The sequence below is a fragment of the Rattus norvegicus genome, chromosome 2, assembly GCF_036323735.1.
Source record: "Rattus norvegicus strain BN/NHsdMcwi chromosome 2, GRCr8, whole genome shotgun sequence".
Classification (NCBI taxonomy): domain Eukaryota; kingdom Metazoa; phylum Chordata; class Mammalia; order Rodentia; family Muridae; genus Rattus; species Rattus norvegicus.
Genome location: NC_086020.1, coordinates 93,751,168 through 94,039,525, shown reverse-complemented (window position 1 = coordinate 94,039,525; position 288,358 = coordinate 93,751,168). Strand labels below are relative to the sequence as shown.

The window sequence follows — 288,358 nt, the reverse complement described above, 5'->3', positions numbered from 1 at the left end:
GCACTCACTGATAAGTGGCTTTTAGCCCAAATGCTTGAATTACCCTAGATGTCTAGAACAAATGAAACTCAAGACGGATGATCAAAATGTGAATGCTTCACTCCTTCTCTAAAAGGGGAACAAGAATACCCTTGGCAGGGAAGAGAGAGGCAAAGATTAAAACAGAGACTGAAGGAACACTCATTCAGAGCCTGCCCCACATGTGGCCCATACATATACAGCCACCCAATTAGACAAGATGGATGAAGCAAAGAAGTGCAGACCGACAGGAGCCAGATGTAGATCGCTCCTGAGAGACACAGCCAGAATACAGCAAATACAGAGGCGAATGCCAGCAGCAAACCACTGAACTGAGAATAGGACCCCCGTTGAAGGAATCAGAGAAAGAACTGGAAGAGCTTGAAGGGGCTCGAGACCCCATATGTACAACAATGCCAAGGAACCAGAGCTTCCAGGGACTAAGCCACTACCTAAACTATTCATGGACTGACCCTGGACTCTGACCTCATAGGTAGCAATGAATATCCTAGTAAGAGCACCAGTGGAAGGGGAAGCCCTGGGTCCTGCTAAGACTGAACCCCCAGTGAACTAGACTGTTGGGGGGAGGGCGGCAATGGGGGGAGGGTTGGGAGGGGAACACCCATAAGGAAGGGGAGGGGGGAGGGGGATGTTTGCCTGGAAACCAAAGAATTATTATTAAGTATTAAATAAATTAAAAAAAAAAAAGACTGATGGCAAGGGCCTTTCCTTGATAAACCATCTCACAGGCTCCTATCAATAATTACAACTTTTCCTTAGGAAAAGTTTTTCTTTTTTAACATTGCAAAAAAAATTCAGAGATCAGCCTGCCTTTGTTAAGCACAGACAATAAGCTATCTGGGTCATGCTTATCATGCTTGAATATAACCTTACTCTGTTCCAGACTGACCCTGAACTCAGGGATCTGCCTGCTTTTGTAAGCAGAAAGGAAAAACCTTAGCTGGGTAGGGTATTGCCCTGTGATCACCACTTCTCAAATCCCTTTATCTCCTTCCTTAGTATCTTTGTGACAATCTGGCTCATAGTGCCGCTGCCTCTGTTCTCTTAGATCTGTGAAGCTCCTCATACAATTCATATTGCATCCTTATATTTTGTACAGTTGAGAAATTATATATATATATGTATATATATATATATACATATATATATTTTTTGGGGGGGTTTTTTTTTTTTTGGAGTTGGGGACTGAACCCAGGGCCTTGCGCTTCTTAGGCAAGCGCTCTACCACTGAGCTAAATCCCCAACCCCGAGAAATTATATATTTTTGAACTCATGTTTTCAGAGTTCTTTCCCACAGCCTTAAGGGCTGTCCTGAAAGTCCCAGTATTTACTATTTTGGTGACACATAGCCACACCCTTGCCTCCTAGGCTCATACTGCATTTAATTATCATGGTGTCATTAACTTTAGCAGGGAAAGCATTCCTCGATAACCTTGGCAGGGAGAATATTTCCAGAAGGAGGAACATGAGGTGTGTGTGTGTGTGTGTGTGTGTGTGTGTGTGTGTGTGTGTGTGTGTGTGTGTATATATTATACAAACAAGCCTTACACCCATAGCAACCATTGACACTCCTAGAGGCCCATGCCCTGCTGGCTCTGTTCCAGGGGCAGTAACCGTGTCACACCATCCCTGCCATGGGTGAATTCAGCTCAGCAGGATATTATTTTTACAAACTTGTTACTGTATCAATAAATAATCAAAAGGAATACAGAGAGAAGTGAGTCTAAGAAGATGGTGGCCTGTGGACTCCAGTGCTCTGATCCTTAAAGCAAAGCAAAGAGGCCGAAGCTTTCATAACTGGCTTTTTAGATCTCTAGAGTCTGTGTTTGGAGGCATGGCTTAATGGTTAAGCTTAATGTTTAATGGCTGCTCTTCTAGAGGGCCTGAGTTCAACCCCAGTATTGTCGGCTCACAAACATCTATAACTTCCGTTCTAGGGTTAATGCTAGTACTTGGGATCTGATGTCCCCTTCTGCTCTCAGTGACAGAAATACTTGTAAGTAACATACTCATACTCAGAAAACTTTAAAACAAAGTTAACAAGAGGTCCACAGTCACAAGGTCATTTTGGTTATTTTCTTTTGTTTTTGTCCCCACCCCAACCCCCAACAGGGTTTCTCTTTGTAGCTCTGGCTGTCCTAAAACTCACTCCGTAGACCAGATTGGCATTGAACTCAGAGATCCACCTGCCTCTGCTTCCAGAGCGCTGCCATCACCTAGAAAGTGTCTATTCAAGGAAGACTCTGGAAACTGGGATCAGTTGTGAATGCTTTGGTGGTTTTTATCTTAATCTCCACCCCAGCTCCAGGTCACATTGTAGAGAACAGCCTGGATTTCAAGTACCAGTGGGACAGAATAGACCTCATTTAAAAAGAATAATAATTAGTTTCTTTTTAAAAAATACACTTGGAGACTGTGGAAAGGCAGCTTAAAAGGCTTATCTTTAACTGCTCTTGATTTGGAAGTGGCCCAATGCAAAAGCTGTGGGAGAGGAGGGAGGGCTTAGTCAAGAGCATTCAAAGGCAAATGCTTTGTTTGTTACTGCCTAAGGTCACCGTTAACAGTTGGCATAAACCAAAAAGTTAGGGAGAAAAGGTTGGGAAGCAAGAGGTCCGCAAAACCTGTGGAAAGTTCACATGTGTACTTCCTGGGAATCTGAAAGGTATGTGGGTTCAGGAAGGGCCTGATTAGGGCAGAAATGTAAATTGCCTGGTGATGTTCAGCCAGGCCTCAACACACAGGCCCTTCTTGTTTTTTTGTTTTGTTTTGTTTTGTTTTTTGTTTTTGATTTTGTTTTTTGTTTTTTAAATGGAAGGAAACAAACCCAAGAAAATAAATACCAAGCTAGGTCACCTTCTAGGTTCCTGTGCTCATGGCAGAGAGTGGGAGGAGCTGGCAAGCCTTGGAATGCAACCTACGCCAAGCCTGGTGCCTAGTAAGGTCTGCCCATCACTGTGTAGCTTGCTGAGGTGGGGTATTTAAGTGGGAATACTGCAGGGACCCACGTTGTGGGGTCTGGAGAATGTGAATTCAGAGAGAAACATGACTGGATTATTGTAGGTGTCTATGTATTCTTGAAGAAAATATCAATCAACAGTTTAAGCAGTTTATTTAGCCAAGTAAATAACCACTCCACAGATTGGAGTAGGCTGCAGTGAAAGAGGGGCACAGTACAGCAGGTTCTGTGTTGAGGATTTTAAAGCCATTTCATGAATATGTATGAGCTATATTACATACATATTCATGAAGTAAGGTGATAGGTTTGTTTTTTTTTTTTTAAACCTCCCAAATCTTTGTGGAATGGATCTCTCTTTTAGGATATTTCTTCCAATCTCTCCATGATTGACTAGAAAACCCCACAAGGGGTTGGGTTGGTCAAGCACAATGTAAATTATATTGTAGGGAAGATTGGTCTTTAGGATGTTGACCATTTGTTAGTGCACTGTCTTGGTTAGGGTTTCCATTGCTGGGAAGAGACACCATGACTAAGGCAACTCTTATAAGGGACATTGACTTGATGCTGGCTTACAGGTTCAGAGGTTCAGTCCATTATCATCATGGCATGGCAGTGTCCAGGCAGACATGCTGCTGAAGGAGCTGAGGGTTCTACATCTTGACTCAAAGCCAACCAGGAAGAGACTGTCTTCCAAGCAACTACCAGGAGGGTCTCAAAGCCCACATTCACAGTGACACACTTCCTTCAATAAGGCCCAACCTACTCCAACAAGGCCACATCCACCTCCTAATAGTGCGATTCCCTGGGCCAAGCATATCGAACCACCACATGCACTTATGGGGAAATGCCCTGGTTCATCTCCACAGGAACTGATACTAAAAACTGGGAATGAGCCAGGTGGTGGTGGCCCATGCCTTTACTTCCAGAAGAAGAAGCAACTGTGTCTTTGTGAGGCCAGCCTGGTCTACAAAGTGAGTTCAAGGACAGTCAGGGCTACACAGAGAAAGCATGTCTGGAAAACCAATAATAAAAAAGTGTGAATGACCCATTTTGCATGGCAGACTTTAAGAGATGATGGCTGTGGTCTGTCTGAAGTTGGCTCAGAACCTGGAAGAACAAGGTAGACTTGGGACATTGGGAAAGGGAAGCTGCCACTGAGTGCTGCTCTCTTTCAGAAGTGGACATGCACAGGACACATGCTGAACACTAAGGGCTTGGTAGCAGAGCTTGTTTGGAGGGACTTGCTCATAAAGATGACCCTGCATCACCCTTCAGAAGTGGGTGACTCAGGCGTGAAAAGTGTGTGAGAGATAAGGACGTCTTACTGCGGACTGAATGTAGCACCTTAAATAGACAAGGGGATGTGAACCCTTCCAGCAGAGCTGTCTAAGGCTAGTGGAGGTGGAAGACAGAAAATAACAACATTAGGCAAAGGAACTTTCTCCACACTGCTGAGAGAAACACTACTGATTTAAGAGTTTATTCGTTTGTTCACATTTATCTTTGTGTGTTTTTGTGTGTTCGCTCGAGCGCACACACATGCATGTACATGTCCATCACACCTGGAGAAGATGCCCAAGGATAGCAGGAGAAGATGTGGGATTCCTTGGAACTGGAGTTCCAGGAAGTTGTGGACATAGCTGGGAAAGGAACTTGTGTCCTCTGTAAAAATATTACTTTCCTTAGCTGTGATAATATCTGATAACGAAGACAGCATAAGGGGGAGTTTATGACTCCAGAGGGAGAGTCCACAATACAGGGAAGGTAGCTGAGTGACTGTATCTTCAACCACAAAGAGCAAGCAGAGAGGACAGGAAGTGGACAAGCTTATGAGCCCTTCAGAGTTTACCCCAGGAGCATACTTCCCCCCAGCAAGGTTCTACCACCTCCTCAAACAGCGACACCAACTAGGGATCATGAGCCTATGGGGGCCATTGCTCACCCAAACCACTACAACTTGCAGGTGCAGTTAACCTCTGAGTCATTTCTGCAGCCTGCACTCCTCGTTATTTTTAGACTTGGCTCTAGGCTCCTATATTCAGAATTCATGGGATTATCTGTGATAAAACTGTTTATAAGAGGTGGCATATTTCACAGATAAGGTTGTTAGAGCTTTACATAATATTGTAACTTGCTTACTTTTATCTCTGAATCTAGGTCAAGATATTTAATGACCATCCTGCTGGAACCACTGGGTGTGGAGGAAAGTGTTTTAGTTGAATAGGGACTCATGAAGAACAATGTTATCTTAATTGTGCAGTGTGCTGTATCTGCTGGCTCTGCTTTACTGGTTAAGCAACAGTTTTACGGGAAAATAACCAATAAAATATTCAGTTTCTTCATTAAAAGTAGGAAAGCATCAGACTTTCCAAGTGCATTGTATTGATAATGAGACAGAGATTGTCTGTTGATTTGTTTTTCTTTTTTAAGTCCAATAGACATTCTGGAGCCGAGATGTATAATAACTGAAATTCACAGCTCACTGGAAGTACTCAATAGTAGGTTTGACCAGGTGGAAAAATTAGCGATTTGAAGGTAGGGCGATAGAGATGGTCAATCGAGACAGTGATGTGAAAACTCTCACACCTTGTCCCACGCCAGAGTAGGGAACACTAACCCTCCCACACAGACAGGAAGTGGATGGGCGGTCCCATAAGACAGGAAGTGGGTGGGTGGTGAGGAGGTTTTTGCGAGGGAAACAGTATAACCATTGAGTGGACATGGGCTTTCTTTTTGAGGTGACAGAAAAAAACACTGGAGGCACACTTTGAAACAGTAAACTTTATGTTCTGCAACTTATTGATTTGTTTTTTGTAAAAGAAGAAAAGATGGAGAAAAAATGTAGGTAAACAATGTTACGGGCTAACTGACCATTAAAAGAAAGTTATGTCGTAGAGTTGCTGTTTTTCGGCTTTTTGTTACATGTAATTTGCTATATGTGTGTGTGTGTGTGTGTGTGTGTGTGTGTGTGTGTGTGTGTGTGTGTGTGTGTGCATGTGTGTGTGTATGTGTGTGCATACACACACACACACACACACACACACACACGTATGCACACTCTAAAAATGCTCTTACCCTTTAACCTATTTTATACAGTTTCTCCTTAAAAGTTTCTTGGACTTGATGAAGCTTTTGATCATAAAACCAGGATGCCCCCAGAGGCTTAGCAAGATTAAGGAATTCTGTCACTAAACAATGTGTGCACTGTGCCTTGGGAGGCTTGCTCTCGGAATTTCCAGGAGAGTTCCCCCAACACAGTCCTCAGGCCTCTTCTGACAGGCCTTCTATTTCTTCTCACGTCTTAAGTGGCTCTAATCCTTACTTAGCTTCCTTTGCTATCACCAGATTGCTTCAGAGTTGTTTTTTGTTTGTTTGGTTTTGGTTTTTTTTTTGTTTAAGATTTTTAAAATTTATTCCATGTATATGAGTACACTGTAATTGTCTTCAGACACACCAGAAGAGGGTGTCTGATCTCATTACAGATGGTTGTGAGCCACCATGTGGTTGCTGGGAATTGAACTCAGGACCTTGGGAGAGCAGTCAGTGCTCTCAACTGCTGAGTCATTTCTCTAGCCCCAGAGTTATTTACTAATTAGTGGTTTGCATGTCTCTTGTAACCCGGGCCAGCCTAGAAGTTACTGAAGGTGACCTTGAACCTCTAAGCTTCTTGCCTCCGCTGGGATGACAGGCAAGAGTTACCACAGGGAGCCCTGGCTACTCAGAGTTTCACGAAGCACTCATCTCCAATGACTCTCCAACTGCCAGGGTGATGGTGCTGTGACTCTCCCCTCTCTCTCCCTTCTGACCTCTGCTGAGGAGCCCTCCAGCATCCATCCCAACCTCTCTGTTCATCTCACCTTTCAACATTTGTCAAAGAAAGGCCCGTGTCAAACTGTGCTAGCACCCATCCCTTCCCCTCCTCCATTTAAAGCGTGGTTACCTATGCGAAGTTCGCCCTCCTCTCTCTGGCCTCTTCACCTGTCTGCATCCAGCTCCAGGGTGGTCCTCAGAAAGGACTCCCTCCTCCCTCTGCAGCACAGATGTCCCCTGCTGTGTGTATGAGTGTATAAAGACATTTATATGTATTCATTCGTGGGCTTATGTATGTCTACATAATAGTATATATGCTTCCAATTTACTTTCTCAAGAACTATTCGTCTATAAACATGCTCAAGGCAGGGATGATGCCTCACTGATTTACATTTGGAAGTCCCTGTGCTTTGCTTACAGTGTGTGCACAGCCCTGTGTTTTGGAGTAGAATTCTTTTCTTTAAAGGTATCAGTCACTGAAAAAATAAAAGTATCAGCAGAACAGGATTAAGAATATTAATGTTAGAAATAAGTGTCACTTGTAGCTGGTCTTAAGGAGACAAGGGACTTTGAACACCCCAGTGGGAGGCCCTGGTACCTTCCTATTTTCTTCTTCCAAGAGCTGCAGTAATAATGTAAGTGTTCTTCTCACTGCCCACACGGGTTCGTGTTGTCAGGGATGGTGAGGCTGCAGCTCTGGAACACACAGCCATATTAAAATGGGCACAGGACACACTTTGCTTCCTCTCTGCTTCTGCCACAGAGGGTGTCAGAGAGGCCAAGACTTCTGGAAGGCTCCAGAGAAAGCAGCTGGTGCCTTGCAGCAGCACAAATCTCAGAATGTGGAAAGAATACGCTGAAATGGAGTTGGCCATGGTGTTGAGGTCTGTAAGCCCTGCACCCGAAGCTGAGAGGGATCAAGTGTTCAAGGTCTCTCTGCTATATTGTGAGTTCTAGGCTAGGGTGAGCTACTTGAGACCCTGTAACAAACAAACAAAACCAACCAAAAGCCCAGACAAACAAGTTATGCTCTATTTTGTGTAGGGGACTGAAAGGGGGAGCTTCTCTGTATAAGCTACTGATGTTAGAGACGGTAACTGCATGGGGAAGCAGATGGAAGAGGATGCTTCACTTTATAACTGAAAATTTTATTTCAATGTTTTATAACTCCTTTCAGCCTTCCTTCTGACTCCTCTTTCTTCTTTCCTTTATCCTCCTCTTCCTCCCCTCCTGTCTTAGTGGTGTTCTATTGCTGTGAAGAGACATCGTGACCACAGCAATTCTTTCAAAGGAAAACATTTAGTTGGGGCTGGCTTAGTTCAGAGGTTTAGTCTATCGTCATCATGGCCAGAGTCAGGGCAGCACGCAGGCAGACACGGTGCTGGAGAAAGAGCTGAGCTCTACATCTCTCTGGCCCCCATAGACTTGTAGTCCTCAAACAGTGCAAAGCTGCACTCAGCCCCACTTCAGAAGTCCCCACAGCCTATCACAGTCTCAACCCTGTTTAACAGTTCAAAGTCTCTTCTGAGATCTTGAGACCTCGTAACTGTAATCCCCTGTAAAATCAAAATTAAGAAGAGCGTATCACATACGTCCAGCATATAATGGCAGAGGATGGATGGATATATGTATATGTATATATGAATAAGAATATGTATATGTATGTGTATATGTATATGTATAACTGTTCCTAAAACACAGGGAAGCAACCATAGCGAGGACCAAAGCAAGACAGAAAACCAATTGGGCAAACTCTATAAAATCTGTATCTCGGTGTTTGATGTAAAATGTTCTTCAGATCTCCAATCTTTTCAGCTCTGTTGACTGCAACAAATGCCTTTTTCTCTTGGGCTGTGAGCAGCTCTCCTTGGCAGGTCTCTCACGGTTCTGGCATCTCTAGTATCTTGGATCTCCAAGGGAATACAGAGGCTTTTACACAACGGCCTCTCTGATCTTCCATGCAGGAATGCCCCTGCCATACACCTACCTGGCCTCAGCAGCTTTCCCTTAGTCCCAGAGGGAGATTCCATAATCTCTTCTGTCCTTGACTCTAGCCAGAGCCGAGTGGCGGAAGCTGCCTGGTTCTGCTGCTTGTTGGTGCTGGAACGTGGTCCCCCTGTTCAGTTACATCCTCACCACCTTTCTGCTTCCTGAGTGCTGGGATTAAGGGGAGCACCACCCATGGCCCTAAGCTTTTAATTCCTTTCACAAGGTGGAAACTTAGCTGGGTCTTTCCCTGAGGTCACCACCTTCCTTTAATCCATTTAACATCCAGCTTTTCTTTAATCTGTTTATCTCCTTGAACACAGGACTTGGCTTCATTCCTCTTCCTGGTCCCCCTCTTCTCCTCAAATTGTACTTTTTGTATTTTCCTTGCTCAGTTTGTTCTTTTTCATTATAGATCTGGATAAGAGTGACCACTGAAACCACGGGACAAAGTCTATTCTAGGCTGTTTTGAGATTTCTTCTTCACTTTAGCCTCAAAAAGGTTTTTTTTTTTTGGACAATGGCAAAAAGCAGCCTCTTTCTTCACCAAAACCCACAAAAATAGTCTCTAGGTCACATACTAAAATGCTTCTCCTTTGAGACCTCTTGAGCCAGGTCCCTAAAGTTCAAGTCACCCTCAGCACCAATGCCTTCCATGTTCCTGCCAGAACAGCCCATTAGCCCCTATTTAAAGCATCCAACTGTTTTTCTAGTCCAACATCCCATAATCCACATTTCTCCAAAAGGAGGCATGATCAGGCCTATCACAGCAATACCTGAGTCCCTGGTACCAAGTTCTGTGTTAGGATTTCATTGCTGTGAAAAGACACCATGACCAAAGCAACTCTTATACAGGAAAACATTTAATTGAAGTTAACTTACAATTTTATTTAAGGGTTTAGTTCATTATCATCATGGCAGGAAGATGGCAGCATGCAGGCAGACAGCACAGCAGCACGCAGGCAGACACGATGCTGGAGAAAGAGCTAAGAGTTCTACATCTTGATTCGCAGGCAGCAGAAAGAGACTGAGACACTAGTCCTTGCTTGAGCTTCAAAGCCCACCCCTAGGGACACACTTCCTCCAACAGTGCCATGCCTATTTCAACAAGGCCACACCGCCTAATGGTGCCACGCCCTGTGGCCAAGCATTGAAACACACCAGTCTATGCGGGCCATTCCTATTCAAACCACCACATGTCCTCTCTCTTATCTTGGCCCCAAGTCTGCTTCTCCAGTGTCCTGAGCACCTGAGCCTCACCCCTGCCTGGCAATATGCAGAAACAATACCCTGCTTGGCAGAACATGCTCATGGACTTGGAAAGGATCTCTAGGGAGAACCAACACCAAGAGATGGGTTGCATCTCAGGTGTTCGGGGCAGAGCAGGGTTAACCTAAAGCCTGCACTCTGGAATTCTCTTCCTGTAACAGGCTTCTTACCATGAGTTGTGCTGGGCACTGAACTGAGTACCCAAGCTGGGAAGGGGCAGAAGGCATCTAAGCAGAGTGGCAATTCACAGTACTTGTGAATGTACCCCTTTTTCGACAAAAGTATTCTTAGGACTGGGTGGACACCGCTTACTTGCTTCTGTGTGAAAAGCACTTTGGGTCAGAGCTCCTAGGCTACTGTAAGCTCTGCTGTTTGGAAAGATCCACACCCATGGTGGCCATAAAGGATTTGGGATCTGAATTATGTGTCTATTTGTTTCCAAAGCTCTACCTGTTTTGTTTGAAGAACTTTGGCCACTTCATCAGTAAGAGCCAAAGGAACAGGGAATTTCTTGTCAAGACATGAGATCCTTAACAAATGTGAAGTCTGAAACACAGCTGTCTCAGGAAGCCTGAAATTGGCCCTCAAAAAGCTGCCTTTTAGGATGTGGCTCTTGGTCTGCTAATGCAGCCCACTGATAGAGACCACTTATGTCCCCAAGGCTTCTGGTCCCAGCATTGAGTGTGTGTGAGTGTGTGTGTGTGTGTGTGTGTGTGTGTGTGTGTGTGTTTCCTTTCCTCTCCCCTTATTTATCTATATCTCAGTTCGATCCAGATTCCCAGAACCTCGACACTCCACAATCTGATCTCTGATCTCTGAGGTTTCCCTGCTAAAGAGCAGAGGGCCCAGGCTAGGGAAGTGGGATCATGTGGGGCTTCTCACATAGTTTTAGTCTCTTGCTACCAGAGTTCTCAGGAGGTGTACACAGGGCAGCCAGACTTCCCAAATTATTTTTATTAATATATAATTGGTTTTATATGGCAGCCAATCTGGTCCTTTAAACACTTTTTATTGATTCTCTGTGAGTTTCACATTGTGCATCCCAATCCTACTTACCTCTCTGTCCTTCCCTATCTGCCCTTTGCCCTTGCAACACCCCCCCCCCACAAAAGCAAACAAAAAATAAAAAATAAAAACAAAAAGTCTCTCTGTGAAAACTGAAGTGCATCACACAGTATACGCTTTTGCCCAACAGTTTTCCTTGTAAATGTACAGCATAAGTTCATTCATAGCCATTGGGGTGCAGTCCTAACTGCAAGAGTGGCTCGCCATGGCCGAGCTGGGCACTCTGTGAGGCATGTCTGATCTCTCTCAGACCACTACTTCCACCTAATGGTCTTTTATAAAAAAATAACGGGGGAGATGTAGTGCCATATTGGATTTGGGCCTGGCCGCTTTGTAACTGCATGGCCACAGTAAAAGTCATGGGATTGTTGGACAGAGGCCTCTCCCATGTATTTACGGCACAGGAAGAAAAGACCAAGTAGTAAACACCCGATATCTCCACTGCATGACCTCTGCTGAGCCCGGCTGATGCTTGTGGAACTGACACACCTGGACCACACCTGGGTGGTGGTCAATTTACTTCTGCCTTTTACTTCCTCAGCCTTTATCCTTGAGATTTAGGCTGGTCTTCTGGGATTTCTCCCTAATTAATTCAGGTCTCGTAGTTGGTCTTTTGTTACCGAAGTCACGAGCCAGGTAGTCACGAGCCAGGGTTTCCCACTGTGCTTCCCAGTTATTTTCTACCTGGAGACTTGGGTATATAAGTGGTGAATAAAGCTACAGGAGACTCTCACTATTCCTCTCACTCTCACTCTTCTTCCTCACTCTCACTATTCCTCTCACTCTCACTCTTCTTCCTCACTCTCACTATTCCTCTCACTCTCACTCTTTTTCCTCACTCTCACTCTTCCTTCCGCTCTTCCCCCCCCCCTCTCTCTCTCTCTGTCTCTCTCTTCCTCTCCTGGCTTGACACGATAACCTGTGTGTGTGTATGTGTGTTTCTTTCATCCCGTAGGCTTTCGCCCGATTCTCGGTACCAGGTCGGTGCTGGCGCAGACATAAATGTTCACTGCAGTGAGCCATTGGCCTGATTCAAGGCCCCTGGCTTCTGCTGCATCATCAATACTGGATCCTCACTGGGACTCCTATCTCTTGTTGTTGCCCTGTGTCATGGAGATCCTGCAGGTTTGGATCTGTGGGACCAGCCCCTTAACACGTATGCTCCAGCAGCTCATAGACGGGGAAGATGCTGGAGTGGGACCAACCCAAAGCCCTGGATCTGGGTCTGGGTGGTAGTTGAGTTGTTCATAACGACAGCTCTTCTGTGCCTGTACCCCCAGAGCCAGCTCCCCTGCTTTGGCCAGGAGAGGGGCTGGGCCAGCTCTCCTGCTTACAGCAGCTCCCCAAGGCATGGGGCTGGTTCTTCTGAGCTCACACCGTTGGGCCAGGCCCACACTTTTTTTTAATAGCCTCATGGGAGTCAGTCTGGGTGAGACTAAGAACAGGCAGTATTTATCTAGGAAGCAACTCGCTCATGCGTCTCTGGGTACTATGATAGGTGGTACAGAAACAAAACCAAGACCCAACATTAAGTTGGTCACAGAATTTGCAGACTCTATCTTCCACAGCATGGAAAATGCTAAGGGAAAGTTCTTGTCCTCAGTTCAACTGAGCTCATTTCATTAACCATTGTATAAGTGCCTTGCTAGTGTATACAAAGGTAAATGCCTGCACTTTGCCCCCTGAGAGTTCAGAGTCCAGAAGGGGAGACATGTCAACAAATATTAACAAGACAAAAATAAGTCACCAATATGTGAAAGAGTCCCAGGCAGAAGAGAGACGCCCCGCCTCCAACACACACACACACACACACACACACACACACACACACACACACACACACACACTGGGACAAAGCAATGCCAAAATTCCTTATACTGAGGTGTTGCCCATGACTATGCTAGGCTTTGGATACAAATGCATGCAATGATGAGACCAAATGGCATCTGAGGGCAATGCTGATGGGATGAGGTGTAGGTGGTGGAGGTAATAAATGGGGCAGGAGACAACGTGAGGTGGTAGAGCACTCAGGATCAGGGATGACACAGATAACAAGGAACTATAGGAGATGGCTAGGAACAGAGACCCATGGCTGAATTTTAGTTTCATGCTAGGATGCTGGCAGGAGTGGGGAAGACTGATGAAGTGGAACAGAGAGACCAGGAAGAAAGCTGTTCCAAGAATTTACACGGCACAGTGAGGGCTCCAGGCACGTCCACAGCACTGAGGATGGTGAGAGTTTTACTTGCATTGTGGTAGTCACAGGTCCCTGACAGAAGCAACTTAAAGGAGAAGAGATGAGTTAGGCTCATGGTTTCAGAGGGTTCCCTGCACGCCTGTGGGGGATGACATGACAGTGCAGGTCATAGCTGCAGAAGTACATAGCAGGGGCCTTTCTCTTCACAGCACACCAGGAATTAGAAGGCTGGCTGGAACCAGGTGCTGGGTATAATCTGGAAAGTTCTACATTGCCCCTAGTGAGACCCCACCCCCTGAAGGTCCTACAGCTCCCCAAACAGCAGCACCAGATGGAGAATATGCATCCAGAATATGAGCCGATAGGGGGCACTTCAGACTCAATCCAAAACATAGAGGAAGTCAGGTGGTTTCACAGGAAAATGTATAGGGAAGAATTTGAGGGCATTGGTGGTTGGTTGGCCATGAATTGTAAGGCACAGGAAGTCCAGAATTAGGAGCTGAATAAATGGCTAATCTGGTAACTTGGTGTCTGACCTGAATTACCCATGAACCTATGTGCCAGGCATGGCAGTATTTGGCCTGTAGTCACAATATTGGGAAGCTCAGATAGGAAACTCCCTGAAGTACACTGGCCAAGACAGTCCAGCTGAATTGGCGAGTTTCCAATTCAGTAAGAGACCTTGTCTCCAATATAAGATGGAGAAACAACTGAGGACGACACCTAACATTGACTTCTGTCCTTCATATGCACAGGGCATCTGTGTGTAAACACATGTACACACACGTGCACACATATACACACAGATGTACACACACACATGCATGCATGCACACATACACAGATGCACACATGCACACATGTACACACACATACACATAGATGTACACACACAGATGCACACATGCACACACCTACACACACCCTTGAAGTGTGGAATTGATCCCAGCTTTCCTGGGGCAGAAAGTAGACGGTGAAACCATCAACTCCCAATACAGAAGGAGAAGGACAGAGGGTGTAGTGAGCCATATTGGATTTGGGCCTGGCCGCTTTGTAACTGCATGGCCACAGTTAAGAAGTCATGGGATTGTTGGACAGAGGCCTGTCCCATGTATTTACTGCACAGGAAGAAAAGACCAAGTAGTAAACACCCGGTGTCTCCACTGCATGACCTCTGCTGAGCCCGGCTGATGCATGTGGAACCGACACACCTGGACCACACCTGGGTGGTGGTCAATTTACTTCTGCCTTTTACTTCCTCAGCCTTTATCCTTGAGATTTAGGCTGGTCTTCTCGGATTTCTCCCTCATTAATTCAGGTCTCATAGTCAGTCTTTTGTTACTTGAGCCAGGGTTTCCCACTGTGCTTCCCAGTTATTTTCTACCTGGAGACTTGGGTATATAAGTGGTGAATAAAGCTACAGGAGTCTCTCACTCTTCTTCCTCACTCTCACTCTTCCTTCCTCTCTCTCTCTCTCTCTCCCTCTCTCTCCCTCCCTCTCTTCCTCTCCTGGCTTGACACGATAACCTGTGTGTGTGTGTGTGTGTGTGTGTGTGTTTCTTTCATCCCGTAGGCTTTCGCCCGATTCTCGGTACCGTGTCGGTGCTGGCGCCGACAAGAGGGAAGACAGGGAAGCAGGCTACAGGGTCAGACAGGAAAGCTTTCAGAAGAAAGCTGGGTATGTCTTGAAAGAAGCAGAACAGGAACAAACAGGAAATCTCCTAGAATCTAGGTGTCGGAACCAAGTGAGGGGCTCAAATCACGAGAATACAGAAGCGGAGGCTCAGCACAGTCTCTCAGGTTCCTTTGGGCAGAGTGATTACTGCAAAGTCACCAGACAGTGACTTGCTCAAAACTGAGAGGAAACTTGCATGGAGAACATTGGTAAAAGGATCAGTCACTAAAAAGGTTTATGGTAGATATGTGGGAGAGCACAGCCAGAAGCAGGGACATCTGGGAGAGTCCAGAGTGGTCATGACCCTGAGCCTGTGAGAAGGTGAGATGGGGCACCAGCCAGGAGGCCCAAAGAAGGAGGGGGTAACCAAAATGGCCAGATTATACAAGGAAGGCAGCTGGGAGAAGGGCAGCCTGGCCCCTGGGCTGAAGAAGTTTAGGGTAGGGGATGGTATGCCATCCATACCCTGTAACAGGTAGGGACTGAGGGATGCTGGGAGAACCTTGAGGTCAAGTCAGATTTGTTATGTGAGGTAGGCACCTTACCCTTTTGTCTTAGGGTTTGAGAAGTAACAAGGTAATGATTTAGAAATGAGGGAGTTGTTAGAAGCTTTTAGAAAGATATTATCTTCTGTACTGTTGGGATGGGAGAGAGGTTTCAGGGCTCAGAGTGAGGAGTCACACAGGAAGATTGGTTCCATTCAGTGTCGGCGCCAGCACCGACCTGGTACCGAGAATCAGGTGAAAGCCTACGGGATGAAAGAAACACACATACACACACACAGGTTATCGTGTCAAGCCAGGAGAGGAAGAGAGAGACAGAGAGAGAGAGAGAGAGAGAGAGAGAGAGAGAGAGAGAGAGAGAGAGAGGAAGAGCGGAAGGAAGAGTGAGAGTGAGGAAGAAGAGTGAGAGTGAGAGGAATAGTGAGAGTGAGGAAGAAGAGTGAGAGTGAGAGGAATAGTGAGAGTGAGGAAGAAGAGTGAGAGTGAGAGGAATAGTGAGAGTCTCCTGTAGCTTTATTCACCACTTATATACCCAAGTCTCCAGGTAGAAAATAACTGGGAAGCACAGTGGGAAACCCTGGCTCGTGACTACCTGGCTCGTGACTTCGGTAACAAAAGACCAACTACGAGACCTGAATTAATTAGGGAGAAATCCCAGAAGACCAGCCTAAATCTCAAGGATAAAGGCTGAGGAAGTAAAAGGCAGAAGTAAATTGACCACCACCCAGGTGTGGTCCAGGTGTGTCAGTTCCACAAGCATCAGCCGGGCTCAGCAGAGGTCATGCAGTGGAGATATCGGGTGTTTACTACTTGGTCTTTTCTTCCTGTGCCGTAAATACATGGGAGAGGCCTCTGTCCAACAATCCCATGACTTTTACTGTGGCCATGCAGTTACAAAGCGGCCAGGCCCAAATCCAATATGGCACTACATCTCCCCCGTTATTCTTTTATAAAAAACCATTAGGTGGAAGTAGTGGTCTGAGAGAGATCAGACATGCCTCACAGAGTGCCCAGCTCGGCCATGGCGAGCCACTCTTGCAGTTAGGACTGCACCCCAATGGCCAGAAATGAACTTATGCTGTAACACACTGTTCTGGGCTATACCTGTGTTTATTGGGGGAGAAACTGGGCAGAGGAGCATTTGACCGGCCCGTACGTTTAAACGGGGTGTAGCTACCTCTGTCTTAGGATCGACCTCTCAAACCCCAGCCTTATCTGTCATAGGATCACCTTGTCGCCCCCAAGGTTCCTGTCTTAGATTGGTCAAGGGTCAGAGGAAGTTGCCTGTCACTGAGAATAGCTACATCAGGTCATCTTCTCATTCCTCTTACTTGAGCCCAGGGGCGAAGGAGCAGAGGCCAGATGGCATTAATTTAAGAGATTGTGGAAGTTGAGCCTCTCCCGATAAGTAGTGGGCACCTCATCTGGTTCTCCTCAGCTGCTACCACCAAGGGCCGTAGTCAAGCCGCTCCTATAATCAAATTTTGAATTCCCAACTGTTAGCAACTACTCCAGAAAGTTCACCCACCTGTGCTTGCCTAACAATAGATTGGGGGAGGGTAACTCCAGACACTGCAGACACAATGGCTGCAGCAGTAATGGCTGCTACAATAGCAGCGAAAATGCCAAGGTCTTTCCCAGGACAGTTCAGGATAGGTCATTCTTCTCTGGAGCAACCAGCAGGCAATGGAACCATGTCTGAGATCTGCAAAACCAGGGCAGAGTTCCCCAGTCCACAGCAGCTTCCAGCAAGCAGCAGTGCAGAGGGTCAGAGCGCAGGCCACGATGGGACAGGACACAATGACTGCAGCAACGCCAGAATTTCTGTGATGACAAAAGATGAGGGGGAATCCTCCGTCTTCCTCTAAGGGCACAGGAATGACTCCAGGAACCAGAATCACGAGAGCTGAATCTTCATGCTCCCAGGATCAGCATGTCTCACCAGACACTCAGGCAGCTGGCATACCCTGTAGCATCCTGTAGAAAAAACACAAAGATTCCCTCTTCCCCATAAAAATACCTGGACAGGATCATGCCAATATATGGATCTTTCTATTTCACCTAGGCAGAAGTATGCCTAGTTGTAGGGTGCCATAAACACTCAAGAGTTCCTTGGCATCCAAATTTTAAAATTGAAATAAAAAGTGTATTATTAAATAATTGTATAGCATACATAGCATACAGGGATATAACTCCCCCTTTTTATTTATTAAGATTTTGTTAAAATATTATTTATTAAGAGAAGTCCTCGAGGATTAAATTGAGGACACTGAGCACTTGTATTTATAAATTGACTTGTATACCAAATTATTGTCTCCAGCATTATTGTTTTGGATATATAAAGAATGAGATTTTTTGACTAATTGTTCTTATGTAAGGCCTATAATCTGCCTGGTATTATTGTCCTCCCTTGCTAAGGGGTCCAGGCAATCCAGTTTGAGTTCTTAAATGGCCTATAAAGGAACAGTACTTAGTGCTCTTAACCACTAAGCCATCACTCCAGCCCCTCACCAGCTTTATTTACCTAAACCTAAGCATCCAGATTCAGTCATACTAGAAATCCCTGAGCTGGTAAGGTGAGGATGGGAGTTGAAAGTAAGCAAATGGAGCTTCCTCTTTTCGTGAGGGTGTGTTATCAACTCCATTACCATTTTCAAAGAGCTGGGTCTATGGTTTTTAACATTTAAAAACAGTGGCTACAGCACGTAATTTAATACTCTGTGTTGAAGCAGGGGAAACTCAAGAGAATAAACAAGTGATCCAATCATACATGTAGCCTTTTCATTAGATGAACCACCTATAAATACACTAAGTGCATTTTCTATGGGTTGCATGCACAAATTTACAGGAAATACAAAAGCATGTAAAGAGTAAAATTATCAATTTTGCCTGAAATTTGTATATGTAATAGGCCAAATATCAGTATTTTGTAATAACCAATTAAATTGCTGTTTGGACTAAGGTATGTTTTACCAGGTTTCTTTTTAAAATACTTCCATGACTCTAGCCTACAATTCTGTACTAACACAGCTGAAGTTTTATCTCCAATCTGCATAACAAAGACCTAAGTCCTCTGGTAAGGTGAGGTACTTAGCCAATTAACATATCCTTAGAAGCTTAAAATTAGCTTCAAATATTCTTTTCTGGAGTAGTGTAACAGCTACTCCCCAAATATTAAAGCTCATTTTGAGAGCAAAGGTTTGTAGTAAAAATTTCCATATACATTGAAAGATTTAAGTTCTAACTTCTTACAATGAAGAAGCAACAAAATTACATAATACAAGGCTGTTAGCAGTCCTCTAAATCTATCTTGAATGGCGGTTGAAGTAAGCAAACAGGCTATAATGCTCTCACAAGTTCTAAAACCTCATCAATCCTTCGTAAATCTTGTAACAATCTCTACCTGTTTGATTTTTTCTCAATTATAAATAAGTTTGAGTTAGTCAATGTAACACTGGCAATCCTTAATCACAATCCTTACGTTCTCCTCGTAACACCAGAGCACAGCCACAAGGTCACCTGAGTTCTGAGTAGTGACTAGGCAGCTGTCCTTGGGGCAGTGGAATTAGCATTAAAACACAGATAACTTCAGGGCAAACCACAACTTTGGAAAGCAAAACTTAACCTCTAACAATCTAGTCTCCAAAATCCAGTCTCCAAAACACCGAGTCTATCCTTCATGCTACAAAGTTTGACTGCCAATTCCTACATATGAACGCACGATGGTGCGGTCTCCAATACCTCAACAAAGAGACATTGTCCTAAATTCTTTTAGAAGCCTGATTTCTAGGATAAGAATTCCATAAAAATATTATCTCAATTTAGACCTGTTTCCCTAGGTTGGCTCATGCCACATGTTGTCTAAAATGACTTCATCCAAATTACAGTTTTAAGCCAACTTTCTGTTACCAATATTATACTTTTTTAACCATATCCAATAACCTAAAAGCCAATAGTCCATAACCAAGGCATATAGAGCATATTTATACATTTAAAACCTCAGAAACAAAATTGAAGTGGCTACACCTATCTTTAATATTTAGACCAAGCACCATTTTTACCTTTCTAGCTATGATTTTAAGAGAAGCACCTTGTCACCTGCTAAGTCTAATAATAAGTCAGGGATTTTTCTAAGAGAAACAGCCATCCGCTCCCTTAACATAGAAGCTGAGGAGCTGCTGGCTCCTTTAAGATTGGCTAGTGTAAACATTTAGCCAGCCCCCTGGGGAGCTTGCCCAGCAGATTTAGGCTTCTAGCTACAGATGTAGGCTCCAAAAGCCAATTGAAACTTTTTATTTATTTGTACCTTTTTTGAAAGGAGTTAAAACTACATCAATGGGTGAATCAACCGGCATTTAAAATTTTAACCTTTTCTTTTAAACATGAAACACAAAACATTTAAACAACGAGAAACAAAAACCACAGACATAAACTGACAGACATGGACAGCTTGGTGCACCAAGGACAGACAATAGACATAGAGGGAAAAACTAGATGGTGTCCCACCGAAGGGACCCACATATCCTACCTATGGAACCCAGAACCAGAAATAAGCATTTCTCCAATAGGAGCCAGCAGAGAGGCAGGACGTCTCCTGCTTTCCCTCTGTTCCTAGGAGAGCTCTGAAAAGATTTTTCTCTTTCTCCAAAGCATCTGCGTAAGAGTCCAGGAGGACTTTTTCCCAAACCCGTTCTCTCTCATGTCTAGGGTGTAAACTATCTCTAGTCAGGGTCCAAAGACTAAAATATAACTCTAACAGAACACATATGCAAAAACACTTTACCGTTACCTTGTCCCTTTTTTATGACAAGTTTTACTCAGGCTAGCCCAAATCATCCAGGCCTTTCCTGACCCATCTTACGTCCAATCCGTCCCTTCTCCTCCTATGCCGGCCGGGCTCCAGGGACGTCCCGTAGGTGGTACCCCCTTTCTTCTCCGATCTCGGTGGGACCTCCAATTCAGGAGGTCAAGTCTGAAGCCATGTAGTGGGGCCTGGGGTTAGCTAGAAGCAGCCCTGGGTTCAAGAGCTGACTTGGATGTTAAGCACAGCCTGACTTAGACTGATGTGAGGTCTCTGCAGAGACAGAAGTACATGGATTCCAGTGCAGGCAGAAGGAGGAACACATCTCTGTGTCAAGCTGTGAGAGTGGCAATGGATGAAAAGGGGGATTTTGTGTGTAAAATTTAGTGACTTTAAGTCCATTGGCCTGGATTACTGAAATATGAAGGCATTTCCAGGTTGAAGAGTCAAGGAAGGAGAAAGCCAGGGGAGAGGAGCCTCTGACTCTTAAAGCTACATGGACGGTGGAACTGAACTCACAACAGGAACTAGTTAGGGGCACTGAAGTCATGTGAACAGACAGAAGCTACGGACTAGCCTTGAAACTGGTGCCGAGCGTCCAGGGAGATGGAAGATCTTTCTCTGGTTCCAGCTCCTGGGCCCAGGTCTGCTATACCTTATCCCAAATGACACCATTTCTAAAAGTCCAAAGCTTTTCCTCTGTGAACTAAGTATTCAATATTCAAGTTACATAAATCAAATGCAATGCAAGACGTGTGGAAAAACCACGTTTGTGAAGTCATGTAAGGGACAGCACACAACGGAGCTGAAGGGGTGTGGGAAGAGAGCTTGGAGTAACATCCCAGGAAGCTGCTCAAACACTGCTGCATTGGAAGGAGAACCTGCCAGGTGACCGTTGGGAGCTCAACCTGAGCGGCTTCCATTCAGTTCTAGGAAGTTTCTGTGACTTAAATGGCCTTCTAATTTTATGCCTCATTTGGGCTTTAAGGAGGAGGGCGGGGACTGAGAGAGAGATAGAGACAAACAGACAATAACAGAGACAGACAGACAGACAGACAGAGACAGCACTCTTGGGAGGCCTCATTGATCAGAGAATATTTCGCTCTTTCCTTGCTGTTTTAACCTTGTCTGTGATAAGTGCACTAGGAACCTTTATGAGTCAGTTGGTTCTGTCACCAGTGTGACAAACACTTGGCAAGAGAGACTTAAAGAAGAAGGGTTGGTTTGGGCTCCTGGTTTGAGGTGTACAGTGGGGAGAATGAGGCAAAGGAGCAAGGGGGAGGCTGGCCACACAGGAGTCCACAGCCAGGAGGAGGTGAATAGCACCACCCACTATGCTGCTGGTTTTAAACCTCAGTGTTCCCTTCAGGATCTCAGCCTGTGGGATGGTGGTGCAGAGACCCAGGGTGGATCCTTCCTGGTCTTTTAAACCTTTCACACTCTCTCAGCTAGCCTCTGGGTGTGTCTCTAGGTAATTCCATATCCAGTGAAGTTGATGGTGGGTATTAACTGTCACACTTGGATGATAATTCATCTGGGCACTAAAGTGGAGCAAGTCACGTCTAATGTATTCACGGTGTCCAAGACTCTATCCGGGGGAAGCGGGGGCAGTGACCCCTCCCCCACTCCCCAGCAGCCTTGCTGGTTATCTCTAGCCTGATTAAAGGGAATGATACTCATTTGTAAATGTATTTGGCAAACTTACCCTGCTATTGTTTCCATTATTTTGCAAATTACAGACATGGAGATGAAGGCTCTATAATTTCCCAGCACTGCCTTTATTCCCGCCTGGGAAACTGGTGTTGCCCTGGCTTGCTTCCACTCCGCTGTTATTTCATTTGAATGCAGCAAATTCTTTATTATGATTAACAAAGACTTCTGCTCCACTCCTCTTTGAATATCAGTCTGCTTGTGGAGATGAGTTGATTGGGAGCCTGCTGTCTACTTGAATCCCTCAAAGACTTTCAAGACAACAGACAGCCAAGGATTCCTAAATGACATGGTTTTTGCTTGTTCTCCATTTTGAATCCGGGATACATTTAGTAATTTTGCCATTGTCTGGAACTTTTTTTTCCTCTTCTTTCAACTGTCTGCTTCTAAGTGTCTCCTTCACCCTTTACTTAAATGCCTGAAAAATATGCAAATGCCTGGGTTTGGGTGATTGTTGGGGCTCAGAAAATGACAGAGCATAAGAAGGTAGGGAAGGTCTTGGCAGCAAGGGGGCCCACGGAGATTCTCCAGCCGGGTCTCTGACCACTCGGCCTTTGAGAGCCACAGAAGCAAGAAGCCCTCTCCTGCAGGGTGAAGGTAGCAACCGGAGCTCCTTTCCCTAAAACCAGACATAAAACCCCAAAACATGACCCTGCCTTTCCTTCCTTTCTGCTTAACCACTGCCCCTTACAAAATGACCTATCCTGCCCTGCTAACGTTGTTCCAGAAAGGATCCTGCCCTAGGCCTGGAAGGGAGGTGAACTCCACAGCATTCTGGGAGAATCTAACAGATAGGCTCTGCTGGCTCTCACAGCTCAGGTTTATTCTCAGTCTTTTATTCAATCATACTTTTAAGTGTGGTTATGAAACTAACGCATACAATCAGAAGATTATCCTGGGTTTTCAGGTCTTCAGTCTGAAGGCTTGTGAGTCACATATACTTACGATCAATCAACTTTCTTTTTTCTTTCTTTCTTCTTTTTTTTTTTTTTCCAGACAGGGTTTCTCTGTGTAGCCCTGGCTGTCCCGGAATTCACTCTGTAGACCAGGCTGGCCTCACAGTCACAGAGATTCACCTGCCTCTGTCTCCTGAGTCCTGGGGAGTTAAAAGCATGAGCCACCACTGCTTGGTTCAAACAGTTTTCTTATGCTTTCCAGTTGTTAATTCCTGTTACAGGAGTGTTGTCACTTTAAAATGAGCATGATGTTTTCTTACATGCTCTTGCAATATTAAAAGCATCCCTCCTTTAAGCTCTCTCGATTTCCTTTTCTTTATTTACATATCTATCAAGAAGCCTCTCTCTCTCTCTCTCTCTCTCTCTCTCTCTCTCTCTCTCTCTCTCTCTTTCTCTCTTAAAATATTTTTATAAACAGCTCTGATTTCAGCCTTGTCCACTTATGGGTTGACCATATTGTTCTCCTATGAAGACAGGAAGGTGGAAAAATGTTTGAGGCTCACCTCACTGTTTGGGGTACCTCGAATACATACATGGTTTTCAGGTGATAATCACCCATTGATTACTGAACCCGCATCACCTTTGTCCAAGCCTAACTCTTTCCTTAAATTTCACTTACGTGTTTTCCTGGATTTTCACCGAGAGTCTGTCTCCTCCCAGAACCAGGCACATGTAGGCAATGCCACATTAAGAACACTCTCCTGATATGGAGGAACCACCAAGAGGAGGAGTCACCAAGAGGACATACATGGAACAGAGCAAGGCTCAGATCACAGAGAGTGGGCAACAGTCACTGACAGGTGTAAGCCCTGTGGAGAAAGGCTACGGGAAAACTGCCGCTGTGTGTGAAAGGGGAACCCCCATCAAAGGCAGGTAGCCCATCCAGCCGACACAGACCAATGTGGATGGAAACCTGCACAGAACCATTTCACTACACGGCTTTCTGGAATCAGGAAGTGAGTGCCTTTGGTGAAGGAGGTGAAGGTGACTCTGGACGGCTGGACAATGATGGACCTTACTGGATGAGGGACCGTGAAGTGAGCTTCAAGCATTCTTCCACTGACAGGAGAACAGTTCAGTCGACCCATAAGTGGACAAAAAGAGATAAAGTACATGCTGTGGCCCAACCAAGTCAGAAAGAGTACTGGAAGGCGGTGGAAGGCATCTTCATAGAGCCCAGGGTTTCTCTGAAGGCTGAAGTCCATCATGCAGAGCTGTCATCATCCTCTGAGCCGCTGTCACCACAGGGTGTTTGTAGACATCTGCAGCTGCTTCACCCCAGGATCCCTGCCCCAGGTCCTCTGAGCAGTGCTGCGTTTGACCCTGTAGCCTGTCACACTTGAATTGGTTCTCTCCAAGGCTAGGTCAGTTCTTAAAAGAGGACTGACAAGTCTGTAAAGGCAGTGACACCTTCATTCATACTGGAAAAAGGAAGTCGACGAACTTGTCTCCCTTAGCTGGGAAGCTTAACTCCATAGGAGGTCAGCATCATGGATTCTTAGCGCGTGATTTCCCCTGATTTGTCTTTCTCCGAAATGATTAAAAACAAACAAACAAAACCTCAAAAAACTCTTCTAGGTGGAATGTACTGGAATGAACACAGGGGCACGGCTAAGACTTGAGAGCCCATCTTCCAGATCTAATAACCTACACAGAATATGTTTTGAGCCCTTTCTCCTCCGTTTGCCTCCTCCCTGCTTGGTGACATTAGCGTCTTCGGTTTCTTCCTTCTGCTCCAGCTGCACACCGTATCAAGGTGAGGGCTGCTCGGACGCTTTCTCCAATGCGCTGGATGGCACTATGTAAAGGGAGGGTCATCAACAATTGTATCTCACACTTACTGAATGTAAGGCTTGAAGTGAGTCTTAACTGCCGAAAGACTCCCCGAGTGAGACACGAGAATGGAGTTCGATGCAAGCGCAAGAGGTTTATTTTTCCAGAGCGTTAGGGTCGACCCTCAATCAGCCTCTCATGGCAAGTGACTAGAAGGCGACCCCGAATGGCTATAACAAGCAGTTTTTATACTTTTTAGGGGTTCAGGTTACACCAGCAAGGTTATGGTTTGAACTTATTGGCTACGCATATTGACCTTTGAATCTATTGGCTAGCAAGCATATGATGTGCGTTTGAACTCTATCTGGGACCAGAGGGTCAGGTGACTATCAGCCAGCACATTCTGTGTTTTTTAAGAATGCCCCTGCTCCTCCTGAGAACTGTGGGTGGAGAATGGAACTTGGCCTAGCCTTGACCCGAGGCGGGAACCTGGTACTTGGCCTAATCTTGACCTGAGGTGGTGGTTGTGTAAGGCTGGCAAAAGCCCCTAGGGTCCTTCACAGGAACCTATTTTCTACTACTTTCTACCAGGCCAAGCCTCTTTTTTTTTTTTTTTTTTAAGATTTATTTATTTATTGTATATAAGTACACTGTAGCCATCTTCAGACATACCAGAAGAGGGCATCGGATACCATTACAGATGGTTGTGAACCACCATGTGGTTGCTGGGATTTGAACTCAGGACCTCTGGAAGAGCAGTCAGTGCCCTTAACTACTGAGCCATCATCCAGCCCCCGCTATCTGTTATATTTCAAACCTGGACAAAAGACAGAGTCTCAGTGGTGGTTTGAATATGCCTGGCCCATGGGAAGTGGCATCATTAGGAAGTCTGACCTTGTAGGAACAGGTATGGCCTTGTTAGAGGAGGTATGTCACTGTCGGGTGGGCTTTGAGAGCCTCCTAGCTGCCTGTGAAAGACAGTCTCTCTTCTGTTGCCTTCTCTTCTGGTGGAACAAGGAATTCTCAGCTCCTTCTCCAGCACCAGGTCTGCTTGCATATTGCCATGCTTCCTACCATGATGATAATGGACTGAACCTCTGAAACCATAAGTCAGACCCAATTAAATGTTTGCCCTTATAAGCATTGCCTTGGTCATGGTGTCTCTTCACAGCAATAAAACCCAAACTAAGACCGTCTCCTATGGTGTATCAACCCCACGCACATTTTAAACATCTTCAACACCTTACAACACACTTCAAACTCAAGGGCAGTCCCTGTAATCGCAGCGTCTCACCGGTTTGTCTAATATGCAACCTCTTTACCCCAAAGTCCCTATGACCTTGTAGGAAATTGCCTCTCCTCCATCTCCAATTGTGTTATCTTGAAGGAGGAGTTTATCTGCCTCCAACAGGGCAAGCTACAGGGCCAGCAACCATGTGACCTTGTTTGGCCAATCAGCGCTTTCCTTTGGAGCTTTGCCTGTGAGACATGAAGGGTCTGTACCTGGCAACACTCCAGGACTGTTCAGTCTCAGCTTGCTGTGATTCTGAGGCCCTGCCCTCCCATTCCCCCCACACCGGCTCTGAGCTCTTGGGAGGATGAGCCAGTTCCCTGTGAAAGAAAACAATCATACTCACTTCCGTTGCCACTGTTACTGATTCAGACTGCGACGGACCGGATGGTGGGAAGGTGGTGAAGAGCTGCTCCTTTTCTGTCACCTGTGTCGGCTCCCTGTTAGCTAGCACACAGGTGGTTCTGCTGCCACCACCAGGAGCTACAGGTATGTGCTGTGGATAAAAAGGACCCACCCACCACTTCCAGCTCTCATTTTTTTCTTGGTGTCCCCTCTCTCATTCTTGGTGTGGGCCTCCACTCTCTCCCTCTCTGTCCCCTTTCTCTCTGCCCTCATAGCTCTGCTCCCATCTGTCTGCCTGTCTATATGTCCGTTTGCCTGCCTCTACTCATTCCCCAGGTCCTCACTCCCCTGTGCTCCCCTCCCCCAATAAACCAGGCCTGTTGCATGGAATAAGTATTCAGGGGCACCCCTTGGTGCGGGCTTGTCTGTGGGGCTCGGGCACCATAAAGCTGTGAGGAGCAGGCCTGGAGCAAGAATGGGGTCAGGATGTGTCCAAAACCCCAAAATGTCGTCCCGACCTGGGCAGGAGTAGGATCCTCCTCCCCACCCACCCTGGGCCAGCATGTCCTGGTAGACCCCTGCCTCACCAGAGGAGGTCATGTAGCCCAGTAGCCAGATTAAATTCCCTTTGCCCTTACAAGGTCATGTCCAGTGGCACTAGAATTCCTCCAGATGCAAATGAGACATCCCCAGAAACCTGGCCCAGACCAGTGATGAACACTCACCCCATGCCCTTCCTCACTCCGCAAAGGTTTCAACAGCCGTTGTCGCCCCCAATTAAACCAGCTGTGCAATAAAGCCTGCCTCCCGAGACGTCTGTTTCTTCTCAGGCTTCCCTGTCAGCCTCCAGAGGTCTACGTCAGGTCCAATCACCATAGATCATTCTGTTAAGGGAAGGGAAGCAGAGTAGGACTGGCACCTAGCAAAGGCCCTCCCTCACCGCATTATATTTCATAACACCCCCTCAGCCTCAGGCTGTCTTTACTGCCCAGGTCTTGTACGCTGGTCAAAAATTTGTCCCCACCAAAGCCCAGAGACCTGGGATTATTTCTCTATAACCAATCCCACGATCCAAATAATGACATATGCAATTGCTTTCTTCAGAAGGGCAGTTGCCCCTGCAGTCCTACGGTTAGACGCCATAACTGCTCATACCTTAGAAACAGACACCTCTTAGCACTGAAAGGCTCCATCTGTGAGGTGGTTGAAAGGGTGGCTTTCTTGGCCGTGATGAGTTGAAAACCTTGTGAGCCAGGCTGCATCTCTGTCCTGCAGCTGCTGGAGGTTCTACCCAAGCAGCAGAAGGAACATCCCAAGGCAAGCTGGTGTCTTCTACCACGGCACGGTAGGTCTGGCTGTCGTCAAACTATGGAGCCCTTCGGGATTTCCATGTTTGAATCATCGAGGATGAGGGATGAAGGTGTTGTAGTGGGTTTTCCCTAGAGTGCTCGTCCTCCTACCGATGTGGGTTCTGGTCATAGCTGTGTTTTAGTAGAATATTTGAGGGTTTCCTGTGCTTGAGTTCCAAACACACATCACCAGGATCAAGAAAGCGAGCTTTGGGACAGGGAAGATGTGTGCTAGCATGGAGGAAAGCATAGAGGAGCAGAGAGGCAACTGTTTCCCATTCAGCTTTCTGGCTGTTACAGCTCACCCTGGATGCCTTCTCCCACGAGGCCGCACATGGGAAGGGCCGATCTATCTTCCTGCACGGTTCAAGAGTCGCCTGGTGTGCTTTGATATGTGGTCTAAGATACACATCTTCCTGGAGCTTCTGACTCCAGCTTGACCCAGCAACTGCAGCTTTCCGGGAGGAGCTTTTCCTCAGAACACAGTGTGGCTCCATGCTTTCTCTCTGAGCAAACAAGAGCCCCTGAGGCAGGGGGTTCACCAAGTGGGTTCATTGCTTTTCGTGTGTGTGTGTGTGTGTGTGTGTGTGCGCGCGCACTGTGCACTCAGATGCTGGTTTCTGCATCGGGAGAGCTGGGCGCAGTCCAGACTTTGGCGTTGTTATTACTACTAGGCATTTCCTGACTCAGCACTTTGTAGACATTGTTCTCCACCCTCTTCTGCCTGTGCCTTAAAGAGCTGAACAGCTGGGCAGGAGGAAAAGGCGGGGTTTCGGAGCCAGAGAGAGGGAGAGGGTCCCAGGTAGGATGGGGGGAGGGGACTAGTCTTCGGACACTGAAAGAGGCCAGGGCAAGACCAAGAGGGCAGATGACAAGCGGTGTGGCTGGGAACTAGGCCAGGCCACCACTGTCAGGTTAGAATAGTTCAGTATCTGTCCATCTATAGTGCAAGATGCTTTTAATAAGTATAAAGGCTGGGACAAAGGAAAGCATTAAAAAGCCCATTCTTTAAAGTGTGTGTGTGTGTGTGTGTGTGTGTGTGTGTGTGTGTGTGTGTGTGTGTGTGTGTGTGTTCATGTATGTGTTTGCTAAGCAGGCTAGCTAAGCAGAGCCCCAGGAATGCTGTCCCCCCTCCCTCTCCCCCGTCTTTCTCTGGGTTCTATCAATTGAAATCTTGCCTTAATTTTTGTGAGTGATCACTTTGCCCACGGAGCAGTCTCCTCAGCCCCCGTTCCTTTGTGTCTCTGTCCCTTGCAGTGACAGGTCCACTGATACCTGTCCACAGCTCATACATACACTTGTGTGTAGGGATGGCGCAGGCTGAGATCATCTCCCGAATACTAGCGGGCAGAGGCACGGGAAATGTTGGAAATCCCACTTGACTTCGACAACTGGAAAGGATTCATTTTTCTCTTTGTTGTGGAGGTGAAACCTGGATATTCCCAAAGTCGCACAGCTGGGAGCTGCAGTGCTGGGGCAGGAGCCTGCGTTCATTTTGCTGGGAGCTGCAGCTGCAGAAGGATTTTCAATAGGAAGCCGGAGCACATATACCCATTTGTCTCTGCTCGTGGTTGCTCATGCTCTGGACTTGGGACAAGGGACAGAGATACATATTTTACATATCAAAAGCAGACCTGGCAGGGTTGGGGATTTAGCTCAGCGGTAGAGCGCTTGCCTAGCAAGCACAAGGCCCTGGGTTCAGTCCCCAGCTCCGGGGGTGGGGGGGGTGGGGGTGGGGATGAGGTGGGGGTGGGAGCAGGCCTGGCCTCCCAGCATCCCTTGGTCCCTATCTGGTTTACCCCGCCCCCAGCCCTGAACTTTCCAGCCCAGGGGCTGGGCTGCACTTCCCACAGAGGCTCCTCCCTATATAATCCAGACATTTTGGTCTCTCCTTTTGCTTGTCTTCTCTCCCACCCCTCAATCTCTCTGTGTGTCTTTTCTCTCTTTCTTTTCCCCCTTCCTCCTTCCCATGGCAACTCCCCTGGCCTCAATCCTTGGGACCAGTGAACTTATCCAAGAGCCCCTTCTCAATAAACCTTCACTTAATATATTCTGTCTTGAATTGGTTCATTTCACGGGAAGAGAAATAACCTACCAGATAGTGCGGAACGTGAAAAGAGTTGAGTCCCCAGCCTGATGGCCCCGTCTTTCATGGCCACATGGGGACCACTTCTGTCCCTCTATTCTTCTCCGCTGTATATCATTTCTTCAACTCCGTGAATATCCATCCCCCAGCTAGCCTATGAGGGTCCAGGACCCTCCTGGCTCTCCCTGCTGAGTGGAGGCTGACTTAGCTCCACCTCAACAAAGGCCTTTGGTACAGAACTGCCTTACTTGAGGTTACTCCACCTCCGCGCCCCCCCACCCCCGCACTTGGGGAGTGCCAGTTCCGTAGTGTTGGGTTCTCTGGAGAACACTGGGAAGATGGCTGCCAGGGGAATCGAAAACAAACCTTTATTCAAATTGGTCTGAATTCCCAATATCCAGGTTTTTTGGACGCTGCTCTCATTTCTCCAATTTCCCTTCACCGCACTGAGGGCGGGGCTCCAGGTGCTGTTTGGCTCCGCCCCCCCCCCAATCTCCTGTCCGTGTATACCCCGCCCCCTCCAGTAGCAGCCCCAGCAACAGTGATCGCAATGGAGCTGGTGAACCACCAGCCCGCTCACTTTGAATCACCTGCCACACCAGTGGGCAGGAGGAAATTATACACACTGGGTAAACAGTACATGACTGGTCGCATCTTGACTTTGGGATAGAAGGTCAAATTATGGCCTCACCACCATCTTGCTTAAGGGTGGCAACACGTCAGCACACGAGCAGACCAGGGAAGCATGTCTCCAAAAGATACTTTTGAATTAAGTTTTTTTTTTTTTTACAAGATTTCTGTACTGTCTTGACAGTTGTTTACAATATTGCTCTATGTTTTCACTCATTGAAAGATTGTTACTTTAGAGGGTTACGACACTAAAAAGGTTAAAGGCTACTGCCGTATAGTTTGGCCTTGCTCTTGCTAGTATTATTAAGTTTCATTTAACTCCCTGCTTCATGTTTGCTGGGTGTACAGTTTAGAGCAGATAACTAGAAGCATAGGTTAGTAGTGAAAGAATAAAAAATGCAGCTAAGAAGTCAGAAGTTTAAAAAAGCCCTAAATACCTCAAATTCCAGACCCTGCCCTCTACCTGTAAGTAAAAGGTCACATTTCTTGAGCCTGCTCTCCCAAGAACTAGATAAAAGGACTTAAGATAAGGCCTTAGAGAACAATCTTGAGAAACAGGAAGCTCCTCCTTGTGATAGTTCACTGGTATTCTCGACACTTTCCAATGACGCCATCCCTGCCCCCTTGGGTTGTGGTTTCTCCCTTTAAATACCCTTTCTCCGAACTCCACTGCCCCTGTGTGGGATATGAGTCTTGACCCCAGTGCACTGGTTCCTATCAATAAACCTCATGTTTATTACAGCAAGGACAGTCTCACGTGAGTTCTTGGGGGGTCGCATCATCCCAAGACTTGAGTGAGGGTCTCTCCACTTTGGGGGTCTTTCAGTAGGCTCTGGTCCTCAAACCTGTCAGAACTGCTCAATATGTCATTAAAACCTTAAGCTTAAGTGCTTAAACTGACAGAGACTCCCAAATCCTAGCAGTGACACTCCTAAGGTTTCCAAGAAGATACAGAGCCAACAAGAAAGGACTCCACCTGGAGTGTGATACAGTAACCATTGGCGAGACTGTCGCATTGCCTTCCCTGCTGCTGAGGCCCTGCCTGAACTGTGGACAAACAGGACACCAGACATGCCTTGACTTGCTCAAGTCAAAGCTTGTCTCCCGAGTTCCTCCTCCACAAGGAGGCCTCTCAGATTGGCCTGGAAGCCAAAGACTGATCCTGCCCTGCGATCTATGTCCCCAATGAAGCCATCAACATCACAGGGACCTAGTGAGGTGACTGGGTAATGGGTAAGTCTGTCATTTTAATCGATGCATAGGCCATTTAGATTACAATATATCCTTTGCAGGTCTCTGAGGGGTTTGAACCTAGTGATCTCCTGGGGAATAGTTAGACAGGAAAAGTTTATGTAAGGTCTGTTTAAAAAAAAAAGTGTTTCAAGGTCTAGGAAGATGTTCTGAGGTAGGTAAATACAAGTTAGGAAGAATTTATCTTTTTGTAAACTTAAAAACATTCTTGTAAGCTTCAGGGAGTCCACTCAAATCCACCTCCCACAGTCAAATGAACTCATGGTAGGTACTGTCAATTAGCAGCCTGTTAACCTCACCACCTGCCCATTCCTGAGAGGGGGTCTATTTCCCTCCCTATTCAAGGAACCTCACCCCTCCCCCAACTACCAAAACCATGGGTTTCAAATGTACACCCAAGAAAAAGTTGTCTGCCTAAACTCTGTAACTTTATCGTCTGCCCCTAACGTCCAGTTGTTCTCTCAGAACCTGCCTTCAGGAAAGGTCCCAAACAGTTACCCATGGGTGCTCCGGTCTACCCCCACAGACACTTCTACTGGGCTTGTACTTTCCTTGCTGCAAATGGTCCCACAGATCCTGGACAGGAATGGAACAGCCTGCTCTCCCAGGGCTTGACCAGCACCCCAGTTTTCTTAGGTTCACTCCAAACAAAACTGTGCCCCAATGTCAGCAGGAAGTAGTCATGGACAATAAGGCAGCCCTATTCATCACCATCTGACAGGTTATTTCTCCACGGGTAAAACGAGCCAATTCAAGCCAGATTAGATTATGTTAAAGACAGGTTTATAAGGAAGCTGCTCTTGAATAAGTTTGCTGGCCACCCCCATGGGGGAGAGGGAGAAAGAGAGAAAGGGCACACACACGCAGAGCAAGAAGAGAAGAATGACAGGAAAGAGACTAAAATGTCTGAATTATATAGGGAGGAGCCTCTGGGGGAAGGGCAGTGTAGCCCCTGGGCTGGAAAGTTCAGGGTTGGGAGTAAGGTATGCCAGGTAGGAACTGAAGGATGCTGGGAGAACTTGGAGGCCAGGTCTGCTTTGATATGTAAAATATGCACCTCTGTCCCTTGTCCCCTAGTCTGAAGTGAAACAACTGTGATTCAGGCTTGTCTAAAAGCAGGGTACAGAAGGCAGGAGTGAGTTGTAAATGAACAGTCAATAATGGAGGTTGTAGCGGTCCCCAAAATTTTGTTAGCAAAGAAAACAGGAAGGAAACTCATTTTCCCTGTGGCTTCTGTCTGAGGAGGTCCAGCGTCTGCTGACTTTTTGTCAATACTTGTATTTACTTTCCTGGTCACATGAGCAGAGAGGATGAGTCAGAGTTAACTGACTGCTAAATTAAGAAAATGTAACCAGTGTGCTTTCTTCAAAGTAGTTCCCCAAAGCCAGAACCCTTTTCCTCTGCACCACACCACACCCTCAACAGCAAAGGCATTCCTCAACCCTGCTACGCTGGCCTGGCAGCTGTGTTAGCAAGTCAAGGACTGGCCTTCTCTTGAGGATATTTATCTGTGCCTGCTAATGCTGAACTTCTCCACGGTGGATCCACTCACACCCACCTCTCCCTGTTCCCCAAACTGCCTGAAAAGGAGCACACCACATTGAGCCGTGCCATTTCTATCAAGCCACAAGGCACTCCTTGACCACTAGCAGTCTCAGAACTGTGGCCCCATCAGGAACCTATTGTACTCAGAGTGACTTTCTCATGTTATAGATAAAAGAAGAAAGGACCCAGCAAGGCTGAAGCAGGTTCACGAGCTTCCAGCCCAGATCTCTGCTAGGGAAACCTCTCTCCTAAGAACAGTGTCACACAGGGAGCCCAGGTTTCTAAGAGTGGGGTCAGTGAAAGTTAAACCAAACACTTAAACAAGTATCACCACAAAACACAGCCAGCTCTTATTCCAAAGGAAACAAGCGATGGTTTACCGTGAAGCCAGAGAGGGCTCAGTAGGTAATTGCCTTAAACATGAAGACCTCAGTTCAATTATATTAAAACCCACGTTTTAAAAAACCAACCAACCGGGGCTGGAGAGATGGCTGAGTGGTTAAGAACACCCGACTGTTCTTCCAGAGGTCATGAGTTCAATTCCCAGCAACCACATGGTGGCTCACAACCATCTGTAAAGAGATCCGATGCCCTCTTCTGGTGTATCTGAAGACAGCTACAGTGTACTTATATATAATAAATAAAATAAATCTTAAAAAAAAAAAACAAACCAACCAACCAACCAACCAACCAGCCAGCCAGTCAGCCAGCCAACCAGCCAGCCAGCCAACCAGCCAGCCAGCCAGCCAGCCAGCCAGCCAGCCAGCCAGCCAGCCAGCCAACTAACCAACCAGCCAACCAACCAACCAGCCAACCAACCAACCAATCAAAAAGAGTCAGCATCCTACCTTGTACTTGTAATCCCAGCACCCGGGAGGCAGAGGCAGCAGTATCTTTGATTAAGAGGCCATCCTGGTCTACAGAGTGAGTTCCAGGACAGCCAGGGTTACACAGAAAAACCCTGCAGATGACCTGTAAGGAAATAGGCTAAGTTGCTTTCTGACTTCCACAGGTATAGGCGTACAAACAACAGAGGAGGGGACTGAGGGAGGGGGAATTAATCCGAACTAAATATAAATGACTATGGCAAAGGAGGTCAGATTCATGCTGCCCAAGATGCTGCAACCTCGAGTGGGTTACAAGAACTCTCGAAGCATGAGAGAAGGTCACAATTCAAGAGCTGTAGTAAATACATTGGTGGGCTATACAGCAAGGCCGGGGACTGTGCTGAGGATCTTTATGTTTGCTGGTGACAGTTTTAGCTTTAGGCTGGAAAAAGCTAGTGATCTGCTAAGAATAATTCAAATGTTTCCTCCATGGTCAAGAAGATATTAGGTTAGATGAAGAGGTGCTCGACAAGTGCCTGCGAATGAGGCCAAACACATAGCGAGGTAATTTTGTCTGTCTGCAGAAGCCAGGTAGTTCTAACCACCAGCCTGGGAGCAGCATCCTTCACAAGTGTGACCTTGTCAGTGTGCTTCAGTTCATTCAAGCAAACAGATCTCAGGTTCACACTTAACAGCCAGGCCACTTCCCAGGGGTAGGCCCTTGGCTGAAGAGCCAGGGCTCTCACAGAATGGGCAGTTCAACATCTCTGTGCCTCCCAATCCTCTTCCTTATCAGATTTGCTGACTTGACTTAGACTCCAATTTCTCATCTTCCCCCAACGAAGCAATGAGGTCTGACACTTGGATTTCCTCACACAGACACTAGATTGCCTACTCCTAGCTTTAGGTTTATGGAATGTCACTGTTAAGACCAATGTTGCGGTTTAAATCTTGGCCTGTGTCCAGACAGAACACAGCAAACCAACCTGGTTCCAGGTGGAAAGGTTTAATGAGAGAAGAGAAGAAAGGGGGAGAAGTGAAGGAGGCCGGCCATGAGCATGTGGAGGGAAGTGGGGAGTGTTAGAAGGGACAGGGAAGAGGGGAAGAACAGGGAAGAGAAGAGAAAAAAGAGAATGAGGAGGGGGCAAGCAACCCCTTATATAGTGTCGGGCACGCTCTCTGTTGCCAGGCAACTGTGGGGCAGAGCATACCTGGCTGGTGCCAGGTAGCTGTGGGAGTGGCGCTTAGACAGAATACCAACAGCCATGCTCTTTGGAAACCATTGGCGATGTTTTTATTCCTCCAGATGAATGACATTGTGGTTCCTTTCATCTTGAAGTTTTGGCACAGGCTAGCCCATGGGCAGGAGTAGCCTTAGTAACATGGGGCAGAAAAAGGGGAAACCCTCTCGTGCCTAGTTGCTGTTAGGGTCCGAGAATCACTGAAGGAAGACCCTGGACTCAAATAGTATGCACAGACAAAGAGCAGAAATTCTGCAGAAATTACCAGCATGCAGGGGTCAGCCATTCATCAAAATGGTGATAACCAGAAAGACTTGTAGGCCATCTTTAACGCAGGGCTAAGGGAATTTTCCTGAAGGACTAAGTAACCTCTAATATAACTGGTAGGGGCAAATCAGTGACATTAGTACAGTTTCAATTGGTTTCTAAGTTTTATCATATTTAGTGAGACCTTGTTTCAGAGAGCAGCTAAGGTCTGGCCTTGTTATCTCCAGCCAGGTGTCCCAGGAATGACTCAGCTCGGGACTTACCCTCCCTAAGTCAGGGTTGGTGCTGATCAACGGCCCATTGCCAGGGGCTTCCTCTGAGCAGACCAGTTCGCTTCCTGGGGAACTGGAAAGGTTTATTCCCAAGGCTGTTGGGTATCTGAGTCACTCCTGTCATCTTTACCCAGTTTGTGCTGAGTGTCCAGTGTCCTGTCAGAGGGCCTGTAATACAGTCACCAAACTGGCTTGTAAAAAGCTTTTAGAGAGGGTAAGGCCCGAGAGGCACAGCTAACAGAAGACAAAAGCCTGAGGCAGGCTTGTGGAAGTGACTGACTGACACCACAGTTTGCAAGGTCATCACCCACTCACCAGAACTCTGTGCCCTCTGAAGTTGACTGTTTACTCGTCTCCAAGGTCTTGGGTCTGGTGCAGATATTCCCGCTTCCTGGTTGGGGATGGATTCCTCTTTTCGTCTTTCCTTCGTACTAGAATCCCTAGGACTGTGGCAAGGATGAATCAGTCACACCACATATGAAAAGTCCCTGCAGCAGTGGTAAGTTTCCTCCCTTCTAAAGAGGTGCCTGGATTAGCCCAAAGGATCAAATGTATACTTTTTAATGGCAGTTGGAAATTTTTAAATTTGATTTGTTTGTTTAAGGCAAGATTCTTTATATCCCAGGATGGTCTTGAACTCGCAGTGTAGCCAAGAATGACCTTTCCCCCACCTTCCTCCTACCTCACAAGAACTGGGAGGGGTACTCCACGGTCTGGAGTAGACATGTGCCACCAGACCCTGGACACGACAGAGTTGAGATGCATTTTTAGCCATTTTGGAAACTAGGAATTTGCATAACTCTGGTCAGTCAGGAGAAACCCCAACAGCCCTTACTGTGGAAGTTTTAGAAAACCTACTTATCACTCAGAGCTCATCAGAGTAAAGTGGGATATTGTGGCCCATCCCTGTCAGCTCAGGTCCCTGGAGCCAGAGGCAGGAGGGCTGAGACTGAGCCACTCTGGCTACTCAAGGCCACATAGTGAGCCTATCTCACAAATTCTGTGTGTTGCCCTGGCTGGCCTGGAAATATTGCTATGTAGATTAGGCTAGCCTCAAGGCCATCGTGGATTTAGGGAGATGACTCAGTGGACACGAGCTTTGCACTCCAAGCATCAGGATCTGAATTCAGATCCCAGTACCCACTTTTTCTTTAAAGCTGGTTGTCTGGTTGTGGCCATGCCCTCCCATAACCCCAGTTCTGTGTGGGGTGGAGGCAGGAGGATTACTAGCATCTTTGAGCCAGTGGCTTAGCCCTAGGCTCAGTGAGAAATCCTGTCTTGGGGTGGTGCAGATAATAATAGAAATACACCTTTTGGCCCCCACACATATATGGGCACACATCACCCCCCCCCCACACACACACACACACAGGGAATTCCTGCTTCCTTGCTCTTTCTTACTGACCTGACAAGTTAACAGTGTGCTCTTTCTTCAGATCAGTTCAAGCATTTGAGCGATATTTTGCAAGAGGAAGGAGCCTGTTTGTTCTTCCCACATGGGGCTCTTGGACTTTGGTTCCCTGAACATCTTCTGAGTCTGGAAAGTTTCCAGGTGGCAGAGAACAGGCAGAGTCTCTGGAAGAAGACGGAGTCTGCTCAAGGCTTGGCGGAGCTCTTTGATCAGCGCCCTCGCCAGCTACTCAAAGTTCAAGGAACTTGACAGACAGAGGCTGTTTGTGGAAGACTTGAACCTGCTGCTTCAGCCATCTCATGCCTAGCTTTCTGTCTCATTGTGGGGAGCGGGGAAGACTGGTATCTTCTTTCCGATGAGGTTCAAAAATGGCATTTGCCCTGAACTAGAGCAGGTCTTGGGCCTTATGGTCCCCCAATCTATCAGCCTTACAGTGCCTGGAAGGATAAAAGTCTCTGTGTCTCTGTGTCTCTGTGTGTCTGTCTGTTCCTCTCTCTCTCTCTCTCTCTCTCTCTCTCTCTCTCTCTCTCTCTGTACTTTACTCAAATAGTTAAAAAAAAAAAAAGACAGCTAGACAGATTTCCGGCAAACAGACTGTGACAGTCTAGACTAGAATAGTCAATTTAATTCTTTGCCCTGTGATGATTAGTGATTTATTTTGTATTTAACTGTCTCCCAATCCAAGAGAGTAAGAAAGTGAGGGAAACTCTGTATGTGTGCTAGGCTTGGAAGATCAGCCAACTTATTATAATAGCACCAAGAAGCTTAACATTCTGCGGTTCAGAAGGATCATGATGAAAGAGATGGTGTCAACCTTGGCGGGGGGGGGGGGGGGTCCTAACAACAGCAGCAGCAACAACAACAACAACAATGAAGCAGCACATTCTGCTGTTAGGCACCAAAACATATTGGCTGAATTCGAACAGAATCCATAACTATTCTTCTGTAGATGCACGATTACACAGTTTCCTGGAGTGAAGAACAACTTTGACTTAGGCAGAAGAGATTCCAGTTATGGACCTAACTACAGTTTCAGAACACGTTAATGCTGCCTGGAATTGCGTTTCTTTCTGTATTTATATTTATAGGAGAGTAGAGGATTGTTTTAGGATTCTAGGCACAAAAATAATTGCTGATCTGGGGCCTGGTGAGATGGCTCCTTGGGTAAATTGCCTGTTGTCAAGCCCACATGAGCTCTGCCCTCGGGAACCGCATGGTGGGAGGAGAGACCCAATTCTGGCAAATTGTTCTCTCACCTCCACATATTCACACCCCACCATACAATAAATAAATATAATAAACAGTTTAAAATACTTTTTCTCAGTGAAATGTTACTTGGATGCTCAATAAAGAGCCCCCTCTCCAGAGGTGAAAAGAAACCTTCCCCCGCTTTTAAAAGTTACATTTATTTACTTATTTATTTCCTGAGGACAAGTTGCAACGGTCGATTGTCTGAATCTGCCACTGGGTCCCAAGAATTCAGCTTGCACACTTTATCTTTAGCCCCCTTCCTGGCTCCTCCTCCTCTTCCTCCTCCTCCTCCTCTTCTTCCTCCTCCTCTTCCTTCTCCTTTTTCACATAGAGCAGGGCAGCCTTAGGCTGGCCCAGTATATATTCTTCCCATGTGTCCCAACACAAGCATCTCTGTCCTCTTGTGAAAGCACTGTGGACCAAAGCTGCTCATTCTGTCTCAAGATGTGTTGGCTTAGTTATGCTCACTCCCTTCGTCCATAACTCCCATTTCTTTTAGCAGTCTGTGGATACTGAAAGCTAGGCTAACTGAAACTCAGGTGCAGTGCCTACCTGGCCTTGCACAAAGTAGAGAGAGCACCGTGCATGACTTCCTTACTTCAAGACAGCCGTCATCTCCCACGTTATAGGAGTGCCCTTCCTGCCTGGCCTTTTCCGGCAGTTCCCACACTGCTTTCTGGCTGTCTTGGGTCCTCCCTACCCTTTAGGTGGGTCTCTTCAGGGTTTTCTTGCTACTTCAGGACTAGGAGGAGTCACACCTACCTGCTTGTGGGTTCTTTTTCTCTCCCTTTGGCCTTGTGAGAGGGAGAAGCAAAAACATTTCTAAGCAAGAACATCTTCCTTTACTGCTCAGGACAGAGTCCTACTGCCTTCAAAACCACAGTTGCTTTCTCTGCCTAATTTTCACCACGACCCTAATGCCTGAAACTTTAGTGCACAGCCCAAAGGCTGAGCATCAAAATCTGACTCCTTCTCCCAGGATACACTTGAGAGCCCCTCCTTCCTTTCTTCCCACTCTGTTCTCCCTCTCTTTCTTCTCCCCTCCCCTCTCTTCTTGACTTCTTCAACTGTTGACTTCACTCCAAGCCTGCCCCTCCAGTACCTGACCCTCCCCTGTCTCCCCTTAGGAGACTTCCATGTTCTGAAGCACACATGTGCTATGCCTAACAACTCAGACAGAGCTTAGTGTTTCCAGACAAGCTCACACCGGCTGACCAGGCGCCAAATGCTTCCATCACCCCCCTGGGCTCCACGCAGCGTGTCCACAGCAGGATAGTTCAGTGTCAGACACAAGCCTGAGCCAACAGTGAACATGAGAATAAAAGGGATAAAAATGCAGACTTTGGATCCTCCCGGTTCTGGACAAGTAGGTCAAACTGGCCTTGTCTCTGTTTGGTTAGACAACTTCCCCTGATCTGGAGTCTATACAAACCCTAAGAACCCCTAGACATAGCAGGGGCTGGAAAATGCACGTATTTCCAAGTTCAGAGAGGATTTGTTGCTAGAATTTAAGGCACTTCTACAATCTAAGAGCATTATCTTCAAAGCAGTACTTTTAAATTTGGTTTGTGTGGATATGTACACATATGCATGTATGTGTGCACTGTGTATGGGTATGGGCACATGAGTGTCAGTACCTATGGAGGCCATGCAACGCCGACTTTTCCCCCAGAGCAGGGTTTACAGGCAGTCGTGAGTCGCCTGATGTGGGTGCTGGAACACACACTCGGGTCTTCTGCTCCAGCAGTTCACACTATTATCCAGTAATCTCTCCAACCTTGCCTTCCCACACGCTCTCGGGAGTCACTCTGAGGGCATCGCTGAGACCTCTTTGCTCACTCTGTCTGCTTGAGCTTCCCACTCCGGACTGTAGTCAGATTTTATGTTCACTCTGAGTGCAATCAGGGAAGACTTCCTCGTAGTGTTTCCAAACTTGTTAGACTTAAGAAATTATCCAGGTGAGAAAATGGAGCAGGTATTCTCAACAAGCCGCAACTTGGAGGAACCACCCAAATGTGGCCCTGGTGTAGCCTCACATGTCGACGGCATGAACAAAGGGAGATACTACCCTAAGCTGTTTCATTATGGAAGGTCTTGGTGTGGGGGAGGGTCATGGCAAATGGTCACACAACAGTTTAGCTGGACATACACTTATCATATAGTTATTACTCACAATGCTAGAGCTATTAAACTTAAATGTCCAAATAAGATTCAGTTGGGCTGAAATCCAAGTGTCAGCCGGGCTGAATCCCTTCCTGGAGACTCCAGGGAACACGCCATTGCCTTCCATTGTCTACAACTCTCCTCCCTACATTGTTTGGCTCTTCTGAGCCCTCTGCATAACATATTCCAATTACATGCCTTCTCCTTCCTTTTTTCTAATTTTAGCAACCTTTGTGATTAGTCTGAGGCCACCTGGATAGTCCAGGGTCGTCTTCCCATCTCAGATCAGCTGATTTGCAACCTTAAGAGGTTTTACAGTTTCTAGGGATTAGCATGTGACCATCTTCATTCAGGGACCAGCTCTTCCACCCACCACAGATGGGGAGCTACTGAGGGTGTGAGCAAAGGGATGTGGCTCTGTAGTTAAGGAAACAGTGATTATGGTTGTGGGGTAGGAAGCTGGAAGTGTCTTCTAGGAGCTTAAGCAGAAAGGCCAAGTACCTCAGTGGCAACACAGTTGGCAGCTGTCTTAGTTAGGGTTTTAATGCCATGAACAAACACCCAGGCAACTCTTATTTAACTGGGGCTGGCTTACAGGTTCAGAGAGGTTCAGGTGGGAGCATGGCAGCATCTAGGTGTGTCTCGTACAGGAGGAACTAAGAATTCTACATCTTCATATGAAGGCCACTAGGAGAAGATTGGGTTCCAGAATTAAAGCCCATGCCCACAATGACACACTTCCTCCAACAAGGCCATACCTCCTGTTATTGCCATTCCCTGGGCCAACCACATTCAAACCACCACTGTAGGTTGATATCATTATGCAGGTGAAGGTAGACAAGATAAAACGAGGCCTGTCATTGGACGAGAAGGAAGGGAGGTGGGAACAGGGGTTTTAGAAGGAGAGGGAAGAAGCAACATGGAGGCAGATGTAAATGGTCCTCACGTGCATACAATCCTCACAATGCATCTCTGTATAGATACAGGTTGTTATGAATATTTCCTAGGGAATAGATTTCTATAGGTCAATTTATCTTATTTAAGTGGGCAGTTTATATTGTTATCAATTGGTTGTAAGTTTATGGTGTAGATGTATTATGGATTGAGAAATTAACATATAAACAGATTGTTGAGTTGCAGTTCATTGAATCATGGTGTCACTGGGTAGTTGGGAGTTTATACTTTAACTACCAGGGGTCAGTTGCTGGGAGTGTGGGCAGAGTCCATGGCAGGGAGCCACGATAGGCTAGCCCATGCTGGATTTCTGGAGCCCTGATTTTACCAGGTAGCTGGAACCAGAGAGTTCGAGGCTAGTAGAGAGCCACCGGAAGAGATACTAACCAGAGATAAATTATGGTTAGTTCCATATGGTCCTCCGGTGCCGGAACTAACTCTAGGGACCAGCATGGAAGGCCCCACACTGGAATGGCTTGCAGACTGCCTGGGTCTGAGAGTACCCGGGGGCAGTGTGGAGCTGCTGAGATAAAGGTACCAATTTTTTAATATTTACTGCAACACACCACAGTAGCTTACCTTGAAGTTCATGGGAAAGTTTAATACAATTAAGCTTCAGACCTGTCTTCCAGCTCCAAGGGAAGGACAGGATTTGTCCAACCTGATTTGTTACAGATAACTTAGGGACAAAGGTCAAGTCTTCACAGAGTATATGTTTACTTTTCCCAAGAAGATGCATTTTTAGCTTCTGAAATGAGGAGGCTGCTGGACTCAGTCATCTCTGAAGTTCTATTAAGACTAATTCCCCTTACTCTACCAGAATAAGGCTGGATACTGTTTCCACCTTGCTTGGCTTGGAGGTACTTCAGTACTGAATGAAAAGACCTTTGCAAATATAGCAGAGGGGTACCACAGCAACAGGCTTGCAGCTACCAATTCATAAGAGACAAGAGGGAGAAGGCAGAAATGTAAGCTATGAACAAGGGCTTGAGGGTATGGTCTAGACAAAGACTTGCTAGCAAGTCGACGAGGCAGCTGGTCACATTGTATCTGCAGTCAAGTCTGTGAGGCAGCTGGTCACATTGTATCTGCAGTCAGGGAGTAGAGAGAGGAAGACGCTGCTTCTTAGCTATCTTTCCCCTTTTAATTCCATGCAGGACCCCAGCCCATGCAGTGGTGCATTCATAGTTGGAGTGGTTCTTTCCACCTCAGTTAACCCAGTTTAGAAACTCCCTCATAGAGATTTGTCTCCCAGGTCAGTGTAGAGCTTTTCAGGTTAATAAGATCAGCCATCACACAGTCTTTAAGGTGGGAATCTGGAGGCTGGGGAAGTATTTGGGATAGCAGCTGAGGTTACAGGAAAGGCTAATTTTCTCCATCTGGTGGGGCTGGGCCATGGGAGTGGCCAACAGCTGTCTGGGAAGAGCCCTGCTCCAGCATGGAAGCCTCACTCAGGCAGGAATTGAGCAGTCTCCAGTGGCACATTGTGAGTGCCCCTTCCAGTGTCCAAAGGTCTCACTGACTCTCCCCATTGAAGGCCAGCATGAGGGTGGCTTCATGACAGACTAAACAGTGAGGCTTAGCGTGTATACGTCACTTCTATTAGCCCTTCTCACCCAGGCTTTTCATCCCCAAAGGGGACACCAAGACCAGAGAAAAGAAGAAGCCAGGTGGATGGGGAGAAGGCAAAGGGACAGCCACCTCTGTCACTCCAGACTCCGAGAGGACAGTCGTGAAGGGAGAGGCCAGGAGTGATAGGGAAGAATATTAGAGATGCATAAGTTTGATTCAGTTTGAGTCTCAGAGACAGATACCATTAGTGCTGGGATGTGGTCAGGTAAAGCATTTGTCTCCAGAATGAAAATGGCCAAGTGTGGCAGTAAGAGATGTGTCATGCCCTCCCATCACCTAAGAGACAGATCTGAGCACCTATAGGTGCCCGGTCTTTCTGAGTGTGGGCTCTGACCTCTTTTTGTCCTTGACTGGCTGAGAGGTCCTACTAATGATGCTCAGAGAGGTTCACCTCACGTGTGTCCTTCCATGCCACCTGTACCGTTCCACAGTGCACACACCAGCAGATGATGCAATTGTAGGATGTGGATGAAGAACCTCACTATTGTATGCTGTTGCTTTACTTTCCAAGTATTTCTGACTGGGTCAAGGATACAGAAGGGAGAAGCTCTCATCTCTCCAAATGCTGGCTGATAGGCTCACAAGTCTAATGAGCGCTTGCTTTCCTGTTCCTGCCCAAAGTCCCTGGGAGGATGGGTTCATTGTCTCACCTCTCTCTGTCTACATTGGAGTTAGCACTTCCTCCAGCTGAATTAGAGCCTTGAACGTCAGCCAAAACCCAGTGTGGATCAGACAACTAAAGATGTCTTTTCAAGTGAAACAAAGAAATTTAATTAGAGCCAGGCAGGGAAAGTGCTTCCATTGTGACATCTGGCTTTTACCCTTTTCCTGGCCCTGTAGGCACCACCAAGGGAGCTGGTGATATGGCGATGTGGCGGGTGATCGGTGGGAACCTACCCAAGGCTTGAAGGTGACAGAGAAGCTGCTGAGGGATCTGTGGCTGTACCCATACCAAGGAGGTCAATATAATATGTGTATTTGCATGTGCATGTGTGTGTAGTCAGCTTCAGCTGTCAATTGACATAAATCTATACATACCTGTCTTAGTTAGGGTCTTACTGATGTGAACAGACACCATGACCAACGTAAGTTTTATAAAGGACATTTAATCGGGGCTGGCTTACAGGTTCAGAGGGTCAGTCCATTATCATCAAGGCGGGAGCATGGCAGCATCACAGCATCCAGGCAGGCATGGTGCAGGAGGAGCTGAGCTCTACATCTTCACCCAAGCAAGCCAGGAACAGACGGGGCATCCTCAGGCAGCTAGGAGGAGGGTCTCCAAGCCCACTCCCACAGTGACACACTTCCTCCAACAAGGCCACACCTTCTAAGAGTGCCACTCCCTGGGCCAAGCATATGCAAACCATCACAATACTGACAAGAAGAAATCTCAACTGAGGGGTTACCTTAGAGTAGCTTTTTGCTATGTCTGTGAAGCATTTTCTTTTCTTTAAAAAATTTACTTATTTATGTTTATGAATGTTTTGCATATATATGCATATGTATGTATGTATGTATGTATGTATAGGCACCACGTGCCTGCCTGGTACTTGTACAGTTCAGAAGATGGTGTGAGATCACCTAGAGCTGGACTTACCAGCTATACGTAGTTGTGAGTGTTAGTGATTGAACCCATGCCCTCTGCTGAACTGCCAAGCCATCTCTCCAGCCTGTGAGGCTTTTTCTTAATGGTTAATTGATTTAAGAAGGTCCAGCCCACTGTGGGTGATGTTATTCTATCCTATGTGAGCTATGTAAGAAAGGTAGCCTAACATGAACCCAGGCAGAAAAACAGTCTGCCAAGTTCCTCCATGGTCTCTGCCTCAGCTCCTGCTCCAGGATACTGCCACAGCGAGCTGCTGGGGCTTGCCCTGGTGATGGATGCTAACCAGTAAGCCACAAATCCTTCCCCCTTCAGTCAGTTGCTTTTGGTCAGTGTTTTATTACAGCAACAGAAACAAAACTAACGATGTGTATGTGTGCCTGCTTGTGTGTGTGCGTGCAGACACACATGTGCTGGGCAGTTCACAGGCAAGAGGGAGGGAGGGCTGGACACTGAAGGAGACATGATGGTGATACTGGCATTTTCTTCCCTCCCGACGTAACAGGCAGAGTGTCTGGAGGAAAGAACAAAGAGACCTAAACATTTAGAAAAGTCAGACGCTTCTGCTTGCACGGCTTGATTTAATTCTTTGAGCTAGTATTTGCCATTTTTACAGTGGAGCCCATAGTGGACCGGAAGTCATTCTAAGAAAGGGTACATAGAGAAGAAGCTTGGGCTCTTCCGTGTCTGACACAAATGCATGGGGACATCCTGTGTCACACCCATCCTCTCCCTCCAATGGCCTCTCCTCTTTCTAGGAAGGACTTAGGGTAGTGTCCCTCTGGGGAAGGGTCACTCTACCTTTCTCTGCCTCTGAGTCCTTTGTCAAATGAGGTGAAGTCCAATCTTCTCTCTTGCTGGGACGCCCTTTCTGTGAAGCCTGACATGTGTCCTGGATCGGGGTCACTCTAGGTCTTGGTTCTTTCCTCTGGCCGTGAGAAAACACGCCGAAAGAATCGACTACGGGAAGGAAAGGTTTATTTTGGAACATTGTTCTAGGTTCAGAGCATCCTGGTGAGGAAGACACTGGGCAGCTTAAGGAAGCTTTTTCTCTGCACTCAGAGACAGAGGACAGGAACATCTGTGCTCAGCTAGTGTAGCCCTTTTTGGTGGCTGGGCTCACACTTACCTTTCTTGCAGGCCTTCCCTCTCTATTAATGCAATCCACATAATTCCTCTCAGGCACCTCTGGAAGCCAACTAACCCCGCACAGGTATTCCGGAAGCGTGTCTCCTGGGTGATTCTAGATCCTGCCAAGATGATGGACATGCTGTCGTCTTGACAGTGTCATACTCTAGGATGGACTGCTGCAGTGGGAGTCTAACCTCATTATTCAGAGCCAGATATGCCCACTGGCATTTCGGGAAGGTTGACTTGTAAGCCAAGGTCCCTGCAATCTTCAGCTGTAGGCCTCTGTTTTCAGCCCCTAGCCCATCACACACTGAAATTCTCGCTAATGGGAGGCTGGAGGCATGATCAGCTGTCGGTTGCTGTGGTGGGAATGTGAGGAAGCCCAGTGCAGAGGAGTGTAGACGGACAGCAGCCGTGGTTTGCAGTGATGCTGGAGTGCCCTAGGGAGTCTGGCTGTGCCTACTTGCAAAAGATCACTAGCTGGGCTGTTGACAACACTGACATCCCCTTACCAAGGCCTGGGGAGGGTCAGAGACCCTCACAGCCTTGAGCCACTGTGTACCACCCGTTGCGTTCAACCTTTTCCTAGTTCCATGTGGCCTCAGGAGGAAGATTGGGGAGGGGGCTCCGTCTACACAGCTGTGAGGAAACTATCTCTGTTGGGTAAAAGACTTTCATGTGGTCGGTTGCATTTTGTGTATGTAGCACCCACGCTCCTGTACGTCACCTATGCTTCGTAAGAAAGCCCTGTGAGTTAATTGGTCCCCTAGAATGAACTTTGGTGGAATCCTACCTTGGGTTGTGATTAAAGCCACAGGAGGAGGGGTGGACAAGTACCTATGAACTCATCACGCCATTCTTCCACCCACTTGCCTAGGAATGTTAGCAACTGATGCTAAAACTGATGCTAAAACCGACGCTGATTACCAGGCCCTTGTGATGAATGCTGCCTGGTTTTCATTGTAGTTGGTGTTGATGTTTTTTTTTCGTTTATTTTTTTTTAATTTTTATTTTTTTTAGATTTATTTATTTATTGTATTTAAGTACACTGTAGCTGTCTTCAGATACACCAGAAGAGGGCATCAGATCTCTTTACAGATGGTTGTGAGCCACCATGTGGTTGCTGGGAATTGAACTCATGACCTCTGGAAGAGCAGTCGGGTGCTCTTAACCACTGAGCCATCTCTCCAGCCCTATTTTTGTTTTTGCAAAGACTAGTTTCTATGGGTGGTTTAAATGATTTAGTTATGAGGCTACTGTGTTGGCATATTGTGGAAGATTAGCAAAGAGAAACTTGAAAGTCACTGCTTGTTTGTCTTTGTGGACTCAAAGAGGGAACCCCAGGGCAGGCGGATGTTGTAATGGAGAACGGTGAACCATGGAGTCCCTAGCAGCCGACTAGACTGGCGAGGGTGAGGAGGGCGGTGGGAAGTGAGGGCGCCGGGGAGGTCTGCAGCTCAGCCGAAGTGCCCTGTGCTCCATTCCCGTTTCAGTGACAGTTAGAGGTCTCGGGTGAATGATTTTGAGGGTAATGTAAACGGAGGGTGTGGGGCTGGAGATGTAGCCCGAGTCTGTAGTGTGAGCGCAGGCTTGGCGCACGAAGCCCTGGGGGTGATCCCTGCATGGCGCCACACACCTCTGATTTTAGCAGTAAGGCATGTCAGGAGAGGTTGAAAGTGATCAGTGGGCTCGAGGCCCGCTTGAGACACAGGAGACCCTGTTTCAAGAGAGAAAAGAAAGGTGCTGAGGCTTCGGAACCTGACTGGGGGTTGGAAGGGAAGGAAGAACTGACATACAGAGAAGCTGGCGTCAGTGCTGTAAGCACTTCTGAAGGAGCCAAGGTCCCACCACACCACGGAGCTCAGGGAGGAGCTGGCTGGTCAGCACGAGGCGCCTGTAGGAAGCAGCCTCAGGTGCTAAACTTCCTGGGGAAGGAGGCTGAAGGTCCTGGTTTTTGTACATACTGACCAGTTGTTGTTAAACACAGAATGTGGTCAGGAGGAAGGCTTTGGCAGTCTCAAGCCTGACCTATGTATGGGGAAACGCTGTGTCAATTTCCCCTAAGTTCAGGGCCTTGTACTTGTTGGCTGCATCCATGACAACAATACACAATCACTCACAACTTCATTCCGGGTGTCTTCTGTTCCCTAGAGCCTTGGGTCTGTCTACAAGAAGCAGGAAAGCTCTAGCTGTCAAGAGAGAAAGGAGAAGTGCGGCTTAACAAGGACAGGGCCGACAGTCTCCTTGAAAGGTCCCTGGCACTTCCCAGACAACAGAGAACAACTTTGAACAATGAATACACACACTGTGCAGGGTGCTGGTTTTGCTTCCATTTCTAGTGTGTGACTTGTGCTGTGGAATGGTTCTGAGTGTGGGGTGTGACCCACTAAGGTGTGCACTCACACCAAGGTGTCGGGGGGGGGGGCGGGGGCATAGCATTGACTCTATGTGGGAAAACAGAGTGTGGGCCAAGCACACAGGCTCTTAGTTGAGGACTCAGTGGGAACCTGCTTCTGCCGAAGGATATGAATATCTAACACTTCCCAAGGTCTGTTCATTTTGTCCTTCTATATATGAGAAAGAGAAAGCGAGTGGAAAATACTCAGGGCAATTTGAGGTCACTGGCCTCAATTGTTTTGATAAATAGTGAAACATGAAAAACACAGGGAAGGAGGAAAAGCACACTAAACACCACTGGTCGTCAACCATTCTCAGAGCAGACTGCTTGTGTTTTTCAGAAGCTTTCCTGTGATGAGTGAAATCTTAAAATGGGAAAATGTGTCGTTACCCTCACTTCCTAAACTGCAAGTTGGGCATTACTGGACTGATCAGGATAGTTTGCTTCCAGAACATTCTGACTTCTTTGTAGCTTTTAACTAGTTCTCTGCTAATCTTCTTTAGTTAGTCTTCGTTCGCACAGCTATAGGACCCTTCATCTAGCACTGCTGTGCTCAAACTATTACGGAAGTAACCGGGGGTGGGGAGCTAAGGTGAGATTAACTGAGTTAGGCCTTTGGGGACCTCAGCTGTTAAGGCCTAGGTAAAATGTTAAGGCCTAGATGACTATTACTTGTCTAGCCTTCCATTTTGTGCTGTTACTAATGTCATAAGGAAACTTTCTCATATGCTGTTACTAGGATATTCTGTGTTTTGGTGCTCTTGGAACCAATCACAACAGAAAACCAGTTAGAACTGCTTTGTACAGTTCAGCTCCATAAAAAGCTTGGACCCAAACCAACTGCCAGGCAGTACTTCCTGTACCCGTGTACGAGCTTTAATGGTGTTTGTCTTTATCAGATTCTCTTGGGATGGGCCCTAGTATAAGAGAGACACTCAAACAACATAAGAAACTATTTGAAATAAGACTTCCATTTTGAGTAGGGGTTGAATAAAGTTTAAGTTCCCAAGAACTCCCTGGGTAACTGACATCCACTAGGCAGAAAGAGACATGTATGTGAGTGACTGACATCATGGTTGGCAAGTTAAATCATGACGAGGCAAATTCCCTGATGTAATTGAATATCCCAACCAATGGGAACAGGAGATAAAAAAAAAAAAAGACATGTTCCTATGACATCCCCACCCCTAAATCCTGATTGGTGGAATACGTTGGCATGGGCGTTTGTAGATCTCTGGTTTAGAAGTTCTACAGGATCCTGACACAAGGTGGAAGTTCAGCTCCCCAGTCTTCACTGTAGCCCCGATTGATTAGTCCTGAGGCGTATGCTAAATAATTCCTGTCTGCCTGAGGTCAGTTTCATGTGGTTTGTGAGGTGGCTCCTGGACCCCAACACCACCAGTGAGGCCACACATGGAAAGACCCCTTTGATTTGTGTCAGGTCTGGATAACCATATTCCAGCAGAAATGATAGTTTCAACTTATTTTTAGTTTGTACCTCTTCCCGAACCGCATGATAACACATGATTTCCTTCACCAGGAATTTAAAGCACTATGATTGAATAATTTTAGAATCAAAGGGAAATCCATAACTGTTCTATTATTAGCAGTGGAAACTGAAACCATCGTTACTCTTTTCCAGTCTTTTTTCCTATCAGTAGTTCATTGGTATCACCCTCTTCCCAGACACCTACCTGTCTCATCTCAGCCTTTTGCTGCCTGCCTGCCTGCCTGCCTGCCTGCCTGCCTGCCTGCCTGCCTGCCTGCCTGCCTGCCTGCCTGCCTGCCTGCCTATCTATCTATCTATCTATCTATCTATCTATCTATCTATCTATCTATCTATCTATCTATCTATCTATGTGAGACAAGGTTCATTCAGGCTGGCCTCAACGCTGCCTCCCGAGTGCTGGAATTATAGGCACATGTCGTCATTCTTCATGCTTGGCTCTTGATGTGGTTTTGGGAACTGAAAGCAAGGTCTTCTGCATGGAGGCACGTGCCCTATGAGCAGTAACAAACACCCACAACGGTCTTTAAGGGACGGCATAGGTAAGTACTGGGAATTGAACCTTGTGTACTGGACAAGCACTTTAATTTTCTTCATTGTAGCCTAACGGGGTGGCACACACTTTTAATCCCAGCACTCAGGAAGCAGAGGCAGGTGGATCTCTTAGTTTTAAGCCAGCCAGGTCTACAGAACAAATTCCAGGACAGACAGATCTACACAGAGAATCCTATCTAAACAAACAAACAAAACAACCCCAAAACAAGAATAAAACAAACATCTGCATTGTGTCAGGCATCAGGTCCCTCCTGTTCTAAAACCAATTTATGTCTAGAATTTGCATCGTTTTTTCCTTATTCCCACTCCCAGATCAAGCCTACTCCATCATCTTCAGTAGTTTCCATCTCCCCACATCGCCCGCCGCCACAAATGCCCGTGTCATCCACTGGCACTCAGGGCATGGCGTAGAGGGAAGCATCTGACTCAGGATCAGCACATTCCGTCAGCCTGGGAGGCCGTTAGCACATGCTCCACTGTTGTTCTGCTCACCTCTCATTTGCTGTCACCAGAGAACAAGCTCCTGCTGTGTGTGCACGACAGAGAACACAGCCGGATCCCATTGCCTTCAGAAATGTGGTGCTTCTGCACACGAACACGCTTCCTTAATACAGCTTTGTTGAGACGGGTTTGCCAGGTGGCACTGAGAGGACTACATAGGGCTGGTCCTGAACTTGCAATCCTCCAATATCAGCCCTTTAGGTGTGAGAATTACAGGTACCAGCCACAACATGTAGTATTACAGAACTTTCTTGGATCCGTCAGCCACCAAATAAAGACACAAAGACTTATTTTTATTATAGCTCAGGTCTTAGCTTAAGCTCCCTCCCAGCTAGCTCATCTAACGTATCCATGTATTCTAGTCCACATCTGCTCCTTGTTACCTCTCCCTCACTCTCCTTGTTACCTGTCTGACTCTCCCCGTGTCATGCTGTGGATCGTCCCACCAGGATTCTGCTCCTCAAGGTCCCTATACCTGCCTGGAAGTCTCGCCTTCCCTTTCCTTCCTCAGCTACTGGCTGTCAGCCAACATTAAGCCAATCACTTGGAGTGGTGTGGCTTTGACAGAGGAGGTTTGTGACTCAGGGGTTTGAGGTCAAGCCAGTTCACTTCTGCTGTCTGTGGATCAAGATGCGGACCTCTTGGCTCCTTTGCCAGCACCATGTCTACCTGCGTGGTGCCATGCTTGCTGCCATGTTGAGACTGGACTGAGCCTCTGAACTGTAAGCCAGCCACAGTGGAATGGTTTCCTTTATAAGTTGCTTTGATCATGGTGTCTTTTCACAGCAATAAAATTCAAACTAAACCAACCCACAACCAAGTATTCAGACAGAGCCTTTGGGGACCATTCTCGTTCAAAGCAGCACACTCTACTAGCCTCCATGGGTGTGTAGCCATATTATAATGTAAAATTCACTTGGTCCAACTTCAAAGGTCCGCATAGTCTTTCATAGTCTTAACATTGTTCATCTCTGGCCTCACATGTACAGTTCTGTGTACATACTTATACACGCATACACACAGAATCTCAAATGAGAGAGAGCGAGTGAGTGAGAGAAAGCGAGAGAGCGAGAGAGCGAGAGAGCGAGAGAGCGAGAGAGCGAGAGAGAGAGAGAGAGAGAGGATCCCAAAGATCAAACAAGCCAGGCATGGTGGTTCTTGTTTGTAATCTCACAGCAGGATCCACAGGCAGCAGGAAAAGTGAGAGACACTGGGCTTGACTTGACCTTTTGAAACCTCAAAGCCCACCCCTAGCAACATACATGCTCCAACCAGGCCACTCCTCCTATTCCTTCTCAAGCAGTGCCACATCCTGATGAGCAAGCCTTCAAATACATGAGCCTATAGTGGCCATTCTTGTTCAAACCACTGCAGTAGCTAAGGCATGTTAATCTCAGTTATTGTTCCACATGCATAGTCACCCCTTTTTGGAGATAAGATTTCCTGCTCACCTGGAAGTCTTCCAGGTAAGTAAGGTACACTGGGATCCTGAGAGCCTGTCTCCTCTTCATGGGTGTTGAAATGAAAGTGTGTGCTGCCTTAACTAACTTTTTCCCCCCTTCAAGAATTCTGTGTTCAGGAATCAGACTGAGGTCCTAGAGCTTGGGAGGCAAGCACTTTGCTGACTGTGTTATTTCCCCAGTCCCTGCAGTCATCTCTAAAACCTGTTTTTATTTATAGTATCAGTTGTGAATCCAATTATGTATTGTACTGTACATTGAAAGACAATCGCTGCAGACCTGATGTAAATCTTCCCACAGTACTTCTGTTTCCAGAGTTAAAAGGCGACTCCAGCCTCTACTCACCATGGCTCTGCTCCCTGCCTACCTTCTAGAATTTTCTTTTACATGCTATCATCTAGTTCATTTGAGATCCCAAACATACCAGTCTCTTCCTCCTTGATTCCTTTGTATTTCTATCTTATTTTCTTTCAGTATTTTTCTGTTTTACAGAGCTGTCTCATGTAATCTGAGGATGCCCCTCCTTAACCATCCAACAGGAAAAGCCCTGTCTTCCTGCCCCAGGAAAGCCAGCACTCTCTCCCTCATTCCGCCACTTTATGTAGCTCACTTAGGATCTGAACTTGGACAAATCATCCTTTATTTACTCACGATCATTCAATGGTATCAGTTAATTAGGAACATGGGCACCATTGAACAGAACTGTCTTCAGTTTTATAAAGATTTTATTTGCCAATGCAGAAAGGTACGTTTTTGGTATTTTTCTTTAAACCATGACTGTGGGTGGACTGTGTTCTACCACTCTTCCTTAGGTATCAGAGTCCATTCCCTTTGCTTAATGTGTGCTATATGTTGGTACAGGCAGGCCACCTCTGGTGGAACTGCAGCCTCGGTGCCTGGAACTACATCTGGAAAACAGTAGGGTCTTCACATTGACCTTATTGAGTAATCTGTCCTCTTTCTCCTGACATCAGCAGGAAGATAATTCTGGTGACACTGTGGAAGGCTGTCTGAGACACTGTAGAGACTCATAGGATGGGGCTGGACCACAGAGGGAGACATCAGAGGACCTAACAGGAAAGCCCAGCACTGACTGCTGTTGGAGTCACTGGAAGTCCTAGCTTGGAGCCCTGGCTTTGACACTGCTCCACACTTGGCTTGCTCTCTTGCTGGTTTCCCTGTGTGCTCTCACATTAGCTCTAACCTACTTGCAGAGGTCTTCTGAGACTGTTACCTACTATGGGATGAGATACTGATACCCTGGGAATTGAACCGTGCATGCCAAACACTGAAAAGCAGGCTCAAAGGCTGTGAGAACTATGAGCTCCACTGGCTCACTAGTCTTCAGTTGGCACTTGTACCACGTGGCACACAGTATAGATAAATCAGTAACATGTCTTTCCTGTGGTTTCTTTTGCCCCCCACCCCCACTTTGATATTACAAGGATTATTTCTTTCTTCCCTTTTCGACGGAGCACGGAAAAGCTATCTGTTTGGATCACTCATCGGTTCGCCTGCTCAGTCAGGTGGCGAGACTGTTTATTTCCATGTCAGCTGCTCGGCCATCCCTACTTTGCTGGCACTTTTTGGGCTGGTCTGACTTGGAGGGTATTGGTCTGCCTTGGTCCCTGCCATTTCTTCAGATTCATGGCCACCAAGCAGCCTTGGGAGGGGAACATCCCAAGTACAGAATCCTGAGGATTGACAGACAGCAGTCCAAGAGAGGCTCACTGAGCCAGAGGGACTGGAAAGTGGGAGGATGTGAGTCGGATCAACAGTTACTTAGCAGCAGCTGAGTACAGCACGCGTGCAGTTGTTATAGCGGTTACTTCAACCCAAAGTGCTTCCTGAAGGGCAAATGGGACCGCTGTGAGAGAGCATCCGTGATGCCTGGTCTACATTTGGCGCCACACAATTTGAAGTGTGGCCTCGTAGCCCTCCAGGAATCACAAAGAAGAGCGCATGCGCACTGAGGTCTGCATCCCCACACAGTATCAGAGCTGATATTAGGACATCAAAGAATGAGATTTTTTTAAAATGACAGTAGAAGTGGAATGTGTTCCACTGACTTTAATTAGGCGCCAGACATCTCTTTTCCCTTGGTAAAAGTCTACTCTGTGTGGGATTGGCAGGGGACTTCAAGTGGACGGACCTGCAGGCTGCTCTGTTCCCTAGGAGACAAGACACAGACCAAATTGCTGAGCTTTGAGACTCCAGTTCCCCGGGTGGTTAGGTGTGTTCTGCGTTAAGGATTCCAACAGTTCCATAGCTCTGAGTTTACACAGGTAGAATGACTATGGGCCTACAGAATGACCCTCACCAATTCACCTTTTGGCCCTTGGGCCAGTCTTACTCAGGAAGGGTAGTCAAGCATTCAAGGCTACACGTGGGAGTGAAGCCCTAGCCTGTGAGCCTCCCCCTCAGACAAGCTGACTTTCCTCTTGGCCTGGAGCAGGTATTTATAGGCTTGCAGGGGGAAAGGAGGGTAATGTCTGCTCAGGCTCCCAGTGAGTCTATTAGCAATCGCAAAGCACAGGTGCTATGCCCAATCACTCATTTAATCCCCAAGACAAACTTCTCAGTGGGTGGTACCCCCCAACCCCAACATCACAGACAAGTCACCTGGAGCTGGATGCTTTTCCTATGGAAATTTGGCTCTAACCTTAACCCTCTTTGGTCTGATCCTCAGGCATATTCTTGCTCTGGGGCAGATGAGGACAGACATTCTTGTGCATCCTATGTGGCAACATAGAAATTAGCCATTTCTGGCCGTTCCAAATAGCAAACAAATTTTAACACACTTTTATATAAAACTGACCTTTATTACAATTTAAAAAGAACAAAGACAAGTTAATAAGTGCCTTTAATTACAATGTACCTGCTATTTACAAGTAATTATACTTTTAATATACAGCTTGAGGAAGGTTCATTCCATGTGAACTAGAAGCCATCACAAGTTAAACTCCACCCTTTTATGACTATTCAGAGTTGACACATTAGCATCAGAGACAGAAAACAAACACCCGTGTCAGTTCCTTAAGTACCATTACCAAATGAAAAACCGTGATCTGGCCGTAGAAGAGTAGAAATATGCCCCGACTGAAACATGACAAAAAGTATTGCTATCATCTAATCCTAAATACAATGCACTGGATCATTAACAATGCAACACAATTTATATAGCACCGTTTAAGGAGATCAAAGCCTGTGTCCTTACATTATCTTACTTGTTCCCAAAACATCCCTATGAGGTAGGCAGTGGTTGGTAATCTTTATCCCCATCTTGTAATATGGAGAAACTGAGGCACAGAGAAGTTCAATCATTTGCTTGAGGTCACACAGTAAAGTTGATGGTGGAACAGGGACCATATAGCCCTGTGCTCGCCTCCAAAATGAATCATTCTCGTTAGACAAAACTGGACAATTTAATTTAACACATTAATTCACGTTTCCAAGAAAATTTAAAATGTGCTTTTCCCCCCTTCACCAGTACAAACTGTTGAAACACTGTAGGCAAGAACAGACAAGGGCAGACAGATTTATGCTTTGCTGGAAAGGTATGGGAGTCTTTTCTTTTACTCAAGGAGTTGATCTTCCTAGTGGAGACAGTTTAAAGTCCTTGGAGAAAATATCCTGAAAAGGCTCTTCTCCTGGCTTTCAGATTACAGCTTTAGTGGCCATGCTAAATTTTCCACAAACTCGGCTTATTCTTGAGTTACAAAGAAAATATCTAAATAAAAAGTTTAACCTTTGAGTTAAGAGTCCTCCTTTACACATTTACGGTTTACATGTTAAGACAGTGGTTCTCAGCCTGTGGGTCAAGACCCCTCTGGAGCTCTTCACCAGCCATCCTGCAGGTCAGACATTTACATTATGATTCATAACAGCATCAAAATTACAGTTATGAAGGAGCAACAAAACACTTAATGGTTGGGGGTCACCACAACTGTACTAAAGGGTCACAGCATTGGGAAGGTTGAGAACAACAAGCTTAGGAAGTGGGGACAGTGTATTTTGGAGAGAGAGTCAGGAGCTAATCACAACACATAGTTCAAATTTTGCTTTTTGAACTCCTTTAGAGTCAATTGTGTATTTGATACTTAAAAAAAGTACTAAAAATACATGGAACCATTGGAGTTCCAGACTCAACTCTCTAGACATCCATCCATCCATCCATCCATCCATCCTCCATCTTTCTTTAACTTTTTCTTTCTTTCTCTTTTTCATTTTTGGCATTTTTTATACAGCATCTCTACTAGACAAATACTGTGAATGCTTTCACATCCCTGGTTAGTTGGCAGGTCTCTGTGAAGTAACATGGAGGAATCAACTTCAGAGAGAGAGAGAGAGTGAGAGAGAGAGAGAGAGCAAGAGAGAAAGCGAGAGAGAAAGAGTATGAGAGAGAGTGAGAGCACCAGCCACAGTCACACATTACAGAGAGGCTGAACTTTGTGCCAGGTTCATTGACTGAGTTTACATGGAAAACACATAGAAATACGTTAGGAATGGTCAAAGTCACCAGCCTTGGCTTGGAGGTCAGTGTGCGACCTTCTCTTGGAGCCTGAGAAGCAGGGGATGGGAGATGGCCACTGCAGCTCAAAGTCAGTGGTTCCACAGGGGCTGGTGGTCGGTAGTGGAAGAGAATCAGGGCATCCTGTAGATATGGCACAGAGGTGATAGTTGGGGAGACATTCATCAGTGCGGACATGTCCGTGGCAAATGGACAAAGGAACGGTAGGCCATCTATGAGGGGAAGGAGACACTGACTTCACATCCTAGTCCTTCTGCCTCCTTAAGAGCATCAGACTCGGAAAAACTGACTTTATATCCCAGTTCTTCAGCCTCCTTAAGGGCATCAGAGTCAGGGGAAGAACCATAAAATTCTGAGGCTAGTGTGGATATTTATGAACATATAAAACAAAGGTTTAAGCATTTTCACATTTAACAAAAAGCTCCTTACTCCTTCATGAATGAGATGCTCAGACAGTTACACATATCTGCAGAGATAATTAGTAACTGCTGTGTCTTGAGTTACTTTGTACCTTACTTGAATGAGAGGATGAGAGGAGTACCTTCAAACTGGTTGGGAACCTAAGAGGCTTGTTACAGTCAACCATTCTTAGAAGGGAAGCGCTGCAATGAGAACTACACTGCACTTGTAAGTGTATTTATCTGGCTGTACTTGAAATCCCCACAAGTCACAAGGCATGCCAATGCAACAGGGTTATTGAATAGGTGGGCAACGTGACAGGATTTCCCTGTGCCAGTCTGACGAGGGACAGTCATCAACCTTTATAACACAGATACCCAGAACATTTTACTCAGAAGAGGGCCTGGCCTTGTAGCCCAGGTTGGTCTTGAATGTAAGACCTTCCTTCTTTCCTACTCTCCCTGTCACATGATAACAGGCATGGGCTGCCATGCCGAGTTCCTATATCTTAAACCAAACCAAGCCAGCCCTACAGAATAGCAATGCCAATCCAAGGGGAAAGTCTGTACTGGGATAAATGAATATTAAAGGAATGATCTTTAATACTGCCTTTTAAAGAAAATTATGCTGCCAATTTTATCTGAGAGTGAAAATCTGAATAAACATCTCTCAGTTAAGTGAAAGAACCTGAAGAACAACAAAACATAAATATTTAGAGGTAAGATGTAAAAATAATAAAAGACCCAAAAATTGAGCAAGACATAGGATTTAAAAAAACCATGCAGGGGTTGGGGATTTGGCTCAGTGGCAGAGCGCTTGCCTAGAAAGCGCAAGGCCCTGGGTTCGGTCCCCAGCTCCGGAAAAAAGAACCAAAAAAAAAAAAAAAAAAAAACATGCAGATGTCCTTTTTCTTCCAATTTTTAACATTTTATCTCCAAATTTTAGATAAAAATTCTATTTTTCTCTGCGTTCTGTACTGTAAGAGAAGCACTTGTGGCATAAGTGTGCCCACAGCAAGGAAAGATGACGCAAATGCCTCTATAAATGGATCCGCATTCCTCGCCGTGGGCACACACTCCTATTTTCACATCGGCCAGTCACTAACAGCAAACAGCACACTTTCAGTGTCCCCTTGGCACAGTGTCATACACCTCTTAGAGCTTCCAGGACATAGCTCTCCATGCAGACTGTGATTCCCACAGCCATCTCTCTCCTAAGCTGCCTGGGTACCGGAAACCAACACTGTCAGAGGAATGGCGCCCAGATCACGGGGACTCCCTTCTGTCATCACAGGGAGCACCGACCTCAATATTCCCATTTCCAAAACCCTGCTTCAGCCTGGCATCAGCCACTGCATCGGCACAGGACAGGCCTTGTAATCCTTGTTCCTTTATCACCTGCTGGGCCTGCTGGGAATGCTCGGGTTTAGCAAGGAATGGTTCTCCCATGTGGTATCTGCCCCCCCATACCTGGGAGGCCCCCTTGCCTCCCAGCCTGCCTGCCAGCCGGCTCAAGGTTTCTCTTCTGTTGCTTTAGGGCGAATCTCTTCCTTTCACACACCGAGTGAACACCTGTTTACAATCCTCTCGGCTGAATGCGCATTGAGTCACAGTGTGACAAAGCCGCCTCCAGACAGCACTGTCTTTCAATGGGAGAATTATGAACACAATTTGAAGTCTGAATGTATTCATTAGGAAAACTAAATGAAGCCAGCTCAAGAAGGCGTCTCATAATTACCAAATAAAACAACTGGAGAATGGTTCCTTTTACTTCTGCTCTTATGACACGAGTTCATCATGCTAGTAGGATAAACTTTCCAAATATGCAATAGAACACAGTCTAGTTAGTGCCAGGGCCAGCAACACTTCACACGCACATATGCACACCCATACACACATGTGCGTACACACAGCTCATCCCTGGTGAGGGCCCGGCTTGCTCTAACTCTACAGGGGAGAATCAAGGAAGAGAAGCACCAGGCGTCTGGGTGAACTGTTAGTTCTCTGTGTTGGGTGCCTACTGCTATTTTCCATTCAGTTAGAACTTACTGTGGGAGAATTCCATTCTGTTGAATTTACTGTAGGACACTTTTTGTTTTCTCACAAAGAATATCAGTATTATTTAGAAGTTTTGCAGACTTAGTGAGTGATTTAGATAAGGACAAGTCAAAAATATGCAGCCAACATAGTTATAAAAACAACTTTCTTTTAGAATTTCGGAAAGGTTCCACATAAGATAGTCTATGGTTTTTTCCTGATTTCCCTTTTGGGGAGTATGTGAAGCAGTGTAAAGTGCTTTCAAGCTTTTAGAAGTATTTAAACAAAAAGAAATAGCTACTTTTAATCTAGATAGGAAAATAATCTTATAATTTATTTCTATCTTTGTGGATAAGTTTATGTAAGCAGGATAATTGAATGCATGCTGTAGATGCAGTGGTGATGTTTGTGTGTAAGTCCAGCCTGCAGTGGACACAGTGGTGATGTTTAGGTGTAAGTCCAGCCTGCAGTGGACACAGTGGTGATGTTTAGGTGTAAGTCCACCCTGCAGTAGACACAGGGCTGATGTTTGTGTGTAAGTCCAGCCTGCAGTAGACGCAGTGGTGACGTTTAGGTGTAAGTCCAGCCTCCTTTTGATGATGATTTTTTGCACATTTAAACTCTGTAACATTTAGACTTTAAACTAAACTACAGGCTCCATCCAGCTCAGAGACAGGAACACGGAATATGGATTTCGAGCCAAGTAAAAGAATACAAGCTCACAGCAAACCAAAAGCCTGAACAATCAAGTCAAAGACGATGGCACAGCAGGAGATCCAGGGTAGCCCCGTGCTGAGGCTCAGCTGAGCAGAGCTGTGTCCCTCACATCTTCCAGTCCCAACCAGCTAGTGCTTGTCCTTTCAGAATTGGTGTTGGAGGGAGGGCCTTCTGGTTCCTTGTACAGAACACTGCCAGATGCATTTCATGACTATGTTGCATTTCATGTTTGGAAACTCTGGGGACATTCGGACAACAGGATTTCAAGACATGATTATTTATAATGAACCTATCTCTAAAGAGTTTTATACTTTAGAGATCACACCGGCTTCCCTGCAGGGACTAAAACATAACCGAGCTCCTGAGCTGTAAGGTGCCTGTAAGAATTTGCATGGTACAAGCACATGGCCCCGTGACATGGGTAGTACCACGTGATGAAGGGACCCTCGTAGCCTGAGAGATGTTTGGGCCAAACGCACTAATTCACAGCAGTGGAAATCAGTGGTTACAACAAGTCTTGCTCTTTACTGCTCCTGGGCTCCCAGGGTAGCCCCGTTAGTGCGTGACCAGCAGAGGCTAGGCCTACCCATGTGACATCTTCATGGATGACTAGGCTGATGTCAACAACATCTAAGAGAGTTTGCAGCTCCACGGGTGTGATCCACAACCAGGATGGAAACACAGGCCACAGCTGGTCACTTCACCCTCCCAGGCATGCTCCTTGTCACAGGGAGGGAAGCCAGCATGATTAATAAGTCACTAGAATAAGATGTCACACAGCAGTAGGACATGGTGTCCTCTCCCTTCATCTGTAGCCTGCACGTCAGCTAGGCTCCTTTTAAAATGAAAAGTGAACACGATTTCCAATGCCGGCCTCGGAAGATCCAGAGAGATGATTGAACTTTGTATCTGAGCTGCTTTAGCCACTGATTGTTGTGAGGCGATGAAAATCCGGGCAATTTGCATCAGCAGATACTGCACAGTGCACACCGCTGCTGGCGTGCTTAGGGTGTCGCTAGACTTCAGTGAAAGTCCGATACTTTCAGGAAGTTAGAAATTCCCAAGTCAGAGTCTGTTCTATTTTTAACACTGAGTACTTCAGCAGTGACATAGCTATTTATGTCCACCGCATTTTGCCACCAGTGCTGTCTGAGAAGCTGAGTCTTAACAAATCTTCAATGTTAAATTACTTGTTAGAGAAAAGAATAAAAACTGCTCATAATTATCTAGCTTATGTGCTTTGTGGTATCTTTTCAAAAAATGAGAGTATAAATCATTGTACATAAAATCCAAATAGTTAATATATATATATATCTTCTGGCACTTCTAGAAATTAGGCATTAAACATAAAACATCTTATAAATTTATATAATAAAATAAATGTTTACATTTTACTCAGATTACCATCAGATTACAGGAAAGTCACACGTGTGGGCAGCAAAGATCACTGGAAACACAAATTTATGTCTGCAGCCCTTTGGGGATAGACACCATGGCTGCCATCCACACATAAACATTAAGGCTCTGTTTGGAAGGGAGAGAGCGCTGGCTTTAAATAACAGCAGAAGTACCACAGTACTTACGGAAAATCCAAACACTGTTGGGGAAGGTTCTAAACATAAAACGTTAAAATGCATCTAAACTGACCTCATGTACCGTGTGAAGACTGCAGACGCAGAGTCCAAATGAGGAGCAAAGACCCCGAGACCCCAGGGACAGCCCACCCCACACCTCACAGCCTGAGCATCCAGACGCCCAGGGGCCAACAGGGCAGGTCTGGGAGGAGGGCGGGTTAGTGGGAAGCAGTTTCTCTGCAAGCTGACATTTAGCTGAAGGCCAGTGCAGGCCAGTGGGAGACCGTCCTTGGGATGAAGCACACATGGGAGGTTTCCAGTGTTTTAGCACAAGTAGCGGAGGGAAGGAGAGGAAGAAAACAGGGGTCCTCCACAGCCACAGAATTCCAGGCAGCTGGGATTTCAGCATGGGTGGGCGGGGCTCCACCTCCACCTCCTGCAGCCACAGCCAGGCTTCTTCTGTGGAGTGTGCAGGTCGGGGTACCAAGGGTTTCTTGGGAGCACGGAGGTTGCCTGCCCTGGAAGGCAGGTCCGTACCTTACTGTTTCAGAAAGCGGGAAACAGTTGTGAGCCCGCACTTGACTTCAGTTAACCAGAGTAGCATGAGAGCTGTCCATCACAGCCTCTTTCCGTTGCTAGAGCCTGGTGACATCCCTGCCTTGCTGCAAGTCCCCAATGCTCTCATAGTCATTCTCCTTGGGGACAAGGTGGCCATTGGTCCCCAGAGGGACCTTGTCGTCCTCTCTGTTTAGAGTCTGTATGGCTTCATAGTCAGGCTCTGGTTCCTCACCGGGCCTCCTTGCTGGTGGCAGCATGCTGATGCTGTTGGGAGTTTTCTCGAAGTCTTTCACAGTGGCATAGAGGTCGTTACAGGAAGATGATGACCTCTGAGGGGGACCCTGCGGGCACTGGCAGGTAGATTCCGGCCCAGGTTTGTGTGCCGATTGTCCAGGCTTATTCACTGAAGAATACATTGCTGAGATCTAGGGAACAGAGAGACATGAACAAGCCACCTGCCACTGTGACTCCCTCCTCCCCTTCTTGGTGACAAGCTATATACCCAGGGACATGCCCCACCCCCTGTAAGAGTTATATGTTACTAGAGAATAATTAAACTAGCTTCCTTTCTGTAGATGAGTCGTATTTGATTAACTCTCTAGAAACCAAGTTTTGTGGAGTTCTGGTGGGACCAGACGGAGCGCTTGTGGCTATAGAACATTGACTAGTGGGAGTTCAAGGAATCACAGAGGACTCAGTAGGAAGCAGTGTGTGAGCCAACGAGGGTGCTCCAGAGATACAAGCGAGAGCATGGAGGTTAGGAGGCCTCTGAAGAGCCTCAGCCATTGGCTATCCCTGTGAGAGTGGAGTGACAGAGGCGTCCCAGCTGACCCCCAGGTTCTGCCCTGTGTAGTTAGGGAAATGGGTAGAGGGAAGCCCTAGCCCTGGGAAAAGGAGCACCAGGGGAATGGATGCTCTGAGGAAAGTATGTCTTGAACTCCAACATCCTTCATTTTCCTGCACTGCACTCAAGAGTTCTCTGTTCAAGGCAGCATTCCTGCTTGTGTGGGGGTCTCCACAGGCACATGGGCCCACGCTGGGCCTTCCATTCCAGCTGTGTGCAACAGGCGCAGGGAAGATGTCTGGTGCTCTGTCGGAACCTAGCACGCTGTGGCTTCTACACTTAGAAGGCATCACTAAAAATCTCCTGAATTTTTACCCTGGTTCTTGGAAATTCCCCATCTGTTCTCGCTGGTTACCTCGAGTGATGTGAGTCTCAGCCGGTTCAGTTCATCTTTCCTGAGGAGACCAGCACCCAGCCTTCCTCAGGGAAACATTTCCCGTCTCCCACTCATCCTGACTTTCAGAATTTTCCAGCCTAGCGCTGATTTCCTTCTATGGCGGCTGCCCAGCTGTTGACTGAACTCTTTCTCCTTTTTCTTACCCTGTTCTTCCTCCTCTTCGTGTGGGCCAGCCCTTGCTCCAGCCTAGTGTCCTTCACTCTGCTTACCCACACGGCCTGCCATCTTTGTGTTTTACTGCCTATCATATATCTTCTCAACATGGGCAACCATCTCAACCTTGACATCTGAGCACAGGCCTGAGGGCTTGTCACATCTTTCAAACAAAGGAAACTACCACAGGACATTTATTCTTGGGGAGAAGCACTACTTTTTGTGGGGGGAGGAGTGGTGGGCAGGGTCTTGTGCATTCTGGGCTTCATTGAACTAAACATTCTCCAGCCTCCCAAGCGGGCACTGAGAATAACGGAGACTGTGTGGGCTAGATTGTTTTGTTTCAACTTGATATAAGTGGAATCATCTGACAGGAGAGAAAGAACCTCAATTGAAAAGGGGCCTTTGTACAACCAACTGTAGACAAGCCTGTAGGCCATTTTTTAAAATAAACGATTGGTGTGGGAGAGCCCAGCCCACTGTGGATGGCACCACCCCTAGGCAGGTGACAGTGGATTATATAAGAAAACAGGATTTCTTACATCAGTATTCCATGGCCTCTGACATCCCTCAGTAACAGAGTTTTAAGTCTTATGTAGCCCAGGCTAGCCTAATATAGCCAGGGCTGGCCTTGAACTCTTGATCCTCCTGCCTCTTACCTCCCATGTGACAGGACTGTACTTGTTTGCCACCAGAGGGAATTTGTGTTAACTGGGACTACAGACTTAGCTTCCTTTTATTTTTAACTTTTCTTTTGAAAGTTGCTTGTGTTTGTGAGTGCAGATGCCTGAGGATGCAGAGGCCCTGGATCCCTCTGGAGCTGGTGAGGCAGCTGCCACAGCTCAGGTAGGTTCTGGTTCTGAACTCCTGTGCAAGCGCAGCACACACCCTTAACTGCTAAACCATCTCTTCAGGTCTAGATGTCTACATTTTGTACAGATGTTATAGGTTATTTGAAAAGAATTGAAATTTACCTCCTCTTCTGTAAGAGTTGGGTCTTCTTCTCGAGACTTGTATGACAAGGAACTAAATCTCTGTCAAAAAAAAAAATATATAAACCAAAAAGTAAAGCAGTTTGAAGCCAATAGCTTAACCTAGCACACACGTGCATGTCCACACAAATGCTTTCAAGTGATTTCTACAGGATACGGGCAACTCTGTGTCTTCCGCATCAGCTGTTCCCGTGATCTTGGTGGCCCAGGGGCTTCACAGGTGTGCAGAGGTCTTCTGATGTTAGTGTTTGGTTCCTAACTGCCTCAAGGAAGGGCTGATCAGCAGTTCTACACAGAATACCAGCACTTAGATCCGACAGCCTGTGGGTATCACCAGGAAGAACCCCATGGCTCTCAGTTTCCCCTGACCTGTTTCAAGGTGAGCTTGGTTCCTGGTTCTTCCGTGATTTGCGCCCTGGTTTATTAACTATTTCTAACATATTTCTGACCTTAATTCTTGATTCCAACAAAAACATATCCATGCAAACTATCTCTCCCCCACCCTGACAGATGCTTCTCCATCTCCCAGTGTCCTTCATTGTCCCAGGCCTTAACTCCCTCTCTGTTCCTCTTTGTCCTCCGCCAGGTCAGCTTTCCTAATTCATCTCCTCTCTTTAATCCCAACCGATCTCAGTACTTGGTTGTGATGCAACTATCTGTTCCTCCTCCTCTTCATGTCCTCTTCCGCAGTCTCTCCTTCCCACGTTACCAGTGGGTGGGCCCTCAGCGAGGCTCCATGTCTCAGGCCACTTCTCTAAGGCAGACTCTACCCGAGCTTCCTCCTCGGCCCATCTACTTGGTGCTCATGGGCTGCTAGCTTCATTCTGAATTTCTCTGTACCCGTGTCCTTCGGTTCCTTCTTGGTTACCACAAACACAGTTGTTTGCTATGCACTGCACTCAGTCGTCCCTCCTACATACTGCATTCTGCCCTTCTACACTAATGTGGTGGCTTCTCCATCTCTCTTGTTCTGTCTACATCACCAGATCCCCTCCCTTGGTGGGGTCACCTCTACTTACACACAAACATGCTAGAATCAAAACAAGACAAACTCAACCGGACTTCCAGCTCTGTCTTCTTCTCACCATGGAACAACGAAGCCTCAGACTTTGCATCCATTCCAGCTGAGTTTCTACCCTCACTAGTCTGAGGAACTCTTCATTTGGTCTCACAGGATGGCCATATCAATATGATGGTGTGTCCTGTGACCTGTGGCTCCCTTTCCTGTTTTTGTCCCTGTTTTGGTCTCTCCTGCTATTCCCTCACCCTCAGAGCCCTGTTCTTGGGGCTCTTCTGGCCCTGGTTTACACTCATCAACCCTATACGTTTAAATACATTTCTGTACTGGTTCTCAACTGTACGAATCCAGCCCCAGCTTCCCTTTTAGACCAGCCATTCCCGGCTGCCCTGAGCTATGTCAATGTTGGGATCAGTCCTGCTCTCTAATGGCTACCCAGCCTTGCCCCAGCTCCTGCTTCTCTGTGATCCTCTAGCTGGGTTCCTGGTGGTTTCCTGTGCCCACCGACTATGCCAGCCTCAGTAACATTACCACCAGCCAAGCTCCTCTCACCCCGTCTCCTGCCTCTGTCCTGACCCTCCAGCTCTGGTTATTAGAGCAGGGGAGGCTTTCAGACATAGATTATACTGTATTATTCTACTTCAATCAGACTAGGAGCCCAGGCTATCTACATTTCCGCCTGTCTGCACACTGCTCTTGTCTTTGCCATTGCTCTTCCCTACCCCAGCCCTCCCTCTGTGTACCAGCCACTGATGCAACGTAGGGGCTTCCAAGTGAGCAAGCTGCACAGTGTCCCAAAGAGCACATGCGTAGCCTTCTTAGTCGCCCCTCAGCTCTGCCGAGGCTTACCCTGGCTTGCACTGAGGCAGATGCTAGCAACTCTGTCCAGGGGCCCCACCCCCACCCCTTCCCAAGCTCCCTTATTTTATTTTTTCCCTTTAAACTGTACGGTGGTTTAAAGGTGCAGTTCCACCTGACCTGGGATTTCCATTAATTTATGACTGTTCGCTGGTGTATTAATTGACACCTAGAGGGCCATATGGCACGCAGTAGATGCTTAATAAAACCTTTTGTTTCGATAAATGTTAAACATTTGAAATTCTTAATTCACACAAAATTGGAATTGTTTCCATGGGAGAGGATCACTTGCTCGTATAATGTGAAGGGATAATTTGAGCCTTAGATGTGTACTTCCAGTTTCTAATGTGAAATCTGGAGAACTGCTTACTAACAAGCGAGGCTTTTATCCTCCATGTGCTTGCCCATAAGAAGACTCAGCAGTTTAGGCAGTGGAAACTTGCATTGGCTTTGTAGTCTTTGGTTATCTGAAGGGTAGAAACTCCCACCCTTCATGGTCATGTCTACAGATACTTTTATGGGGCTTGCAACAGCTGATTATCACAGATAATGTAAAAAGTTGAAACAAACTCAGAATAGCGCACAGGATGACATCATAACGCACCCAACGCAGCCACAGGAGGGGTGGCCATCAGCGAAACGGTCGCTGCCTCTGCTGGGGCTGCAAAGGGCCGAGGGCAGCGACGGCTGGAAGATGATTTGCGGCTGTGTAGATTCTAGAAGTCTGCTATCAGCCGACTGAGGCAGAGCAGGCCTAGTTAATCTGTGAGGGCAAGCCGGCGTGCACAGTGGTTCCTCTGCAAGACACACGCGCTGAAGGTGGTGGACTACTGATGCAGCTTAGGTCTGCTGACTAAAACTTTAGAAATGACTTAAAAATATTGTTTAGGAGCTTGTGAAAACTAAGACCCGTTAGCTGGTGTACAGGAAAATATACAGAGAAGCTGATAGCGGGGACCCTGCTACTCGGACTCTCTGGAAAAGCCACTGTGCTTTGGGCTGTGTGGCTCTGAAAGGCTCAAGGTTACGATGCTGCCTGAGGACAAGAAGAGGGAGATGTCTGGTAAAGAACGTTGCCTATTTAGTTCCTAGTCTTCAAAATTTAGGCAATAATATTGGTCTAATAGAAATATAAGATCTGGAAACTGTCTAAATGAGATGCCGAGACAAGCTTTATAAACAAATATCTTTAGTCAGTTAAGGCTTAGAGAGTGAAAAAAATCCAAGCACAGCTGACTCCATACACACGCACGCACGCACGCACGCACGCACGCACGTCTCAGACAGATGACCTCATCCTGACAAAAGCCCTACCTTGCTGTGTCCACTGGGTGCTTCTGGAGCTTGCTCTTCTGCCCCGTGCTCTCCCTTCTCTGGAAGGTTGGCATTCTCATCCAGAAGTTTAACTGGGACAGGCGGTGGGGTTTCCTCATCCAGGTCACTGGACGTTCCCAGAATGCTCTCTGCATTTGTGCTGTGGCGGCACTTTTTGTTTCTGTCCACAGAGGCGTATTCAGCAAAGTCGGCCTTGCCCTCGGCGTGGGCCCCCTGAAGCTCCTTCAGGGCAGAAGTGGACTTGGACTTGCCGCCCTGGCTTTTGTCTGCCACCTCCTTGATTTCCTTCACTGTCTCATACAAGCAGTCCTCCACCATGTTCTCCTGGGAGGAACTATCCTTGAGCACCTCGTAGGGCCCCTCCACGCCGGGCCCGGAGTCCCCATCTGCAGCCCTGGCGGTGAGCATCGCGTCCACTGCGTTCTCAGGCGGGATTCTGGGCAGTTCCCGGCTCTGGTGGCACTTGGCCTTTCCCGTGCTGTCCTGGGAGTCCAGCAGATCTGAAGCTGAGGTCTGGACTTCCTCATAATGCTGCATGCAGGTCATTGTGCTGTCTTCTGAAAGAACTGAAGGGGCAGGGGTGTTAACAGCAGAGGAAGCCACCCCTAAAAACCAGTGAGTGGACCACCGCGTCATGCTTATGAACCTGGTTTTACCTGATGCTTAGCTGCAAACTCACTGGCAGTGCAGTCTTATTTCCATTACATTGAAAGGGGAGCTATTCACTGTATCCTTCCCAGTACCAGATTTAATAAATGATGTGGGTGTACTTGACTTATAGTTCATCCATTACGTATTACTCCTGCTGAAACCCATGTAGCCAGAGGGTTTGACAGGTACCAGGTGGGGCTTGGGGTGGGGCTGCTTAAAGAAGCCGAGGCAGGAAGACTGAATTCAAGACCAGGCTGGGTAAGCTAGCTCAAAATAAAAAGTGAATGGTGGGCTGAGGCCGTAACTCAGTGGTAGAGTACGTACTTCACACACAGGCCCTGGGTTTCACCCCCACTGTAGCATACAAAATTGACAAGTCCCGGGGCCAGACTCCAAGACTCTAAAAAATGGGGCACAAGAGCTGGCTTAGTGGTTAAGAGCACTGACTGCTCTTCCAGAGGTCCTGAGTTCAGTTCCCAGCAGCCACATGGTGGCTCACAACCATCTACCTGTGATGGGATCTGATGTTCTGGTTTGTCAGCGGATGGCTAGAGTGTACTCACATAAAAGTAAATATAAGAAAGAAATCTCTTAAACAGTGGGGCACGGACGTTGTCTCTTCACCTTGCTGTAATTGGTCTCTGCCTACATGAGGGGAAAAGGCTCTCTTCCCATTGCCACCCCACTTCACCAGTCTCTATCATCTGGCAGACAGAACAGAAGCTGGGACTCCATGACAGACCCTTAGGCCAGCATCAAAAGGGCCCAGAAACACTGCACCCTCTTTCCACATCGCCTCGGGCCCAAATCCTTGCCTCCTCATAGAAGAAGTTCAGATAGGACATCCTTGGATCGCCTCTAAAATAGCAACCATGACACCTGTCAATCAATCATTATCCCACGGATTTTGAGTGTTGGCTAAGTGCCACGGGCTGTTCAACCACTTGTAAGTGGGTGGAATCTGCTCCTAGGGTGCTTACATCAAACAGGTTCACATAGCTCTCACTGTGTGGAAATCAGAGGCAGCGGGCTAGCTGGGAGGGGCCCGTGAGGCCCTGCACCAAAACCACAAAACCAACCCCCCTAATACAACAACAGACCAAGAAAACCAAAACAGGAGGAGGGGACATCTGGGGAGAGGATGTGTGTGGAAGTGAGAGGTAGTGAGGGCGAGGGTAGGCAAAATACAGTATATACTTGTATGGAGGTGTAAACATCCATCCGTTAGGAAGAAGGAAAGAAAAAGAAACGCTAACTATCCTTAGACACAGGATTAGCAGCCCTAGAGTTTTTGCTTCTCCTGCAGGAGTGGCTCCTGCTGGGGCTCTGGCTCAGTTTCAGAACATAGGGCACTGGTGCCTGCAGCCTTGGGTGCCATTGCTGGCGACCCCTGAGTTCCCTTCCTTGCCTTGGGTGAATGCATGCCACACGCTGCAAAGCGGGACGTGACCACTGCAACTACACCTGTCAGTCAGTGTACACCGAGTCAGACGACATGGCTGCCCCAGATTGGACGTCTGCCCTAGAATCGGGCGCCCTGCTTCAAGTTACAGATCCTCAAACTCTGCGATAACAAATGTCAGTCAGGTTATTAGTGACTGTGTGACAAGGATTTGGTTTCCCAAAGATGTCAACATCCTAGTCTCTGGGGACGACATGCTGTATGACACGGCAGCTCTGCATGTGCACTTGCGTGTGCCCCTACGTGTAATCGGCTAACCTTGAGATGGGTAGAGAAACCCAGGTTACCCACACAAGCCTTAGAGATTACATGGACCTAAAGTGTGAAAGATTAAGGCCAGCGAGAGACCTGAAGGTCTGCGAGAAGCAAACCATGCAGGGATGCAGGCGGGTGCAGAGGCGAGGAAGTGATTCTCCATCAGTCCCCAGTAGGGCTGCAGGTACCTGTACTCTGACCCTGACATCTCTAAGTCACTCCAGCATTAGCCTGTGGTAATTTGATCCAATAGCCCTGTGCTGGAGTCCTCTCAGTTTTAAACTGGGGACTTAGTGCCACCTGTGCATGGGCACAGTGAAGGGAATGACAGAGCACTCCAAGAGGGTTCCTGGCACCGGAAGTCAGCAAACAGATTAGGTGTCATTATGCAAATGAGACCTCTGGCTGGTAGTAATAACGACGGGGATAGAGTACGCTCCCTAGTGCTCTGTCTGCATCATGTCTGGGCACGGCTTGCGTGCCTGGTGTGTGTGGAGGTGCGAAGAGGGCGTTGGGTCCCCTGCAACTGCAGTTATGGACAGTTGTGAGCTGCCTCGTCCTCTGCAGAACTTACTGTCGCCGTTGGTGAGCACCCCATTCTGTTCGCTGCTGGCCAGTGCATCTGTGGTCAGGCTGGTCGCTGAATGGCTGAACATCTCCTTGTCGGAAGGCTGAAAAATCCAAACACATCTTTTGGTAAGAATCTGCTGGGCACCAGAGGACACTATGAAAATCAAAGCAGCCAAAGAAATGCCAAAGTCCACTGCCTAAATCAGGTAAAACAAGAATGCTTTAAGCTGAACCCCTTGGATGGCTAGTCACACTCAAGTGGGGACCGTTCTCACCAATGGAGAATGGCTGTGCTTTCCTGAGGGCGGTTCTGGACTCTCAGCACTGGGAGTGTCGCAAGGCTTGGGGCAGTGCGTCTCGCCTGGTGGTTACAGGTGGGCCACAGGTCCACTGTGTTTCCCTAGCTCACGGGAAAAGCAGACCACAGATCACTGTGTGGGTCAGAACAGAGCTAGGCAGGGACCAGCCCTGAAACACAGGGGCTGCCAAGCAAACTACAAAGTATGGCTGCTGTCTCCTGATAGGAAGAGGCTTAAACCTGCTCAACACAGCACTTGATGTCGTACATTTCTGAGTCTATTTCAGAGCTCTAAAATGACCATCTACTGAGTAACTGCTTTGCAAACCTTTCCTACTCTCATTGTTTGCTCCTTCGCTGGATGGTGCGGTGGGGACTGCCTGGAACAGCATGACAGGTAGAGCTCTCACAGGGGCAGGCAGAAACTAGCTGCTTCCGGATGTATTTCCTCTAATATGTTGGACTCCATCCTTTTCACTTTCATGGCTTCTGCTGCCCAAGACACAACATGGGTTTCAGGATATCACAGGGGAACTGGTGTGACCTGTACAGAAGCCTTGGGTTGTTGGCTTCACAAACTTGCTGACTCTGATGGGGAATCAAACAATAACAGACGATGAGCAGCCCTTGATGTGCGGCGATGCCCGAGTGTTTGGGAAGGCTGCCCTTTCGGCCAACACTGCTCCCATCTGCTGATAGGAAATGGTGGCTGCTGGTTTGCCAGGACCCTGGGATACAGAGGCTAATATTGGAGAAATAGTGTCCTTAAGGGACAGAAATAGGGACCAAGGGAACGCTTCCTGTATAACAACATGTCACAGCCAAACTTCTATAATCTCTGTTTGAATGGCCATTTCTCACCTTAGCTCCTGTGAGAAACAAGTCAGCAAACTGTGGGTGATCTAGGGAACTCTGGTGCTACGTGGGCAGCTGTGTGCAGGCCTCACAGGCACTGTCAGCACACAATTCTGCCCTCGAGCAGAATAACAGGGACAGAAGGTCAAGAGCGATGGTGTTCACCCTGGCACCCATATCAGAGTGACCTGGCAAACTAGGTCCCAGCCCTGAACACTGGTTTCACACAGAACACAGGTGGAACTGCCAGGTCTGGCCATACCCAAGAACCCCTGTTGTAGGAGGAAGTGAGGCCCAAGTTCAGCCACCACTTCCTGTCCACCTGACTGGGGAAGGTGGGAGCTGAAGAAAGACAGGGCCCCATCCATCCACCTCCCCTCACATCACACCAGCAATCACGGAAGAGAATGGAGACATGGGAACAAGAAGTGGAGACAACATAAGCAGTGAAAACAGGCTGAGAATATCAGTCAGGGCAGGAGAGATGCCGAGGGCCAGGGCAGCTGTGATGGGTGATGATGGTGGTCTCTGATAAAGGAAGAGAGAGCCCTGGGGTCCAGAAGGAGCCTGGAATCCTGGTAGCTTCCTGTCTGCTTGGGCTACAGGCACATTGGAAAGTGGGGGTTCAGGCAGCCATGTGCTCTGAATATGCCTGAGGGGTGCAAATAACTCTGAGGGCCCTCAGAGTTTAATGCATACATGCTTCCTGGCTCTGAGCAGGAAGTACCTTCCCTCCTAGAACTGCCCTGGAGTTCAGAGGAGACTCAGCACAGTCCTGCAGACATAGCTACTGAGACTGCTGCCTCATACGGGGCACAACACAAGACAGAGGCTGGTCCTCACCCTGGCGATGGATCGCTCCCTGAGACTGTTGGGTCCATGATGATCCCATCAAACGTCGAGGATGGGCTAATGTACCAGGGCCAAGCTATGATGTGGGCCCCAGGCCCTGATGAAGGGCTGCAGTTCCACCCAAATGTATGTCAAAATCGCAGTCCCCGGTGCCACAGACTAACCTTATCTGGAAGCAGGGCCATTTCAGATGGCACTAGTCAAGTCACAGGGTAAATCTGCTATCTTTATGAAAGCGGGGGGCTCGGCCCTCAGGACATGCACTCAGAGGGGGACAGGTGACATGAGGGGTAGAGGAGAAGGCTGGGGGAAGGCGACAGGAAGGACTGAGTGCACTTGCGACCAATCTAACTCTGGAAGGAGCTCAGCACCGAGTGCGGGAGAAACAAGCACTCCTATTTGAGTCATCCAGTTGTTCCTGTGACTGCCCTTCCAGACCAGGCTGGAGGCCCGTAGCAATCTTTCAGGCAGTCCAGCGACTGCTTTCACTTCAGAGCTTCCCCGAACACCGACCGGTCAAGCCGGGCTCCCAGCAGTCCATACAGAAAGCCACAGCTAATCTCCATTTATGTCCACATGCCAGCTTCAGTGGCGTCGAAAGCCAGCAGCAGCGTCATGCCTGGAGAGGTGTACGTGGACAGACAGACAGACACTGCGGCTTACCACATTCATCAGGCTCTCATGGTCTCCACTATGCTGCCGTGGCTTCTTGTCTCTGAAACGGAGAAGAAAACACCATTCTGGTGTCAAATGTGCCCTTAAAGTGAAGCAGACACCATGTTCCCCTAGCCTAACGTTCCTCAGCAGAAAAAGTCCTAACCAGCAGCAAAGGCTGTGTCCCTTTCTGGCGCACAGAGGGTCAAGTTCACAGCAGGAGGACAGCAGGCTGCAAGCAGGAGCTGTCTGTGCCTAGAATGCTCGGATGACAGACAACGCCTTTTCTCATCGTCTCCCTTAGGAGTCTGTGAGTCACGTGCGTGTGGAAAGGGGTGAGAGAACATACAGGAGACACTACTTTGGCACACCAGCAAGGTGACATGTCTCAGGATGAGTCATATGTACTTCCAGTCTATGGAAACGTCTGTTGAGTAAAAATAGAAACGTCTTTTACACCGAACAGTCTAAAGAAAGCCATTGGTTGTAAAGATGACATTTCTATTTGTGTTGAGGAGAGGGTGACTCCTAGCGGGCAAATGAGTCATTACAACAGCAGAATCTTCAAGCTCCTGGAGGCTTGTCCCGTCCTCAAATGCCTGGGTCCACACTTGGCAGGGATTAGGAGAGGCTGCATAAGGCCAGAGAGTCTGGCTTTCTCTTCTTGACAGATTTTAGGGTGGGTTCCATATCAGAATTTTAAATATCATTAACTTTCTTCCCATGTTGGAGCTGGCTAAGCTGGTCCCCACTGACTCCCGGCAACACCAGAAGGCTGCACACCCTGTACCATCTCTGATTGTTCTGAGCAACCAGTCTTAGTTACAAAGAACTCTGCTTCTCCCTGAGCGAAAGGAGACAAGTGTAATGTTTAAAAAGAAAACAGGCGTCTGCACTCAGTGAGTCTCTCCTGTAGGAAAAACAAACCTGTTCCTTCATAAAGGGCAGTTCAGCACACACAGGTTAATAATACATGAGCTCTCCCAAGCCACACAACAGCGACCATCCTCAGTAACTGCCCATGGTGGCAACAGGATGTAGTACCTCACACTTAGATTTCAATATGCCCACGGCCAGAAAAGGACAGCACCCAAAGACTGCTCAAAGAGCGGCAAGAATTCATTCCAGACGTTTAAAACAGGAGGGCTCTTTGCTTTGCTCTCCAGGAAGGTCCATAAGGATTTTCAAGAACGTCCTTTGTAAGCAACCCATGAACACAGAGGGCCAGGGAGGCTTTGAACACTGAGACTCCACTGGGCACAGGAAAACAACAGGTTTAGGCTCCGGAACATGCATGTTTGTTCTAACCTGTCACAACTGGAGCACAGAAGGATGAGGAAGGTGATGAGGAAGAACATGGCCACCGCAGCCAGACTTCCCCACAGCACCATCTGCATCTGCATCTGCCCGCTGCTCAGGGCGCTTCCTGCAGGTCCCATGGTGGGAGCTGGGGTGACCAGCAGGTGGGCTCGGTTCTTCACAGGAGATCACATGGGTCTAGAGGGCTTCCCTCCTGCAGAGAGAACAACACGTTTAGGATCCCTTCCCTGGAGAGGCTGAGCCTTCTCAGTGTCAAGATCCCAAACCAGAAAGATCCCCAAGTCTGAGTTTTTTGAGTGCTGACACGATGCCACACCAGAAACTTCTATTTGCAACATCGAAATGCAGGTATGCTGAGACCGTATAAAATGACCTTCTGTTTGTGTTTGAAGAAACTACAAAATACACATGAATGGCATGGTCAGACCTGCGTCTTTTCTCCAGGATAGCTACCTCTATTTCAGAGTCTGAAAGGTCTCTAACAGCACTTCAAGTGAGAAGCGCACAGCCTCCCTGTCAGGAGAAAGGCTTCGCAGCAGTCAGGGTGATGTGGGCAGAAGGTAGGCGAGCCTGGAACCTGGCTCTCTTCAAGTCTGTGGTCTGATGTTTGATTTCCTCACGTGGGATTTAACTGGGACTGCGCCAGCGTAAAACAGAACATCTGAAGCAATGGGTAGTTTATCATCATGGGGATGGACTTATTTCAAGGGAACTTCTTCAACTCTTCAACCAAGATTTCAGGCACCCCAAAGCAAGGAAACATGCTTATTAGGATTACTATGCCTCAGGCAGGGCAGTATGAAATGTTTACTATGCATGGATATGTATGTAATAATAACCAACTTTGAATTTTTAATTAATTTTTATTTATCTGGGCGTGTGTGTGTGTATGTGTGTGTGTGTGTGTGTGTGTGTGTGTGTGTTCATACACATGTATGTGCTCCATGGGACAACTGTGGAGGTCACAAGACAGCTTACAAGAGTCGGTTCTTTCTTTTCTTTTCTTTCTTTCTTTTTTTTTTTTTTTTCGGAGCTGTGGACCGAACCCAGGGCCTTGCGCTTGCTAGGCAAGCGCTCTACCACTGAGCTAAATCCCCAACCCCGAGTCGGTTCTTTCTTCTACCCCGTGGGTCCTGGGGAAAGAACTCAGGTTGTCAGGAGTGGTGGTGAGTATCTATACATCTCAGCCACCTCACTGGTTTCCAAGACACATTTTTTTCAAGAACGCTATTTTCATCCCCCTAGCTCCTCAAGCCCGTTTTTCCTTAGAGCTCCGTCAGTGTGATTGATTAAATAGTGTCTGCCTATACACCCCAGACTGCTGTCCACTCAGGGTGTGGCTTTACTTTCAAGGAAGAGTTTTCACTGAGCTGATATTGGATACCCAGCAAATTTATTTTCAGAGGAAAGGCTTGTGCTAAGGACACTCCCTCAGCAGAAAGCAAGATCGAAATATGAAGAACCATAGAGGAGGCATAAGACCTGTACTCAGAGTTCCCAGGGATGCCGCCAGATGCTCCTGCATTTACTGCTCCACCACCCACGGGGAGCACTGTTCACCTCCACTTTAAAGATCAGGAAGTTGGAGCCAAGCTGGGAAAGAACTTGGTCCATGTTCTCACCATAGAGAAAACTCTGCTCTGCTTGAACCACCAATGCTTACCCACTACTCTGTTCCCACCATAATGCTGACCCACCACTCTGTTCCCAACATAATGCTGACCCACCACTCTGTTCCCAACATAATGCTGACCCACCACTCTGTTCCCACCATAATGCTGACCCACTACTCTGTTCCCAACATAATGCTGACCCACCACTCTGTTCCCACCATAATGCTGACCCACCACTCTGTTCCCACCATAATGCTGAACCACCACTCTGTTCCCAACATAATGCTAACCCACCACTCTGTTCCCACCATAATGCTTCTGACAGTGCCAGGCTATTGCTCATTCTTTGTTATTTTGTAATTTGTAAATATTGTTAAACATTTCAGCATTAGAGACAGGCTGAGAACAGAGGAGCACACAAGGCCAATACATAACTTCTGGGTTAGGATGATGAATCATAACTGAATTTTTCTCGCAGAAAGACACAAATTTTTACATTCTCACTTGAGTCAGTGATATTACCGTAGGAACATGTGGCCAACGAGAGGCTGCACATGCTGGCACCTCTAGGGTGTCTTAGTGACAAACCAGAGTGTAACCAAAATAGATACATCGAAGCCATTTCGACAAAGGCAGATTGTTCTAGTGTACATTTCCCTGAAAGTTCAAGGATGAAGGAGAGTACATAGCTGAGGTACAGTACAACCGAGGAAACCCTATTTCCGTGTCTGCGGATGCGCGTGAATACCCTTCTAACAGTTTATAATGCGCTGGGGTTTCTTCAGTGACATGAAACTTTTCTCTGGTCATGTATTATGTCTGCAAACAGGGCAGGATGAGGGTAACACACAGACAAACTGCTTGTGCGTGAACAAAATAACCACCACGTTCCAGGAGACAATTCACTTTAAACGGGGCCTACCAGACTGCTATGCTGAGGTGATAGATTTCTAAAATACACACAAGAGAGCATTTAAACCACAGAGACCTCTGAGGTGACTTGTATTATGTTATATTAGTGTAGCTGCAGATCATGAAATACTTTTGGAAGCAGACAGAGGGTCCATCTCTTGTACACACCACAGTTTTGTTTCTTCATTCATGTACCTGATTGATCAATGCTGTTTATAAAGAGCAAACTCCTGTATGAGAGCTGGCTGTAGGGTTGTTCAGAGGCAGAGCAAGTCCTCATTACTTCGTGGCTGAACATCTCTCATATCTCCTCTAATATAGTGAAGTACATGGGGTACCAGCCTAGTAGGACAGCTCAGGGAGGGAGGACGAAAGGGAATCATTACAAGCTACTGAATAAAAGTTGGAGCATCTGGAGCGTGTGTCAAACGTTCCGGCTTACCCCTTTCAATTATAACATCACGAAAAGTCACTGAAAGAAATGCTCGCCAGTCCTTGCCCTGTACAAAAGTCTCTCGATGACAAGAGTGATTGTCTGGGACCACTTTCTGGGGAGCCAGGGTAAAAACCTCAGTCTCAGCCACAGACAGCTTCCTCCCCAGTGGCCTCTACTGCTACTTGACTGGAGGACTGAGGCTACAGCAGGGGTCTGGCAGAGGCATGAGACAAAAGAGTAGCAGCGGTGGCCCTCTACTAGGTCCCTGGAGGAGCATGGCATCAAGGATGTGCATGGGTGTGTGTGGTGTCAGGGTACGTGGTACCATCACACCTCTGACCTCTGGAGTGTGGATTACTCCTGTTTTAGAGATCTTATACTCTTTTTCTTTCTCCATCTCTTTCTGGATCTGCCCCCCAAATTCTGCCACCAACTCCTCCCCCAGATATTGCCTTGAATTTTCCCAGGCTCCTTTACAACTGAAACGTGCTTCCTGCTGCTCCCTGAGCACATGTATAGATGCGTGGTCTCCCCTGTAGGTGGAGATGCAATGCACCCTCCCTGTGAATGCACCCCCTTCACGTGTACAGTGTGATGCAATGCACCCTCCCTGTGAGAATGAATGCACTCTCTTCATGCGTATAGTGTGACTTTTGTGCTCTGTGCCCTCTTGGCAGGGTGGGGGTGCGGTCCTTGTGGAAAGGGCATGTTATAGTTCTAGAAAAGTCTCACTGAGAATAACTGATTTTGGAGGTCAGACGTTGTAGCACATGCCTTTAATCTCAGCACTTGGGAGGCCAGCCTGGTCTACAGAGTGAGTCCCATGACAGACAGGAATATAAAGATAATCCTGTCACAAACAAACAAACAAACAAACAAACAAACAAGCAAGCAAAACAAAGAAAAAATTCTTACCAAAACCAAAGAACAGCTAACTTTGGATTGCACTCATAAGTATTTTTTAATTAAAAATTAAAACAATATTTATTCTTCTCTCCTTCATCCTGACCAGTTTCCCCTCTCTCCTCTCCTCCCAGTCCCTTCCCTCCCCACCCACTCCTCCTTTTCCCTTCAGACAAGGGCAGATTTCCCATCCGATATCAACTAAACATGCATATGAAAGTTGCAGTAATATTTTGCATAAACCCTTACATCAAGGCTGGATGAGCTGACCCAGTAGGAGGAAAAGGGTCCCAAAAGCAGGCGAAAGAGTCAGAGACAGCCCCTGCCCCTACTGTTAGGAGCCCCACAAGAAGACCAGGCTACACAACCATAACATAAGTGCAGAGGTCCGAGGTCAGACCCATGCAGGCTCCCTGATTGTCAGCTGATGCTCTGTGAGCCCCATGAGCCCAGGTTAGTTGATTCTGTGGGTTTTCTTAGGTGTCCATGACCTCTCCAGCTCCGTCCTTACCCTCTTCCGCAGGATTGCTAGGGGCCCCACAGGCTGTCTGGCTGTAGGTCTCTGCATCTGTCTCCATCTGCTGCCGCCGAAGGCTCTCTGAGGAGGACCCTAGGCTCCTGTCTATGAGCACGGAAGAATATCTTCAGGGATCACGGCACTGACTTTATTTTTTGAGAGGCTGTGATGTTTGGTTCTATCCTAAGTTTCTGGGCTATCTAGCTTCTGGTTCCTGGCCCTCTGGAAGTGTCAGGGGTGGGCTCCCACTCGTGGCATGGATCTCAAGCTGGACCAGTCACTGGTTGGCCACTCCTACAATTTCTCTTGTGTTCCCTTTACTCTAGGGACAGGGCAGATTGTAAGTCCAACGTTTTGTGGCTGGGTTGGTGTCCCAACTCCTTCACTGGAAATCTTGGGTCACAGAGATGGCTGTTTCAGGCCCATTACTAGGAGTCGGTGACTCTTGTAGGTTCCTGGGTTTCTAGCTCAGCCCTGAGATTATTTGACAGGGCAAAGGCCAAGCTGAAGTGCAGAAGGTGGCAGTGTCACACAGCTGGAGAAGAGTGAACAATTGTGCAGAGTCTTTCCGCTCTACACTGTGCTTCATTATTGGAACACTGGCTGATACCAAGTTGTAGACAGCCATGAAATAAAAATACATTGCACTCCCAAAAAAGGGCAGTAGTGTTTCCTGCATCTCTCAAGCATGCCAACTCTGATGACTGTAGGCACACACCTCCTTGACTTAAGAAAGGTGGGTACTTTTTTATGTACCACGTGATAGTTCTTGAACTGGCTAAACAGACAAGGAGGGCCTTGAACTCCTGTTTCTACCACCCCTGCTTTCAGAGTTCTGGGATTACCAAGATAGCTTATTCTGTGCTGAAAACTTCACAATCTATTATCATCCCGGCGAACACACAGATTCTATGATTTCACTGATTAGTAAAGGATTTCCAGCATTAGCAAAACCATTGGCCTTTAATCTTTAAAGCAGGTGCCATTTTGAGCCACAAGGTGGCAGCACAGTTCCAGTTTCAGCCGCAGTGAACAGGCTTGAGCCGCTTGGAGAGACCTGCATAATTGTGGTTGGTCGTGTTTGGTGTTTAATTGTTTTCATCAGCTTGGATTATCAGCCACCCTAGTCAATTCCAACAGGACAGAAAGCAAACACCAGACAAGATGGGCGAAAGGAACAGAGCTATTTCCTACTCTAGTGAACACTGGAAGCAGGTAGGGCTCAGATCACAGACAGCCTTGTAATAACACTCGGATTAGATTATCTAGGGAGGCCAACACTTGCAGCTCCTTTGAAGCAGGTTCAGGGCAGTGATGACAGTTATTACTGTTTCACAGCTGTCCTGCGGACCTGTAATTAAGGATGATAGAAGCCATCTCAGCTTATGACCCATCTCCTGGGGGCAGAGTCACCAGCCCCATGGGAATGGCTCCTGATGGCCAGTACCAGGTATACGACCGTGTGGTGGAAGGGCACATCGTGGGTTACAAATGAACCAGGCAAGTTAACAGTCAGGAGGAGACACATTCTCCGGTGAGTCCCTGCCCTGCATAAAATGATGGGTGTGTGGGCCACAGGAGGAACCTCAGGACAGAACTCTCATGTCCTCTATCCTGACTTCACTTCTGTCACTGTGGTGAGATACCATGATGATGATGATGATGACCACCAACAGCACCAGCACCAGAAGCACAGCACCAGCACCAGTACCAGTACCAGCACTACCAGCACCAGCACCGCAGTACCAGGACCAGTGCCATTACCAGCACCAGCCCCAGCACCAGCGGTTGAGAAGCGCTGGGCAGGGTTTGATTGGCAGGGGAGTGACTTCTTTAACTGCTTTTCCTCATCTTGATTTGGTGTGGATGGGGCGGGGAGGAGGACATGAGGAGGGGTGGCTGGTTATTTCCAGCAGCCTGTGTGGTGCACGCTCATCGGAGCCCTGACATTCTTCATCTGGGTCAAGGTGACATAGCCTCTGATCAGAGGGTGGCAGGGACGAGGCTCTGCTTGCCTCTGGCCATGTGGAACATCTCTGTGAGCGTGCAGTTGGACTTGGGAATCCTTTCTTTTTGCCGCTTGCTTGCGTTCCTGACCTAGATGAGACGGTCTCTGAGGGCAGAGATGAAGTCACCTCTTTCCCTCTAAAACCTTAGCATCTTCATAACCTGAGAAATTATTTTGGTCAGGAGGTTTTCCTGCTGGCTGCCTCTGTGGGAAGACTAGAATGGAGACGCTCAAAGGCAGGTGTGTCTTTCATGGCTCGGGAGAGAAGCTGAAGAGGGCTGACTCACAGCCTCAGAAGCCCGGGATGTCCCGGGGCCAGACCCTCACTCTGGAACCAGCAAAGCAGATCATTCTGGGGACGGCCACATCTCCACCACCCGAGCAGACTCTCAGAGCCAGCGATCCCCATCACCACGCTTCCTGCCTTACCGCCTTTCTATCTCCTCTCACAGGTGACCATTTCCTGGCCCCCTACTTTGAGGAGGCCGGACATTACACTTTTCAAAGGAAAAAGGGTTCTTCACATTCATTCGCAGCCTCATCTATGGTCTCTTCTGACGCTGTCCTGTCCTCCAGTGTTCAGCTTCAAGGCCAGTCTTTGGAACAGTTTTCCTCTTCTTACAGTCCTCCCTCTCTCCAATTTCGTTAAGGCCCCTGTCTTATAAGGAATTTTCCTTATAAGGAACCCCAGAAGGCCTCGGGGTTTCTGAGAAGGCCTTGAGGAAGAAGCTGCTTTCCCCTAGATGCACAGAGCACATGAACTCACAAAGGATGACCAAAATGCAAATGCTTCAATCCTTCTTTAAAAGGGGAACAAGAATACCCTTGGCAGGGAAGAGAGAGGCAAAGATTAAAACAGAGGCAGAAGGAACACCCATTCAGAGCCTGCCCCACATGTGGCCCATACATATACAGCCACCAAACTAGATAAGATGGATGAAGCAAAGAAGTGCAGGCTGACAGGAGCCGGATGTAGATCTCTCCTGAGAGACACAGCCAGAATACAGCAAATACAGAGGCGAATGCCAGCAGCAAACCACTGAACTGAGAACGGGACCCCCGTTGAAGGAATTAGAGAAAGGACTGGAAGAGCTTGAAGGGGCTTGAGACCCCATATGAACAACAATGCCAAGCAACCAGAGCTTCCAGGGACTAAGCCACTACCTAAAGACTATACATGAACTGACCCTGGACTCTGACCTCATAGGAAGCAATGAATAGCCTAGTAAGAGCACCAGTGGAAGGGGAAGCCCTGGGTCCTGCTAAGACTGAACCCCCAGTGAACATAATTGTTGGGGGGAGGGCGGTAATGGGGGGAGGATGGGGAGGGGAACACCCATAAAGATGGGGGAGAGGAAGGGTTGGGATGTTGGTCCGGAAACCAGGAAAGGGAATAACAATCAAAATGTAAATAAGAAATACCCAATTTAATAAAGATGGAAAAAAAAAAAAGAAGCTCTTTTCTCAGCTTTCAGGCTGGCTTTCTATGAGAAGCAGGAGTGATAGAGGTTTGCTTGACAGGCCACTAGGACAGAGCAAGCTGATCCTCCATGTTCTCTGAACATCAGTCCTCTTCCTTTACCCAGGCTTTGCTAGACCCGAGGAGGAAGCTGTACACCAGCTGAGACTCCAGTCTTCAAATATCAGAACCCTAGGTGAGTCTAGACTGCATATCAGCCTCTTACCCTGTGATTAAAAACGGGTTTATATGTAATAATGTGTCCATGTGTGGTTTGTGTCATGGAGGCCCAGGGTGTCAGACGTCCTAGAATGGAGTTACAGGGAGTTGTGGGACACCTGACATGGGTGCTAGGTGAAGCACTGTGCACTCTTGGCCAATGAGCCATCTTTTCAGCCCATCCATATTAGGTTTTATTTAATCCCATGGGCCTTCGTGCCAATGGCTTCGTCAGAGACGGGCTCCCTACTCCACCAGCACCCGGCTACTCTCAGAGGCTGTGTACCCCAGGGCCCTCGTACCTCCAGGCGGGATGGCAGACAGTGAGGCGAGGGAGCTACGGCCGTCATCCCCCGGAGCTTCGATTCCCCATGGCGACTCGTTTGCCCAGCACTCATTCTCATGGCTTGTTAATCACGGGCTGTCATCCGAGGGAGCCAGAGCAGTTTGCAGGTTCACGCAGCAGCCAGGCTGTGATGGATGTGGCGTTCACATGCAGACCACTTCCTGAGCCCAGTGCTGTTCCTGTCACACTCAGCTGAGCATTGCTTCACGCCCCCTTTATTTGGCTTCTGAGGCTCACTGACTCAGCCTTTGTTTTCATAGTAGTACAGGACAACAAGAAGAAACTTCCGCTTCTTTATTTTGAAAAATGAACTCTCGTACATAAACGTCTCCCAGGCAAATCCCCCTCTTAGAGCCGCACACAGTATTTAAAAGCTCAGATTTGTGGCTAAGGAGATGGCTCAGTCAGGAAAGTGCCTGCTGCAGAAGCGTGAGGACCTGGGTTTGGATCCCTGGCATCGCTGTAAAGTTCTGGCCTTGATGTCTGTAATCTCAGAGCTGGGCGGTAACTGACATGAGACTCTGTGGGGCTCAGCGGCCCGCTGGTATAGCACAAATGGTAAGCTCCAACTACAGGGAGAGATTCTGCCTCAAAAGTAGGGTGGAGTGTAAGAAAACATCGGCCATTGACCTGGGGCCTCCGGAGCTACGTGTGCACAAGCACGCACACATGCATGCACCATACATGGTCTACACATGACATACCACATACCATGCCCGCTCCCGTGCATGCTGGTACCACGCACACACGCACGCACGCACGCATGGGGACAGGGCTACTTCTGAGTGCCCTCTTTGTTGCATCCCTGATAGAACTGTACATCTAAAAATACTCAACCCTCATAACTGGAGGAGCAAAACTTAAGAACAGAGAATGACTTAAGTACAGAACAGAGACAGCAGCAGACTCTGTCCGTAATACCTTCTCAGTGGGCCACAGCAATCCATCGTTACAGTGCAGACAGAGTGGACAGTGCAGGGACAGGATGCAGGAGATGATGTCCTCAGCTGCTGTCTGAGGAAGGATGGAGCCTGGTTCATGTAGCCCAGTGTCTGAAACAATGGTCCCGCACATTACCTCCTGGGAGTGTGTGGAAAACGCACTCTTCTGGCCTGGCTCGCTTGTATAGGCCTGTAATCTTAGCTGCTCAGTGATGACCTGGAGGGTCTAGTTCAGCTGTGGTGGAGAGGCCAAAGGCTCTGCACTTCTAGGTACTAGAAATCTCAAGGGTAAACCATGACCTTCACCTCAACTCATGCCAGTCAGATACTTGAGTCTCGTCAGTAGAACCTTTGTCATCTGTAGAAGTTGGGCCCAGTTCTTCCTCCCATTCCCATGCACCCAGAAATAAGACTCATACTCAAAATATATTTACAGATACCTTGGCCATATGGCTAGAGTCTTTTCTGACTAGATATAACTTAAAATATCTCATTTATTTTAGTCTACATTCTGCCAATTGGCTGGTTACCTGCACTCAGGCACCATACAACCATCTTGTCACTTCTTTCCAGGGCAATCTCCCATGCCTGGCTCTATCCCAGAATTCTTTCTACCTCCCAGATGTCCCACCTTCTACCCTTTCCTATAGGGCACGGGTTTTTAAATTGACAGGTGCTGCTCCATACAGTACACAAGATACAGAGCTGGAAGATACGCGGCCAGTTCCCTGGTGCTGAAACCTGGCCATCACCTTCCTTGAGCATGCGACCATAAGTCTAAAAGCCTTCATTCTCACCACAGCACTTAACCACAGGCAGTTCTGTCCGTCCGTCCAACGGTTGAGAAGAGAGCGGAGTACAAACACTGTGCCGTGTGAGCCTCTACTCTATGCATCTCCACTAAGTTGCCTCGCGGCCTGAATCTGAACCTCCCAGGCCTCCCTCAGTTTCCCCCTTTGAGAAATGTGGTCATTTATAGTCCTTCCCAGCGTCTAGCTTCTACTGTTTTATGAATATGGCTGTGGTTCTCAGAGTCAGAACCAACAGTTCAGAACTGTGTACATAGGCCCTAATGCTGTGCTGCTGGTCCTTAAGGACTGTTTGAGTGTTCCAGAAAGCATGGCCTAAGATTCATGGGAAGTGTTAGTGATCCCAACCAGTTAAACAGATGCCACGAGGAACAAAGAAAGCACAGGTAGTCTTTGTAGCCAGCATGTAGAACCAGGAATCTATCCCACACTCCTTCCAGAACATCAGCCATAAGTAACCTATGGCGTACGCTGAAGCTGACTTCGAGTCCTCATTACTTCACGGGCATTATGTTTCGTGTTTCATTACAAGGCACATGCTTGTAATTCTAGTCTAGTAGGCTGAGGCAGAAAAATGGACAATTATGGTCCAGAAGGGCTATATAGTGAATGAAGATGTGTCCCTCCAGAAATCATGAAACAAAGAAACAGAAAGCAGCATGTGCTTAGCACGTGCACACATTTCTGAGATACCCACAGCCTTTAACAAAAATGCCAGAACAGGGCAAAGCCCCAGGCATTCACTGTTCCTGTACGGCTAGGGCAGAGGCTGTGGGATGGGGCTGGGGGCTCTTTAAAGGCACATGCTTGTTGCCTGGAAAACCCTACAGTTGGGAGGGATCCTCTCAGTGTGCGCTAAGCCTGCCATGTTCTGAGAGACCGGCCGCGTTGGTCAAGAAGTAGCTTCTTGGCTTGTTCCTACTGGCTTCTTGACTCATACCTCTGGACACTTCTAACTCTTTCACACTCTCATTCCCTAACTACCAACTGTAAGCAGGACACATCCAATCTTGAGATGAGAAATAGGTCAACTTTGTAAGAGGAAACTTTCTCAATCAGAGATATATTTTTGGCCACAAGAAAAAAAAAACTTAGCATTATATTTCAAGCATGCAAAATGAGAGCGAAAGGCTGTGAGGTCCTCCCCTTCACTGTGCTACATCTGAGACAGGAGCTTGGCTCTGTAGCATGGCTACAGAGGCTCCTCAGGATTCACGCAGCTGCACTGCCTTGGACTGCTGTTGTCTCAAGCTGAGAACTGTCCTCAATGTGTCGAGTGAATTCCAAAGGCAGTCTTTGCATGTTCGCAGGGTGGAAAGGCCCACCGCCCACGTGTGTGCAACCTCCCAGCAGGGTCAGCTGCCCTCTGAGGATGGGCCAGCTTCCAAGGACAGGAGGTGCCAGCACAGAAGGGAAAAAAGTGCTTGCTATATATTTAAGACCAGAGATTAAACATGCATTAATGGCTTACATGGGTGGCATGAGTTCTGGCAATCTCAGGGAAGCATATGTGACTGGTTGCCAACCATGTCACCTAGGGAAGAAAGTGGAGGGGGGAGGGTGGGAGGGCTGTCTCTAAGGCTGCAGCATGGGGACATCCTGTGATTGAGAAAGGCGAGACATTGAGAGTGGACTTGGTGGGAGAGGGGAATGTGTGTGTGTGTGTGTGTGTGTGTGTGTGTGTGTGTGTGTGTGTGTGTCTGTGTGTATTCACTGTGCAGATGCATGTGTGTAAATGCGTGGAGGTCCACTGTAGACATCAGATGTCTTGGCTGCTTTCTGCCTTATCTTTTGAAACAGTCTTGCACTGAAGCCAGAGCTAACTGACTTGGCTGGCCAGCTGAGAGCTCCAGGGAGAGCCATGGGATTGCAGACACACTCTGTCACACCTGGCTGTTTACGTGGGTGCTGGACATCTGAACTCAGCACTTCACTGAACTAGGGACTTCCCATGGCTGACCTAGAACAGTGCACATATGCACATAGCTATGTGTCTACATACTGTAGTGTTTTGATCTCTCTCTTCTTTTGCTGGCTGTGGAATACAGGCATAGAGCAAGGGTAATGGCTGTGTGGTGGACCTGACATTCAGATTTACATCCTTGTGTTAAATTGACATGACTGCTTCCATTCCATAGAGTTAGGAAGGAGGTTGTGGGGGGGAAGCACAGGGAAGCAATGTCACATACACACAGCCTCAGGTTCTGAATGGACGCCACTGGGTATTTGTTGATGTCCCCAATGGGGCCCCCAAGAGCTGGCAGTCACTCCTCAAACTTTCAGAAGTTCACAATTACTTAGCATTGTCACAGCATTAGGCAGAGAGCTCACTGTATAGCAACAGTTCTTAACCTTTAGGTCGTGACCCCTTTTGGGGTGCACAACCTTTCCCAGGGGTTGCTTAAGACTATTGGAAAACCTTCAAGAACTATATTGAATAAGTAGGGAGAGAGTGGGCAGCCTTGTCTAGTCCCGGATTTTAGTGGGATTGCTTCAAGTTTCTCTCCATTTAGTTTAATGTTAGCAACTGGTTTGCTGTATATGGCTTTTACTATGTTTAGGTATGGGCCTTGAATTCCTATTCTTTCCAGGACTTTTATCATGAAGGGGTGTTGAATTTTGTCAAATGCTTTCTCAGCATCTAATGAAATGATCATGTGGTTCTGTTCTTTCAGTTTGTTTATATAATGGATCATGTTGATGGTTTTCCGTATATTAAACCATCCCTGCATGCCTGGGATGAAGCCTACTTGATCATGGTGGATGATTGTTTTGATGTGCTCTTGAATTCGGTTTGCCAGAATTTTATTGAGTATTTTTGCGTCGATATTCATAAGGGAAATTGGTCTGAAGTTCTCTTTCTTTGTTGTGTCTTTGTGTGGTTTAGGTATAAGAGTAATTGTGGCTTCGTAGAAGGAATTCGGTAGTGCTCCATCTGTTTCAATTTTGTGGAATAGTTTGGATAATATTGGTATGAGGTCTTCTATGAAGGTTTGATAGAATTCTGCACTAAACCCGTCTGGACCTGGGCTCTTTTTGGTTGGGAGACCTTTAATGACTGCTTCTATTTCCTTAGGAGTTATGGGGTTGTTTAACTGGTTTATCTGTTCCTGATTTAACTTCGATACCTGGTATCTGTCTAGGAAATTGTCCATTTCCTGAAGATTTTCAAGTTTTGTTGAATATAGGTTTTTATAGTAAGATCTGATGATTTTTTGAATTTCCTCTGAATCTGTAGTTATGTCTCCCTTTTCATTTCTGATTTTGTTAATTTGGACGCACTCTCTGTGTCCTCTCATTAGTCTGGCTAAGGGTTTATCTATCTTGTTGATTTTCTCAAAGAACCAACTTTTGGTTCTGTTGATTCTTTCTATGGCTAAACAAAGAATTCACAGCTGAGGAATGCCGAATGGCTGAGAAACATCTAAAGAAATGTTCAACATCTTTAGTCATAAGGGAAATGCAAATCAAAACAACCCTGAGATTTCACCTCACACCAGTGAGAATGGCTAAGATCAAAAACTCAGGTGACAGCAGATGCTGGCGAGGATGTGGAGAAAGAGGAACACTCCTCCATTGTTGGTGGGATTGCAGACTGGTACAACCATTCTGGAAATCAGTCTGGAGGTTCCTCAGAAAATTGGACATTGAACTGCCTGAGGATCCAGCTATACCTCTCTTGGGCATATACCCAAAAGATTCCTCAACATACAAAAGAGACACGTGCTCCACTATGTTCATCGCAGCCTTATTTATAATAGCCAGAAACTGGAAAGAACCCAGATGCCCTTCAAAGAGGAATGGATTCAGAAAACGTGGTACATCTACACAATGGAATATTACTCAGCTATCAAAAACAACGAGTTTATGAAATTCATAGGCAAATGGTTGGAACTGGAAAATATCATCCTGAGTGAGCTAACCCAATCACAGAAAGACATACATGGTATGCACTCATTGATAAGTGGCTATTAGCCCAAATGCTTGAATTACCCTAGATCCCTAGAACAAATGAAACTCAAGACGGATGATCAAAATGTGAATGCTTCACTCCTTCTTTAAATGAGGAAAAAGAATACCCTTGGCAGGGAAGGGAGAGGCAAAGATTAAAACAGAGACTGAAGGAACACCCATTCAGAGCCTGCCCCACATATGACCCATACATATACAGCCACCCAATTAGAGAAGATGGACGAAGCAAAGAAGTGCAGGCCTACAGGAACCGGATGTAGATCGCTCCTGAGAGACACAGCCAGAATACAGCAAATACAGAGGCGAATGCCAGCAGCAAACCACTGAACTGAGAATAGGCCCCCGTTGAAGGAATCAGAGAAAGAACTGGAAGAGCTTGAAGGGGCTCGAGACCCCAAAAGTACAACAATGTCAAGCAACCAGAGCTTCCAGGGACTAAGCCACTACCTAAAGACTATACATGGACTGACCCTGGACTCTGTCCCCATAGGTAGCAATGAATATCCTAGTAAGAGCACCAGTGGAAGGGGAAGCCCTGGGTCCTGCTAAGACTGAACCCCCAGTGAACTAGACTATGGGGGGAGGGCGGCAATGGGGGGAGGGTTGGGAGGGGAACACCCATAAGGAAAGGGAGGGGGGAGGGGGATGTTTGCCCGGAAACCGGGAAAGGGAATAACACTTGAAATGTATATAAGAAATACTCAAGTTAATAAAAAAAAAATTAAAAAAAAAAGACTATTGGAAAACCGATATTTACATTAGGATTCATAACAGTAGAAAATTAGTCATGAGGTAGCAATGGAAATAATTTTATGGTTGCGAGTCACTGCAGCATGAGGCAACATAAGGAACTGTATTATAGGGTCGCAACGTTAGGAAGGTTGAGGAGCATTGCCGTCAAGGGTGAGAAGGGGTGTATGGGGCAGGGTTTCTACATGTAGTATTCTGTTCTTGGTTATCCTGAAAAAGGAAAAGTCTAACCCACTGTGTGTCCCATGGGCAGATAGCAGGAAGCTCTCTAGGGAGCCCACTGGAGAATCTGCAGGCCAACTGTGCTTCTCATAAAGCCACATAACTAATGTGATTATAATTCCTAATGGACTGAAACAAATCCAATTGTGAACATCTTCATAGCTAATGAAAACCATGTCTTTTTCCCAAGAATTTCCATTTCCTGTCAACGAAGAATAAAATGGAGGCGGTGTGTTAAGACTGTGCTTACGGAAAGTCTTAAGACTGTTACACAGACATTTTTATGGTTGGATGTCACAGTTGTTCCTAAATGCGGGATTGAGTTTGAAATGTCTGTGTCACAGTGTTAGGGCTGGTTTGCAAAGGGACTTAGAAAGGACGCACTGACCTGAATAGCTAAGGAGAGTTCTTTCCCTTCAGTGAGTTTCAAGCACTTTGAACCCATATAGTCAGTCTGGTCACTACCCACAATGCTCATGGTGGTTGGAAAGGGAAAAGCAGAAACATTCTCTAGTCCTGTACAGTGAGAGGTGATATGAAGGGCAGCCCTGACACCCCTGGTCCTCATCGCTCTTTTTCTGGCTGGGGATGTTATTGTATCCCACTGAGAAGCCGGGCGCGACAGATGGCCAAGTGGAAATCTCATCCTGGGAAAGGCATATTCTAAGATGCGCTAAGTAAGCTGAGAAGAACGGAGACGGCCACATCTTCCCACAGTGTCTACGGGAGTTCTATTAACTTCACAATAAGGTAATGGATACTGTTGGAACGTAGGCTATTATTACGACCTTTAAGTCAGAGGTAGACACGGTGGCTCGGACTGAGAGAACTTGCTGCTCTTTGCAGGTTTGGCCTCCAGCACCCACGTGTGGTGGCTCACGCCCACCTGTTACTCCAGCTCCAGGCCATCAGATACTTTTGGCTTTTGAGAGAACCCAGACTCACACCTGTGCACTCATGTGCACACGCATAATTAAACAAATGAAAGAAGAAATTAAGTCAGCTGTGGTGGTACATGCCTTTAATCCCAGCACCGAGGAAGCACAGGCTGGCAGGTCTGTGTGAGTTTGAGGCCAAGTTATTCTCCATAGCGAATTCCACAACAGTCAGAGCTACCTAGTGAGATGTTGTTTCAAAGCAACAACAACAAAATCCAAAGATCTCCCAAGTCCCTGATCCCCAAATTAAAAAACAAAGCAAAACAAACAAACAAAAAACAAAACCAACCAACAAGAGACAAACAAACAAAACCACATCAAAATTTGATGAAATTTTGCTTGCATAATTAAGATTCACCCTTTTCTACCATTGAGGCTTTGCATGGTTCTGGCTTCAAGGTAAGGGGTACACCTTCTAGAGGTAAGACACGACACTGCTTAGCCATGCTGGTGGCACTGGGAAATACAGGAGGGCTCTCACCTCTGTCTCGTGGGTCTTTTACAAGAAAACTCCCAGCCAAGTATATTTATGAAGTGGCTAAGACATGTTTTCAGGAACAAATGAAAACATACCTAGTAGCCAAGTATGGTACTCCCCAAGTGTGGTGCTCCCCAAGTGTGGTGCTCCCCAAGAGTGGTGCTCCCCAAGTGTAGTGCTCCAACCCCCTGCTCCCATGAGGCTGAGGCCTTGGGAGTAATACTTGACTCCAAGATTTGATAACCAGTTTGAACAACACAGTGAGACTCCTCTCAAAAACAAACCTTACTCCAAAAGCAAAGCTCTCACCTGTGAAAGCAAGGTATTATTGATACTTAAGTGATTCCTACTAGGAAAGGAAGTTCTTATTTATCGTTATGACCTAATGGGTTAAATAGGTTAAACCTAAGACACTGTATCCTGCTCGTTTGTAAAATATCTTTACAAAATATTTTATGATCATCATACGGCAAGCACATTATCGTAAACAAGACCGATTCAGGCTTTTCCACATTCCATTTCTGAGGCCTCGCTCCTAACTCTTTAAACTCTGCTCATTTCGCTTCCTGGTGAGTTGGCAGACTAGACTCTATCAGGAGCCAGCAGACTCCAGAGCTACTCCACAGTGCGCTCTGCTTCCTCTTGCTGAGAGAGAACGTGGGTAAAAATAATGCAAGACGTGCTATTGTTCTGAGCCTCTGATTCTGTAGCTGGGATTCATCTAGGGTGCTGAGGTATCTGCTCTCAGCATGGGTCCCAAATGATTAATACTTCCTCAAAGACGGTGAGGGGCAGGATGAATGATCAGATTCTAATACTCACCTTCTTAACAGCGCATGCCACCTGACACCCTGGTTTACCACCACTTGGGGTGGCTTTCAGAGTAGCTGAAGGACACCATCCTGCCGCTGTTCAGCAGGACGCCATCAGTCCTTCAGTACTGTGTCTAGGACACTCCTATTGTCATGAGCCAGATGCTCTATGAGGTGGCAGCCGAATCTAGGAATTTATGACATGAGTATTTCATGCCATGAAAGGTGGCTTTGTGTAGCATATTTAAAGAGGAAGCTGAGATGGTTTGTTCATCTGTACCTTTGGTAAAACTACTAATGAGTGGCACTGTGCTATTTGTCAGGTCCGGAAAGCTTTCCGGCCCGTGTAGTAAATGCTTAGTGAGCTTAGAGCTGGAAGAAGGTTTTCCAGCTCGTGAGTTGCTTGCCTCTCGTTATTAAAACTAAACACTACATATGAAACCATATTGCTTTTATTCCCTCTTTTCTTTTCCACTCACATGGCTGGCTCTAAGCTCAAAGTGTATAATTATCTTCAATTATAGCAATTATCTTAGTCTGGCTCTTTCTTCCCTCTCTTTGCAGCAACTCCAAGTACAAGTTTTTTTATTTCACACCGCTTGAAGAAACTTTTATGTGTCTTTATCATAACCTCACTTTTCTGAGTCAAATTGTAATCTCCAGGCAGTGCAAATGAAGCTCAGGCTTTTGTGTGTGGTAGCGAGGACTGAGGCTGGAGACTGCTCTGTGGTCTCGGCAAACCTTGAGCTGTGATCCTCCTGCCTCAGCCGCCCATGCAGCTAGAATCACAGTTTGATTCATCAGATTTAGTGGAAGCTTTGCAAAATACTCCCTTCTGGACTAGTATTTGAGTGCAGGGCCACAGGCACAGAGGAAGTACCCTGTCACTGAGCTGTGCCCTAGCCTTCCTTATTGCCTTTGAGACATGACCTCATTAAACTGTCATTGTGACCATTGGCTTGAACTCATTCTAGCTTTGAACTTTTGATCCTCCTGTTTGGCTTCTGAAGTAGGTGGGATTACAGGCCTGCATCACTAGGTTTGGCTATAATTAAAAAAAAATTGCAACACACACACACATACATATACCGCACACTTACACCACACACACCACACATATACATACCACACACATACACACCACACACACCACACATACACATACATACCACACATATACATGCCACACACACCACACACACACCACACACATACACACCACCACACACACACCACACACACACACCACACACACACACCACACACACACCACATACATACACACCACACACATACACACCACACACACACATACACACCATACACACCACACACACACATACACACCATACACACCACACACACACCACACACACACCCCCCCACACATACACACCACACACACACTACACACACACACACTACACACACACACCCCACACACCACACACATACACACCACACACACACATACACACCATACACAACACACACACACCACACACATACACAACACACACCACACACACATACTACACACACATATACACACCACACACATACACACCACACACACACATACACACCATACACACCACACACACACCACACACATACACAACACACACACCACACACATACACAACACACACACACCACACACATACACAACACACACCACACACACACACTACACACACACACACACTACACACACATATACACACCACACACATACACACCACACACACACATACACACCATACACACCACACACACACCACACACACACCCCCCACACATACACACCACACACACACTACACACACACTACACACACACACCCCACACACCACACACATACACACCACACACACACATACACACCATACACACCACACACACACCACACACATACACAACACACACACACCACACACATACACAACACACACCACACACACACACTACACACACACACACTACACACACATATACACACCACACACATACACACCACACACACACATACACACCATACACACCACACACACACCACACACATACACAACACACACACAACACACACATACACAACACACACACACCACACACATACACAACACACACCACACACACACACTACACACACACACACACTACACACACATATACACACCACACACATACACACCACACACACACATACACACCATACACACCACACACACACCACACACACACCCCCCACACATACACACCACACACACACTACACACACACTACACACACACACCCCACACACCACACACATACACACCACACACACACATACACACCATACACACCACACACACACCACACACATACACAACACACACACACCACACACATACACACCACACACCACACACACACACTACACACACACACACATACACACCACACACACACATACACACCATACACACCACACACACCACACACACACACACACACACACACACATACATATTTAAAGAGGAAGCTGAGATGGTTTGTTTATCTGCACTTTTGGTAAAACTATTAATGAGTGGCACTGTGCTATTTGTCAGGTCCAGAAAGCTTTCCGGCCCGTGTAGTAAATGCTTAGTGATCTTAGAGCTGGAAGAAGGTTTTCCAGCTCGTGAGTTGCTTGCTCAACACATATAGTCAAATATATGTATAACATATATTGCTTTGTATATTTAAATTTTTTCAATGTGTGGGTTAAATAAGTCTTAGCTGAGCATAGGATTTGAAAACAACAGAGAACAAAAGGAAGAGGGGGAAGGAAGGAGGAGTGGGAAAGTCCCACCACGTTAACCCTTGGGAACAGAAGCTGTGTGCTCTGGGGAAGTAACCAACTGTGCGTCTGACATGCAAGTGCTAAGGTGACTGAGAACTAACCAGTTTTAGCCGGAGTGGTGATCCCAACACTCCGGAGGCAGAGGCAGGAGAATCTCTGCAGGTTTGTATCCTGAGCTACGCAGGGAGCTTAAATGTCAGCCGTCCCCTTGAGCCAATGGGGTGTCACTCAGTAAGACCCACGAAATAGACTTGAGTAGAAAGACACCTGAGACTTCTGATCTGTCACATGCTGGTCCCTCCATATAGATGGAACACATGTTAGTTCCATCATCGAGTGTCTGACTCAATGCCTAGGTCCAATGGTGCTGCAAAGCGCTATAATCCAAATTCAGAATCTGGAACACTGATTCTGCTGAAGGCATTCAGCTTTCACAGCGCCATCACGTTGGATGGCCCTTAGTTGAGCCCACACTAAGCAGAGAATGTTCATAGGCTTAACGTCTAGTGCCAAATACTCTGTGTCAAGCCTGGCCCAGAGAGTGGTGTCCACGGTCATGGCACAAGACTTAGGATCTCAATACAGGGATTTGAGCCATTTTCCCCCACATTTATTTTAATTATGTGTATGGGTGTTTTTTGTTTGCATGCACATGTACCGTATGTGTGCCTGGTGCTGGCTGGGGCCAGAAGCGGGTGACAGACCCCTTGGAACTGGAGTTCCAGATGTGAGCCTACATGTAGGTGCTGGGAATCAAACCTGCGTCCTCTGGAAGACTATCCAGGGCTCTTAATCCTGACCCAGCTCTCCAGTCCTCTTGAGCCAAGATTTATTGCTACCATTTCTACATATTTTTTATTTCTTCTGAAATCCTAACCTCAAAGCTACTCATAATGTGCTAGATAAACTCTAAAGTATTTTGTAAGATAAACCAGAGCTCCCAGGGACTAAACCGCCATCCAAAGACTATACATGGAGGGACGCATGGCTCCAGCTGCATATGTAGCAGAGGATGGGCCTTGTTGGGCACCAATGGGAGGAAAAGTCCTTGGAACTGCCAAGGCTGGACTCCCCCAGTGCAGGGGACTGTCAGGGTAGGGAGGAGGGAAGGGGTGGGTGGATGGGTGGGGGAACACCCTCATAGAAGGGGGAGGGAGGATAGGGGATTTATGGATGGGAAGCCAGGAAAGAGGATAACATTTGAAATGTAAGTTAAAAAAATCCAATAAAATGTTAAAATTTTTTTCAGTGAGAAAATATATTAAATCTTATGGCTTTTTATGAAGCTCAATGCTGCTGTTTTTAGGCTGTATCGAAGCTGACTAAAACATTATTTATTTACTTGCCAAATGATCTAAGGTCCTTAGAGGTAAAGAGTGTGCTAGAGATCAATACATTATCTTGATAATAAATAAGTTTTCTTTATGCTTCAGGCCATCTTAGCTATTATATTGATCACCATTGCTGGACACCGCACATTGTTCAGCTCAGTGTGATAAACCCCACTGAGAACCCACAGCTGGACAGGTGGGGCTGGCCGTCTGTCCCCAGCTGGCTCTTTCTGTTTGTCCATCCATACCCTCTCCATGGACCTCTCTTTCTAGATTTTGACCATATTGGGCATGCCGTAACCTTTGGGTTTTCATACTGTTTTCTGGATTTATCACCCTTCAAGGTATTGTATAACCGGTTCCTCTTTTTTTTTTTTTTTTTTCTATCCTTCTTAAACACCTTTCTCAGAGAGGCTTTTCCTGACCAGCCTGCTGACTGTGCAATTCAGCTGTACTCACCGTTAATGTTCTGTTATCTCCATCTGAAAGCATTGTGTGTGTGTGTGTGTGTTAATTATGTGTGTGTATATATATGTGTATATATATGCCCTTGTTTACTACTGCATATGTGTTCTAGAAAATATAACCTCCTTGCTTGCCTCTGAAGCTCCAGTTCTAGCACCAGCAATGGTAAGGACTGACAGAGTGAGTGAACGCCTGCCTATCTCTGCAGCTTCACCGAGAGCAGTCCCGAATTCTTTAGCCAGAATCTACTGATGCTGATAATAAATGAGGGTGCTCAGTTGCTATTTTAACTTTACTTCTCCATGTTGGGATTTTAATTAGCTCCACTGTGCCAGATCCTTCTGCAGAGAAGCCAATTTGCATCCTATGCCCCCTGACCTCTAGCTGGCTCTAGCTTCTGCCAGGATGAGTTCTTCCATTAAGTGTAACTTGCTATCTTGGCCATTTCTTTTAATTCCCAACAGAAAGCAGAGATCAAACTGCACTTCCCACGTTCTGTTGATATTTTTCTAAGTATTTTATTAGTACAGCATGTATACTTGGCTAAGGGCCTTCAGTATGGTGTGGTAAAGTTCTCATGTGTCTTGTTCATTGCTATGCATGACTGGTTTTTGATGGGAATTTCAGGACAAAAATTACCTATTAAATGTTAGAAGACTCATTACAGCCAAGGGTTTTTTGTCTGCAATTGTACCCTCATTACCAATGTAGTACTGAGGTACCAGCTAGGGAGGCAGCTAGGGAGCCAGCCACAGAGTCAGCCACAGAGCCAGCCACAGAGCCAGCTAGAATCAGCCACAGAGCCAGCTACAGAGTCAGCCACAGAGCCAGCTACAGAGCCAGCCACAGAGCCAGCCACAGAGCCAGCCACAGAGCCAGCTACAGAGCCAGTCACAGGGCCAGTCACAGGGCCAGCCACAGGGCCAGTCACAGAGCCAGTCACAGAGCCAGTCACAGAGCCAGCCACAGAGCCAGCTACAGAGCCAGCCACAGAGTCAGCCACAGAACCAGCCACAGAGTCAGCCACAGAGCCAGCTAGAGTCAGCCACAGAGCCAGCTACAGAGCCAGCCACAGAGTCAGCCACAGAGCCAGCTACAGAGTCAGCCACAGAGCCAGCCGCAGAGCCAGCTACAGAGTCAGCCGCAGAGCCAGCCACAGAGTCAGCCACAGAGCCAGCCACAGAGTCAGCCACAGAGCCAACTACAGAGCCAGCCACAGAGCCAGCCACAGAGCCAGCCACAGAGTCAGCCACAGAGCCAGCCACAGAGTCAGCCACAGAGCCAGCTAGAGTCAGCCACAGAGCCAGCTACAGAGCCAGCCACAGAGCCAGCTACAGAGCCAGCCGCAGAGCCAGCTACAGAGTCAGCTGCAGAGCCAGCCACAGAGCCAGCCACAGAGTCAGCCACAGAGCCAGCCACAGAGTCAGCCACAGAGCCAACTACAGAGCCAGCCACAGAGTCAGCCACAGAGCCAGCCACAGAGTCAGCCACAGAGCCAACTACAGAGCCAGCCACAGAGTCAGCCACAGAGCCAGCTACAGAGTCAGCCACAGAGTCAGCCACAGAGCCAGCCGCAGAGCCAGCCACAGAGCCTGCCGCAGAGCCAGCTAGAGTCAGTTACAGAGCCAGCTAGAGTCAGTCACAGAGCCAGCTAGAGTCAGCCACAGAGCCAGCCACAGAGCCAGCCGCAAAGTCTTGAGTACAAATCTTATGACCTGGTTTAGAAAGTTGGGTGTGACCACCCTTTTGAGGAGCTTCTATCTTGTCTAGACTTGCACACTCAGGCACACTCAGGCACACGGATAACATAGCTTCTAGCTTCCCACACATGGCTGTTTGCAGGTCTCTCTAGTCCACTGGTTTCAAACTGTGGGTTGTGACCCTTTGGGCAAACCCCTGCTTCTAGATTTATAACAGTAGCAAAATCACAGCTATGAGGTAGCAATAAAACATTTATTGTTGAGGGTCACTACAGTATGAGGAACTGTATTAAAGGGTTGCCGTGTTAGGAAGGTTGAGAACTTCTGAGAGTCTAATCAGTGTTTTCCCTGTCTTTTCCATCAAGCATAGAAAAATTAATAGTATTTAACAGTATCATCAAAATCAGCCACATTTGTACCTTATGAAGCATGCATAACTCAGTTTGCCTAGAATAGACCCAATAAGTAAGCTACCTCCTGCTACTTAATACAACCTTCTTCTATTCAACACACACAGGAAGAATCTGCATGTTACTGCACTCAAAGCAGTTGATTCTGATGACAATTTACAATTTATCATTTGAAATGAACAGAGAATATGAGAAATCATCAGGTTTCTGCTCATGTAGATCATTTAAATATTCTGAATTAAAATTACCTTTATTTATCTTGTGACCTCCATGGCATGTATGTGGGTTTCAGGGGTCAAGCATAGCATCAGCCTTAACCACTGAGCAACCTTGCCAGCCTTCTACACACTGAGCTTTTGAAGGCAGGAGCTCACTCTGGACCCAGGGTGCAGTCCTGTCATGGAGAAGAGGCACTGGTAGACACTGTATTGTGTGGCATAGGGTCCTAGCTAGGCTGTGCAAGTGTAATGGAAATCTGACCTGACCCGAGCTCTAGCTCTAACTAATAGCTCTGTCCCCATTGCTCTATTACTTGCCAGCGCGCATGCTTCCACAGTTTCAGAGTGTTCTGGTGGGGAGGGCGTGGTGGCAGGGACAGGAAGCTGAGAGATCACAGTGACCTAGAAGTGTGATGAGGGTCTATTCCCCAAGCCTTCCCAAGGGACACACTTCTCCAGCAAGGTTACATTGCCCAACAGCACCAGCACCATGAGTCTGAGTGGTCGAGTGTGTGAGCCCGTGAGGGATTCAAGCCACTGGGCACGGCAGAACTTTATCTTCTTGAACTGTGAGCCCAAGTAAACTCTTCATCCCTCTAGTTACTTTTCTCGGGACACTTGATAGCAGCAACAAGAAAAGGAGCCGACACTCACAGCAGCCCCAGACTGAATGGATACCTGTGCGGTTTGAGTCCTCTCCCCAGGGTTGGGACACGGAGGCTCCTCAGGTCCAACCCAAGCTCTTTTCCCTACTCTGGTCTCTGTGTTATTTACAGCCATGGCTTCAATTCCCCTCATTTTCCCTTCATGCTGAGTATGGATACCCACCCGAGGGCTCTTTATCCAGCTTGCACATGAGCCTCTCCTGCTGTCTTCTAGGCTGGGTTCTCCACCCGCCATTAGCTAGTTAAACTAGACTGAACCCTAGGTTCCGTAGCTCTGCCTCTCTCGGCTTACCCACCTATCTAATCCATTGTCAGGCATCTCAATGTCACCATTCTGTACATTAAAGTCAGTCTCTTCAGCTTATCCTGGTTTCTGCATTCCCAGGGCTGCATTCGCTTGTTCCCCCAATCATCATCTTGGCACCGAAGGAGCCTACTGGTCCCAACATTCGTACTGCTGCTGCCCACAACCTCAGACAGACAGATATCTTTAAATGGAAAGCTTGATCACACCACAGCCTAGGGCCTTCACCTTTTTCCTACCGCTCGAGAGATATGCAAAGGAAATCATAAGCAGCCCGTTACTTCCTGACAGCCTCGCCCTTGCAAGCCTCCCTTCCATCATCCTGCTTACTCACCCCCACCACTTCCGGCATCTCTGGGACTTCTTCAGCCCACACTGGCTCTCCCCAGTTCAAGTCCACATTGCATCAGAGCAAGGGGAGGAATCTACAGTAAAGGTCACTGCCAATAGCTTCCGTGTTTCCCTCTTTTACAACACCATGTTTTCTCACGCCCACATATGTGGGACACAGACGGACTGTGTGGCACCCCTACCAGGAGATTATACCCAAGTCTGGAGCCAGGAGACCCTGGAGCTCTTCTATGGTCATGCAGCGGTCTCAGCTCCTGCATATGTGGTCAATGTTGTTGACTCTGGAGTCTCTGTTTGGGTTTAGTTTTAGTTTCTGTTTGCATAATTGCTCGGAAAGTAGGGGTTAGGATAGAGTCCATTTTCCCAAAAGATTACTGTACAAGAGACAATCATTCTCTGAACTTGAAAGTTCAACTATCATAGAACTAACAGCATACCTCAATTAACACCGCATAAGATTCCAGATCTGTAAGTGTGTGCAGTGTATGCACGTGTGTGTCTATGTGGAGCCCGGAGGATGTTGGTGGTACTGCCCCACTGCTCTCTCTGCCTTATTTCCTTAAGGCAGAGTCTGCCTTTGAACCTGGAGTAAGCAGTGCTGGGCTCATAGGTATCCATGCCCACACATGGCTTCTCTATGTGGTGCTGGGATCCGAACTCAGGTTTTCATGTTTGCACAGCAAGAGCTGTACCCACCGAGTCGTCTTTCTGCCCTGTTTCCTTTGCTTTACAGCAGATTATAAGCAGTGACAGTCACAGCATCACCATAAAGTCAATCAGTGTGTAACAGGGCTCCAGGGGACACAGATGGAAGTGAGAACTTGACCCAAGCCACGTGTCCTGAACCACCCACTCACTCACGTGTGCACTCACACATGCACTCACACCTCACATACTCACTCAGACTCACTCATGCACTAATGCGTTCACTTGCTCACTCACTCATAGTCTCACTCGTACACTTCTTCACACACACTCGCACGCTCACACACTCACGTATTCAGTCATGCATTCACTCACTCAGTCGTGCACTCAGTCACACACTCATTCGCCCTCACTCATTTGCACACTCACACTCACACATTCACTCACATACTCTCTCACTCAGCCAACTTTGCATTCCTCACCCAACTCACATTAGTGAGATGATCTTAGCTTTGTAGACTATGTCAGAGTTATTAAACATTTTCATAGATTTTCCTTTCTTAGTAATTCAAAATTTGAAAAATTATTTTTTGTTTTAAAACTATGAGTATTTTATAAAATGGATCAATATGACAGAGAGATGAATTCTACCCAGGGGAAGTACTCTCTCTCTCTGCTTGTGATGATCTCTAAAGTCTGTTTAGATTAGAAAACATGTGATTCTACAAAGTGAAGCTCTGAGTAATAAGCCAGGGGGCCACAGATTTGACAACATAAACGCTAGTGCCCAGCAGGCAATAGCAACAATGACGTAGCCAGCGAATAGTTAGTCATGTTTCTCACTTTTGTCTGAAGACAAAACTCGGTATATATAGTATTTTTAACATTAAAAAACAAGGTGTGGAGGAGGAGCAAAAGAGAAAAGAAAAAGTAAAAGTTGGGGAGTAACAATCAGAAGGAGGAATGGAGGTAAGGTATTTCCCAACACCACCCATATGGGCGCCCACCAGATGCTAACAGGGTGTGGCGGTGCATATCTGCAACTCTAGAACAGGGGAGTCCAAATGTAGGAGGATTATGAATTCATGGTCAGCTTGACTACATAGTGTATTTGAGGCCAACCTGGACTATATGAAATCTCTTTCAAAGTGGGAGGGAGGGAGAGGAAGAAGCAGAAGAGGAGGAAGGGAGGAAGGGAGGAAGGAAGGGAGTGAACGAGAAGGAGGGAAAGGGAAGGAGAGAGATCTCCATGTGTGACAAAGCTTAATTTTCTGAAGTAGAATAGTGGCTAACCACTGGGATGTGTGAGAAAGAACCAACATTTACATCTTAGCTGTCTAAAATGTAGGGAGTCAAACACTCACTAAGCTCACGGATGCTTCATCTGTATCATTTCCAACAGCTTTCAACACGCGCACTTAGTACAAAGGGTCGACACTGAAAACCTTATGCCATTAAGGGATCTGGGAGGTCTAGTGCCAGATATCGCATAAAGAACTTACTGACAATTAGTGTGGTAACTGGAGATGTTTGCAGGGCTTACCAGGGTAAAATTCTCTTATCTTCAGCTTATCCAGCTATATGCAACTTCTAGTTTTGTAAACACATGTCAAAATATGGATTTCCCCTTACGGATATATAAATAGATTCACCAAGTTTAGAATATGAAGCCCAGATGGCCTCCCAGTCTCAACAAAGGCACTTTCCTTGCCAACATGGATTTTACGAAGCAGAGAATCAGTGTCGGGCCTGCAGAGCAGACAGAGCAGTTCTCTTAGGTGTTTCATTCCACGGTCTATAAAGCATTGTTTTAAAAATGAACACTGGATCTTCAGAACAGACAAAGCTCTCACCATGGCACGGCAGACTGACCTGCATACTTCGTGTTCCATTGAAGAGCAGCAGTAGAGGTAGATGGGACCAGATGCAGAACCCTCAGCACATCGCTGTGCCGAGTCCCTTTTCTATCTGATACCCTGAGTCTCTGGGACTCACTATGTGTGTACTTGATGACCATAACTAACCATCAAAATGATGGAATAGCTATATAAACATGGGTGCTGCAAGGCGGATGTTGCCTAAGGAGGAACTGAGCTGAGGGCTAAGGCTGCAGTCGTCCTGAGGCCTGGAGGAGTATACACTAAATTTCTTAATTACCTTGTCACAGGGACCCTTCCAATTGCCGAAGGGAACGCAGTGCTCATTCTTGATAGGGTTGCCCACAAGAGGCAGACTTGGGCTCTCTAGCCATCTTGGCACTTCGGAAAGTGGTGGCTTGGGTAAACTAGGCTGGAGTCAGCGGCAGAGATCCCACATATGACATCTGCTTTAGGGGCTTAAAACGGCCATTGTCATAAAAGGTGAATTCCTTAATGAATTACCATACTTCTACAGTGTGCATCCATGTGTGGTGTGTAGGTGTATGTGCATGTGTGTGGGAACACCTATCCCTGCAAAGGCCAGAAGATGAAGTCAGCTACTTTGGCTATGCCAGCAAACCACAGTGATGTGTCTCCAACCCCACCTCCAGCACTGTGGTCACAGGTGAACATGGAGTTACACCATGTTTATATGGTGCTGTGGAATCCAGACTCAGGTGCTTACAGCTGTACCACAAACACTCTACCCACCAAAACACACCCCTGACCCTCTGCAATGCTCCACCCACTGAGGCACACCCCTGACCCTCTGCAATGCTCCAACCACTGACACACCCCTGCCTGACCACCCCTGTCCATCTAATCATTTTTGAATAACCTTTGATGTTTTATTCATTTTGAAACAGGTATTTTTCACCCACATCACTAATTAGATATTCTAGCCGCCAGACAGATGACTGCCACTCAATACGACGCCTAGGGTTTGTGTGCACTTTATGGATCAATCTGGACTATGTGGAGCTTAAGTGGTTTGATGAAAATGCTTACACCAGTGAAATAAATCAATAAAGGTTTATTAAGAGCCCAGGTTTTGAAATGGATTCTTACCCATTATGAAAGACTATTGTTTGGGAGATGGAATGTTGTATTTTATTGTTCATGGTTCTTTCATTGTGTTGACCCTTTATGTGTGATGCACCATTGGTGCCAAGCTCTAGTAGCCCCATCAACAGACAGTCCCTGGCCCTGAGTTAGAGCTACACATGCACCCAGAGACAACCTTCCCCACAGCTGTTATCATGCTAGGCAGGAAGGCTGTGTGATGCTTAACCTCTGTGAGTCGTGTTTAATGGAGGCTCCTTTGATACTTTCAAAAGGAAGCAATATGGATTTGGATAAAGTCTTGCCTTTAATACACCGAAGAAAAGGTTAATGGTATTGAACAGGCAGCTTTTCTGGTACTTTGTGGTGTCTCACATAGAAAGATGAAACTCCATCGGACTTGTTCTTCCTAGGTTTGTGAGGTAGGTGGGCAAGATCACAGACAGTCACAAGTCTTTCCTCCGGTATCCTCCCTCACTGCATATAAAGTGACTCTACAAGCTCCTTTCAGTGAGAAACAACTGTGTCTCTACTCTTAATTCTGGGCTGGGTTTTTGATCTACTTCTACCCATGCAAAGCAGGGGGAGCAACTGTATATCCATTTTGAACCTTCTAGCATGAAGTGCGTGCATCACGGTTTATGCTTGGATCCTTGTTTTCTCTCTACAGAGCCCAGGCTGAGTGTTCGTGGACTTGGGCCCAGCTGCTCCAGTGCTTTCTCAAATCCAGTAAGCCTCTGCACACAGAAAGACGTCATTGACTGTAGGTTGATGGTGGGCTCAGAGGCCCTGGTGAGATCACTGCTGCCGAGGTAAGCCGGCAGAGACTGGAAAGACCTGGAACCACGAGCTAAGGAAGTGACTGCCTGCAAACTGTCGAGTTGTGGGTTAGCTGGTCACACAGAAAAAGCTAACAGACATGGTGTTTACATCTCTGTACTAAGCACAGGCACTGTCACTTGTCCATGCTCCACCAGCTGGGACATGAAGCTCTCTCAGGTTATCAAAACTGACATAAGGGTTCTTAGGTCACATTGCTGTCCTGACCCAGAGCACTAAGACAGAGCCCTGAGTGTCAGGTTAGAGGGGCCTTGTGGGTCATTTCTATGTCTAGTGAGACTGCTATTTGGCCGTCTCGGTCTTGCTGCTCTTAGCCCCTGAAATGAATTCTGTGTCTTTGGAATCTGCTCAAATGTAACTGCCTCTCAGGGATCTCTCATGACATTCAAAGACAGAATGACCTTTCCTGTCCTCTGGGTGATGGTAAAAGGAAGGAACACAACTGCCCACTCTTTCCTTTAATCTTGCCCTTCACATGTGACATCTCAGTACTTTTTATCAAGAGAGGAAATCTGCTTTTGCACCATCTCAATATAGATTGACTGACTGGCTGACTTGTTATGGCCAAGAAACATAGCAAAAGTGGCCAAGTCCCATCTGGGATGCCCAAGACATCTTGAATTCTCCAGGAAACCTGGTACCCTTTCCAGCATGACTACAACACCCTGGGAGGGAACCACAGAGCAGAGCTCTGTTGGCAAGTGGGTCTTAGCTGCAGCCCAGACGTGGGAGAAGGGCCCAGCTAAGACGAGCTAAGCCACACGACTTGTGTCACACAGAGGCCAGCAAACCTCCACAGGGTAAAGAGCCAGACAAATGGCTGCCTTAAGCTTGCCCTGAGGAGATAGATATGGCGTTTCTATTTTACTTCCGGTCTGAGAGATCATTTGTGGTTTTGTGGCAGTTTTAGGCCATACTTTTGATTGAGTTCTTTTATTAATAAAATGAACAAATGATGGAATGACAAAATAATCAATAAGCTATTTTTTCCCCAACAAAAGAGAACTCCAGATTTCTCCCTATAACGAGGGCTCTGGGAATTGAACCCAGGTCCTTGTGCCAGAAAAGCCAAGAACTCTGGCTTTTTTATTCATCTTTCCTGGCTTCGAATAAGATCAACCTTCATTTGCATGGGACCTGGTACTCAGCCTGTACTGTTTAACTGTCAGCTGCTATTGATTCTATGCAGGGAAGTAAGATGCCAAGCAGAAGGAGGCAAAGCCAGCATCAGCGGGGAGCCATGCATGATGTGCCTATAAGGGTTTTCACTGTCAGAACGGCAGTGCCTGTTGGAAGGAGAGGCAGGGTCAGCTTGTTTGCTCATTCTCTTTGAAGCTACGCATCTCCCCATGGCTCAAGCTACCCAGTCTCAAACAGCAATAGCATCCTGGGTTGGAGGGCTACCTTAGAGGCTTTTGACTTTCCAAGGTAGCAGTCTCAATCTCAGGTGACATTGGAAACACCTGGGAACTTTGAATAAATGCTTGTAGAGACCGGGTTAATTAGTTTTGGGTACAGCTTGCATGTGGGGATACTAAGAACCTGTGGGTGATCTTACGGAGGAGTCAAAATTGAGAACTACTCTTCAGCCTTTCCCAGACAGCTCCCCCTCCCTCACAGTCATTAACTTTCAAGGTAATTATAACAAACCCTTTTTAATGTGCTTGTAATCAAAACTCAGTGTTGATGTACTACGGCTAGGAAATAATTTCTTGTGCTAGCAATGACTGGCTCCAAAGGAAGTAAAAGTAATTACTAGATGAGGCCTGTCCCTATGATTAACTCTAAGCATAATGGGAACACTTGTCAGAACCCAAAATGTCCTAAAAGCCTCCAACATAAATGGGCATTCACCATTTTATTGGCCTAAATTAAATAACACATAACAACACTACAGACTGTATTAAATAACACGCCAAAGCTAATTATCACTTAAGTGGATAGTCTAAAGGCACATTAATCTAAACTCTTTCTCTGAAAATATATATTATTGTGTGGATAAAATCATTTTTATCACAAACTAAGCTACAATGAGTTACTTGAGTGCGGCTTTAATTTTAGTTTCAGATTCAACATGGGGCTGCCAGAGAACATGGTCTGATTTTCCTAGTGTGCAAGTGACGCTCACATGGCACTGGTGCTATTTTCAAAATTATGGTTATTTTTGGTCAAGAGTTCAAAAGTGTCAAAATTGTAAATAACCTTGCTATAGAGTATATAATATATACAAATCACTTTAATGCCAACATTTCATCCTTAGTAGATTCTGGAACTGTATTTACAAATTCACTTTTAAGGTAATATTCTAAATCATAGGTTTCCCTAAAAGAAAGACGTGGCCAACCTTTGTGCGGTTCTGTTCAGTGGAGGATTTTAGTAAGGGGAGAACGCCCACTGTCTCCAGCAGGTCTTCTTACAAATGGGCCTAGGTCAGCTGCAGTCATTTACTAGGTCCATGTAAAATGTATCTGCCCTAGTTTTTTCTAGTCCATCATTAGCATCTTATATTAGCATGCTATAATTAATAAACTAGTACTGATACACAGTTGTCATTTAATTCATATCTTCTTAGCCTTTACCTAATCAGTTTTGAAGACAAGAGTCTCATTCTGTAGCCCTGGTTGGCCTTAGACCGGAAGCCATCTTCCTGATTCCACCACACAAATGCTGGGAGGTGTGAGCCAACACCCAAGGGTCCTGATGATTGGCTTTGTGTCCCAGAATCCTGACCAGGATGGTGTGTTCCATTTAGTCGCTGCGCTCTGTTTTTCTTTCTTTGAGAGATGGGGAGGAGGGAGTAGGGCCAAGGGAGTGGGAGTCACACACACTCTTAGAGCAACAGCCACAGGGAATGGGGAGAGAGAAGTGGATGGACAACAGTGTTTTTCCTCTAGGATTCAGAGGGCAGAGTCCTACGGTTACTGCTGTCCTGTTCTCTAGCAGGAAGGAAAAGGGCACATGCTAATGAAGTAGGCTCAAGTTTCGATTATGAAAAAGACGCTGTGCACAGGAGAAAGGTTAAGTTCACAGGAATGTGACATTTGGAAGGACCTAGCATATGGTCTCTGATTTTTACCATAGATTTATTAATCCTGAAAAGCAAAGGATAGGACGGAGCATTAGAAATAACAGGCATTTCACAACCATGGGAAAAATAATTTGCCATCACTGGCTTGGGGAAAAAAATTTTTTTAAAGCCCACAGCGATTCTCTGATCATTTTCCTGCCAATGTTTATGTGAAACATTTCCCAAACAAGGCTGATTCATCTTACTCTGAAGTGAATTGTTAGATCACAACAGAGAATGTTAAAGCGTTTGTGTCCCTTACAGAGATGCCAAGCCTTTAACTCTGATCGAAGCTGCACTGTAAATGCGTTAACGCTGAAGGCTAAAAATGTCCTCCAGGTTGTCAGGCACAGAACGCTGACAGCTTTTTCTAGTACAGATGACTTGTTCTTTCAAAGTTCGAAAATAACAACTAGTTCTGATTCCAAGAGATACTGTAGTTTTCTTCAGCTAATGCAACAGAAAAGCTGCTTCTTCGAGTGGTGTGTCTGCAGCTGTCCTGTCCAAGGAATACTTCTTTAGGTATTTATTAATGCTTTGTTAAACAGGGCAGTGATGGCAGGTGGGTTTTAAAGTTAACGTTGAGAAGAGCTAACCAAAAAACTCAAAACAAAAACCAAACCGAACTGTGGATTAGAGACAACCAACCCTGGAAAACAGTGCGTCCACTCTAACTAATTCTGAACGCTGTTAGTGATGTCTGACTGTAAGGGTCGGTGTAACGGTTATCTACTATAGTGGAAGGAATGGATAAAGACAGAACTTCTAAACTGCAAGGGTGCCAAATCAGAAGATCCCAACGCCCACGGGGACGAAGGAAGAAAGTGTGGTATTTCAATAGAAAGTAGAAATTCTTGAGAGATCTCCTTTTATAAGGAAGAACAATCAATGGAACACCGGCTTCCGATGGTGGCTCGGGAACAGTGTGGCTCTCTGGCATGCAGCATGTAAAGGGAACATAAGCAGCATAGGGACTTGCAGGGACATTTAAGGACATTCATCTCAAGAGGTAATCCCCAGGGTCAGAAAGTCCAAAAGGCCTGGCTGGGTGGGGAAGTGGTGTGAGCCCTGCTTTATGACATTGTCTTCTAGTAAAAACAATCCAGTAGACTTCAGGATTCACTCTGCAATTGATCGGGCCTCATAGCCAATTGCAATGCTTACGAGGCTACCTGTCTTCAGTTGATTAATATGCATACAGTCATAAAGTAACTGTACTTATGGGTTATGGGACTGGCTAGATTGGAGCTGGACCATCACAGATCAGAGGAGGAGCATTACCTCACCTGTGTGAAACCCTGGGTTCAATTCCTGATGTTGCACAAATAGCAAACAAGCAGACCTGTGATTTGGGGCCTGGAGAGATAGTTCAGGGGTTACGAACACCCGCTGTTCTTTCAGAGGACCCAGGTTCAATCCTGGCATCTGGTTGGGGGGAAGATAACACCTGTATCTCCAGTTCTAGGGCATGTGGCACCCTCAATTTGGCCTCCCTGAGAACCAGGCACATGTTGTGCAGAATACATGCAGGCAAACCACTCATATACAGAAAATAAAAATAAATCTGAGAAAGAGAACGGAAAGATTCCAATTACAGCAAATAAAAACATTATTCCAACAGCTTCCTGAGCTCACTAAAAGTATGGTCTACTTTGACTTTCAGGGTTATAGTTTCTCACACATTATTATTTTCTTGAACATTTAGCTCATCATCTTACTTATCAAATACTATAAAAACAAAAATGAAGTTTGAACCTTTAGTACTATAAAGTGTGTACAACTCCTGGGGGATGTTGAATCCCGGTGATTTTCATGGTGCAGCTGCTAGGAAGAACTCACTGCTCTGGTCCCGGCACATTATAGGAGGTTACATAGGGTGAAGGGAAAGAAGGTGCAGGTCTTGAGGGCACGACAAAGTGGAAAGTCAGGCTAGCACGCTTTACCACTGACGGCATCTACTGGGACTGCAGCAGAGACCTGGGCCTTTCTATCACAAAGCCAGTCAGGTTCTGATTGGCCAATCAGAGCCCAGACAGGCAAGACTCAAGCATCCCACACACCAAGCAAGGCCGGCATGGTTCAGGAATGGGGACAATGTGCACGCAGCCCCCTGTGACTCACATCTACTAACACTTTTATCTTCTTGAAGCTGAACCCAAATTACCATCTAAAAGATCGTGGAAAATTCTGGTCTGGAAGCTAGGAACAGCTGTTTCTCCTGGGAATGTCTAATTGTTTGGGTTAAGAGCATCAGTAATCATAAAGTAACGAGCACAGTTCCCCTTTCAAACTGTTCATTAAAACACACGGAATAAAGTGTGCTTCGGTTCCATGCGGCACAAAGGCCTTTGTGGAATTCATCTTTACACTAACAGCTCCTCCTCTTACTTCCTGTGCCTCAGTTTACTCCTGCTCTGCTTTCCTGCCCTGTGCGGGTGGTGTGCTCCCTCTCGGACAGCACAGTCCTGAGCTCATAAAGACGCAAAGACCTTGGAGACAATCCAGTTCTATCCAGCATATTTCACAGATGAGAAACCCCAGGTCCCAGCGGCTATCATTTCAAAGTCTGGCTTGAAGGCAGGGATCCCAAAAGGAATTTATCATTTCGTTAGCATATGGTTTGTCTCTACACCATGAGAGTCTCTTTTCTCTTCTGTTCTCAAAGATGGCACCATCTAAGAGATGCTGGTAACTCTTCTCCCCACCAGAAAGAATACATGACTTAGGAAGCTCCTACAGTCTACACCTCACTTTAGAGAGTCATAGGAAAATTCTGAGAAGTCTTATAACAGGTGATCTAACTCATATTTGCAAAACATGTCTGATTATAAATTCAAAAACATTTCTCTCTTCTATTCTGGGGTTGTGGTTGGGGAACCACATCTATTAAGACTCCTTTGAACACACTGTGGGAGGGTCTGGGTTACGATGAGAGCCCAGGAATCAGGGAGGAGACAGACATGGCCACATGTTATCTGCTGACATATCAGCCTCAGCTGAGGGTACTCTTGAAGGTGGCAAGTCACGCTGTAGCAAGAAGTTCAGTCTCCTGGTGAGAGGCACTGGGCCCAGTGGGAATCCTGTCCAGGCACCTGTGGTACAATGTACCATGAGGGCCATGAAGGAAATGGCTGGAATTTTGTTTTTTAATGATCACTAACACATGCCCACTTTAGACAGAAGAAGATTATAAATTATTTTTCTACAGAGGTAAACACTAACAAAGGCAGTGTTTCCAAACATGATGATGTAATGTACTATAATGCCTCTGTGGGGGTGACTGTATGTTTATAGATCCAGCCAGCAGGCTCTGGTACAGTCCAGGGGGGCCTCCTATGATGACAGGTTACATGCACCCTAAGCCCAGATTCCACAGCTGTTGGATGCCAACGCTGACTCTGCTCTTGCCACTCAAGTCCTTACATTCTCGGAACTTGTGTTTCATCTCCAGTAAAATGGGCACCACCATGGGGTAGCTATGCAAATTGTCCCTCCCTTTCTAGGAGCCATGATGTGTCTGTTAAACAAGATCGCACCACTCTGACTTGGGGTAGCTTCCATTCACGTGCTACTTCCCAGTGGATAAGGCTGACTTATGTTCATACACAGACCTTACTCTCCCCCTTCAGGACAGCTACGGCTAACCAGTTAATAGGGTCCCTTCCAAGGATCTGGCTGCCAGTGAGCTCCTACCTCTGTCCCTTTTTGATCAGCTGTGCTCACAGGTGTGGAAAGCCAGGGCCTCTGTAGACATCCTTGTCACCCTGACACAGGCTGGAGCGGCAGATCCAGCCTCTCTCAGATGCCCTCATAGAAGGCCATATTCTATTGCATGCCCCCAGCAATCCTGTATATTTACATAAACATTTTATATTAAAAACAGACAATCTAAAATGTATCAATTGGAATAAGAAAAAGGAGGGGAAGAAGGTTGAAGAGCTTAGTTATTGGTATCTGTTATTCAATCCCAAACACTGTCATATTATTGCACTCCTCTACTCTGCCTAAGTGTACCTCCTCCTCCTTCCTCTTCCTCCTTCTTCCTCTCCTCTTCCTCCTTCTTCCTCTCTTCCTCCTTCTTCCTCTTCCTCTCCTCCTCCTCCTTCCTCCTCTTCCTCTTCCTCCTTCCTCTTCTTCCTCCTCCTCCTCCTCCATAATCACCGTGGTTTGAAGAGGTGAGGATCGAACATGGATCCTCTCGCACATGAGGCACATATGCTATCACTCTGCTGTAGCTCCTGCCCTCCTTTTACACAGTCCGGATTGCAGAGACTCTTTCTAAAGTTGTGAGCACTCTTGGCGCTCCTCGCACGGCGGGTGGCACCCTCTCTGTGTCCCCTGCCACACACTGATTACTCTCTGCACATCTCAAATATGCTGTTTCTCTAATTTGGTAGCAGATAATTGTTCCCGTGAGCTCAAAGCTAACCCGCCGGCATTGACAGGACTGCTGATGTTTGAGGAGCGACACTCGAGGCTGTCTGGAATGCGCAGGAAGCCTTTCTGAATTTCTAGGACTGAAACGCTTGATGCTGCAGCTTAGATGGGCACCCCGCTCTCATAAGGACCTTTCATGTAATACATGCATAATGCAGTGTGAAGAAAGGAACCAAGGAAAACGATTTCCCAAATTATAACTTGCATCTTGGTAATGAGAAGCTATTAAAATGTATTTTAAAAAAATCCCTAAGCTGATGTGTTTCTTAGAATTTAGCGGTTCCCACTGCTCTGCTCCCATTCTGTATGCACAGCAGAGATCCCTGCCAAGACTATTACAGTGAGCAAACAATGTCCTCTCTGTGAGAGCCGGGAATGAATAGTATCACAAAATTCTCCTCTAATGTACAGCCTACACTCCCCCAGCCCTTCCGAGAACAGCCAGGGAGGGTGAAGACAGAGGCTGGCTCTCCCTTGCCAATCTGAAACTGCTTTCCAGAAGACCAAGGGTGGGATGATGCCAGCCATATATGATCTTCTAACCAGAGAGAGTGGACAAGAAGATTTTAAATCTAGTTGTGTATTGTTTCGTCCCCGTGGATGTGAGCACACAGATAGTTTTGCAAGGAGAAAAGGAAGTGCTTTATCAGATAGATTCTCAGGGCCTAGTGAAAATAGCCCTTTGCTGCAAAGTAAGCAGCAAAAGAGGAACTTCATAGAAATGACACAGCAGTTTGTGTGAAGGTCTGTCCAGGGAGTTGAGTCGAGAGTGCTGAAGCTGAGAATGGACTCTACTGCTTATGATTTGCAAAGAGAGAGCCTAGAGCTATGCCTGTGGATATGCAAGACGAGGCTGGCCCACTCCACTCAGGTTGTAAGGTCTGCCTATGTCTCTCCCTCAGCTCCTCTTTAGAAGAGGTATTAAGGATATTATCTTCCAAAATAAGACATAAAAGTAAAGCATTTTGTATAGACCACTGAAAGGTGAACAGTGTGCATTTTCAGAAAAACAAAACAAAACAAAACAAAACAGAGATTTCTCAAATGTTTTTCTTATTTGTTAAGTCTTGGTGCAAAGCGAAATGGTCCAGGACCACCTGTATGATGTACATAGAGCAGATACTTTCTTGACCTCTAGTTAGAATCCCTCAACTAATTCATCATAAAGGAATGAATGCTATTTTCAGTCTAAACACAAGGGCTCTCTTCCCTCCCTCTTTTCCCACACGCTGGCTGACCAGTCCCATGACCTCCCAGGGTGAGATGGTGCTCTCTTGGTGATACATTTAGTGAGGCTGCAGACAGAAGCAGCAGCCTCCCTTTCTTCTCTCTCCCCCTCCCTCAGTCCTAGTCTGCACCAGACTAGACCATCAAATCTCTGTGCTGCCCCATTATTGTCTGAAATCACAAACCATGTGGTCCCTTCTTTCAATGGCAATATTTACCTTGGAGAAATGGTTGTCCCGAAAAGTATTTCTAAGTTCTGTAATGTGTTCTGTTCAAGGGTTATTATTTTGAGATTCTCTCTTCCTTCTTGGCCTGTAACCAAACAGAAAGAAAGAATGTCTGGGGGAAGGGAATGCATGTGGACAGGCTGTGAAAGACACTTGCCAGCTTACTGTAAAAAACGCTGCCTGCCCGTGGAGCAGACACTGAGCTCCACATTCCTTTTAAAAGAGGCCATGGTTTTAACTTCGAAACTGGCAAAATTGCTGATGGCACTGAAGCTTACACATCCCTTTCCTCTGAAATGACAGCCACCTTAGTACTGGGTCAAATAGAAGTCAACTCACTTGATTTCCCCAGTCTTTCTACTTTGTGAAAACTACTGGATTACAATTAAAATCAAGTAACTGTTACCTACATTTGAGATAAAAAAAAAAAACCCTCAGTATTTATATGAAAAGAACAACTCAGTATTCATATGAAAAGAACATTCCTGCTTTTGGCATGGTAGGCCGTGACTCAGTTCTGACACTTTCCCATACAAAGGAGGCTGTGGTGATGTGGTGTGGCGGTCAGGACCCAAGGGTATGTGGATATAACCAGTTCTCATTCCATCGTCACCCCACTGTGGAAATGAAGGCAACCGTGGGAAGACAACCCCCTCATCTTCCCTGACTCGCCAGCTCCCACATCCCATCACTGGTCCGGCCCTTCTCCCACCTTGTGTTCCTCTCTGCCCGAGTTCACATCCTATAACACATTTCATCTGTACTGAATACTCAGCGTACTTTAAAAGTTATTCATTTACATGTGTGTGAGCGTGTGTGTGCATGTGTGTCTGATGTCACGTGTGGGTGCCAGCTGAAGCTGGAAGAAGTCTTAGAGCCTCTGGAGCTGGAGTTACAGGAAGGTTGAGGCACCAGACAAGGTCCTCTAGAATAGAAATAAGCATCTTTATCAAGAAGATGCCTCTCTAGCCCCTGGGCACTCCTGGACACAGGACACCATGGTGGGGACAGTGATGGGGGAGAGGAACGGAGTGAACGATGAGGGATGAGTTCATTCATAGTCTAGTGAGTATAAGTAATGGGTTTATAGCTGCTGACTGAGACCAGAACTTTTCAATCATCTTAGCAGACGGAGATACGCGTTCTATTATGCTTTGTTTTTAACATTTACTTGCGGGCAGAAGGTGAGCCACCCAGATGTATATTCCGGTTGCTCTTTGGCTGTGGCCGGATTTCTGAGGGTTGCTTTCTTCTGGGGCAGACTCAGCCCGCTACACTGCATTAGGATACAACTAATCTTTCCAGGGTGTCAAGTGAGAAAGGCTGCCTTTTGTTCGCAATGAATTCAGCTACATTGTTATTTTCTTATTTTTAAAATAAACCTAAAAATATCAGAAGGAGACACACAATCATGGGTTGTCTTCCTCTAACCCAACTCCCAGTCTTTCTGTGTCAATCACACAACGTGGGAGGGCCAGGCTTCACTGGTGAAGCACTCCTGGGTAAGTGAACTCCATTGTTCTAGGGTTTCATTCCCTTTCAAGTCAGGCCTCCCCCCCCCCCCCCCCCAGGCTCCTGCATTCACATCTATTTAGATGTTAGTTCTAACTATAAACCTCTTGGCTTCTCTGTTAATGTGCAAGCTCAGAAAACGTTGGAATTCGTCAGAAAGATGAGCAAGATTTAATCAACCAAGGCCAGTGGCTTCAGGCTAGGTTTTCATTTTCGTTTTTTTTTTTTTTTTAATGTAAAATCCTATCAGTGCATATTATAAACAGTATTTCAGGGCTGGGGATGCAGCTTGCAGTAGAGGACTTGCACAGCATGCTCAAGGGGCTAAGGCTAGTCCTTAGGATCACATACAGTCAAATAAAACCAACATTCATTTTCTATTACTAGCTCTGAATGAAGAGCCTGACTTAAAACCCGAGCAGTCTGAAGGAGCGTGTAATTTATACTGTCAGAATAACTAGAGCAGGAGTTTACAATATTCCAGGGAAATGAGTGATTGAGACAGTGTGGTATTATTACAAAGGTAGACAGGTATACTGATTGCATTGGGCAAAATCTACCTCCCACACAAGCGAGCCATATATTTATATTCCTTTATTTACACGGTCAACTGCCTTTTAACAGAAGTGTGAATATTACTCAATGGAGAAAGAATCGTCACCTTAGGAAACAAGGCTGGACAGGTAGTAGCCAGATACAAAGAAGAGAGTGAACCCTGAGCTCACATCCTACTAAAGTTAAGTTGAAATGAAAAATATAAGAGATGAAACCACAGAAACTACTAGAAAAGAAAAAATGGGTAAATCTCCATGAGCTCAGATGTGGCCAAGGAAGCTACTGATACACAACCAAGTACACAATCAATAAAATATACAATAAAAAGATATGAGTTTTAGAAAACACTATACATATTAAAGATGCCATCCCAAAGAAGAGAAATGGGGCAAACGACCTGATAGATTGTAGCCTGGATATATAAACACCTCTTAAAACTCAGTAAGATAGCCAAACCTGAAGGAGCAAAGGCATTTCTCCAGAGGAACTTATAAATAGACAATAAGTCCACCGGTGGCCAATGTCATCATCAGAGAAACGCAAGAGTAAACCACAGTGAGATGTTGCTTCATATCCTCCAGCTAAAACAGTAATGTGTGCTGGCAGGAAGTGAACAAATCCAAACTCACAGACCCTCTGCTAAGAGTGCAAGACGACCATCTAGTCTAGAAGTTCTCAGGAAGTGCTAACCATAGAGCTACCACAGTCCTACTCCCAAATGTGCACTACGATAAGCAACCACAGAGCCTCACCAGAAGCACAGAGGTTTATAGTATCATGACTCACAATAGCCAAAACCCAGAAATAACAGGTCAACTGGTGAACGGAAACTAGAATGGTAAACACATACAGAGTACCAGTCACTTCTAGGCTGGAGCGTCATGTTGACATAGGTTCGACATGGATGTACTTTGAACATACAGTAGGGGAAAGAAGCTGGTGGTGCCATATATTATAGGATCCCATTGAGAAGAAATGTCCAAAAATGGTCAAATAAAGAAAGCTGGATACCGAAAGAGTCGCCCGCTTAGAGCTGGGGAAGTTGGGAGGTGGGGACTGTGGTGAAGGGTGATGGAATGTTCTAAGGAGCATGCGGGTCCCGCTCTACGCTAAACCCATGAACTGCATTGTTTAGGTGGATGGATTGTACGTCAAGCAAATGATAGCTCAGGAAAGCTCTTACTGAAGAAAAAAGACTATCCCCAAAGACGCAGACGTTCTACTATCCAGATCACTCTCAAAGAACTGTGTGACTCTGGCTGCATCACTAGAACGCCTAGCTTCAGGGCACGTTGTCATGATCCATATGCGCTGTCCTCAGTAGAGTCTTCATGGTCTTAGTGGTCCTTCGGGGCTCCTTTCTGTGTGTGACTGTCTGTACACGTGTACGCTGCAGACGAAGACTGAGTTAAACCAATCCAATACGTCCAACCTGATTATCTCCGTACATCTTGTGGGGCTTAGGGCTCCAGCCGCCTATTCAGCTTTCTGCTCCCCTGCATCCGCGTCTGGAGCCAGTGGAATTGGGCTCGGCATCGTGTTTTCTGCACCTGTTTTGCTGAAGGTTTCCTTATGGCTGGCCGTAGGTTCTGAACACTGATGAGTGACTCTCCAAGGACGGCCCAAACAAGGAGTTACGATAAGCTTAAAACTCACCCGAAAGCTTGCTCCGTCTAAAGCCACTCAGAGCAATGGGAATGGTTTCATTTTCGGGACCTGGTACCTGTGCTGTGAGACCTGCCTGGCTGGCCTGGAGGAAGTCATCCCAGTGGTCAGACTGAGACAGCAGCATCTCAGCATGGGAGATTACAATCAAACGAATTCCACCGGTACTGAGCAAACCTTCATTGTGGATGGAACAGGTGGGTGTTATTAGTGGGGTGCATTTAACAGCCTAAACACTTCATGCTTTAGTGACAACCAACCCAGTTTTGGCGAAGGCAAGAGGATGCGTGTGAGAAGAAGTGGTGAGGAAGGAAGACAGGAGACTTCCTGAGGCAACACTAGAGTTTTCTGTCCCCCCACCCGCTTGGGTAATTGAAAGGCAAGTCTCCGCTGGATATGGCTGGTTGAAGGTGGTGCTGACCCTGACGTGTGTTGCCTTGCATACCATTCTTTATAGAGAGAGCTAAAGGTCACAGCGCTTTTTATCAGTCACACTATCCTGCCATATTCTCGTGGCTAAAATGAAGTGTGCATTTCCTTCCAGTCTGCCATCTCTCTTATCTGAGCCATTTGCATCACAGTGCTTCCACGGTTTCTGTGACAGTTCTGCGGCTCAGCTTTGGGGTACCCAGTGAAAGGTCAGGGTGTTCCCGATCCCTGCTCTGTCTGGGATTTGTTATGCTGCCATCTTTCCTTATGGAGTTTCACCCAGATGAGGCCTAATGTTGACTAAGGATTAGGATAAAACCCCAAGGGCCTTTCTCCAGGAAGATAGCAATTTAATAATCAGCTCCCCTGGGACATGCCTACTAAGTCAGCTATTAATCCAGCTAATTATACACATCCCCCGATTTGTCAAAATGATAAATGTCAGCAATTTGATAGATTTTTGGTCAAAAAAAAGTCCATAAACTATTGTCTATTACTTCCCATCAGTTCACTGGCATTTCGTGCTGGGTTTAACAAATAAACAATAAAGCAGAGATCCCCCGCAAAGAACAGATACTTCTGTCCATTAAATCTGAACATTCAGTTCTTCCCAGCATCAGTACAGTGGCAGCTACAGACAAAGTGACAGGCTGCCAAGGGCTGCAGCCTGGAGAAACTAGTGCCCAGCTCTCCCAGGACTCTTGTTGCAGCCGGCTGCAGGGCATCTCCCTCTGTCAGCTCTTCCTGTTCTGGGTCTCACCTCTCACCAGCTCTCCCACGGTTGGTTCCCTCCCCTCCCCCAGCCCCAGCCCCCAGCCCCCAGCCCCCAGCCTGGCGTCCCTGGCAGTTACTCTCATACCATCAGCCGAGGCTCCGGTGGTGTCATTGTTCCTGCACTCGAACAGCTGAGATCCGTGATGTATGCAGAGTGGCAGGCCATTAAGAGGAGGGTTTTCTGTGTTTTACTTTCCATGTTGCAAACGAAAAAAATGAAAGAGGCAAGAAAGGAAGGCTGAAAGAGTCAGCGCTGTGGCTGCCATGACTGGGTGATGCCTTAGGAATGTCAGGCTTTTCTTTTTAGTTATCAAAGAGATTATAAAGACAACACTGGGAGAACACTTCCCTCCGGAAATCCTACTCAAGGATTTGGTTAAAAAACTAATCTCTCCAAGAACAATATGCTGTTTTGAATTTTAGGGATTGCAAGAATCCTTAAAAACATATTTTCGTACCATCTACAGTATCCAGAACCTAGGGAGGACAGGTAACAAACTAATACCAGTGCTGGTGGATTCTAGAAGCAAAGATTTTCTATTCATAAGCACTCGGCTTGCAGAGAGGCGCACAGTGACACAGTAAATACAAACCTTATCTCCCAGCCTGTATCACAAGTGTGGCTTGGGGTGAATCCCTTGCCGTTTTAATACCAGAGGAGAAGGAATGGAGTGACAGAGTGCATAACAGGAAGACAGCCGTCGTGGCTGGTAAGGACAGACTCGTCCCAATACGTAAGTCATTACGATTACACATAAATGTGAACAGTTAGGACATTCCCCAGAACACTTCTGTGGCATTTGACACCAGCGTGAAAACACAGGCTTCAGAGGTTACACACGCTGCTCCAGAGAACAGAAAATACATAAAATAGTTCATCTCATGACAAGTTTGTAAACTGGAAGCAAAAGAAATATTTAAGAACATTCTCAAGGTGAGCATGATGGTATATGCTGGCATACAGGAGGCTGAGGCAGGAGGTGAAGGTAGATAATGCATGACTTAATGTGTGCCCTAGCACACCAATAGAACCATGCAAAAAACAGAGTTCAGTACATACTGGCTGTGTCATAACATGATATGTTTAGAAGAATTGCAGAGGAAACTATACCTCTGCAGAGTGGTACATTCACATTGCCGAACTGTGTAAGCTGAGTATACACTCTTATCTGTGACCTTTCTGAGATACTAGGGGGTTGGAGTGTCTATGTAAAGTACACACACACACACACACACACACACACACACACACACACACACACATGTGCACACACATGCACCCTGGAAGAACCCAAACCAAGCATGAGGTTTTGTTTCCTTAAATGGAGGGCAAGTCCTGGCACATTTTCTCTGAGACACTGCAGCAGCATGCCTTGCTGACACCTGGATCTCAGCCCCAGCCCTGAGAGGTGACACAAGCTATGGCTGTTATTCAAGCTACACACTCTGTGCCACTTTGTTATGGCAGCCCTGGGAAACCATCAGAATCAGTGCATGGGAAAACCAGCCACATTTCCTACTACCTCAGCCTGCCTTTGAGGCAGAGAGAGGAGGGTAGGACAGGCAATGCTCAGGACATTCAGTCTCACAGCAATGGGAGAGAGCAACCTAGTCACTGCTATTTCTTAGTTATAGAAATTCAAAGGAACATAGAAGTTACAGGCGTGTTCACATCATGCATTATACCATTTCAAAGATGAAGCTTTAAAAAAGATTTATTTATTCTTATTTTATGTGCATTGGTGTTTGGCCTCCGTGTCTGTCTGTATGAGGGTGCTGGGTCCTCTGGAACAGAAGTGATAGACTTGTTAGCTGCCGTGTTGGTGCTGAGAATTGAACCTGGGTCCTCAGGAAAAGCAGCCAGTGTTCTTAACTGCTGAGCCCTCTTTCTAATCCCTGGAGCTTGCACTTTTAACCGTAACTTTCAGGAATAGCTTGCAGGACTAATTATGAAAAGAACCTTAGCAGAATGAAAGAGAAAATTCCATTATTATAACTGTGAGGTAGTTGTGATAGGCTGGCTGAAATCTTTGGGAATTGCTTTTGCTTTACTAGAACACAGGATATTAAGATGGCCATGTTGGGCCACCATTTGTGATTTCTGCTTTATTTTAGAAAAGTCCTATAGGGTTCATGCTTTAGTGGCTATCTGGATTTCTGATGTTTTCTTCAGTGTGTAATGAATGGTATTTGTGTTCTATTCTTTGAGACAGTGCCCATTTCAGAGTAAGCTTTAGATAATCTTAGAGCTAAGAGCAAACTCAGCTCAATTCTCAATGGAAACTAAGGAACAAGGATAAGGAAACTGAGGCCCAGCTAGGATCATATAACACTTTAGGATCAGAGCCAGAAGCAAAATCTCAACAACCACGTTCCATGATCTCTGGTGGTGATGAGGACTTGTTCTGTAATCAGATGAAAGCCTCACCCAAAGATTGTTATAATGTTGCCTCCAAACCAGCTGGGCCCGAATGCCCACTTAAATGGGGCGTGGCTCTGAGATGGCTTAGCTTCAGTCAGATGGCACTAATGATGCATCCCCCCCTTTAATGTACATCTAAAACATATTTCTTGTAGTATATCTGCAGGGCTAATGACAATCGCACACAAGCCTAGCTCCATGTCCTCACTGTTTTGGTGATATTGTAAACGGCAAATGAAACTGTGTTACTATATGCAGTCCTGTGCCTGGCTACTCCGTCAAAGGTGAAGTCTCCACCCACCCAACTGACCATGAAAGAGGGAAAATGAAAAGGGACAGAGAAAATAAAGAATAAAAGAGGGAAATTAAAAATAGGTTGTAGTTTGGCATAGTGGCACACACCTTTGATCCCAGCAATCAAGAGGCAGAGACAGTTGGCTCTCTGTGAGTTTGAGGGCACCTTGGTCTATTTAGTGAATTCCAGGAGTGTCAGGGCTACATAGTGAGTGAGAACTTATCTCAAAAAAACCCAAAAAACAAATATAGGACAAAAAACAAAAACAAATAAACAAACAAATAAGCAAAAGACGAAAATCAAAAATTAAAAAAATAAAAGTTCTGTAGAGAATTTGATTCAAAAAGTGATCCAAAGCCCATCGCTGCTGATGGCTGCAAGCAATATGCTCATACAGGTCATTCTGGAGGTCCAATTTGACCTCAAAGTACTCAGGAAGAGTATCAGTGCATGTCTCTGATACACATTCCCAACTTATTTGAAAGTCACATGTATTCTGGGTTCCACAAATTTGAGATATTTAAAAATCTGCATCCTCCATTCCCCGTAGACAACACCCTTAGGACAACACTCTTCAGACCTGCTCTCTTCTGCCCAGTCATGTGGGCAACCAGTCATATGTGGTAATAAAGTCAGCTTCCCACCACCTTCCTTTCCACTAACTGCTTTCCACTGTCCAGTGTTCACTCAGTGACTGTCTGATAGTCATAATAGTGTCAAAGAGATAAACAGACACTGAAATCTAGTAGATTCTATTCACCAAAAAGGAGAAGTAAACAGTATGCTTTTACCACTATAAACCTGTTAATGGTAAATACATTTGATTTCCTCTTTTTTTAAAAAAAAAGTTAGCCCAATAAATACGTGGACTAAAGAGCTGAAGAGGTCATTTACAGAAAGAAAAAAAAATCTAACAAAACTATGTTTTTAAAAAAGGCTTTGAACTTGTTTGGACTCCAGAGGATGACATCGTTGCAGCTTAGCATGTAAAATGGAAACAGTGAAGAACAGTTTCAACCACCTGCCAACCTGTATGATGGTGTCACACAGGATTAGAAAGAAATGAAAGCGTAGCTCTGGCTGAATGCTATTCAGTTTTCCTTTTGGTCTGCATCAACAGGTGTTACTATGGCAACTGTTATAGTTAAGAAGTAGCAAAGGTAAGAAAAACTATATAAAAACCACTACACAAAGGTACATTGTAACAAAATGAACCACAGACTCGGAGCACCCACTGACTGGATATGCCACTTTACCAGGCCTTTTATGTTGTTTGAAAGGGGTGCTGCAGCAGAGAGCCAACTGGCTCCGGAGCAGATTCCTTGGATGGAGCATAGTGAGGTCTAGATAGTCACAGGGGACCCTGTGTCCCTCAGTTTGTCCTAGGCACTGCTTTAGAACTCTACTCCAAATTGTGCAGTTCATCTCTATGATGACATTGGTGGGAGGAGGACGGTTACTGTGGTGTATATTACACCAAAACCTCTAGAAAATGAACAGTATTGTAGTTCTGTGTCTTGTCTGAGGTATGTTATCTAGAAGCTGGAGGTTACATGGGGAGACCTCTCCTAGAGTTAGAGGAGAAACATGGCTGTGTGGTGACTTGACGGCAGACTGTGGACTCTAGAACTGCAGGTAGGTAATAATTAGTAAAACAATGACTATTGTGTGTTTGTGTATGTGTGCATGGTATGCGGCCAAGTGAGCCTCTGTGTTCATATGTGCCATTGTGTACCCATGTGAGTGTGAGAGACAGGAAGGTGACGGGCACCGTCTTCCTCCTTATGAGCGTGAGAGGCCAGAGGGTTTTGGTAGATACCCTCTTCCTTTCCTGTGCTTCCGCCCTAATTTTTGAGACAAGTTCTCTAGATTGGCCCTGGAGCTCACAGACAGGCTAGCCTTGCTAGTCAGCAAGTTCTGGGATCTGCCTGTCTCCTCTCTGCCATCATGTCTTCAGTGCTGGGGTTATAGTGCTGCTGCCCAGGTCTTTCTGTGGGTGCTGAGGATCCAAACTCAGGCTCTCCTGTTTTGCCCAGCCATTCATCTCCCCAGCTTTCACCAACTGTTTCTTATGAAGTATGGATGGCCACACTTCTAGACAAGGTACCAACATTTCAGATTAAGCACCAGGAAATTTCTTGAAGTCTAGCTAGGAACAAAACTTTATTTTTTTTGGAACATTCTCTGTTGTTTATGATACCATCCGCCAAATTTAGCATCATGAATGAAAAAAGGATTACTATTACTGAAAATAAATACTAGTTTATAAGCTTATGCAGGTGGCCTACTCGAAGGATCATTTATCAAGTATGTTAAGCAAGTGACAGTCCTCTCCATAAATCTGTAACATATGTGAGGATACTAGCTACCTTCTGTGATTCAGAGTTAAGGCAGCTGACAGAGGATTTTGCAGGGTTAATATGACAGGTATAAACTAAGGAAAATATTTGTGTGGTAGCAGGATGTTCATCTGAGTCCACACGGGCATCAGGATGACAGTGAAAGATAGCAGCTGTGGTATTGCAAGGCTCTGGGTCCTGGGATTTGCTGTTCCTTTCCTAGAGAGATGGAGTATTACTCCTCCAATGGGTTGGTATAAAGTCCACATTGAAATAAAGTGTGCATTTGTCAGTTGTCAAGCACCCAAGAGGAATAATTCAAAGGAGAAAAAGCTTATTTTGTGTCTGGTTTCAGAAGTTCGTGGCTAGTGGGCTCCATCATTCTGGGTCTGAGGAGAGGCAGAACATCATGGCAGTGGCAGCTTATGGAAGAGGATGATGCCAGAAAGCAGAGAGCTAGTGAGGATGGGGCCAAGGACAAAGTATCTTTCTAGGGTACATTCCCCATAGCCAACTTCCTCAAGGTTAGTCCCAACTCCTGTTTCAATACCTCATAATAATGCCATTAGGTTATGAATCCATGGATAGGCTACTGATGAACCTGACAGCCTCATGATCCAATCACTTCCCAGAAGTCCCTCCTCTGAACACTGCTGTTTTGAGGATGCAGCCTTGAGCCTCCAGGGAGCAGCTCACATCATATCCAACTGTTTCCAAGCACGTGAAGTGTTCTTCCCACCAATTGTAAAGTGTGTAACAGCTTGCACTGCCAACAGAACCTGGCTCACACTTTTGATAGCTAAATAAGCAGGGTTTGAAATTTTTCACATGATAATTTTGGCAAAATGTCTCTTTCCTCCTTACTCGGAGCCATTTATCTGATCTGGATGCTCTTTATTCTGCGAGTTCCCTTTAACTTTCTATTTTCAGGCTGGGAGATTTTTATCAAGCATAGCGGGGTACGTGTATAGAAAAGGATGTGATGATGGCCAGGCGGAAGGAAAGAGGGTCAAGAGAGCAGTGTGTACAGAGGGGAGATAGTGTGAGAGATGTAGGAGAGCGTTATGTGGTGATAGAAGCAGATACAGAGTTCTGCTGCCACAAACTAAGACGTATCTGAGGCTATCAGCAGTTGCAAGGGCAAAGAAAGATTCCTCCCCTAGGTTTCAGGAGAAATGTGACTGGGTAGCACCTTGAAGGCAGACTTGTGGCCTCCAGAGCTTTGGGAAGGTAAGTATTACTCTAGACGCCAGGCTTTCCACAGTCACAAGAAAGGAGTGTGGCATATAAGGCCTGGACTCTTGTACCCCACACAGAAATTCCTAGATCCTGATTTAGCCCAGAGGATCCCCCTTGGTACCTTCCTGTCCCATCATCCCTTGGCTATGGCATCTGCTCACATCCCAGGGCCTACGGTGTGTCCTATTGTCACGTTTGAGCCCTCTGGTTCTTCTCCGCTTCTTCAAGCCTTCTAACGTTTTGCAGTCTCTAGTGCTACTCTGTGCAGGAGCTGTTTCTGCAGCACCGCCCACGGTCTCTAGGCTTAGGTTACCGTGCCTTTCTATGCTCTGTGCCATAAGAGCATTCTGACACTATTCTACGGTCAGCTTCTTCATGTGCACCTCCCTACCCTACTGTGCTGCAACCTCTCAGAAGGGTGAGTAACTCCTTCACATTTCACACACAGCAGGTCCCCAGGCGCTTGTTCTAAGTAGCATACCGGAGGCTTAAACATATAAAATCTAGAAGCCACCTATGGCAGATTTTATTCTGTTAAAAGCACTTCATGCAAAGAGGTAGTGCAAACGACTGGGGCATAGAGCTGGTGAAAAGTCCTTTCCCACATACTGAACTTGTGGTTTATTATCATTCCATGATACACGATGTTTTAATCAGCCACACAGGGAAACTTCAGACTTTACCATTAGATTCAGCAAACCTTCACAGCTTCAACTATCACAGAAGGGGCTGTCTTGCTTGTTCCATTGAGACGGAAAGTAATCAAAGGGAGCTAAGGGAAGGTGGGAGGAGGGGCACTCGCTTGTGGGTAAGGTGGAGGAGGGATACTCGCTTGTGGGTGAGGTGGAGGAGGGATACTCTTTGTGGGTGAGGTGGAGGAGGGGTACTCGCTTGTGGGTGAGGTGGAGGAGGGATACTCGCTTGTGGGTGAGGTGGAGGAGGGATACTTGTGGGTGAGGTGGAGGAGGGATACTCACTTGTGGGTGAGGTGGAGGAGGGATACTCACTTGTGGGTGAGGTGGAGGAGGGATACTCACTTGTGGGTGAGGTGGAGGAGGGATACTCACTTGTGGGTGAGGTGGAGGAGGAATACTCTTTGTGGGTGAGGTGGAGGAGGGATACTCACTTGTGGGTGAGGTGGAGGAGGGATACTCACTTGTGGGTGAGGTGGAGGAGGGATACTCACTTGTGGGTGAGGTGGGAGGAGGGATATTCACTTGTGGGTGAGGTGGAGGACAGCAGGGGAGTGAAAGCTTCTTTTCTGTTCATGAGAATGCTCTAAAACTGACTGAGATTGCGCATGACTCTGGCTACACTGACAGTCGCTGTGCTGGATAGAAATGGGTGTGCTATATGCCACGAGAATGCTCTCGCCATAACTGGCATTTTAAACAATGTTGTCTCAGAGAGGATGGAGGACACCAGGGGAACATGGCTCCCTGAACCAACTGAGCAAGGCTCATATCCGCTCGCAGAGGCTGAAGCAGCAAGCACAGGGTCTGCATGGGTCTGCCCCAGGTCCTCTGTGTGTATAGTGTAACCATTAGCTGAGCGTGTTTATGGGGCTCATAACTGAGAATGAGTGGATCTCCTGCTCTCTGGCCTGCTCTTGGGACTCTTCTTCTTCTTCTTGGGTGGGTGTTCAACTTCAGTATGAAAAATTTTGTATAATCTTATTATTTTATTTTGTTGTGTTTGGTTGTTAGCTCTTAGAAGCCTGTTCTTTTCTAATGAGAGAAAGAGAGGGAGGGGACCTGGAAGGAAGGGGAGGAACTGGGAGTAATAGAAGGAGGGAAAGTATGATCAGGATATAGTGTATGAGAAAAGAATCCATTTTCAATTAAGAAAGAAAGGTGTCTTGGTGTTTCTACTGAGGTGATGAAACCCCATGACCAAAAGCTAGTAGGGGAGGAAAGGGTTTATTTGGTTTACATTTCTGTATCACTGTTCATCATCAGAGGAAGTCAGGACAAGAACTCAAACAGGGCAAGACCTGGAGGCAGGAGCTGATGCAGAGAATTGACTTTCTCCTCATAGCTTGCTCAGCTTGCTTCCTTAGAGTATTACCAGCCCAGGGACGGCAATACCCACAGTGGGCTGGGCCCTCCCTGATCAATCACTAGTTAAGAAAATGCCATACAGGCTGCCTACAGTCTGATCTTCTGGAGGCATTTTCTTAATTGAGGTTCCCTCCTCTTAGATGACTTTAGCTTGAGTCAAGTTAATATAAAACCATCCAACACAAATGGTTTATTAAATTCTTTTCAGTTCACAAAACTGTTGTTAAAACAATGTTTTTCGTAAGCACATATGGACATGAGCAAATAAAATAGACCTCTCATAGTAGAAACCAAAATTACCACAGCCTCTAATGTTTGTAGCATCCCAAAGAAAAGCTGTCATATCAGGGCTCACTCACCCTGCCCAGGTGGAAGGAAAGTAGACAACACTTATGCCCTTGGTTTACAATATCCTTGTCCTCCCTTCTTGCTCTGTCATTGTAGAGGCCCTGGATTGTGCCAGATGAGGTCTAGTAAAGAACTAAACACCCTACTTGGTCCAAGAAAGCCAAGACCCCCCAACCTAGACAGTGGAGACCATGTCAGTTCTATAGACAGCAAGTCTAATGAACTCCGGCTAAGCCAAGATAGTCACATCTCTCAGGGTCCCATGACACAGAAGTCTGTAAGAAACTTTCTGAACAAATAAGGTAATGTAAGTCTAGAATAGACAACCTGGTCCCCATCTATTGAATGTTTTGTATTTACCACATACGGTGTAACTCCTGGTCACGTCTTCTCAGTGAGATTTTCAGGCAAGGAGCTGGCAGCTGACATACTTTGTTCACCCACAATGCTCTTATCACCCTAAGCATCACTGACAGACACAGTAGTCCATACTGAAGCACTGGGCAAAGAGTTACCTATAGCTTTATACTGGATGGACTTATCTTTTATTTTTTTGAATTTTTTTTAAATTAGATATATTTCTTTACTTATATTTCAAATATTATTCCCTTTCCCAGTTTCCTGTCCATAAGCCCCTATCTCCTCCCCTCCCCCATATGGATATTCCCCCTATTCATCCCCTTTACTGCCCCCCCCAATATTCCCCTGGACTGGGGGTCCAACCTTGGCAGGACCAAGGGCTTCCCCTTCCACTGGTGCCCCAACAAGGCTATTCTCTGCTACATATGCAGTTGGAGCCCAGGGTCAGTCCATGTATAGTCTTTCGGTAGCGGTTTAGTCCCTGGGAGCTCTGGTTGGTTGGCATTGTTGTTCTTATGGGGTTGCAAGCTCCTTCAACTCTTTTAATCCTTCCTCTAAGTCCCCCCAAGGGAATCCTATTCTCAGATCAGTGGTTTGCTGCTAGCATTGACCTCTGTATTGGACATGCTCTGGATGTGTCTCTCAGGAGAGATCTATATCTGGTCCCTTTCAGCATGCATTTTTCAGCTTCATCAATCTTATCTAGTTTTGGTGGCTGTATATATATATGGGCCACATGTGGGGCAAGCACTGAATGGCCATTCCTTGGGTCGCTGCTCTAAACTTTGCTTCCATATCCCCTCCTCTGGATACTTTTTCCCCTTTTAAGAAGGAGTGGGAGCAGATGGACTTATCTTACAGCCTTGCAGCAATGAAGACAGTCTTTGTTTTGTTCCTTTTGGTGACATCTTTTGGTATGATTCACTGGGAGGAATGACAAAATCATTGGTTATCTCATGACTCACCATGGCCTCTCTTTGAAGTTCCTTGTCAGATGACTCAATCTAGAGCAAATGCAATGCAGCCTTCACTTAAACAGAAGCAGTGCCATGACACCAGTAGGTACTTGCCTTGGGAATGTACCCACACTTTATCCTGTGCCATCACAACAAGTCACTCAGTCTGCCTGGACTGACGTATACGTACCACAAACTGCGATTCTGATGTCTATCTCATAGCTAACACTCTCTTCCCACACAGCAGCAAACATCACTTTTATCAGGGGGAAGGAAAAAATAATCTCCCCCTGCAGTGTGTCCTTATAACGATGATGCACTCCAAAAATTATGGGCCCTTTGCTATTGAAGTCTGGTGATTAGTGACCGAGTTCAATGTATAACTGGAGTGCATCTAGCTCCATGTCATCACCCAAGATAAACTGCAGAAAGAACCGTGCAAATACACGATACTGAGATCAGCGTGCCAGCATACACTAACACAACAGCAACAAAGTCGCTCTAAGAAACACTCGGTGCATTACAGCTGACGGCGCTGGGGAGCTACGCCAGCCTTGGCTTTTTCACTAACGCAAAGCCTCCACCCACCCCACCCCCGCCGTCCCCACATATCCCTGTGATATAACTTTGCCTGGAATACGTCTCTTCAAACATGCCCCGTCTTTGTTGGAAAGGTTCACTCTGTCTTCAAGCTCTACGCAGTTTCATGTGACACAAATGTCCTGTTACCTGTTCTGCAAAGGGAGTGGATTATGCCCCCCTCATTTCAAGCACATAAACCCATCTCTTCATTAGGTAAAATGCTTCCAGAAATAACCTCGGGATGGGCTTCTTTTTCTAGAGTGGGGCTACCCTCTGGGAACACATCTCTTCTATTCTCTGGGTCATAATGTGAGCTGCTCTTCTAGGGTCAGGAGAGGCCTGTGCAAGCCACTTTGGCTTGGGCTTCAAACTGGGGTTCCATATTAGAACAAATAAAACCTGGCCTCCATCCTGGCCTTGCTGATAATGGGTAATATTTGACCCTCCCCTGCCTTTATTCCATCTCTGAATGTTTCTCAGAGGGCAGGACAGAGTCCTAGGAGTGTCTTTATTATAGGTTTAACCAAGGCTCCACTATTATTTCTCTCTATATGAATGTCCATACTGACTAGACAGTTTTAAATAGTGGTGTGAGATTGTGACTTATTTTCCTGCCTGGATAATGTGTTTGCATGTATGTTGAGGTCTCTGACAATATGAAAGTAAACTCAGGTGGGTTCAATCAGTAACACACCAGCTAAGCATATATAGAAAAGACCGAGAGTAAAACAAACTAGGATTGTTAACAGCTGTGACTCTGGCTAATGGCTATGACTTTACTAGTATATCTTGTGCTACTTTCCACAGAGTGGCTAAGTATAAAATTAATACATGCCACACTGCGATCTTGGGCAGCGAAGCTAAGTGCGCAAGGAGGGAGAGAGAGAAAGATGAGGCATGCTCTGATTTTCTTCATCAAAACCTGCAAGATTTTATTTCAAGAACACACCACTATTAAAAAGACAGCTTATCTAAGAGTCAATCTTATGTGACACATGTCCTGATCTAATGTCCTGTGGAGAGCCATTAAATGCCAAGTTTTCATTTATCTATGTCTTAGTCCTTCATAACAATCTTATACTTGTTCATCTATGTATGAAAGCTTTTAACATAAAGAGAAATAGTTAAGTCATCTAAGTGTGTATAATTTTGAATAATTCCCCATGATAAAACAAAAAGGAATTATGAGTATGTTTAACTAGTGCTTGTAAGTCAGATAAACCTTGCCTCAACTGCAGTATCACAATACTAGCTCTGAAAAGTCAAGCATGCATTTGTTGAATGGCAGCTGGATGTCAGCACTAGCAGGGCACTCGCGCTCAGTGAGCACCACAGTAGCAACACTGGGGAGGGCTCCCACATCAGCACAGTCCAATGCTCGAAATGGGACAAACATTCCCCTTGGTTCTCATGCTCCGAAACCTTTAAAAAGACAAAGCAAACACTGTCACACACTTACATACAAATAGGTAAACTGAGGCCCAGGGGTTCATCAATGCTCTGCGGCCTGTCAGAGAGAGAGTGTCAGCTTTCAGCAGCTAATAATTCATCCAGAGATCAGTGTGTTGTGACCGAGCACCGACTGTGTAACAAACCCCATGGTGGAACTTGGGACACAGAAGGTCACGACTGACTGACCCTGTTTAACATGGGACCATGTCATCAACATGCACACAATAGTGTATATCCATTTTAAATTGTATTTGGGTATGAATAATAAACTGTAAATTACCACCCTCCCACCTAAGAAAAGCTGCCTTAAAGTTAAGGAGGCTTAATCTTTTACTTTAAAATTTATGCACACAGGCTCATTGTCCTTCCTCAATGCTCAAAACGGAATGATGGCGTTTCAATTAAAACTGAGATTCCAAATTAAACATGTCCTTTGGCATTTTTCAATATAGCATTTAATCTTCTAGCAAATGGATGAGAATTTAATCACAGAAATTAGTTTACTTCATGTCTCCAAACGTCATAATTTATCTGATGAAACAAACAGGTTTTAAATATCCATGGGCAGAGCTATGAAACTTGCTGGGAAGATGCCTTTATATTACATTGTAAGCTTTATGTATCTAAGATGACAAGAATCTAAGGCCCGGCACCTTGCTGCAGTTCTCATGTCAGAATTGTAATTTGAGGTCACTCTTTTACAAGTGTAGCCATTTCTAAGTGCCAAACCACAGAGTGAGAAGGTCAATGCTCAGCCACAAAACCAAAGGAAAAGGCGCCCACAGTCCAGGATGCCATCAAACTCATTATTCTTCAGCCTCAGCTTGTGAGCACTGGGGTTGCAGTGTGTATCAGTAAGATGGACTCCCACACGGCCTATTATCTGTCTTTGTTCATAGGCTATTTACCAGGGAGTAAATACATCGAATGCAAGCCAGACTTGCCTCCAGGTAGGAACCAAACAACAGGAAAGGAGGCATCGAATTGAGAAACCCATAAACCAAAGAAAAGAAAAAAAGTAGATGTCCGAGTCAGTCAGCCATGGCGGATGCCAAGATTGTATCCCTCCCACCCTGCTGACATGCTGGGGTGACCTTGTAGTTCATGTGCACAGGAGAAGTGAGCACTTACCACAGTGCAGTCTGTTAGATGCAATAGAGGAGATAGAAAAATGAGACCTCAGAGAGTCTGGTTTATATAAATCACTGCCTGGTGTCCGTTGCAAAAGCACTTAGGCTTTTAGAAGACGCAGAGCCCCAAACTGCCACATGAATTCCTACAGAGGCTGCATCGGCTGCGTTCACTGCTGCTGCTGTTGGGTTAATTAGAACTCTAAATCTTATGCTCCAGGCTCCCACTGTCATCAGCTCTTTACATATATAAGATTTTGGCAACATATGGGGAAAAAAAACTTCAAAAAAAAGTGAGAAGGGCATTAAGGGGGCATTTTCAAGTCTGCCTTGAGGAGCAGCATACAACTTCCTCATTAGAAAGATGACCAACGTGGTACACCTTGGGATAAATCCTAGCAGTCTATAAAGTTACACAGCTTTCCAGGGAACAGAGAAAGCATTGACCTTGTGTAGAAGCATCTTCCCTTCCTTCTACGCTGTCTCCTGTCATTTCAGGTACCGTGCTGTCCTCGAGTTTTCCACTGATATGACAAAACACTGTCACCGCAAGCAACATGGGGAGGAAAGCGTTCATTTGGCTTGTGCTTCCTCTGTCACAACCCATCCTTGAGGAAAATCAGGGCAGGATCTCAAAGCAGGAACCTGGAGGCAGGACTGAAGCAGAGTCTACGGCAGGCGGATTTGCTCCCCCATGGTGGGGTCAGCTGCTTTTTGATACAACCCAAAGCCACCTACCCAGGGGCAGCCCAGCCTACAGTGGGCTGGGTCCTCCAAAATCATCATCAATCAAGAAAATGTCTCCCAGACTTGACTCCAGGCCAGTCTGTTTGGATCAGTCTCCCAGATGACACTCCCTTTTCCCTGAGGACTCGAGCTTGTATCGAGTTGACAAAAGACTAACCAGGACATCTGTCAAAAAGTTCTTCACTGTGTTTCAAAATAATCCCTGCATATCACTCTAAAAATTATAAATCTTTATATCCCTAGTTACTTCTTTGCGATGAAGCAAGCAGTTCCCAATTTTTGAAATATAAATGTCTGTGAGTGATTTTCACACATTCTTCTCCATGACACCAAATCGTGATCTCATGTGTAGAACATTTAGCATCTTAGAGAAACACTATTTACCAACTGAGACTGAGATAACTCTTCTAACTGTCACTAACTGGGGCATCTATAGGCGACAGGTGTTGTATAATTAGGATAAGCCTTCAACATGAAGGCAGTGATGACATCAGAGTCACCATCAAGGCACCATTCTCAGAGCCTGCTGTGTGGCAGGCCTCTTGTAGGAATCTTCCTACACCACACCTTTTAAGAAATAAGCATTACTTCCCACTGGAAGCACAAACAACAGTTAAAGGACCACTCTAACCCCTGCTCTACCCATTGTATCATATCAAAGTGCCTACCTCTGACAAAAGATTAGTGGGCGCAGGGCCTGATGATGCCCACGTATAATCCCAACTACTCAAAGGCTGAGGCAGGAGAATTACAAGTTCGAGGTCACCTGGGATTCAGAATGAGCACAGTCCAAAAAAAAAAAAAAAGCTATTTGAAGTGGTGCACACCTTTAATCCCAGTACTGGAGAGACAGGCAGGAGGATCTCTGAGTTTGAGGCCATCCTGGTCTATTTAGGAAGTTCCAGGATAGCCAGGGCTACACAGATAGACACTATCAACAAAACAAACAACCTGCCCCAGACCCCCAAATGGCTGGCAGCTTAGATGGGAGGACCCCCATGGTCACCTGCTTATAAATACGGTGACAGCTAGCGAACACTACAGGGGCATCTGGGAAAAGGGCATTGATCCATGTATTACCTTAACACTCGCAAACGCCTGCCTTTTTTTTTTTTTTTTTTTTTAAGCATTTCAGCAATTTGGAAGTTTGATGGTGGGTGACATCTTTCTCTGCATTGGAATGTAAAATTATCCTTAATTTGACAGTAATTGAGCTATACTTTTTCTTTACATGTCTGATCAAAATATATCCTTGACAGTCTAAAGATGATTAAAACTTAGGGAAGTATTTGGGGAAGCTTATAGATGTACTATATTATCCATAAGCAAAGGAAAAATTAATCTTTACGATCATTACTGAGCACTGGAGCTGTTATTGTTGAGATTATTTTGTTACACAAAGACGAATGTCTTTGCTGGAAGAATCAGAATTAATTTATGGTCTCAGCTCTACATGTAAGTGCTGTCAACGTAGCTGCTGTTCTTGGAAAACAAAGACAACTCCTGCCTAAGAGTCAGATAGAGACCGAAATTAAGGCACTATGGAAATATTTGCTGGATGAAACGAACGCCAAGATCAAAGCTGCTAAGGCACTGAGTGGGTATTAATTACCCACTCACCCCCCGTGCTTCGGGCATATTTGTATGATATTCCTCTTGCTCTTTACCAGTTATCAGAGAATAATTTAAATTCATGAAAGAGTAAGCAGAGCTAATAACATCATGAGCTTTACAACAATATTCACATAATACTGGTGAGGATCAAAATGCATCTGACTGTGCTCTTTGGAGGAGCAAAAACATAATAATAATGTCACATTAATGTTTTAACGCCGTACCCTCAGCCAAGGAGGCCGTGCATCGAATTCTATTCCAGAACATTAAACGAGTGTTTTAAAGTGTGACCTCCAGCGGGCCGATAGCCACATTCCCCCCCCTATATGTTCAAGTAAGGGGACTGTAGACTATGGATATTCTCCCTTCCACCACTCCAAAGTCTTACTTCCAAAGCCAGATCTACAGCTCAGCAATGGACCTCTCTCTCATGGCAGAGACGAACCGATAACTACTGTCCAGTGCACCTTCTAAAGAGTAATGTCCGGGCTGTCCCTGAGCACACTGGAGTGGGGAGCACTGGCTCAAGTGTTCTGGTTCAGCCTGTTCAATGTCCTCAAGCAGATAATGACTTAGGATGATCAACAGACAGGCACCCCTAACAGATTGGTTGCAAGCTGTGAAAAGGAAGGCGGCACGCCACACATGGTAGTGAAGGCGGCACGCCACACACAGTAATGTTCTTAGCAGGGCTAGAAACACTGGAGGAGTTGATTTCCAGTGGAAAGTAGGCACAAAGCATTTTAGATGCCGATTTTAAGGAGGACATGGGTATGGAGGTAGAGGAATTTGATAGGTATCTAAAATTTAAGGATCAAGATCTCAGGGAAAAGATTAAAATAGTCAGTGAGACCAGGACATATATATTTCAGGTACTAGAATCCACTCGTTCCTTCACAACTCTAACTCGGTCACCGCAGGCCAAAGGTTGATGTGAAACACAGCCGAAGCAGGAGGATACGCTGTTCCAATAAAACTTTATTTATAGGTAAGTCCCCAAATGTATTACTGTCAACCTGGAATCGTATGACGAGTGAAAGTCTGGGATGGATAGCGTAATCTACAGAGAACATAGGCAAAACAGGGTGGTGTGCAACGAAGTCTGAGTCTGCAAGTCTGAAGTTCTATTCAGTTCAACATGGATGCGTCCTCTATGCAGGGTTTACAGCGAGACTCATGCAAAGCCCCAGGCTGTAGGTCATACTGTGTGTGTGAAATGGGGCACGTTAATTAACCTCTGAGCTCAACTGCTTCGACTTCAATGGCAGGAATGACTACTACAGCTAAGAGTGGGCCGAAGAAAATATTAAACAGCCGGTCTTGTAACTGGCGCTATTACCATCTCTTCCTTTAATGAACCAGGGGGCAGAGGCACAGAGGGTGCTAAGAAGCATGGTCAGTGACCCAGATCAACGGTGGGGAGGAAGTCTCACAGCCTGGCCGCTTGGTCCTAAATCTCTCACCAGCCACCACACTCACACCCCAAATGCCCCACAAGCGCTGGATGAGAGAAAGGAAGCTTCCGCTGCTGTGTGTAGACAGGACCTTGTGTGGCTGTCACAGCATCTGGAATAATGGGCTGGGAGGAGGACAGAGCCAAGGCTGGTCTTGTCCAAGACACTCTCCCTACCGGATTTGCAACACAGCTTTAAAAGGGCCCAGATCAACCCCGCTGGCTTCTTGTAGGCTGCCTTTCCCCCGAAGGAGTAAGAAAGGAGAAAGCAGTGCCTGTCCACTTGTCAGCCTGCTCTGTGTTCTGGTCGAGTTTGGCGACTGTGGCAAGTTATGTTTTAACAAGCATTTAGTCATGGCAGAATTCGGAAAATGAAAAGACCAGAAGAGAGGCTCTGCAAAGGTATTTTTGTTGTTATTGTTGTTAAGGGAGCACTATGTACGTATTAGATAAATGAGAATTTCCAGCTCTCCACTGATGAGCAATAATCCATTGTCTTTCATAAAGCAAAGTAGCTTGCCACCTTTCAGTAGACAAACGTTTTCTTTCCAGTATAACATTAGTTTCTCATGGGGATCACATAGAAAGAGATGACATGGCACTTCCAGAGGCCGTTGCTGCAACTCCCTGCTAATTTAATTTTCTTCCTTTTCCTTGTTAATCGGCAGGTTTGATTTGGAGTACCTATTCTATACTACTGGAAATCAGTGAACCGCTCTCCTTAATGCTTCCAGGCCACTGATGTATGGAGGGGACTACTGCAGAGGGAAAGGACAGGCAGAGACCATCTTCCGTCCTCAAACTAGGTGTCACAAAGACCACAAGATTCAAAGGCAATAAACACGGCCTCTGATAAACACAAAAGCAACATTTTCTTTTGTTAACCTTAAAAGAGCCCAGAAAATTGTATTTTACAGGCTCCCTAACAGCTTCTGTGATCCCCAAAAGAATAGCATGATTCATACACATTCCAAATTATATCTATTTTGCATAAATGAAGTAGACTTGGTAGAAAAAGTTGGATTCATTATTATGTAAAACACAGCCATTAGCAGACAATGTAGCAATTATATTCCCAGACAGAAGGAGATCGGACTCAGGCCACTGTGTTGGAGCTGGGCAGTGAGAAGAGAGGGAAGGTTCTCACAGGATACATCAATAGTACCAGGACAGGAAGCCCTCAGGCCCTCTGTCTGTCATCGAGCAGCAAGCAGCGCAGCCTCCAGCTGGCGGATAGAGCCAGCGCCACTGTAGCAATTCAAGATGGGTCTGAGGCTCTTGCCCAAAGCCTGTATCTTGGAGCTGGAAGCTTTCTGGGACTCACAGACCTCCAGGAGCTCCCACACTAACAAATCAGAAAGGAGCTACTGACCAGTAGTAGAAGGCACAGTGCCTAGAACCATGGAGTCCCAGTCAGGGAGGCCAGGGAGGCCAGGGGGGCCAGGGGAGTCAAGGGGGCCAGGGGCCATGGGGGTCAGGGGGTCAGGGTAAAGCTGGGTACTACTTTAGCTTGAGTGGACCCAGAATCAACCTCTCCTGCGGAAATGGACTCAGGGAAGGCCCAGAGGATGCAGAGAAGAGAGTGTGTGGATGGAGGGAATGTTAGGAATGCCTTCTTGCTCCAGGCACTGCTGTACAACAGGTGAGGTCCCTGCTTTCTTCCTTGTAGGTAAGATGACAAAGGACTGATTCACACCCAGTGCTCGTTAGGTGGCTAAAGACATTTAAAAAGGAGAAGAAAGCAGGGAGTGCACAGTGCTCAGTATTGCTGGGGTTCCTAAGTATGGGTTTTAGGAAATGGCAAAGAGGAGCTGTTTAGGGCTGGAGACCTGGAACCCCTCCCAAACACACACTTGAGTGTGTACACACACACACACACACATATACATATGCATACACACATACACACAAACACACAAATACATATAATTGAAAATAAAATTAAGTCTTAAAATCAAAGGTCCATCCAAGGTTCTCAACCTTATTTGATGGGAGGAAGAGTGGCAGGTGGTAAACTGGCAAGGCGTGATCTAGTCTTGCTATTCTGTTGTTCTCATCTTTTTTTGGTGTGTGTGTTTGTGGCACATTTTTCAAGTATTAAATGTATCATATCATACGAAGGGGTTCTAAAACAATAATCCAAAATGAGAAAGCAGTAACGGAAGTCCAGTCACTACCTTTACAGTAACAATGACATAGATGTTACCGAGGTGTCCACGCTCCTCCGTCACCATGGCTCAGAAACACAAAACATTTCTTGTGTTCTCGTCTTCTTGCAAAAACAGCCTGTTTGATTCAATGATTTTCTGGCAATGCCTTTACCTCCAAAACACACTTTATATTCTTCCTATTCAGCAGAGGACAAACCCACAGTGGTGATGGTGGCTTTTGGTCAGAAGCGGCAAAGGACTGAGCTAATAATGACATGCTGGACACACTTGGTCCTTATGTTTCTTGGCTGTCTCACATTTTTTTATTATTCACAGATTTTTCCCCATGGGAAATGCTGGAAGGTTTGCTTTTGTCAGTGCTGGCTGGGTTTGTTGTGGCTAAAGCCACCACTGACAGGCCTAACCTTGTCTTTATCAGGAACACATTGACATTGGTCAAGATTCTCCATGGCTGACCTCATGAGCAGTGGATATATACTTTTGATAGTATTGAAGGAGTACTAGAGCTTCAGGTTGGGCCATGTGCTATGCCAAAGAGCACTGCAGGCATTTCTTTGAAATAGAACAGGTAAAGGGAGATGGGAATGCGGTAGGAAAAAGAAAAGGATACATAAGTAGAGAAACTATCCAGAACCTTCCTGAGTATGAAGGCTAAGCTTGATGGCCAACTGGGTGGGATTTAGAGTCACTGTGAGAACAAGCCTCTGGCTCTGTGTGTATGTATACTGGTGAGAGTGTGCATGTGGGCATGAGTGTGTACACATGTGCGTGTGTTTGTGAATGTGCATGTGAGTATATGCGTTTTGTGTGTGTGCATGTGAGTATATGCGTGGGGTGTGTGTGTGTGTGTGTTTAGAGTAGGTTAATGAGGCAGGAAGATCTCCCTTAAATGTCAGTGGCACCCTTCCTTGAGTTAGGAACCTGGACTGTTTACAAAGGAGAATCCCTTTTTGCTTTCTGATGTGGATGCAGGGCACACAGCTGCCTGTGTTCAGCTGCCATGCATTCCTTCCCGACCAACTATGCCCTGAAACTGTGAGCCAGAGTAAAAGCTCCTGCTTCCTTGAGCTGCTTCTGTCACATGTCCGGTAACTGCAAGGACACAGGAAGAAGTGAAACTTTAAATCTAAAACAACATCCCAAGGGAGCCGGGTCATCTCTGCTAGCGACGCCAGGTAGAGCATGTCAGTCTGTGTGGTTCTAGTAGACTCAGGCCCGTAAGAACCTGCTGTCACCATTTTGCACACAGATAACGGTACAAAGGGATAGGGAGGCTCACAGAGAAGGTCTGTGCCGAGAGAAAAGGCGTGTGGGAAGAGGCTGAGCTGCTGCTGTAGGAGCAACTGGAGACATGCTCACCAGACAGGCCTGGTCTCTGGGCTCTGGGTTCACAGCACAAACTTCCCTGAGCACCTCAGGTGACAGCAAGACACCAAGGACTCCTTCTTCACTCGTGGGAGGCAATCTTACAATGATGTAGTGGGAATATTAGTCTGGAGAGCTGGGAGTAGGAAGAGAGGGCAAACACGGAGGGAGGGAGGGAGGCAGGGAGGGAGGGAGGCAGGGAGGCAGGGAGGGAGGCAGGGAGGGAGGGAGGCAGGGAGGCAGGGAGTGAGGGAGGCAGGGAGGGAGGGAGGGAGGGAGGCAGGGAGGCAGGGAGGCAGGGAGGGAGGGAGGCAGGGAGGCAGGGAGGGAGGGAGGCAGGGAGGCAGGGAGGCAGGGAGGCAGGGAGGCAGGGAGGCAGGGAGGCAGGGAGGCAGGGAGGCAGGGAGGCAGGGAGGGAGGGAGGCAGGGAGGCAGGGAGGCAGGGAGGGAGGGACGAAATCTTTATGACAAATTCCCAGGTCTGAGCAGGTCTTCCTTGGGCTGTCCATAGTCTGGCTCTAGCCACTGTCCAGCAAATGCCACTGTCCTGAGATCTAATTCTCATGGCTGAAGTCTTCCTCTGAGTTTAGTCAGACAGAGGTGGAGAAGGCTCAAAGGGGAGATGGTCTTACAAACACAAACCAGTATTTATGAGGTTTCCACGCACATGGAATCAGGGAGGCGCTGCTCACCCATCCCCACAATGGCCGCGGAAGACCCCTTGGGCACGAGGGGACGTCTGGATAGCCTTTTGTAGCCTGCAGCACTGACTGTGGCACACACAGAGAAGGCTCTTCTACAATTGAGTGACACACAGAAAGTACCAAAAATCACAGTCCATCCCAGCAGTACAGAGCTCAACATCGTAGAGGGTTAGAAATTCGGGTGGGATAACCACTGCGATACGACACATCTCACTCTACTGTGCCCGGGCTCATCTGTGGGGTGAAAGGGCCAGGAGCGAAGGAGCCCCTGATGGAGCCAGGCTTACTTCTGAGGAGAATGACCTCCTAGTTTATCCTTAGAGAACTTTAGAATTAATTTTTACAAGGGCAAATGACCAGATTTGAGTAATATAAAGCAGACCGTGTTGAGGGACATTACAGACTTAGCTAAAGTGGTGTAGGAAACAGCAAGTGGTCCTCAACACGATGGTGAGATTCTCAACAGCTTTTCCCTTTGTCTTTTCACAGGTCACCCCTGGTGTGTCTTCATGGGCAACTGGCCTTCCCATTAAAGTAGTCACATCCACCGCAGACCACCGAAATCAACTCTGAGACTCTTCTCTTACCCATGAAGTAAGAGGCCCATTCATACACTAGACAGCAGTGCCCTTGGGAATCAGTGGGAAGAACTCTGGAACACGTGCAATCCACACGTTGTCCAAGCCTAGAGCACAAGCTAACACGATGGGGCAGAGACTAGCTACCGTTTCAAGGGAACAGTACCTCAGACCACCCTGACCTCAGGCAAAGGGCTAGAGCCCTAGGCTCTGTCAGGACAGGATGTGAGACATACCCAGTCTCCACTCCCAGGGTATATCTTCCTGGTGCAGTTTCTAAGGGAGTTGGAGCTGCTGGCAGCTGACTTTGCAGATTATTGAAATTGGAATAAACCATATTCTTCCAGAGGGATAATTCTCATCTACCTACCCCTCCTATCTCACTCATTTCCTCTTTAAAACCGATGAGTTACTTTGAAATGCAGAGAGGAGCTAGATCCGTGGAAGACTACAGAAACCAAGATGTGAGTGCTTGCCAGCTCACAGGCAGCCACTTACTGGTTTTTAAACCAGTGACCTTAGTCCCAGAGAATCCAGGAACTTGCCTTGGGTCACCCAGGGCAAGAAGCAGATAAGGCCAGAGTCTATGTCACCCGTGTCCCTACCCAGCTCTACTGTGTGAAGGTAAGAGTTCATAGAAAACCTGCTGTCTGGAATTCTACGTCATGACACTCTACCACTAGATGAGTTTTTCAGCCAGTAGAAAACAACCAGTTTAGGACACAGGGAACATCTGACATGTAGCTTTTAAAAATAAATTCAAAAGCCAAATTTTAAATAGCAAATTTTCACTTGATAGATACTCTTATCAACAAAAGAGAAGCACTTTTAGCATTAATGTCTTAGTTACTTTTCCATATAACAAAACCCCATAACAAAGGCAGCTTTATAGAAAACAAGGTTAATTCAGAGCTTAGAGAAGGAAGGGTTCTGGAATTAGGGAGTCAGTCACCATCATGGATGGGGAAGCAGCAGCAGACTTGCTGATTGGAGCAGGGGCTGGGGGCTCACATCTCAAACCACAACCAGGGAGGCAGAGGGAGCAAACTGGAGCAAGGTCACACCTGCTAAGCTTCCCCAAACAGTGTCAGCAACTGGAGACCATATATTCAAATGCCCGAGAATACGAGGGGCATCTCATTCAAACCACCACAATTGTGTAAGATGCGTATGGTTTAGCTGCACAGAGAACCATGTACGTATTTTAACAAACAAGCAATACATAAACGTATATCATGAACACACGTGTGCTGAGCACCTCCTGTGACTTTTGGGCAAGTGAGCCGACAGACTTAGTGTCTGTCATGGCCGGTGTTGCCCCCGGCCAGCTCATGGTTCGAATCTGGCAAAGGCAGGGCTTCAGTCATATTTCAGTTATACTGCAGTCATACGCCAAGCAGCTCGGAAAAGCAGAAATAGAGTTTAACCTTGTGCTGTTCTTTCGCACGGAGGTGTAGTGGCATGCGCCTCCAGAGCCATGCCGTTCCCTCTGGCATCAATGCATTGAGTTTTCTTTTTTTTTTTTCTTTTTTTTTTTCCAGAGCTGGGGACCGAACCCAGGGCCTTGTGCTTCCTAGGCAAGTGCTCTACCACTGAGCTAAATCCCCAACCCCATTGAGTTTTCAATCTTACAAAAGCTCTCCCTGTTGAGGCTGCACCATGGACTTACACCGCTGTAACTCCTGCCTGACATCATCTCGGCTTTATGAATAAATAAATCTGTGCTCTTCGGGAAACACTGATGCGAGAGGGAAAATCAATAGGCAGCCCTGAGCTCTACGTGTATCTTCAAGTCCAACGTGCCCTATGTGTAAGACCATGGGTGCTCCCTGCCACAGGAGAGTGCATGTATCTACCTCAAGTAGAGGCTTCCAAGGGCCCTCAAGCCCTGCATTTCTTCCTTTCTTCTTAAAAGTCGTAGCTCATGTCTCTCAAAGAGGGGAAAGTTGGAAAGAGGAAAAAGTGTGGATCCAGGCAGAGTGGCGAAGCCTTGACTACTGTGACTCTGCCCTCTGAGTAAATAAGGAATTGTTGTGTAATTCTGTTTGTGAAGGTTGTTTTTTTTTGTTTTTTTGTTTTTTTTGTTTTTGTTTTTTTCACCACAGGAGTACTTAAAGTCTGTAATGGCTTATGGGAAACTGTCAGCAGACTATTAACCAACCTGGCAGTAGTGGTTACTCTCTGGGTAATGTGTGAACCAAGAAACTTAAAAAAAATTCCAAACTATCTGAAGTGAACAGACATATTTTCTTATGATTTAGAATATAACATGGGGGAGGGGAGGCAGAAATAAAAGATTAATGAGACTGACTGCAAAGTTTTCTGTGGACTGCTAGCCCAGAGATAGCTAATTTAGATTTAGATTCCTAGCCAAACCTTTGTTGCTGCTTTTGGATGCTTTTCAAGATACAGACAGGTCGCTATTAAAATGAACTGCTCTCAAAAGTAAAGCTAACAGTGTATGCTGATGTTAACCTCAAGTTTCTGAGCCAAAAGCCAAACTTCAGAGAGAAGCTGGCAAGCGCCATCATTTCCTCAGCTCTGCCATCGCCTCACAGGCAAAGCAGCGGGAGCAGTTGTTGGAAGTTCTGCTGTGCCCTGCAGTAACCTTTGACTACAAAGCTACCTCAGAGGGTCTAGGCTCTTGCCTACAATCAGGATGAATTAAAAATGAATCCCATTATCTCTCCCTTGCTCCTCAAACAAGCAGCTCATCACTATGTCAGCTGGCTTCTCACAAACGCAGTGTTGCTTTGGACGGAGAGCCCACACCTCCCTGGGAGCAATGATTCTGTCTTCCCAGAGCCAGGGAACAGGAAACACACCTGAACATGTGACGCACATTTCCAAAGCACAGCACAACGGAAGCCTGCAAATGGGTTTGGGCAATTTAAATGTTACTCCCAAACTAAGCATCACGGCATAGGCCACCATCATCCACAGCTGTGATAAAGGCAGGCTGAACCTTCTTTTCCTGTGTGAAAATGGTACTGGATTTCAAGTTTAGAAAGAATGTAGCCAGTACTTTAGCACTGATATCAACAGGAGAGTGAAGGAGACCTTGGATGGGCTTTGGTGTGATTTCCTTAAAACATAGATTTGAAAAGGAAAAGAGAAAACTAAGCTATGCTGCTGAGGAGAGAGATGCTTGTGTGAGGTCAGAGGAAAAGAACGGCCCGAGGTCAAGTTCTCTTCATGAACGTCTTTTCTTTATTAGCATTGGAGATGCTTCATCTGTGGAAACTTGACGGTACAGTCAGTACCTAGATGTACAAAGACAGGATTAGCACCCAGCCTTCCAGCTCAGCCTCCACAGGAAGGAAGCTCATAACAGCATCAGGGCGTGATGAAGACGCAGCTAATGAGCTGGATGGATCCCGTAGAACCTAGAGGGTCAAGGAGAGCTTCTCAGAGGAAACTGAGGTGGTTCTCGAAGGATGCTCCAGACTTAATGGAGAAATTAGGGGCCAGAACATTCTCAGAAGCGAGAACAGTGTCCCCTGAGTCTCGCTTGTACATGTTTGTCTTAAGAGGCATGACATTCTAGAACACTTCAAGAAATCCAGTCCTGGAACTGGGCAGTGGTGGCTAAACCCATGTATCCCAGCACCTGGAGGCAGAGGCAGGCACATCTCTGAGTTTGAGGCCAGCCTTGTCTACAGAGTGAGTTCTAGGCCAGCCAGGCATACACAGAGAAATCCTGTCTTGAAAAAAACCAAACCAAAGAAATCCAGCCCCATAGAGCAGGGTAAAACATGCTGAAGGGGTACCCAGGCCTGGGCCACAGGGCTGCACAACCAGGTGTCTGGGTCAGTTCTTCAGGGTACAAAGGCACGGAGGTCTCTGTGTGGGAATCATGAGCAGGGTCCTCAATCAGGGAGAGTTACTCTGAAAGACGCTACAGAAGTTGATTTCAGACCTGATCTGTACATACGTGTATATGTGTATATGTGTATATGTGAAGGCCAGGATCAAAGCATTGCTTTGGTGGCAGGAGAGGAAATGAAGGTCAGAAGGACACAATGAAGATGAGTGACAGCAAACATGTGACCCTCTAAGCACTAATATCCTGAGACTTTTGCATTCGACCTTAAATCCAGAATCTGGTATGGACTGAATGGGGAGGAGCCATGCCAGGGCAGAGATTGCTGGCCTGAGTACTGTGTCAACAGGGATGCCCTTAATTGGAGTATTGATTCCAGGAAAAGCAATCAGCTGCAAGCAGAAGAGGAAGCCAGGTGGGGGAGGCAGTTTCACTGTCCACCTAGTCATTTGGAGGGCACAAAAACAGGGCACAAAGGACTGGGGACAGGCATCTGATACCACAGAGAACAAACTTCAAATTCACATTAATTTAGAAAGAAAAACAAATGACAAACAGAAAAGTATCTTCGCTGAAAGGCCTAAGAGTCGGGCTATGGGCACAAAAGGAGCAGCCAGCGCTCTGCAGACACTGGGGCCTGTGGTGTCCTGGAAATGCATGTGATGCTCATTGCAAAATGCTCGGTTCCCTCTTAAAGCCTAATGATCCCATGACTGGAGACCGTGCGACACTTTAGGTCACCACGAAATGTGTAAGGCAAGTTGCTCTAGTGGAAACAGTGCTGTCGACAAAGTATTTAATCCCTGAATCAAGATTCTTGTTAGATGTTGGGAGATCAGTGGAAGGCATTTATGGAGCGCAGAAAATCAAATCTGTTAACTCACAGATCCTTTAGCCTCAGCTAGGAAAAAAGGAAAGAAAGAAAGAAAGAAAGAAAGAAAGAAAGAAAGAAAGAAAGGAAGGAAGGAAGGAAGGAAGAAAGGAGGGAGAAGAGGAGGAGGAGGAAGAGGAAGAAGAGGAAGAAGAGGAAGAAGAGGAAGAGGAGGAGGAGGAGGAGGAGGAGGAGGAGGAGGAGGAAGAAGAAGAAGAAGAAGAAGAAGAAGAAGAAGAAGAAGAAGAAGAAGAAGAAGAAGAAGAAGAAGAAGAAGAAGAAGAAGAAGAGGAGGAGACAACTGTTCTTTGGATCTGTACTTACACTGCAAATGATTCAGGACTCAAACAACCATGACCCAGCTCTCCTAACAGCAAAGACTTAACTCTGAATTTTCTCAACACGCATAAGAAAGATCTAATTAAAAGACAATGGTTTATTTTTACCAAGCTCATTCTCTGAGGGACTGGGAAAACCCAGACCAGATGGACCCTTTCCTCTGTGAGCAGAGAGGCACAAGATAATGGTGTGTAATGGGATCAGGTCAGGGAGGCCAGGACACTTGAGATTTCTAGATCTTTTGAATGGGGTGGAAATGACACTTCAAGGTCCGGGATTCATTTTAAAAAGTGATAATCTTGTAGTAATCCAATTGCTAAAATCGAATATAAAATGTCTCTGTGTTGACTTGTCATTTTGCTTAGCCTCAAGGATTTTACTCTGGATTTGATTCTGTTGACATGCCAGTCTAAGCCCAGATCACTCGGGGATTTCTGATGTAACTGGTATCAGTACTGATCATGATCACAGGAAACACAGCCCTGTGTCCTGAGGATGGTAGTCATGGGGAGAGCTGTGTATCCTGGTCAACCTTCACAGAGCTCAGGAGTCTGTCCGGTTAGTATCCCCATCTCAGGATGAAGAAAGAGCCTGATATGGGGTAGCATTGGCCTTCCATAGAGGTCTCGAGAAGCAGTGAGGACTGAGCCGGTGCCGATTGAAGTCCATGGCATTGGACATGTGCCTGCTGGTGTCTTGGTCTCTTGTCTTTGGATAGGAAATGTCCCGTGTGTTGGCAGGCTGGTGGACAGCTGGTGGAGTCTTTGAGAGGTGATTGACTTATTGGGGCTGACTTCCATCAATGGATTCAGCAGTGATGCATTCAGTCTGAGCAGAGGTGGGGCTCAGAGGAAGTGGGCTACTGGGGATACCTTTAAAGGCTGTAGCTAGTCCTCACACACTTCCTCCCTGGCTCTCTGCTTCCTGATCGCTGGGAGGGAGCAGCTTGGCTCACCATGCCCTTCATCTGCCTCACTGTGGACCCAAAAGTGCTGATGCTTCTGACCCAACTGCCACCCCAAACAGACCTCTTGCCGTTTCTCTTAGGTTTTTTTTTAGAGCAACATAAGACAGATGAGTTGCAGCTGCCCCTGTGGCACAGCGGTTGCGGTGTGACATCTACGGTGGAGCTAGTTCACACCTGGCTGGAGATGGGCGTCTGCACATGCAGGCCAGCTCACACCCGGCTGGAGCTGCACATGCAGGGTGACTAGATACAGAGTTACATTAGAAGCCAGCTTGAATGATCAATATTAGAGATGATGACTTAGATGAATAAATGCCCTGTACTCACCAATTCCCAGCTCTGAAGTTGTGTTCCACTGTTGAAATCAGAGAAGGATTCGGTGTGTTCTAGAAAGAAACAAGAGGAAAATATTTTTACATTTCTTATTGGACTAAAACTAAAGGATAAGAATAATAAAGTAATTACTTTCTCCTTTACTTATTAAAAATTTATACAGTAAAGGAGGGAATTGATCAGTAAACTTTAAGCTGTAGCATTTTAGTACTACATAGAAAGGAGTCGCAAAGACAAAAGTTGAAATGTGTTCTTAAAATACTCATAGTCCGGGGTCGGAGAGTCAGACTTGTGGTTATGAGCACTTGTTCTTACAGAAGACCTGAGTTCAGTTCTGAACACAGACACAGGTGCCATTGACTCACAACTGTCTTTAACTTCAGTGCCGGGCAATCAGATGCCCTCTTATGACCTTCAAGCACCAGTCCTGCATGTATATACATGCAGGCAAAACACTCATACACACTACATAAACTGATCTAAATAAACAGTCCTATATAGGCTCTCTATATTAGATAAATGTACACATGTACATCAGGTACACATTACTATCCATGTAAGCAAATAGAAATGATGCCTCAAACATGTGGTATTTAATTATGTCTCTGCCATAATTGATTTTTGCCTCCTTCCTCCTCTTCCCAACACGCAAATTCCTACAGTCAGCATGTGTTATCATATACTAATATGTATCCACAGACCTGCAAGATGGGCAGTGTACGGCGGATTTAAACCAAACAGTATATACTGAAAGAGAGGGAGAGAGAGGGAGAAGGAGAGGGAGGGAGGGAAGGAGGGAGGGAGGGAGAGATGGAGGGACAGAGACAGAGAGACAGTGAGAGAGAGGAAGAAAGAGAGGGAGAGAGAGGAAGGGAGGGAGAGGGAGGAAGGGAGGGAGAGAAAGGGAGAGATAGAGAAAGAGAGAGAGAACATGAATTGAAAGGGTGGAGAACCATGTGCTAATTGCTAGTATAGATCAAGCCATGCTAATTATTCCTTCAACTTGAAATATACTGTAATTTAACACAGTGCCTTATGCTTAACTGAGATTTTATCACTTATAGAGATCCCTTCCTGCAAGAGGTGTGACTAAAATTTGAGAAATTTAATCTCAAATCTAAAATTCTTCTTCTGTAGGATGGTTCTTAGTCAGACTTCTTCAGTCTGTGGCATGGAAGGGAGACTCTGGGAAAGCTGGGAGAAGTAAGAGCTGGTGGAGATTGCTTGGAGGATGAATCCTGAGGTAAAGCAGTGCCTCTTTTATACGTTTAATCTGTTTCTGTTTTGGTAAGTTTAAAAAGGAAAGAATTGTTCCTTAGAAAGAAATGATAAGGAAAGCAATGTTAGAGAGGGAAAAGAGCTGCCTAGGCAAGACCCTGCCCAGGTGAGACCCTGTGGGGACCAGCAAGACCAGAGCCGAGAGATGGCAAAGAGACACAGGGGTGCTCACCCGAGGGAGGTGATGGTCCTGTCATGTAATGCCCTGATGAGACTCTGGGGATTGCTAAGGTCAGAGCTTGCCACCACATCCTAGTTCCAGCCCTGGCCATGTGATCTAAGAGCCCTTGGTTGTGTATACCAAGAGAAAGGGCAGGAGAAGGTAAGGGAAAAGTTGCTCAGGGGAGAGGCAGGAGAATGTAGCGGCCATGCCTGCTGTCTCTGCTTTCAGGCTTTCAGCAATGCGAGGCCATGGGAACTCCTCTCAGCCATTTGCTGGGGAAATTCCCAACCCAGAACTATGAGGTCACACCTCAGTGACACTGTGGCTTCTGGAAGGTTTCCATACCAACCAGAAAGCCATCATTTTAAAAGGAGAGGGAATCTCAAGTTCTGAAGACAGCATCAGAAACAAGAACTTGGGAATGATGCCCGTGCAAAGTGGAGATGACCCAGGGAGCCCTGCCTGCTGACTTACCACACTGGCATGGAGCAGATCCTCCCGCCCCAGCCTGCCTCTGCCCCTCTCTGGCCTCCCTCAAGTGATCCAGTCCACTGCCCTCTCACAGATACTGAAAACACACAACAGAAGACACAACTAGTAACTTAGTTCCAGATGTCCAGGCCTCATTAGAGATCAGCAATGGACATGCACACTCAACCTTATAAAACAAACATGAGAATGTGTAGAGTCACAGATTAACCCCAATACAGTAACTGTGAGGGAGTTCAAAACTCTACTGTCAGCAATGAAGGTCATTGAGACAGACAAATAAAACAAACAAACAAACAAACAAAAAACCCAAAGCAAACAAAAGAAAACAAAACACCATTGGGGTTAAATGAAGGCCTAAGTGAAAGGCTACTAAGAAGACATGAACAAGACATTCCACTCAAACACTAAAGAGTTCAGTTTTCTCAGCAGCACATGCAACTTTCTTCCAAAGAAGCCATGTTTTAGGACACAAAGCAATTCTTAACAATTATAGGGAAATTGAAATAACATTCTGTATTGCGTCTCACCATGATGGAGTAAAGCAAGATAACCACAGTAAGAGAAACTACAGAACACACAAACTCATGGGCACCAAACAATACACAATTGGATAATGAATGGCTCACCGAAGAAGTCAAAAAGGAAATTTAAAAAAAGATCTCTAAAATATGTATGAACACCAAATCTATGAGACATAATGGAGCAGCTGTACGTTTCCAGCATTCGGTGCCTACATCAGAGGTTTTGAGAGGGCTCAAATAAACAACTAAGTGAGGCACCGTAGGGTCCTGGAAAAACAAGAATTACCCAATGCAGGAGATGGGAAGAAATAATTAAGATCAGGGTGGAAATCAATGAAATACAAGCAAACAAAAAATGTGCAGAATCAATGAGATGAAAAGTTAGTTCTTCGCACAGACAAGATTGGAAGTCCACTAAGAGAGAAGCTCCGAAGCGAGATAACTAGAAACAAAAGGGAGACAGTACTATACACAACAATGAAGTTCAGAAACCATAAGGACATACTATAAAAACCCGTGCTACGCTAAATTGGAAATTGAATTTTTAGATACATATGGTTTACCAAAATTAAAGCAAGATGAAGTAATTTAAAGAGATCTATAGCCAACAATAAGACTGAAGCAGTGCTAAGAAGATTCCTAACAAAAATAGCCCAGGACTATATGCAGTCACAGCAGAATTGTATCAAAACCTCACAGAAGAACTAACACCATTGCTATTCAAATCAAAGAGGAAATAAAAAATCTCTAATATATATATATATATATATATATATATATATATATATATATATATATATTCTCCAGAGCATGAAAGGAAAGAATGCTTCCAAATTCTTTTTGGGAAGTCATTATTTACCTGATACTAAGACTCAGCCAACAACAACAAAAAGAAAGTTTCAGGCACATTTCCCTAATGAAAAAGAGACAAAAATTTCCAATAAAACACTGGCAAACACCAAAAAGGTCATTCATCGTGATCCAATGGGCTTCATTATAGGAAGTCAGAGATGCTCTGACATACATATATGAATAAATGTAATATATTATTTATATGGCCCCAATAGCAATCACACAATCGTTTTATCAGATGCAGAAGAGGTTTCAACAAAATCCAGTATCCCTTCCTGATAAAAGTCAGAGAGAAACTAGGAATGGAGAAAGCCTACCATAGCATTAAAAAGGCCACCTACCAGAAAACCTATGGACATCACTGGAGTGATGTTTTTATGCACGGTGGAAAGATTGCCCTTGCAGTATACAAAGGCTGATTTCTGAACCTGCAGAGACTTGATTACAGATTAGACCTTGCATGACCTGTCTCAGTGTTTTGTAAACATTCCCTCTCTCATATTCTGTTAGCCAATAGCAAAGCAGACAGGAAGTCAGGACTCTGGCAGAGATCTCACGTGGGAGATGCAGTAGAACATGAAGGGAGAAGCAGGCCAGAAAGGAAGGAGCAGTAACTAACCCGCCATGCGGCAACCCCCAGATAGGTATAAAAGGGATAACGGAGTTATAAGCCAGTTGGGAACAAGCTTAGCTTAAGGTCTACGCATTGGTAAATAAATATAAGTCTGCGTGTCATTATTTGCAAGCTGGTGCCCCAGAAAGTCCCATGATACAACACCATGGAGAGAAACCTCAACGTCACACTAAGATTAGAAGGAAGTCAAGGCTGTCCATTCTCTCCACTTCTACTCAATGGCCTTCTTGCAGTGTCCACTGCAGCAATCAGACAAGAGAAGGAAACACTGCCATGAAAATAGGAAAAGGAGTCAGTGCAGATGATAACGTATCCTTGTGTGCAGATGATAACGTATCCTTGCGTGCAGATGATAACGTATCTTTGTGTACAGATGATAATGCATCCTTGTTTGCAGATGACATGATCCTACGCATAAGAGACTTTAAGGATTCCACCAGAAAAAGTATTAAAACTGATAAATACTTCCAGAAAATGGCAGTATAAAAATAATGTAAAATAACTAGTAGCCTTTTTATATTCTAATGGCAAAAATACTGAAAAAGAAATAAAAAAAAACTTTATTCACAATAGCTACCAAGAAAGAATAAACTTTGAAATCAACATAAGCAAAGAAAGGAAGACCTTCAGGACGAAAATGTTGACACAGAAGAAAGAAACGGAGGAAAACTCTAGAAGATGAAAAGACCTTACATACTACTGGATCAGAGGAAAACCTACTGTGCAAACAGCCCCTCTACCATTAACCTATTAATTCCAATGAAACCTCAACCAAAATGGCAGGAACGTTCTTTGCAGATATGCACAAACTTCAAATTCCTAGGAAAGCACAGAAGTGCAGTGATAGAGAAGAACAGTGCAGGAGACAGCACACTCCATTCAACTAATGCTACGGAGACACAGTAATAATGGTGGGACAGACAGTTCTGGCAGAAAGCAGACACATGGAAAAGAATAGAGGACCCACATACAAGGCCATATAACTGCAGTCACCTAGTCTTAGACAATGATGCCAGAAGTATGCATCAGAGAAAAGTTAGTGTCTTTAACAAACGGTGCTGGAAAACTTGGTCATCGACATGTAAGAAACTAGATCCCCGTGTTTTGTTTTACACAAAACTCAGTTACAAATAGATGACAGCCTCCACGTAGGACGTGATGCGTCGGAATGTGCTTCACCTCTGAGGCACAGGGGAGGGTTCCTAAACAGCGCTCTAGGAGCATAGGAGATCACACCCACTCTTGACTCTCATGAAGCTGGGACCTCCGTATAGCAAAGGAGATGAATAACTGATTGAAGAGGCACCCCACAGGGTGGGAGAGAGATGTTCCAGCTCTGTATGTGATAGAGGATTAGTATCTGGAATACATAAGGAATCAAAATAACCAAACTCCAAAATACAAATAGTCCAAATTTAAAAACAGGCTATGGGGCTAAACAGAGAGTTCTCCAAAGAAGGAATACAAACCATCGGGAAACACGTTTAAAAGGGGTGCCGTACTCAGCCATCAGGGCAATCTATTAAAAGTACTCCAAGATTTCGTGTCATCCCACCCACTCATGCCACTCCTGGGCACATCCATGGCTGCTGACGCTCTGTTCACAATAGTGAGGAAAGGGAGTCAGCCTAGATGTCCATCGATGATGAGAATGAAAATGTGGACCATCGAACAGAATCTACATCAGCTGTAAAGACTACAAAGTCATGAGGATTTCAGGCAAAACGATGAGACTGGAAAAATTACTCTAAGGGAGACAACAGAGGCCCAGAAAGCCAAACACTGCACGTTCTTTCTTACATGTGGATTGTTCTCTTGACCTTTTAGTTCGGCGCACCTTCAGAAGCCAGGAAACCAGAAAGGGGCAGGCAGTGAGGAAAGTGTTACCTTAAGGGTAGCGCAGTGAGTTGGACGGTGGGGGTGGGGTGGGGGTGGAGGTGGGGGTTGGCATACAGCTAATTGAATACAGAGAGAGAATACTGGATGGGAAGGTTTAATCAGGTGGAGGATGGGGAAAATAAAGGGATGACAGGGTAGGGGTATGAGAAAGCCACATAAAAACCTAGTTATCTGATAAACCAAGGAAGCGCACAGTGAGAGTTTGGATTCCTTTCTGCTCAGCTGGCTGGCTAGCAGTTCCCTGGGTCAGCCTCCCTCTGCCTTCCACTCTGTGCTTACACATGTGCCTGCTGAGTGAAGCCTTTATGTGAGCCTGGACACCTGACGTCAGGGTCTCAGGCTTGCATTGCAGGTACCTTACCCACAGAGTCCTCTCCCAGCTCTCAAACTGTTCCTCAGAGAAGCTAAACAAATGACCTGGAAATGAAGACCTTATAAAACACTTGCTGTTAAGCTGGAATCTAAGTGTGTTTATAAAGGCAGGCAGTTCTTAGTAGCTAGAGGGTCTTACATCGTACTGTAAGCTCAGCCCATTTCCATCCATGGCCTGCCTCACTGTTCTCAATGCTCTCCTTGATACACACTGTTGTAAAACTTATACTCAAACAGGACTTTTCAATCTATGTCCTGCTGGCAATAATGATGGATAGGTTTTTGTTTTGAGGGGACAAGTAACTTTTACCCCAACATGTGACAATATGTGACTATCAAAAACATTTCCCAGTCTTTGAGAAGATTCCCACAGGAGACAAAGTCACCTTATGTTGAGAATTGTAAGTTCCAAATGAGTATACACATACTCACTACTTCTGTCCTACTGTCTGTCTTACACAGAGAGACTGCATGTGAGTGGGACCCTCAGAGAGGCCACAGACAGAGAGGAATGAGAGGTGAGCTGTGTGCACTGAGCTGTGAGGCCAGTGATCTTACTGCAACTTCTTACTTAGTACCTGCAACAGTCTGTGCTTCCTGCTGGAGTAAAGCCTGCTTACTACCTCGAGAGGTAAGGCATTAACACATAGTAAGGACATGCAAATGACATGGGAAGGAAATACACTAAAAGTGTATTTGGAGTACACTAAAAGTAAGCATGGCTACAACCTGTAGGAATAGCAGTCTCCTTCACCTTTAGTGATGATGCCTAGCCTTTGTCCTTAAGAGCGAGTGGCAGAATGGACTCTCAATGGAAGGTCTTGGCATTGTGTGACTTGGGACACTGTCATCTTAGAGCAATGCTCCCAAGCCCAGAGTAACGAGGTTGACACAATCCTCACTTCAGCCAGCAACCTTCCTGAGGCCCTTTACTGAGACAAGGGACAGAAAGTTTTGGTCATTATTATTATTTTTTTTTTTGGTCCTAATCTCAACAGTTTTTAACTACACAGCAGTTTTAGATTCAGACAACGCAGGGGCATTCCTTAGCCCTGGCTATTGAAAAGGACACGAGAAGCTTTAAAATATCTGTGTTCACATATGCCTTTTCTAATTCTGTTCTACTCTAATCCCATCTCAATAACTCTTCATATATTTTAAATATCTCCATATACCTGTCACTGTGGTGCCCAGTTTGGATACTGATCAAAACAGACTAATTTTCCTGTCCTCGTGGAGTCTAGTGGTAGAGAAGCAGTCGAGCCATCCACCTGGCGGAGGGAGTAGCTGCGATTCTCACTGAAAGAATGAAAGCTTTAGGAGCACTAGGGGGTAGATAGGACAAAAGGTGTGGGAGTCGGGAAAGACTTCATTGATAGAATGCTGGCTGAGAGGCTGGGACACAATGGGGAAGTCAGAAACCAGGGTATCAGCTGATATGAGGAGGGAGGAGGAAGGATTTAAGGTCTGGAGACTGAGATATCTAGCAGAAACAACTCACTCACAGGAGGAAGCATTCCAAGGTTTCAGAGGAATTTCGGGCTACCCTGGTGGGGAAGGCAAGGTGTTGGCTTCTTGTTTTGGTAGGACAGAGGTGGAGCAGCTTCTCACACTGATGGATCAGAGGAAAGCAGAGAGCTAAACTATGGCCAGAGCCTGGCTGAAACCCTCAAGGGCCTGCCCCTAGCACTCTGTACCAGCCAGGATCCACCCCTTAAACTCCCCACAGCTTCCCAGCACAGCGAACAAGCTCTCCAGACTTGAGTCAATGGGGCCTTAATCCAACCTGTGACAACATGATGGGCTGGCAGTAACCCAGGAGAACAGAGGAGTAAACAAGCAGCACACTGGCTACTGCAGTAAACGTGAGACTTGTTAGCATGGTGAGGTAGGCTCACTCAGCCTTACCAGTAGCAGAAGCGAAGTGATGGAATCAGGAAAGGGTAGTTTTGGAGGATTGGAGCTTTACAGAGTGAAGAACCAGCAGGCATGAGCATGGTGGGAGGAAGAGGAGAGACAGTGAGGGACCAGCAGGTGTGAGTACGGTGGGAGGAAGAGGAGAGACGTCCAATCCAAGGTGATGAATCTCTCCTTGCAAAGAAACAGTAACACCTGTTGGGATGGTGTGTGAGCTGGTGGCCATCCTGAGGCCTGGCTCAGAGTTAGCCCCCGTGGTCCATTTGAGTTTTTAGAAGTCTGCCTCACACCTCGGCCTGCAGTCTTTATGCCCCTATAACCTGGGTGGTTGGCTTCGGTATCTCTCCTACCCTTGCCTTCCTCCCCGGCTGCAGCTGGAGGGCATCCTTTCCTTCCCAAGACCACAGTCCAGATCCACTCCTCCATTCTCCTTCCTATCTGTGATTACCTGGATGTGCTGCATCCTCAGTCAGGCCCGCACAGCTCTGTGTTCAGAGAGCCAGCAAGAGGCATTGGTGCATCGTAGATAGAACTGCATATATGGATTATGGATTTTTAAGATTTAGCTTTCCAATTCAATAATCATTTACGGTTTCACATCTTCCTTAATATTAGTAGGCTGTCTTCACACTTTAGTGTTAGTTTTATGTATATATATTTAAAAGGGAGACAACAGCTGCGAGTGACAATACAGAATGGAGATGCGGCTGAGCCTAATTAATGGAGGCTTTGTCTTCACAGCACTTTTATTCCTAATAAGCAGTGTGACATTTTATTAACCCAGACACAACCTCCCGCACGAAGGCCTGCATACAAAGCAATAGGAAAACACAAACGTGGAGTCTCTCCTTCTATTTTTTTCCCCTGAGGCACAATTTCAGGGTCTGTCACATAATCAGGTTTCCTGTGGTTGCTGTCTGCGATTGGGTTCTCAGACAGCATGCTACGTAACTCCACCCATCTGCACCTCAGACAGTGCACGCAAGTACTCCATGGGAGCCATGCCACCATCGCCCTGCGATAGCTGCAGTCCGGAACGGATGCAGCCTATCAATGGTAGGGCCAAGTTTCAAACCAGTGTATCAGATTTCACAGTGTCTCCTCCCACAGATGCATGTCTGTACGCCCAGGGCGTGGTATGTATTATTTTCTCTGCATGGCTGTATCCCTATGTCTGTACACATGATCATTACTGAATATCTTATGTGCTTACATGAGTTGGGGAAGGTTAAATGAAGGGTCTCTAATTTCATTAAGACCTATGATAATTCAGTTCTTGCTGAATTTGGATAAGTCAGTTTCCTGAGTCATCCTAGCATTTCTCCACTAACCAGGGATACAGTTCTAACACACTGGCCTATCACCATGTGTATTGGAGGTTGTCTCCAGCAGGTGGCCTGGATGGCCCTCAGGAGTAGATCCCGCTCCGCCTTCAGAAGTCAACACCGCCTACTGCTGATCCTTTGATCCCATCCTCCAACAAAGAGGCCAAGTCCTCAGGCGAGGTCAGCAGACATGTATGTACAGAAGAAAGAGAGCCAAGCCCAGCCTTCCTCTGACGCATGACCAAGGCTTTGGACTCGCTGGTTTCCCACTGACATTGCCCACTACCCTGTGATTCAGAGATAGCCATGTCCAGTTTTTCCCACACTGATTCACGAGGATGATGGATGGGTCAAAGCCCTGGAGAAGAAATCACTTAATGAACCTGTGAGGATACACTTGGGGTTGTGAGACCAAGTCAGGTCGAGGCACCAGCACAGTCAGCCACAAGGCTACGATTTGGGGCTGATGAAATATTTCTTTTGAAGCCAGAATCAATCAATCTACAACAAAAGCAGCTCAGAAACTGACCTTTCCCCTCCCCGCTCTCACCAGGAAGAGAGAAACAGAAATCTTGTTTTTAATGTCAAAAGTTTCCCAGAAATTAAAAGGGGGGAAAAGATGTATGGATACAAATATTCTAAATATATGCCTGTTTTATTTTAATGCACCCAATGTCTGAATGGGCACACACCATAACTCAGTATTTATTTCTATCTTCTGTTGTCACAAGTCTGGTAAGCTGGGACCAAATCTATCAGTGCTTTCTGGTATGCATGTGAAACTGCTATGCATAATTACATATTAAGGAGTGTCTGATAGAGATAATTATGAAGAATGAGGACTGTTGAGTCCATGGGAGGCACATTTGGTAAGCCCCGTATTTCCTGAAATGTCATTGAACCAGCTAGTTAACAGACATTGTGCACAGGGATCAACAGAACTAACTCAAGGTTGAGCGATCTGTGGACCAGCAGTGTCAACATTGCTCAGGACCCCTCTACAGGAAAACAAACCACAGGGCACAGGCCACATCTACTGAGTTAGGATCTGCAATTTTTCAGGACCCCCAAGTTACTCCTCTGGTGTTAGTCTAGGAAGCATAGACTTAAGGCCTGCCCAGCCCAACTGCTTCATTTTACAAGTGAGGAGGTTTCAGGCCCAGTCAGGCTGAGGGACTGGTAACCTGTCCTTCTGTGGGACTCCAACATCTAGATCCCGGTGTTGTACAGCCTTTGGCTCACTCTGCAATGCTTTTCCTCATACAGCCCAACTATGTAATGCTGGGATTTAAATGTGAATAAGCAACTCTCTGTGCCACACAAAAAGCCGTGGCCAGACTGCTTGCGTTTGCTTGTCCTGGGGTCTGTATTATTTCTCTAAAGATTTAAGTATGTGTATATGCATCTGCATGCAGCTTTGTGTGCATGAGGGTGCTGGTGCCTATGGCACTTCCTGGAGCAGGAGTTACATGCCTGACCTGGATGTTGGGAGGCTCTCTGCGAGAACAGTACATGTTCTTAACCACGGAGCCATCTCTCTACCTGACATCTGTATCCTCCCAATGCCCTCAATACATTTCCAAGATGTCGGGGACGGAAATAGAGAAGAGCACTGGTCAGGAGTAGGTTTCTTCGCCACAATGCTGCCTGGGGGCAGTGAGCACATGGAGAACATGGGGGACTGGACACCTTGCTTTGGGGGCTGAGCTGAAATTTTCCATATTTCTGCATATCTCTGGTCCGGTGATGTGGCCCCGACCACTGTTCTTCTCTGACTTCATTCTTTACCTTATAACAAGCTTCAAAGTCACAGCGTACATGGGGCTAAGCCTTGGCATTCTAGAACCCCACCAAACTGTCAAAGCCACAAGGATGTGCACTGCAAATAAGATCGAATTGCTTACGATCCCAGAACCCTGTTCGAGTTGCCACCAATCTGTAAGTTTTCGGGGGCATCTTCTAAAGCAGCTTCTCCCATACCCTGCCAGTGCCGTTATTATATTTCCTAAAACAGACTTGGAAACATTAATGTCTAAGCAGGAGAATTCGGTGATGGTTATTTCCCCCTAGGTTTCAGCTGTGAAAGTAGCCAGAATGTAAAGAATATTCAGTAACATTCAGATTACGTCACAGTCACGCCACTAATATTTTAAGAGGCTGAGAGGGACAGGCAGGCTCTGTACTCAGTCTGTCTGGCCGACGTCTGTCTTCACTCACATGTCAATAGCACCGGCCCCTCCCATCATATGGTGCCTTTCTGGAAAAAGCCATTCATTTCTCAGGTGTGGAGAGATTGTATTTTGTCCATGCTAACATTCTGTCTGTTATTTAGGGATCAGAAGAGGACATATTGGATAAAGGGGTGCTGTGCTGAAGGAGGCAGGCCTTAAAACCACCAGAGGAGTAAATCAATAGCTCAGGATGCAGGGAGATTATTAAAAGATGGCTGAAAGTAGAACACTGACAATCACTGGAAGGGGATTGATTGATCCAGGAACTGATGATCCATGTTCTAGAGCTTTCTAAATAAACCAGGAGAGACGAAGCTGCTGCTCTCCGGAAAGGGCGGCGGGGTTCCTGGCTCACCTGACTCCCCTGCGAGTTGGGACTCTGGCGCTGGATGGTACCAACCCATCACCTCCTGGACGTGATCTCTACGATTCCGCACCTACCTAGTTCAAACCAGTCTCTCTGCTCTCTTCAGTCAGAAACGTTCTCTTCAGTCTAACGTTTTGTGTGCCCAAAGATAAACACCAGGTCTCTGGGCCACAGAGTGTTTTAGACAGACTGCGGGATCTTCTGATTGGCTCTCCATCATGTTATCCTGGCAGTCTCTCCACACCCTCTCTACAAGAGCCTAAATTGCTGTTGCTTACAGGAGCACCCGACTCCATGCACATATCCAATGTATGTCCACACAAGGCACATACATGAAACTACACACAAGTCCACGCACCTTCAGCCTGAGAGGAAGTGGGGAGGGAAAGAGCATAAAAGGGACCTGTGGCATCTCTGCACGGATTTCCTACCCTCGCCCTGTGAAGACGAAGGAGGTAATTCCACATGCTTGCAGCCCCTCTGAAATGTTCCTCCTCAGCTTCTACTCCACAGCGATGATGATTGCAATCTAAAATCCTCCCAGTGTCTTCAGACACTGGGTCCATGGATGGTACTGCTTTGAGAGGCGCGGGACCTTTTGGAGATGGGGCCTAGCTGGCAGAGAGGCTACTAAGGGCAAGCCTCTAATGGTTATACGTCCCTCTGGATCCTCCTTGCTCTCTGCTTCCTGTGTGCTGAGCTGTGAGCAGCCTCTGTATGCCCCTGCCACCATGACCCGAGCTGCTCCGCCATGATGGTCTGTAACACGCTGGCTCGGTGAGCCCAAACATATCCTTCCCCCCCTCAGGCTGTGTGTAGCTGGCATTAACCCAATACAAACATACGTGGTGCAGCAGCCACTGTGTGTCATATGGCAATTGGTAGGAGGCAGAAGAAACAACACCTCTCCATGCTGCTCAGGGCTTCAGATCTGCTCTCTACCTGGCATCAGCAGCTGCTGAGGAAGGGAGGAGAGAGGAGCTCTTCACCTCCCTGCTCTCCTCAAACCCTCATGATTCCTTCACCTCAATCCCCTGCTCTCTGCTGATTTCCACACTTCCCTCTGCCACAGGAGTCCTTCCCTCAGTGTATGTCTGGTCCTTCCTCACATCCCAAACCCACTGTGGAACTGTGGGAGAGGAGCGATAGCTCCCTCCCTAAGACAGGACCCCAGCCTCTCAGACTTGGTGATCACAACACCACTGCCCGCTGTCCCACAACCATCAAGCTCCTGTAAAAAAGGAAGTAGGTCATGGGAGACGCAGAGCATCCTTATAAGTCAAAATTGAAACATGGAAGGTTTCTGCTGGCTTATGGCCATCGAGGTTTTTTTTTTTTTAATTTTTTTTTATTTTTTATTTTTTATTTTTTTTGTATATATCATTTAGTTGTATCTTATTTGGGTATACATCACTTAGTCGTATGTTTTTTTTAGTATACATTATTTAGTTGTATATTCTTTGTCATGTACCTATTTAAAATAACCCCAAAACTTTAAAATCTATTAATAATGATACTTTAAAAACAAATATCTGAAAAGAATTGATGCTAAGCCAGGAGTTGTGTGTAATCCAAGCTCTGAGGAGACTGCTGGAGGCGCATGCTCGGAGACTAACTCAGCCTGGGCTACAGAGCGAGTTTAAAGCAGCCTAAGCAAGAATGTCCCAAACAACAACAATACCCAAAACAATTGTACTCTCCAAACAAAACAAACAAAAACTGAGGCCAGTCAATTAATTCCCTGTATGTGGGAGACTTTTCTTTGCTGGGCATTAGGAATGAGCAAATAAAACCTTAGGTTTCTTTCCTGGCCAAGATCTTCCCAAAGTATTCTATGCCACAAATTGGTGGGTCTTGAACACACAGAGCTATCTGGGTTTAGCACACAGGCTGAGTCAGAACAAATATCTAAAGGTAGAAATGGCTGTTTTAATGAGACATCAGGAAAAACTCATGGATGACAAGGCTAGCCCAAGCATGGCTCTGACTGTCAGCTTTACAATTCTTTCCTTCATTTAGTGCAAGTCCCTGCCATTCTTGTGTCATGTGCCTGCCTTCTACAGCAGCAAGCACTGTGGTGGACAACCACCAGGCACTATTCCAAGTCTCTGACAGCACCGGGCTCCTATGGAGACTGTGTGATTCCCACTCACAGAGGAGAAAACTGAAGAAGCACTGAGAGGTGAATTATTGGCTCACAGTCAGAGCTAGGCGTGGGGACAGTGAGGGACAGAAGACAATTCCAACAGTTCAGTTCTAGATTTCACACTCAGACCCTCATCCACTTCACACTTTCACCCACTCTTTCTCCTGTTTCTTTTTTTTTTTCCGGAGCTGGGGACCGAACCCAGGACCTTGCGCTTCCTAGGTAAGCGCTCTACCACTGAGCTAAATCCCCAGCCCCCCTTTCTCCTGTTTCTTACAGATGCTCTGCCCTGAGCAGCATAAGGCTAAGAAGGAGCTAAGTAAGGTCACTGGAACCTCTCCTTCCAACAGCAATCACAAATGAGCAGCCAGGTGGCCCGGCTTTGATCTCAAGTAGCCCTTCCGGTTCTTCTATTTCGTCCTTTCACTTACTAATTTTCTTTATGCAAATTCATTTTCTTTGTTAAATATTTCTTTTCTTAATAATAGGGGAGCAGCCCCCCACTACCATAAATTATGCAGTGGACTTTCCCACATTTGGGAAGATTGCTGAGGTCAGCATATCCAGACTTCTTGGAAAACTACTTTATAACCATGCTTTCTCTCTCTCCCTCTCCCTCCCTCCCCCACCCTTCCTTCCTTGCATCTATGTATTGAGGGTGCCCAAAGAGTCCAGAAGAGAGTCAATCCTCTGAGCTACGCTAGGTAGTTGTGAGTTGCCAGTGTGGGTGTTGGGAGCTAACCTCAGTACTTTGCAAGAGCAGCAAGCCCTCTTAACCTCTGAGCCATCTCTCTAATGGCCACCTCATCCTGGTACCTGTGATGGAGCTGGGAGTTGAACCCAAGATCTTAAGCACGTGTTAAGTGTTCTCCTACTAAACTACATCCCTAGCCCTCCATTCTTTGGATCCATGGGAATGTTGATATAAAAGCCAAATAGAACATGGAAGCCACTTCTCTAGGTAGCCTGGAAGGCTATAACAGACATGGAATCTTCGGCCATCCTTCAATCCTACACTACCTGTCCACTCTCCTGTTAGTCCCACCATATACTCCTCCACCAGACAAACAGCCCTTCTAACTGTACTGTAGTTTCCAATACTACTGTGCTTAGAAAATACCGAATTACGAGTTCAATATCAAACATGATGGCTTTACTTCTGGATGTCTACTTTGCAACAAAATGTGCTAAGTGTGTCCAAGTCTCTCAATAAGAATCATGGCCATCGTGATTCTTTCTGTAGTTCTTAACTTCCATTTCGTTTGTGTTAACCCCTTTAGACTGAGTTAATGAAACCCAGGAGAGTCTTTCCAATTTGGGTTCCCTAAGAAAAGAGAACAGCAAGAGTCAGGTGGGAGGCTCTGAGCTGTAAAACTGAAATGGCTCATTAGAAAATCACACTGAGGAAACATTTCCTCTTACACGAACCAAATCATGTAAGACATGAACTAAAATCAACCCACAAGCTTTCTGTTGAAACCCCAGGGAAACCACTAGAAAATATTTAGCAAGAAATGTTACAGTAATTGTAATAATGAAGAAGATAACTTCCCAAATGGGGAAGGAGAAAAATCTAGCTGCTGGGTCCTATTTTCTTTTAGTGAGTAACTTCAATGGACTGACTAGTGATTTCAGCCTGTCTGAGGTTATAGGGGCCTAAGTTTAACAACTGTAAATTTGCTAACAATAACCAGCAAAATCTTTAAGTAGTCTAGGCCCAGAAAGATCTAAGCATATAAACTGGGAGGATAAAAATATTAGGGAGGACAGAAAAGCTACTGAAAAGAAATGTGAATCCCATGCTACAACCAAAATGAGAGCAATGGAGCTTTCACTAAAGGGATTAGATAGGTTTGAAAACCTTGAAGGAATCCTATTTAAGCAGGTAGACAGGGAAACGGAACACAGTCCTAGGTGTGACAGCTGTTGCAACCATGAATCAGATGCTGATGTGGCCAACACCTACCACGGAGGAGTAAAGCACGCTGGGGCTGTCTTCACAGCCTAGGAGTTGGTGGTGGGGTGAGTACAAACACCTTCCCTGCTATAAGAAAAGCTGTCTCATATTACCAGACACTGATGGGGACAGTACCTGCACACGGTAGAGAAGAGTGAGGAGCAGCAAGCCTTCCATGGGAGAGCAACCCCTGATGTCTTGTGGAAGAGCAGGACTGGAGAAGCATTTTGGGAGAGAATTTTCTAATTCTTCTTAAGAGAAGTTAGAAATCTGGAGTTTCTATTTCACTTTACAATGCTTAAATATATGCTACCAATATAAATAAAAAGTACTTTACTAATGTTAATTGGGTCAATCCCTTTTAATAAAATGTCTATTCCATTGTCACATTTCTTCTTTCTCATGGAGCCCTTTTGTTGTGTGGTACAAGGAATAGAACCCAGAGCTTCAAGCATTTGAGGTGAGTGCTGAGTTACACCTCCAGGCCACGTACGTCAGCATGACCTAACAGCATCATTTTCTATTGTTGCTGGTACTGAGTCTCCCGAGCCTTTTGTTTTGCAAACAGGCTTTACAATTAGTCTCTTCCACTCTGTAGCTTGCCTTGTCCAACCCCTAACAAAGTTTTCTGCAAGACAGTTTTTACAAACATCTTACTTATCAGCATTTCCTCATGTATTCCTTCCCGTAAGTGCTTTTGTGTCCGTCTAAACCTCGGTGAGTGAGTGCCTTGTATGAATCAGCTCTGCACTTTTCATCTGGTTTCTCTGATGTTCATCCTTCTTTTGGTGCCACTTGTTCTGCTCCTTCAAAACTGCAGCTATTCTAGTCCTAGTCTTACCATATAAATTTTGGGATAATTTTGCTTAGGTCTACAAAAAACTCTTGCTGAGATTTTGAGAGAAACAGTGTTAAGCCAGCACACCAGCTTTGGAAGAATCAGCATCTTCACCACATGGAGTCTTCTAACCCATCCCTTCATCAGCATCCAAAATCCTCTCACCCATGACAGCTCACAGGGACTTCCCACCATGATGGCTCCCTGCTTCATCAGCACCCAAGTTTCAATGCACAAGTTCTGAGATTACACCAAATATTCTTTTCATTTTTTTCTGTTTTAATATTCTCCACTTAAGAATTAACCTTTAAGCACAGTTGTAGGTTTGCAGCAAATTCTGCAGAACATAAAGAATTCCCTATATTCATGGCTTTCTTCCAATATATAGTCTCCATTTTATAAAAATCCTATATCACAGAATTCATTAGCACAATTAATAAATGCATGCTGATATATAATTATTGCTTCAAATCATAGCTTACATTAAGCTTCACCTTCAAAATGTTATTTTATACTTATGTATTAAGTATTAATCTTGTATTTATATATTTACTTTTTTTTTTTTTTTGAGACAGGCTTTCTCTGTGTAGCCTGGCCTGGTGCTGGAACTTGCTCTATATACCAGGCTGGCCTTGAACTTACAGAGATCCATCTGCCTCTGACTTCCATGTGCTGGGATCAGAGGCAATGTGCCACTACTGCCTGGCTCAACTATTCACTTCTAATACACAGAGAGCACTACTGATGTCTCTGTATTTGTCTTGGGTCCTATGAGCCTCTGACCTTGACCACTGATTCCAGGAGTTATTCTGCAGATTCACCATGGCTTTCTGCTGAGACCATTACCTATGAAGCAGACTGATTTTGTCTCTGTCTCTCTGTACGATATGTCTTCCCCTTGTTGTATTGCAGTTATGGCAGTGATTGCATTACACTGGGAGGAGGGAGAAGACGGTACACCCCAGTCTTCTCCCAGTCTTAGGAGGAAAGCATCCACCCTTTTCCTATTTCCGTTGGTTCTGTTTCCTAAACCTTGAGACGAGTAACTTGATTATCGTTTAGAATACCATTTTGATTTGTCTACAGTGACTTTAAGAATCCATTCTTGTATAGGTTTAGTGGGTGCTGTGTACATGCACATGTGCACATGTACAACATGCATCATGGTCCATGGCTTTCATCACTAGAATGTTGAGTGACAAGACTTTTATTCTTCTTTGTCCTGCTATCCATGTGTGTATCTCCATACACATATGTATATTTCTTCTATATATGTTTAGAACCATATCAAACAGTTATAAATTTGTGTGTGCCAATCATATAAAACTTAGAGGAGTCCTCAGGAGGCAGAGGCAGGTGAATCTCTGTGAGTTTCAGCCTGGTCTACGTGAATTGTAGGACAGCCAGGGAAACACAGGGAAACCCTGTCTCAAAAAGACAAACAGACAACAGCAACAACAAACCTTTGGAAATTCAATAGTCTTCAGCCATATTTACATTTCCTGCATTTTTAAAAATTTCTGGATCTTACAAGATTGTTATCTCTTTTCAGGGCATTTCCTTTAGTAAATTCCTTAGAGAGATCTACTGGTGGCAGATTTCTTTCACCTTTACTTCCTTTCCCTCCTAAAGAGTATTTTCACAGGAAACAGAATTCTGGGGAGACAGCTGCTACAGCACTTCAAACATCCAAGTGTCAGTTCCCTTTGGCCTACGCAGTTTCAGATGAGCAACCCACTGCCATTCAAACTGCAGCCACCCCAGTGCTTCTAATGCCAAGACTTGTCTCCTCACCATTAATGTTCACCAGCATGGTGCGTCTTGGCGTGGGTTTCTTTTGTTTGAGGTTGACGCAGTAGATTAGCTTTATACTGTAGCTGTAACAAATTTTCACAAATTTCGTATCTTAAAATGTCTTGAATTAACTGCCATTCAGATCCAGCAGTGAGAAGTTATGCACTCCTCCTGGCAGCCCAAAGGAGGACCGATCTGACTTCCCAGCTTCTAACGCTCCTTGCAGATCTTGCCTGGTGAGCTCGCATCCCAGTGCCCTTTCTGTCCCTTTCTTATGAGAACTTGAGCTATTATATTGGACCCAATTAGATAAGACAAGGTATTTTCTTATCTCAAAAATCCCAGTCACCCCTGCAAAGTCCTCTTATCATATACATCAAAACATTCACAGTTTTAGGATCAAGGCATGGGCACCATTAAAATGAGAAGTATTCAGGCAACTATATGGCATTTCTTATGTCTGTAGATTTATAATTTCTGGTCAAATGGTGTAGGTTTCAGTTTCTTCCTCAGATCCATTTCGGTCCCCCGTCTTTTCCTATTCTTAGGGTGCTCCAAAGATACAAGGTGAGATTTTTGGCACACTTTTAATGTTCCTGGGGTCCTGTTATTTTATTTTTCAGTCTACTTTCTTTCCATTGTTCAGACTGAACAATTTCTATGGTCCTAACTCCTGGTTCCCTGGCTCTTTGCCGAGTCCCTCCAGCGGCTCTGCGGTGTACCTGCCGAGGTTTCCTTCTGCTTATTCTACTACTCCATTCCCTGAGGACACTACATCTTCACTGTATTTCCTACGTGTGTTAGGGCTCAGTGTTCACAGTTGTAGCTCCTGGCTCATGTTGCTCACTGAAGCTTTTCAAAGATGGCACTCTAACGTCTTCAGCTGGTAGCTCTCACATCTGTCATCTAGTGTTGGCCTTCACTGACTGACCCTTCTCCCCCACCACAGCAGTTGCTAGCTGCCTTGTTCCTGGTGTGACAGGGTTTGACTTTATTGTTTGATTTTGTTCTTTGCTTTGTTTTTCATCAAAATGTGGATGTTTTGGTAAATATGTTAGAAGTTGTTGGATCATTTGCATTTTTCTGATATCAGCTCCAGCTGGGGAAGCTGGGCGGAGTGGGAGAGGAAAGGCATCACAGGGCTCCCTAGTATAACCCACTGATGTCTGAAGGGAGGACTTCCTCTGAAGGCCTGGCAGGAGTGAGACTCTGGGTCTCTACTCGGCCTCCACTGATACTTTCCTGGCTCGAAGGAGTCACCCATTGTTTCTTGTGTCTTCTGACTCTACTCCAATGGGAGAAGAAAAAGGCCCACACTATTGGAAGTGGGCCATCCAGGCCTCTCTATGGAGCTAGGATTGCAGGTTCTTGTTAGCACCCACCTGAAAGAAATGCTTTTGTCTGTGATTCTGCCCAATGAGGAGGGCTGGTGAACTGCAGCCCAGCAGGAGTGGAAGTCTATTGCTTCCCATCAGTGAGTGCTGTCAGAAAGCAGCCATGCATTTCTCTCATGCATTTCTAGTTTATTAGAGTGCACCACTATTAAGTTTTCTTTCAAGGCCATCCCATTTCTGGTACTTTAACTACAGGAAAAAGACCTTAGTTTTTACTGGTGTTGCTGTGTGCTTGCTTGCTAATTAGTCTGTGCTGGTGTGTTCTCAACAATGTTTTCTACTCCAAATCTGGGTGGGTCTGTGAGGTAGAAGGAAACCCGGGTAATGTCTCACTGGATTGTTTGTGCAGGGTCCACAGGCAGGTTTGTCTTGATTCCCCATCATCCTTAGAATCTTAGGTTTGACTCACATTTAATACACTGAGTTTTAGTTGAAGTTAGCCGAACAGAGGGAAGTATGTCGATGCCATCTTTCTGGAGGCAGAGAAAGAACTTCCCTTTCTATTGTATTGAGGCTAAACTTAGCATTGTTATTAAGCAAGGAAATTGCATTTGCTACACTGAAAAAGTTCTATCAAGTGCAGAAGGTTACATGAAATCAATTTGGAATGGCTATCAAAGACCTGAAGGGTTTTTAAAGTAATGTGTTTTAAATATTTTTTTCAAAGAAAACACTTAGCGATGTTCACTTTTATTTAGAAAGAAGAAAGAGATCTTTTCTGTGTGGGTGATATTTCATAATTACTACCAAGAACCCATATGTTTTAGTTCTTTTCCTACCTTGGTAATTATTTGAACCCTTCTTTTCTGTTTAATAAGAAGCAGATACATAGGACTTACTTCTCATCATACTATGTGAAGGCTTCTCCCTAGTGACCTACTTGTAGGATGCATATATGAAGTGACATTACCAAAGTGCCACTAAGGTCTTAATGTGCATCCTAGTTTACATTTGTCAACTCTCCAAGTAAAATGTACAGTGTGGCAAAAGCATTAGGTAATGAATGGACGTCTCTGTAGCATACATTGATGTGAGTTCCTGCCAATTAACACAAATGGATTACTCTTAAGAAGTTAAGGCAATAGAGTCAAATAAGATCTGTAAATGGGGGTTGGGGATTTAGCTCAGTGGTAGAGCACTTGCCTAGGAAGCACAAGGCCCTGGGTTCGGTCCCCAGCTCCGAAAAAAAGAACCAAAAAGAAAAAAAAAGATCTGTAAATGGCAATGAGCATAGCTGCCATTGGAGGACACTTTAAGAGACGCTGTAAGTTCCCTGAGGTAGCTGGATGGCTATGCAGCCTTCTCTTGCAGAAGTTCTGAGGAGCTTGGGGCTTGATTTCATGCTCCACATAGCAATTAGAAGCAAATGGCCATTCCTTGGGCTAGACACTAAATTCATTACAAAATTGCTTAATGCAGCTATTTTCTTGTTGCTGGGCGAACAGAAGGAAACTGCATGGTACAGTACTCAGTGAACTAGAGGGTGTTATCAAGCCCTTCTGAGGACTTAGGAGAATTAAGCTTCCTCACCAGCTTGACTCACAGCCAATCCAAAAGTATCCAAGAAAGAGCACGTAACAGTGAGGGACAAGTACTGCAGATTAAATAGCTGACAGTCATGCCACAGTGTTGAGAATTTGCACTGTGTTCTATGAGGGACAACCATTACTACAGGAGCCCATTCTGTAGTCAGCATGGGTTCAAAACACCACACCTGCCCCAGGATACCACTCAGGGAAACACTAGCCCACTCCTGTCTGTCTCTACAGGAGCTGTCTGCCACACCGGAGAATATGTGTCCTTTTGACACATCCCGACAGAGCTGAGGTCTGCCCACAGATCCTATATCCAGCTGCCTTAGAACTAAGAGTTCTAAGTTCCAGTTGCCTTCATGATAAGTAAACTTAAGGCTTGTTTGGTCACAGCGAGTCTTTTAGATCCACTTCGAAGTCAGTATGTGAAGTTGCTGAATGCTATAGTTTACATTATAGCAGGGAGGGGGTTTGTTTGTTTGATTTTTGATGGTAAGGCCCTGTGATCTTTTTTATATACAATGCTAATTGCTTTAGCAAGCATATCATATTTTAACATGGCTAACATACAGTGACTAATAGCAGAATTTTGCTTTAATTAATAATTTAAGTGTACTCTAAATCAGAACGTAGAGATAGTAATGTAAAAGAAAAGTCACTTGCTTTGTTTTGTTGAGATAGGACGATGATAGAGTTCAGGCCCAATGCTCTCATTGTAGAAAAAGGAAAAATGTGCCCTTGTGTTTAAATGTTCATCTCAGCCACATGCTCACTTCCTGTTTAATTTCAGCTTACTCTGGAATCCATATGCACTGCCTTAAGGCTATTTCCATGTGTTCAAATCTCCTAGTCTGAGAAGAAATCAATATCTTTTACTCAGCTTGAGTGTCATTAACTGGTTAATGAAAAGTAATTTCTCAACCAGACCTCATATCAAATGCGAACAGCAGTTTAAGATGAACAACATACAGTTAAACATGAAAGACAATCCCACAAAACTTTGAATAAGCATGGTGAAAAGTCTCCTAGATGCCCAAGGTCAAGTTTACTATCTTCAGTCCTGAGTGGGAAGGACAGTCACACACTACAGCAGGTCTCAGTCCTGAGTGGAAGGACAGTCACACACCACAGCAGGGCTCAGTCCTGAGTGGAAGGACAGTCACACAATGCAAACTCTGCCCTATTGAACTAAAGCCATGATGCCTTGTGTGGTAACTTTAGAAAGCACTGGTCTATACTCTTAAAAAGCAAGGCTTCAGAATATATGCTTCGTGCCCCACAACCCAACCCTAACCCAAAAGGCCAAAGTCCAAAATGTTCCCAAATCTGGAACTTGATGAACATTAATTTGATGCTATTTTTTTTTCATTTTGAAGCATTTCAGAGTTCAGATTTTCATATTGGGAATGCTTAACTAGTACGGTCTATGTAGATATTCCAACATTGACAAAACTCTGAACTCTGAAATTATTCTAGTTCTAGGCATTCTGGATAAGGAATACTAGTGTTTTGTATGTTTGTGGGTTGGCAGGGGTCGGGGTGTATCCCTTTCCCCGATGAAGAGTTCAAAAACAGCTCATAATAGCAAGAGAAAATAATTTTGTTTTTGTTTTTAGACAAAAAAATGGATAACAATGCAAGAGTTTTCTTTACACATGCATATACACCCACGGCAAACAGAATTAGACAACTTTAATTTAAGAGGGACAAACAAGCACAGACCTCTCTACCCCACAGCTGGGGAAAGGCACCCTTAGGTGCAGGACACGGACTTCTTATGTGATACAGCAGCAGATGGAACCATGGTAATATCCAGTTGTGGTGTGGATGATGCATGATGGTCTCTCACACTGTTTGTGGGAGGGTGGATAGGAGCTTTAATCTCACGGAAAATGTTCCCATTTCACCTCGGGTTGGCTGTGTCTCTAAGTGGTGATAAACATTTCTCCTCTTAGGTGTTACCTGAGAACAGTTCCAAGAAACTATGGCCTACAAGCCAAGAGTGATTTTACAATTTACTTTTTAAAGGACACAACGCAGAGATGATGTACTCTGGGAAGCCTGTATTACGTACTAAATGTTCACTTATAGAAAAAGTTTGCTGGCCCCCATTTTAAAGAGTGTGTGTATGTACGTGTGTGTGTGTGTGTGTGTGTGTGTGTGTGTGTGTGTGTGTGTGTGCATGTGTGTATACTTAGCCCTGTATTCCCAAGCAAAGGACAAAATAAAGCCTAAGCTAACATCAGGACTGACTGGATAGATAGATGATCTGTGGAATAGTCACACGATACTAGTCTACAAAGCAACAAAAATAAACTACAGCTTGATGCAAAATACGTGAGTTAAAGAAGCAAGTCACAAGACGCACAGACCACCGCTCCACTTGCAGAAGGCCCCAGAGCCAGCCCAGAGAGCACTGGGGATATATGCATGGGCAATGAAGCCAGTTAGTGCCGCAGGGGCCAGGAACTGAGGCAGATAAGCCCTCAGCTGGAGAGTGCACCACAGTCATCCATGGCCTAGAGACTGAGTCGTGGTTATAAAGACCCAAAGTGGCTGTGAAGACCCACAGAGCATTCTATCTGCTGCTCACCATGATGTTAAGGGTTCACGGTTATAAAAACGGAACCCTTTTTTATAACCAGTTGTCACCAGTATCCTCTCAATTATGTGTACCTACATTTAAAATTAGTGGGGGGGAAAACACTGAGTCAAAGTCCAAGATCCCTGCAAATAAAGTATTACTCTTACTTTAGAAGACTGTTACATTGTGCAGCGCATCTCACTCTATCAAAAACCATTCAATATCTGTTACCCCACAGAGCTTTGGTTCTGAGCATGCTCTGTCAACTCTGTGTAATTTATACAGCAGTTCCTTCCCAAAAGGACTCAAGGCAGCCCGAGTGATTTAGAAGTTTGTGAGAAATGGAGCGCTGTGCTGTGATAACAGTTTGTTAAAATTACATCTGGACATTAATACTACTTTTATGATCTTTAATTCCCCCAAAGTCCATTACCTCCCAAACAGTAGCTCGTGGCACTAAGACAGCACTCCATAATCATTATTAATGGCCCTCTATCTTTCCCTCTAATGCATTTAACCCTACAATGTGGTTATCCTTGCAATGAGTAAACAGCAAAATGACTGTGATATATTTAGGTACAATGAGAGGGAGCAGGGTGTGGCGACACTGAAAAAAGAGCGGGGAAGGAGCTTTCTCAGGGGAAAGAGCCTGAATGAAACTGTCTTGCTTATTTCATGCAAATCTTTACACAATCACACTCTACATATAAACACTGGGGAAAAAACAGCTTAGCATGTCAATAGAAAAGCCCGGAAATGCTAAATTCTAACAAAGGAAAAGTTGCAGAAAGTGTCAGGATGAAAGACCCCAGACACATTGAAGAGGTGCATTCGTCATCTTAAAGGAGAAAGAGAAGTTGAATCAGCAAACAATTTTGTTTTTCTTGGCAGTAATAGCTGGCCTGTTTTCTCTTAGTTTTTTTAATAAGCACTGTACTGATTCTTACTGTTCACCCTTATAGTTCAGTATGTTAAATGCCTTTTACAAGTAGGGATTCCTTGGTTCTGTGAAGAACTCAGGTTTTGCCAAACTCTCAAGCTAACACACTTAATTTTTTTACTTTTTGTATGTCATGAGTGTGGGTGTTCTGCCTACATCTATGTCTGTCCATAGTATGCCTGCCTGGTGCCCTCAGAGGCTAAAGAAGGCACCGGATCCCTGGAACTGGAGTTAGATAGTTCTTAGTTGCCACCAGGGCTCTGGGAGTCAAACTGGTACTCCTGACCCCTGAGACATCTCTCCAACCCCAAGTTACCATAGTGACCTGCTCATCTTTATGGATGCTAGAGAAAGACACCGTGGGATAATCAACACAGTTTTTATGCTCAGTCTCTTCTGTTTGAGGCTCAGATTCCAGCGGTGCTGGAGAAAGGCCTGGTGGAGACCATGGTTGCTGTAGGCGTGCATCTCATCAGCAGAGTACAGGGATCTTGTGTTGTGCCTTCCTCTGCAAGGAGACAATATCCTTATCTTGTCAGGCAATAAACAGCCTACTCTTTGTCTGCAGGGAAACACTATCTCTTTCCTTCATAGATATTCATATCACAAATTTTCTTGAAAAGATAGCTCAGCACAAAAAGACTGTGAATGTCTCTGACCACATGACATATTAACTGTGAAGAAAATACGGAGAATACTCTCAACATTTTCAGCCTTTTAGAAAAACAAAGCTTTGAAGACTATTCAGTAAGGTGTGTTGTAGTTATTGATTAATTTGAACAGGGATTGCATCTCTTAATCCATGAACACCAAATATCTTTCCCCTTACCAGGCATATATCTTAATAATACTAAATTTTCTTCACAAAAAAGACCTAATTTTTGTAGTTTATCTTGTTAATATAAATACCATTTTCAATGTTTAAAGGATTCCAACAGGATCTAATTCTCCTGGGGTGCAGAATTCCGTGACTACAATGATCACGTTTTCTAAAATCTTTCTAAACTGAGATAATTTGTCAAATACCTTGGACTATAAAACCACAAGGCATTTATGGAGCTACACTTGTGTGCTGAGCATTAAGTTGATGCTTCACCTGTTTGCTGACTATTAAATTGATGTTCTGTATGTAGTAGTTCTTTCATTTTCCAAAACTCTATGAAAAAAGGTTTTGCTATTAGGATGAAGACAATTAGACAGACAGTACACTGAATTTGCTCACGGTCACAAATACGTGGTTACTACAGAGTAGATTTAATGCTGGACAGTGGGAAGTAGACATTAAGGCAATGTCATCAAGGAACTCACAGTTCAACAGAAGAAAGGCAAGGAGACATCTACAGCTCTTGAAGCTGATAGCATTATGGAATGGAGGTGGAAGGCCTTTAAGGCAGACTGTGCTGGGGGGCTTGGACAGCCAGGATCAGCTTCTCAGGGAAAAGAGGCTCTGAAGAGTAAAGCAGGAATTAGTAGCCAGACTCAGAGGTAGCTTATGCAAAGTCACAGACCACATCTGAGCACCCTGGTTGCTCAGCTAGAACCCAGGAACGTGTAGGAAGGCTGATTGACCATTAGGAGCCCCATCTCTAAAGACCCGGTATGCCATGCCAAGGAGGCAAAAGTGTCTGGAGACCATGTTCAGAAGACACAATGTAACATTTTAAAGAATGACATGAACAAATCAATATACTAGAAAAGTTTACCAGCATCAGGTAAGAACATAGTGCTGGCCAGATCTGGCAGAATGCAGACTAACTAGAGACTTCAAAAATAATATGGGACCAGTGCTTAGCAGACACAGTATAACAGACCGTAAAGGACGAAGCTATCTCAGACTGATACGCCTTATCTGTGCAGCTAGTGATGGGGGACGGTAAGACAAGACTGCAGGGAGAGAGGATGTGACAGGACACACGCGGGATAAAATGGTAGAGCTGGGTGTCTGTACACTGTAGGTGGGAAGACCATAATACAGAGATCCACTTCGTGTCAGCACCAAGGGAGAACTGACAAAGAGGCAGGGAGACCAGTTCATTTCCTCCATATAGACCTGAGAATTCATGGATGGATAACTCATGGCAGGCCTTGCTCTAGGCCGAAATCCATGAAACCTTTGCTCATCAATCAGTGGCACACCTCACACTCATATTTCTGACAGGTATATCCCAGGCTACATAATTAAAGCAAGTACCTTCACAATAGCGGTTTAGACACCTGCCTGGATTTAAATAAGAGATGTATGTATATTAAAGTGACAATATTACTTTTAATAATGGGATTTAAAAGACGTTCATTCAAAATGTGACTTCATTTTAGATATATTAAATATGACAGATCTATAGACTCTTTGGAGCTCAGAGAGAAGGTGTTCATAAACGCCCAACAACTTGCCATTAAATGATTATGTCCTTCTGTATATCTACTCTATTTTCTTTATCCAAAATTTAATCAGAGCTGATATGACAATCATAAATTGTCATAAACAATAATGTAATCTGGTGAATTAAGATTTCTCCCCTACTACATATGGAAAAAAAAAGACACTGAAAATCATCTCCTCAGTAAAGTCATTGGAATATGCCACTTTACTTGTCAGATGGCACGAGGTCTCATTAAATAACTCATTCTTTTAATCTCTTTATCTGATATAAGATCTAGCACTTATTTCTTGTACTGATGAACTTCAAGAGAAAAAAAATCACAGCAAAATGCAGGGAGTGGAGGCCAGATTGTGACTTCTGCCATCTCTCTGAGGCACAACCGGAGCACTGTCAGTAGACATACTATGTATGCGTACATTTGACAGGCCACACCACACATTCATGCATTAGACAGGCCATACTATATATGCATGCGCTAGACAGGCCATACTGCACATGCATGCATTAGACAGGCCATACTGCACATGCATGCATTAGACAGGCCATACTGCACATGCATGCATTAGACAGGCCATACTGCACATGCATGCATTAGACAGGCCATACTGCACATGCATGCATTAGACAGGCCATACTGCACATGCATGCGTTAGATAGGCCATATCATCATTCTACTCACTTTGCCCACTGACACTGTGGCAAGGGCGAGGCCTTAACAGTACGCCCTAGCATGTGTAAGAGCACTTGTCTTCAGCAGGAGCAACGGTTCAGTGGTTAAGAGCAATTGCTGATCTGTGCCCTGCATCTACCCGTGGTTCAAACCATCTGTAACTCTAGGTCGAGAGTGCTGACCCCTTCTCTTGGATTTCGTGGGCACTGCTTTCACACGGCACATAGCATATATGCAGGCAAAACACCCATATACATAAAATTAAAAATATTTTTAAAAAAAGAAAAACTGAGTTTAGCAAATATTTAGGGTGCGAGGAATTAAAAATATATACTATGCCTCCCAAATCCCGGAGGGTCTCCATCTATGAATACCACCGGCCTCCTGTCAAATATATTTATGAATGAAAAAGTATCAGCTGTGAGCACACACAATCTTTTTCTTTTTGTTATCCCCTGAACAATTACAATATCTCAACTGTTTGATAGTATCTTAGTTACTTTTCTATTGCTAGGATGAGACACCATGACCGAAGCAACTTAAGAAAGAAAGGGCTTGTTTGGGGCCTACCCTCTGAGAACAGTAGAGTCCATGACCATCATGACAGGCCACCAGGCAGCAGGGGGCAGGCAGGCAGGCAGGCAAGGCAATGGAGCAGTAGCCAATAGCTTACATCTCAATCCACTGAGGCAGGGAGAGCTAGTACAGGAATATCATTGGCTTTTGAAACCCCCAAATGCCTGCCCCTGGTGACACACTTCCTCCAACAAGGCCTTACTTCCTAATCCTTCCCAAACAGTCCCACCAATTGGAGCCCCAGTATTTAGATATATGGGGGCCATTTCATTCAAATTACTATTACCACTACTACTACTATTACCGCCACTGCCGCCGCCGCCGCCGCCGCCACTGCTACTACCACTACTAAATGGCATTTCCATTTTTCACATTATATGTAATTTAGAGATGATTTAAAGTAAATAGAAATATATGTATAGGTTATACGCAAATACTGTGCCATTTTGTACATGGGTCTGAATAGCCTCTAATATTGACATCTGCAGAGCATCCTGAAAGACATCTCAGGGGATGACTGCTCTAAAAACAGCACACTGACTGTATAGAGCCTTCTGCAACCATCAAACTGGCTGAATAAAGGTAACTGACTGCATCTCTGACCCAAACCTACCCCAGACAAGACATCCTGTCTTTAGAGAGTAAGCCAGCCGTCATAGATGCAGATGGCCACTGAGGACGTTATCTAGCACAATTAAGTTTTTTTTTTAAATTAAAGACCTCATATTGTAACCAAGTATAGAAATAGGCGAATACTGATGATAAATGGTATGCCAGTATTACTTTATAATGCACATAGCTATCCAGAAAATGTGTCCAGACTTAATAGACAATACACACAATCAACTCGTAGAATGCTATCCCTATAATCCGAAAGCTAGTTCCCCCTGTACAAATCTACTGCTCTTCAAACTGCAATTAATTGCCTACAGTTTTTTTTCCTTTCAAGGGTGTCACTGAAATTCCTTTCCTTTGCTTACAACTGTGGGCACAGATGGGGGACCATGTTGCATCCATGTCTGATGTGCCTTGTCTTTATGCAAGTTTCCCAGACATGGCTCAGAGCCACCATGTGCAGTCTGACAGTGAGACTGATCACACACCCCAGGCAGCCCACGCCACTTTGGGAAAACCTGGACACAAGACGTCAGCCTCACAGAAGAAAATGGATTGATAGATGCTGATGGAAATAACCCCAGGGAAAAGTGCTTGCCTCAAGTTTTGAAGGAAACCCTGTCTCCATCTCCAGTGTGACAAACCTGGGGCGAATTGGGGATAAAATGGCCAGTATCTCCTCTCTATTGCTTCTGTACATCACAGATGCTGGTTTCCAGCCACAGATAGGCAGCTCCAGCCTGGAGTCCATGATGAGTCATGGCCAGTCTGTCCCTGATCACCTGCAAATGGCTTGACCAAAAGCACATAGCAGAGAGAGGCTGGCTCAGAAAACCCTTCTCTCGCCCTCTCATGTCCTTCTGTCCATGACCCCACGTCATAATGAAATGAAATCTCTCGTACAAACACGGTCAATATCCTATCTACAGAAAATGAAGGGGAAGCAGCCTCACGTATATAGATGGACGCAGACAGGTTATTTGCAGAAGCAGATGGGTTGGCAAGCGAGCTTTCAGGCATGATTGGTGATTATCAATGTGCTTTCCAGTCAGCAGCCCTCTTCCCACCCTTACATCATCTGTACAGCCCTCGGTTCAAGAGCCACTTAAGAAATAAATGATTCATGGTGGCTGGAAGCAGGATGGTTCTCTATAATGCATAACGGTTGTTCTCAAGCCCACGGTGATAAAAACTTGTTACCCCTTAGCCCTCTTCAGTCCTTCTAGGGGGCAAAGGGTAAAGATAAAGAAAGGCCATACAGATCAAACACCTCCTTTGCAATATAGGTATTTTCCAGTGGATCTACGATTCTAGCTTTGAGGAATAAAACTAAACTCTTTTTTAATATCCTTACATGTACTTTATGGAATAAAACATATACTATAGTTTATAAGCATGAGCCACAAACATAAATTTATGGTTTATCACACTTATATTTAAGTTTTTTATTTTGTTGTGTATCACAGGCTAGCCTTGAACTTGTAACCCCTTGCCTTAGCTGCCCAAGTGCTTGGATTACAGGCATGGATCATTACATAATCTATAAGCATATTTTGGGGGGGCATATTTTCTTTTTCTAATTAATTATTCTTTATTTACATTTTAAATGTTGTTCCCCTTTCAGTTTTCCCCCCTCGGTGCTCACTCACCTACCCACCCACTCCCACCTCACCCTTCTAGCATCTCCCTTCTCTGAAATATCAAGCCTCCACAGGACCAAACCTATCTCCTCCCACTGAGGATAGACAAGACAGTTCTCTGCTACATATATAGTGGGAACCATGGGCTGGCCCATGTATAGACTTTGGCTGGTGGCTTAGTCTCTGGGAGCTCTGAATGGGCTGGGTAGTTAATACTGTTGTTCTTCCTATGGGGTTGCAATCCCCTTCGGCTCCTTCAGTCCTTCCCCTAATTTTTCCGCGGGGGTCCCCAAGCTCAGTCCAGTGGTTGGCTGTAAGTATCTGCATCTGTCTCAGTCAGCTGCTGCTAGAGCCTCTCAGAGGACAGCCATGCCAGTCTCTGGTCTGTAAGCACAACATGACCTCAGCCACAGTGTTGAGAAACTACAGTCATCTGCGAGATATGCTTGCCTGTGGATGTTCTGGGTTGTGTAGCTATGCTCTCCCCATTTACACAGGAGGGTCTATTTGTAAAATGGACGAAACTGCCAGACCTACCTGCCCTGCATTGGCTGCGTGACCTTGGGATAGCTGCTTAATTGTACTGAGCCTACTTCATACTCTGTAACCTCAGGAAAGCAAGCTTCTTTAGAGTCTTGTGAGAATCGAGTGAGGCAGTAAAGAAAGAGAACAGCCCTCAGATATAATTTTTTTCTTGAAGACTAGTCCATGTATCCCTGCTGAGATGAGCTACTGGAGGCTTAATGAAGTCTGGGTCACTCTGTTACTAGATAAACACCAAAGCAAAAAGCTGTTCCCTCCCTCCCTCCCTCCTTCCTTCCCTCCCTTCTTCCCTTCCTCCCCTCCCTTCTTCCCTTCCTCCCCTCCCTTCTTCCCTTCCTTCCTTCCTCCCTTCCTCCCTCCCTCCCTCATTCCCCCCTTTCCTTTTGAGATAGGCACTCAGTATCACAGACTAGCCTCAACTCATCATGTAGCAGACCTTGAAATCCTCCTCCTCCCTTGGCTTGAGAGTGCTGTGATTACAGGCATGTACCACCACACCCAGCTTACATGATGTTGGTAACTGCACACGGAGGTCACGAGTGGTATGCAAGAAAGCACTGTACCAATTGAGCCACACTCTCAGCCCCGGAAGTCATCATTTCTAACAAACATTTTAACCAGTGAATTTAGCCTGCTGCTGTCTTACCAGGTTGTACCCACAGAAGAGCAACATTTCAGCACTGGCATACAATGTTTACAACTTGGCTTGGACTCTGAGTTGCTATTTCCAGGTCTAATTCACCTTGTAGAGTAAGACGTTACCCAAAGTGATCTTCCCGAAATACAGAGCTGCTTGGGCAGGGCACAGGTATCTATCCTCAATCATCCACTCTTCTCCCTGGGTCTTCTTTGTCAGGATGTAAGTCCTTCCGGTCCTGCTTGTCTCTTATGTCAGCTTAAATGTCACACTGGAAGTCCCTCTCCCTGGCTGCCTCATCATTCTCAGTGACAGGACTACATTTTACTCTCTGACAGGGACCTAACATTTGTTGATAGTCCCTTGAAAATCAAAGTAGATAGATAGCCCCTTGCTTCTTTGTCTGCTACCTGCTATTGGGCCTGTGACTTAGTAGGCCCTGTGCAAACAGAGGCTGAGTGGAGAAGCATGCTCATCTGTTGTTGGTCTGCAACAGGGCCAGCCTGGGTAGCATTCTTATATCGTGGATTGGAGGCTGATACATAGACAAGCTGCATTTCTTACCTCACAACAGGACAACTGCCAGGCAGTTTGCTCTGTGCAGTATCTGTGCCCAGGGGGAACCAATAAATAAAGAGATCTCTGTTACTCCAGCTCCACTGAAGCAGGCTAGATTTTAGTCATTTGCCGTGAGAAGTTGTTTGCCAAGTGAAGGGTCTTTAGGACTGTCACATACTTTTCCCATCAGATCTCTTAAGACAGCTCTGTATCCTTGTTATTAGAATCAAAATCACCTCATTTATAATTCCCTGCCTATGAACAAAACTGAAACTATTGACTTTGAAACAGAATTGTGCCCTCATGATAAGGAAACGGACTCCAGAGAGTTCCACAAAGATTTGTGGTTTAAGTGATCTCGGCTCATTTGGAAACTGTGGAGTGGCTGGACACACTCAAAGGTCCTACTTTGTCCCTTCTAGAAAGCACACATTTTCTGGCCACAGAAAGTCTGGGGAGAGACTGGAGAGAGAAAAGGAAAGGGCGTGGGTCTGTGGAGACGGGAAGGATCTAGGAGGAGTTGGAGGGTATAAAATCGTAGCCAGAATATACTGTCTGGAAAATCTATTGTCTATTGTTAAGAAGAAGAAAAGAAGAAACTCATAAAGAGCTGGCAGCTTAGGTGAGCGCTCCTCTCACTTGAGGCTTAGGAAGAGCTAGCCATCCTTCTGTCTGTCCCTCATGGCTCCCAGCAGAGAGTCTGGCATCCCATTGTTCCCTGTGGTCAAAGGTGAAGAGAACTCCACCTGAGACAGGGAATGGGCCCTGTAGGGGCCATGTTGGCCTCACCAGCAGCTAACTGCAGGTGACATAGGAGGAGCCAGGGGCACATGCCTGTTACTTTGGAATGTCACATAAGGAGACATAAGGAAACGCTGGGCTGTGCGAGCAAGCCTAAGGACGTTCCTGGCCCGCTTCAGAACAGGTAAGCACAGGTCGCGCCAGCATGCTTTCTTGCTTGCTGAGGTCACACGGCTGTCTGGGAAAAATCGTACTGGCCAGGCAGCCATGGGTGCTGTTTACTGTATCCATGATCCTGAGCTGAAACTGAACGCAGGCAGAGAAATGGGGGAGGGGCAGCTTTTCATCGTCTTCCATTACCTCCCCAAAGTCCTGCTCCTTCCACAACGGCTTTTCTTTTAGAGATTTGCCTTATTTATAAGCCATGTGTCTGTGTGGGTATGTGAACGTGGGTGCTGGCGTCCGTGAAGGCCAGAAGAGAGGATGAGTAACCCCCACTCCCACCCACATGAGCTAGAGTGGCAGCCATTGTGAGCTGCCAGACTTGGGTTCTAGGAACCAAACGAGACCTCTGGGAGGGCAGCAAGTGCTCTTAACCACAGAGCTACCCCTCCAATTCTCACAATGGCTCTTGACATTGGACAACATTCAGGTATTTTAAATACTGCTACTTATTAACATCAGCTGTATCCTACAAACCCATCAAGGTAAAGGCCCCATAGCAGGACCCTTTAATTGGGATGGCTGGGTGGGGACTAGTCAGCAACCTGTAGGCCTCCCCGGGGATGCTAATGTGTAGCTAGCCTGGAAAGCTACCACAGGAAAGGCCATGGCTAACACAGACAGGGCGGGAGAGCGTGTTTAAATGAGGAGTGGATGTCTAACGAAGGAAGGTCAAGGTTCCGTGGACTGTCAGCTTTTTAACACTGGGAATGTGGGAAAGCCAGGGACTGTGTACAGATTCAGGAGTACATACAGCAAGGGGAAGCAGATGATGCCAGGGTAGGACGAGAGCAGCTCCTGGAGTTAAGAACGGGTAAATCACACCAGTGAAGGGTGATCCCTGTGGAAACCACTGGCTGACACAGGAACAGCGGGTGGAGCTGCTCAAGGGCAGGCCTGCCAACAGAAAGAGTGGGGTCCATGCTTCTACAACTACATGTGGGTATCCTCCTGTACTCTCGACTTATCTTCAGAACACTGGCAACACAGCTAAGAACGTAACGAACAGAAGCAGTAAAGAAATAAACATAGCGGAAACAGATAAGCTATTGCAATCCGGCACCTAACACACATACCCGAAGGCTAGACAGTCACTAAGACGACCACCTCACCTTACTCTCCTCGAGACCTTCAGTCTTTTGATTCTATCCACCCCATTGCCCACCTCCTTCCCGGCCATCTTAATTTCCTTATAGCCCCAATCTCACCACTTAAAACAAAATATCCTAGGGTTCAGTTTGTGCTGTTTGCATGCGGGGTGTGGAGCTGTCCAGGGACGTGGTTGACCTGGCAGGGGTGCGCCCTTAAAGACTACTGACTTTCTCTCCTCCAGATGCTCTCCAATGTCCATGGCTCCGCAGTAGGGATGGGCCCGTAAGCCCCTTCCCTCTCCATGCTAGAATGCTGGCTGGCTTGACCTTGCACAGACAACTGCCACAGAGATGGAATTCCTGGCTAGAAGACGGTCCTAGGCAGCAGAGGCCAGCCCTCTCAGATGCTCCTGTGAATGCACATTTATTTTTTTCCTCTATCGTTGATGTGGTAATACACTCGGCTCTTTGATAAGTGGGCCCCACCGTCTCTAGTATGTTTTTATCAATGATAGTATTTACTGGGATAGAATACATATTTGCTTGTTAAAAAAAGCAAACCTGGGGCTGGGGATTTAGCTCAGTGGTAGAGCGCTTACCTAGGAAGCGCAAGGCCCTGGGTTCGGTCCCCAGCTCCGAAAAAAAAAAAAAAGAACCAAAAAAAAAAAAAAAAAAAGCAAACCTTACTGGGGGGGGGGAGGATAAGAGTTCCAAAACTAAAACAAAGCAAACAAACAAACAAACAAACAAACAAAACAAAAGAGCTCTGACTCGCGGCGGGAACACAGCGGGAAACCACTGGAATCTGGAAATGAACAGAGTAAATGACTAACCACCATCATTTGTTACCATTAGGCACTGCGTTTCACACGGCAATGGAGAAGCTGGCAACTCAGAACAGGTCTAGGTGTTTTGCCCTGAGCCAGTGCCCTGGTGAGTTGAGTGCAGTGGGGGTCCCTCACAGTCCTCACCATGTCCCCAACAAACTCGAACTCTAAGTACTTTTATCTACCTCAAGACAGCTTTTCCTAGTAGACTCTCTTCCCCAGTTTTCACGTCTTTCTGTACTGAATATTTTCTCGTCCCACAACTTTGTGACAGGTGTGAAAGTACCAAGCTACCTGGGATGACAACTGGGACTGTGGCCTACTGGCTTTCTTCATGAATTATTAAGTGGTCATTCTGTGTGTAGCGTGGGCACACTCGCATGCCCGTGTGTGGATCATTTGAGTACACGTGTGCTCCCTCTATTGCTCCCACTTTAGTTATTAAAGGACCTGGAGCTCAGCAATTTGGCTATTTTGTCTGGCAGGTAAGCCTCTACTCTGCTTTTCACATGAGCGCCTGAACTCAGACCCAGGTCCTTCTGCCTCTGCAGCAAACACAACTGAGCCCTCTTCCCACCCATATCCATGGATATCCTTATGACAACAACAACAACAACAACGTTGTCGTCGTCGTCGTCGTCGTCGTCATCATCATCATCATCATCATCATCATCATCATCATCATCATCATCATCATCATCGTCTCAGTCTTCCTGGCCCTCAGTTCTGAAGTAGGCGAGTGTCTTAATTTGGGTTACATTGCTGTGAAGAGACACCCTGACCATGGCAACTCTTATAAAGGAAAACATTTAACTGGGGCTGGCTTACAGTTTCAAAGGCTCAGTCCATTATTATTATGGCGGGGAAGCACGGCAGTGCACAGGCAGACATGGTGCTACAGAAGGAGCTGAGAGTTCTCTGTCCTGATCCTCAGGCAGCAGCAGGAGACTGGGAGCCACATTGGGTGTACCTTGAGCATGGCTGCAATCCAGGCTTATCGCAGAGTTGAAACCACAAACCGCAGCCTGGCTGACCATATTAGACCCATATTTGGCCTTCACTCACTGAGCCAAGCAGCCGACCTGGCCCTGTGTCAAGTCAGATAGAAAGCTAACGCTGTGGCTTGGTCATCTAAATTGTGAATATGGCAGAGGGGATGAGGGGAAAGGTAATATCCTGGAGTATACTCGGGTGTTCTCACAAAACTTCATAAGGCTGAAAAGCAAAATAAGGCTGAAACGTAAACATTTCTGAAAACTGGATTCCTTATTTTCTACAGCATGAATTTGCTCCGAAACCTCACTTGAACTGCTTTGGGGTTTTCCTTTGTGCAGCTAAATATAAATATTGATTCACTTTGCTACAGAAATGACTATGTTTTCTAGATGTTAGCAATATATGAACTGCATTACCTTTTTCGGGGGTGGGGAGGCATTGTATTACCTTTCTAAAAGCTTTGTTTGTCTCCCTGTGCAGCCCTGGCTGGCCTGAAACTTGCTATGTAGTCCAGGCTGGCCTCAAACTCAGAGATCTGCCTGCCTCTGCGTCCTGAGTGCTGGGATTAGAGCAAGATCCACCAAACCCAGCTTTTGTTTGTGTTTTTAAGACCAGGTCTTGCTATGGGGCTCCAACCAGCCTCAGACTCAGAGCCTTCACCCCGGGGGGGTGAGGCAAGCACTGTGGAGCCTGTGTGGAAGCTGAATCCCAAGAGACATTGGCATAGGGATAGGTGGCCTCTGCACAGTTTCCAGACAGGCAAGCTTCCCCATGCTGACTCTTCTGCTGTTCCCCCAGATGATGTAGGCATTCGCCTGACCTCCGCTCGGTGATTTCCACACGATTTTAGTAGATAGCTTCATGGGGTGAAGAGTGCAGGAGAGGGGCTGATAACAGAGAACTCGGGAACACGGCAGAGACATGCTGCACGCAGGCACACGGTCCTCTCTAAAATACACCGCGCTCGCGGGCATGTCTCCTGGCTGAGTGTCTACACTTTAGAGAGTGTATCCAAATCTGCTCCCAGTAAGCAAACACAAGTAATGAAAAAGGAGGACTGAATTTGAAAAAAGAAAAAAGATGACAAATTACATTTTTACCAGTAAAAATTAGAATTCCAAATGAAATGTTTGCAGGTTTTATTTTACTTTATTTTATTTTTTAAGGTAAAGCCTAGAGAAAGACACGAGATACAGAACTGGCAGGTCATGGCAGCAGGGACAGCAGAGAGACTGGAGACTCCCTGTGACAGGCACAAGGGCTCCTCTAGGAACTGAGCATTAACTGTGCCAACAGTTGCCCAGGTCTGTAAGTTCCTAAACACCAGAGCAGCGCTCGGTTATGACAGACTCTCAGGGCACACAGATTATACCTCCAACCAGATGCTAAAGACTAATAATATCTCCAGCTTATAAAGCAATAAACTTATAAAACAGTGCTGTCCTGTCAACAGCACTGTTCTTTCTTTACATTTCAGAAGAACAGCCCCGAGACAGGGAGAGAAGGCAGTAAGTGCTCCCTATTCTAGAACACTAGGGAGCATGAAGACTGCTACTTGTAAATGACAACTATCACTGTAGACAGAGAACCCAGGGAAGAGTATACCTCTCAGTGGACGCTGATTCTCTGAACGCAGGCATTGACATCTTATGTGAAGAAAAGGTGAGAAATTCTCGTTAGTCTCCATGTAACTGTGGGGATGTAAAAGGATTACTCCGGCCCAAGGCTGCTAGTTTCAGGATATGTGGAGCTTTGAAAATACATAGAAAGGGGTCTAAATGCCAAATGCCCTGTGGCTATGAACAGTCTGAAAGGAGCATGCCCACCGCCAAGCACAGGGCTGCTTATTAGGAACTGTCTGCCTCTAACTGCTGTGAAAATGCTGTTGAATATTTATTAAAAGAAAAGATCCATAATATTCAGGTTGTGACTTGCTACAATTAGCAAATAACTCATCTGACTGGCGAGGTTATGAACTGTGGAGGGAGGAGCCATTAGATTTAGGAGTGAGGGCGATACATCTCTGTTGTCTCACCGGCTGCAACGCATAACAGCTCTGCTCCTAGCATCTCAGAACACAGCCCGAATGCTGTCCAACTGTTTTAACAAGACTCTAAAAGCATTCTAGTTCCAATTTTACTTTAGAGGTACTACATTTTTACTCTCCTCCCTCCCCGTGTGTGTGTGTGTGTGTGTGTGTGTATGTGTGTGTGTGACAAGGTATCAAGGCTGTCCTGGAACTGTGTAGACCAGGCTGGGCTTTTGCATTGATTGTAGCCTCTGCCTCCAGAGCACTGGGATTGCAGGTGTGTGCCACTGAACACTATACATTGACCATTTCACAAAGCTAATATTTAGGCTCAAGATGTGCATTTTGGCCAACATGACCAATATAGTAAAGTCAAAGAAAAATAGTAGTCCTATATAAATATGCACAACTATTTATGAGAAGTCATGACATCGCTTTGCTTAAATATTTATCATTTAGCAAAACAAAGAAGTACGAGTTTTAAACTTGATGGCCAAGCTTAGTAACTACATGTGACACCAGTCTAGTTTTTAACTAATTATGCATTTCTTGTTACTTTCTTATACATAAAAATGCTATTTTAGATGGTTTATGTGTTAATTTCTAAAACTCAAATAGGCTTAAAATATTTGCATTCTGTCCCGAGAGCCCCTTCATAAGCGTATATAGACTTAGGACTCTGAGATTAGAACCACAGAATCCCTAAATCCACTAAGAGAGACCATTCACATTATGCAGAAACGCTGTACTCAAACTCAACTGTGCACATAATTATAGTATTCAAATTAGATCACCAATTTAGACATGTTTTATCACGTCGAGTATAAAGAACATAAAAATGTATGACTAAAATCCAACAGGAATGAGGAAAAAGAAGAAAATGTAGCTACTCTTTTTTTAGGAAATAAAAACTCATGGTGTATGCTGTAATATACCCATGGAATATCAGTAAGAGATCCAGCTTAAGCTTAACTGTTCATGTGTGTGCGTGAGCATAAAGCACAGTGAGTAGTGCCAAGTCACATGGACAGAAACACAACGCTATTTCCTGCTTTACAGCATTTGCATTGGGATGAAATTGGAACCCATCGGGCACAAAAAGAACAAATTAATCTTGATTTGAATTACCTAACATATAAAGTGCAATAAAATCATATCTAAAATACCGTGATACTCTATATTGCTATTTAAGTTTTCATGTGCCTATATATTGTAATTTCTCACTGCAATAGATCAAGGCTGTAACACTACTGTGTGGAACAGTAATTACCCAGCTAAGATGACTGCCTAACATTTTTATCAACACTTCAGAATTTACTAGTGTCTCGTTATTAAAAAGTAATTGGCATCCAATGAATTTTTGTTTTAAAAAAACAACCAAAAAAAAAAAAAAAAACAGAGCCATCCACTGAGGTCACAGAAATGACAGCCCCTTTAGATTTTTCTACTGAAGCTAAAATGGATGGTTGACCACACGAAGCTTGACACTGACATTGGAGGATAGCATTGGCTACTTGCTAGAATTTGCGCTCATCTGCAAATCGCCAGTTAGCAGACCCCAAGGATAAACACTCACTCTCTCTCTCTCTCTCTCTCTCTCTCTCTCTCTCTCTCTCTCTCTCTCTCTCTCTCTGTGTGTGTGTGTGTAATAAAAAACACAACATTACAACCCTTTTCAATGGTTATGAGAGTATATATCCATTTCAAGACTCAAGCACTACTGTACATATGTTTCTATATATGATTTGATGAAATATTCGGGACATTTTAGACCGTTTAGGGCCAAAATACAACTTGTTATATTGCATCATCTGGTAGGGAAAAAAAACAGGGCCAGTGTAGGACTCCAGCCTCCTATGGTTAACATGATAGCTGCTTCAGCAAGCGAAATAAGTCTATCGGGTCCTGCGACCAGAGCAGCCACGGACATCACTAAGGAAACCAACACTTTAAACCTAGCTTGGCTTGGCTTTGTCTAATATACTTGTACCACAAAATGCACATACAGAATGCCTCTCGCACACAGCAGAAACCGCAATTATAAAGAAATATGTTCCCACTGCAGCACAAAGAGCATGTTTAACTACAAGAATTTCAGTTTAAAATATTAGGTCTCTATGCTTTATGGGTAGGAGCTTTTTAAAAAGTCAGCACCAGTAACAGAAAGAAAAAAAAAGCAGCTTGTTTTATAGAAGTGAACTCTATTTTTTCCCCAGTTTAATTAGATATATTTGCATAAATAACCTTTGGTCCATTAAAGAGAGGAATTTTAGTCCACAATAGTTTGTAGTGTTGATGCTTTAAGCAAATTAACTTAAAAACAGATCTTAAGCATTCCCGCCTCCTCCAGGTTTTCCTTTAGTAGCCAGTGATAAAGAAGTATCTTAGAGTCATCTGAACCTAGAATTTGAAGCCAGAACATCTCAGTTTGGGTATGACAACCTTTATCATTTAGCAGCTGGGTCTCTCCTCTGGTCTCTGTTTCACGTTGCTGATTTCCGTAACATAGTGTAACTGTTTAAATGTCAAACGCTCCTTCTATAGCACCAGCTCTCCCCCTGTGAGTCACAACTCCTTTGGGAATTCTTTCACAGGGGTCCCTAATACCATCGGAAAACATGGATATTTATATTACGATTCATAAGAGTAGCCAAATTAGTTATGAAGTGACAATGAAATAACCTTGTAGTTGGGGACAACATAACAAAAAGAACTGTATTACAGTTTCACAGGATTAGGAAGGTTGAGAACCACTGATGTATAGGCTCATACATTTGAGTCCTGGGTCCCCGGACGTTTAGAAAGTTGTACAAGCTCGCTGGAGGAAATGCGTCACTGGGAGAGGGCCTGAAGGTTTTAAAGCTCAGCTCCATTTCCTGTTCTCTTTTTGCTTCCTGACAGCAAATGCAATGTGACCAGCCACCTCCCAGCACCATGGTGTCTCTATGGTGACAGACTCCCTTACTTCATAGACTCAGACTTCCTCACTTCTTAGACTTCAAGCAGAAAAACCATCTATTTTCATGGTTAATGAATACTCCACATTGTCTACAATGTAAAACAAATGAAAACCATGAGATATTATATACAGACTGCCTCAGATGATCCAACGGACCAAACATGCTACTAAGTGCTGGTGCACAGGGGTCAACATTCTAATGACACCACGCCATATAAAATTAGTCCTTTGTGAACCTGAGATTGCGCTGGTTTTCACTTCCCACCTATGCACTCCTTCTCAGGTACAGAAGGAGACGTACTCGCATGGAGAATCAAGCACTTTAAGCATTGAGAAAGCATCGTCTCCTGTTCTTCCCACTCTGCCATGTGTCTGTGCTCCTCTGATCATGATGGGGAAATCAAGGGAAAAAACAATACACCATGACAACCGTACTCCGTTAGTAGACTGAGTTCAGGATCGTGCCTCATTCCTGACCGTCATCCCCACCTACCATGCGGAGTCTTAGTGCTGATGGAGAGGAACTGAAAGCCACCAGACAATCGCCCCATCTCTGGTGCAGACACAAGCGAAGGAAGGAAGAGAACTCTGCCCTGTGGCACCTTCCGGTTTCACTTCTGTGTCTCCAGCTCCCATTCAGCCAAGCACCTCATCCTGCTCTGCCTCCGGCTTCTGTCATCTTTTTGTGTCAAAAATTTCTCTCAGCTAAACTTTCCATCCCATCTCCTTTTTTCTTTCTGTGTGGCACCCTGGCCTCGACTTAATTTTTTTATTCCACACAGTCTCTCAGGCAGACAGCAATGTCAACATCCATCTAGAGTAGTTAGTTATCTGGGAGACAATGAGGCCCAGCAAAACAAGTGAACGCCATTATATCCAAGATGCCTCGGATAACACAATGGACTCAATACATTAATAAGCCGAAAATGGATGGTAAACCTCCATTTGCACCTCGGTGGTTGCCTCGAATTTTAAGCCCACAGTCTGCATAGCATCTCTAGGCTCTGACGTCTCTCTGGTGCCTCACACTGCATAAATCCACAGCTTGTCACCTTCCCCTGTGGAGCACTCCGCCCTCTGTGCTCACTTCTATCTCTTCAGGGATCTGAGCGAGGCCATCTGGGGAGGCTCTTCAGGGCCCTGCTTCTCTGCCCCGCCCCCAGCATCTATACCCTTACCAGTATGAATGAAGACTTTAATGGCTTCCCTTTTTTGTCTCCTAGTTCATTTGTGTCGTTGATACATTACGTTGCATGTTCTAAACCAACAGCTTAGGTCAGGCCTGGCAGGACTGGATAGTCATCCCAGCTTCTTGTGGCTGAGGCAGGGGGATTAGTTGGGCTGTATACTGAATTCAAGGCCCAGTTCAGGCAACTTACTGAGCCCTGTCTCAAAAGTGAGTGGAACAATGGGATAGAGCTCAGGGACGGGGTGCTTGCCTGGAATTTGTGAATTTGTGAGGCCTTTAATTCAACTCCAGAACTCTGAGGAGAACTCAATGTGCTCACTTTCACCTGTGGGACCAAGTCTGGCCACCATGTCACTTCACAAAGTGGCTCCAGCCTCTACTATCCAATTCCATAACCACGTCTGCCACATCAATTGTTCCTTACCACATCAACTGAGCTACTGTTATCCACTATCCTGCTTAGTGACATCATCACACCCACCTCAGTGACATCATCACACCCACTTCAGTGACATCATCACACCCACCGCAGTGACATCATCACACCCACCCCAACCACTGAAGTACGGACTCAGACCAAGTACCATTTCCTGAAGGAAAGTAACATTCTCTTTTTAAATTTTAAACTCCTATATTTTCATTTATTTTTGTTGTCTTTTCTTTGACAATTTTATGGAGCAACTTACCCCAAACACCTTATCTCCAAAAATACTTATCTGATAAATGTCCAAGTGAGTGTGACTCACTCTCGCCAAACTTGATGCAAACACAGCCAAGCTGCTGGTTAAGTATGAATTAGAGGCTCACAGCTCTTTGTATGTCACATATAAAATAATAATGCTACTCAGTATAGTTCCCAAGTGCTGAGGGCACAGGCTGTGGGGAACTGTGCACCACTGTGTTAGCAACTGGCCCTCTTTTTAACAGTCACTACGTGGTGTGGCCCTGTCACCCCTGGCTTACAGCATGTGCTGCTTCAGGACCACTGTGTTCGACACAGCTAGGGGATGGGGCAAGAGTACACATTAGGGTAAAGGGCTGGAGTGGGCGAAGCAGCCAACAATGATGGACAGTCATAAATACATGAAACCAGATGCACGAGGAGTCCTCCTCTCTCTCTTCATTCCTCAGATAACATTCAGAGAACCATCCAGTACAGCCCCGAGCCTGGCTATGAAGGAGGACAGGTGACATAGTGCTGACACACTCACACCGTAGGTCCTTTGAGGAAGACAGGTGAAGCTCGTCACTTGTAGATAAAGGGTCGATATGGTATGTTGGCTGGGCCACCTGGAGGCTTGCGGAATTGGAGCGGGTAGAATAAGGTTGCCAGCAACTTTAAAGTCCACTCCATAAAGCTCACAGGGGCTCAAAGGCTCTGTGTTTTAATAAAGCCACAGTCAGGTCACATTTCCTGTCCCCTGGCAGTCTATATTTAGAAAGGAGAAAGCAGAGTTTTAAAATAAGTTTTTAATCACTTGCTGGTTTGAAACTCATCCAGTCTTAGAGTCTAGCATAGGAAGACAGGAGCCATCCATGCTATGCTTGAATGCTATGAAGATATGACTAACTTTTAAACTTCAAGCACAATGATGCTGGTTCCAGTGTGAAACCCAGAGGGGAGTGGGGCTGAGGATATAGCTCAGGCAGGCAGAGGGCTTCCCTGGTGTGGGCTGGGGTTGAGCTCCAGGCAGTGAGCCTGTCTCTCTGTTGTCCTCCCACTCCTCCCTCTGCAGAGGCATTATCTCACAGAAGGCTTCTGAGAATCTGACAGTATGGCTGTAGTGGCTCTGCTTTCTCTCCGGACTGGAGAGGAAGGCTACACCACACACGTGGGAGCTTACATGCAATATGCTTGCTCTGGGAGGACACAGTTGATCCCTACTTGTTAGCTATGTGGGTGCATTTCCTTAAAAAACATAGTTATGTCACAAGTAACTGGTGCTGCTGTTGTAAATCTGACATTTTTAGATTTAAATAAACTTAAAAAAAAAATCACAGGCCTGACTTTCCACTTCTCCTTTGTTCGAGGACAATGATGCAAGCATCAGACCCAAGGCACAGATGAAGCAAGTTTGCCTTGCCACCCCACCGGAAGCACTCAGGCTTCTTACCTACAGATTAGCACGTGGCTTTCGCTCCTTCTTCACAGAGTGAAATGTGGTTTTTGATTTCTAACATAAATTAAGCTTAAGCTTCTACCTTGACAAAAATACAGACATGGTACTTCTTCTGTAGCCAATCCCAGCTGTGGACAGGAGAGTTTGCAAAGCCTCAGACCGTCTATCTCTACTGTAGAACTTATTACAATAGCTCAAAAACCAGAGGCAGGAGCATAAGGAAGACCAAAAATTTCTGAGTTTTACTTTTTCTTATGAAACTTATTCATGCAATCTTGGACCCATGACCTTTCTAGAACTGTTTCTACTTCTGCAGAAGCACTGCAGGACAGGATCTGCCCAGAAGGTTGGCGTCAGGGTTGAGGAAAACACACAGGAAGTGCTCCCAGCTGAATGAATATTCACTCCAGCTCTTATCAGAGAGCATGACCGGTACAGACTAGAAAAGTGATCAGATAAATCATGCTCAAGGCTGTCTTCTCTCAAATCCACCCCGTGTTCCTGAACTCTGCAAACCACCTGACCTTGAGGCTCAGATGACACAGTGCTTGTCTGTGTAACCGTAAATGTAACTTCCAAGTCGCCCCATACACTGAATGAGGGAAGATTAAAATCAAGTCCCGGTTCCTCAACTATACAGTGAAAAACCAAAGGACTAATGGGATTACCGGAGTAAATGGTCCTCACTCACTCACATCCGCATTCAAATTGATTTGCATATCATGTGCCTGAGCCTTCTCCCATCCTCTTCCTAAGCAGACCCAAGCTGCTTAGCTTCAGAAATCATATAAGATTCAGTGAATGAAAGGTGGTGTGCCGCAGTTGTGCATGGGTCTTCTGAGAGCAAAAGAAAACTGGTGTGTGTGTGTGTGTGTGTGTGTGTGTGTGTGTGTGTGTGTGTTTTAGTGGGGAAGGGATTTCTTGTAGATTTAAAAGTGACAACAGAAAACCTACTAAAACAACACAAACAGGAAATAAAACAACCATATGCAAGTCATTTTCACAGGCTTAGCTCTAGTTATAGACATGTTCCAGGGAGACATTTGATCAGAAAATTCAGAACAGGGAATAGTCGCAGAGGGTATCAGAGAGAGGACTGGGTTGGTGGCAAGAGTTCTTTTTGACACACCGAAGTTGTGTCATTATGCCTCCAGGTTCTCAGAAGCTCACTACTGGAAACTCACTGTTGAGAAGCTTTGGAGAGACAGACACCAGAGAGAGGGAGAGGGAGAGGGAGAGAGGGGGGAGGGGGAGAAGGAGGAGGAAGAAGAGGAAGAGAGGAGAAGGAGGAGGAGGAGGAGAGGAGAGGAGAGGAGAAGGAGGAGGAGGAAAGGAAAGGAGAAGGAGGAGGAGGAGGAGGAGGAAGAAGAGGAGGAGGAAGAGGAGGAGGAAGAGGAGAGGAGAGGAGAGGAGAGAGTGAGGGAGGGGCAGAGGAAGTAGAAGATGGAGGGTGGAGGGAGAGACCCAGAATATCAGTCAGGTAGCAGTGAGCATCTAGCTTAGAGCACCTTTTAATGGTAGGTATATTAGCTAGGAAGGTTTCATTAAACGTTGACTAGCCTGGGTTCGTCAACTGCCTGGGAGCTTTCTATAGCAATTAGATTTTAGTATCTAAAAGATAAAGACGGAAGGCCAGAACACGATGGCACGTAGATGAGCCTAAGAAAGCCACAAAGTACCATGGCCACTCGATCACCCTACACCCTAGAACTCAGAGCAGAAACTCAACAGTCCATGGAGATGTCAAACCAAAATGACTCATCTGGAATCTCCCCACAACTGCTTCCTATGGCTTTGAACCTAAGACTAAAGGAAGTGTGCCTATGGCTGTGATGGATACATGACTTACATTTCAGAACACTGAGTGCACAATAAGCACAATGCCCCATCTCTCTGCCTGAGTGAGGTTCTCCCTTACTGGACTGATTATTGCTGCCTTTGACCGTGAGGACCACTGACAGCAACTGCACAGGCCAGTGGGAGGCAGAATGGCGAGCATCATCTACGAATGTGAAGCATCAAGTTATACCAACTTTTCTCTTTGGTTCTATGAATATATAAACAAGGAAGAAAGAAGTAACAGAATCCAGGTTCAGCTGAAGGCAAAAACACCCTGCTATCTCTCTCACACTAGCACCAAATGGGGTTTGCAAGCGGGGTCTGGCATTCAACAACACTGAGGTGGATGATAATAGCTTCCAGTCACGAAGAACTGGGCTATGAGGGCTAGTTAGGAGTCTGCATACCTGAAACTTTAAACATAAACTTCCCGTGGAGAAAGGATAAACCACCCACATTGCTTGCAAGCTGAGGCAGCAGGGTCAAAGAACACAGATTCCAACAGGCATGTTTAAAGTGCCAGCTCTAATTTCTACCACTTGGTCTCTCTGAGCCTCAGTTTCTTCCTCTCCAACACCAAGACAAAGCCACCTCCACCAAAGCCCTCCAGGGAGGCACTGCTGGAGACAGTAAATCCAATGTTAACATGTGGCCAGTGTGTTTATACTCTCTCCTGTTACGCATGTGAACTGTTTCTATTACCTCCAGCAACAGCTGTCTAATGTCTACAGCTTAGCGCAAAACAAATTTCCTTTCACACATGAATTTTTCCCAAAGTCAGCCTACTATACTTGACACCAGCTCGATATCTTCACATTCTGGATTTCACTTAAGCCTCACACAACCCAACAAGGAAGGCACTGCAGTTACACCCACCTATTTTACAGATGGAGACACCGGGCACAGGATTTCGGTAACTTGGCCAGATTCAAAGCCAGCAATAATGCCAATTTGGTCCCTTGAAAGCCCACACTTGGACAAAATTTCTTCTAGAGGTCAGCACTCGATGTTCCTATAAACTCCAATGTGATGACCAGCTTTCAAATTTTAAAATAATACCTTTCTTTTCCCTTAGAATCCTTAAAATAGAAGCTATGTTTAACCAGGTGCCTCTAACTACTTAGCTCATCTTGTTGTGTCCACTGACACACTTTAATCCATACAGGCCTCTTTCTAAAGGTCACCTAAATAAATCTTACATTGACTCACATCCCTGAGCTTTTATTTCAAATTCAAATCCATGTATATATTTTTCTCTGGGCATATTTCTTTCCATCTATGGATGCATATGTATCACAGGGCAGCTGCAATGTGAGCTATCTGGTTAATGCAAAGCCGGCACTCTAAATATCTTCTTTATATCAGTCGCTGCCTATCAGCCACACAGCAGGGCTGTATGGTATTTCAAAGAATTCCTTTTACAAATTTAATCAACTCAAGTATTAAACATCAATGGCATGAATCCATTGCTCTGTTTAAAAGGAATCCCTAGGGGCAGCTGAGAACGAAAGGTTAAAGATCTCTACCCTTCAAAGTAGGCCACTGAAGCTACCTATAAATCATGCTCTTTGTTTATTAAGATAATTAAGCCCATCAGTGCACTTAACTTTCAGACTCAACAATTGTCTGGTATGAACAATCTCCACTTTTCCTAAAACAAAGGGGGATGTGTTCTAAAGAGGGTTCTGTGCATGCTCTCTGTACAAAGTATGGCATTTTAAAGCATGATTTATGTATCTAATTCCTTGAACTGCCCTGAAAAAATACACCAAGTTCTTCCTCCCATGCTCCCTATTAGGAGAAGACAGTCCAATTCAAAGACTGCCTGGTTTCTGACTACAAACAGCTATATCATGTCAACGTTTTTTATTAAATACAGTTCAAGCTGGTCTTGAAACAAATGGAGTGAGTGGAGGCACAGCTGCAGCCCCTACAGAGGCAGTTACCCAGCCAGGAGACTTACATAAGAGATGCAGGACAACTCAGCCATCATCCGAATCCTGTTTGAGACTTGCCCACATCCTTAAAGCATATGAATTAAAACGCACAGAGCGCTTTTCTCATTTTCTCTGCCTTGGAGCACAAAACACTCAGTTGACACATAAGTTGTTTTTCCCTAAAGGACTAGGCTCCAATTATGGGAGGATGGCAACTTCTGCCTAAGGGAAGAGTGAAGTGGGATGCGCAAGAAAGCCTGCAGGCCCGAGCAGCAGTGTCTCAGTTTCTCATCTCTGTGCCAGTCCTCTGAGAGGATGTCAGCAGAGCCTCCTAGGATGGAGGTGGCGGACGTCCCTGACCCCACGCGGTGCAGAATCAAGGAGCTCAGAATGTGCAATTAGCGGCGGGCCAAATGCCCTCGGAGCACCTGTCTCCTCCACGAGCACATTTCCAACTGGCACATTCGGGAGAGGCAGGAGCCAGCCTTGGACTCCAGCCTTGGGTCCTCGAATGCCATGCCCCCTCCTTTGCAGTTTAGTACGCCTTCCTCCAACCGTAGCCCGGTTAACAGGAGGTGCCACCTCGACCTGGCACCACAGGAATAAAACGAACCTGTCCTTCCCACGCTGTCTGAAACTTCAGAAACTACAGTCAACTTACTGGTTCGCAGGAGGCAGAGGTCTTCTGGGGCTTCAGTGCGCTAAGAAGCGCTGCAACTCCGCCACAAGCAGCCCGGATGGCCCGCGGTGACCGGTGGTAGCTGGCGCAGGACCCGCTTGGTCCTCGTCGCCTCCGCTCCGCCGTGCCGGGGGAGGTGCACTTTCCCGGGCGCACCGGGCAGCCGCAGAGACTCGGACTGCACCGGGGACCCAAGCAAACGCCTTCGTGGCCGCCAGCCCTTGAGAGCTGTGCTCGGAGCTCCCGGTGCCTGTCTCCAGCTCTGAGGGAATGCTACACCACAGAGTCCCCGCAGGAGAGGCTCCAGAGCGCTGCAGAGCTACCAGTCAGCAGCCCTGGAGGAGCAGTCACAGCACCCGCGCGCCGGGCGGGAACCGCAGTCCGCACTGGCCGCCGCGCCGCGGAGAATGACAGCGCCGAGGCGGAGCAGCGCGCGGGGTTCAGTGCGCATGTTCGCGACTGCTGCGGCACGTCACGGGGGCGGAGCCAACGGGCGGGGTTGGGCGGGGCGAGAAGGGTGGGGCGGGGTCGGGAGGTGGGGGGAGGCTGCTGCGAGGCTAATGTGGCTGCCAGCTGCAGGACAAGGAGCTGGAGCTTCGCAAAATTGGGGCCGGTGACCAAAAGCTCTGTGCCTGAGGTTGTCTCCTTAGCCCATCCATTGTTCCTTAGAATGCAGTCTATGGGGAACTGCCTTAGGGTCCCAGGACAGCGCACAAAGGTCAGGTTTAACTCAGGTGATTGCTTAACCCTCAAGGGCTGCAATTTGCGGAACACCTTCTTTTACTTTGATCCTATGTACAGTAAGACCTTTAGGAGCTTGTGGGAGCCCTTTGCCCTGGCCGGACTCCAAAATAAACACCGGAGACTCGAGAGGTGGGGCCCAGGTATGTAGGTTGTAAATAGCCTTGCCCAAAGCTCCTCAAGAGAATCTGCTGGTTGTTTGGTAATAAAACACTTGCCTATGCACACTCAGAAGGTCTGGAGGATGGGGGAATCCCTATTCCAATAGGGTTCAAAGGTATGCCAGTGGCCAGTGCTGCAAGCCTCCCATGCTCCCAATCCTTCCTTGCCACTTAGAGGGCAGAAAACCCAGAGCAGTTCCTGGTATGTGGGTCTGCCTCATAATAAGGTGGAAATGCTTTTAACATAGAACAAATTCCCAAGGCGCATCCACTGTGGTTCCGGTTCACCCACTAGGCACTAGGAGGGAGAATGTGTGTGGGAGTGGGGTAAGGTGGGGAGGGCTCGAATCTCGCCTGGAACAAGCTGCAGATAAATCTGACTTGATTTTGTTGGCCTTGAATTAGGTTATTAAACAAGCAACTCGGAATTGAGGATAGACAGTGTAGTAATAGCCAAACCAGATATGGGACTCGGGACTTCTGAATCCAAGTCCACCAAATTCTAAACCAACCAGTTCTTTGACTAGTCCATTTTTTTTCTGCATAGTCCATTTTTTTTTCTGCGCGTGTTTCGTAAGAGTTCTCTAACAGGGAAAAAAACCTGCACCAGAGATATTAAACATATGCACAGTCATTTTATTGAATACACATGTTTCACTTTTAAAGGTAGTGAAGTTGGCTGGATAAAAACAGGCTCATTAGGAGTGAAGGGGTGGGAGTAGGAAGTTGAGTGACGAGAAAGGAATGTTAATATGTTGCCCAGGAGAATGTGTAGGAGATTTAGACTTAGCCTTCAGCTTGGAAAGGTACTTTGAGGATAAGGATGCAGGATCCAGTGTGGCTTCCCATTTCAGAGGATGGTGAGTGGTTCACTGGTTCAAGAGCTTATAAAGGTCTGAATCTCACCACCAGGCTGTATTCGCTACTTTTCTCATTGTTGTAACAAATGTTTGGCAACAGCAACAACTCAGGGAGTGAAGCCTTTGATTTGAGTCATGGTTTGAGGGTACAGTCTACCATGATGCGGAAGGCAGGAGTGTGAGGCAGCTGCTTGTCACATTGCACCGACAGTCCGGATGAATGAGGAGGTGCTTAGTCCTTTTCATTCTGACTTCCCAGTCCATGCTATGGCACTGCCCGCATTCGGCGAGCATCTTCCCCCCTCAGTTAAACCTATCTGTAAACACCTTTCCAGATACACATACAGGATCATTTCCTAAGACACTCTACATCCTGCAAAGCTGACAAGATTAACCATCGTGATTTCCTCATCGAGTCCCACAATGATCTTCTAAATTAGATACAGAAAGTTATTGTATCTATTTTATGCTCTTAAAAAATACATGCTGGAGGGCTTAGTGGCTGTAGTGCTTTGTGCACATATAAGAGGATCTGAGTTTGGATCCCTAGAACTCACAAAGCCAGATGCACAAGCAACATCTGCTATTTTGCATCTGAGGATGTGGAGATGGAGTGAACCCTGGGGCTTGGGGACCAGACAGTCTAGTCCAATCATGGACGTCCAGGTTCAGTGAAAGATCCTGACTCAAACATGAGGCAGAAAGCAATTGAGGAAGACACCCACTATCCACCTCTGGGCTCTGCATGTGTGCATGAACATGAACACATGAACATGTGTATGCGCATATGTCAAACACACATAGCTAATGAAATCAAGTCAGGGAATAAGCAACAGTAAGAAAACATGTTCCTGTTCCCGCAGAAGCATGCTTGGAATCTTATAAAGAAAATGCTCTCCACAATACTTTTCACATATTTTGAAAGACTGTGATGGTTTAATTATGCTCTGTCCAGGGAGTGACACTATCAGGAGGTGTGGCCTTGTTGGAATAGGTGTGTCACTGTGGGTGTGGGCTTTAATACCCTCATCCTAGCTGCCTGGAAGCCAATATTCTGCTGGCAGCCTTCAGGTGAAGGTGTAGAACTCTCAGCTCCTCCTGCACCACGCCTGTCTGGACGCTGCCATGCTCCCGCCTTGATGATAATGGACTGAACCTCTGAACCTGTAGGCCAGCCCCAGTTAAATGTTGTCCTTATAAAAGTTGCCTTGGTCACAGCAATAAAATCCCAACTAAGACAAAGGCCTTGCCAACTTGTTGAGTTAGGAGGCTTTTGTTCTTCTGAGGAGGAAGTATGTGTCTCTTGTTTCCGTCCAGCTTTGCAGCTTCACGTATTGGGGCTGCATAGTGTGGTTTCCAGCGCCTCAGAGCCCTGCAGTTACCTAGCACAAGACTGCCAGGCATTAAGAAGGGCAATACTCACGCTCTAGGGACATGTAATTACCATCCTCATTTCTCTCAGGAAGAGTGAGTGAGGAGAAATCACTGATTCAGTCTCCATCTCTCTTCCCAGCTCCTTTCACCAAATGACGCACCAGAGATTCGTTCTCATTTTCAAATTGTTCATATCAGGATCTGCAATCATCCGATGAGAACTCACGTGTGTTTTGAAGATTGTTTTTACTACTTAAGGCATAGACTGCACTCCCTCTGTGTGTCGTTTTGGAAGCAAGTGTGTATTTATGTATTATTCTACAGAGGTCAGCCTCTCCCAGCAGTATCTATACTCTCTTTTGAGTATAAATTAAAAAAAAAAAAAAAACCAGGCGAGTTCACAAAACAGAATTCATTTAAATGAGAGAACTGCTGCCTCACAGTAAATTTGGTTGTGTACTTTTTAATGATTTATGTATTTGTACTTGTTTGTATGTGGGCGTGCTGTGTGAGTGTATGTGCATCATGTGTGCACATGTAGATGCCTAAGAAGCCCAGAAGAGGGCACTAGGCCCCCTAGAACTGACATCATAGGCAGTTGTGAGTTGCTGGGTGTGGGTGCTGGGAATGGAACCTGGGTCCTTTGTAAAAGTAGTGTATACTCTCAACCATGAAGCCATCTCTGCAGACCCTTGGTCCAGTTTTTTGCTAAGAGTGTTTTAATTAAAAAGGAAGCTAGTAGAATAAATTGTGTTGGGACTTTTAAATAAAGAACTGGTATTTGTCATTTTCTTGTTCCTATAATAAAATAACAGACAAAAGGGACTTAAGGAATGAAGGATTATTTGAGGTCATTGTTTGAGGGGTACAATCCCTCATGGTGGGGGAAGGCCTAAGACAGCTGATTGTGTTGCATTAACAGACAGAACACAGGGGATATGTGCTCTGGTTTTCAGCTCCCCACCACCACCCCCACCCTCATCTCTTTTCTTCTATTTCTATTTACTCTGGGACTCTAGCCTCTAGCCTATGGCCTAGAGCCACTCACACCAGAGCAGTTCTTTTTTCCTTGGTTTAAGCTCTATAGATAACCATCATAGACCCAAATGGAGATGTTTCTTCTCTTAGGCGATTCGAAATCTTGTAAGGTGACAAAGAAGTTAGCCATCACAAACCCACAGTTATTCTAGTCTTCCAAGGCCCTAGCCACTCCATCTAAAATATTTATCTGTGTACCATTTATTGACTTCAAGCAATCTATGACTCAATTTTATAAAAAATTAATTAGTATGTCCCACTGCCGTTCTGTTTTGAGCCACTGCTATTGACGTTTAAAACATGAAACGTAATATTGTCGAAGCATTGATTAAATCTTAATATTGACTATGTCTGCATTTTGAATTTATTTCTTGTTAGGTGCTGTTGCTCTGTGGTAGAAATAGCAGATACATTCTCTCTCTCCTCTCTCTCTCTCTCTCTCTCTCTCTCTCTCTCTCTCTCCCCTCCCTCCCTCCCTCCCCACCCCCATTTGTATTCTGTATGGACCAGCACAGCCTGCTCTTTGAGAATTTCTTTATCCAATGACCCTCAAAGTGTCACTCATGGAATTTTCAATTACAGACACTAGCAATGGCACCGAAATCTATTCTTTCCCCTTTCAAGAAGCTCTGCCTCGAATAGATTTCCTTTCCTTTCCCCTAAATTAAACTATTTCTGCTAAGAATCACAGGATGATCACTGAGCTAAGGAATCTTGGCTGGAAAATTCTTCACCCTTATTAATTACATTTCTTGATCCTTTTCACTCAAATCAATTGTTGGATGTGAGAATCTCCAGGTCTGCTTACCACACGGAGACAACTCAGACGAGGGAACTGACTGAACTCAGGGTGACGGGCAAGGCTGGGACAGAATTGGAAGCAAAGCAATCAGACGCTGCTCGGTGGAAAGCTTGCTAGAAAACTCCACACATATTATGCTAGGCCTTTCACACAGTTGATTGTCACTTTTGCATGGTTCGATCACATAAGGTGGCAAACAGTGTCACTGGAAACCGTAGCTGAATCCCTGGCTGGGCTCAAGTGAGTAGTCTGTCTTGTTTCCCAAGAAATTTTTGTAAACTTTTGAAAAGCTCAGTGTCTTGCCATAGCATAGGAAACCTGTGAAATTCCAGCATGGCAAGTGTTCAGACCTAGAGTAGTTTACTGTGAATGTAGGCAGCTGAGAGCAGGTGAACATGGTGGAACGATGTTCAGGGGAGATGAGGAAAAAGCCTCCTGCTAAAGGAGATTAGTGGCCTAGTACTGTAGAAGAAAAGGCAGGGCAAAGGATTTGATACTTTCTATTGGGAAGAAGAAAACGTATGACAGCAAGAGACAGGTTGTACAAAGGTGAAAACAGAGTCTTTTCAGAATCGTCTTTATGTTATAGCTATTCCTGAGTTACCCTAACTCATACATTCCTCATGTTTCTCTCCTGGGGCTAAGCATTCAAGCTATTGCAAAGCTAATGTGCAGAGAAGGCCTAGATCCACACTACTCAGCAGCTATCACTTTAGTACAATATACTAAACCGAGGACCAGAAGGTAGATGTTCAGAGCAGCCTAAAACGCTCCATGTATTCAAGGGTGACCTTGAATGCTCTAGCAATCGGTCTCCATCTCCCAGGAGCTGAAACTACACGCATGTTCAGGTTCACCATGCCTGGTTTATGCAGTAAATGAGGACTCCAGTTACAAAAGAAGTACTCCCGTGGTCTCCAGCACCAAATTCTATCACCAGTTATGTAGTGGATGATTTCTGTTATTCTTACCCCATTATATATCTTCCTCAAGCTCTACCCTTTTGATCTTTTCCTGTGAATAGTGTCTTCTACCCTCAGTCCCACACCATCTCTGCAGTGCATGCTTGCTCCTGCTACATAGGACAAATGATGGGGGGTGGGGGTGGGGAGGATCAGAGGACTATGACATGTAGTGCTGGCTTAGCATGCACAAGGCCCCTTGGGTTTGAAGAAACATTGAACAATGACACAAACTACCCTGCTGTTCTGCATAGGTAACAAAGCTGGCATTGGAAGTGTTAACTTGGTAGTTGGTAGTGATCTTCAGTGGACTCTCACCCATGTCCCTCCAGGGGAAAAATAAGAGTGCAAGACCAGTCTTACAGAAGAGCGAGAGGCCTTGGAAATTTCACAGCAATTCACATAGAAAGATTCCCCAAGGGCAAAAAGCTGTAAAGTAAGCTGTCGCTCTAAAACGTCTAGTTAAAAGCAGCAGCTGCTTTTAGAAATATTTAATCCGGAATTCCACTGAAAAGCAATGGTATCTCCTGTTTCTGGAAACAGAGGGGAATGAAGCTCTGTTTACAGCAAGCAGAGCCAGATGTTGGCGTTGGCAACAGTCTGCAGAGCCCAGGACGCATGTGGTGTAGGCAGAAAGAAGCTGGCCAGCTGTCTCCAGTCCTGGGAGCCCAGTTTCTCTTGCAGAGAGAAGAAACAGCATAGGAACTGCTTTGTTTGTGCCCACAAGGAGACAGCTGAGTCTAATAGACATTGTTTTCACGTGTAGAGCCAGCGTAACATCTATGTAAAACGCTTTTCTCCCCCTTTTCTTTTTGACGCATTCCCAGTCACTTATTCAAGAAATGTTACTGAACATCCCACAAAATTCAGTAATTTAAGAGAAAAGAAAGTCCTGTACTATCCCATTTTGAAGTCAGTTTTTTTTTTTTTTTTTTTAGTAATCAATTTTTTTTTTTTTTATTAACTTGAGTATTTCTTATATACATTTCGAGTGTTATTCCCTTTCCCGGTTTCCGGGCAAACATCCCCCTCCCCCCTCCCCTTCCTTATGGGTGTTCCCCTCCCAACCCTCCCCCCATTGCCGCCCTCCCCCCATAGACTAGTTCACTGTGGGTTCAGTCTTAGCAGGACCCAGGGCTTCCCCTTCCACTGGTGCTCTTACTAGGATATTCATTGCTACCTATGGGGTCAGAGTCCAGGGTCAGTCCATGTATAGTCTTTAGGTAGTGGCTTAGTCCCTGGAAGCTCTGGTTGCTTGGCATTGTTGTACTTTTGGTGTCTCGAGCCCCTTCAAGCTCTTCCAGTTCTTTCTCTGATTCCTTCAATAGGGGACCTATTCTCAGTTCAGTGGTTTGCTGCTGGCATTCGCCTCTATATTTGCTGTATTCTGGCTGTGTCCCTCAGGAGCGATCTACATCCGGCTCCTGTCGGTCTGCACTTCTTTGCTTCATCCATCTTGTCTAATTGGGTGGCTGTATATGTATGGGCCACATGTGGGGCAGGCTCTGAATGGGTGTTCCTTCAGTCTCTGTTTTAATCTTTGCCTCTCCCTTCCCTGCCAAGGGTATTCTTTTTCCTCATTTAAAGAAGGAGTGAAGCATTCACATTTTGATCATCCGTCTTGAGTTTCGTTTGTTCTAGGGATCTAGGGTAATTCAAGCATTTGGGCTAATAGCCACTTATCAATGAGTGCATACCATGTATGTCTTTCTGTGATTGGGTTAGCTCACTCAGGATGATATTTTCCAGTTCCAACCATTTGCCTACGAATTTCATAAACTCGTTGTTTTTGATAGCTGAGTAATATTCCATTGTGTAGATGTACCACATTTTCTGTATCCATTCCTCTGTTGAAGGGCATCTGGGTTCTTTCCAGCTTCTGGCTATTATAAATAAGGCTGCGATGAACATAGTGGAGCACGTGTCTCTTTTATATGTTGAGGCATCTTTTGGGTATATGCCCAAGAGAGGTATAGCTGGATCATCAGGCAGTTCAATGTCCAATTTTCTGAGGAACCTCCAGACTGATTTCCAGAATGGTTTTACCAGTCTGCAATCCCACCAACAATGGAGGAGTGTTCCTCTTTCTCCACATCCTCGCCAGCATCTGCTGTCACCTGAGTTTTTGATCTTAGACAATCGCACTGGTGTGAGGTGAAATCTCAGGGTTGTTTTGATTTGCATTTCCCTTATGACTAAAGATGTTGAACATTTCTTTAGGTGTTTCTCAGCCATTCGGCATTCCTCAGCTGTGAATTCTTTGTTTAGCTCTGAACCCCATTTTTTAATAGGGTTATTTGTTTCCCTGCGGTCTAACTTCTTGAGTTCTTTGTATATTTTGGAAATAAGGCCTCTATCTGTTGTAGGATTGGTAAAGATCTTTTCCCAATCTGTTGGTTGCCGTTTTGTCCTAACCACAGTGTCCTTTGCCTTACAGAAGCTTTGCAGTTTTATGAGATCCCATTTGTCGATTCTTGATCTTAGAGCATAAGCCATTGGTGTTTTGTTCAGGAAATTTTTTCCAGTGCCCATGTGTTCCAGATGCTTCCCTAGTTTTTCTTCTATTAGTTTGAGTGTGTCTGGTTTGATGTGGAGGTCCTTGATCCACTTGGACTTAAGCTTTGTACAGGGTGATAAGGATGGATCGATCTGCATTCTTCTACATGTTGCCCTCCAGTTGAACCAGCACCATTTGCTGAAAATGCTATCTTTTTTCCATTGGATGGTTTTGGCTCCTTTGTCAAAAATCAAGTGACCATAGGTGTGTGGGTTCATTTCTGGGTCTTCAATTCTATTCCATTGGTCTATCTGTCTGTCTCTGTACCAATACCATGCAGTTTTTATCACTATTGCTCTGTAATACTGCTTGAGTTCAGGGATAGTGATTCCCCCTGAAGTCCTTTTATTGTTGAGGATAGCTTTAGCTATCCTGGGTTTTTTGTTATTCCAGATGAATTTGCAAATTGTTCTGTCTAACTCTTTGAAGAATTGGATTGGTATTTTGATGGGGATTGCATTGAATCTGTAGATTGCTTTTGGTAAGATGGCCATTTTTACCATATTAATCCTGCCAATCCATGAGCATGGGAGATCTTTCCATCTTCTGAGGTCTTCTTCAATTTCTTTCCTCAGTGTCTTGAAGTTCTTATTGTACAGATCTTTTACTTGCTTCGTTAAAGTCACACCGAGGTACTTTATATTATTTGGGTCTATTATGAAGGGTGTCGTTTCCCTAATTTCTTTCTCGGCTTGTTTCTCTTTTGTATAGAGGAAGGCAACTGATTTATTTGAGTTAATTTTATACCCAGCCACTTTGCTGAAGTTGTTTATCAGCTTTAGTAGTTCTCTGGTGGAACTTTTGGGATCACTTAAATATACTATCATGTCATCTGCAAATAGTGATATTTTGACCTCTTCTTTTCCGATCTGTATCCCTTTGATCTCCTTTTGTTGTCTGATTGCTCTGGCTAGAACTTCAAGAACTATATTGAATAAGTAGGGAGAGAGTGGGCAGCCTTGTCTAGTCCCTGATTTTAGTGGGATTGCTTCAAGTTTCTCTCCATTTAGTTTAATGTTAGCAACTGGTTTGCTGTATATGGCTTTTACTATGTTTAGGTATGGGCCTTGAATTCCTATTCTTTCCAGGACTTTTATCATGAAGGGGTGTTGAATTTTGTCAAATGCTTTCTCAGCATCTAATGAAATGATCATGTGGTTCTGTTCTTTCAGTTTGTTTATATAATGGATCACGTTGATGGTTTTCCGTATATTAAACCATCCCTGCATGCCTGGGATGAAGCCTACTTGATCATGGTGGATGATTGTTTTGATGTGCTCTTGAATTCGGTTTGCCAGAATTTTATTGAGTATTTTTGCGTCGATATTCATAAGGGAAATTGGTCTGAAGTTCTCTTTCTTTGTTGTGTCTTTGTGTGGTTTAGGTATAAGAGTAATTGTGGCTTCATAGAAGGAATTCGGTAGGGCTCCATCTGTTTCAATTTTGTGGAATAGTTTGGATAATATTGGTATGAGGTCTTCTATGAAGGTTTGATAGAATTCTGCACTAAACCCGTCTGGACCTGGGCTCTTTTTGGTTGGGAGACCTTTAATGACTGCTTCTATTTCCTTAGGAGTTATGGGGTTGTTTAACTGGTTTATCTGTTCCTGATTTAACTTCGATACCTGGTATCTGTCTAGGAAATTGTCCATTTCCTGAAGATTTTCAAATTTTGTTGAATATAGGTTTTTATAGTAAGATCTGATGATTTTTTGAATTTCCTCCGAATCTGTAGTTATGTCTCCCTTTTCATTTCTGATTTTGTTAATTTGGACACACTCTCTGTGTCCTCTCGTTAGTCTGGCTAAGGGTTTATCTATCTTGTTGATTTTCTCAAAGAACCAACTTTTGGTTCTGTTGATTCTTTCTATGGTCCTTTTTGTTTCTACTTGGTTGATTTCAGCTCTGAGTTTGATTATTTCCTGCCTTCTACTCCTCCTGGGTGTATTTGCTTCTTTTTGTTCTAGAGCTTTTAGGTGTGCTGTCAAGCTGCTGACATATGCTCTTTCCTGTTTCTTTCTGCAGGCACTCAGCGCTATGAGTTTTCCTCTTAGCACAGCTTTCATTGTGTCCCATAAGTTTGAGTATGTTGTATCTTCATTTTCATTAAATTCTAAAAAGTTTTTAATTTCTTTCTTTATTTCTTCCTTGACCAGGTTATCATTGAGTAGAGCATTGTTCAATTTCCACGTATATGTGGGCATTCTTCCCTTATTGTTATTGAAGACCAGTTTTAGGCCGTGGTGGTCCGATAGCACGCATGGGATTATTTCTATCTTTCTGTACCTGTTGAGGCCCGTTCTTTGACCAATTATATGGTCAATTTTGGAGAAAGTACCATGAGGAGCTGAGAAGAAGGTATATCCTTTTGCTTTAGGATAGAATGTTCTATAAATATCCGTTAAGTCCATTTGGCTCATGACTTCTCTTAGTCTGTCTACATCACTGTTTAATTTCTGTTTCCATGATCTGTCCATTGATGAGAGTGGGGTGTTGAAATCTCCCACTATTATTGTGTGAGGTGCAATGTGTGTTTTGAGCTTTAGTAAGGTTTCTTTTACATATGTAGGTGCCCTTGTATTTGGGGCATAGATATTTAGGATTGAGAGTTCATCTTGGTTGATTTTTCCTTTGATGAATATGAAGTGTCCTTCCTTATCTTTTTTGATGACTTTTAGTTGGAAATTGATTTTATTTGATATTAGAATGGCTACTCCAGCTTGCTTCTTCTGACCATTTGCTTGGAAAGTTGTTTTCCAGCCTTTCACTCTGAGGTAGTGTCTGTCTTTGTCTCTGAGGTGTGTTTCCTGTAGGCAGCAGAATGCAGGGTCCTCGTTGCGTATCCAGTTTGTTAATCTATGTCTTTTTATTGGGGAGTTGAGGCCATTGATATTGAGAGATATTAAGGAATAGTGATTATTGCTTCCCGTTATATTCATATTTGATGTGAGGTTATGTTTGTGTGCTTTCATTCTCTTTGTTTTGTTGCCAAGACGATTAGTTTCTTGCTTCTTCTAGGGTATAGCTTGCCTCCTTATGTTGGGCTTTACCATTTATTATCCTTTGTAGTGCTGGATTTGTAGAAAGATATTGTGTAAATTTGGTTTTGTCATGGAATATCTTGGTTTCTCCATCAATGTTAATTGAGAGTTTTGCTGGATACAGTAATCTGGGCTGGCATTTGTGTTCTCTTAGGGTCTGTATAACATCAGTCCAGGATCTTCTGGCCTTCATAGTTTCTGGCGAGAAGTCTGGTGTGATTCTGATAGGTCTCCCTTTATATGTTACTTGACCTTTTTCCCTTACTGCTTTTAATATTCTTTCTTTATTTTGTGCGTTTGGTGTTTTGACAATTATGTGACGGGAGGTGTTTCTTTTCTGGTCCAATCTATTTGGAGTTCTGTAGGCTTCCTGTATGTCTATGGGTATCTCTTTTTTTAGGTTAGGGAAGTTTTCTTCTATGATTTTGTTGAAGATATTTACTGGTCCTTTGAGCTGGGAGTCTTCACTCTCTTCTATACCTATTATCCTTAGGTTTGATCTTCTCATTGAGTCCTGGATTTCCTGTATGTTTTGGACCAGTAGCTTTTTCCGCTTTACATTATCTTTGACAGTTGAGTCAATGATTTCTATGGAATCTTCTGCTCCTGAGATTCTCTCTTCCATCTCTTGTATTCTGTTGGTGAAGCTTGTATCTACAGCTCCTTGTCTCTTCTTTTGGTTTTCTATATCCAGGGTTGTTTCCATGTGTTCTTTCTTGATTGCTTCTATTTCCATTTTTAATTCCTTCAACTGTTTGATTGTGTTTTCCTGGAATTCTTTCAGGGATTTTTGCGATTCCTCTCTGTAGGCTTTTACTTGTTTATTAATGTTTTCCTGTGCTTCCCTAAGTGTGTTCAGGTCTTTCCTGAAGTCCTCCAGCATCATGATCAAATATGATTTTGAAACTAGATCTTGCTTTTCTGGTGTGTTTGGATATTCCATGTTTGTTTTGGTGGGAGAATTGGGCTCCGATGATGGCATGTAGTCTTGGTTTCTGTTGCTTGGGTTCCTGCGCTTGCCTCTCGCCATCAGATTATCTCTAGTGTTACTTTGTTCTGCTATTTCTGACAGTGGCTAGACTGTCCTATAAGCCTGTGTGTCAGGAGTGCTGTAGACCTGTTTTCCTCTCTTTCAGTCAGTTATGGGGACAGAGTGTTCTGCTTTCGGGCGTGTAGTTTTTCCTCTCTACAGGTCTTCAGCTGTTCCTGTGGGCCTGTGTCTTGAGTTCACCAGGCAGCTTTCTTGCAGCAGAAAATTTGGTCTTACCTGTGGTCCCGAGGCTCAGGTTTGCTCGTGGGGTGCTGTCCAGGGGCTCTCTGCAGCGGCAGCAACCAGGAAGACCTGTGCCGCCCCTTCCGGGAGCTTCAGTGCACCAGGGTTCCAGATGGTCTTTGGCTTTTTCCTCTGGCGTCCGAGATGTGTGTGCAGGGAGCAGTCTCTTCTGGTTTCCCAGGCCTGTCTGCCTCTCTGAAGGTTTAGCTCTCCCTCCCACGGGATTTGGGTGCAGAGAACTGTTTATCAGGTCTGTTTCCTTCAGGGTCCGGCGGTGTCTGTGGCAGGGGTCCTGCCGCTCCTGGGCCCTCCCCCACGGGAGCCCAGAGGCCTTATACAGTTTCCTCTTGGGCCAGGGATGTGGGCAGGGGTGAGCAGTGTTGGTGGTCTCTTCCGCTCTGCAGCCTCAGGAGTGCCCACCTGACCAGGCGGTTGGGTCTCTCTCTCACCGGGTCTGGGAGCAGAGAGCTGCTGCGGGCCGGGATCTTGAAGTCAGTTTTAAACAGTGTAATAGCTTGCTTTGTCCATAGTAATAATCAGCTTTTTCCCCCTCTAAAAATGCACACTTGGCCTTCTCCATTAAAATAGCTGTTAGGCCTGTGAATGCCACAGTTTGAACATGAGATGCCCTCACAGGTGCCCGTGTTGAATACTTGGCCCCCAGCTGTGGTGCTATTTAGGGAGATATTGAAAGTTCAGGAGCCGGACTTAGCTGAGGGAAGTAGAGTATTGGAAGGTGGGCATGGCGTATCTTTGAAGGTTACACCTGGTTTCTGGCGCCCCACCCCACCCCCACATCCACCATAACATGACTAGTCTCTACCACGGGCTCCTACCACCATGGTGTTTTGTTTCACCCTGGGCACCAGAATTAAGGAAGCCAAGGTCCATGGACCAAAACTTCTGAAACCACAAAAAAAGAACAATTCTATCTTTCTTTTAGGCTGATCCGCCAGCTATCTTATCCCAGTGTGAAAGGGACACTGAGAGGAGGAGGGCAGCTCGCATCCTGTCCTATTCCCAAATCTTCTTTGGCTAAACTGGTTTTCTCCTCCTTGCTTCCATGTCCACTGCCCGTGCTTGCTTTGAGGTTTTACTGGCATTTTAATCCAAGCTCTCCTCTCTGATTTATGTTCTTCAAAAGCTAACCATACCCTAACGTCTAATTCATGGTTCCTCACACGTGTGAAGTCGACCTTGGTCATGTTGGCAGAGGCTCCTCTCTTCTTTATATCAGTGCCATCGACTGTCTCTCTTATCACATAGTACTTCCCTACACTGCTCTGTATCAGAAATGTGTGTGTGCGTGTGTGTGTGTGTGTGTGTGTGTGTGTGTGTGTGTGTCCACGTGCATGTGTGCATGCCTCAGCAGCTCAGTAACCATGACGTGTCTGTGTTATATCTCATAGTGGTAGGTGTTATACCTCACAATTCTTGGTTTCTCTACTCCTTAGCTATCTGGTCACTTCTCCCAGTATAATCTTTATGATGCTGCTGATTCTGATCATAGTTGGTGTGAATCAAAGTATAGGATTTAGGGAAGGGAAAGAGAAAGAATGCTAGAGCCAGTTCAATATCAGATCCTACTTGGTATGCAGAACTGGGCAGATCATCACGTGCTTACTGCATTTGAGTTATAGGGTAAGGCTTGGCTTCCAGAGAAAAACTTGAAATCTAATTACTAGAAGCAGGGTAGTAGGGATGGGTAGATTGACATTAAGATTTATTTTTTATTGAACTCCAAGCAAAGGGTAATCAGTATTTACTATGGAGGGACAGTGGACTAGACTGAATCCAAATCTTGGAGAAGGGCTAGGTCTCTGGAGAAAAGATGATCGATGGGAACCAAACAGACAGCTCATCAGGAAACCAAGCAGAGCCTTCATTCTTCTGCTACAGCGCCTTTCTAAGCAAGCTACCTGAGACGGACAATTGAGAACTGTGTCTGTCTTTCCCTATGCTACTGTCTTTCTGTCCTGCTTATGTCAGTTCCCTGTCAAATATGGGTCCTCGGCTATATTGTGACAGGATATGACCACTGATTGGACCAACTCTGTCACCTGATTGATGAAGCAGGAACAATTGGTTGGGCTAAAGAGACAAGCTTTCACTAATGTGCAGGCTGGAGGAAAAGGGATGGGTTGGATGGTGGATGGGGGAAATGGAACAGACAATCAGTGCCAAAGCAGAAGAGAGGTAGAGTATCTCAGCTAATGCAGTGGATCCATGCACAAAACACACACACACACACACACACACACACACACACACACACACATACACCCCACTACTCCACACAATGTTTGTAAAAAGAGTGATTGGAAAGGAATGTTGAAAGCTATGAAGCAGTCAGAAGACAGGATTTACAGACATGCGATATAATAAAGCATATTTCTAGACTTCATCTCTGGTTTCAGGCTCTGGTTCAAAACCGTTAGGCTTCCCTGAGGGACAGGGATAGCTTGTGCTGTTCATAATTGACCCCTTGAGGGTACTAATGAGAAGAGTCATGTGACTAAAGGCCAAGACTTTACCTCACCTCCAACCTCTGGGGATGGGTGACACATAGCGACAGAACAATGGAAACCTCAGGGCACTGTCTGAGAGAAGTGTCTTGGCTTGTGAATAAACGGATGTATTCAAGAATGATGTGCTGGACTCCACAGGACTGAGGCACCTGCTTTCAGCATCTTGCTTGACCTTGTGTGCTCTGGATAGTAACATGAAGTAGGCTTGTGGAAACCCCCAAAATGTAGCCAAAGTCAGACCAAAGTGCAGGTAGTTTAGGGGCCATGCTGGTAGCTGATGTCTGCTGTGAAAGCTGTCTAACTAGAGGGACCTGATACTCCCTCCAAATAACTCATGCATGCATTGAAAATGTGCATCGTCCAGTGCGAGAGAATTGGGAGCAGGACTCAGTATTGCATTCGTCGAGTAGCTGTGATATCTGTTTACAGCTCAGATTAACAGGGCATCTAAGGCACAGCTATCCGGAGATAAAGGAGGAAGCAATCGCACCAGTGGTTAGTGTCTCTAACAGACTGCATGCAGGCTGATGCTCTTGGGAGTAAGCAAAGGACTCTAATATAAGCACCCCATTTCCCCGGCAGGATTCTTAGACCCTGGGAAACAACCTTACTCATTCTACACCTGTGAACTTGAAACTATGTCTAGTGAATTGTCTTAAAAACCCTAAGCGGTAAGGCTGGCGATGACTTGGTGGTTACTTGGTGGAGTGCTTACTGCTCTTGCAGAGAACTGGGGTTAGGTTCCCAGAACCAACATAAACCTTCAAACTTCCTGTGTCTTGAGACCCAGAGGATGGGGCACCCTCTTCTGACTTTCACAGGCTCCTGAGTGTATGTGAGCTCACCCAGGCATATAAATAAATAAATGAATAAATAAATCCTTTTTAAAAATCCAAAGTACTACTAAAACACTCTACAGTTAGCATGAAGATATAAAAAATTGATTTTTGATTGGATCTCTTGCATTTCATGCTTACTAATCAGCCTTGTCAGACCGGATATCACCTCAGTACCATTTCCTTCCACTTTTTCACAAATAGGATTTTCAAAGCCATGAGGAAGGGCCTTATCTATTATCTAGGAGCAAGTCCTGACTTGGTCTACAGTAGGAAGCCAATTTCTTCTGCCTTTCCAAGCCAGTTGTTTAACTTACAAACCATCCTCCAGTATTGAGAGTTCTTGGCTGGCCGTGTTTAGTTCAACCCATGCCTGTAGATGAGGCAGTGAACAGCTGAAGTTCAGAGTCGGGTTCTATAGGTCGTAACGCAGAGCAAGGTGTTTGACGTTCAGGTCAAGATTCTGTCTGCTTCTTCTGGTCACTAACAGTGTCTTTGTCAAATTAAGTCTCAGTTATACAGTTGAGACGGTTTAGAGATGTCTGTCGATCTAGGTCACGGCAAGAGAAAGAAATAGAGTTCAAGTAGTTATTAAACTATCAGAGTATCAAGGAATTATTAAAACAACAAAAACTCTCTGGAATGTGAACATGGCTGTTCTGTTCATGTCTTCCAGTTTAAAATGGAATTAGCCTTCCTGAGTTGACTCGGGCCTCTTTCATTAAGTCTTTGTTTTAAAGACAGAGTAGAAAGCATACTTTTGAAGCTTGGAGACGTTTTCGTCATCACAGAGGAGACAGGCCAACAGATGATCTCAGTTGAGAAAGTATAAAAACCTCATTTTTATCTTACCTGATTTATCTTACTCTTCACAAGTAATTCCTTTTCTAACACAAAAAGCTTAATTTTGTGTCTAACAAAATCTGTCAAAATATAGTGAGTAGGGCAAGGTGACAGGCATTTCGGTGGTGTTCTGCTTGACAGCACGCAATCATGTCCACTTAGAGCGTTACATTCCTCTCCCACATGTGGTGGAAACTCCCAAGTTTGTTAAAGCCACTACGGGGAACATAACAATAGAAAGTGTGCGTCGACAGAGCAGTTCTCAACATATTTCCCTAGAGCTTTATCTAAAAGGGAGACACTGGCAGGGGTGATTGTTTCCTGGAGTCCTGGGGTTAGGCACAGTCTCAGACACAGCAGTTGATGGTAGGGGTCTCTCTTCCATCAGGGAAAGATTCAGGACTTTCTTCTTCTACCTGTGGATGAGGATTCATGCAGGGGACAGATGCCAGTGTGTTTGTGGCAGACAGATCTCCTACTTGTATGCCCTTGATTTAGAGACAGCTATGTGAAATGTTCCCCCTGTGTCTAATACTTGGCCCCCAGCTGTTGATGCTGTCTGGGAACACCGTTGAATCAATAAGGAGTAGGGTCTAACTGGAGAAAAGGAGTCTTGTGGTAATGGGGCTTCAGGGTGACAGCCTGGCACACATCCAGCCACAGTCTCTCTCTCATTCTGCTTCTCTGTCTTCCCAGATGCGAGGAAGGAACCTTACTTGTCTGTGGCTACAACCGAAGCTATTTCTGCTACCAAGCCTCCCCAGCCCCACAATGGACTGTGTCCTCACATTGTGAGATAAAATAAATTCTTCCGGGGTTGGGGATTTAGCTCAGTGGTAGAGCGCTTGCCTAGCAAGCGCAAGGCCCTGGGTTCAGTCCCCAGCTCCGGAAAAAAAAGAAAAGAAAAAAAAATTCTTTCTCCCTTGTACTGTTTCCCACTGGATATTTGTTAGCAGAGAAGAATAGCAGAACCACTTTGTTTTCAAGAGCAGTTCAATTTTAGGGGAGTTCATGTCAATTCTCTTTTGAAATCACTAATCAATAATCAATACCTAATTCCAGAGTAGTTAGTTAGCTAGACTGGACTCCTATGGGTCCAGGGTTATGGGATCCACTGTAGAATTGCTCTCCTGAGGCCACAGGAGAATGGAAAGAGAATTGGTCAGAGGTCTGAGTCTGTTTGATCCTAAGGCTGTATTTCTGGTTTCTAAGGAACCGGCCTGTGGTGGAACCCAGCCCCAGCCCAGAGGTGTGCAGTGCAGGCTCCGGGGAAGGCTGCTGAAGTTCGCATGCCTCTTCTGGTAGGGATTAGAATCACAGCCTTGCTCTTTCTCCTTGTTCTTCCTCGAGATTCCTTTGTAAAGCAGGACAACAGTGTATCTTGTTTAATACTTGATAAGATGCCAACACAGTATGCTAACATTAAACTCGATGACATTTAAAAGCAGCATGTTCTCCGGAGCCTTGAAGGTGATCAGATCATTGCTCCTATACAGCACTTACTACATGAGGAGCTGTAGGCAGCCGGTGTCCATACTGCACGTCACTTCCATAAAGAGTGAAATAACACACCCCTGCTTTACAGGTAAAGAAAAGGAGACACACACATGGGTTAAATAACAAGTCTGAGTCCACATTGCTAGTGTCCAACCTCTGTGTGTTTAAACTCGGGCCATATGACTGTAAGGTCTGTGCACCGAGTCACTGCTCTCCAACGCTTGTCTAATAAATCAATGTGGTATTTTATTTATCGCTGTTTTCCTTCCTGTAAATCTTCCCAGCTCTGTGACCCAGCCGTGATCCCTGCTCCTCCAGGTCTCAGGTCCCCAGAGAAGCAGCAGCTGACTCCTTCCTACGGCTGAGCCAAAGTGAGTCACACTAAGTCACTCTTTGCAGGGCTCCCCTTGAGAAGAGGGAAGGGTAGCAGGAGGGGACGAAAGTGTGTATCAGGTGCTATGTTTTTGTTTTGGATTTAGAAATGTAACTATTACACTTAAAGACCTCTGGGGCTTAGTTCCTTATATTGTGGAATGACAGGTTAGACCTGGATCGTCCTCGTGCATTCTTCACGTCTAAAGTTTCACAACAATCTATTTAATAGTTACTGAGCATCCTCTTGGCACAGAGCAGTGTGTGTGTGTGTGTGTGTGTGTGTGTGTGTGTGTGTGACAGAAAAAGAAAATGAACAAACAGAAACTACAGTCTCACCTACAAGGCGTGTTCATCTTAAACAACAGACAGCTGAAGTTATCATGACAGGGACATGTATGGATTGGGCAACTGGGTTCAAACACTGTTTTCCGTTTCCTACCTGAGTATTGCCTTTACAATGATCTATCTGAACTTTAATTTTTTTTCTTTTGTGAAATGGGCTTTGATGACATGTTCCTCATGGGGGCGGGATGCTATTTAAAGTACCCAGCCAATGCTTTGAGCAGATGCATCATTTTTAAGAACACGCAGAGGGATCTCAACGGGAAGATATGCATTGTGGGAACTTCAAGGACCACTTGACATCGAGGACTGCTCTGGTTTCCTAGTGCAACTTTCAACCCGCCCTAAGCAAGGTTTCTAACCAAACCAAACCTTCTGTAAATGCCGTGGATCCAAAAAGGCACCAAATGGAAGTTTTACAATCCGGAACCTGTGTGCCTTCCGCCTGTAGATATGCTTCGCTGAGTGCTTTGGTCGACATGGGTGTGCCCCTTCGAGGACTGGCTACTGTTTTTCATGGGGGTGGCCAGGGTGTGCTCAGGCTGCTTTCTGTGTCAAAACCCCTATTCCTATCAAAAGCAATGTTATGTACATACGTGAGAGAAATGGATAAAATGTTTTTTCCTAGTGAGTGAAGAGGGAGCCTCTCTTCCCCATCAGTACTGGTGTTTTCTTCCATGCATAGAGGTTCCATTTACACAAAACACGCTCAACTTGGCACTGGGGGTGGGGGAGGGGAGACTTCCTTGATTGTTGATGTTGAAAGGAGAACCAGAGCACAGGCCTTGCTCCCTCCTCGGCTCTTTTCAGATTTGATCTTTGTTTAGCAGTTACAGAGTTTAGTCTGCTCCTGGAGAGGGAGGTGTGTGCTGGCCCAGGAGGCCTGCAGTATAGACCAGGGCACATCTATGCCTTTGGAGTACCTAGGGCTTGTTATCACCTCCTCCTGTAACATCTTTGTTGGTTAACAATGTTATCTTGTTACCCCATTTACCTAACTATGTGGTAAATTTTTCTCTTGTGACTTAAGTTACTTGGAACTTAAGAATAGGAGGTATTAATTGCGAATCCCCCTTGATTTCCTGTGTCCCAGAAGATGCCTGATTCTAGCACAAAGGGCCTCTGCTTTCCTGCTCACCCGTATGTGCTCTCTCCTGGCTCTCTGATGGTGCTGTATATTTGGGGTGGGGTGTGTGTGACTGTGGACCAATAGAAGCTTTTTATACAACTTCTAAGACTGATAAATTGAGTCAATATATGGGAAGAATTTAACTCGGCCTTCTACATTGTAAATACGGTATGGAAAGATAATAATCAACATTTTCATAGTTAAAACATGATATTTTACTATATTGGGTTAATGGTAAAAGAACTTCTACTCTTATCTGATACTCAATAAGAACCAGAGGAATTTGTAAAGATGATGCACATCCGAGCAACACAAGAAGCATGTCAGTTTGCTAATACGTAATTTCAGAGATTAAAAGAAGCACGGCTGTCTACATCAAAAGCCACATTGTCCATTGCAGCCAAGCTGAGGCTGGTTGGTGGATCTGGCTGGTCCAGGTAAGTCCTGGCCCGTGTCCCCTCTAAGCAGCTTACTGCCATCGCTTACAGATCGGGCTCCTTCAAACCAGGCTCCCAGAACGATGTCTGTTTGGGTCAGTGCAGCAACCACCCATGTATTTGCCTAAATTTTCTTCAAGCCTCATTCCATGCTTTGTGCAAAAAAGTAATGAAGCGGACAAGTGCAAATCACACTCCCCTGAGGAATGTTGGGAAATAATCTAAGTGTATCTTCTTATTAAATCACAATTGGTAGAATGGAAATATTTTCTAAAAATCAGAACACCCTCACTGAAGCACATAGCTGATTTCTATGCCTGTTCTTTGATGTATGTGCACATGCATGTGGAGGTCAGAGGTCAACTTTGCATGTCATTTCTCGGCTACCATCTACATTGTATTTTTGTATAGGATCGCTACTGGACTAGAACTCATTGATTAGGCTAGACTGACTGTCCAGTGAGCCTCAGGAATCCCCCTGCCTCTGTTTTCCCAGTACCGGGAGAACATGTACATGCCAATAGGCTAGGATTGTTCGTTTGTTTGTTTGATATATAAATGGGTTCTGAGGATTGAACATGAGTCCTCACGTTTTTACACCAAGTATTAAACTGAGTTATCCTTCTATTGACTATGCTTTTAAATATTAAAATTTGTAAGAATTTTTAATTGAAATAAAATTAGAGGGGTTGGGGATTTAGCTCAGTGGTAGAGCACTTGCCTAGCAAGTGCAAGGCCCTGGGTTCAGTCCCCAGCTCTGAAAAAAAAGAAAAAAAAATTAGAACAGCACTTTCCCTCCACCATTTCCTCCCTCTACCTCCTCCCAGGTACCTCCTTTTAACTTTTTCCATGCCTCCCTCAAGTTGGTAGCCTTAAAAAATATTATTATTGCTACATAAACATATATGTGTATGTGCATAGGTATGCACAGATGTATAGTAAATACAACCTTTTGAGTCCACTTTTGTTGTCAGTGGACTGAAAAGCTCCCAAAACCCACTACTCCATGCTCTGATGATTTTTATAATAAGAACAAATATTAGGAGGAAACTTACACTGATTGTTCATCAACAGATGTTCTCATAAATTAATATGTGTCAGATGGAAAAAATAGACTGCATCTAAACCAAGAAAGGGACCAGGAAAAATGAGGGACGAGAAGGTAACAATGTTAAAACACTTACTTTTTGGTGGTATAGTGAGTTTTATGCATAACTATACTCCCTCAGGACACTTTTATATATTTTATGCATAACTATCCATTAATGCAGCAGGGAAAATTAAAGCTACAAGGAAGATGTTTGTACCATTTGAATGAATTGATTTATTATTTCCACTCCTACACAGGGGCAAATTCTCATTCTAAAATGCTAAGGCTAGTCTACTTATTGTCCCAGAAATCATTATCCAACAATTTTTGAATATTCTTTTGAACTCTCTTGTACACTTAGTAACACCAATGGAATATTTCCTCCTTTCTAGTTCAGCAGAAATGTGTTTTTGAGCTGATCTCTACATAACCAGGCTCCATCTGTTCTGGGTTAAATCCTGCCCCCTGAGTAATCTGCAAATTCTTTGTGTCTTTCAGAATATCTCTTCACCCTGGTTCATGGGCATTACAGTTAGGAGGGACCTGATCGCGTGTCCTCCCTGAACAGTTTGCTTAGCGCCCTCCTGTACTGTGAGAGCTAGTTTTCAAGTCAGAGGCTTGCAGGTCAGATCCAACCCAAACCCTCCCTGTCTGTGTCTGAAGTGTGTATAGTACAGATACCTTTGATTATTTGTATCATAGGTCTCTCAGATAACTTTCTAGGAGTTGCTGGATCAAAAACTATACACAGTTAGCCTTTTAATAGCCACTGTGAATGTGTCCGTTAGACTGTAACTGGCTGCAGTGTATTTCTTTCACCTATTTAAGGCTGACGAGGGGAAGGAGATTTCAACTCCACTTTGCAAGCAAAAGAAATGTCCTCAGAGGAAGGTCCAACACAGACTGAGGTGATGTCTTCAGGCAGCATGGAGAGGGAGGGAGTTCTTGAAAGGTATTGTTGGGTCCTTTCCCCGGGACTTCTTCACCCTGGCTAGTGTCAAGGAGAGGAGGAGAGCAGGAAGTCAGGTGGAACTGGTTAAGGGACGCTTCTGACATTTTTGGGGGGTGATTAGTATTGTAGTATCATGGCTTTTGTGTGGATTGTGGAATATCCATTTGTTATTTAGTTGGTGCAGTTTAAGGAACAAGATACAGGCCTGTGACATCAGTCTCCTTCAGTTAGAAATACGTCTATTTCCACATGACAGGAAGTGAATAACAGTGAATTATTAAAATTTGAGGGTTGTTTTTCCTCAAATAGGAAGTCTACCTTTTCAGGAGGCTGGCAGCTCACTTATTGGCTAGCAGGTATCAGGGCCTGTGTCCTGTCCTGGGAGCTGGCTTGTGTACTAGCTGGTGTTGGGACTCTTGTCCTTTTGTCCTCATAATTCTCTTGGTTGACCTTGCTCGTGGTGGCAACATGGTCACTTAAGTTTCTGGTTAAATCTGTGGTCAAGCCAAGAGAAAGGAAGAAGAGTAATTCTGCATCAAGAAAGCCTTCATCTTTCCGGAAGCTCTCACAGCAGACATCTGAGGAGGCCTTACGAAGTTCCACTCTGAGAGAAGCTAAAGGTATAAAGAGCGGAACAGCACAGTGGCTTATTCAATATGACCATTGCTGGTCAGTGTGCGCTGGAATTCTCAGGGCTCTTAGAAGAGGAGAGACTGATGTTAGTGTGTAAACGAAATCATCTTCTCACGGTGTGGACTTTGAAGGGCCACATACACTACACTGAGGAATGTGGATTTCCTTTGGGAAGGCCAAAAGGAGCCTCTCGATTTCCAAAATGTTTATAAATCTTGTGAGAATTGGCTGTTGTCTCCCACCCGCCTCCCAGTAACTCTAAGAATCTGGACTTCGGGGAAAATTATTTCAGAGTGACAGCTACTGATCAAATGAGCAGCTCTCCTATTTACTGCACAGTGCAGACGGACAAGACAGTCCTGTCTCCTTCATCTGCAAAGCGTTCCTCAACTTCAAAAGGCCTGTAATAAACAAACGCATTGCACAAGATGCTGAGAAAGACAGGAGATGACACCAGTTTACATGCACAGTGTAAGAGGACTCGAGGGAGGCTGACTTTTAAAAATAATTCCACAGCCACACACGCAAATACAATTGCTATCACACTGCTGTGGACCTCAGAGCATCCTCGATTTGGTGATCTAAAGAGTCAGCGTAGTCACAAGTAGTTTTTCTTAAATCTAAAAGAGTTTTCTCACTAGGTAAATTCAAAATGCATACTAAATTTATTTCATCTATAAAATGATGAAATTTTATTGATATGATGATGCATTTGACTTAGCAGAGTAAAAGGGGACAGAATATCAGAATTTTACTATTAATTACATTTAAGTTAAGAATTAAAGGGTCCCCATTTAAAAAAAAAACAGGCTATTTGGAAATTATGAACAGGCCTATGTGTCATATTTACTCTACCCTTCTTAGATATTAAAATATTTTGAGTTGAGAAAAGAACATTTTAAAAAAATAGTTACTTTGAACAAAAAATAACTACTTATTATGAAACTATGATTTCTTATGTAGAAATATTAGGAGGAAGACAAGTTTTAGTACTTGCTATATATACGCCAGGGACTAAAAACCCCAGAGAGTATGGATAAATGGTTTTATTACATATTAATTAAATTTCTATTGCAATAAGTGCTGTTTCGTGGCGTCATTTATATCAAGGGATGGGCATGAGCATTTTCAACCTTCCAGGACAGGTTTTTACCTGACGCGAGCTGTTACTAATATAAGTACACCTAGTAGGGCACACATGGAAGAAATGAAGCAGAGACTCAGTGTGGCAACAATGCTGACGTTGATTCGTAATTCCTCCCAAACACGTGTGCAAATGCACTGCTGAGATTTCAAGGTAATAAACATAACTAGTTTCACACAAGAATGCTGGAGGCTATCAAATCAAACTTTGGGGTTGTTTTGTTTTGTTTTGTTTTGTTTTGTTTTCTGAGACAGGGTTTTTCTGTGTAGTCCTGACTATCCTAAAACTCACTCTGTAGACCAGGCTGGCCTTGAACTCACAGAGATCCGCCTGCCTCTATCTCCCAGTGTTGGGATTGATTAAAGATGTATGCCATCACGTAGTGCCAGCCAATAAGACATTTTCTTTTCTAGAGAAACCATTCCTCTGCTTGTTCTTCTCCTTTCACTCTCCTGCCTTAGTGATGTGGAGCTCCTGGTTTTCGGTTGGCTACTCCCCTCCACCTACCTTGCCCCACCCCAAGAGAGGCCAGGGTTGCTCAAGCTCTGAATTCCCCAACTGTTTCTCTAGGTTCAGTGGGAAATCCAGTGAGAGGGGCATCTGCGGGCTGTTTGTAAGGAATACAAGGTGAAAGGATAGAGAGCAAGAATGAACTGGATGAACTTTCCCCTTTTGCAGACTTGTAGTGAGCGGCCAGGGTAGTGTGTGAGCCTGAGACAACCACATGGGAAGTTCCTCAGACATTGAGATATCCCACTGGAGAAGCGTCCTGTTTGGAGAGTCCCGTTGTCCTTCAAAGCCATGAGCACTGTGCTGTTAGCCTGCCTTCCCCTCTATGGGGACCTTCTTTTTTTTTTTTAATTTATTTAATACTTAATAATAATTCTTTGGTTTCCGGGCAAACATCCCCTCCCCCTTCCCCTTCCTTATGGGTGTTCCCCTCCCAACCCTCCCCCCATTGCCGCCCTTCCCCCCACAGTCTAGTTCACTGGGGGTTCAGTCTTAGCAGGACCCAGGGCTTCCCCTTCCACTGGTGCTCTTACTAGGATATTCATTGCTACCTATGAGGTCAGAGTCCAGGGTCAGTCCATGTATAGTCTTTAGGTAGTGGCTTAGTCCCTGGAAGCTCTGGTTGCTTGGCATTGTTGTACATATGGGGTCTCGAGCCCCTTCAAGCTCTTCCAGTTCTTTCTCTGGTTCCTTCAACGGGGGTCCTATTCTCAGTTCAGTGGTTTGCTGCTGGCATTCGCCTCTGTATTTGCTGTATTCTGGCTGTGTCTCTCAGGAGCGATCTACATCTGGCTCCTGTCGGTCTGCACTTCTTTGCTTCATCCATCTTGTCTAATTGGGTGGCTGTATATGTATGGGCCACATGTGGGGCAGGCTCTGAATGGGTGTTCCTTCAGTCTCTGTTTTAATCTTTGCCTCTCTCTTCCCTGCCAAGGGTATTCTTGTTCCCCTTTTAGAGAAGGAGTGAAGCATTCACATTTTGATCATCCGTCTTGAGTTTCATTTGTTCTAGGCATCTAGGGTAATTCAAGCATTTGGGCTAAAAGCCACTTATCAGTGAGTGCATACCATATATGTCTTTCTGTGATTGGGTTAGCTCACTCAGGATGATATTTTCCAGTTCCAACCATTTGCCTACGAATTTCATAAAGCCATTGTTTTTGATAGCTGAGTAATATTCCATTGTGTAGATGTACCACATTTTCTGTATCCATTCCTCTGTTGAAGGGCATCTGGGTTCTTTCCAGCTTCTGGCTATTATAAATAAGGCTGCTATGAACATAGTAGAGCATGTGTCTTTTTTATATGTTGGGGCATCTTGTGGGTATATGCCCAAGAGAGGTATAGCTGGATCCTCAGGCAGTTCAATGTGCAATTTTCTGAGGAACCTCCAGACTGATTTCCAGAATGGTTGTACCAGTCTGCAATCCCACCAACAATGGAGGAGTGTTCTTCTTTCTCCACATCCTCGCCAGCATTTGCTGTCCCCTGAGTTTTGATCTTAGCCGTTCTCACTGGTGTGAGGTGAAATCTCAGGGTTGTTTTGATTTGCATTTCCCTTATGACTAAAGATGTTGAACATTTCTTTAGGTGTTTCTCAGCCATTTGGCATTCCTCAGCTGTGAATTCTTTGTTTAGCTCTGAACCCCATTTTTAATAGGGTTATTTGTCTCCCTGTGGTCTAACTTCTTGAGTTCTTTGTATATTTTGGATATAAGGCCTCTATCTGTTGTAGGATTGGTAAAGATCTTTTCCCAATCTGTTGGTTGCCGTTTTGTCCTAACCACAGTGTCCTTTGCCTTACAGAAGCTTTGCAGTTTTATGAGATCCCATTTGTTGATTCTTGATCTTAGAGCATAAGCGATTGGTGTTTTGTTCAGGAAATTTTTTCCAGTGCCCATGTGTTCCAGATGCTTCCCTATGTTTTCTTCTATTAGTTTGAGTGTATCTGGTTTGATGTGGAGGTCCTTGATCCACTTGGACTTAAGCTTTGTACAGGGTGATAAGCATGGATCGATCTGCATTCTTCTACATGTTGACCTCCAGTTGAACCAGCACCATTTCCTGAAAATGCTATCTTTTTTCCATTGGATGGTTTTGGCTCCTTTGTCAAAAATCAAGTGCCCATAGGTGTGTGGGTTCATTTCTGGGTCTTCAATTCTGTTCCATTGGTCTATCTGTCTGTCTCTGTACCAATACCATGCAGTTTTTATCACTATTGCTCTGTAATACTGCTTGAGTTCAGGGATAGTGATTCCCCCTGAAGTCCTTTTATTGTTGAGGATAGTTTTAGCGATCCTGAGTTTTTTGTTATTCCAGATGAATTTGCAAATTGTTCTGTCTAACTCTTTGAAGAAATGGATTGGTATTTTGATGGGGATTGCATTGAATCTGTAGATCGCTTTTGGTAAAATGGCCATTTTTACTATATTAATCCTGCCAATCCATGAGCATGGGAGATCTTTCCATCTTCTGAGGTCTTCTTCAATTTCTTTCTTCAAAGTCTTGAAGTTCTTATTGTACAGATCTTTTACTTGCTTGGTTAAAGTCACACCAAGGTACTTTATATTATTTGGGTCTATTATGAAGGGTGTCGTTTCCCTAATTTCTTTCTCGGCTTGTTCCTCTTTTGTGTAGAGGAAGGCTACTGATTTATTTGAGTTAATTTTATACTCAGCCACTTTGCTGAAGTTGTTTATCAGCTTTAGTAGTTCTCTGGTGGAACTTTTGGGGCCACTTAAATAAACTATCATATCATCTGCAAATAGTGATATTTTGACCTCTTCTTTTCCGATCTGTATCCCCTTGACCTCCTTTTGTTGTCTGATTGCTCTGGCTAGAACTTCAAGAACTATATTGAATAAGTAGGGAGAGAATGGGCAGCCTTGTCTAGTCCCTGATTTTAGTGGGATTGCTTCAAGTTTCTCTCCATTTAGTTTAATGTTAGCAACTGGTTTGCTGTATATGGCTTTTACTATGTTTAGGTATGGGCCTTGAATTCCTATTCTTTCCAGGACTTTTATCATGAAGGGGTGTTGAATTTTGTCAAATGCTTTCTCAGCATCTAATGAAATGATCATGTGGTTCTGTTCTTTCAGTTTGTTTATATAATGGATCACGTTGATGGTTTTCCGTATATTAAACCATCCCTGCATGCCTGGGATGAAGCCTACTTGATCATGGTGGATGGTTGTTTTGATGTGCTCTTGGATTCGGTTTGCCAGAATTTTATTGAGTATTTTTGCATCGATATTCATAAGGGAAATTGGTCTGAAGTTCTCTTTCTTTGTTGGGTCTTTGTGTGGTTTAGGTAGAAGAGTAATTGTGGCTTCATAGAAGGAGTTCGGGAGTGATCCATCTGTTTCAATTTTGTGGAATAGTTTGGATAATATTGGTATGAGGTCTTCTATGAAGGTCTGATAGAATTCTGCACTAAACCCGTCTGGACCTGGGCTCTTTTTGGTTGGGAGACCTTTAATGACTGCTTCTATTTCCTTAGGAGTTATGGGGTTGTTTAACTGGTTTATCTGTTCCTGATTTAACTTCGATACCTGGTATCTGTCTAGGAAATTGTCCATTTCCTGAAGATTTTCAAGTTTTGTTGAATATAGGTTTTTATAGTAAGATCTGATGATTTTTTTAATTTCCTCTGAATCTGTAATTATGTCTCCCTTTTCATTTCTGATTTTGTTAATTTGGACACACTCTCTGTGTCCTCTCCTTAGTCTGGCTAAGGGTTTATCTATCTTGTTGATTTTCTCAAAGAACCAACTTTTGGTTCTGTTGATTCTTTCTATGGTCCTTTTTGTTTCTACTTGGTTGATTTCAGCTCTGAGTTTGATTATTTCCTGCCTTCTACTCCTCCTGGGTGTATGTGCTTCTTTTTGTTCTAGAGCTTTTAGGTGTGCTGTCAAGCTGCTGACATATGCTCTTTCCTGTTTCTTTCTGCAGGCACTCAGCGCTATGAGTTTTCCTCTTAGCACAGCTTTCATTGTGTCCCATAAGTTTGGGTATGTTGTACCTTCATTTTCATTAAATTCTAAAAAGTTTTTAATTTCTTTCTTTATTTCTTCCTTGACCAGGTTATCATTGAGTAGAGCATTGTTCAATTTCCACGTGTATGTGGGCATTCTTCCCTTATTGTTATTGAAGACCAGTTTTAGGCCGTGGTGGTCTGATAGCAAGCATGGGATTATTTCTATCTTTCTGTACCTGTTGAGGCTTGTTTTTTGACCAACTATATGGTCAATTTTGGAGAAAGTACCATGAGGAGCTGAGAAGAAGGTATATCCTTTTGCTTTAGGATAGAATGTTCTATAAATATCCGTTAAGTCCATTTGGCTCATGACTTCTCTTAGTCTGTCTACGTCTCTGTTTAATTTCTGTTTCCATGATCTGTCCATTGATGAGAGTGGGGTGTTGAAATCTCCCACTATTATTGTGTGAGGTGCAATGTGTGTTTTGAGCTTTAGTAAGGTTTCTTTTACATATGTAGGTGCCCTTGTATTTGGGGCATAGATATTTAGGATTGAGAGTTCATCTTGGTGGATTTTTTCCTTTGATGAATATGAAGTGTCCTTCCTTATCTTTTTTGATGACTTTTAGTTGAAAATTGATTTTATTTGATATTAGAATGGCTACTCCAGCTTGCTTCTTCTGACCATTTGCTTGGAAAATTGTTTTCCAGCCTTTCACTCTGAGGTAATGTCTGTCTTTGTCTCTGAGGTGTGTTTCCTGTAGGCAGCAGAATGCAGGGTCCTCGTTGCGTATCCAGTTTGTTAATCTATGTCTTTTTATTGGGGAGTTAAGGCCATTGATGTTGAGAGATATTAAGGAATAGTGATTATTGCTTCCCGTTATATTCATATTTGGATGTGAGGTTATGTTTGTGTGCTTTCATTCTCTTTGTTTTGTTGCCAAGACGATTAGTTTCTTGCTTCTTCTAGGGTATAGCTTGCCTCCTTATGTTGGGCTTTACCCTTTATTATCCTTTGTAGTGCTGGATTTGTAGAAAGATATTGTGCAAATTTGGTTTTGTCATGGAATATCTTGGTTTCTCCATCTATGTTAATTGAGAGTTTTGCAGGATACAGTAACCTGGGCTGGCATTTGTGTTCTCTTAGGGTCTGTATGACATCTGTCCAGGATCTTCTGGCCTTCATAGTTTCTGGCGAAAAGTCTGGTGTGATTCTGATAGGTCTGCCTTTATATGTTACTTGACCTTTTTCCCTTACTGCTTTTAATATTCTTTCTTTATTTTGTGCGTTTGGTGTTTTGACTATTATGTGACGGGAGGTGTTTCTTTTCTGGTCCAATCTATTTGGAGTTCTGTGGGCTTCTTGTATGCTTATGGGTATCTCTTTTTTTAGGTTAGGGAAGTTTTCTTCTATGATTTTGTTGAAGATATTTACTGGTCCTTTGAGCTGGGAGTCTTCACTCTCTTCTATTCCTATTATCCTTAGGTTTGATCTTCTCATTGAGTCCTGGATTTCCTGTATGTTTTGGACCAGTAGCTTTTTCTGCTTTACATTATCTTTGACAGTTGAGTCAATGATTTCTATGGAATCTTCTGCTTCTGAGATTCTCTCTTCCATCTCTTGTATTCTGTTGGTGAAGCTTGTATCTACAGCTCCTTGTCTCTTCTTTTGATTTTCTATATCCAGGGTTGTTTCCATGTGTTCTTTCTTGATTGCTTCTATTTCCATTTTTAATTCCTTCAACTGTTTGATTGTGTTTTCCTGGAATTCTTTCAGGGATTTTTGTGTCTCCTCTCTATGGGTTTCTACTTGTTTATTTATGTTTTCCTGGAATTCTTTCAGGCATTTTTGTGATTCCTCTCTGTAGGCTTCTACTTGTTCTCTAAGGGAGTTCTTCACGTCTTTCTTGAAGTCCTCCAGCATCATGATCAAATGTGATTTTGAAACTAGATCTTGCTTTTCAGGTGTGTTTGGATATTCCATGTTTATTTTGGTGGGAGAATTGGGCTCCAATGATGCCATGTAGTCTTGGTTTCTGTTGCTTGGGTTCCTGCGCTTGCCTCTCGCCATCAGATTATCTCTAGTGTTACTTTGTTCTGCTATTTCTGACAGTGTCAAGACTGTCCTATAAGCCTGTGTCAGGAGTGCTGTAGACCTGTTTTCCTGTTTTCTTTCAGCCAGTTATGGGGACAGAGTGTTCTGCTTTCGGGCGTATAGTTTTTCCTCTCTACAGGTCTTCAGCTGTTCCTGTGGGCCTGTGTCTTGAGTTCACCAGGCAGGTCACCTGCAGCAGAAAAGTTGGTCCTACCTGTGGTCCCGAGGTTCAAGTTTACTCGAGGGGTGCTGCCCACGAGCTCTCTGCGGCGGCAGCAACCAGGAAGATATGCACCGCCCCTTCCGGGAGCTTCTGTGCACTAGGGTTCCAGATGGCGTTTGGTGTTTTCCTCTGGCGTCCGAGATGTGTGTGCAGAGTTCAGTCTCTTCTGACTTCCCAGGCGTGTCCGCCTCTCTGAAGGTTTAGCTCTCCCTCCCACGGGATTTGGGTGCAGAGAACTGTTTATCAGGTCTGTTTCCTTCAGGTTCCGGCGGTGTCTCAGGCAGGTGTCCTGCCGCTCCTGGGCCCTCCTCCACGGGAGCCCAGAGGCCTTATACAGTTTCCTCTTGGGCCAGGGATGTGGGCAGGGGTGGGCAGTGTTGGTGGTCTCTTCCGCTCTGTAGCCTCGGGAGTGCCCACCTGACCAGGCGTTGAGGTCTCTCTCCCACGGGGTTTGGAGCAGAGAGCTGCTTATGGGGACCTTCTAAGCAGGTTCCTGTGGCCATGCAGGAGCCCTTTCTCCCACTCTAGATACAGGGCTTACCACTCCTGTATCTGTAAGCTCCCGGGAAGCTCCAGCATATCCGGGAGGTTTCTGGAGCATGGACTCAGGATTCAACCACACCACCTACTTTGAGTGTTTCTCTCCCTGCTCAAGTTCTCTAGCCAAGAATGACTTTGCACTCAGCCCTGGAGTTCCAAATGCCACATAATGCATCCTTCAGCGAACACTCCTGCAAACTGTTCCACACCGTCACTAGGCAAGCTTCGCAGCCTATCGAAATGCTGCTTGATTTTCCACACCCAGAGAGGGAGAGTCTTCTCTCTTCTTTCTCTAGTCAGAGCACTCACCTCTCCTTTGATCTCAAGCTGCCATAGTGTACAGGTGTCATCCATCTGACGTGGTTTCGGTTTACTTTAGATATTTTCTTCAGAGATCTGGCCAGCAGGAACTGTGTCACTAAGACCAAGCCAGGCCACACATGTACTGGTGATCATCTGCTGTGTGTTTACTGAAAAGAAAATAGACTAAAGATATTTGTTTGTGAGGAGAGGGTGGGAGAGGAAGATGTAACTGTCATCTCATGGGAATCTAAGATTTCTACACAGAGAGTCAAATGATTTTGTTGCCTTTCAAGGAAACACTACAGATTCATTACCCGGAATTTGAAGCATACTGGCCATAGGCTTTGGAGTGAAAGGGCCAGGAAAGCAGGTAGATCCCCCCACCTCACCCCCATTTCAGCCTTTGGAGTTCAGCTGTAAAAGGGAGAAACCTGACTGTGTGGGTTTGGGTGTGGAGATCTTCCGACGGTGCAAGATTCTCCCACCTCGTTCTCGATCTCAGACTGAACTGCGAGGTTTCCCATGGCTGCCTGTGCTACCTTTGGGTCTCCACCCACCACAAAAGGGAGAGAGTGCGGAGCAGGAATCCTGGTGCTGTGCTATGCAGAGAGTGAGGAAGTGGGCATTCTTACCACAGAAGGCAAGGAGTCACAGGGTGATTAGGGGATGAGATACACAGTAGGCTGTAAAGGGCAGAGGTCAGGATGAAAGACCCCCTTCCAGAAAAAGGAATATACAAGCCTAGCCCTAGGCCCTCAAATAGAAATGACAGATGAATTTTAATACACAGGCCTGGAGCTAAAATAAGCCTTATGGGAAAGTTCAAGAAGTTCATATGAGTCCCAAGTCTTGTGGGACAAGCTGACCCAGCATTTAGACAAAACAGCCCCGAAAAGAAAACAAAATGCAGAAACTAGACTAAAATATGGGCATTGCTCCATGGGCCACCTGGCAGGGAAAAAGAAACAGTCCCTGACCCCCTGGGAGACCCGACCACCATGTGCTTTTTGCTAACTCATTGTTATGATTATAGCCAAAATAGGTAATGTACATGTATGTTTCATTTATTCCACCAATCACATCCCTGTAACCATGCATCTGCTTCTGTAAGCCTGCTTCTGCTCCCCAAAATACTATAAAAAGCCTACCCTGGATCTGCTAGGCGCGCCAGTCTTCCGAATTGACTGGGACGCCCACAGATACCTGTGTTTCCTGATCAATAAAATCCTCTTGCACATTGCAGCCTGTGGACTCGGACTGGTCATTGGGGCTTGAGGATCTCCCTCCTGAGGGAAGATTCTCGTTGAGAGTCTTACAAGGAGAAACAGCAGACTAGGCACTTTACACAGCGGTGACCAGCTGCGTTTGATTGAACGATTTTCGGCCTCACAGAAGAAGTAGAAATGGTGACCAGTAAGTCCCACTGTGTGCTCATTATCACACATCACACCTAAGTGTGTTGCTGTCTTCTGCTCCTAAGCAATTCTAGTGCAGCTGAAAGGACTTGGAAGCCCAACCTGTGTGCTGTAGCTTTGTTATGACACGAGAGATACTCAAGCTGAGCTTCTTTCTCTTTCTACTTAATTTACCCACAGGTCCTAGTGGGTAAACCTGTCTCCCTCTCTACCTGAACCACACAAGTTTAGAGTGGTAGTGGGTAAACCTGTCTCCACAGGTAAACCTCAATTTTAGTGAAGACGATGCTTGTATCCTTTGGCTGCATATGACTCTGTTTTCTTTCTTTCAGCTTTGAAACCGTGTCCACTCTCCAGGCCGTAGCCAAGCCAAGTTTTCAAAAGTATTAATCGCATTCATTGCTGTATTTGGATTCGGGTGTCTTTCCAATCACTCCTAATTTCTGCTTGTCCTGCAAGGGTTCCAGCACATTGTAGCTTCTTTCTAGATTTTAGAAAAGAAAACATTGTCGGTCCCCCAGGGTTGCAGAGTGCACACAAGGAAAGGAAAGATCCAGGCCTCGCCTGCTTCCCGGTACCGCCTGTGCCTTGCTGCTTCTGGCTGCCAGTGCCCTGGTCACTCCCAGTGCCCTGGTCACTCCCAGTGCCCTAGTCACTCCAGTGTCCTAGTCACTCCCAGTGTCCTAGTCACACAAGTTTCTTCTTCTTCCTGTTCCTGGACCCTGATGAGCTTAGGCAAACCCTTAGAGCCTAGAGCAGCTGGGCTCCGGCCTCAGACACGTAATTCCCATCTTTGCAGGGTTGCCTTTTTCCTCTGAAATATATTGTTTTTTATTTTTGATTAACACGTTGGTTGTATATATTAGTGGGTTCAGAGTCCTATTTCTGTATGTGCACAGTGCTCATGAATCAAATCCACTTAGCTGTTCCTTTGTCCTGTCCTCCCACTCCCCTTCCCAGCTTTAGTAATCACTGTTTTGCATTTACACTGGCTTTTTTTTTTTAACTTTCACATATGAGAGACAGAACACATGGTGCCTAAGCTTTCTACGTCTGTCCCTTTTCACTTAACATACAGTCCACCAGTTCTCTCCACGGCAAATGGCTTTTTCTTTTTCCTTTTCTCTTATCGGGTGAGTATCATTGAATTCCATTGGGCATGTGCACCATGCTCTGTTTTGCTTTGTTTTGTTTTGTTTTGTTTTGTTTGCTAATTGGCTCCTTATCTTAGCTATCTTGACAGGAGTTGAAATGAAAACAGGCATGAAGAGATATCGTCCTCACATGACTTTGTTTCCCTTGGATCTACAGAAAGAAGTGGGATGGCTGGAGCAACCCCGCCCTGCTCTCAGCTCTCTGAGGAAGCATCACATTGTTCTTCATAAGGAGAATGGTGATGTATGTGAACTGCCCTCTCCCCCTATCCTCCTGCCCTCAGGGAAGCCCTCCTTATATTAATACTCAGGGCACGCGTGTCTGCCTGTCACCCTGTTATAGATCTCACAGATGTGCTCAGCAACATCTGTATGTTCCACCTCTACCCACACTCCCATCTAGAGCATAAGCCCAGAGACCTGTGGAGACTCCAAGCCCCATTCGCATTGCCCAAGAAGGATGACTTGTCTGTTGCGGATTCTTATTCAGGAATCATTAAACAATTAGTGACAAAGAGAGCATTGGCATCCAGAGTACTTGTGCAGAGTTCTTGGAGGGAGAAATACAGCTTCTAATTACAAACAGTGGTGAGAACCAAACAGTACACATGCATTCATAGTGTCACAGGGGACACTGGCCTGGCTGGAGCAGGAGGCACACAGAAATAAAGGTGGTGGATGTCATGCCAGTCAGTGGGATGTGTATGAAGTTAGAGGTAAAAAGATAGTCACTGCATTATCAAGATATATATATCTGTCTATGATTTCTATGTATACATGTATTAAATTATATGTGTATATATGTATGTATTTTATGTGTGTATATATTTATTGCCTAAAGGGATGAAGCATTGAAATTCTATGTGGTACTGGGGAGAGCTGGGATAGTTATTTATCATCTAATTTCCAACCTTGACAAAATAGAACAAATTACAATCCATGAGTCATGAACATAATGAAAAAAAGTCAGTCAGCCCCATATATTTGGTTCTCCTGCCAGTTCTGATGATTTTATTTCATTTATTCATTTTCCTTGCCTTCTTCTTCATGAACTAGTTTGCTATTTCGAGAGAGCAATCCCCTGAGTTACTCGGCCTAGGAATACTTTTCATTTATTTGACATTTTATTTTCTCTCAGGAGTGGCCCTAATAGAATATGCATTTCTTTTCCTTGAATGAGGCGATATATTTGAAAGTGTTTTGCAAAATACCGGAAGCTCCCTAAATGGAAGGTAGACTGAATACCTTTAAAGGACATATAGGGCATAAATTATGGACAGATTGTCTTAGTGACCCAGTTATCATAGAAGCTGTTTCTTTATTCCTGGGCACTGTCCCCACCACAGTCAGGAGGTAAATACGTATGTCTAGTCACCTCCATTACTAAGTCTTAGAAAATTAAAAAAAAAAAAACCACATTGTTATAAATCATGGCAGAACAATCAATCCTAGCAGAACAGATGATTTGATTCTGTTCATTTCTCACACCCTGCTGGGTGCTCCTCTGACTTCACAGAGCATCGCCAAGCAGAGTCAAGGACGGGGCAATTTCTGAGAGAACACAGCAGCAAAGGGGGTGAGGCTTAGGTTCTCTGGTTCACAGCAAACCTGAGTGATGAGTTTAAGGGAAACTTGGAATCTAGAGCTTCCTCTCTGACCTCCACAATAGCTGAGAGAGTCTCGACACTAAAGCATAGCATTTCTGTGGCCACCCTGACGCTTCCTGTATAAGCTTTTAAGGTTATACTTTTTTTCAGTTTCATAGATGCCATAGAGAAACGAGCTCCTCCAGGGATAAACACAATTAGGGATCTGTTTGGGAGGTGGAGGATAGATAACAACGGAAATAGCATTTAGCCCAGCTTTGAATTCTGACCTGCGTGGAATTTCAGGGAGACTAGCGACAGTGAGGAGGAGGCTTGAGGTGAGGAAGTGCGGGAGTGGAGGAAGGAATTCTCTAGGGAAGAGACAGAATGGAGGAAGAAGGCCTTGCCGCCTGCAGTGGATGCAAGAGCCAGTCGAACAAGTGGGTCTAAGAGCACAAAGGAGACTTGGAGTGCAATCAGGAGCTTCATGATAACACCGAAGCCCTTTCCACTGTATTGGTACAGGACACGAAGATGGAGGAAATCCAAGATGCCAAGTGCGGGACCTAGGATAAAAGTGAATCTATTAAACCCCCAATTTTACATCACGTGTGTGTGTGTGTGTGTGTGTGTGTGTGTGTGTGTGTGTGTGTGTGTTCTCTAGTCAGTGCATATATTCCTTTTTTGGGTAAATATCACATCAACACATTTTTCTCAGAAACACAATGCTGTAAAATTTCACATATATGTAATGCAAGTATAAATACATGCATATGCACAAATAAAAATTTGTCCATATTGCCAGCATGAGGTTATGTCAGTTTACACAAAGGGTGCGTAACACAAAGATTCTGCTTATGTTTTGCACAACCTAGCAATAAAGTTTTAAAATCAATGTGATTCTGAAATGGTAGCTCACTTGTTTTATGTATCTTGAATTATAATTAATGATTAACATTTTCAATTATTTACCTTCAATTCAAATGCATTTCTCAAATATGTTTGCCCTCGTAACTTGTGCACTGTCTTTGGTGTGCTATTTCTAGCTTCCATGTGTGTTTAGCCTGCCCTGTGGGGAGGAGGAGTGGAGCGCATCAGGAAGAGGAGTGAAGGGTTGGACAGGTGATTTATTTGTAAAGTGGAGACAAATTTTTCTTTTTCTTTTTTTTAAATAAAATGACTCGTTGAGTGTTAAGTAAAGTTGAAAACATCATTAGTACATAATTACTTCTACTTTTCCAGTCTATCATCTCCGACATCCTTCTAGCCTCATATAACCTATCTCAAGTTCGCCCACACACTTCACGGTTTTATAAAAACACTTCATCTTAAGAACATTGGAGATTAAAACAGAAAGAATAATGGAACTGAGTTTTGGAGCTGGCTCAGTCCATAAGTGGCACAAGCATGGAAACTGAGCTCTGTGCACAGAACCTTTGGAATGAGGCTGGGTGTGGTACTGTGGGCTTGGGGTCCAGTTCTGGGAGGCAGAAACTGACAGTCCCTCAGGGGTCAGTGGCCAGCCCTAACCAGACCAGCGAGCCCCAGGCCAGTGAGAGACCCTCTCTCCAAGAAGCAAGGTGGGAGGCCTGTGAGGAACCACAGCTGTGTCCGTCCCCGGCTTCCACACACATTTGCACACACAGAACCGTGAATTAGCACATCGTCTCTGTTTCTTTCAGACTATGATAGTTTTATAAGGAAATTCAAGGAAAGCCTTGGAATTTTGCTTTCTTTTGATTCAGAAAATGCTAAATGTGTTTTCCCTCGGGGTATGGCAGAAAACTCCGGCATTAAATCAGGATTTTCTGATTTAAATGGACGTGGACTCTCAACTATTTTACCCATTTGAATTCTGATGGTCTGCTCTACGTATGCCTGCAGGGTCCTTCAGAGAGTGGGTATTATAAATCAAATAGAAACCCCACTTCTCTGTACTAGAACGATTATCCCTGATCCATTAGGCATAATCCCCCAAATCTTCATTTTAATCAGATGCAGTTTTATCACGCACTGTATGTTTTTAATAACCAGATCTCTGTTCATTTTAATTCAAGGTTGCTGGGAAGCCGCCATTCATAAGTCACTTGTTCTGTGCTCCCGATTTCTAACAACAGCCTAACCTTTTGTTATATCTCACTGTCAAACATACCAATCTGGTTTGATGGGATTTCATTCCACATGTGTGCACCCTCTGAGCCTACAGACTAGCAGAAATAATTGACTGCTTCTGATTGGCTTTCTTTTCAAACACCTGTACTCATTAACACCTCCAATACGTGGACAATTCTTGACAGTTGTGCTCCTCGTGAAGACCTTCTTTTCAGAGGCACAGCAAACAAGATGTGGTCTGTGGACAAAGGCTTCTCAAAAATGTGTGGATAACGGAAGCTTTTGTATATGGGCCAAGAATTCCAAAAATCCCATTTGGAGCCTGCTCAGACATGACACAGGCCTCACAACATGGAAGCCCTCTTATTGTTCCAAACAAAAGCCATCCCATACTGCTTCCCACACAGAGGACATACTTACCTTTCGTGTTTTCTCTTTTACAAAGAGATAAACCTTTTCCAGGTGACAGATCACACCTACAAATCAGCTGTCAATCAAAGGGTCCCCGGCACCTCATACCAAAAGTGTTGGAGGGAGGACACCATGACAGATATAAAAACTCAAATCTTCACACAACAGAGGCATAATGAGCTGCACCCACTATAGTGAATGATATCATATATATATATATATATATATATATATATATATATATATATACATATATATGTGTGTGTGTGTGTGTGTGTGTGTGTGTAAAATTAGACAAAATTATATGTATATTATGTGATGTATAGTGAGGGACCAACAGATATCTCTGCTATCAGACACTTGAAACACTAATGATACATTTAGGTTGACAATTGTTTTCTTCTTTCTTCCTATTTTTATCTACGGAAAACCAGAGATGAGGAGGGGAAGACAATGGTGGCCATTTTAAGCCATTCTATAGGCAAGATTAGGAATTAACTTTGCAGCAGGGACCCATTTCATATACAAAAACTACATCTCAGTACAAATTACATGTGGGAAGAAATCTGGGACTGGGGAGATAGCTCAGTGGGTAGACCACTTGCCAGGAAATCATGAGGACCAGAGTTAAAGCCCTGTAATCCACGTAAAAGCCAGATGGGCATGGGGGCTGCCTGCCTGTCATCCTAGGGTGGGGTACACTGGGACATGGAGTGCTGTGGAGTAAGTTGATGACCCTTACTAGCAAAAGGAGTCAGTGACCTGCTTTAGTGTGTAAAGTGGAGAAAGAGACCCGGCGTCAACCACAGCCCTCCACACACAGGAGAGCTCCTCACCCCACACCCAACACGCCATACGACACACCTGGGCAAGAAGAAGTAAACTCATAAAAATAAGCCTTGCATCTCTTGTACAATGTGTAATATTATCATCTTCTCCTCCATTCTTCGGCAATAGGCATGATAGTCAATAGTAGATCAATGCCCTTGCTTGTTCCTAAGGGCATACGAGACAGTTTTTGAAAAGAAATGGAACCCCTAGCTGCTCATGAAGTATTTACTCTCCTACAGGACTTTCCTACCATTCAAACTTTCTGAGAAAAACTTAACTTCCCTTTTAATATCTCTGATATGGGCATAGTATCAGGTTTCATTATAGTCTTTATCTGCAATTTCCCTATGAAGCGGAGAAACGGCTTAGCAACCAATTCTTTTAAAACAAAAAACGGGATGATAGCTTTTCATTGTTCGTAATGGTGCAATACATACAGGAGGGGAAAGGTGCTTGCTTTTGCCCATCTGAGAAAGACATTTGATACCTTTGAGGAAAAACCTCCAATGAAGCACGAGTTTCAGCAGGAAAATTGGATGTGGTCTCAGTGTGTAGGCAGGTGGCAAGAGCCCAGACTTATACAAAGTGACTCTATATAAAGTGACAGCTTATACAATGTGACTCTATAACAAAGGATCTGAACTCAGTGTTCAGTGGGCACCACGTGTCTTCTTTATTTATATAAACTCAGACTAAGACTTGTGGAGGGCTACTGAGCTTTGCCCCAAGTGCTGTGGTCTGAGCAAACGGAGTACCCATGCTCAGAGAATGGTGGACGGTTAGAAATGATGTAATGGGTTAGAAAAGAATGGCACATCTGAGGGCTCTTTTCTGTCCACTGATGTAGGCTCAGGGGATGGCGTGACAGGTTAGAAATGCATTTTGCTTCTGAGGGCATTCTATGAGACACCAACACAGCCTTGACTCTCCATTTGAAAGATTAAAGAAGTCGAAATTTCTCCTGAACTTTTACATAAAAGTCCCTGAATAATATAGAACTATAACAATTCCCTAGAGTGTTGGCTATGTGATTTAATTGTCTTATATTTTTGGTTGTGAGCCTAGCCTTTAACGGCTGAGCCATCTCTCCAGCCTGTGATTTAATTGTCTTAACGCATCCTCTTGCATGTTAGTTTGATTAAGTTTGACAAGACTACAGCCATTTTAGTCTTAACTCATATCTTTCCAGTGACCCAACACTCATTCCAAGTTCTGTAGGAAAAATAGTTATCTGAACATTTCATGCTGACCACTGATGCCTGGGCTGTTTCTTAACTGATGTTCGTCATCTTGTTAAATAATGTTTTAGAAAACCAAGCATATTGTAGTAGGTGACAGGTTATCTAAATCTAGGTAGGATTCTCCTGTCTCCCTGCTACTCAACACACACCTTTGTTTACTGGTTGAGTCAACCAGTAAAATCCTTCTTTTTTTTTTTTATTGGATAGTTCATGTATTTACATTTCAAATGTTATCTCCTTTCCCGTTCCCCCTCCCATTCCCTCTCCCCCTGCTTTTATGAGGATGCTACCCACCCTTCCACTCCCACCTCAACACACCGGCATTCCCTTACACTGGGGAAATGAGCCTTCACAGGAACAAGGGCTTCTCCTCCTATTGATGCCAGACAATGCCATCCTCTGCTATATATGCAGCTGGAGCCATGGGTCCCCTATGTGTACTCTTTGGTTGGTAGTTTAGTCCCTGGGAGCTCTGGGGTGTCTGGTTGGTTGATGTTATTGCTCTTCCTGTGGGGTGGCAAACCCCTTCAGCTCTTTCAGTCTCTTCTCTAACTCCTCCTTTGGGGTCCCCATGCTCAGTCTGATGGTTAGCTGCAAGCGTCTTAGTCTGTATCAATAAGGCCCTGTGAGAGCCTCTCAGGAGGCATCCATATTAGGCTCCTGTCAGCAAGCACTTCTTGGCATCAGCCATAGAGACTGGGTTTGGTGGCTGCATATGGGATAGATTTTGGCTCACAGTTTGCAAAAGTATGCAGTATGAGGTAGCTGGTCCTATTGCAATCAGTCAGGAAGCAGAGAGAGAACACATGATGTGGAGCTGGTCTATGTAACTTTAAGGCCTATCCTACTTCCTCTATAAAGGCTCCACCTTCTAAAGGTTCCACAGCCTTCCATAAACATCAACAACACCCAGGACAAAGTGTTCAAACCCATGAGCTGATGGGGGACCTTTCACATTCAAGCCACAGCTGTTGCTAACAGATTGCAAGTGTGCTTTCCTAGCCCTGTGTCCTCTTCCTTTAGGCTCTTGGCACCGTCTTCTTTGGCGGGGGCTCTCAGATGCTGGTTTATCTGGTCTGTGAACACCAGGAACAAAGAATGATCCCTGTTACACCACGAGAGACTTAGCACTCAGAGCCAATTAAAATCATGTGAAGAATGTCATGTGAGCTATGGTAAACTGTTGAAAGTGGGATCAAGAAACATATCTAAAGTTCTACAGAAACAACAGCAGTTTAATCATTCTCATAGGCAACCTCTATTCCTGTTTTCTGTTTCATTTCTTAGACCATTTGTTACTCTTGACGTTGTATATAGTTACTTGTTGATTGGCAAATTCTTAAATACTGTCAACCTCCCTTCCCCAAAAATAGAAAGCAGATTAAGAACAGGAAGTCTTTGTGTCTGTTCACAGCAGGAAGCTGAGCGCTCAGGGCAGTGGGTGACAAGCAGAAGTGGATAAAACAGTGTTTGGGTAATGCATGGATGAGTGCCAGCCTTGTGTTGGAGTCTGCACTAGATGCCAGGAGGGCAATGAGGTGACTCTCTGTCTGCGGCTTACTTAGGCTCACCAGAAGGTGGACGTTCTACAGTCCACACACTAATATTTCCCTTCTCACACTCAGAGGAACTGTGGGCATAGCCACAGTAGAAATGTCACCAAGAGTGAAAACAGATGTGTTGCTCAAGGAGGGAGATGACCTTTGAAATACAATCTGGATCATGAGAAGGAAGAAGTCATGTGGGGGGGAGAGAATGCCCAACCAAGTCACCCATGTCTGCAATGTGCCCCTCAAGACAGAGATATTGAATCTAATGGTAAGTGTGACTGGGGGCTTGATGAGGGGATGGCCCATAAAGGACATTCTCCTTGTAAATAGGACCACAGCCCTTTAATAGGCTCTCTTATCCTTCCACCTTTGTAAATGATGAGGGCACTCTCCTCTTCTGGGAGACACAACAACAAAGGCTCCATCTTGGAGACACAGAACAACCTTCATTAGACAAACAAATCTGGAGCCACCTCCATCTCAGACTTCCCAGACCCTGGAACCATGAAGCATAAATGTCTATTCTGGATCAATCTCCCTGTCTCAGTGAACTAAGGCTCCAGGGGAGGACGTCGCTTCTGGGTCAGAGAGGCTTATATGCCTAGAATAGCTTTACAGAGAGAGATGTCACAGATGTGGAGGTGTCCTACAATCGGGTATGGCAGGTGGAGGCAGGGGTTTAGCTTTTGCTGTGGTTGCAAGAGGAAGCCATTGCACTTTCCAAGCTTGGAAGTCTCAAGGTCTGATTCCTCTTTGAGACAGCACTTGTGCGCAGTCGCTGTCCCGCCTGCTGTTACCATGGAAAGCTGGAGTCTAAGGCAGAGGTGTGGGATGAACAAGTCTACTGCCTGGGGTGATGCTGTAGTACCAGACTGGTGGCAAGCACTTGGAATCCACATTCTTCTCAGAGGAAAAGACTTGAGGATAGAGTCTGAATGAGACTGAACAACTGAGTCAGGGAGTCAGTACAGAGTGGCACTTTTAGGTGGTGAATGAGTTCTCTGAGAACTTGAGTCAAAGAGAAAGTGAGAGGGATTGACCTGGGGGTTATGTCTTCCAGGGAACCGAAATCTCACCACTGGAGCAGAGGGTGGAAATGAAGAGGCTAGAGGTGCTATTAACCTGTGCTGGACGGCGATGAGAAAGCTCTTTGGGAAGGGTAGAGCGTCCAGGTGCGAGGGAAATTGGTAGCACAGTGTCTGTGGCAAAGCTGCCTGCTCTACTCCCTTAAGAAGGAGAGGAAAGTCATGCAGATGTAGCCAGCAACAACAGTGCACAGGGCAATAACAGGCTCCATTCTCTGTATATTAGCTGCCTGTGTTCTTACTTATATGTGATGACCTACCAACAGGATTAGGAGTATTGGATGAAGCAGAGGGGAAAAGTAAAGAATTTGATTGAAAAATTTGATTCAAATGAACGAGAACACACCTATAAATATGACCACAAGTATCTGTGGGGGTGACATTCTTATTTGAAATGGGAAGAAAGTCCCTTCCTTAAGATAGCTGGCTGAAAGTGTGTAGGCTTTGGCTTAGAAGGTGTTTGCATGTTTGCATTTGACTCCCAGAAGGTGTGGTCTTCAGGGGGTTCATTTAAATAGAACGAATCAGCCAAGCACAGACTAGACACAGGATCTAGGAAGCTACTGCATTCATCAGAATCAAACCTGAGCTGGGACTGGATCACTGTCGGGGTGGGTCTCCTGCAAGGGTAACCTTCTTTGAAAGTGTCCTAGTGAGATTATAGGATGACTAGCACGAGAAACAAACATGGTTTGAAATGCCAGCAATGCTATAATTAAACTCATTCATGTCCCCTTTTGAGCCATTTGAACTGTAGTCAGGTCTAAAACTATCCTTTAGGTCTTAGTGCTTCCTGAGGTCAGGGACCATAGTCAATGCATCACCTGACGTATGCTTAGCTCCAGTAAGTGCTCAGAGCCCCTGTGTGAATGAAATGACTAATGCTCTGGAGGGGGAGAAAGTGACTGTGGCTGTGTATCAAGAGAACCATTTTGGGTAGGGTAGAACTTTGGTTTGTCCTTTAAGAGAGGTAGGTAGAAATCAGATGATGTGGGTGGTTTGTACCTACTAATATGTAAGATTTCCTCTGAAACCAAATGTTGGCAGGTGATTGAACGTCATTGATCGATTTGTTCATCCAGCAATGCACTTATCCTCGACTGTGTTCTAGGCATTGTGCTAAACTGGAAGCACATGTTGAGAAATAAAACTCATGAACTCTCTTCCTCTAGGAAGCTGATAATCGTGTGAGGAAGATGGAGGACAACTAAGTAGGTAAGCAAGTGGAAGAGGCAGAGGAAAGTCCACTTGCACTCGAGGAAGTGACTAATTGATGAAAGTCACTGGAGAGAACTTTCCTTAGGATGGCCGCTGAATCTGGATGAGAATCAGGGACCCCAGGCAGAGCATTTGCAAGGAGGTCACAAAAGGCTGATGTCCCAGTCAGGCAAGTGGCATGAAAAGCTATGAGACAGGAAACACACTGCTCTTTGGGGAACCGAAAGGAGCATTTGTACCCCAATTTGGAGGCTTGTCTTTGAGTAAAAATGAGACTCCCAAGTTGAAAGTGCTGATACACTGTAATCCTAGCACCAAGGAGTTCAAGGCCTGTCTGGGCTACATTCTGAGACTACCCTCAAAAACAAACAAACAAACAAACAAACAAACAATAAAAGCAGGGCATGGGGTACATGAGTGGAAATCTCCTAGAATAAGGGGATGATTATCAACCTCAAAAGGACAAAGTGTCCCCGGTGACAGACATTTGGGGCCCAGTATGCATTTTAGAAGGAAAGAGGGAGGAAGTCAAGAGGAACTCAGTCAACAATCGAACCTTTGGTCATGACAGGCACAATGAGGAGGACACACAGGTTGTGATGACTTCAACGCGGAAGCCAGAGGAAGATTTCGAGAAGAAGCCTGCCAGGTAACATGCAACAGCTGCATGCACTTCATGCATGTGCAAAGGCCCCGAGATCGGCTTGCTTCTGTGCAGCTTTTCTCAGGTGTGAGAAGGCTCAGGCTCCTGTCACCATCCCCTATCCCATGAACACACCACACACCATCATGTCCAGAGCTATGTTCTACCCCCTCCTCAAAACACACACCTCGTCCAGGAAGCTGAGGTCATTGCTGGCAGACACTTCCCCTCCTCCCTCTCTTTTCTCTTTCCACAGTTCTTTCTGTCGCCCTGAACAAACGTTTTCTTTTTTTTTTTTTTCTTTTCTTTTTTTAGGAGCTGGGGACCGAACCCAGGGCCTTGCGCTTGCTAGGCAAGCACTCTACCACTGAGCTGAATCCCCAACCCCCTGAACAAACGTTTTCAATGCTGCTACGCTGCTAGTGGTGTCTCCTCCTCCTCTACCTCCCCAGGTGTGTACTGTAAAGAGCTGTTGCTAAGGAGGAAACCCAAATTGCCAAGAGCAGGAAACCTGCGTGAGCTAGGAGGTCAGATCAGGAAATGGGCGTAGCACACTTCACTGCCAAACCAAAGATACGGTTCAACAACCTGCTGCCAGTTTCCGGCTGTGGGGCCTGGTGGTCTCTGGTCAGGTACTCCCATCATCCTTAGCGTGCATATGCACTCCTGCTAAATTTGGAATCCAAGGCACGACATGCACATGAAATATAAGAGTTAAATGGAGAATTCGCTTCTCAAATCCAGCCCGGATCTTAATCACATTGTTATTAAAAATGCATAGTGCTATGAAATTGTTATTTAATGTAGAATTAGTAAAAGGTTCACATATATTTATATTATAGAAGGTGGTTGTCCATAACTGAATCAAGATGTGGATCCTTTGAGATAGGTCTTTTCAGCAAGAGGTGAGGGTACAGGTTGACACACCGGTCACTCATCAATCAGCAAGATCAAATGAAGGTGGCAGAGCAGTCTTCTGAACACATATCCTTAAGTCATCTCCTGAGGTTTCAGTTGCCTTCTCAGCACACGACAGCAGGCATGGAGATGGGCAGCCTGGTGGGTGAGCAGGAGTATGGTGGTTTGCCTTCAAGTCCCATCAGACTGGCCGCTCGCTGTGTTGTACTTCAGGGAGGCACCAGCATTAACGCATCCAGTTTGTCTCTGATGTGTTGATTTTCTGTCAGAAATAATAGCCTGACAGAATTAATAGCCATGGACCATGTTAACAAGATCTAAAGTCTAGCAGCCAATCACAGGCTATGTTAAAATGTGTGTGTGTGTGTGTGTGTGTGTGTGTGTGTGTGAGAGAGAGAGAGAGAGAGAGAGAGAGAGAGAGAGGTGGGGGGAGGGAGGCATACTGTCATCTTGTCATCTCTTGCTTGGATTCAGGGCTTTGGCAAAAATGGTCTTTCTTCCCTATTCTTTTACACAGCAGCAATTTAGGGCTAGAAATAGACAACTCAATTATGCTTCTCTCTCAATAATGACTATGGAGGATGTCCCTTTTCTGTGTGATTAGAACGGTTGGATTTACTGACATCAAGGAATTGAGGGAGAGGAGAGCACTGGAGAATCCCTTAAGGTGGCAAAGTTAATTTAAGGACACACAGTCTGTCATCTCATTGCTTCTCACATTTACAGCAAGGAAGTGGGCTTTCGTAATACAGAGCTGTGAGGCAGGTAAAACCCTCCAGAGAATGTTCGAGTCCACTCTGGTTCTAGTTCCACTTCTGGTAAATAGGGAAGTGTTTGGGGAGGAGAAAACCAAACACAGAAACAGACTATAGCGAGGACGGCTTCAGCCATAGCGTTTTCCGTCCTTTTCCTCCCTCACTTCATCCGTTACCCTTTCTGTGTCTTTACTTTTGGATGTGGATGCGGAGGAAGAGGAGGGAAGGGAATTATACAGTGTTGGGCTGCCAATGGAAGGCCGCGGCTGGAGTAGCCATCGGTGCTGTCATTAGTTATGCAAGCTCTCAAGTTCAGCAACCACATTCTCCTCATCTAAGGTGGCCATGTCTGCCTCTGAGCCCCAATCTGGGTTTCTTCACTTGTCTCTGAGAAGATGACTGAAACTCTAGAAATCTTTTGGGAGAAAACACTATCATTAACCATTTTGGGATCTAACCTTTAACCCCTGTTATATGAGGCTTTTGCTGTTGCTGTTCTTACTGATGTTGTGTGGCGGTGCTGGGACTAAAAGGGCTGGGCCCATGCTGGGGAGGCCCTTTCCCGTTTAGTTGCACCCCAGTCCCAGGTACCAGAACTTGGGTAGGCCACCTCTGTGTGTAGTTTCAGAACGTGGGCTATGATGTTGGCGGTGCTTTAAGAGCAGCCAGCTAGTTCTCAAAAGGGGAGTAACCTGGGGCGTGAAGAAGGTGGGAACACACATAGTTTAAGAAGGGTGACAACTTCCCTGTTTGCTTGTTTCTAAAACTTAGGCAAGTTTTAGCAATTTTGGGAGGGGACTGTTTGAAAGCTTCGGAACAAGCTGGTGCAATAAATTATGAAATTGGATGCAGCCAGAGACCTATGAAACACAGCATCCACCCCCGCAGAAAGATGGCTTCCTTTTGCCCTAGGAGATTGCTTGTGATGGAGAAGTTGTGTAAGACCTCTCTGCTTTACTGTAACCTATCACAAATACCCCATCAACCAAAGCCCATCCTTGCCGATCCCTACTTTTAGTGGCAGCATCAGTTGTATGTCGTTAAATATACACTCCACTCTTTTCTCCAATCACTTGTCTCAAAACTTCGTGTTTTTAAAGGTCGGAGATAATTAATTTTCAATGTTGTTTAATTAGAACAAAACCAAACATTCGAATATTTGAAAGAATGTATTTTATTCCTGCCATTACCAGAGTAGCACCTAAACCATGTCATTCAGCCATTACTAAACCTTAATTTAAAAGAAATATAATTCATAAAAGAGTATGACTTTTCAGAGTTAATAAACTTATCCTTTAATATAAATAATTAAATTTAATAAATAATATGGTTAAAAATCATCAATACTCTTCCATCTGATGGTTATATACAGAAAGCAAAGAGAAATGTGACCAGAAAGACACATAGAATGTGTCTAATTCTAAAAGTCATTTTAATGTAAGTTGCACTATATATATATTTTCACAGCAGGAATTCAAAGATATATTTTTGGAACACTTAACTATCTAGTTAAATCAGACACAACTGGAGGATCTCTTTCTAATTTTGTAGGCTCATTAAGATAAAATTTCATTTTAGGATCACCAATCTAGTTCTTTTCAAGGCATTGGAAAGTGTGTGTGTGTGTGTGTGTGTGTGTGTGTGTGTGTGTGTGTGTTTAGATTTAGAAATGCAACTTTTCATACTATCCTATTATAAAAACATATTGTTATTTTTCAGTCAATATTTTAAACAACAGCTCTCTAGTTTTCCTTAATGACTTTTTTGAAAGATATTTGTTTGATGCTCATACAAGCATAAAGTGTCATAAAGTATGTTTGAATCAAATCTACCCTGAGTTCCTTCTGCTCCATTTCCTTTACCACCCCGCACTTCACCACTTTTTCCTTTCAACTTCATGGTTTTTTGTTTTTTTTTTTTAATACTCTCACTGAGTCAACTTAGTGCCACATATATGTGCATTGGCGTAATTCCTCTGCTGGAGCTCAGTTAGTTAGCTTCCCAGGATTTTCATGCCTAAAGAGAATCAGTTCTCCCTTTTCTAACAACCATCAATTGGCAATAACTCCCCAGATAGCACTTCAGTAGCCCTTCCCTTTACAAGCTGGGGTTTGGCATGGCTTGATCTTGTGCAGGTGTTGTGCTGGTCACCATGGCAGCCACGAGTTCATCAATGGACAGTGTTTCTCACAGCGCTCCTCCCCATCCTCACAGCACTCCACCCCATCCTCACAGAGCCCCTCCCCATCCTCACAGCACTCCACCCCATCCTCACAGTGCCCCTCCCCATCCTCACAGCACTCCACCCCACCCTCACAGAGCCCCTCCCCATCCTCACAGCGCTCCTCCCCATCCTCACAGCACTCCTCCCCATCCTCACAGCGCTCCTCCCCATCCTCACAGCACTCCTCCCCATCCTCACAGAGCCCCTCCCCATCCTCACAGCGCTCCTCCCCATCCTCACAGAGCCCCTCCCCATCCTCACAGCGCTCCTCCCCATCCTCACAGCACTCCTCCCCATCCTCACAGAGCCCCTCCCCATCCTCACAGCGCTCCTCCCCATCCTCACAGCACTCCTCCCCATCCTCACAGCACTCCACCCCATCCTCACAGCGCTCTTCCCCATCCTCACAGAGCCCCTCCCCATCTTCACAGTGTCCCTCCCCATCCTCACAGTGCCCCTCCCCATCCTCACAGAGCCCCTCCCCATCCTCACAGCACTCCACCCCATCCTCACAGCGCCCCTTCCCATCCTCACAGCACTCCATCCCACCCTCACAGCGCTCCTCCCCATCCTCACAGCGCTCCTCCCCATCCTCACAGCGCTCTTCCCCATCCTCACAGAGCCCCTCCCCATCCTCACAGAGCCCCTCCCCATCCTCACAGAGCCCCTCCCCATCCTCACAGAGCCCCTCCCCATCCTCACAGCACTCCACTCCATCCTCACAGCACTCCACCCCATCCTCACAGCACTCCACCCCATCCTCACAGCACTCCTCCCCATCCTCACAGCGCTCCACCCCATCCTCACAGCACTCCTCCCCATCCTCACAGCGCTCCACCCCATCCTCACAGCACTCCTCCCCACCCTCACAGAGCCCCTCCCCATCCTCACAGCGCTCCTCCCCATCCTCACAGAGCCCCTCCCCATCCTCACAGAGCCCCTCCCCATCCTCACAGCGCTCCACCCCACCCTCACAGCACTCCACCCCACCCTCACAGAGCCCCTCCCCATCCTCACAGCGCTCCTCCCCATCCTCACAGCGCTCCTCCCCATCCTCACAGAGCCCCTCCCCATCCTCACAGCGCTCCTCCCCATCCTCACAGCACTCCTCCCCATCCTCACAGCGCTCCTCCCCATCCTCACAGAGCCCCTCCCCATCCTCACAGTGCCCCTCCCCATCCTCACAGTGCCCCTCCCCATCCTCACAGTGCCCCTCCCCATCCTCACAGCACTCCATCCCATCCTCACAGTGCCCCTCCCCATCCTCACAGTGCCCCTCCCCATCCTCACAGTGCCCCTCCCCATCCTCACAGAGCCCCTCCCCATCCTCACAGTGCCCCTCCCCATCCTCACAGAGCCCCTCCCCATCCTCACAGCACTCCACCCCATCCTCACAGAGCCCCTCCCCATTCTCTAGCTCTTAAGTTCTTTGAAGCCCATTGCTTTAAATTTTCTCTTCTTCAGTGACTGCTGCCTTGAGACATAAACATACACATTTAGATGTTTCATGAGATTGAAGAACTTTAATTCTCTTTAATCGACTCCCATCAGGCTATGGGTTTGCTTATTTGTTGGTTTGTTTTGAGGAAGGATGCCCCAGTATTGCCTAAAGTCTTGCCTGGTTTCGAGCACATGATTCTACTGTTTCAGCCTCCCCAGTAGTTAGGATTAACTAATGTAATGCTAGGATTAAATACATACCATCATGCCCAGCCTTTCCCATAATTTTAGGAACACATAGTGAGCATGTCACAATCAGTTCATCCTTTAATGTTTTAACCAATATATTTAGAAAAGATGCTGTAATAAACTCGTTTCATTAAGAAGGGATAATAGGCCCTGGTCTGGAACAGTTACCCTTGACGGCTGATGACTGAGCTTTCTGCAGTCGTGGCCCCACTGTTTGTGTTGATCTTCCTTCTTTGCCGTCCCCTGGGCTCTTATTATTCCTTAAATGGCTTCTAGAGGTCCGTGTGGCACTGCCATCCCGTCTGGGATGTTCTCACGCATTGAACACATGACAATGCACTTTGCAGAAAATTGACTCAGTAGACACCAGGGTTTCCAAAGGAGAGTTGGTAAAATCCAGTTCAAATGAATTTAATAAAACAATCGAAGTTCTTGACCAGTGTTTGGTAGGAATAGTTTATGAAATAAGTGTTATATGATTTTGCACATTTTGATTAATAAAATTGTCTTAATAGAACTCTGATGATGCGATCTTGGTATATCTATTTTCATTCTTACCAGTTTTTTCTGTGTTTGAGTGACTCTCATACCCACGCTTACGTGGGCAGCACAAACTGGACTTACTGAGTTATGGAAGAAAGAAAGGCAAGACAAGAAGCAGAGAATGACGGTGAGGTGTGAGGTGGTTGGAAAGGAAAACTGGGGAGTAGATGTGAACATATTTCAGTGTAGACGAGTGTGGAAGTCTCAGAGGAAAAGGAAGAGGAGAGAAGAGTGGGCGATAGCCCAGCTGGTAAAGGCGTGTCCTGTGACCTGTTTGAGCTCCTGGACTCACGTGGTGGAGGGAGCGAACCAAGGGAGTCCCAAAAGCTGTCTCTGACGTCCATATTCCTGTACATTCCATACCACACATGATAAATAATAAGATGTAGCTTTAAAATGATTCTTGAAGAATGACAAGTTTCAAGTGGAGATTGTCATTGACAGTTTGATTTGCGATGGCAATAATAGCGTCTGATGACTCGGCGTCTTTTTTATTTCCGGTGCTAGTGATGGCATCCCGAGCCTTAGGCATGCTCTCCGAACACTGTACCACTAAGCCACAAACCCAGGCCTCCGGAGCCTATTTTTGACATGCATGAGACATTTACCTATGTTGCCTAAAACTTTTTTTTTAGCTTTACCGATTGTGTTTTTTAAAATTGTTTGGTCTGGAAAAATTAAACGTGCCAAGACATAAATAAATTTATTTTCAAGTCAGTGAACTTAAAATAAGAAAGCCTTGCATTTTATACTACAAATCCGGTTCAACAACAACCAAATATCTGCAGAACCCGGGGAAGGCTGACCACCCGTGTTGAGGAGTCACAGCAATGCTGCTTTGCTCTGCTTATTTTTTTCTTCAGCTCCGTTGTTGCCATGGTAAATTCCTGTAGCACAGGTAGACAAATCCTATCTTCCTTTGCATCAGACAGTTCCGGAAGTGATGCGCCACCGTGGTTTTCATCAACGCCGGGACACAAAAATGACTGAGTTTCAAAAATCTGCCCATTAAAAAAAAAAAAAAAAAAAAAGAACAAATACGCTTGCAATAATTAAAAAGAACATTCTGGTTAAAAGACTTAATGAGTTTCAACCCTTGAGATTAGCCGCGTTGTTTTATTTAAAGAGGGGAGCAAGGCTCCGGGGAGCAGCATGGTAAGTCAGATGTCCACGGTGTTGCTGTGGTTTACAAAGCTGTCTGGCAGGCAATTTCATTTTAACTTCTGTGGTGCCGCCTTACTTTCCCGTCCAATTTGAGAACTCCGTTTAGATCCATCATCGGCTGAAGCGTGAGGGTGGCTGACGCAGGACTAGGTCGACAGCAGCTGAGTTTATCTTGGATGAAATCCCCACTTTCTAGAGGCATTCTGGGGCCAGCACCTCCGGGACAGCATTTATGGAGGAGGCTCTGAACTTAATTCATTTTTTTCTCTGTGTATTATTCAAAACTACATCCTGAGACGTAGTTATTTGAGTTCTGTTTTGAAAATCATTTTTAGCACTGTTAACTTCAAGCTTTTTCACAAGGAATTTTTATAAGAGAAAAAGTCCCCTTTGTAGTCAACAGCCTCTGAAATGGAAAGCAGCGCTTGACCAACATAGACTTAGAATACTGCAAATGCCACATTTGTTACATACCCGCACTGTGGGGTGGAAGCCACCATTTTTATTTGTAAAATTCAGTGCTTTCCGTGAACCCAGTTTTCATTCACCCCTAATGTGTCATCCAGACTTCTTGGGTTGCTTGTGACACCCTTGATCTAAATTTGAAGGTTCCTTCTCTGTCCCTGGGGTTCTTCTCTTCTAACCCCTGGAATGGTCTGCTTTAAACAATTGTATCCCAGCTATGTTTAAACAAGAATGTACAGATGGAGAACTGAGGCAAACAGGGTATTGATTCATACAGAAAGGGGAGGACAAAAAACCAAACAAAAAAACCAAGGCACTTTGCCTGCTTTATCAGGAAGTTCTTGGCAAACATCTTTGTCTGATTTGGTGATCTGGAAGATTGCCTAACTTTTTTTTTTCGTTTGGGTTTACAGCTGCTCTATGCCACATAGCTTTCTTGTCGACTCATTTCCTGTCTCCTGAGACTGTATCTATTCTAGGAAGAGTAAGATGTGTTCTCCACCTGGACCTACTTACCCTCCCCCTCCCCTCCCCCTCCCTTCTTCTTCCCTCCCTCCCTCCATTCCATAGTCCACTCACCTAGCATTCATCTAGATGCTGCTTTATGCTAGGTCCTGGGAAAATACAGATGTCAGTGTCTTGAATTCGAAGCTGTATCTGAAGTCTGTGGGAGACAACGCAGTGCATCTGAATGATTGTGCTGTAGGTAAAGACAGACAGACAGACAGCCTTGAAAAGTCAGACTTCTGGAGACAGAAGCAAGAAGAAACAGATTTCCACAGAATTACTTTCCTGCTTATCTTCTTTGATGTTTCCCCTCAAATCCCAATGTAGGATTGAGCTGCTGTCTGCTCATCCCTCAGGTCTCTGGAGTTCCAGGGCAGGCATTTTTAACAGACCAGGCTTGGCAAAGATTCACCACGTTTCTCTGCCAAGGGCTTTCTCTGGCAGACGGCAACAGCTGGTGCAATTGAGTCTAAGAAAGTACAGGAGGAGCCCTGCAGAACGTCCTTTTTATTACACTAATGGCTTCTTTCCTGAGATCGGCTTTTCATTGTATCGGCGCATAATTGTTTTTGCTAATGCATTTGCTCTGATCATACAAAAATCTAATTACTCTATGTAATGAATCATTAACAATTTCCTTAAATTCATTTCAGTGTTTGCATGTTGGTATTCAGTTTATGCTAATAAACCTAAAATATTCATGCTTTTAAGTCTAAGATTGCAGATGTTAAAATTTTGTCTTAGTAAATATATATTGCAGATCTGGATTTTGTAAAACGTGGAGGTGTAAACTCCTGAAGCTCATTCTGGAATATCGCATATTGCTTTCCCATCCACTTTTAAAGCAGAGGTCCTTCATCTCCTTCACACTCCACTTTCAGTTAACCAAACAGTTGACGTGTGGGCATCTGTAACTCGGGAGCGTTAACTGGTGCTTAGTAATGAAGGAAGATCAAAGTGGCTTGTCTTTTGGTCCTTCCCTTGTTGGTTTATCCACACTGAAACTCACCCTCTATCCAGATGATGAAATAGATATTAGAAATTGATATTGTTGATGAGCCATGATTGGCAGATACTGGGGGAGGGGGCGGTCCCACTCAGGGGAGAAGGGGAAGAGGGCATGGGGGAGAGACTCTATGAGGGGGGACTGGGAAGGGGAGCGGCAATTGGGATGTAAAATTTAGTTATTTAAAAAAGAAATGGATAAAAAACATTAAAAAAGAATGGATAAGTAAATCGTTAGCCTAAGAAGGGAAAATCAACTTTAACTTCTCCCCCATGGACGTGCAGCACACAGCTTTTGTTCAGTGTTGCCACTCTTGGGAACACTGAAGATGTTCTTGGGTATCCTGAGATGTCCACCGCCTCTGCTAACTACCCCCACACCAGCTACCTCCCAAAGCATATGCGCTCAGTCTATTATTGCCCTCATTTCACAGATTAGAAATAGAATCTGAGAAGTGAAGCAACCGGGCCCAAGGTTCCAGTATTTCGCAGTGCTTCTCAACTGGGGTTAACCTTGTCTGGTTGAGGACATTTGGCAATGTCTGAAGACAGTTTTCACTGTCACAACCAAGCACAGGGCAGGGTGGGGGGAGGCACTGATACAATGAGGAAAGCCCAGGACACTGCTTAACATCCTATAAGGAGCAGAACAAACCCCCACAAGAGAGGACGATCCTCTCCAGTGTGACCGCAGCGTTGTGGCTGAGAACTGTGGTATTGCAGCTGTGTGCCAAGCCCTGGGCACAGCTCTGTGAGCTGTTGCTTTCTAACAGCTGTGGTGGAGACCACTGTGTGACTACACGTCTCCTCGGCACCTGTGGGAGTGTGGCCTTGCTCTCCTGTTTGGGGCTTTGGAACTAAACTGTGGGAACTAAGAAAGCTTTGAGGAAATGTGGGTTGTCTGACATGGGCACACCCTGTCATGGGCTCAGAGCCACAGGAACAGCAAAGCCTTCCCATACTGGTCAGATCCAGAATTGGAAAGCCTTCCTCTGGTCTGAGTGCAAATATTGACAGTGTGTGTAAGTGAGAGTATTTGGGGACAGCTGACTGGTGTGTGCAAAACTTAGCAATTGTGACTTCTTCCTCCTAGAAACTTAGACTGCTCACCCACAAAGACTTCCAACCCACACTAGCAAACTCCTCCCCTTGTGCTGTACATAGTAGGTGCACTCTGTCATGGCAAGCACAGTCTATTTGATCCCAGCTTTTCTGTACACATCTGTGTGTCCTTTCTACAATTCCTTGGGCCCTAGAATACTTGTGGAGCCGCAGCCTGGACTATACACACACGTCTTAGCTGTGGCCTTGACTCTCAGCCACTGTTCAGACTCTGTTTTACAGCCAGTTCTGAGGGAATTGTACAGACACCCTCTGTCTCCTCAGCTGCTCTCAGCAGTCACGCTTAGCTCATCTGGGAACTCACTGCCTCCTCCTCTAGTTGGGGTAAGCTGCCAGGCTGTTGATAATTCTAACAGCAAAACCCCCGAACAGGAAAGCAAAGCCACACTCCCACAGGATGAATGTCTTCATATGTGCGTGTGTGTGCTCATGTGTGTCTGTATCAAAGGTCCTCATCATTCTCTCCTATCTTCTTCCCCGTTCCCAATACAGCTTTTCTTCCCAAGTTCCTCATACTTCTCTATTTTTTCATACACTGGCGCGTGTGCGCGTGCGCGCGCGCGCGCGCGCACACACACACACACACACACACACACACACGTTTTAATTAAAGTTGTCTGCATGAGCATCGGGCATTGTTACTTGAGGAAGGACATTATACCAGTGGCTCCAGCACTGAGGACTGATTCTCCAATCCCAAGGAACCTGCCTTAGGCTCATCTGCAAGGAGTGAAGCATTATATGCCCCACCCTAAGCCATGATTGAATATTGACAGGCATCATCTTGTGAAGGTAGCCATTGCTGCTATGATGTCACGGCTGTGACCTGTCCAGAAGGCATCTTCTATTGCATTCTTTCCAAGTCATCTATTTCTTACAATTTTTCCATATTCCTTTTCTCCTCTATGCAGTCTGAGTATGAAGTGACTCATCTGCCCTCCCTTTCTCCTCATGTGCTCAGTGAGCTTCTGTATGCTCGAAGGATGTCATCCAGCTCTGGTTCTGGCTCTGATAGTCCATCCAGGCCCATGATGGTTTCTCTCCTCTCCTCTCCTCTCCTCTCCTCTCCTCTCCTCTCCTCTCCTCTCCTCTCCTCTCCTCTCCTCTCCCCTCCCCTCCCCTCCCCTCCCCTCCCCTCTCCCCTCCCCTCCCCTCTCCTCTCCTCTCCCCTCTCCTCTCCTCTCCTCTCCTCTCCCCTCTCCTGTCCTCTCCTCTCCTGTCCTCTCCTGTCCTCTCCTCTCCTCCCCTCTTCTCTCTCTTTCTAAATAAAAACAGGATTTATTACAGTGGCTTACAGCTATGGTCTGACTATTGCAACAATGGCTGTCTCCCGATGGAAAGTTCGTCTCAGCTGGTTTTCAGCATACGCTGGAATCCTAAGGAAGGCCTGGCCGTCCATATCTGTCAGTGAGCCTGAAGTAAGCCGGCAAGAGCAAGGCTTCCTTCCTTCTTCCCTGTCCTTTCCATATGCCTGCACCAGAGGGGGTGGCCCAGCTTTAAGGTGGGTCTTCTCAACCTGAGCAAATCCAGATTTAGGGGAGGTTCTTCTCTCTTCAAATGATTCTTTTAATCCTAGCACTCAGAGGCAGAGGCAGAAGCAGGGAGGGCTATGAGTTTGAGGTCAGCCTGGTCTACAGAATGAGTTCCAGGACAACCAGCGCTACATAAAAACCATGTGTAAAATAAGAAGAAAAGAAAAATCCCTCATAGGTGTGCCCACCATCCTGAGTTTTAGTTAATTCGGGATGTAGCCAAGCTGACAGCCAAGAATAGCATCACACCCCAACATATGCATGGGGTCTGAGAGTGACACGCCCTGTCAACACTTATAAAACAAATTCCTCCAGGGTCGAAGGAGAGTTGGCCCAGAATTGCTTAGCTAAACAATTCTAACTAGTAGATGTAAGGCTTTTGTAAAAAAGAAATTTGACACACTCAATGATCTGTACTTAAAGTTCCCTTTTTGAAAATTATTTTTAGTCAGTATATTTGATCAGGGTTTCTCTTCCCTTGTCCTCCCCAAGATCTTTTTTCCCCTCCTGCCCAACCTCATACTTTCACTTTCTCTTTCTTTCAAAATCTAATAGACTAATTAAAAAGATAATCCAAAATAAAACAAAGCAAACACAAATAGAGAAAAAAGGAAAAAAGGAAAAAAAGAAAAAAACCAACAAAAAAACCTCAAAGAAAATGTTCAGGAAATACATAGCCCCAACACACATACGTGAATACAAAGCCATAAAAACATAAAATTGGAAACCATGGTAGATGAGCAAAAGACAGACAGGGTTAAGAAAACATCAATGACTCCGTTTTGCTTTGGCCGTCTGCTGCTGCACACGGGGCTGCCCTTACGTGTGGTCTGTTGCCCAGAGAGACTACACTGTGTAAAACTAAGTTTTCCTTTGTGAGTGGCTGTCAGCGAGAGATAGCTTCTGGCTTAGGGAAGGACACTTGTCCACTTCCCTTCTTGGTGATGGGACTCCGTCTAGCACAGACCTTTGTAGCCCCTGCACGTACTGCCATGGTCCTTTGAGTACACGTGTGCAGCAGTCTGGCTTTGGTGAGGTCTTCTTGCCTCCTTTCCATGGTGAATTCTATCCCCGAGGGCAGTTAGCGTGTTTCTGCCTCTTCCACACAGACCTCTGAGCCCTGAAGAGAGACATTCTGTTTAGGACTTAGTGTTCCAGATCTCTCCCTCTCTGCACCTTGTTCTCATCTCCTACAGGAGGAAAATGCTCTTACTGGCTGAACAAGACACTAAATCCATTCCCAGCAGGCGTGGCTTCTGGGTTCCCAGACAGAGTCCCATAACCAGTTTCTTTGCCTTCAACTTTCAGTCAGAACTCCTAAAACCTCTTCCTCCTTTCCTTCCTTCCTCCCTTCCTTCCTCCCTTCTTCCTTTCTTTCTTTCATTCCTTTCTTTTGTTCTTTCATTTCTTCTTCTTCTTCTTCTTCTTCTTCTTCTTCTTCTTCTTCTTCTTCTCCTCCTCCTCCTCCTCCTCCTCCTCCTCCTCCTCCTCCCCCTCCTCCTCCTTCTTCTTCCTATTCTCCTCCTCCTCCTCCTCCTTCTTCTTCCTCTATTTTTTTTATTTCCATTTCAAATGTTATCCCCTTTCCCAATTTCCCCTCCAGAAACCAGCTACCTCCTCCTGCTTCTTTGAGGGTGCTCCTCCACCTCCCCACCCTGACATTCCTCTAGATTGTGGCATTGAGCCTTCACAGGACCAAGGGTCTCTCCTTCCAACAAGGTCATCCCTTGCTACATATGCTGATGGAGCTATAGGTCCATCCCTGTGTATTCTTGAGTTGGTGGTTTAGTCCCTGGGAGCTCTTGGGGGCGGGGGTCTGGTTGGTTGATATTGTTGTGGGGTTGCAAACCCCTTCAGCTCCTTCAGTCCTTCCTCTAACTCCTTCACTGGGGACCCTGTTCTGAGTTCAACGGTTGGCATCCACCTCTGTATTTGTCATGCCTCTCAGGAGACAGCTATATCAAAGGCTCTAAACTGCTTTTTCTCTATCAGACCAGCAGACAGTCTTTTTTCTCAATAACCGCCCAGCTGAGAAGCATTTTTTTCTATGGAAATTCAGAGTGTGCTTTTAGTCCTAAGTCAAATGCTACTTCCTTCTCCAACTTCTAACTGGGAGCGTTTGGGGCATTGGAGTGGGTGTGGTGTGTGACTGAGGGCAGTAGGGATGAGGGTGAGGATAGGACAAACCGGTGACTGAACTCAGAGCCTTGCACAGGCTAAGTGAGCACGGTGCTATTGAGGTATCCCTAGGTCTTTTTCCTATTTGTATCTTGATACAGGGTCTCACTAAGTTGCCTCGCTGGCATTGAGCTTGAACGTGCTATTTAAAACGCGGAATCCATAATGAGGAAAAAGCCATAGCCCCTCCTGCATCTGAAAGTAGTAAATCCAATACAGTGATTTCAAACTTCTAAGTCAAATTGCTATCTTATAGGTACCAAAATTTTATAGACAGCATCAATCTTACGTTGCAGAATTGAGCTTCTATCCTAATGGAGCCATGTCAAATGATGTAAACTTTGAAAATGTGAATGGTAGATAGATGGGCAGGCAGTTTCTACTTGCATTTTAGTTTGGTTCTGTAACGCTGGGAAAGCCAGGAAAATAACTGTTAACAGTTTAGGAACCCACTTGGCAGTCAGTAAATCCTTTTAAAACTCTATTAAACATTGCATACAATTCTTGTAGATGATATGCATCAACATGTTGTAATATTTCATACAGCAAATGTAATGTCCACGTATTTATCAAGTCATTGGTTTATTTAATATCTGGCATGGTCACACACAAGACTCTACTTTGAATCATGAATTCTCAGTGTATGGATATTATCCCAGGGGTGGTGAGGCAGAAATATTGACTACCGAAAGAAAAAAGAAGAAAAGGAAAGAGAAGGTTTGTTGGTCTTCAAATGTAACATGGACTCAGCACCCACTGAGATACCAACGTCTTTGGGCTCAGACTCATCTTGGAGAACCTGACCTAATGTTGAACTCAAATAAAACTAACAGGATGGTATCTAGCACTGGTTTCTAGGCTACCCCGCAAAACCCACATCTAGCACCAGTTTCCAGGTTATTCCCCCAACAAATCTGCACCTCCAGGTTACAAGTCCACCCCTGTCTAACAACCACCAGTCAGGAGGAAAGCAGAAGTTAAGTTTATGACATGACTCCCAGCAACAGCCAATGATGCTAAAGACCACAGTAGCTCCCCAGTTAGATGTTTGCCAGTCTAGAGACACTCACCCCTTGTTGTCATTTCCTATAAAACCTTGTCCTGATGAGTGTTTGGGGTTTCTCCAGGGAAGCTGTCCTGTGGGTCAACAGTGAGCACGCTCGAGCTTGTGAATAAAGACCCTTGTGTGATGGCATCGGGTTGACTCCTGATTGGTCTTTGGGGTTCATGAACACTTCCTGATACTACATACATGTTGTTACAATGTTATGGGGAATGAGTAGAGAAGCATGTGGAGTATTTTGGGGGGAACAATGAAGCAGTCGTGGAGAGCACAGGAAAGGAACTCTGGTCCTCATGGCACAGAAAGAACAAGATAAATAAGGAAAGTTTGTCATGTCATGCAAGTCCTTATAGATATGATCAAATTGAATTTATGGAAGTTAATTTTTAGCCTAACGAAGCTCTCTCAACTGAGGGAAAAGTTTAAGTTGAGGAGTTTTAGAGCTTAGCTTTGACCAAGGGGAAAGAAGAACAAAGGAAAGAGTCAGGAAGCAGTATGTGGGAGGCCAGGGCATAGGCTCGAGCTAGGGCCACCGTGGGGAGACCCAGGCGTCAGTGCTACTTGGGGCGCTGTGGACAACTGAGTGCAGACTGTCATGAATAAAGGGTAAGTAGGGAGGAGGATTCCAGTAATGGGGCAGAGTGTCCAAAAACCCCGAGAACAGAATAGCAACAGTGAAGTCATTGTGGTGGGAAAGAGCTATGAAAGGTGTTAAAGACGATTTCGATGTCACAAGGTCCAAGGCATATGGACCATTTAAGGTCCTTATTTTAATTCTTGGAAAAATTGAATTCTTAGGATTTTAGAGGAAGAAATGATATCATGAAATTTATACTTTTAAGCAGCATCTTTCTCACCATTATGATGAGAATGGAAAGAGTGAGGCAAAGAGGTCGGTGAGAGATGTTAGGAATGTTGGGGCTTCTGTTTCAAAATACCACAGGGTGGGTGGCTTGAACCATAGGCCTTTATTCTTCATAGTTTGGGTGCTGGAAAGTACAGACTCAAGGTACCAACTAGGTGAGTTTCATGCCCATTCTTTAGCTTATGGGCAACCACCATATCCATTTGTGCTCCTGTGGCTTCTCTGTGGTGGAAATACACAGTGGGGACAGAGAGAGGTGGGGGAATTTCCTATTTATCTTTCTGTAAGGAAAATGAAGTAGATGAATCCAAGCCTGACTCCTGTAACCCCATCTAATTCCAATCCCCTGTGGTGGCTTGGATAAGAGCACCGCCCCCTCCAGGCTAATATACTTGAGTGTTTAGTCTGTGGTTAGTTGAACTGTTTGGGACAGATAGTACGTGTGGCCTTGTTGGAGGAGATGTGTCACTGAGGGCAGGCTTTGAGGTTTCAGAGGCCCTGGTCATTCCCAGTTAGCTCTCTGTGCTAACTTATGGATCTGAATTTAATCTCTCAGCTGCTACTCCAGTGCCACGTGTACCTGCCTCACCTGCTGCCATGCTCCCTGCCGTGGGATGGTCTTGGACTCACCCTCTGAAGCTCTAAGCCCCCAGTAAATGGTGTCTTCTATAATTTGCCTTTGCCATGGTCTCTCTTCACAGCAATACAAAGTAACTTAGGCATCTCCCAAGCTTCAAATGGCATTATACTGATTCAGAATAGGAATTTGGGGTAGACACAAGTTTTCAGAGGTCACTTCAACATTTGGGGTGAGAGATGTCAGAGAATTTGGTGTGATAGAAGATACAAACTGTGGTACTGTGTAAGTATCTTTTTTTTTTTTTTTTAAGGAGAGCAGATTAGCTCTATTGGGTAATCTGATGTCCAGAATGGGAGAAAGAAGGAATCAAAGACAGAAAAGAACACTGGATAGGTATGATTATTGTTTGTTGTTTCTGCAGTTTTCAAAATTGGTAAGTTGTGTGGAATACTTGAGAGCAGCTAAGAGACTCTGGAAGAGCGGGATCTGGAAGTTCTTCATTCAATGAGTTTCAATTTGTGAATAAATGTGAGGAGGGCCTTTCGAAACAGTGTCCTGCTTGACACTGGCTGGGGACAACTGGCTTTAAAGGACCAGGGAATTCCAATGCTCTGTCAACCAGGGCTATCCGTCACCACCGAAAAAGGGCTCTGCCACAGATCCCAGTGTGCTATTTCTCTGGGAGGCACCGGGGCGGGGAGGGGGGTATTGCTTTTCATGCATTTTCTCTTCTCAAAATCCCCCATTGCACTCTGAGGCAACAGAATGTGGACCCTTACTGTTGGATGTTTCCTCTATAACCCCCACCAGTGAAGTTATGAAGGTCTTTTGGGCGGAAGTCGTCTTAGACACTTCCTTTGTGCCACCGTCCTGAAAGTATCAGGCATCATACAGCCTTGCCCTCCTATTCTATCCATTTCCAACCTCAGCGCAATAGAGAATTCGTGGATTACCTGAGTTTAAGTATTAAGAACTTTGGAAAATTCTCTCATTTTGAAAAGGGAAGATCACAGACAAGGGCTGGTTTTTGCCTTGAAGACTCAACAGGAGATAATAACATTTTCTTAAGCATGAAAATACCAGAATGTTAGAGGATGCATTTTTAAAATTCACATTGTGTGTGTGTGTGTGTGTGTGTGTGTGTGTGTGTGATTATGTGTTGTGTGCATCTTCATGCAGGTGTGTCTGTGTAGGAGAATACCCACATGTGTGTGTGTGGAGGTTGATCATGGATGACCTCTTCAGTTGCTCTCCGAATGTTTTTCTGAGGGTCTCATACTGAAGCAGCAGCTGGTTGTTTGTCTAGGTCAGCTGTTCTCCGGGAACCTGCTGCCTTCCTTCGCCTCCCTAGCTCTGTGATTGTAGTTGTACACTCCCTCACCCAGTAGTGTGTGTGTGTGTGTGGGGGGGGTGTGAGGTGTGAGTGCTAGGGAAACGAACTCAGCTCTTCAAGCCACACTGCAAGCATTTTTCTGGCTAAGTCATCTCCCCAGCCCTTGATCGACAGATAGCATTCCTGAGGAAAGCAAGTGTTAGTCTCAGGTATAAGGCTTTGAGAAGGGCTGTCTATTGTCTTGAATGCATGTCTTCATAGTAGAATTTAATTATTTTTGTTAAACCACTGAAAATGCTATCTTCTCAATCTGATCATAATCTGAGATAATGTTTGCCTCTTCAAATTTTCTTTAAGATTTTGTCCATATGGAGTTTTCAAGACTTAAAGACTTGAAAACTATTATAGAACAGGGTAGAATGACGACCACTAGAGGCTGGGAGGGGGAGGAAGAGGGGGAGGGGGAGGAAGAGGGGGAGGGGGAGGAAGAGGGGGAGGGGGAGGAAGAGGGGGAGGGGGAAGGGGAGGGGGAGGGGGAGAGGAGGTGAGAAATCAGGAGAGTATCAGTACTGCTGAGAGGATGGTTCAGCTGCCTCACAGCCAGCGTGGAGGAATCCACAGTTTATAAAATACTACTGGCCTTAAAAAAAGAGATAAAATAACTCGTGACAGTAGTTTCCTATATCACTGTCAGAGATGTATTTGTCAGAGAAGCTTCTCCGTGCAGCAGAGGGGACCAAATACAGAGACCCACAGCCACACATAATGCAGAAAGAGAGACCATGGAACACTCAGCCTTAAACGGGCTGTCTCCATTAAATCGCTCCCCCTCTGAGATCAGGGAACCCCACAGGAGAGGAAACAGAAATGGAGGACATTGGGAGAATTCGGCTCTCTAAACTGAGCAAAGCACATATGAGCTCACAGAGACTGAAGCAGCCAGCACAGGGCCTGCACAGGTCTGTGTCAGGTCAACCTTGTGTATATTACACCTTTCTGTTTAGTGTTTGTATGGGACTTCTGAGTGTGTGCACAAGTGTGTCTCTGTTGTTCCTTCTCTTGGGCTCTTTTCCTGATGTTGGTTGACCTTGTCCAATTTCGATGTGATGTTTAGATTTATCTTTTATTTTATGTTTTGTTATTTCTTAGAAGTCAGTATCTTCCTAATGAGAGACAAAATGGCAGTGGATCCAGAGGGAAAGGTATGTGGGAAGGAACTAGGAAGAGTAGAGGGAGGGGATACTATAATCAGGGTATATTGTATGAGAAAATATTTTCAGTAAAAGGGAGAAAACAGCCAATGGCACCAGAGTTCTCATTTTAGTAGCCGCACATATCACATTTCCTGATAGCTATTCCTTTGTGTTAGAAAATGTTTCCCAGTGATTTTTACGTTGTATATAAAATTTCTATCTAGTCTTTCACCTATTGGTCTTTCTCGTCCTGTATTAAATGTCCGTTCTTTCTGTCAGTTCTTGTCTATTTGTTTGGTTCCTTGCTATTGTGATGTATCGACTATGTGTGTGTGCTAGCATCGATTCCCTATCTGTCTTAGCTTGAGCCATGGTAGCTTGTTGGTCCTAGCCTTTCTCCAACATGAGCAGTCTGGTTCTCTAGTAGCTACTACTGATTGGATGTTATTCATGAAATGCTCATTACCACATGAAGCACAAGCTGGATGTTTCATTGCAGGAAAGAAGACATACCTCAGACTAATCTAAACCGTTTGCAGATATTCACTTTGTGGATGACTTTGTATTGCTTGATGATAAAAAGCACCACTGAATTAGTTTTTAACGTTGAGGAAAGCAAACATGATCCGTGATCACATGTTGAGGTTTGGTCTATTGCTGTGTATTGTAATGCTAAATTCTATACCTGGAGGGTCTAGGCCTACGAGCTACTTCTCAGGTTTACAGCTTTTGTTGTGCAAAGCTTGCTCCTTGGTTTATAACTAGAGGTTAAATAAAATTGACTACTGAATTAATTAGTGAAGGAATTAGAGGTAGGTGGGTTAGGAGTGACCTAGTTGGAGGAAGAGAGACTGAGAGAAAAGAGGAAGAGGGAGAAGGAGAAAGAAACCACCATAATGGGAGAGAAACCAGGCCAGGAGAAACATAGAGGAGGTGGCCAGACCTGCAGTTTGAAGAGATTAGGGGTAACTCCCAATAACTGATAAAGCCAAATAAAATATAGTCTGAGCCTCATTTATTTGTGATCTAGTCAGGGATAAACTTAAAGTTTTCATACTACAACACTGCCTCATACCTCTAAATTAAGGATAGAATACTGTTTTTTTAGAAGATGTGGTCTAGGCTCATGGTCTAGGCTCAATCAGCATCATTTATTGATGCAAAGGATCGCTACAGTTCTTGACTTCAAACACACTGTATTTACTAGAGTTTAAATTCTATATCAACATAGGTCAGGCTCAATGACAAAACTTAAAAATCAGGCAAAATGAGAGAACTGAGTGAACTTGTGGGTAAGACCCTAAAGAAGCCAGCTTGACATAGATGACGAAAGGAGGAAAGGTTCGTAATTAACAAGAAAAATGAATCCCTAATAATAAGCATGAAAATGGGTAGGGAACATTTTAAGTGCTTCTGAGAAATGCAAAAGATAGTCATATCAGTTTAGGTATGAGAAAGAAAGCATTATTAAAATGTGACTTAACAACATTTTAATTATAAACTCGTATAAGCCAATGTTAAAGTTCAGATGGAAAAAGTGAACGAACAAGAAAAGTCAAGAGAAAACTGAAATGAAGGCTCACCGGGGGTACTGTGGAGGCTGATGGGAGCACTGCGAAGGCTCGTGGGAGCACTGTGAAGGCTCATGGGAGCACTGTGGAGGCTCGTGGGAGCACTGTGGAGGCTGATGGGAGCACTGTGGAGGCTGATGGGAGCACTGTGGAGGCTCATGGGAACACTGCGAAGGCTCATGGGAGCACTGTGGTGGCTGATGGGAGCACTGTGAAGGTTCATGGGAGCACTGTGGAGGCTGATGGGAGCACTGTGGAGGCTCGTGGGAGCACTGTGAAGGTTCATGGGAGCACTGTGGAGGCTGATGGGAGCACTGTGGAGGCTCGTGGGAGCACTGTGAAGGTTCATGGGAGCACTGTGGAGGCTGATGGGAGCATTGTGAAGGTTCATGGGAGCACTGTGGAGGCTCGTGGGAGCACTGCGAAGGCTCCTGAGAGCACTGTGGAGGCTCATGGGAACACTGCGAAGGCTGATGGGAGCACTGTGGAGGCTGATGGGAGCACTGTGGAGGCTGATGGGAGCACTGACTTTTCTATTTCAACTTACTTGAAATTCCCAGCAACAAAAAATACATGGGAATGCTATTTGTAGAGGGATGGTTCAGTGGAATTGAGCAAAATTCCGGGAACAGGTCTACCATAAAGCAGATGACAACATGTGGGAACACTGTTGAGCTCCTCTCCTGCCAGTACCTGCGGTGAAGATGTCTCACCCATCCCCAGCATCGAGCCCCTCAACCCCAAACCCACAGGTCTTCTTTGATGGGGACATCGGCTGGGAGTGAGTTGGCAAAATTATTTTAGAATTGTTTGCAGATACTGTTCTCAAAACTGCAGAAAATTTTCATGCATTGTGTGTAAGAGGAAAGGACACTGGATGTGCAACAGAGAAACCTCTTCATTTTAAAGGATGCTCCTCCATGGAATTAAATTTATTGTTCAGGGTGGAGACTTCTCAAATCATATTGGGACAGGTGGAGAAAGTATTTTTTATTAATCATTTTATTCATTTACATTTAAAATGATATTCCTGTTCCCAGTTACTCCTCCACCAACCCCCCTATCCCATCTCTCCTCCCCCCTTCCCCTTTGCCTCTATGATGGTTCTCCTCTACCCACTCACCCACTCTTGCCTTACCCCTCTAGCATCTCCCTATGCTGGGACATCAAGCCTCCCCCCTCCCATGGATGTCAGATAAGACCATGTTCTGCTACATATGTATCTGGAGCCCTGGATCCTTCCATGTATACTCTGGGAGTTCTGGGTGGTCCAGTTAGTTGATATTGTTCTTGTGGGGTTGCAATCCCCTTCAGATCCTTCAGTCCTTCCCCTAGCTCTTCCATTGGGGTCCCCAGGCTCAGTCAGATGGTTGGCTGTTAGCATCCTCATCTGTATCAGTAAGGCTCTGCCAGAGCCTCTCGGGAGACATCCATATCAGGCTCCTATCAGCAAGTACTTCTTGGTATCAGCAATAGTGTCTGGGTTTGGTGTCTGCAGATAGTATGGATCCCTAGGTGGGGCAGTCTCTGGAGGCCTTTCCTTCAGTCCCTGTTCCAGTTTTTGTCCCTCTCTTTCCTTTGGACAGGAACATTTCTGGGTTAAAAATTTTGAGATGCGTGGGTGGCCCCATCCCTCTATTGGGGGCCGTGCCTATCCACTGGAGGTGGTCTCTACAGGTTGTATCCTCCCTTTGCTATGAAATAGAGAAACAAACAAACACTGCACTGTCAGCGGAAGTGATGTTTCCTCTGTACAATGTTGGGCTATTGGGGACCTGTACAATGTGTGACATGACAGTGTATCTTGGAGTTGACCCTCTTCCTGTATTATACTGTCTCCTCCCCTCCTTCATCCTCTAATCAATTTCTAACCATGTACTTGTACAAAAGCAACTATTACACATCAAATTTGGGGGACTAAATGAGAAGACATGTTAATAGGGTATAGTATTATTTTAGAATTTTCTAAACATCCTTGGGGTTGTATTTATACCTATAAGAATTTCCTTTTGTTTTTTTCTGAGGTGTTTGTGATCCAACCCATGGCCTCTTGCATGGCAACTACATTCTGAATCTATAATAATTGTTGTCTGAAAAGTGCCAAGTTAACATTAGTCTCTCATACCAGTGAGTCTATTTTAACCTGGCCTTCCTGGGTTAAGAATTTAGAGTATGTAGTTTTACGATTCTGGTCTAAGGCATCTCGTGATGCTGCAGTCTTGGCTGCAGATTGAGCCCAAGGGGACTGGCTCACATCCCCAGGAAAGTGGTGCTGGGTGTTGGTGAAAGGCCATAGATGTCTAAGTAGCCCAGCAGTGGACCAATTTCAGAGTAAGCAAGGTGCGAGGAAGCAACGCAAACACCACAGCTTTGATGACCTCACCTCCCAAGTCCCATTCTATCATGTTGGCAGCGTGTGACTGATTAGACGCATATATTTTAGGGAGCTTCTGCTGTTTTATTTATTTAATTTAGGTTTTATATAACTCTGAAGCAGGGCCCACAAAGTATGAAATCCAGGAGAGAAGGATCAGTGGACACTGTCTTGGTGGCTGGCTACCTCAACACAACTCTTACCAGAGAGGCACTTGGCAATACCCAGGCTTTCCTATAATCCAACTGGCTCTGAAGAAATCAGGCTGATGAAAATTTCATAAAGCAATGAGGACACTACATCTTTCATAATGAATTCTGTTCTTCTTTCTGTTCCATTAAGTGCCATTGTCAGTGCATGCCCTGGAACTTGGTGGGCTGCATTAAATAATTGGAGAGGCCTACAGGGTCCATAACCACATGTCAGTGCCGCCTGTCCCAGTGCTTCAGTTGCAGACAGTGATGTGCTAAGCCCTTCTTGCTGGCCCTTCTCCCCTTCTAACAGTGAGTTCATCAGCTGCTGGGAGGCTGCCGTGATTAAAATATACTTTACTGCAACTTCACGTTTATTCTTTGTTCACTTTAAAAGCCCTGACAGTACAAGGAAGCGGCAGCATCGATGAATTATGAAGCCAATATTGGTGGCCTTTTTATAATATGTAATATATATTATTAATATAATTTTAATGATGTGTCATGAATTCAATTTTTCTCATATAGAAAAATCATCTGAGAAGGGCCATTTGTGGAGTCATTTGGGAACCTAATGCAGTAGAAGTTTCCTAAAAAATATATATCTATGAAAGTGATATAAGTGGAATTATCAAGTAACAGGGAGATGGGGCCCCAACTGGACATCTCTTATCACTAAATTCTGGTAACAGGAATGGGTTACATGGACTTGAGTTGTTGGTCAAAGGGATCTCATGGGAACCCCCAAACAACTTAGGCCAGAGCCAAGGCTATATTGGTTACTTCCTATAGACTGATTATAAGGCTGTATTGTAGATGATAACACCTGTACAATTCACTGAGCATGGAGAAGTTAAAATGGTGCCTTCTTAGAGCCATGTCCCCTACTGACTGGTGCTCAGTATAATGGAAAGTTCCCGAGAAGACAGGTGAAGACCAATCCAGCTGCAAACACTTTGGTCTACAATGTCACCTGTCTACGAGCTGTGCTAGAGTCATAGTTACACAGCTTATGGGAGTGACCAACAAGTACCTTATAGGTACCCATCCTGGACATGGCGTGGGTGGCCAAGAATCTGACGCTAGATAGGTCAAAGGCAATTGACTGTTCCGCTAAAGGAAAGTAGTAATAAGTCCCAACAGCACAATACTTTCTCATAGATCATCGTACTGCTCAGCTCTCAACAGAGAAGCCCTCTCCTGTGGGAGATGAGACTAAATAGGGGCCCACAGTTGGACAGAGATGAGAGACCTTGGGACACTCAGCGCTAAATAGGATGTCTCCATCAGTTCCCTTTCTCAGGGTTCAGGGAAACCTCCAGAAGAGAAGGCAGGAAGATCTTAAGAGCCAGAGGAAATGAAGGACAGTAAGGAAACAAGGTCTTCTAGTTGGGCTAGTACACATATGAACTCCCAGAAACTGGTGGCACACAGCTCCTGCACAGGTCTGCTCCTCATGGGGTCCCAGTGCTGAAAGAGAATGTGGGCAGGAACCACCACCCCTAATCCAGAGGGCAAGTATATGTATGTCTTCATCTGCCTGTGTTTCCTTATCTTTTTCTTTGGCTCTTTTTCTTCTGTTTGTTTCTTTTGTCTCATTCTAGCTTGTTTTTATTTTATTTTATTAGTATTATTGTTTTACATGCCTGTTGGGTATCCTAACGAGGGAGAGAGGAGGGGAAGGGTTTATGTGGGTGAGGAAGAGAGGAGGATCTGTAAGAAATTAGGGGACAGAAACCAGAGTCAGAGCATATTGTACGAAATATATATTTTCAGTAAAAATATTATTTTCAGTACCAAATCACAGAAAAAAAATCATTAGGTTTGAAGTAATGTCTTAGAACTGAAAGTCTGAATAAGCGGTGGGCATGATCCTGAAATAGTGGTCCACAGCACAATGCATGGGATACGCACAGTGTTATTACGTCAGTATCCAGCAATTTGCATACTCAACCTGCAACTTGAAAGAGTTCTGACAAGAGGACCTTTCAAACAGTAAATCCTAAAAGGTTTTCTTAGGAAATACATAAGATTCGAACTTCCTATGGTTATTAGTAAAGCTCTGAAGATGTGTGATACAATGATTGTATGAGTTTGTGTCCTTATGTAACAGCAAAGAGTAGAAAACTTGCTATGGACAAAGAGTGCAGATTGGAATAAACAGAGAGCACAACTGTACAACGATGTTGTGGTTAGTTAGGATGCTCACTCAGACTGGACCACACACTATTTCCCTGGAAAGGCATTACCCATCAATCAGTGAGGGGGAATTAAGTATTGCTAGAAGAGTGCACTGTGTATACAGTTTTAACAGTTGCCATACAAAAATACAAAGGAAAAAATGCAAACATATCTCACTTCAGTAAAACCTAAATGTCCTCAAAGAATATCTAGCTGTTTCAAGTTTGAAAACCACAAATAAAGAAGCTGGGGAGACAGTTTGGTGGGTAAAATACTTGCACAGGAGCCCAATGACTAGAGTTTGAATCCCTAGTCCCTATGCAAGTTCTTTGTGGGCATCATAATCTAAACACTAAGGAGGCTGAGATGAGATTGCCAGAGCAAGATTCCTAGCTAGACTCACTGAATTGATGAGCTCTATGTCCAAGAGAAAGATTCTTCCTCTGTACATAAAGTGGAGAGTGATGGAGGACAGCACCTCTGGTGGTTTGTATAAACTTGGCCCAGGGAGTGGCACTATTTGGAGGTGTAGCCTTGTCCGAGGAAGACATGGGCTTTAAGATCCTTGTCCTAGCTGCGTGGAAGCAAGTATTGTCCTAGTGGCCTTCAGATGAAGATGTAGAACTCAGCTCCTCCTGCACCATGCCTGCCTGGATGCTGCCATGTTCCCACCTTGATGATAATGGACTGAACCTCTGAACCTGTAAGCCAACCCCAATTAAATGTCCTTTATAAGACTTGCCTTGGTCATAGTGTCTGTTCACAGCAATAAAACCCTAACTAAGACATATCCCACGGCAACTCCTGGCTTTTACATGTATATTTCCATGCACACACACACATACACACACATGCAGACACACACACGCAGACACACACACATGCAGACACACACATACACACATACATATGAACATCTATGTGCATATGCAGGTATCCCATATACACACACAAAATAGAAATTAAAAATACAAATAAAAAAAAATCAATACACCTGCGTGTTGGTGTCCTTGAGTTGCTGGGACAAAGACTTCTCAGGTTGTGTTCTTTAAATAACAGAAGACAAAGTTTTCTCAGTTCTGCAGTCCCAAGCCTGAAATCACTGTTAGTTGTGTTGTCATTTGAAAACTTCTGTTTAACTTCTTGCCTATGAGCTGGCTGTCTTCCTGTGCATCTTCCTGTGCACCTGCATACTGACCCTTTTCTGTGCTAGCAGCATCCTAATCCTCTCCTTACATTTGAAGGCTGATTCGCCGAGGGTATACCCTGTGACCTCATTTTGATTTGATTACTTTGAAACCATCTAGCTGCAGCCTCTGAATGACCACTGAAGGTCATCTGCATCTCTGAAGGGACACATTTCAATGCATAAAATACTCTTTGAGACATCCTTGTAAATTCTTATACTTGTGTTTTGGGGTTGGAATTGAAGATGCCTAATCTCTCTCTCTCTCTCTCTCTCTCTCTCTCTCTCTCTCTCTCTCTCTCTCTCTCATTGTATTGTGATGAAGCTTTTTTGGTGTACACAGGGATGAGGATGGTGAAAATGACCTGGTGAGCAATGTAACAAAAGAAGACACCTGGTCCTCGAGAGTCTTAGACTCATTTTCTACACAAGAGTAGGCATATGGGGAAGATGGTCTGCCGGGTAAACCGAATTTAGCTTGGAGTGTGTTTGGGTTCTGCAGGCAAAATGCTCAAGTGAGGGTGCTGATTGTTTCATTGCTGCATGGACTAACCTGGTGTTTCTCCAGAAACACTTGGAACAAAGCAAACAGGAGACAAGTAGCCAGTGAAAGACAGGGAAGCATGTATGGATTCAGTCATTTTCTTTATAACCCTGAGTAGGAGAAACTAAGTGGTCAATCAACTTTTCACACAGCTCTCTGAGGGTTTCTTGTTGCTTTGACTCTTACTTTTTCTCTGCCAAATGCAGACATGTTCTTGTACATCATTATTTCTCTTGAATATCTGTTGGAAGCAGATGGGATGCAGATACAACGAAGTTCCCAAAGGGGTTGTCTTGCTTTCTATTGTTAGCCACAAGAAAACACTTTGGTAAATCAAGTCAGCTTTCAAACGCTTGAAATTGCAAATAAGAAATAAGAGTCAAGAATAGGTCAAATGGTGGCTGAAGAGAAATCATGTAATTTAGATCGAATGTTTTTATGAGGGCGTGGGATTGTGCCAATTTAATAGGAAGAAAAGTCGCAGATCCATAGCTGCTTCTGTTTCACGTAATAAAGTGGAGTGAATGGTCGTGATTTATGGGATTCCCTTTGATCCTGATACTTCATTACTTCATTATTTTTTAACCCAGAATGGCATTTCTGGTACAAACTTTTAACACAATGTTTCCTCCTCTCGCTCTGCAACAATATCTCCACCACCATCAGCCTCTTACAGCTCCTCTGACCGCCATCTGGAAGGTAATTGCACCGGGAACAGGACTGCTGGTCTCCCTTTGCGATTCCCTCAGTCTTTCTGAGGACATCAAAAATAATGGTGTATAAAATAGAAAAGCAGATAAAACTTTTTTTTACAAATTATGCACATGTGAACAAATGTCATGTTTTAAATCAATATGCATAGCGTAAAAATTGATGACAGAATCAAAAGCATATGACTTTAACCCTCCCTTTCAACTGAGGTTTTTGTTCGTGTGTCTTTTGTCTTTGTGTTTAATTCTATTTTTGAGACAACAGGCTATGAACTTGAGAACAGAGCCTCACTTCCTGCAGAACATTTTCTTTAACATACTTCTTTTCGTTGCTCCATCAAGTTTTTAATTAATATAGAATTTTCCCCAAAATTACATAAAACAAGGTGTTTTAAGAAAGTTGGTTTGGTATGCCTGGGGAAATCTAAGGGTTGTTTATTTGACTTCACTAAAATTTCACCATGTACTCTGACTTGAGTTTTCCCCTTTTGGGGCAGTGGCTAAGTAGCTAACGGGACCTGGCCTTAAATCACTGCTTTAATAATGAGGTTGGAGAGGTGGTTTAGCTCTCTTAGCCTGCTGGTTTTGCATCAGCTACCCTGAGAAGCCACTCATTCAATAGGACTTTGTGGAGAAGAAGTGAGATGGTGCATGCGTGGTAGTTAATGGTCATGAGTTAATGGGCAACCTCACTGGGTTTGGAATTAACTCCTCCTAGAAGTTAGCGACACACTTCTGGATGTTACTGTGAGGACATTTTCGGAAAGGTTTAACAGGGGAGGGGAGACACACCCTGGAAATAGACAGCACTAGCATTGGTCTGTGCCCCATGGTCTAAGGGAGAGCAGAACACTGGCAGCCACCCATCCCCCATCTCTCCATTCTCTGCTTCATGGGCCAAAATAAACCCCTTAAAAGAAACACAATTTGATTTTGGTCAAGCACTTGGTCACAGTAATGAAAAAAGAAAAGTAGCGCCCAAGTGACAATTGTTTTATCTCTACTAACACTTGATTTGCTAAAGTATTGCAAATGTTAACTGAAATTAGAGCTGTAAGAACAGTAGGGTATTAGCCTCAGAAGAATGCAGAAATGACCTTGGCCAACTGCCCACTCCAAGCAAGCGCCCTTGACTTTGTAACCGCGGTTTGAATGCCCCCAAGAAGGGGTGCTCTCCATATGCCAGTGTTTCTGGCTGTGTGGTGAACTGTTTGAATTATGACCATATTTTCTGGGTCACTCTATGCACAAAATGTTGACACCCTGCCTCAAGATTAGCACTAGAAGACTGCAGCATACGGCTTGTGGTGCTTCCCACTCAGGAGCTCACATAGCAAGAAAAGAGCATCCCCACACTATCTAAGCGAAATATGGCACAGTTGAGAGTGTGCTCCTACAAAACAGATGGCTCTTTGTTGAGAACAAAATGATTATGATGTTTGCATGCAAGGAATCTTATACTGTTCAATAATACTAGATACAGTTATTTGGGAATGCAAACCTTCTTCAAACCGAGAGAGAAATGTCCTAGCCTTGTAATAAGACCCAAGGGAAATATATCTTCTCTGAGTATCAGCATGGTGGGCTATATCTGTGACAGCATCATGTGCAGGGCCAGACTAACCTCAGTGGATACTGTTCTGGCTTCAATGGGCAATGATGCCTCCTGCAAAAATCAGTTTATCTCATGTTGTCTTTACCTGTCTGTGTGGAGTTTACATTACGTGTGTGCTTCTTCGACGTTTATCATTGCTCTGTAACCTCAATACAACAGAGCAATATTATTATTATCATTGTCATTATTATTATTATTATTATTATTATTATTATTATTTTAATGTGAGGAGTTGCTATGAAATTATAAAAAATGTTGTCTATTATCCCGCACTAGATCCGGCACCTTTGGTGCCCGAAGATATCTTCATCTCAGTCAGCAAAGCATCTCACCTGCTTTGCCCCATCCCACATCACACTGCCTATGGCTTCTCTCTGAGCCTTGCAACAATCTCTCTACCCATCTAGTTCCCAAGGCAGGTTGCCACCATGCCAGACATACACATCCCAATTTCGTGGCGGGCTAGCGTGTCTAGCCACCACACACTCTCTTGAACTTAAATTACCACATAAAAGAGCACACAACACAATAACCTCCGATCCAATTGATAAAATATACTTTGCTCATCTAGACATACAAAGCCCTGTACACATCCATCCCTTAAGAATATTCATAACAACCTGTAAATGTGCAGAGAGGAATCTTAACATCAGCCTCCATGTTCTCTCCGCTGTTTCTCCCTCTCAGTTGCCTCTCCTCCTCCTCCAGTCTTCTCCCTCATCTCTAAAACTTTTCTCCCGCCCCTCCTTCCTTCTCGTCCAATGACAGGCCTTGTTTTATCTTGTACTTGCCTTTACCTGCGTAATGGCATCATCCTACAAGAAGGCATCTGAGGAAAGTGCGACAAGACTTCAGAGAGCAAGGACACAGGGAAAACAGGCTGATTAGCAGAATGATTATCCTAATCCTAACCCTAACCCTACCCCTGAGAGTAGAAGGGAGAAGAATGGAGCTGTTGTGAAGCTAGAGGAATTCGCTGCTTAGGCTTCAACTCCGAGGCTTCAGCCCGACTAGTTCATACAAGGACATTTTTGGTTGTCTTAAATGCAATGGCCCAGGGCCCCTCAGGAGAGGGGAAGACTCTTACTCCATTTTCAATAACAGAGTCTATGAAATGAATTTAGAGTTGGTAGATTAATAAGAGAAAGAAACAGAATTTATCACCTGTGTGGGGGCATCACATGAAGAAAACAAAACTCCCCAACCCAGTGCATCCAGACATTTACTGTGATGATAGATTAATCTTCATTGTCAACTCGATTGGGAATTGCCCTGAAAATGGCCTTTTCAGTGTGTCGTGAGAGGTGTGTCTTCCAGAGGTTTAATGGAAGAGAGGTGGAGGACCCCCTGGAACGTAGGTGGCAGCTCCAGTCCAGGGACTGAGCTGAAGGGCAGGACTGACTAAAAGGAGAACTAGAGCTGAGCAATGACATTCATCTCTCTGCTTCCACTAGGGACACAATGTGACCAGCTACCTCCAGCTCCTGTGGCCATCTATCCCAACACAATGGGCTGTGCCTCCAACTGTTAGCCATTGCTTCTGTGAGGCGTTTTATCACGCCTCTCCATAGGAAGAAGGGAAAGTGAATACAAATACCCTGAGAGGGGGGGGGGAGAGGAGAGAGGAGAGAGGAGAGAGCAGAGAGGGGAGAGGGGAGAGGGGAAAAGGGAGAGGGGAGAGAGAGAGAGAGAGAGATTTCGGCTGTGGTGTTGACCTCCAGCTTCCTCTCCTTAATGTGAGTTAATTTTTCATTGGTTGATTGGGTTTGCTGGGAGAATTTGTGACCACTGAGCTCCTTCCATAGGATCAGGAACCAGATAGGAGGTGAGAAATAAACAAGTGCTGTCATGCTCCCTCCCCACTGGCCAGCACCACAGCTACCATCCCTGCCTGCCTCTGCTGCTGCCCCCTGCCCATTGCCACCCTATTTTAAAGTCCTAAGTGTCTTCATTTTGGTGGCATTTCATAACTCTGTTCCAGAAAAACAAGCTCAAAGGAAACCAATCATCTCCCTTCCCACTTTAGTCTAGACTACACTTTAGTCTAGACTATTGCTGTGATAAAACACGGACCAAAGCACTACATACTTCTCATCTATGGAGTCCTTTATTACCACGAACCATAATTCCTAGGTGCCTTTCATGGGTGGGCTGGCAGCAGGGTAGGCTGGTTACAATGAACAGCAGAGCGGCTCTGCTTTGAGCTGAAGATTTGCCATGTTACCTCTTCTGGGGCAGCCAGGTATTAAAGATTTCTTGGTCCACCTTCTGTTGTTATAGCAAAATACCCATGACTGGGTAATTAATAAAGGAAAGAAGCCAATTTGGGCTCACAATTTGGAGGGAGGAAGCTGGCAGGGGCTGTGTGCACCACACTGTGGTAGAGAGTAGAGGGACAGCTGACAAGTGAGAGCATTCCAGGTGACAAAGCACAAGGGAAACACAGTTTGTAACAGCCAGCTCTTGTATTAATCCAGCCTACCACTGGATCTAACTCACACTTTTGGAGATGACATCAATTCTGTCTGTGAGAGCTGCTGAAACACCTCTAATGTTCTTATCAAGTCTCAACACGCTGGCAGAGGGACCATACTTCACTCTGAAATTTAGAGGACACAAATGATAGTCCAGAGGCATGTATGCTTGGCTATTTTTCATGGCTACGACTGAAGCTCAAGGAGGTAACCAGGCAAGGACATCTCAAACTACGGCCAATGCCATCTCCCTAAATAGGCCATTGGTTAAAGCAAGTTTGAAGGGCAGGTCCAAAGTGACAGGCTAGCCTAGAGCTCTGCTACTGAGGAGGAGAGGTGACTGACTGTTTTTAAGCAATAATTCAACCCACCACACCAGAGCAGATACAATCAAGCCTGTATATTCTTAAAGGATGTAATTGTCTTTCACTGCAGTGCACAGGCTTTGCTTGTATAAAAGAAAGGCTGGACCTGATGTGAACTGTAGCTGGATCCCTAGGTTCTTTGGTCTGCTTGGTGTGAGAAACTGAGCAAAGCCAATTTTTCTTGAGTTTCTTCCCAGTTATTTGCTAAAGGTAAATAACATTTTTCAGATGGCCTACCATCCTCTCTTTCACACAACAAGGAAAAACTTGAATTAGCTGGGAAGTCCTCAGCAGGCAGAGGGCTCTTCGTTCTGTAACTATGCAGCCTTGATGCCTTCTCTGCAATTATTTTGCTGCTATTTACAACATTTGCAGAACCGAGGGAAAAATGTCAAATAAGCATTTGATATTTTCCCTCATCTCTCCCTCCAAGGGATATTGCTTTGTAATTTGTTTAGCGTTTTAGTAAATCCATTAACCTTTCACCCTGGACACAGAAAATGGGTTAGATGGTTTAATTCTCTCCCCCGAGGAGTCTATAACCACCTCGCAAGCTTCAGTATGTTGGACATTAATTGGGATGTATTTTCAGTCACATCCAGATTCAGAATAATGGAAGTATAGAAAATGTAAACTAGGGGAAGCCAAAGGAACTAGCCTGTCTGTGACGTGCTGATTTTGAAATCATCATATCGACTTTTGTTGATAGGAATGGTATATACCAGCACTGGGGCTCCAGCAGTAAACTACATTTTATTTTTTAGTTAAGACCTATTTTCTTTTCTTAAAATCAATTCCTAAATTACATGTATTGGTGTGTGCATGTGAAAGCAGGTGCTGTAGAGGTGTCATATATGCTGGAGTTGGTATTAAAGCCTATGTGAACTTTCCAATGTGTGTTCTGGGAATTGAACTTGGGTCCCTGCAAGTGTAGGGCATGCTCTTAACCACTGAGCCACGGAGCCAGCCTTGTCCTAATTTGCTTTCTATTGCTGTGATAAAACACAGACCAAAGCACTTCATTCTATCTCATAATCTCAGTCATAGTTGTGGAGGCAGGAACTGAAGTGAACACTGTGGAGGACTGGTTGTGCTTGTGCTCATTCAAATCTATCTATCATCCATCCATCCATCTATCTATCTATCTATCTATCTATCTATCTATCTATCTATCTATCTATCTATCTATCATCTATCTATCCATCTATCTATCTATCTATCTATCTATCTATCTGTCTGTCTGTCTGTCTGTCTGTCTGTCTGTCTGTCTGTCTGTCTACATCCCGAATGCTGTCCCTTGGGGTCCCCCTTTACGGAGTTCATCTCACCACCCTCCCCTTCTTCTTTGGAGAGGGTGGTCCCACCCTGGGTATCCCACCACCCTGGTGGATCAAGTCTCTACCAGATTAGATATATCTTCTCCCACTGAAGCCAACAAGGCAGCCAGCCCTGTTGGGGAACAGATTCCACATTCGGGCTACAGCTTTAGGGCAAACCTCCACTCCAGTTATTGGGGGACCCACAGGGAGACTGAGCTGCATGTCTGTTACATACGTGCCAGGGGCCTCCTTCCAGCCCTTGTTTATTCTTTGTCAGTGGCACAGTCTCTGAGAGCTCCCAAACGTCTGGATTAGTAGATTCTGTTGGTTGGTTGGGATTCCTATTCACTTCAGGGCCTTCAATCCTTCCTCCAACTCTTCCATAGGCGTCCCCGACTTTCGTACGGTGTTTGTCAGCCTGCTCTTTGATACACTCCAGAACCATCTGACCAGCAGTGGCACCACCCACAGTGGGTTGGGATCCTTCCATAAAAACCATTAGTGATTAAAGGCCTCACAGACTTGTCAGCAAGTCAAGCTAATGAAGGCATTTTAAAACAAAACAAAACAAAAAAACAAACAAAAAAACCATAAGAAAAAATCAAATCAGCACAAAATTCACTTGAAACAGCCTGCTTTTCCTGTGTATGATTGCCACTGATTTTCTGCACATATTTTCTGAAAAGTCTTTTAAGTAATCGTGGCTTCTCCAGGTGCTGTGATGTTTGGGGCCTAGCATTTAGGGGACTATTTCAAAAGTCGGGAACTAATATTCTGAAAAGAAGGGCTTGGGCAGAAAGCCCACCTCTGCTTTTCGGTTGCCCCTTGCACCTCCTGACTCAAGCCTGAAGAGCAGGAATTACTTTAGTAAGCTCATTCAGTTCAGTGAGAAGCTTAGCCCAGGAGAGCAGCTCCCTGTGCCCAACTTCTGACCGCCACCTGGGTTCAGCCCCATCTCTGCATTTGTCACCACACCTGCTGCTTAGGGACAGGGATAGTTCCACTGTGGAGCTGACTGGATCTCCCAGGCTCCTGTCGCCGTGGAGGTGACACTTGATAACCTGAGTCCCTTTGGACACTGTGCGTGCCCTTGCTTAGCTGAGCTTTACCCTGATCTTATAACCAGGACAATTTCTTTCATCTCCCTTGTATTTGATCAAAGATTTATCTTCAGGCTAACGTCCAGGGTCACTGCGATGCCTGAGTACTTCATGAGCAGGAAGTGAAGCTGAGGGGAATGTGCGTGTAAATCCTGAACATTTTCTCAGATGTTATTTTATGGAAGCAATAGTTTATTAGAAGGCATATGTCTCTGATTAAGTTGTGATTTATTCTTCTGTGAAACGAGAGTGTGTGAGGAAGGGATAGAAAATAGACTAGGTAGGTGTGGTAGTTTGAGCAAGAATAGAACAATGTACTTACCCCTGCTCTGACTTGTTGCCCCAGAGTAGAGCTTCCCCTTTTCTGAGGAGAATGGAAGAGGTAATGGGGGGAGGGGGATGTATGAGGATGAGACTCAGAGCAGAGGAAGGAGGGGGCTGCAATTGGGATGTAAAGTGAATGAATACATAAATTAATAATAATAATATAATAATAATAATAGTAGATGAGCCTCCGAAGGCTCATCTATTTGAATGCTTTGTCACTAGGGAGTGGTGCTGCTTGAGAAGGATTCAAAGATGTCCTTGTTGGAGAAGTGGGTCACTGGATACAGGCTCCAGGTTTCAATAGCCCGAACCAGGTACAGTATCGCTCCTCTGGCTGCCTATGGATCCAGATGTTGAACTCTCTATTGCTTTTCCAGCACCCTGTCTCTCCATCATGTTGATAATGGACTAAACTCATGAAACTGTAAGCAAGCCCCAATTAAATGCCTTTCTTTCTGAGAGTTGACTTGATCATGGTGTCTCTTTTCATCACTAGGATAGTGACCAAGATTCGGAGTCTCAAAGTTTGCTTCTGTATTTTTTGAAAAAAAAAAAAAGTGGAAGAAGCTCCAGGATACTCTTGGGTTCTGCCTCCCTCTCCCTCTCCCTCTCCCTCTCCCTCTCCCTCTCCCTCTCCCTCTCCCTCTCCCTCTCCCTCTCCCTCTCCCTCTCCCTCTCCCTCTCCCTCTCCCTCCCCTGCCCCTCTCTCTCCTCCTCCCCTTCTCTTTCCCCCTCCCTTTCTCCTTCTCCTTCTTCCTCCACTCCCCCTCCCCTTCTCTCTCTCTCTCTCTCTCTCTCTCTCTCTCTCTCTCTCTCTCTCAGATCTGGAGGTGAGTAGTGCAAATGGGAATGAAGGAAGAGAAACAATGGAAGACATTGGAGGTATTGGATATGGATGTCTTTTAAGAAAGGGCAAAACAACCATATACAGTGGTAGGCAGAACATGGCTCATGCTGACGACAGGGAGGACAGAAACGCTTTCATGAATCCATGACACCCAGTAGTTAAAACTGATAGAATATTCTTCAAGGAAAAAAAATATCTAGTTTCAAAATTGTTTTCAAACATGTTATTCATGCTAATCAGGAAAACAGAAATCTGGCCTAGGAAAGTATTTTGAAGTCGTTTAATAGACAAGCTTTAGAGACTTGGAAGCTGAAGCACAGACCAGTGACTTAAGATCTATGGTTTACTGAGCTGCTATGTGAATGAATAGCTTCTAAGTTCACACTCCGGCCTGAAACAGCCATCCCCAGCTGTCAAGCTATCTGCAGACAATCTCCCGCCCTGTGTAGACTTATGTTAAAAGGGAAAGAGACTGAAGTTCTGATAAAGTTAAAACAGGTTCTGGGCTTCCTAGCCACGTGGCCCCTGCTGGTACCTAGTTAGCACCGACTACTCTGACACTTTCCTCTGAGGGTCAGGAACATGAACCTTCCATTTTTACCCTTCACAGCACACAGGGAGCCTCTCTCAAGAACAATAGCCCAAACTTTGAATTTCTCATTTTCAAGTTCAGGTATGAAGTACTAATTTCTAAGATCTTTTCCAGGTGTGAAACTATTTCTCTTTAAAAAAATATTGTGCTACCCAGTGAACGTGATTGTTGGGGGGAGGGCGGTAGTGGGGGGAGGATGGGGAGGGGAACACCCATATAGAGGGGGAGGGGGAGGGGTTAGGGGGATGTTGGCCCGGAAACCGGGAAGGGAATAACAATAGAAATGTAAATAAGAAATACTCAAGTTAATAAAGAAAAAATATTGTACTAATAAGAATTTTTGGAATATTTATATATGTGCCATTTTGGTTTCTGAGTGTCAGTTTTCCAGCTTTGTCAAATCCATTGACTTCCATCAGGGGACAATTCTTATTAGGGCCAAACTGTGGGCTCAGTCACACTCTCTGACTCTTTCCTCATTAAAAAAATATTGTAAATGAGTTTCTTCAGCGGCTTGAAACCTATACTTCTGTGAACACATCACCATAGCAGAGACTGTGTGTTTTGTACAGTGAACCATGCTGAATCATGCTGTACTCAGTGTAGTAGACCAACATGGCTGCTCCCTTGCTATCTTCGTGTAGACAGAAAAACATTATTCTAATCCTCACCGTTCATGGCCCGATAACAGGAAGGCTTGAATGTAGGATACTCAGAACATACACCAAGAGGCGTGGAGGCAAAAACCCCTCACATCTGTCTGCAAATGCTATTCCTCAGAACTGTCTCTCCTAGTCCAGGCCTGCCAACAATCTGCATTTGAATCTTGTTCTAGGGAGATATTTAAAGAATTCTCTCATATGCGGAAATTGTTTCTGAAACTCGTCAAGATATGACTTCATAGTTATAGCTATAAGGCTCTTAGAAATTGTAATTTTATAGAGAAATGAGCAGAAAGTTCTCTCTGTATAAAATCCCGAAGGCCACTGCAGAAATTATTTAGCCAAATTAACTCTGAATTGTAGCTACAACCAGGTTCCAAGTTCCTTGTGTTATCTCCACTGTGTTTATGATCAATAGTTTAGCATGAGTCCCCCTTTAAAGCCATACAAATTGCCGAAGCCTTTGGAACGGGCAGAATGTCAATGCTGGCATGCTGGGTTAGTTATTCACGATAAAGGGAGGATGCCAGCCAATGAATCACCAGCAGACTTCTTGCCACACCTGGGGTTTTCTCTGTAGGGCTTCCGTCCAAGTGTTGACAAAACTCAACTTTGGATAGACTCTAAGAATTGCGGGGACCATGGCCAAAGGTGCTTTAGTGCCAGTGCGACAACCTCCGTGCCCATTAACTAAGCTCTTCTGTTCCCCAGATGGCAAAAAAAGAGTACTTTGTGAGTTTCCCACATCAATGCTGATTGTGAGGGCTTCCGGACTTAAAGCTTCTAATTATGGTCATTCCTTGTAGTGCTCTGGACTCGTTTTTGTGAAAGCTTGGTTTGAAACTAAGTTGAAAGCTACTGCAATAGGTCACGCAGGTGTGTTAAACACGCTGCCTATTTAAGCTAAGACTTGGGCTACAGTGACAATATCAGGCATCTTCTGAAGAGCCCTGGAAACAACTGGGGGTAATGCCCCCATTGAATGAATGGGCTGACGGAGTGCAGGAGTCCTGACTCCCGCTGGGTAACTGATTTGTCTTGGGACTGACACTTAGCAACTGTCTCCCATTTCCCTCTTGGGGAATTAACTCACTGTGGAGCTGACCTGCGAGTCTGTATAAGGAGTGATGACACTTGTAAGACGGCGCGTCTTCAGGAAGGCGGATGTTCCACAGTGGCCTCACACACCTCAGTGCTTGACAGGGGTGTAAAGACAATTAGGAAAGTGAGCTGTACGTATAAAGAGGACATTATCAGAAAAGACTACCACCGTGCAGCCTGCTAAACCTTCTTTTACTGTTATTATCTGTAATTGTCCTGGTCAATTATTCTGATGCCAGTACAGTGCCTAACTGAGTTAAGGAAAGAATCTAGGAAGATTTACATTGACATGGTGTCAGAAGAAGAATGGCCATAACCTGGAGATGCTGCATCATGCCTCTGTTTGAATACAATGACTTGACCCATGGAGGTAAAACCAGCAACTCTGGCTTCACACTTGTCTTAGTTAGGACTTCATTGCTGTGAAGAGACACCATGACCACAGCAACTCGTATAAAGGAGAACATTTCATGGAGACTGGCTTATAGTTTCAGAGTTTCAGTCCATTATCATCATGACAGAAAGCATGGTGGCGTGCAGGCAGATATGGTGCTGGAGGAGCTGAGAGTTCTACATCTTAATCTGCAGGCAACAGAAGGAGACTGTAAACCATACTGGGCATAGCTTGAGGATATAAGACCTCAAAGCCTACCCCCACAGTGATTCAGTTTCTCCAAGACCACACCTATTCCAATATGGCCACATGTCCTAATACTGCCATTCCCTATGGGCCTATGGAGGCTATTTTCTTTCAAACCACCAAATCATTAGTTCACAAAATATGAGGTTAACACCAGCTTCTTAATGATTTGTTCTTTAGAAGGAAGAGAAATCTGTGGAAGATTCTAGAAAGACAGTCACTAAGACCCTGGAGTGGGTGTTTTCTATTTGCTGAGTTGGGCTCTTTAGCCATTACCATCTGCCATTTCACGGACTGGGTTTAATATGGAAAACAGAAGCATTGTTTAGAAAGCTAAGGGTTTAGGATGTCTCTCGGTGGAAGAAAGTTGACTCAGCATGCACTAGGCTCCTGCATCAGAAAAGACGTGTTAACTTAGGATGTTGGTAGATAATACATTGTCTAGCTCCGTGTTTCTCCTAAGCAATTTCTGTTGTCTAGGGGAAAAAAATCAACTTTACTTTCAAATATTACTCCAGCACATAATGATATCTCCAAGGCCCAGGGAAGTAGGTCTCTGTCTATGGATACATTGGCAGGCATAGAAAGTCTCATCTCAGGGGTTGGGGATTTAGCTCAGTGGTAGAGCGATTGCTTAGGAAGCGCAAGGCCCTGGGATCGGTCCCCAGCTCCGAAAAAAAGAACCAAAGGAAAAAAAAAAGAAAGTCTCATCTCCTGGATGGACTGGACAAGGGGTATTGGGTCCTTCCTGTGAGAAGGGTCTGGTGCCGCTGGGCCCTTCTGAGTCTGCGCAGTTGCTACTGAACTTTGTCTGACCTGAAACGGAGAAAAAGAACAGCTTTCCTGGATGAGTGGGCACGGTGCCACTTCTCTTGTGAAACACAAGGAGCCAAACAGTCGTGTCCCTAGCCGGCTGTCATGTGCACACATAGTCGTGATGTCCTGAGCATGAGTAACTGCTGGTAAGGCTTTAGCGGGGACAGATGGGAAGGCTCCTTCTTGCTCATGCTTTCTCCCTCAGGGGTAAGGCCAAGTGACAGTTGCCTGCTAATCCTTGTACCTCACTGAACATAGCACTAGTATTACAGTCTCTTCTCTTCCCTTATTTCATTAAATCTGCACAAACTGGGTAGATCTTTCAGTCAAACACTGTCTGATCCCCTAAGCCCTCACAGGTGCACTCTAGTTTCTTTACTCCTGATCATCCATTTTCTTGGGAATGATTTATAATGAAATGTACTTTTTTTTTAATCATAAAGGGGGGGGGATGAAGAAAAAGGTGCCTAAGTAGGAAACAACTAGCTGTGGAAGTAGAAAATGAAGAATAAAAGAAAGGGACTGGAGAGATGGCTCAGCAGTTAGAGATGGCTGGTCTTCTAGAGGACCCAGGTCCAATTCTCAGCACTCACATGGCTGCTTACAATTGTCTGGGCAAAACATCAACCGATGACCTCTCGCATGGTAAGATACTTAAACACCATGATGTGATGGAGTCAGAAGCCAGCGCCACAGTATTGAGTTTTTAGAGTTTGTTCAAATGCATTTTTCTCTTTGATCGTTTTCCAGTCTCAAGTATTTGTTATAACAGAAAATAAGCTGCAACTGACGTCTCTCTGTAGTGGTAACCACATCCTGTCACGTCTAGCATGGATGTGAGCTAGAGGAAGAGAAACGTTCTCCTTGGAGATAGAAGTAGAGTTTTATCTCTTTTCAGGCAGTCTGGATCAGTTGCTGTGACTTCCCATGGGAAAGTATCTTTCTTGATTCCCCTTATAGAAGAGGGCTTAGAAGCTCTTGTGTCTAGAAGTCCATCATGAAACTGCTTCTCTTGGAAGAACGCCCTACTCCCACATAACTGCAGAACGAGTTGCCTGTGCCTTGCCAATGACTGTGTAGTCTAAGCCTTCAAGCCTTGAGCGTATTGTGTATTTCTGTTTGGAGCTAATGTGATTCAATCCTGGAGACAGATACATGTTCCTAAACGAGCTGGGGCACGAGTCTCAGAGAAGGTCTGCAGACACACAGTGGTCGTTGGTCAACACATTGGTTCTGGTGTCAGATACCCATGTGTGGAGAGAAGACGTGGACTGATGGGTGCCTTTCTTTAGTCTGGACTGTAACTTCACCCACACAACCAACCAGATGGCTTAATAGATTGCTGTAGACCGTGTCTTTATAATAGTGGTGTTTCCTCTAAATTATTGCACTAAAAATTCTTTTTTTTTTTTGTTCTTTTTTTCGGAGCTGGGGACCGAACCCAGGGCCTTGCGCTTCCTAGGTAAGCGCTCTACCACTGAGCTAAATCCCCAGCCCCCAAAATTTCTTAAAAGTAACAGCTCCCAAGTTTATCTTCCCGCTGGAATATACCAAATGCTCTTACATATTTTATGCCTGTGATATGCAGCCATGTCTTACAGTCAAACTTTTTAGACCCTAAGCTTTATACTCTTCATAAATATTTTAATTCAAATATAGTAAATTTCAAGTGTTACATTTCCCTCCCAATGCTGAAAATATAGCCACTATTAATCACTCCTGATTTTATTAGCATGCTCTAAATATCATAAACAAATTAAGAATATAAATCTTGGTTTAGGTAATTTTTTAAAATAACTTTAGTTTTTGAGAACCCTTCAAAATTTTCAGAAAATATTTGGGAAAATTGTTCATTTTATCTGAAAATTAGTCTTTAGTTGTGTATCTATAAGTACTTTGTCTTTTTTTTTAACCTGGTATTGTTTTCATATCTTTACTGTGTGATTAATCACCTGTGACTTCTCACAACTGATCTCAGTTGGGCACTCATATGCATGGGGTTTCTCCCACAGGTTCAGCCACCACAGGCCCAGAGTAGAGTTAGACCTCCAGTAGTATCTGCATTGAACACATATAGTCTTCAATGTTTGTACTTATTTCTCACACAATGAAGTATAGCAATGGCCTACATAGCATTTACAGTTCATTTAAAATAATCTAGGAATGATTGAAAGTATACAGGAGGGCTGGTGCAATGTGTCAGCAGTTAAATGTGCTGGCTGCCACACCTACCTGAATTTACCCCCAGGATCCGTATGGTGGAAAGAGAGAACCAGATCTTACAAGTTATCCTCTGACTTCCACATGTGTGCTGTAACATTCACACACACACACACACACACACACACACACACACACACACACACACTCCAAACTTAAAATGGACATATATGAGACTGTGATCAGTCATATGCAAACATTACACTATTTTATAGAAGCCTTGCGTGCCCCAGATTTGAGTATCCATGGGGGCGGGGTTCTGGCTAACTGCTGGTAGCAAGCAACGGCTGTATTTCATGTCCCTTTTATTTTACCAGCTACAGTTGCTTGCTTGGAACGAAGCTGACTACCCCTTTAGGGAAGGAGACAATCAGGAGAATTGCACTAGGAGATGTGTATACTTAATTAGGTTCATAAGTTCTGGGGTCTCTCAGAAGGATTGAGTCTTAGTGGGGAACTTACCCACTAACAGTATAACTCAGTGTGAAGTACTCCAAAATTTGCAAGATCACCTTAAATTTATTCTCATTATCAGGAAGATGAATAATAAAACTGAGTTTTAGAAACTTTTAATTTCCCCAAGGATTGTGGGTACTTTTGCTGTTGTTTGGTTGGATCTCTTTTGTTTTTAGAATCAACCATTGGAAGACGCTTCAAACAACAGGTTCTGATGATCCGACCACCATTTTATACTTCATGCTTCTCAAGACCAAATGGCTTTTATTCTCCGTTTCACGCCTCCTACTGCCTTTCTAAAGGACCTATTTAGAGTTGATAGTTACAATTATGAATGCTGAAGCTACAGTTCTTTCTGAGCCCCAGTCTACATGTGTTTTAGCCAGGAACTATGCTGGATTATTGGAATAGTTAAGGACAATTATAATAAATGGGCCAAACCCATTGGATTCTTGGATGTTAGCTCATTGGAAGCTAAATTTACTAACCCTGCAGACAGTCACAGCGCTCTGAGCTCCGCTGAGCACTGAGCTATGAAATACTCGCTGTCCATGAGCTTTGACTGAAGGGGAGTATATTAGTTATTTATTTTCACTTGTTTTTAACACATGCTTAAGGGTGGCTTATTCTGGAAGCTTTCTTCTAGAGCACTCTTCCTGAATATTATGGCTTTTAAGCTTATTTTGTTTGAAGATGACAATAATTCCTTTTTCCATTTCTCCAACTTTCCCCCAAATGAAATCTTAGCAAGAGATGGCACTTTGTGGTCTCGATAGACCAGTGTTCTTCCCTGAAGTCATTCGCTCTCTTTGTAAAATGAGTCTTAGGATGCTTACGTAGAGCGGACTGATCAGATGAGGAGAATGAGCATTTCCATCACCTTATCATTACTTTCTATTTGGACACTTAGCGCCCACCCAGGTATGGATAACTGTATACTACCTTCTTGTGATCTGAGCTGTACAGCACCGGGCTTATTAGTTGTATCTGAGGTAGTATTTCTACCCCTGCTCCCTTCGAGCCTTCCCATTCTAGTGATCTCTATTCATGATGAATCCCAATAGGGACAAAGAATTGCATGCATCTTATGTAAGGCCTACAACCTAGCTATTCAGAAATGTTGATGTCCCTTTGACATTAGGACATATGACGTCTTGCTGTATAACTCACTGTGTTTTGTCCCTGTTTGGGACATTCTCTCACCCCCCTCCCTTGCCACTTGAGACTTCCCATTCACCTTTTGGGCCTTAGCTCAAGCAAGAATCTTCTGTGAAATCTTTCTTGGCTGCTTTTGTCCTTCTGAAGTGACCTTATTCTTTGAATTTAGTTATGATTACAGTGCATCTCAGCATACTGTTAACTTTATAACTGCAGTTTTAATTGCATTTTCGACCGTGTCTATCTGCACATTTGTATTCTCCCTGAAGGCAGACACAGTAGCTGATTTATTTCTGAGCACTGTGGAAGAAAGCACATTAATTCACAGTGAGGGAGAAACACTGTTAACCAGGAGGATCCAGTTGCTAACAGGCAGGAAAAATCTGAAAAAAGTAAGAAAGAAAGAGAGAGAGAGAGAGAGAGAGAGAGAGAGAGAGAGAGAGCGCGCAGGGAGAGGGCCGGGAGAGGGAGGGAGGAAGGGAGAGAGAGGGAGGGAGGGAGGGAGGAAGGAAGGAAGGAAGGAAATTTAAAAGACTTTACACTCTCCAGTAACGTTCAACAGTCAGCTCATGGGAAGAGGATAAATAACACAAGCATCTTGGGTGAAGATCTATAAAGATGGATCTGCTAGAAGGAAAATGTACAGAGAGGATAGAGGCTTCTCAGAGAGCTTTCCAGAAGCAGCTGCCCACAGGGAAGACTCTCCCAGTGACCAATGGCCTCTGCCTGCTACATGAGTTGTGGGACACACACTCTCCTGGACCTGAGGACACAGGTGGAGCAGCAGGACGGAGACAACGGGGACTCAAGGGTGAAGCACTTTTGACTGAAGATACAGCTCAAGGCGCCATGGTACATGTAGGCAGCTTAGGCAGTGTAATGTGGTAACAATACTGAGGGCCAAGGTTGTTTGTTTCCAGTGAAGTGAGAGAACATTTAAGGTCCCGGGCTAGGTACCCAGGGCTAGGTTGCCATAGCAAATTCCTCCTGGGTAGATCTGCTCCTCCATCATAATTAATTAATAGTATTCCTCTTACATTCAAAAGTCTCCTTGTTTACATAATAAATTATAGCTGATGCTTTTTAATCTCTACCACAGCATGAATGGGTTTACTGTAGGTAAACCCATTCCTAGGACTGTATTCCTAGGACTTTGGTAGAAATATCAGGTTCAAAATCAGAATCAAAACATACCCAATGATTTAAAGAGTAGATATTGTAATTTAGAGATTATAAAAATGAATGCATTTTTAATTGTAACTAGTACCACAAATAGAACATTTTAAATTTCACAAAACCTTGGGTTTTGTGTACTATGAACTCTACCTTTAATTTTGTTTAGAATAGTTTCAAACAAATGATAGCATGTACACGTGGCTAAGTGACTTATACTTCGAGGAGTTTGTCTACTTTGAGATGTTCTCAAATGTGATTGGTGCGTCGTGTACTGGAAAGAACAAAAGGTGAATGCTTAAAGACATGTCTCAGTTTCTTACCAGCTAACATGAAAATGAGTCAATTAACTATCTTAGCCCCACTTCCTCACGGTGGAAAGAGTTGCTAACATACCTCTGACTTCTCATAGCAGTTGTGGTAAGGAGCAAATGACATAATAAAAAATCCTTTTAAGAACTATACAATTTACGGGTGCTAAATGTTCTTTCTAAAAAGAACCCATGTGAAAGTACTTAACGTCATGAAATCAAATGTATGCGTATGAGTTGGGATGACTGAAAATCACTGTTGTCTTGTTAGAAACTGTCTTGTTTTACATGAAAGATTTAGTCACCAGAGAATCAAAGGCCTGAGGAGAAAATGAAGCAATTTCTGGAGATGAAGCCCTTTAGTTCATTGTTTTATGGTGTTTTATCTAATAAACCACCAACCTAGTCATCAGAAGGTCAACTGTTTTATAGATTGGCTCTCCTGGCCCATGACACAAGGCTGTCTCTTCTTAGAGGGAACAGATGTTCATCATTCGTCTTTCCACATCAAAGACCTGTGGGAACTTTTTAATAAATTAGAAATGTATTAAGGAGATTCAACTCCTTCTTAACATAAAGGAACTGTAACTCACAGCACAGCTTCTCTAAAAAGAAAGTAGGAAGTGTAAAAACTTACATCCAGTCCCCTTTCCTAGAAAATCTTTTACCATTGGTGGAGCACACAGGAACCTTTGAGGTTTGAGATTATATTCGGGACACTTAATTCTAATTTTTGGGAGGTTGTTAAAAAATATTTGGACTGCCACATACAGATTTATATTAAAATATGCCTCATTTTCTGCACAAAATAGAGATTCTTAAAAAAAAAGTCAATTTTGCTTAAAGAATGGGGCAATTTTTAATTTTGCACGCGAATAGTAGGCTGAATATTAGTAAAACAACACAGGCTCTTGTGAAATGGATGTGCTTTTGTAAGAAAATGAATGTATTTCAATTCGTGGAGAAGTCCCCACCAGGCTCTCGGATATGTGTTGGGCATGTTACAAAGATCGTGGTAGTTGGGTATTTGTAAGGTGGTAAGGATCATTCCCGTTTCCGAGTTTTCTTACAGGAAGATCTTAACCAGCTTCTGCTGGAGGTGACGCTATGCAGTAGTCTACGGCTCCCTACCTCTCTCCCCCAAGCCAGACCCATGCTTGTTGAATCACTCATCTGGTCATGCTGTGAAGGAGTTTTGCAGCTGTAATTAAAAGTCCCAGAATGGTTGACCTTTGGACATGGCGAGTAACCAAATGGGCCAGATCTAGTCATATACAGTCCTTTAAGGTGAAATCGGAAATCAAGAGCGTTGACTTGAGAGAAGGGCAGGGCTTGTTCATACTGCTTTGAAGATGCGGGAGAGGGTGGGGGTCATGAGTGTGGAGCCTCCAGGAGCAGAGGGTGGATGTCAACTGACTGCAGCAGGAGAATGGTACCTCGGAGC

At 45.2% G+C, this 288,358-nt stretch overlaps 1 protein-coding gene, 2 long non-coding RNA genes and 1 pseudogene across 7 annotated transcripts; 3 read left to right on the top strand and 1 right to left on the bottom strand.

The window, feature by feature from the left end:
- Positions 1–23,673: 23,673 nt before the first annotated feature.
- On the top strand, positions 23,674–24,310 carry LOC134485784 (stromal cell-derived factor 2-like; annotated as a pseudogene).
- Positions 24,311–49,559: 25,249 nt separating this feature from the next.
- Positions 49,560–51,249, top strand: LOC134485605 (uncharacterized). The gene is made up of 2 exons (XR_010063774.1): positions 49,560–49,739; positions 50,074–51,249. It is a non-coding gene; the product is annotated as an uncharacterized LOC134485605 (long non-coding RNA).
- Positions 51,250–55,211: 3,962 nt separating this feature from the next.
- On the bottom strand, positions 55,212–196,779 carry Pag1 (phosphoprotein membrane anchor with glycosphingolipid microdomains 1). 4 transcript variants are annotated; one of them, XM_039103032.2, is made up of 9 exons: positions 196,320–196,779; positions 146,847–146,905; positions 113,761–113,854; positions 74,728–74,932; positions 73,429–73,480; positions 70,765–70,861; positions 67,802–68,388; positions 64,594–64,653; positions 55,212–62,650 (listed from the first exon to the last, which is right to left on the bottom strand). In XM_039103032.2, the coding sequence occupies exons 4-9, from the start codon at positions 74,856–74,858 to the stop codon at positions 62,303–62,305; spliced, it is 1,275 nt and encodes a 424-aa protein (XP_038958960.1). In that variant the 5' UTR covers positions 74,859–74,932; positions 113,761–113,854; positions 146,847–146,905; positions 196,320–196,779; the 3' UTR covers positions 55,212–62,302.
- Positions 196,780–238,816: 42,037 nt separating this feature from the next.
- Positions 238,817–244,386, top strand: LOC120100768 (uncharacterized). 2 transcript variants are annotated; one of them, XR_010064178.1, is made up of 4 exons: positions 238,817–239,167; positions 241,157–241,199; positions 241,774–241,851; positions 242,161–244,386. It is a non-coding gene; the product is annotated as an uncharacterized LOC120100768 (long non-coding RNA). The 2 variants fall into 2 exon arrangements; XR_005500785.2 differs by having other exon boundaries at positions 241,774–244,386.
- The last annotated feature ends 43,972 nt before the right edge of the window (positions 244,387–288,358 follow it).

Bases quoted from the DNA above. Each gene is read 5' to 3' on its own strand.
- Pag1 (XM_039103032.2), bottom strand. From the start codon at position 74,858: ATGGGACCTGCAGGAAGCGCCCTGAGCAGCGGGCAGATGCAGATGCAG. The intron at 73,481-74,727 runs GTTAGAACAAAC...TCTCCGTTTCAG, and splicing joins CTGTGCTCCAGTTGTGACAG to AGACAAGAAGCCACGGCAGC. The intron at 70,862-73,428 runs GTAAGCCGCAGT...TGGATTTTTCAG, and splicing joins ATGAGAGCCTGATGAATGTG to CCTTCCGACAAGGAGATGTT.